The sequence below is a fragment of the Chlorocebus sabaeus genome, chromosome 26, assembly GCF_047675955.1.
Source record: "Chlorocebus sabaeus isolate Y175 chromosome 26, mChlSab1.0.hap1, whole genome shotgun sequence".
In the NCBI taxonomy this organism is placed as follows: Eukaryota; Metazoa; Chordata; class Mammalia; order Primates; family Cercopithecidae; genus Chlorocebus; species Chlorocebus sabaeus.
Genome location: NC_132929.1, coordinates 37414191 through 37702548, shown reverse-complemented (window position 1 = coordinate 37702548; position 288358 = coordinate 37414191). Strand labels below are relative to the sequence as shown.

The following is a 288358-nucleotide window of genomic DNA, read 5'->3' as shown; positions in this document are numbered from 1 at the left end:
ATGTTCTCTGTTTTGTACGACATTTGACATCATATATTCCAGGTAATAAATGTTTAGGTCTTGTTTCTCCCTACAGGTAATTGTCTCTCTAGTTTTTACGTTAATTATTTGCCTTGCAATTTTAATTCTCTGCTGGGTCAAGAAAAGTCATTAGTTTGCAGCGTGTCCATCTTTTTCCTAGTTAGTAAAAGGGAGAACACCCTTTTATTTATTTATTTTTTTAGCTCTCTGTATCTCTAAGCTGAAACTGAAGATCTCAGTGTTGTAAGAACTGAAACCATCTATTCCCCGCCCCGCTACGTAGTGTGGACTCTGACAACTGAAACTACTTATCCTCCACACAACCTATTGTCTGCATGAACATGGCTTTATATTTTATTGTCTTTATTAGCATAACTTTATTATTCCAAAAATACTCTTGCTCAGACAAATAACTTGATTTTTAATTATGGTAACTTCCTGAAAGTTCCATCAACTCCAATAGAAAGCATCGAAAGACAGTTGATGCCCTAAGATTCTGAATCCCTCACCTCAAAATCCTCACCTTGTGGTTTCCACTAGTATGTCATGATCCTAAAGTGTGTATCAGGATCCTTCCCCAATTTTAATCAAGTCTTTCCCCGACACAACTTTGAAAGACCTACTGGAATCCAACCTTCCTATTCTTAATAAAATCCTACATTATTTTTCCCTCCAAGATGCCATGAAAGTTCTGTTGTAGTGATATTCTCCCTTACATGTGAAAGCAAGAAACTTGGCTTTGTATTATCAGTTGATGATATTTGGGGAGCATATTTGAAAAAACTTTAAGTTGCATTTCTCTTATCATTTTGCTTTTATCTCTTGCCTATTTTTCTGTAGGGTTATTGATCATTTTTAGAAACTCTTTGTATATTAAGGGTATCAACTCTTTAGCTATGATAAAATTTACTAATATTTTTTCCAGTTGTCATGTGTCTACCTTGTCATTTGTTGGAGTTTTTTACCATTAATTTTTTTAAATGTGGTCAGCTTTATCAATCTTCGTTACCTTGTCTGGATGTTGAGTCATAGAAAGATTTTCCGCATTCACAGCTTACAGAGGAATTCACTCATATTTTCTTTAAGTATTTGTGTTGTTTTATTTATTTTTGCATTAATATCTTTTCCATGTTGAAAGTATCTTGATAAATTGTGACAGTAATAAATAGGATTTTATCTTTTTTCCATGTAGTTATCTGGTTATCTCCAATACTGGAATATTATAAAGTCCAGCTCTTTCTCACTGATTTGATATGCCCCTATACCAATTCAAAAATAATATTTAATAGAAAATAACAAGCTGATTCTAAAGTTCACATGGAAGACCAAGTGTGTAGGCTAGATCCCCCTCCAAAATATTTTTGCCAAAAATAACAATGAAAGGGCACTTACCCTACCAAATATCAAAATATAATGAAAAACTGCAGCAATTAGAACAGCATGATACGGACATTGGACCAGAATTAAAGATCAAAGAACCATTAAAAAAAAAAAAAAGAAAAAAGAAAACAGAACCCTGTGTAGTTAAAAATGAAGTTTATGGTGATATGGTTTGGCTGCGTCCCCACTTAAATCTCATCTTGAATTCCCATGTGTTGTGGGAGGGACTCGGTGAAAGGTAGTTGAATCATGGGGGCAGGTCTCTCCCATGCTGTTCTCGTGATAGCGAGTGAGTCTCACGAGATCTCACGGTATTATAAGGGCGAGCTTCCTTGCACAAGCTCTCTTTTTGCCTGCTGCCATCCACATAAGACATGACTTGCTCCTCCTTGCCTTCTGCCATGATCGTGAGGCCTCCCCAGCCACGTGGAACTGTAAGTACAATAAACCTTTCTTTTGTTAATTGCCCAGTCTCAGATATGTCTTTATCAGCAGCATGAAAATGAACTAATCCATATGGTAAAAGTGGTTTTAAATCTTTGGGGGAAAGAATGGATACTACTTATCAAATTTTATCAAGACAACTAGCTGTCCTTTTATAAAGAGAGTTTATTTCCGGTTTGTTTGTGTACATATGGAATGTTACAGTCAGAGGAAATTTTGGGCCTTCCCTTTTGATCCATTTACTAGCTTAATACCTCATATACTGAGACTCCTTTTGGAGTGTTGCCAGAAAAAATTAGAAGGATCTTAGGCTTAAAAGCATAAACAAATTTAGTATGATGGTATGTGATGATGTGAGAGTAAACACATAAGTATGATTGATTGACAGGGATGAAGTAGAGAAGTGAGCTGGGCACTTCTGGTAATATCAGTGACACCCAGATAAGCTCTTGTGAAAGGAAGTGCTTAACTTAGCAATAACCTGCTCTCCAGCTGTGCCAAGTACTTAGCAGAGTGCTGGGAACTCCAGGATGCAAATACTGTCCTGTAACTGGAAGCAGCAGCAGTTTACCTTTAGGGAGCCCTCGGTCTGTCTGGCTGAGAATATACCAGATGGGTCTAATTGTGCACTGCCTTCTGGCTTCCCCATCCCTACTCCCAGCTCTCTGGGCCAAGGGGTAGCAGAAGGCAGCAATTAAGTAAACTTGGGGTTTTTTTTTTTTTTTAACTCTTGATATAAATTTATGTTCTTTATCATTAGGTCTAACCGAATGTAAACAGAAAGAAGATACGTTGTAGTGAAACGGCATAAACGGAAAGATACAGAGAAAACCTTAAAAGAAGTGACTGGGAGGAGAGGAGGAAAAGAGATGGTAGCTAGAAGAAGATTTAGGAAAGAGGGAGGGTTTTTTGGTTTTGTTTGTTTTGTTTCTGAAAGTAAAGATGATTTGAGGCAACTTATGCTGAGGAGGAGGAAACTACTTTTTAAAAAAAGTGTAATACAGAGGAGAAAATTCTGTCCACAACATCATGATGACCACAGCTTCAGTTACCATTTAAGCTACTAGTCCTAGACCTCTCCTTCAAGATCTGTGTTTTTAACTATCTATGGGACTTTAGCCTTATCTGTAATGTCTGAATTTCTTAAAAGAAGAATCCATTAGTGTATTTAATGAGTAATTGGAAATTAATTTAAACCCAATATAGGAAAGAAGAAAGTTACAAATGATGAGATCAGAGTCTAGATGACATAAGGAATAGTCTGGAATAGAGAGGAGTGAGTAGGGAAATGAGAGTAAAGATACAAGCAAATGCATGCACAAAATGCAGCGAAGTGTAGCGTCCTTCTCTGTGAAGCAGTATGCACATTCTCCCACCCTCTGAGCACCCGTGTGAATGACCATGTCTACCGTTGAGGGTTGGAAGTGCTTCTCAGGTGTTAGTGAAAGGAAGTGTGGCCAGGTCTCATGCTCCACCTATTGGTAAATTAAATTTGTTAGCCATTTCTGGCCGTGTGTAGCCATTTCTAGGAAGCTATCATGCTACAATCTGTGAATTAGAGCACCTCTTCTAATCTGAACCTAGAAAAGTTTTTGCAGGGTAGCTTGCCATTATGACCTGGCAGGGGTGTATTGGATGAGTCTACGTGGCTTAAAAGACTAGGAACTGAGTGGGAAAATGAGAGAGGAACTCATCTGCTGAGTGTAAGGGAAGTCAGGGATTGTGGAGCTGAGAGGGGGCTGAGGATGATATATGATAGGAAAAGTTGCTGACCAACTATCTAAAAGAATATCTGTTAGCATCAAGGCCTCAAATGATGTTCTCAACATCTTAATTTCCTGTTTTATTTTACATAGAATATCTTAACTTCATGAACTCTATAGTACTACTGAAAAATGATTACGTTTCTGAATTTTCCCAAGAAATGTGTATTTCAAACAACTTGCTTACAGTATCAGCGATTCAGGAACAGTCAATATTTGTACTGCCCTTTGTTACTTAACGTTGCGAATCATTGTCTATCAGAGTGAAATACGAGCAATTTTCCTGTTGCCTGAATATGCTTCTTTTTTCTACTGCAGACATTATCTTAGGTTTTTTGTTTTGTTTAGAAGGAAGCCAAAGTAGACTATCTAACCCAACATGATGATTAAGAACGTAGTTCCGGGAGAAAGGTGCTCAGGATGTGAGTCTCGATTTCACTGTTAATAGCCGTCTGAACTGACAAGCCATTCAACTTCTCTGGATTCATTTTCCTCATCCTGTATGATGTGAATAATAATAGTGTGGGTCTCTTAGCAGTGTTGTGAGGAGGAAATGAAACAACCCATGCAAAGTACTTTGCATAGTGCCAGGATTTAGTAAATACTGAATATATCCTGGCCATATATATATGTGTATGTCATAAACGTTAAAAATATTCTGGGTAATCTGTGAATTAATAAAAGACAAATCAGGATTTTAGACCTTGAAGGGGACAGCTGAGATCATTTATACTAGGATGGCTACTCTCTGGCTTATTTTCCATCATTCTTTCCCACCCTATTCATTACAGGCCTCACTGATTGATCCCAGCATTCTTTCCCACTGATGTCAAAAGGATTTTAGAATCCTCAATACAGTATTTTATCTGGTCACTACTAACTGATTGGGGTGGATCCTTGAGATGAAACTCATCTGCCACCTCTAGCTGTTCTCAACAGATAAGGAAGTGACTTTCCTAATGTGACATGGTTGATTATTGTTAGAGCCTGGACAAAAATCCAGTCTCTTGTTACGTAGAGGATTATACTCATCTTTGTGCAGAATTTACAGCTTTACATAATATAAACTCTTAAAAGAAATAAAAATATCCTTAAAATACAAATATCCTTTTTATGAGGAAAAGGGATATTTGGAAGAAAACTTTGTGAGCTAAAGAAAATGGAACATGAGAAATTATTCTTGTCCATATTTTAACTCTTCAATCTTGCTTATTGGTCATGATTTGGCTAATGAAAGAAATTAAGTTGACTGCAGAAACCACACATTTTGCACTATTCTAAGATACTTCATCCATTTACTTATTCAACAGATATATATTTGATGTCAGTTTTGTACCAGGCACTATACTAAGTGCTGGGAATGTACGGATGATCAAAATATGACCTCAACCCTTAGTAACATCAAGGGACAATAAGGAGACAGATGTGAACAAAACTGGAAGTATCAGCAATGTGCACTTCAATAAAGGCATGTAGAGGGGACCATGGGAACAAATTTGGTCTGTTCTACCCAGAGCGATAAAAAGCAGTGAAGGCTGCTTGAACTTGAAAACTTCAATGAAAAATTAACCTTACAACCAAGAGATTCTAGGAAATGTTAGTAACCATTACTGACAAGTCAGGAATTGTATTTTTAAATGAGAAAATATTTACGGATTTGAATTTACTTCACTGAAAATTGGTCTTAGTAGGCCATATGTTTTTATTAATGGCAAGCCATAGAAAATGTTGCTACCTGCTCTAAGACTAACAGAATAAAGTAATATTTACCATAATCACATTTTGGGGAGTAGATTATTTTGTATATGTGGCTGAGGGACAAATATACTTCCTGGTCTAGCAGGCTCTCCTTGTGTGTCTGTAGGACTGATGTCAGGGAGTTCACAGTCTGACCCTGGGTGGACCTCATATGGCCCAAACCTGCGTGAAACTACCTGCAAAACCAGACCGATGCTTTACCCCATTTGACGTCATGGCCTTAAAGTCAAATTTGCTTACCCTTATTCTTTTATGGTTAAACACACTCTGGTTATTGTTCTCTGCTTAGGGAGCAAGATAAAAAGCCTCTATCCTGAAAACCCGGGTTATAAACACACCCACAGTCACTACAGAGCAGCCATCCAGATGCCCTTGGGCAACTGGTAGTCATTGAAACCCAGAGCCAAGTAGCTCACCCAACATGTTAAGGCTAAAGTTGGTAGACTGACTTTTAAAAGTGCTTTTCCACTCTCTTTGGCAAGAATAAGGGGGAAGTGCCTTCATTCGCAGGCCAAGATAATCAACCTTGCCTCAAGTTCCATGTATAATGAAAGGTTCTACCACAATGTAGGTCATGACAAAATGTCACTGGCCTAGATTCTCTGCTGAATCAACACCATTAAGAGATGCTGACCCAGTTTCCACGTGCCCTTCACTTTCTGTTTTTGAATTAGGATTGGTAGGTTACTGCAGAAGCTAACAGACAAGGGTTCCATTGGGTAAAAGACTTTGTGTGGATTGTCTTGAAGCTCCATTAGGAAACCATTGAAACGAAATTTAGAAGTGAGCCTGGGATGATCTTGATAGCATTGTACATAGATTGGACTCTTTTTATTTTGAGGAAATTTGGCTAAAACAATTATCATTTTAACCCAATGGTAGCTCTTAGTCCCCAGTGGTGATGGCTAAGACCACTATGGGGTGGGAACAAGGTTGGAAAGTAAAATGGGTTGGTAGGAATGGTAAATTGTGGGGTACAGCATGGGGTTGAGGGGTGTGGGCTGACATGCATGGGTACCCTGGGCAGGATAATAGTTTAGAGCCCCTTCAAAGAAATGCAGAACGTTTATTTAGAGGAGCACCTGCCTGGGGGAAGAGCAGTGCAACAGGCATGTCACCACTAAGAGCCTGTCCTCTCTCTGGTCTGGGCAATTCAGCTCTGGATCCAAATCTCTACACTCCACTCAGCAAAGTGAAACTCCAAAGGCAGCCAAGGTATTTATTACTTGTTGTTAACAGAACGCATCCCTTGGCGTTTTACACCCCAAGTCAAGCAGCTTGTAATTGTCACAGGTGTTTGAACCAGAGTGACTCCATCTTGAATAGGTGCGATAGGAATCTGCAGGATTGGTTTTGCAAACTACAGGTCATGAAGACCCTGCTCATAAAATGAGACGTGGTGGAAAAAAACAGTCAAAACTCACCAAAACCAAGATGGTGACCTCTGGTCGTCCTCACTGCTCGTTATATGCTAATTACAATGTATTAGCATGCTAAAAGACACTCCCATGACATTTTGTACCATGATATTTTGCAAATGCCATGGCAACTTCCTATATGGTCTAAAATGGGAGGAACCCTCAGTTCCGGGAAATCCCTGCCCCTTTCCTGGAAAACTCGTGAATAATCCACCCCTTGTTTGGCATATGATCAAGAAATAACCATAAACATAGTCAACTGGTAGCCCTCAGGGCTGCTCTGCCTATGGAGTAGCCATTCTTTTGTTTCTTTACTTCTCTAATAAACTCACTTTCACTTTATTCTGTGGACTCACCCCAAATTCTTTTTTGCTTGAGATCCAAGAACCCTCTCTTGGAGTATGGATCGGGACCCCTTTTTGGTAACATAACTACATACAGCTCTGAGAGGTGTTGCCTTAACTAGGATGTTCTCCACATCACTGCATTTCTAGCGGGGCTTCGGGGATGTGCTGAGGGGAGAGGCCGTGGTGCCGGGAGAGGAAAACCAGCAGCCTGCTCTGAGTATGCCTCAGCCTCAGAACCAGGACTCCAGCTGAGAATGGGTGGGCAGGGCTGAAAGTTGAGGCCTGAGAACAGAAGAGTGGCCAGGAAGTGGTAGTAGCCAACTCTAGCTGTGGACCTGTGCTTGCCAAACCAGTGGGCCTGTTGTGCTCAGTGCCTGTGAAGCACACAGTTTTTAAATATGATAAAACATAATTTTTAAAGAAATGTGAGCCTCAACATTCAGAGCTTTTCACACTAGTGGCAGACAGACTAAGTTCGGGTTTGACTGCTGACTTCATGCCACTTTTGCACTTTATGACCCTCTCCTTCATTCATGTTTCCAGAACATCTGCTCTGTGTCAGGCGCAGTTGTAGGCACTGGAGGTGCAGCAGTGGAAAGGATAAACCAACTGTCTGTCTTTCTGGGACACTATGTTCTAGTGGAGGATCAGACAATAATTAAGACAAAACTACACGTTACATAAAGTGGTGCTAAGTCTCCCTCCCTTGGGGAGGAGGGAATGAGGGGCCAGAGAGGGGTGTCCCTTGTACATCTCACCCTTTGGGGTTCAGAGAATGAAGTCTCTCTTCTTCCTGAAAACTTAGGGTGAGGAATATGTGTTCCCTTCAGTGGGCGTGACGCAAGAGGCAGGGAGTGTGTGGGTGATTTCAGAGCACGCTGCAGTGTTCCTAATCTATCAGTTTGATATTGTGTATCCTGGAGGGCCCGTTTCTCAAGTATGGTTGGGCCCCAGAGACCATGGGGCAGCTTTGCCTCCCTCTCTGACTGCATATGTACCCTTTCACTCTCTCTATCAGTTACAGCAAGATAGCAGGGTTCCTTCATTGTCAGAGACAACATTGTGTATGGTGGCAGAGCCATCCTTTTATGGTCAGTGAAATGGCAATGACCCTGACCCTGTGCTCAGCCAGAGGGACTTCATCTCTAGTGACCAGGCTGGTGACAGCTGGAGGATTCCAGGGAGAGGAGAGAGAAGGATGAGGAGAAGCAAACAATCTAGATGATGTGGGTGCACAGTAAAGGGGCATGGGAGGGACTGCTCAAGGGGACGGTGACCCTTTTGGGGGGTGATGCAAACATTCTGAAATTAGAGTTATAGTTGTACAACTTTGTGAATATACTAAAAACCGTTGAATAGTACCCTTTAGAAGGGGGAATTTTGTAGTATGTGAATTACGTCTCAATTAACAAAAACAACTCTAAATTCAGCAGAAAAAAGGAAACAGGGAATTGTTCTTCTGACTTCGGCTTTTAGATTATTTTCATCACACTCCAGCCACCTTAATTATATTATTTTTGTTAACCTTACCTTCCATCAATGGAAAACACCATAAAATCAAAACCGTGTGACCAATTCTGCCCCAGAGTTTCTGGGAATTTCTGGTTCTACTTTTAATTTAGGTCTGTGGTCTAATCCCAGTGCAGTTAAAAATAAGAGTGATGCACTAACAGGAAGTCAGGACCCATGCCTGTATGCAATAGCATGAATGTGAGTTACCCTGAGAACAACAGGCTTCTGAATCATGGCATGATGAGGAAGTGAAAAGAAGGCAAGTCGGGGGGTTACGGTATTGCTGAAGCTGAGAGCCGAATTGAGCAGCCCTAACCGCTGTCTTTGAAAAGGCCTGAGTGTTTCTACAATTAAAAGCAGTAACCCCATATTCTAAACACATGTTGGCAGCGCCAGCTTGATAGGAGAGGGAAGGGAAGCACATTGTGTGGAAAGTGAAACTTTAGTTGAGCAGGATGAAAGGGTTCTCCCACCACTTCCTATGACCGCAGTAATACCTAGAATCCAACGGGAGCCTCACACGGTTTACCTCCGGAATTACTGGGAAATTCAGCAAAGGAATCTCCTGGCTACATCACTTATAAGATCTACGGAGAGTCACATTCCCTTCCTAACCCTCTGTTTTTTCATCTGTATAGTGAGAATATTAATAGTTCATTCCGGGTAAAGACATTCTGAGAATTAAATGAGAGGCTGCGTGTGCACACTGCCTGGTTCACAGTAAGATGTCCTAATATAGTAGCTCTTCTTGGCTATCAGGCAGCTAGGGGAGGTATTATGTCCTGATTTAACAGAAAAATAGTGACCAGAAAAAATGTTTCACAGATTCTTAGGGGAAGAACTGAATTAATCCCTGTTTTTTCACCTGGCTAATAGACTGCTTGTCTGAAGGATAATGTACAAAAGAGGCACATAAAACCGAAGCAGAGTATGGAAGCTCCCACAGCTGCTCTCTAGGGAGCCCTTGTTGTGACCTGTCTCCTGCCTTGTCCTAAAATCACAAACTGGCTTATGACACACCACCCTGCCCACAGATTGTAGTAGTTCCTCTTTCCTTTCAGGAGAACCCCAGGCTCCCTGCTATAATGGATGAGGCCCTTCAGAGATTGGCTCTACCACTGCTGGCCTCCCCTCCCGCTGCTCCTTCCCTTGGTCAGCTCCTGGCCCTTTGCCCAGATGGCCCTGTCCTCTAACCTGTCATTGCCCACTCGTCCTCAAAAGTCTATTTCAAAAGCTGCTGCCCCAGAAGCTTCTGCACTCAGCCAGGCCTGCTCCATGGCTCCTGTACTTTAACGCATCACTGACTCCTTCTTAAACCCTGAAACCCCTGGGATGGGAGAATTTTGCAATTAAATAACTTAAAGCCTTATGAGAAACACAGAATTGGAGACTCTGAGGTCACAGATTTACAAAATACCCTTAGTTTTACTTTTAAACTTTCTTTTTGTGAGTATTAAGTCAGTGTAATCCTTTAGAAATGTTTCAGAATCTGCCTCCACTGCAATTTAAATGATAGGCTTGCATATACATTTATTTTATTGTTGGTTAGATGTATGCCAAGAGATACTCTGCTTGCTTGTCAATTATGTGACTTAAAGCTGGTGAATCTTGTCTGCCACTTGCACCTTGTCCCAAAAATCCACTTAAATGCATGCCTTAACTCTTTGGCTTATCACCAATAGGGGAATGCAGTTATAATGCCAGGGTTTTCTGGTCCTTGTTCTTTCTATCCTCCAGCATGCGCTGTAAATACCTTTACTCCTGCCCTGACACACGGGCTACCAGCTACGATTCCTTTTTCCCCGAGCTTCCTTTTTTTTTTTTTCTAATTAAAATCATGTATTGCTTCTGATAAATGTTTCGCTGGACGATTTCATCAGTCTAGGTGTATAGTATAGCCTATTATACACCTAGGCTATATATTAATAGTATAGCCTATTGCCTAGGAGCTATATATGTGCACACATAGAGTGTATTTATATAGGCCTAGATGGTATAGCCTACTACGCACCCAGGCTGTAGAGTATAGCCTGTTGCTTTTAGGCTACAAACCTGTACAACATGTTACTGTACTGAATATTGCAGGCAATTGTAACACAATAGTAAGTATTTATGTATCTAAATATATCTAAACATAGAAAAGGTACAGTGAAATTACATATTACAATCTTATGAGACCACTGCTGCATATGCGGTCCATTGTTGACTGAAACATTGTCATTCAGTCCATGACTATATATTCAAAGAAGTGCCATGTCATGCTCTGCTTGATGAGAAGGTGTGTGGAAGCAAATATACAAACACCAGAATTTAGCAAAAAGAGAATACATGACTAGGATGCAATTGCATTATCTTAACTGGGGACAAGATGGAGAAATGCTGATTGAATTATGAGGAAGTTGGATATGAGTATCTATTTCCCTAGGCTGGGCACAGTGGCTCACGCCTGTAATCCCAGCACTTTGAGAGGCTGAGGTGGGTGAATCACAAGGTCAGAAGTTCGAGACCAGCCTGACCAACATGGAGAAACCCCATCTCTACTAAAAATACAAAATTAGCCGGGCATGGTGGAGCATGCCTGTAATCCCAGCTACTTGGGAAGCTGAGGCAGGAGAATCACTTTTACCCGGGAGGCGGAGGTTGCAGTGAGCCGAGATTGCGCTATTGCACTCCAGCCTGAGCAACAACAGCGAAACTCCATCTCAAAAAAAAAAAAAAAAAAAATCTATTTCCCTACCCATGAGGTGTTTGCTCTTTGAGAATAGGGCTATAATTAATCCAGCTCTGTATCTCCAGTGCAGTTGTTACAGATTCGCTAATAAAAGTTTGCCCAAGGCTGGAGGCAGTGGCTCATGCCTGTAATCCCAGAACTTTGGGAGGCTGAGGAGAACAGATCACCTGAGGTCAGGAGTTCACGGCCAGCCTGACCAACATGATGAAACCCCGTCTCTACTAAAAGTACAAAATTAGCTGGGTGTGGTGGCACATGCCTGTAATCCCAGCTACTTGGGAGGCTGAGGCAGGAGAACTGCTTGAACCTGGGAAGTGGAGGTTGCAGTGAGCTGAGATTGCGCCATTGCACTTTAGCCTGGGTAACAAGAGTGAAACTCCATTGCCAAAAAAAAAAAAAAAAAAAAAATTTGCCCAAGGGATGAATGAGCAGTTAAAGATGGAGTCAGGATGGCTGAAGTCCAGGATGGCCTTAGACTTAAAGACAATTGTAAGAACTGTAGTAAAGTCGGGCGCAGTGGCTCACGCCTGTAATCCCAGCACTTTGGGAGGGCGAGGCAGGTGGATCACCTGAGGTCAGGAGTTCAAGACCAGCCTGACCAATATGGTGAAACCCTGTCTCTACTGAAAATACAAAAATTAACCAGTTGTGGTGGCAGGTGCCTGTCATCCCAGCTACCTGGGAGACTGAGGCAGGAGAATCTCTTAAACCCCGGGAGGCAGAGGTTTCAGTGAGCTGAAATCATGCCATTGCACTCCAGCCTGGGCAATAAGAGCAAAACTCCATCTCAAAAAAATAAAAAAATAAAAATAAAGAACTGTAGTAAGAACTGTTTTTATTTGGTTCAGAGCGGGAGGAATTGCAAAGGGGCAAGTCTATTGTTTGGGGTAGGTGGTGTAATTAATGTTTATGGTGACAAAGAGAAAGCACAACTGTTTTTTAACTTCACTCACCTACCAAGTTTAATTATTTGCAGAATGAAAAAAAACATGGAGACCAGGAAACTGAAGCTCAAGATAGGGGAAAGGAATGGCAAAACAGCGACACCACCTAATTGTTTTGAACAGCTTCCTATCCTGGTTCAGGCAAACTGCATGTAAATGAGATTGGCATGCCTGTCAGTCATCTGAGGAATTATGGAAAACAGGAAAGAACTAAAAGATTGGAGAGAGGAAAACACTGCCCAGTTGTCAAACAAGGAAAGAAGCTGGAGTCTAGAAACTCTACAACTAATTGTTAAATGAAAGTTTTGTGAACTCTCAGTCTAGTGAGTAGAAATTCACCAGAAACCAAGAACAGTTCACTGTAAATCATGCCCTTTATTTTTCTCTCTCTCTTTTTTTTTTCCCGTTGCCCAGGCAGGAGTTCTATGGCGAAATCTCGGCTCACCGCAACCTCTGCCTCCAGGCTCAAGCGATTCTCTCCCGCCGCAGCCTCCCGAGTAGCTGGAATTACAGGCATGGGCCACCACGCCCGGCTACTTTTGTATTTTTAGTAGAGAATAGGTTTCTCCATGTTGGTCAGGCTGGTCTTGAATTCCCGACCTCAGGTGATCCGCCTGCCTCAGGCGGATCCCAAAGTGCTGGGATGATAGGCGTGAGCCACTGCGCCCGGCCTATTTCTCTTTTAATAGGACTATTTGCAGGTCAGATCAGAAGCAGAAGTGTGCATTGAGCAAGTGTATCTGGATTGCAAGAAGATATTAGACTGTTTCATGATAGTATGGAGACAAGTTGGAGAAATGCTGATTAAATTACGAGAGAGTTAATCTGTAACCTTTTAAAAGACAGAACCTAAAACATTATTGATTAATGAGTGGATGACAGATGGGAAGACGATTTCTAGATGCATACTGTTGCATACTGTAGATTTTTAATCTTGAATGGTCATGTACAGTGTTTATATCAATGAGTTGGCTGCAGAGATTTATTAAGAAATATATGATAGTGAGTTTGATGTCAGAATTGGGACATAATATGATTTCAGCAAGGTGAATATTGAACTGATTTTAGCAAGGTAGAGTGCCATGGATATATGAAGTTTTGCTTTTAGGCTTTAATCATGAACCATTCAGTAGAGAGAGAGACATGAGGCCCAACAGTAGTCCACAGACAAGCGACGTAGGAGTTTAATTGATAAGTAGCTCTGTGAGAGCCAACAGTATGTTCTGGCTACCAGAAAACTAAATTTAAACCTCAGATCATTGTTGGAAGATTTAGTATCCCATAGCCAGAAAGCAGTTAATGATCGTTTAAAAAGAGGAGTCTGGATGGTGAAACATTCCACTCTGCGTTTTACACAGCAGACAGCACATAGGGCACAGCATGAGGTTTGGGTGCTGCAAGGGTCCCAAAGGAACTTTGATGCACGGGAGTGTATCATAGACACTGACACGAGGATGGCCTGGAGCGCCGAAAACACCGTGAGGAATTATGGAAGGTCCTGGCACTGTTTAGCCTCAAAATGAGAAAACCTATGGGAAAGTGACAGACATTTTCAGGAATCTGAGTAAGTCGGTAAGAACTAGAGGTGAGACAGCTGGCTGCCATGACTCATGCCTGTAATCCCAGCACTTTGGGAGACTGAGGTGTGTGAATCATTTGAATCTAGGGGTTCAAGACCAGCCTGGGCAACATAGGGAGATCCTGCCCTTATAAAAAAAGACAAAAATTAGCCAAATGTGGTGGCATACACCTGTAGTCTCAGCTGCTAGAGAGGCTGAGGTGAGGCAATCACCTGAGCCTGTGGAGGTTGAGGTTGCTATGGGCCATGATTGTGCCACTGCACTCCAGCCTTGGTGACAGAGTGAGACCCTGTCTCAAAAAATAAAAATAATTTTAAAAATAACTAGAAGTAAGTGGGAACTGCATAAGAAAAGAAGAACTTTCTGATGGTCAAAGCTATCTGAAAATGAAAAGAGGTATGTAGTAAGCTCCCTGGCACTGGAACTATCAGATGGACAAGGCTGGATAACCCCTTACAGAGGATGAAGCAAAGTGATTTCATAGACAGGGTAGGTGTTGTGCTTGGTGTCCTCTAAAGGCCTCCCCAGTGCCAGGTTGTGTAGACACGTGGTTCTGTCCTGCACTGAGAGCAGGTGGAGGGGGCTCCTGCCAGGGGGAGGAGAGCAGACCATGTGGCTTCCTCGCCATCCCCTCGCTGCGGGCTCTCCTCCAGCCTGCATTGGGATTGCCCTTAGTTCCCACGGATTTCTGGAGGGGCTGATGTCTTTGCTCACTGTGCTCTCTTGTCCCTACAGCTGTCTTCTTTGGCCATCTGTAGGAACACTGGACCTCCTTGGCTCCCCTGGCCTTTGTTACGGCTTGTCTATCTGTTCTTGGACCCATTAATCTCTGAACCTGAGAGAGAACAGTGGGTGTCAGGGTAGTGAGGACTTGCTTGAGATGCCAAGAGTCTCTAGCTGAGCAGTGTTGCTCCTCCCAGAGCAGGGAGCTGGCCAGGCAACCATGACAGGATCAGGTTCCATGGCGGCAGAGAGTCAAAGACCAGAGGCATGGACCAAGCTGAAGTCTGGAGAAGACACTGACTCTGAACTCCAGGGAGATCAGAAAAAATACCAAGTCTGGAGGGGTTTGCTGGTGAGAGGCTGTGGGGCAGGCTGTAGAGCCGAGAGTCGGGAGTCTAGTAAAGATGGGACCAGAGTAAGAGGAGTGGGAGCCAACAGGATTACAGGGACAGCCTGGGCCACCTTTATGGGCTGAACGGGTAGGACACATGGATGGGGTGGAGCGTTGGACTAAAGGACCAGTAGGTGGGCAGACGTCTGCAGGGAGACAGTGCTGCTGACCAATGGACAGCAGAGCTTTGGTTTGTGTTAATGTGTGTGAATGACAGTAATGGAAAGGGATTAAACTTTAATTACTCCTCGACAGTCAAACAAGTGAAATGAGATCATCCCTGGGGAGTAGAGGCAGTGCCTGGTGACACAAGCCTTGAAGTCAGAGTGACTCAGGTTTTAATCCCGGCTCTGACATTCATCAACTACGTGTCCTCGGGCATTTAACTCCTGGAGTCTCTGTGTCCTCTCCAGTCTAAAGGGGACAATAATACAAACTCTCATGTGACAGGGAGGAGTAAGTGGCTCTCAGGTGCCCCATGGGAAACACATGCCCGGCAACGGAAGTTAGAACGGGCTCTTTTCCCTTCCTTTGCTTTCATGTTTTCCTTTCTTCTTTTTCTCTTATTTTTGCAACTGTGATTGGCTGGCAGAAGCTGGAGCCATGCCTTGTTTCTAAGCAGGGTCGAGGCAAACACTCCTGTAGGAAAACCTGACAAAGGAGATCGAGACCATCCTGGAGGAACACGGTGAAACCCCATTTCTACTAAAAATACAAAAAATTAGCCAAGTGTGGTGGCGGGCGCCTGTAGTCCCAGCTACTCGAGAGGCTGAGGCAGGAGAATGGTGTGAACCTGGGAGGCGGAGGTTGCAGTGAGCCGAGATTACGCCACTGCACTCCAGCCTGCGCGACAGAGCCAGACTTTGTTTCAAAAAAAAAAAAAAAAAAAAAGAAAAGAAAAGAAAAGAAAAACCTGACAAAGAGGGAGAGACTGGAGTCAGTTGATCCATGGCAGGCAAGTCAGTGCCACTAGTCAGGCCCTTCCAGGGCCATCTCCTTCCAGGGTTGGATATCCCCTTGTCCATGAATGGAATGCAGTCTCCAGCAACATGGTGGTTGTAGCTAATAACTGTCTCTCAAGAAAAACCACCTGTAGCTCCAGGGGAGTTCATTTCAATGGGATTTTTCTGTCTTTTCTATTTCCATGCCAATGCGTCTTCAGACTCTCTCTTCTTCATGATACCAACTATGCAGGCCAGCTTCCTTGTCTTTACCCTGTTCCCTTTCTTCTCAGACTATTCCCATATCCCTTGCTCAGTAGACAAGCAGTGATCTGCTCTGCCCTCCTCCATTCACAAACGTCCAGGGTTTGTATTTTTAGGAAGGTGCTGCAAAAATCTATACCCCCTTTCGAAATAAATAAATACTCCTTTTAAATGATGAAGAAACAAAACTTTAGATCAAAATGTACACTTGGGGGTTGTCACCCAGCCAGCATGAAGGAACACATCATCACAGTACAGGTATGCATTGCGTTAATGATAGAAAGCTTCCTTCTCATCTTACACAAGCTTCTGGTCTTCCATTTGGGGAGCAATGTAGAGCAGAGATTACTCGCACATGAAGACATAAAATTGCCCCCACCCCAAATGATCAGGACTTGAAAAGATGCTTAGAAAAGAGAGAAGCTGATTGGATTTCAGGCAGTTTGGGGGTTCCTGGAGCCAAGAGTGTAGCCATGATCTAACTCTGGGGAGCCCCCACAAATCAGTGAGCCTCACCCTCATTGTCTGAGGATGAGTTTGGGCCAGGTCAAGGGTGAGACCCGAATTAATAGTTGAAGGGTGTATGTACATTGTGTGTGCCAATGTTTGACCACCTTCTCTATAAGTCAGAGGTTTGACCTTTGGTGTATCAGCTATGGCTAGACGAATCCACCCCGTATCACACTTCTTCCTCTGACTTTACAACGCTGGGGGCATAACTTTCTTACCAACATGCCTCCTTAAATTGTTGAAAATGCACTTGTTGGCTGGGCGCAGTTGCTCATGCCTGTAATCCCAGCACTTTGGGATGCCGAGGTGGGAAGATTGCTTGAGCCCAGCAGTTTGAGACCAGTCTAGGCAACATAGGGAGACCCCGTCTCTACAAACAAACAAAACAATTACCCAGGCATTGTGGTGTGTGCCCATAGTCCCAGCTACTCCGGTTGCTGAGGCGGGAGGATCACTTGAGCCCAGGAGGTAGAGGCTACAGTGAGCCATGATCACACCACTGCACTCCAGCATGAGTAACAGAGCAAGACCTTGTCTCAAAAAAAGAAAAAGAAGAAAGAAAATGAACCTCTTTAGAGAAGGAGCCCCAGGGGTGTGACCACCCGCTCTGCTCCCACAGGTATGCCCCATCTCCTCATGGGCTCAGCCCCACTTTCTGTCCTTCCTTCATTACTCTGAGATACACCTGTTTCCTTTCAACACAGTCCCTGTGATTTGTTGAGCTAGTTTGAAGGGTTTCTGTTCTTTTCTCCCTGAAAAAGACCCTCACATTACACAGGGATAAAATGACAGCATTTGTCTGCAGGAAGGAGGGAGTCCGAGCAAAGAGGAAGGTACAGCATTGCTTCCTGAGCCCTAGACAGAAGGTGAGTGCCTATGGGCAGGAAGGGGAAATTGGCTTCACTGAGGCAACACTAGAAAGGCATCTTAAGTAGGGATTTAAGTAGGCATTAGGATGGGAGGAGGAGTCATTTGATAATTCAAAGTTGGATAATTGTTTTTTTGTTCCATGATCAGAAAATGTGGTTGTACCCTTTCAAAACAGGACTTCACCAACATTGAAAATGCCTTTTATTTTATTATCATGTTTACTATGTCTTTGCTTGGCAGAAATAAAGCACAGCCCACTGGTGACATTAATATTAACATGTACAAAGGGAAACATGAATAGTGTTTGGCTCTAGCAAGGAAGAATATACAATAATGATGAGAGAAATGTGAGCAAATTATTCTGCCAGTGACTCAGAAATTCTGCTGCCCTAAATGAATCATTTGTAGAGGCCAAACAAGTATTAATATAGGAGACGTCATCCCAAACAGAGGAACAAATCTGACATTCTATAATAGCTCTTTTTGTCATTTATCATCCAAAACAGATGAGCTCTGGAACATGTAATTTTATTGCTGAAATCAATGAATTCTGGCCTCAGGCCAGTGCTTAGAATAGCTGTTGCAATTGTCTGGCAGATGGAGAGATTGCTGTTGCAGGCCTCCTGGGCTCACCCTTCTTCTCTTGGTCCAGATTCAAACCCAGTCCCCCAACCCACCCCTTTCCACCCTGGTCTGTGGCAGGCATCCCTCCCCTCCCCACATTTACTGAGGGGCTTCCCCAGTGCACACCCAGCACCTTTACACTTAAGTGTGATGTACCTTGGTTTCTCTCTTTCTCAAAAACCAAACCAAACCTAACAAAATATTATTTTTCCAAGCTCTTCAGCACAGGCTGAGTCATAAAGGTCACTGGTCACTTCGGGACTTTTCTCTCCCACATGGGAAAAGGATTTCATGCTAGGCCACCAACTGGTATCTGTCATGCTCCATACTGTGGGGCCCAGGAGTCTCCCAGCACTTTGGGGCATTGGTCAGGGCACTGACCTGGGAGGCTGAGGTTTAAGGTTCTTGTGGTTCTGTCACTAATGGGCTATGTGAGCCGGAGTAGGAACTCATAATTCTCTAGACCTGGTTTCTCCATCTGTATTGGACTAGAATTCAGCAGGAATCAGGGGCTTTCAAATTGTTCTGCAGAGATGCTTCAGGGGATCTGCAAACTCTTGAGTCACATGTTATTGAAACAGTGAAGCATATTTAAATCGTGATAAAACACAAAATAATCAAATACAGAGGATTTTAATTTTAACTGTTAGAATACATGAGCACATTATTGTGAGTTTATTCTGTGGTCTTGGAAAAAAATTATCTGGATATCTCTTGTACATATATTTAAAATATTTTATACATGTGTGTTGATCTGGAAGGTTGCCACTGGTCTTGTCTTAAAATCAGGGCTGTGCATATGCATTAGCTTAGCTTCTGTGGGTCACACCAGATTAAAGGCCATGCCAAGCTCAGATGCATCTGCTTGCCACACACTCTCATTACAGACCAGTTCTCACTTGTGCGATAACCAATAAATGCCAAACATATTGCAATGTGAAAATATCATGTTATAACATTTAAGCAATTTATATCATTTAAGCAATTACTGTGTTTTCTCTGGGTGATTTATTGCGAGATATTTACATGCATACACATGTGTTTATATACAAATATATAATGTAATCTTCGTGTATATATATATCTATATGCATATAATATAATCTCTAAAGTTTAGATGACCGTTTTATCAATATGTCCCATGAGGTTGACAGAGACCTGTTAAAAATCTGGGAACCATTAAGAATTACTTATCTGTGTGGTAAGGTTTTCCTGACACTGAGTAGACGAAACAATAAAACAACATCAACAACATAATATGTTACTAAAGATGAGAAAAAATTTAACTGTCATCTAATGTCAATATTTCTTTTTTATTTCTGACAAATTATAACTATATATATTTCCGGGATATAATGTGATGTTTTGATATATGTTTACAATGCAGAATGGTTAAACCAGGCTAATTCACAATTCTATCATCTCCTATACTTTTTAAATAGTAAAGTTTCATTTTTAAGAGAGTCTTTTATGTATCTCTGACTTACACTTTTTTGGGTTATAATTGGCAAACTTCATAAATTTCAACTAAAATGAATTTATATTAATAAATAAAATTTGTATCTGTTTTATAAATACTGAGATCCAGGACAAAATTTAATTTGAAAGAAGAGATGTCTTCTACTAAAAATGTTTGCAGTCCCGTGGGAAGACGCTGTTTCGGCCGGAGCCGCCCTTGTGAAAGGGAGATAGCTACTTGGTATGATTCGGGGCCACCAGAAGAATCCTTGCTGTTGATATGGCTTAGTCTACCAAGAGGTAAAGCCTTTCTTTCCTCAGTGAGGTTGGACAGTTACCATGCCATGCTTCTGGGAGAAATGCCTAGAGATGTAGAAATTCACACTGAAGTGGGAAAGACTGATATTAGAACCTTCCCAGAGAGTGGGTTTTGGCGTCAGTGACAGGCTCTGGGCATTTAAATGGGGTGGAAATGAGGAATTTCAAGGACAATAGAAACAGGAATTTGTTGATTTCCTCAACGGTTTTGACAGTAGAAATTTTGTTCTGACTGTAGGGAAAAATAATATTCTGGCAATTGGGGATGGGGTGGAGGGCTCAATATCTGTAGAGTACCAATTATGAAACCGCCATGCTAGGAGACATTCTCGCATTGTGATCTCTGTCTTCATAACAACTTTGCAAGGTAGTTCCTCTTATTTACAAATTAAGGATAGGGAAATTGAGACATTGAGATTTTAAATAATTTACTCAAAGTGGTATGTCTAGTAAAAGGCAAATTGGTATTGAAAGCCTGGTCTTTCCTTCACAGTCACACTCGTGGGGAGACAGACCCTATAGCCTTTCTTCCTTTTGCTACAAGAAGGGGATGGTGCTTGCCATAGTGCACGAGGTTTGTGTGCTCAGCCAAGAGGCAGAGCTACCAGGTAAAACTGGAGGTCAGTGGATATGAACTAGAAGACTGGACTCCTTAGTATGTAGGTTTAGCCTTTGCAGAGTATGCTACTGCAATCTGAGCTGAGTCATGTCTCTTGTTTTTAGCCTGAAGAAGTGTAGATTAAGTTCCTGGCAAGGAGGAAATGAGGGAAAAGCAGATGAATCTGCATCTCTCAACTATCCACGTGAAACTTTGTATTTATTACTGACTGACAACAGTCACAACAGCTCCTTCTTGCATCCAGCTGATCCCAGTTAATGATTTAACCAGGATGTGATAATGTAATGTGGCTATCATTTTGTGCATGAGGCTTTTGAAGACGTCATTTCTATCCCCCAGCCTGGAGTTCCTGTTATTCACTCAATCTAGAATGTGAAAACTTTCCAGAAAGTTTTCAATTTACCTTGCCCGGATCCATCAGATAAATCACTATCTATGGCTGCTGTAGCCTCATAAAATGTGTTTCTTAAATAATAAGACATAAAAGTCAAAATGACTTCCTTATCCACGGGCTACAGAATGGATGTTGTGTTAGCAGACATGGAAACAACATTAATATTCTTGTACATCTCTATCAGAGCTCTTGGATGACCAGGTGCATTGTCAATGAGCAGTAATATTTTGAAAGGGATTTTTTTTTTTTCTGAGCATTAGTTCTCAATAGTAGGCTTAAAATATTTAGTAAAGCATCCTGTAAACAGATGTGCAGTCATCCTGATTTTGTTCTTCCATTTATAGAGCACAGAGTAGATTTAGCATAATTCTAAGGGCTCTAAAATTTTCAGAATGGTAAGTGAGCATTTATATCAACTTAAAGTCACCTGCTGCATTAGCCCCTAACCGGAGAGTCAGCTGGGAAGCTTGGAAGCCAGGAATTGACTTTTCCTCCCTAGCTATGCAAGTTCTGGAAGGCATCTTTTTCTTTTTTCTTTCTTTTTTTTTGAGACAAAGTTTTGCTCTGTCACCTAGGCTGGAGTATAGTAGTGCAATCTTGGCTCACTGCAACCTCCACCTCCCCGGTTCAAGTGATTCTCCTACCTCAGCCTCCTGAGTAGCTGGGATTACGGGCGTCTGCCCCCATGCCTGGCTGATTTTTTGGTATTTTTAGTAGAGAAGGGGTTTCACCATGTTGGCCAAGTTGTCTCAAACTCCTAACCTCAGGTGATTCACCCGCCGTGGCCTCCCAAAGTGCTGGGATTATAGGCATGAGCCACTGCTGGTTGGCATCTTTTTCAAATAGAGGGCTGTTTCATCTACACTGAAAATCTGTCATTTAGTATAGCCACTTTCATTAATTATCATAGCTAGATCTTCTGGATAACTTGCTCCAACTTCCCCATCAGCACTTGCTGCTTCACCTTGCATTTTTATGTTTTGGAGACAGGTTCTTTCCTTGAACGTCACAGACCAATTTCTGCTACCTTCCAACTTTTTTTCTGCAGCTTCCTGACCTCTCTCAGTCTTCATAGAACTGAACAGATTTAGGGCCTTGCTCTAGGCCAGGCCTTGGATTAAGGAAATGTTGTGACTGGTTTGATCTTCTATCAAGACCACTAAAACTTTCTCCATATCAACAGCAGTAAGGCTGCTTTGCTGTCCTTATCATTTATGTGTTCACTGGAGCAGCACTTTTAATTTCCTTCAAGAATATTTCCTTCACATTTACAAATTGTCTAACTGTTTGGTGCAAGAGGCTTAGCTTTCATTCTGTCTTGGCTTTGGATATGCTCTTCTCATTAAGGTTGGCTAATATCAACTGATTTCAATGTGGTGTGTTTCAGGGAATAGGGAGGCCCAAGGAAAGGGAGAGAGATGAGGAATGGCCAGTTGGTGAAGCAGTCAGAACACATAGCACATAGCACATCAATAGATTAAGTTTACCATCTTATATGGGTGTGTTTCATGGTGCCTCAAAACAATGACAACAGTAACATCAAGGATCATTGATCACAGATTACCTTAACAGACATAACAATGAAAAAGTTTAAAATATTATGAGAATTACCCAAATGTGACATACAGACATGAAATGAGCACGGGCTGTTGGAAAAAAATGGTGCTGAAAGATTTGCTTGACATAGGATTGCCACAAACCTTCAATATGTAAAAACAAAAAACAAAACAAAACAAAAAAACACAGTGTCTGTGAAGTGCAATAAAGTGAAGCACAGTAAGATGAGGTATGCCTGCACTGTATTCACAGGCAGGGTCATTAAAGAGACAACGAAGTTAAAATAAGGTCATTCAGATGGGCCTTAATCCAATTGACTGGTGTCCCAATCAGAAAAGGGGACTGGGACACAGACATGGACAAAAGGAAGACAATGTGAAGACACCCAGGGAGAATACGGCCATCTACACGCCAAGGAGAGAGGTGGCAGCCCTGACGACACTTTGATCTGGAACGTGTAAGCTCTGAAACGGTAAGAAAATACATTTCTGTTGTTGAGGTCACCCAGTCTGTGTACCTTTGTTATGGCAGAGTAATGCACACCCCAACGGAACTCTTCTTAGAGCTGTGCTTCAGTATGAGGTTCTTCCTACTCAGCCCTCCTTTCTTCTACCTCTCCTGTCACAGGTGGCCGACCTGCCGCCTGTGATCTGAAGGGTCTCTCCACCTCCTCTGGCTCCCCTGCCACCCGCTACTTCTCCCTCACAGGTGTTTCCCCCGAAAATCTCTTGTGTGCTAATCTCTTTTGGCATCTACATCTCAGAGGACCCAAACTCTCACAAATACACAGAAACAATTTTATTTGGAGATGCAATATATTTCTGAGATTATTAAAAAATAAATTCTAATACTAGGTGACAGAGTTCTTGAAAAATAGGCCCAAATTTATTTTGGATTGATGTTCCACTTGCCAGTATAGACGGGTGAAGTTGTGTTTCCTGCCCTGCCCCTCTGGGCCCTCTGCAGCTGTCTTGGGGCTGAAGGGGAGAGGAGGAAATGACACCTCTGCTGGTGGAATGATAGCCTGCCAGAGCTGGAAAGGACCTCAGAGATGATCACTCAAGCCCACCCCCTCACCTCACACATGGAGAGACTAAATACCTGAATAGTTAGGTGTCCAAGTGAATCACCCAGGTCACAGAACCAAGTGGCTCTTATTGGCAATCCAGGGATGCACTTCGTAGAAGGATATAGAAACAGTTCATTGAAATGATGTGTTTGGATAGCATATGAGTTACTAGTCACCTCTTTCAGTTATCTCTGGTTCCCGTTAATGAAATACTGGCTATCTGGTCACATACGTGAGTTGGAAAGATGCATTTCACCTTTCACCAATGCCTGGGGCTATTTCTAGGCACCGCAAACCCCTGATAGCATGAGAGTGGGTTGAAACTTTTTAGCAGCTGCCACAGAGGGTAAAGCCTGGCTCAGTAATTGAAGCCAGAACACATCCTCACAGAATAGCAAGGGCTTCCTTGGGCTGGCAGCAAACTGCTGGGGGCTGTGTCTTCATCCATCTCTCCCCAGCAGATCTCAAGTGTACTCCCCAGCAAGTTGGGCTGGTCAGGGCTTCATCATCTTGCAGTGGAGCTGCATGAATGTGGGGCTGGAAATATTGGCAGAGGCTTAGCGTGAGTCCAAGGACCACCACTATTCCTGTTTCTTCTAAATCATTTGTTAGTCAACAGCTGTGCTATTAATCTGGTAGGAGATCTTAATTGTTAGTGAAATGGGGCTTCCTCTGGCCTCTCCACACCTCACAGGATCAGGAGGCTAATGTAGAGCTGAGTCATAAGATACGAAAATGTCACAATTCCTGACTTGAAAGAGGCCTTGGGGGCCCAGACAGTTTCTTCGGGAACATTAACAATTTTATAGACAGTGACGGGGCAGAACCTATCTCCCAAAGGAGGTAGCCCAATCATTGTAACAAAAATTATAAAACTTATTAGTTATAAAAATAGGCAGCTGACCTGCAGGCTGTAGTTTGTCACTTCCATTTTTTTGAAGATTTACCTCAAAATATTATTCATCTTGTTACTGAGGTTTTGGTGCCCTCTTAAATTCTGCACCTGAGGCAAGTGCCTCACTTGACCCACCCTACCTCCAGCTCCAAGATACCTACTGCTTTTCGTCCAGCACGGTGCCCCTCTTCTCTGGTCCCAGAACACCAAGGACACCAAGTTGCCTTTGAAAACTATCCATCCATCTTTTTTCTTAGTTATGTGACTTCTATGGGAGCGGCCCCACCTCCAATTCCCTGATTGGCTTATCCGTTCCAAAATATCCCTTCCCCAACAGGATGGTTGATTCAAGGGGTAGGCAATAAAACTGGTCCAAGAAGAGTGAAGTTGAGACTTAAGCTGGGAATGCTGGGCCACAGACACTTTCTCCTCCCTGGGTTTGTAGTGTGAGGATATATGACCGGGAACTGCTGAGACCACAAGAAGTAAGCTTAAAGCTTCAGGCCACCTCCTGGGCACTGCCAAAAAGGTAGAATCCGGGGATATATGCAGGTTTTGTCAGGTCTACAGCTTATACAATTTTCTTTCTCTCTCTAAAAATAACAACAACAATAAAACACACAGAATTACATATACAAAATTAAGTACAAATGTGAATAGTTAGTTAGAATGAGAAAAGAGGTCATAAACAAATTTGCAAATTAGAAAGAGCTGAAAAATACCACAAACATGATGAAATTTAGGAAAATAGCACATTTTTATTAATTAATTAGCACCTCTGTGGTACTTTCCCCATGTTTTTGGCTGCATATTATTTGATTACATTCTTATATGACAATGATTTTGTAATGTTGTTTTTTAAAGAGAAGATAAAAGATAGTCTTTCCTTTGGTATGAATAATTGAAAAAAAAAATTTTTTTTTTTAAAGAGTTTCACTCTTGTTGCCCAGACTGGAATGCAGTGGAGCGATCTCAGCTCACCACAACCTCCGCCTCCTGGGTTCAAGCAATTCTCCTGCCTCAGCCTCCTGAGTAGCTGGAATTACAGGCATGCGCCGCCACACTCAGCTAATTTTGCATTTTTAGTAGAGATAGCGTTTCTCCATGTTGGTCAGGCTTGTCTCAAACTCCTGACCTCAGGTGATCTGCCCACCTCGGCCCCCGAGTTGGCCGGAGGTGCTGGGATTACAGGCGTGAGCCACTGCGCCCAGCCGGAAACTTTTTGTTATTTATAGTTCAGAAAACTCTCAGTATCATAACTCATTATTGGTAATGCCATGTAACATTTTTAGGATTGCTGTCAAATAAGGAAGTGTAGCCTTCATTATCTTCATGGTAAATCTACTTCTTATCTCATTCTTATTTCATGTAGTTCCCCTATGTAACCTACATATTAGATGATACCTCCATGCCTCTCAAGGTCTATATGAGATTTTGGCTCAAATTCCTGTTCTAGATTATGTAAAAAATAAAATACCCTCCACAAGATTTCTGCAGTTCCTAGGAAGGGTCTTCTGTTCTCATGATAGGTACTTTGGAGCAGCCAGCATCTATTCACTCTATTTCAGGTGACAGTAGTTTCAGTCTTTCCTCTTATCCTCCATTATTAGCCCAGACAGTTGAGTGGGACTGACTCTGAAATTCAGGGTGGGAGCACATGTCCCATACCCAAGACCAGTGATATGTTACATCCCTCCTGGCTACGATGGTTGGTTCTAGAAGGCCATGAGATTCAGTTAGAGTCCAGGATACTCAATTTGTCTTTTGTTGAAATTTTTGTAGAAGAGACACTTGCTGTCTCCTGAGAAGGTGTGAGGTCTGATAAAGTGTAAAAAGTGTTTGAGGGACTATGAGAGCTGGTTTGGAGAGAAGGAGAAAATTGGGTTAAATTTAGCTATCTTTGCAATGTTTGTGGAAAAGGAATTTATGTCCCATTATTAGGTTGACAGATGTCAAGGTTAGCACCAGAGGAAATAGGGGAGAACCAAGGAAGATGTGTGGGAAACAGAATTTGATTCTCTTAGAAAGGGGAAGTCATCCAGTTTCTTGGCCTTTAAGAGTAAATGATAGGCCCAGCCAAGGGCAAAACCACCAGATTGCTCTATAACCAAAAAGACTTAGAAACATGAACCAATGGCCCATCTACTTCAAGTCACATTTAGTGCATAGAATATATGAGTTAGGAAGATTCTTCTTAAAAGGCAAGGTTTTAAAATACTATGATTTCATTACCAAAAAAATAAATGTTATATTCAATGGGTGTTTGACTTACGATTTTTATAGATTCTACTTCTTAAATCTTTATGAAACTGGGAATCCCCATCTATGTATAGATATCATGAAAAGACATACTTGACCATTCAGCCTTATGAGCTCTCATGTTACTTTGTACATTCCAATCATAATAACCCGTTTCTCAGTCTCTGTCAGTATATATTTATAGATCTATTTCCCAAATAGACTTCAAACTATTTCAAAAGGTCTTGCTTGTATTGCATTTCCCCCAACAATGTCTGGCATGTAACAGGCAACTCAAAGTAAGCTAGACAGACTTAGGTTTGCAATCTCAGTTCTTTCACTGGCTGACTGGATACCTTTGGAAAAATTATTTTACTCTTTATGAAAGCTCTTAGCACACGCTTGGTGCAGAGTCTGTGCTCTTCCCTCTGAATAAACGATTCAAAGGAAAAGATTGATATTTCCCAGCAAACTGTTCAGGACACGTATGGCAAGAATTCCTGACTTTTGGATTCTTGGCCCAAGAACCTTATTGTGTCAATCTTTCTTATGTTAAGAGGAGGCCATTTGTGGAACCCATTTTCATCTCCCAAACCCAGTGTTTTCACGTTTGACAGGAAAGCTGTAACACATAACAGCTCCTAGCCCTGGAGGATAAAACTCTACACAGAAGGGACCATGTGGCTGTACTGTATGCACAGCTGATTAAATATTTGAGTAACTCACTTTATAATGTGATTTCACTAAGTGCCTACCTATTGCACCAAACCCACTGGCAATTAGATGGCTCAGAAATAGCCTCAGAATGCAAAGGCACATCCTTCACAGCTTAAAATAGAAAAATCACTAATGCTCTCTCCTGGATGTCGTAACTAGAGAAGTTGGGACATATGCCACTTTTAATGACTCAGTCAGAGACAAGTCTGTGTCAGTGGGACTCCTCAGAGGTTTTCCAAATGTTACCACATGGCAAGAAGTTGTAAAGTGTGATTTAGAACATGTGTTCTGGTGGTAAAACCCTATAAATGTAGCTAAGGTTGGGGTTTACTTTCATCTTAAGCTCCTGGAGAACAATCACTTCTTTTTGAGCTGTCCATGGCTGCCTGACTTCCTCTGACGTCAATGAATTAGGCAGACTTTCTTCTAAACACATTTTATAAAAAGAAGCTAATGAGTTAGAATTTTCCACTCACATGGAGCATATTGGATCATGACCAGAATTTGTTTTAAGTAAAAAGGAGCATAATGGCATAGAAAAAAATATATGTCCATCTTATCCAGTAAGGGTAAGGGATGTTTTTAGTAAGTTTTGTTTTAGTTTCACATATGAAATGTATTGTGATGTAATACTTACTGTGGATTACGGTAAGAAAAAAATAAAAAGCTACTGGGTTTGAGGACTCCTCTGTTTTTAAGATGGTTTTGCTATGTTTGTCTTTATCAATTGTCACAAATATTTCCGTGAAAATTAAATACGGTCCATGGCTCATTTTGGTAATAATGCTTACTATTTGTTGGATACTTATTTCATCCTTGACAGGGTGGAAGATGCTTCACATAGTTTGTTTCAAGATAAGCTTTAATATCCCTATTTCAGCTTTGAGGAATCTAAGGTTTAAAACTGTTCATCAGTATGTTCATCATCATACCAAATATGATGCAAAAATGTAACTCTAGACCTAACTATCTTTTCCTTAGCCAAGCATTTTACTAACAAAGTAAAAGCACAGCATTTTGACAAAAGAATAGTTAGGCTACTCTTAAAAACCTGTTGATTTAGGTTTTCAAGAGTTTTGAGTCTTTTGGATGTGGTCGTTTGGAAATTTGTCCTAGACACACAAAGATCTGGATCTTTTGGAAGAAAACTAGGAAAGATAGATGTGAAAGAATAGATGTGCCACTGCCCATGCAGCCCAGAAACAAACTCAAATGATCTAAAGAAGACAAAAATAGCAGACAACCTGCACCAGCTCTGAAACCAGAGAAAGGTGTCCTCTGTTTTGCAGGCTTGGAGGAAATTCTGTCAAATATAGTCACCAAGGGCCAATCCATAGCTCTATTTTCCGAGAAAGTAACACCGAATCATAGAAAATCTAAGCCAAATACCCCTCCCTGGCCTACACATTCCGTAATTTAAAAAGTTGGTAAACTGCTGAGTGCAGTGGCTTGCACCTGTAGTCCCAGCTATTTGGGAGACTGAGGTGGGAGGATTGCTGAAGGTCAGGCATTCAAGGCCAGCCTGGGCAATGTAGCAAGACCATACACATTCTCTAAAAAATTACGAAAATAAAGGTTTGATAACTTGCCATCTCCAACTATTGTCTCCTCTCTTCCTCCTCCTCCCAGAACTCCTTCCCTCAATGGTTATCAGCAAATGCAGCAGGAGAGCAGAGTGGGTTTACCCCTCCTGGGCTTGCTGGTCCTCTTCTTCTTCACAGCTCTGTATCAGGGAGAAGGGGTGTAGGCATCAGAGTAGGGGGACAGGGAAGGGAAGCTGATCCTACAGGATGTGTTTCCCAGGCTTCCACGTCTGCTGGTTGCTACTGATGGGTCAGTGGCATATCCAGCAGCAGCCGTATTTTTTCTGTGACTCCAGCTCCTGTGGCACAGGCCTCCCACAGTTCCAGTGTCTCCCGTTTGTCCATGGTCTAGGGGAAATAGTGGTTTTCTGCTGTTGCTAATCTCTGACTTGCCTCCTCACACCCTATTGGCTCCTTGCTTTCCCAACACCTAAGCAATTTGTCCCCTGCAGTAAGTTCTTTTGGCTTTAAATACTCAAGAATCATTTCCATTTTCCTGGTCAGACCCTGGTTAATACAGTGGGGGTGGTGGGACACCTGCCCAGAGCCATTCTCTGAATCCCAGTTAGGTGCAGCCGAACACCTCCCTACGTGTTTACCTGAAGACAGATATCTATAGCGGAGTACAAGGGAAACAATCAATAAAGTGAAAAGCTACTGACAGGCAAGTGTGATATAGAATAAAGGCTCTGGATCTCAAGTGATCTGTGTCTACAGCAGCATCATGACTCCTTTTCAGGTCTGACTCTGTGCAGTGAACTCAGGCTCTGCCTAGAGCGTAGGGCTAGCTCGCCTTACTAAAATGGGGAAGGAAGAAAGCCCTCTACCACCATTCACACTTCTCCCATATCCAAAAAGTCCTGCCCAGTGACTGGAGGCCAAATAAAGAGTCTTGTCTTCTTGTGACTCTTAGAAGGACAAGGACAAGGACAAGGACCCAGGACAGACAGGGGTTTCTAGTCAAAGTGTATTTTTCACCTGGTCTTTGGCAGTTTGTCTTGATTTTGTAGCAAATGAAACACATCCTGAAATAAAATTCACAGATAATAGGCTGGGCGCGGCGGCTCACACCTGTAATCCCAGCACTTTGGGAGGCTGAGATGGGCAGATCACGAGGTCAAGAGATCGAGACCATCCTGGCCAACATGGTGAAACCCTGTCTCTACTAAAAATACAAAAATTAGTTGGGCGTGGTGGTGCTTGCCTGTAGTCCCAGCTGCTCAGGAGGCTGAGGCAGGAGAATCACTTGAACCCAGGAGGTGGAGGTTGCAATGAGCCAAGACTGTGCCACTGCATTCCAGCCTGGTGACAGAGCAAGACTCTGTCTGAAAAAAAAAAAAAAAAAAATTCCTAGATAATAAAGCCTACACATACATATAACTTTTTAAAAATCAGTATAATACCACAGCTGTAACATAATGGAGAAATAAGATAAAGGTAATAATGATAAAGTTTAACCCAACATTTAAATGATAAGGTATGATTTCACTAGAAGACGTAATGAATTGGTCAGATGGTTGCAGTTGTGCATAATAAATAAGTTGGGCTTTAAGCAAAAAATAAAAAAATAAAAAAGATGAGGGACGGGCGCGGTGGCTCACGCCTGTAGTCCCAGCACTTTGGGAGGCTGAGGCAGGCGGATCACGAGGTCAGGAGATCGAGACCATCCTGGCTAACACGGTAAAACCCCATCTCTACTAAAAATACCAAAAAAGTCCCAGCTACCCAGCTACTCACAGCTGAGGCGGGAGAATGGCGTGAACCCGGGAGGCAGAGCTTGCAGTGAGCCGAGATTGTGCCACTGCACTCCAGCCTGGGCGACAGAGCGAGACTCCGTCTGAAAAAAAAAAAAAAAATGAGAAAGATGAAACATCAATGGTACCCAGGGAGAGCACCAAAATAGAAACTAGTGTTAGGATGAGTGATAACCAGTTATTTTATGCATCATAAGAGAAAGTGGGAAGTACTTAATTGAAGGAGGGATAACATACCAAGATAAGCTGCATACTGATACGGTAGAGAAAATGAGAAAGCATGACATATTCTCACTTACAAGTGCAGTGTCCATTATTGCCTTTGTTATGACATGGACTAAGGGGCAACAAAATTTTATGGAAAACACATTTCTTATGATGAAACACACACACATATATATTTCAATACATTATGCAGAATTAGGGATGGGCTAGAAAAGAACAATCACTCATAAGGGCATGGAGTAGACATCAAACATCATTAGTAGAATAAGATGGAAAAATGATAGGCAACCCTTAAATAAATGTATGATTTCAATGCTAGATTTCTTATCATTGTTCTAAAAATTGTAAGTGATAGCAAAATTTTAGTTATAAAGAGCTTTTTTTTTTTTTTTTTGAGACAGAGCAAGACTGTCCCAGGCTGAAGTGCAATGGCACGATCTCGGCTCACTACAACCTCTGCCTCCCGGACTCAAGTGATTCTCATGCCTCAGCCCCTGAGTAGCTGGGATTACAGGCATGCACTACCACACCTGACTAATTTTTGTATTTTTAGTAGTGAGCTGTTTCGCCATGTTGGCCAGGCTGGTCTCAAACTCCTAGCCTCATGTGATTCACCCGCCTCGGCCTCCCAAAGTGCTGGGATTACAGGTGTGAGCCACTGAGCCCAGTCAAAAAAGCTTTTATCAATGAAATGCAATAAGATTCTTACACTTAATGTACATCTGTATGTTAATAATATCTGGATCTAAATCTGCTAAAGAACTTGCTAAAAGGTGTCTCAAATATTTGCTATATTTTTACATGGGACAGCTACAGGTACAAACTAACACAGGTGTGTGCAGCCGAAAACACGTGGCATGATTCTTGGCTATGATGAACAACTCTTCATACATTTGCAAACAAAGAACAAACTTCCCTAGATTGGCATAGTAGTTACATTCTTGGAAAATCAGCATGTATGTTAAAACAATGCAAAAACTACTTCGTGTGGTACATAAAACAGAGTTCAATTCTAGGCTCATAAATAATTATAAAAAAGGTTTTTCCACCATGTGAATACCTGCTGGAACATTCAAAAGTCATGCTAGACTTGAGAAAATCCTTTGCTGTATGGAACTGTCCTGCCCACTGCAGGTTGTTTAGTGTCCTTAGTCTACCCACCAAATGTGCGCAGTGTTCCTACAATCATTGTGCTGACCAAAAACTCCCCCTCAAATCACCAAGAGGCCCTCTGAGATAGGATATCAGCCCACTGAGAACCGTTGCTTTAAGCCACAACATTATCTAATCAGCTGTTCCATACAGAGTCCCTCTCCCTTCCATTCTCTCATGCCGGGTACAACCCCAGGGGCTGAGCTGATGCCTGTTGCCCTGGGCCTTGCCGATATGACTTTCCTGGGACGTGACTCTGCTGCTGTGGTTCTGCACGTCCTTAACAGCCCACTTCCTCACCTACCCCCTCCTTCTAGTAGCAAGTAGCACGGAGTTCACGGACAAGAACATGAGCTAGAGATAATCAAATGCGGAGGTTTTTGTCTTGTTTTTATCATGTATCCCATTGAGCTGATGTAACATGTTGACTCCTAAATCTTTCATCACAGGTGTACAGGTTTATTAAAGCAGGAATTTTCCTGCTGCCCTGCCCCGCTGCCAGTAATTTAAGGGCTCAATATCTCTTTAAGATTCAGTGCCCATCAATTCCTTCATCCAGGTGCTACCCAGGCTTCTGCCAGCCCATACGTGGTGACGGTGCCTTCATGTGAATTACTAAAAGGTACCCCATCCTAGACACTTCTGCAGGAAAATACCATAATACACTGATATTGTCATAAGAAATCCACAGATTTTTCCTGCCTATACTGTGAGTATCCTTGCCTCACTCCTCTTCCCCCACTGCACAATATTCCCAACCATAAAGGCAGCCCTGACCATGTCTGTTCGTATGATATAATTCAGGCCAATGCTATGTCCTGGTCATTGATGACTAATCATTTTGACTCTGAATTAAATTAATAAGCACTCATCGATCACCTATTACATGTAGGGCTCGATGTTCCCCACTGAGAGGAAAATATAAAAGAATTGAGAAGTGACCACTTGAGAAACTCATAATTTAAGTTACCCTGAGTTCTGCTTTTGCATCAACAACTTAAGGTTAGATAATTTGCCTAGCCTTAATGCAGATGGTTGTACAATAGGGATTTAACTATTCTTCTACCAGTATCACAGTAATTGTATGAGATATGAGGATTTGAAGAAAGATACAGGCAACTTAGACATTTTAAAAATACCAGTTTGCATTATTTCCTTCTACATAACATAACAGCTTTGGAATCTGCATCTTGCTGGGATATTGTAACCTCTTGCATTTAAGAGACTCGATTTTATCTGAAAGCCAGTTGGAAGATACATTGCTTTTTAGTGTCTACTGAGCATTTTCTCCAAGTAATTACCTGGTGAGTTCCTTTTATTTTTCAGCTGATAATGCACATAGGATGTGCCCTTCTCAGGGGAAGACCAAGAACTTGTAATAAGAAAAAAATTGATAGCTTTAATTAGTCCTTTAACATACATGCAATAATCATATTTTTCTCTAGGAGCTCTTCAACACTAGTCTCATAATTAAAGTATACTAATAAAGTTGTCCCCATCATAGAAAGATGAGCAAAACATGCAGAAGCCCTTAGGAGGGTTGGTGTGGGATCTTTCGCTATACTAGTCAAGGTTCCTGGTTGTAAGCAATTGAAAGTGATTCTAGTCATTTAAGCAGCAAAGAAATGTATTGACAAGATGTTGGTTTCTTATGGGATCTCTAAGAAGGCTGGAGGACCAGGCTTGGAAAAGGGGGGAACAACGGGAGTCTACGTAGTCGGAACAAGAGCACATTTAGCAGTCAGCCAGTCCCATGGATGGATGCAGTTAACATTCAGCACGAAGTCTCGTACCACTGCAACTGCCCCTAATGCAATGGGGAGCAAGTGCTGCTGTCACCCTGTCCCTGCTTCTCTGAGTTTATATCTGTGGACATTTGATTGGCCAAGCTTAGGTCCTGGGCTCCTGCGCTAGTAACAGGGAAATGAGTTTGGCCTTTTCAGCTTCTGTTATGAGAGTTGGGCTTTGAGTCTTACTAAATTTCAGACTCAAAGACATTCTGAAACGTAGAAATACGGTTTAGATGCCAGGTGGTTACAGATGGGCAAATATTCATTTATTTCATGAAATGACTAAGGGAGACAAATAAAACATATATTTTGTCTTACTTAACTAGTATCTCACTTTTGAACTCTTCATCCCCGTTTTTCAAACAAATAAAAAAAATCCAAATAGCATTTCACTATACCAAATACAAGAGCTTGCAGTTGGAAACAAATATGTTTTTTCCCTTGCTTAAGAAGTCAAGATTACTCGAGACAAAGGGTTTCTTATTGACGTTCTATGTCTTTCATCACTTTACTCCCCCGGTCAAGAACTTAAAGTGACCTCTATTGCCACCAACAGTGAATCTCAGCTCCTCCCATCTCTTTGCAATGAGCACCCAGTCCCAACAGGCCACTCTGCCCCCAAATGCATGGAAACTTGCCGGTTTGTCAGTGACTCTCGCCCCATTAAACCAGTCTTCGGATGCTGAAGAGGTGACTTCTTCAGGGAACACTCCGGTAGCTTTCCTCTGCATGTCTCCAAAAGAAAGCTGGCCTCAGAATTGACTTGAAGCTAGTGTAGCCAATATGTAGGCTTCAGCCTCTGGGCTGAGAAAGTTGATCTGGACGTTTGAATTGTATAAATCACAGCTGCTGAATAGGTTATTGCATTTTGGGGTGAGTATGGTACTCATTATATTAGTTCAGAAACAAAATCGTACTTGAGTAGCTAACTTTAGTTAGATTTTCTTTAATATCTGGTATAGCATCATGGCCCTGTTGAACACATTTTGACTTGGCTTTGTTCTTTTATGACAATGGAGGGGGGGGAAAATACCAGAAATGTGAAAGGACATCTATGCTCTACTCCAATGGCCTATAGGAAATAAATCATCCAGGCAGTTGCATGGTAACCTAAGTCCTTCCTCCCTAATTCCTAAATGGCTGAGCAGTTGTAAGATCAAATTATATACCACTAATTAAAAAGTTAATATGGACATGGGTCACTTTATTACTTCACACAATTCGTGTTTCCTCTACTTCTGCCAAAGGCTATCCCTCTTTTATTAATTACTTCTCAGGTTATTGGAATAGAACATAGCCCACCTGGGTAATTATAATGCTCAAAGAGATCATACATCAGTTTTACCAGTAAGTCCAGAGCTGCTATGAAAGAGATTTGATCAGTCCGGTGCAGTGGCTTCCGCCTGTAATCCCAGCACTTTGGGAGGCTGAGGTGGGCAGATCACCTGAGGTCAGGAGTTTGAGACCAGCCTGGCCAACATGATGAAACCCCATCTCTACTGAAAATACAGAAATTAGCCAGGTGTGGTGGCGAGTGCCTGTAATCCCAGCTACTCAGGAGGCTGAGGCAGGAGAATTGCTTGAACCCAGGGGGCGGAGGTTGCAGTGAGCTGAGATCGTGCCTTTGTGCTCCAGCCTGGGCGACAGAGTGAAACTTCATCTCAAAAATAATAAAAAAAAAAAGCTTTGATAATTGCCAATCTTTCCAGCAGAGGCCCCAGAAGCTTTTGTCACGATCAGCAAAGATAAAGACCTGTCACAATAACTGATAGTCCTTTCACATCTGTCTTCTTTTTAGTCAAGAGGATGGGAAGGTCTTTGTCTGAATTATACGTTATAAATCGATGGGGCTGTTGTCAGGTCAAACGAAAGTTTATTTTTCAAACGTTTCCTACAACAGAAAATTTGTCTTTTCTTCTGTTTACCAGACTCAATGCTTTTAAACCCCTTTTACTGTAAAATACAACATGCATAGAGAAAAGAGCAATAGGACAAAAACCTACAGCTCAATGACTAATCGCAAGGCAAACTTACATGTCTACCCACTACCCAGCTCAAGAAATGGAACATGTTTTCACAAAAACTAATGCATGCTTACTTATAGTATGTCTTCATGATCACCAGTGTCCTTCAACTAGTGAATGAATAAACAAGCTGTGGTGTGTCCATACCATGGAACACTGCTCAGCGATAAAACAGAACTGTTAATATTGGAAGAATATTAAAGTGATTATGGGAGGCGAAAGAAGCCTGTCTCAAAAGATCACACACCATAGGATTCCGTTTACGTGATGTTCTTGAAAAGACAAAAACTCTAGTGGTGGAGAAAAGATCAGTAATTGCCAGAGGTTAAGGGGTGGGAGAGGGTGTGTTGTAAAGGCCAGCAGGAGAGAATTTTCTTGGTCGTCGGAACCCAAAACCCCTGTGTGTGGGTGATGATTATACAACTATATATACACATTAGTCCATTCTCACTCTGCTGTAAAGAAATACCTGAGACTGGGTAATGCATAAAGAAAATAGGTTTCATTGGCTCATAGTTCTGCAGGCCATACGGGAAATATAGTGGCTTCTGCTTCTGGGGAGGCCTCAGGAAGCTTCCAATCATGACAGAAGGCGAGACATTTCATATGGCTAGAGCAGGAAGAAGAAAGAGAGAGCGGGGAGGTGCTACATACGTTTAGACAACTGGATCTTATGGGAACTCGCTCACTATCACGAGAACGGCACCAAGAGGGATGGTGCTAAACTGTTCATGAGAAACCACCCCTATGACCCAGTCACCTCCCACCAGGCCCCACCTCCAACACTAGGGATTACAATTTGATATGAGATTTCAGTGGGGACACAGATCCAGACCATATCAATACATGTGTTGAAATTCATAGAACTGTAAGGAAAGTAAGGAGAAAAGAAAGAAAAAAAGTCAATTTGACTGTAAGATAATTTTAAAAATTAAATTAAATGAAAAGAAATAGGACATGGCCAGCACCCCAAAGCCTTGCTGTTCCCCTTCCCAGATACTGCGTCTCCTCTGCCTGAAGAGGTCATCATTTATTCATCGACAGTTTAAATGTCTTACTTCACCTGTTTGGCTTATTGGCTTAAATCAAGTCTGATTGCCATCAGGTGTCTGGAATTAAGTTTTAAGTCAAGAGACCACCCAACAAGTCATCAGAGTTCCAGGGCTGGGAAGAATGCTGACTTGTTTATACTTCCTACTCCAACAGCTTTCATTCAAATTGGTAAAAATAACATAGTAGAACCTCAAGAAATATTTAGGGAATCAAATAAAAAATATTTGACAGACGGTACAAGAAATATTCTCAAGTTACCTGTATTACATGACCACTTTACCAAATCGTCAAAAAGATAAATTATTTGCAAATTTGCTATGAAAGCATTATATACCAAGAAATGAGTTTTTGGGAGCATATTCTTTACAAATTTTGTTTCTGACAACTTGCATCCCTGTATCTGTAGTGGAATGTTTTCTCCCTTCCCACATAAAAACAAAATGGCTTTACGAACTCCATAGGACAAGAAAATATAACATGACCACAACTTAGAATAAAAGCCTAGGAACCTGAAAAAATAAAGTTTTAAAAATAACAATAATCTGATTAACATTTTAAAATATAATTTGTTTTATATATCTATTGGCAGAATATATATATATATATGATATATGTAAGGTATATTTATATATGCTTTTTTGTTGCTTTTGGTTTTAAGCTTCCAAGTTGGTTTATATAACAATTTTTTTAAATCACAAAGAATGTTATTTGGTTATTAATAGAGTGATGTACTCATGTGTGGCCAAAGCAGCTTATTTTCATGTACTGAGAGTGAGTGTTGGAGGACCAACATCTGTTGTTTTTGTCTTGGTAGCATACCTGCCCTCTCTCTTCCAGGACAGCATTCCCATCCCCCGAGGAGCTCCCCTCCACTGCGCGGTGAGGTTTTGTTCAACAGCCAACAGAAGTACCGCCTTCCCTTTGCCACTGTGATTGGCCCTGGGAGGGTCCCATGATTAAGCTGGGCCAGTCAAGGCTTCCCTAGAGATTCTGTTGCTTTTCTTTCCTCTGAGGCCACTTAGACTAGTTTGATATAAGTCTAAACTAGTATTGGAAATGTTTGCAGCATGGCCTCTGCCTAATAGTCCCTCCACTTCACAGAAGATGTCTGATGACAGTAGACTGGAAAGAGAGAGAGAGAGAGAGAGAGAGAGAGAGAGAGAGAGAGAGAGAGAGAGAGAGAGAGAGAGAAACAGGGACTTGCTATTGCCAAGCACATTTTAAAGATCCAACTTCTTACCCTGCTTGACAATACCCTTGTGCACCCCTGTTGCAAGTGTGAAGGTGACAGTTGTCCATATCCTATACCCAAATGTAAACAATAAGAGTAATAACAATAACAGCAACTACTAACTGAGCTTATACAATATAATACTAAGCTATGCTAAACCTTTTATTCCCAATGTCATATTTTGTTTTTACAACACTCCAGGATTTTTGTAGGCTCAATTACAATACCCGGTTTATATAGTTGAGGAAAGCGAAGGAAAGAGAGGTTAAAAAGATATGTCCAAGGTCACAAAGTTAGCAAGAGGTAAAGCTGGGATTCAAACTGAGGAAGTCTGATCCCAGAGCCTCAGTCAGGTTTCCCAACTTTCAATGAGAGAGAGATGCAAACACAGGAATTCGTGCCTCCTCCATAGTGCCCTCCTTCATTACACAGGCCATATTGATTTCCCTGTGTGCACAATAGGCACTGTGGGTTAAAAACTTGTGGGTGAAACCTGTCGGTGTCTCCTCTTGCAAGCTTTATGAACGATGCATCAGGCAAAAATGCTTATTTGAAATTTTGCTTCTTATACCCTACATTCATCAGATGTGTGCCAGTGGAAACCAGCAACTAAATGTTTCTTCCCTATAAAGATCAGAAATGCAGATCTAAAAATTTGGTACATTTTCTGGAGAACTTTCCACTCCTGACTCAGCATTTGGGAACCTGATTTTTCCCAGCAACCACTCTGACAGGAGGTGGCTTGGGGAGCAACAGGGAAGGGAGGAGGCTGGAGAGGAAATGTGGGCTCTGAGAAAACAGTCATTACTTTCAAAATATCACTGGCAGTATGAGGCACGTCACGTCCAGCTGACATTTCTATTTTATTGAAGAGATGCAAACAAATGATTGGGTAAGGGCTTTGGCCTTTATTGAATCAGTGTTAATTGCCCTCGGGGCTTTACTTAGTGAAATCACAAAGATCACCAGGCTTAGGCTACTAGAGTCATCTTTGAGATGAACAGCTTCATCATTTGTCAGCTGGTGACATCCGTTTGTTGGTAATCTCCCCTTTACAGGAGGCTGTGCTTGGGCTTGGAGGTCCCATTGCAAATGTTTAAAAGAGGGAAAGAGCCAGGTGTTGCAGGTGGGTAGAATTGGATTCAGAACCTCTGTCTGCTACCCGTAGCAGTGTGACATCCCACTCCCTTCTCTGGAAAATAGAGATAAATCATACATACTTGCTGGGTTGTGGTAAGAGTCTGACGTATTATATAGAAAGCACCTAATTGTGCCTTGCAAATAGTGGGTGCTCAAAAATAACTTGTATGATGCCAAAAAGCAAGAGACAAAACAGCTGGGTTGAATGTTACCAGATTTGCATACAACAACTCCTAACAACGTTACCAGATTTGCATATAACAATTCCTAACAAAGCAGATTTGGGCCAGGCTACCTCCAATTAAAGATTCAGGTACATACTTAAGAAATAGAGTTTACTCTTTGAGACATACAGAACATGTGAATGGATATTCAACTTGCTTCATTACTGGAACTCTTCCTGTTCATGTTTGTATTTTTACTGGCACCTTCTGAATACAGGGACTTTTAACATAAAATAAAAGCTTAAAATAGGGATAAAATATATTAAAAATTTTTCTCATCCTCTGGCCATAGCAGACATTACTAATCAAATACAGTTCTTTTTTGTTGATGTTGATTTTGGATGTTTCTTTTCCATCCTCAACACATTGTTCCAGACAGACTTTACTAATTGATCACATTTGGTATTTGAGATAAATCCTATTCAATATCCTGGCCTAAATTTGGATGATTCCAGAAATAGAAGCCTATGTGAGGAGATAATTTAGGTAGGTGGGCCCTCTGTGCCCCTCAGATCATATCACGGGCAGCTACCTATGAGATTTGGCTAAAGTGAACAGAAACATACATCCACCTTGCAACTCTTTGCAATTTTGTTGTTCATAATATTGTTTTTATGTGGAGTTATTGTCACGGATTTCAATCAACACTACCTATTTCCTTTGAGAACCCACTGTATGTAAAATCCTAAGTTATGAATATCACAGTGCAGACAGCACAGAGGTCATCTTGTGGAGGGATTTGGGTCTTGGGGTCCCAAGAGGATGCTCATCTCTGTCATCCAGAGAAGAGAGTTGAACATACGCATAAGGAAATGACTGCACATTTGAGGCCTTCACTGGACTTCTTGCCTGCAGCCAAAACATGAGGCCAGAACGGCTGGTGTGAAAGTGGGCTTGGGATAGAAACTGATGATGATTTATAAGCTAAAATATTTCTCGTTATTCAAAATGTAACGGTTTTGGTTGGAAAAAAAAATTAGGCCCAGCAGATCACGCCATCCCTCTTGTAGCTCCTTGAACATTAGTGTTCTGGATCCCCTTGGAGCTGGAGTCCAGAACCTGAAGGGAGACTTGCAGGTCATCAGACCCATGGATTTGCAAACTGCGCTCCTGGAAGTCTCAGGGATTCCAGGAGGTCCCCAGAAGCAGCTATGGGAATGAGGAAGAGGCTGAGGGGTGAGCCTTGAAACTATATCCAGACCCTTGATACATTTCTCACTGCCTGTTACTGCTACTACCCTGGTGTGAGCAACCTCATTTCTGGCCTGAATCAGACACTAGCCTCCTAACTGGCCTCTTTGCTTCCGTTCTCATAACTATCTAGTCTATTCTCAATACAGCAACAAAAGTGAGCCTGTTAAAACCAAAGTCACATCTGGTCTCTCGCCTGCTCACAACTATGCAGTGTTTTCCATGTCACTGAGCATAAAAGCCAAATTCCTGACAAGACTCTGCAAGGTCTTGCTTCATCCAGCCCCCGGTTCCCCTCTAGTCATCTCCCATGACTGACCTCCTGGTTCACTGCACTCCCGCCATCCTGACTTCCTTGCTGTTCCTCCAGCACACAGATATGTTCACATGGAAAGCCTTTGCTCCAGCTGAATCCTCTGCCTGGGAAACTCGTCTCCCAGACATGTGCTTGGTAGTTCCCTCACCCACTTTTCAGGTCTTTGCTCAAACCTCACTTTCTCCCTGAGGCCTTCCCTGACTCCCTTCTCTATAGCATTTACCTCCACACCAACTGGACACTGTGGACTTCCCTTCCCCTAGCTTACTTTCTTTATTCTGTTACATATATCGCCTTCTAACTATCATAGAATTTGTTCGCTTACCATGTTTATTTATGATCTGCCCCCCCGCCACCATGTTTCCCAGGCAGTAAGAATACTAAAAAAATTTCCAAAAAAAATTTATTGTTTTGGTGTATCTGTGAATGAATAAATAGGTTTCTGGGTCTGCCACCTCATCATCAATCAGAGCAACCTCATCTTTAAGATTAGAGTGTGGTGCAGTGACACACACGTGTAATCCCAGCTACTCAGGAGACCTGAGACAGGAAGGTCGCTTGAGCTCAGAAAGTTCGAGGCTGCAGTGAGCTGTGATCAGGCCTGTGAACAGACAATGCACTCCAGCCTGGACAATATTGCCAGACACCACCTTTAAAAAAATAAAATTACCTTTGATGTAGGGCTTCTGTGTAAGATACCACTTAAAGAAAAGATTCAGCAACAAATTGAAAATCACTAGAAACCACCACTCTGGTCCAATCCTCCCTTTCCACAGATGGGGAGAACCTGGGCCCAGAGGATTCGCACATTTGGTTAAAGCAGGACTGAAAGCTAACCTATCTCTCCTGATTTATATGCTCAGCCTTCTTCAGTCTGTTTCACACTCACCCTCCCTACTTAAATGTCTTTCTCTTTTCCTGCCATAAAGGTTTACATCTGCTTTTAAAGAAGCAGTATTTTACAATTAGCCTAAACAAGACCGTCACTGCTAAGAACTAATATCGGGACTTTACCCTGAGAAGTCCCTCTCCGTTTTTAAGCTCTGATTACCACAAGTGACAGGCTTATAAGAATGTGATAAGCTGGGTTTTCTATTTCCAGCTCAACCACCCCAGGTGTGATTAGGCTTATTGATGCTGTTATTTACTAGTAATTAGCTTTTATGTGTTTTTTTTCCTTCTGGCAACACCCAGTTCCTAGAAGTTTCGCAAGCATTTCTCACATATGCAAAGGTGAATGAAGGGGTAAACATCACCATCTGTTCTGTATTTTCCTCCCCAGCAGGTATTTTTTTCCCCTTTTCTTTTCCCCTTTATGGTATATTATGGGGAAAACAGTTGGCCAATCATCCAGCCAGAGTCACAGACACACTTTATGGACTTTGTCCGGTTTCCAGATTTAAATAAGAGAGAAAAAGAAACCGGTGTGATTCCAACCTGTGCAGCTGTTCTCTGGAGCAGTAATCCTTTATCTCCACTCCCCTCCTCTCCCATCTAAGTGTGTGCCGCCACCCTATGGAAGATTTGATGGACATGTACTTAAGCCTCCTACGGCCCAGAACTATCCTTTTAGTTGGGCACTACAGGGTGACAAAGGTTGTCACTTTAAGGTGGATAATGGTACAAATGAGCACGAGTTATCTTTAAGAACCACCAGTTTAGGGGCCGGTGCAAAGGATGAATTGCACATTGTTGAAGCAGAGATCATGAATAATGAAGGCAGTCCAATTAAGGTAACAGTGGCAACTTTGAAAACATCCGTATAGCCAACAGTTTCCCTTGGGGGCTTTGAAATAACACCACCCACGGTCTTACCGTTGAAATATGTTTCAGGGCCAGTGCATATGAGTGGACAACACTTAGTAGCTGTGGAGGAAGCTGCAGAGTCAGAAGACAAAGAGGAGGAGGATGGGAAACTCTTAAGTATATCTGAAAATCGATCTGACCTGCAGGTGGTAGCAAGTTTCCACAGAAGAAAGTAAAACGTGCTGCTGACAAAGATGATGATGATGAAGAAGGTGATAATGATGATGATTTTGCTGAAGAGGAAACTGAAGAAAAATCTTCAGGGAAGAAATCTACAGGAGGTATTTCAACCCAAAATGCAAAACAACGAAACCAGAATGGAAAAGACTCAAAACCATCAACATGAGATTAAAAGGTCAAGAATCCTTCAAAGCACAAGAAAAAACTTTTAAAACACCAAAAGGACTTAGTTCTGTAGAAGACATTAAAGCAAAAATGCAAGCAAGAATAGATGAAGGTGGTTTTCTTTTTTTTTTTTTTTTTTGAGACGGAGTCTCGTTCTATCGCCCAGGCTGGAGTGCAGTGGCCCGATCTCAGCTCACTGCAAGCTCTGCCTTCCGGGGTTCACGCCATTTTCCTGCCTCAGCCTCACGAGTAGCTGGGACTACAGGCGCCCGCCACCTTGCCCGGCTAGTTTTTCATATGTTTTTTAGTAGAGACAGGGTTTCACCATGTTAGCCAGGATGGTCTCCATCTCCTGACCTCGTGATCCGCCCGTCTTGGCCTCCCAAAGTGCTGGGATTACAGGCTTGAGCCACCGTGCCTGGCCGATGAAGGTGGTTTTCTTCCCAAAGTGGAGGCCAAGTTCATCAGTTATGTGAAGAATTGCTTCCGGGTGACTGACCAGGAGGCTATTTGAGATCTCTGGCAGTGGAGGAAGCCTCTTTAAGAATAGTTTAAACAGGTTGTTCACATGTTTTCATCTTGTTTCATTTGTGTGACAGTTGGTATCTGGCTGTCCTTTTTATAATGCAGGGTGAGAACTTTCCCTACCATGTTTGAGAAATGTCTGGATTCCATCGCCAAGAATGTGTTGTCTGAAACGCCTCTTTAGTATTTAAAGCTAGAACTCTGCCCTTTGCTTGGTTTTAAGTATGTGTGAAATGTTACTACGGGACATAGTAGTAGTGGTGGTCAGACATGGAAATGGTGAGAAGACAAGAATAAACATGTGGAATACACCCAGTATTTGAAGAAAAAAGAAAGAAAAGCTTTCACAAAGATGTAGCTAATGTTTATTTCAGTGAGATTGGTGTTTAGGAATGAACAGTTTGACACAGAAGGACTGGTGACAGGGAAGAGCACAAAACCTTTTCTGGTGCCAGTGGTCAGGGCATTCATAGTGATGGTTCCCTCTGCCCAGATGCTCTGGCCCCAGGCCTGGCAGGGTGGCCCTGAGCTGCCTAGCATGAGCTCCATCTGCTGAGACAAGCCTTGCCTGACCCCCAGTCTCCATCATCTCACTCTCTAGTATTGTCATCATGTGACTGCATGTGAATTTCCCATGTTTATCTTGCTTTATTTTTAGACTATTCATCTTTTTTTTTTGAGATGGAGTTCTACTCTTGTCGCCCAGGCTGGAGTGCAATGGCATGATCTTGGCTCACTGCAACCTCTGACTCCTGGATTCCAGCGATTCTACTGCCTCAGCCCCGTGAGTAGCTAGGATTATAGGCATGCACCACCACGCCTAGCAAATTTTTGTATTTTCTAGAGACAATACAAAAAAGTATTGTAGAGACAGGATTTCACCATGTTGGCCAGGCTGGTCTCAAACTCCTGACTTCAGGTGATCTGCCCGCCTCGGCCTCCCATAGTGCTGGGACTACAGGCATGAGCCACCGCGCCTGGCCTAGACTGTCTATCTTTAACCCCACCTAGGATGTGGACCCCATGAAAGCCAGGACCTCATTTGTCTTGTTCCTTCCCATAGAGCAGTGCCTGAAAGAAGACTTGTCATAAGTTGGGTACACATTTTCATCTCACCAATAGTTTATAAACTTTTTGCTCACCTAGAGCTATTAATCTGTGGGTTACCTCACTGTTCCTTTTGTGCTGTCACAGTCCTTCCAACCCTGTGTAAGCAATTCATTCTATTAACTTTGTTTGAAATACTCAGAGTGGTTTCTGTTTTCATGACTTGACCTTGTCAAAGGGTAATGAGACCAGCACTCATTATCTGGGGTGAGTGGGAAGTAAATGTATTGTTTACTACTGAAAGGGAGAGCTATGTTAGTCAGGCACATTCTCTCTGAGCAGAACCTTCTGCTAATATTATATAAGGCTCTGGGGAAGCATGAATTTCAGGGATTGGAGGACATTTAGAAACATAAATGTGTTGACAATATCTGCAGAAGCACTCTCTGAGACTGTTGTTGATTGGCACTCAGAGGCATGTTTATTGAAATGAGTACATCCTGCCTGGCTGACTTGTAGAAGAGAGGGTTGACACTGATTGGTTGGCTTGCAAAAGCAGTCACTGAGACAAGTCGTTGATCAATAGAACAGGTTTAAAATCAGTTTTGGTGACTTCTTGTTACCATGATTATATAAAAATCGGTCTTTCTGAATTAGTGAACACTTACTTTGTTTTTATGTTCAACCCTGACTGATAGACCTACCTTAGTCCAGGTTTGGACTCTAGGTCTTTTTGCCCCTTATTAACTTTGTGATATTTCTTGAATAAGTCACTTAACTTTACTAAACTCCTCATTTATCAGATAGGGCCAATGATGCCTACCTTTCAGATTATTCTGAGATTAAGTGTTATAATGGTTGTGAACACTGTAAATTATAAAACATTCTGAAAGCATAAAACACATTTGAAATCCTCTTAAAATTCGGCAATATGCCAAAATGATGTGTACACTCTAAAGTGCTATATAATTATAAATATTTATATTATCTTTTCAGTATTTAGTATCATTTTAGTACTCATATTATTATCATGCCCTGGTCGTAAGTCTCAGCCGAAGTGTTTTTTTCCTCCAAGAAAATATCCTTAACTACTCAAGTCTTTATTGATCTTCTTTTTTTCTGGTTTTAATATTTATCATATTTGCTGGAAAAATTAGCCCTTATACTTATTTTATATTGATTATTCATTGTAATTTGTGGTTATTGATCTTATCTCCCCAACCCAGATTTTAGCTTACTTTAGGCAAGAATTTTGTCTTCATTAACGTCAACAAATCTCAGAGCTGCTGAGTTCATGAGACCAAGGTCAGTAAGTAATAACACATGTACTCCCGCTCCATTGTGAACCTATAGAGACGTAGCTATGTTATTGAAGAGTGTTGTCCCCCTAAGCCCACACATTGCCTTAGGATTATTTCCATCACAGCACTCCAGGCAGCCACTCTAAGTTCAGTGGTATTATATCTGAGATAAAACCTACCGGCTACGGTGGATCTATGTTAATCTTCTCATTTTCCAAAAGAGGAAATTAAGACCCAAAGAGGAAGTGATTTACTCATGGAGCACAAAGTCAGAATGATAACTCATGTCTCCTATTCCTTGTCATCACTCTTTCTTCAACATCATGAAACATGCTGCTTCTCAGTCTCCCCAAGGTGCCTGAGGCAGTGGCTGAGGTCACACTGAGTGCTCAATAAACACCTGTGGCTAACTTTCTTAGGGCTGAATTTACTCTGGTATTTGGAAAGCAGAGCGTTTCCACAATACTGTTGACATTGTAATTTAATATTGTTGGGTCTGCCTGGGTGGCAGCTTAATTCATGATTGTGAATTATCTGACCTTTTACTTCAGATTTGTAGTATTCAGACACTTTTTCTTCTATGACGATGTCCACAAAGGATATCCCAAATCTGCTAGCATGCACACCCACTCCTCCACCTCACTGCTTGCCAAAGTCTACAAGTTATACAAATGGAATCATAATCGCACAAAACCTTCTTGGTTAAATATGGTAATGGAAAATACATTAATCACATTCATAATGAAAATTCAGTGTAAAAAGTGTAAGTCTAAAAATATATTTGTATGAAATTAGTTTATTCTCCTCTCAGTAATTTAAGACTGAGTTTGATGCATTTGAGCGAAATTTTCTTCTCAGTTCTCTCTCCTGGGCACTTAACTGGGCACCTAACAAACCAATTTTTAAAGGCAGTGTGTTTTTTAAACCCCAATACCAATAGAATTTTTGCTGTTTGGAGGTGGTTGTTGTAAACTAAATCTGGATGTCTTGAGAAAGGGAGTCTTTGCTCAGTAAAAGTCCAGACCATGAAATTCCTTCAGATAGAGTCCGTAATATGCATTAATCCATAGCAATAATAGCTGTTACTTACCATTGTAACCAAGCCAGCCTCACTCTCTTTCATTTCCTACGTTATCTCTGGGAAAATAGTGGGTATTGTGCCTTCTACAAACAGGTTCAGGCCTGTGAAATTTAGAATTGTACCCCCCTACTCCCACAAGTCCTTTCTTACCACATTTCATTTCATAAAATAAAATGTGACCAACTAGGAAAGCCAATTTATGAATACTCTAATAGTAATGTTCATAGGGGCCATAGAAATGTTTATAGGTTTTGAGGCTGAAATTTCATCTCCTAGAATTTATTCTAAGAAAAATTCAGGCCGGGCACGGTGGCTCACACCTGTAATCCTAGCACTTTGGGAGGCTGAGGTGGGTGGATCACCTGAGCTCAGGAGTTCAAGACCAACCTGGGCAACATGGTGAAACCCTGCCTCTACCAAAAATACAAAAAATTAGCCAGTCGTGGTGGTGCATGCCTGTAATCCTGGCTACTCAGGAGGCTGAGGCAGGAGAATCACTTGAACCCAGGAGGCGGAGGTTACAATGAGCTGAGATTGTGCCACTGCACTTCAACCTGGGTGACAGAGTGAGACTCCGTCTCAAAAAAAAAAAAAAAGAAAAGGAAAGAAAAAACTCAAAAAAAGGAAAAAAAATAAAATTGGGAAAGTGACAAAACGTTCAACAATAGGAAAATAATTAATCATTATATGTCTACCTCAAGGGCTGTGACACCAAAGGCTAATAGCAACATAAACAGCTCTTACATTACAGTCATAAATAAAAAATAGAAAAAATAGTATATAGATGTGTATTATTGTTTGGACCATATAAATACAGATATGAGTGAAGACTGGAAGGTAGTGAACAAAGATAAAAATGATTTACATCAGAGTGGCAGGAGAATGGTGGTGTTTTGGTGGTGATCATTTTTAAAATGTTCTTTAGTAATGCAAAAAATTAGTAGTATACCAGTAGAGTTAGTATTATGGTATATGAAAGCAGAAAGAACACTAGTTTGGGAGTTAGAAAGTGCTACCAACTGGTAATGTAAACCTGGAAAGTTATTTTGCTCTCTGATCTCATGTTTTTCATCTATGAAATGAGCAAGTTAGGCCGAGTATAGTGGCTCACGCCTGTAATCCCAGCACTTTGGGAGGCCAAGGCAGGCAGATCACGAGGTCAGGAGACAGAGACCATCACGGCTAACATGGTGAAACCTCATCTCTACTAAAATACAAAAAAAGTGGCCAGGCATGGTGGTACATGCCTGTAGTCCCAGCTACTTGGAAAGTTGAGGCAGGGGAATTGCTTGAACCCGAGAGGTGGAGATTGCATAGAGCCAAGATCACACCACTGCACTCCAGCCTGGCTGACAGAGCAAGACTCCGTCTCGGGGAAAAAAAAAAAAAAAAAAGGAGCAAGTTATTTCTAAGTTATGCAGTTTTAAATTAAATCATCTTTCATGGATTTACTTCTTTAAGTTGTTGTTTGAAAGTGTTTGAAGATTTTTAAGGACGGTAAATATTTGTTAAATTTCAGGGTCTTGGTCCCAGTAAAGAAATTCTCAGGTTTCAGTTTTAAGCTTAGCGAAATGGGTTACACAAAATAAAAAGCAATGCATCTGTCTTGTCTCAAAACCAGCCTTTTTTTAGCTTAAGAATTTATAAGAATTTGATTTACCCACTTTTCAGAAAAGCTCATACTTTTAACCTGCTACTGATTACATCATTAACTAGGCAGAAAAATGTCTTTGGAAGATGGAGAAATAGTATTATTCAAGGGCAATCTGATAGTATGAGTGAATACATGGAAGTGTGACTGCCCTCTTCTAACTGTTGCAAGACACAGTGATATGTATATTTTCATTTTATGTGCTAACAAGTCAACAAATAAAGATCCCCTGTAGTGGCAGTATGTTCATCAACAAAACCTTCCCTAGAAGTGCTACTCGGAAGCTGTTGGGGGCCTGAGAATCAGTGTTTCCAGGACACATTTTACTTAGCTTGGCTCCAAAACTTAGTTCCTTTTCTAAGGCTGCCCTTCTCCCTTTCCTCTGCAGATGCAAGTCCAACCCACCTTTTGGGTATCCAAGGCCTAGCAGAGGCTTTGTGGTCACATCCACATGGGTCTAAATCATTGCCTTCCCCTCACCAGCTGTGTGGCCATGCTCTTCTCTGAGCATCATGATCTACCTATCAAGCCCTTCCTCACATAGCTGTGGCACAGAGAACTAATACTTAATGTCCTGGTATAGTGCCGGGAATTTGGTGAGTATTAAATAAATGTTGAGGCTGGGCATGGTGGCTCATGCCTGTAATCCCAGCACTTTGGGAGGCTGAGGCGGGCAGATTGCCTGAGGTCAGGAGTTTGAGACCAGCCTGGCCAACATGGTGAAACCCCGTGTCTACTAAAAATACAAAAATTAGCTGGGCGTGGTGGTGGGTGCCTGTAGTCCCAGCTACTCGGGAGGCTGAGGCAGGAGAATCGCTTGAACCTGGGATGCCAAGGTTGCAGTGAACCAAGATGGCGCCACTGCACTCCAGCCTGGGTGACAGAGCGAGACTCTGACTCAAAAATAAATAAATAAAAATAAATGTTGAGATGTTTCTCATTTTCTGATTCCCTCTTTTAAGACTCCTTGTCTATAGTACTGTTTGTAACACTTAACTTTGGCACCATATATGTTTCTCAAATGACTCATATGAGTATAACTAGTCTACTAACTCTATTTGCTATAGGATTCGACTCTAAGATAAGCATCCATTGAACATGCTAGAAGCTTGAAGAGAAATCCAGTAACATCATCTATTATGAAGCAAAAGGTAGAGCTAATATTTATTGAGTGGTTCTAAATATTAGCCACTGTGCTGAGGACTTCTAATGTATTATCTCCTTAAATCCTTACAAAAATTTCATGTGGTAAGTAATATTTATTACTCCTCTCTACTAATGAAGAGATGGCATTTAGAAAGGCTAATTCATATGACCAGGAGACACAGTTAATAAATGACAGCTGAGATCTGTAACCCACATTCCTCTGATTTTGAATTTAAACTTTCCTTAAGAAATGAATTTGTTATCGACAATGACACTTGTAGAGTTGCTACAGAGTGCCCAGGGCCCACAGTCCAACTCCAGATTTGTAGATGGAGTGGTGCCTTTGACTAATGACTGTTAGAATCTGGCTCTGCAGCCGTATTTTAGCTCTGATGTCACTACATGGCTCATATTTCTGCTCCACCAGCTGCAGGATAACAAAGAAAGGAAAGGAGGGATTGTCAGCTCCTTGACAAAAGTGAACTCTATTAACCTACCTAGAAGAAAAGCAAGAGAGTGTCTAAGCCCCATCTCTAGTCAGACTTTTCTCAGATGATATCATTGTTATCTCCTTTAATTGACTTTCACAAAATTTGATCCTGCTCTATGATAGATGTCTTTTTCTCTTTTTTTTTTATTGGTTCTGGTTTTTTTTTTTTTTTTTTTTTTTTTAGACGGAGCCTCACTCTGTCGCCCAGGCTGGAGTGCAGTGGTGTGATCTTGGCTCACTGCTACCTCTGCCTCCTGGGTTCAAGTGATTTTCCTGCCTCAGCTTCCTGAGTAGCTGGGATTACAGATGCACGCCACCATGCCTGGCTAATTTTTGTATTTCTAGTAGAGACAGGGTTTCACCATGTTGGCCAGGCTGGTCTCAATCTCCTGACCTCGTGATCCACCCGCCTTGGCCTCCCAAAGTGCTAGGATTACAGGAGTGAGCCACCGTGCCTGGCCTATCTGTATTGGTTTTAAATGGCTAAATTAATGACTTCTGGAAAGAAACACAGTAACTCTTACTGAACACTAAAGCTGCTGAATCATTGCTGAATATTTAAAAATCTTGATGTTCCAGGTTTCTTTAATGGACCCGCATATTTTCTGAATATTTTATACCAAGATAATGATGGTTATATTACATAAAAATTCGAAAGTACAGTCTCTATTGAATGCATATCGCTTGCACACCATTGTGAAGTCAAAAAATTGTTAAGTAGAACAATTTTAAGTTGGGGACCATCTGTATGTTTCCATCAAAAGTTCCTTATATGTGCAAGTGTTGGTGAGGGTGTTGAGCAACCAGAACTCTTACACCTTGTCGGTAAGAAAGTAAAATGATACAACCACTTTGGAAAAGAGTGTGTCAGTTTCTTAGAAGGTTAAATATATGGCTACCATATAATGATCCAGCTGTTCCACTCTAGGTATTTACCCAAGAGAAATGAAATCATACATCCATGCAAAGTCTTGCACATGAATTTTTGTAGCAGTTTTATTCATAAAAGCTTGAAATTGGACATAATCTAAATATCTATTAGCAGGAGAATGGATAGTGATTCTGGAAGCCTAACTTCCTGAATGGGGTCAGCCTCCCTTCTTTAAGCTTTTCTTATAATGAGCTCCACCGTGTAAAGAGCTTGAAAGTTGTCATTCCCATTCTTACAATAAGAAAAAAAAAATGAACAAACTAAAAATTCATAACTGTTCTTAGACCTATGAGAAATTTGATGTAGCAAGGCAAACCACCACCCTGAAATCTGGAGGAACAGGCTGGCATGGAGAGTCGAGCCAAGATCAGCTTACCTGGAGCAGAAGCTACTGAAGCCATAAACTGATGGGAATGCTAAATGGTTATTTTGAAAAATTCCTGGAGGCTGAGTATGGACTAATGTGAGCACGAGATACTCCTGGGATCCACAGTCTTGGGATTGGGGGGAGGCTATTGTAGGTGGCACACTTTCATGGGTTATTCCCAGAAGCCCCACCAGGTTCTCATGGTGAAGAGCTAAGAGAAAACTTAGCAGTAATCATTTTGAAATACTCTCAAAGGATTTTTCCATAACAAAAATCTACTCTTCTTGAGAAAAGGACTTTACCAGAGTCTTATGAGCTTAGGAGACGGGCAATTCCTCAACTTAAGCCCTGCTATCCTTCCCGTCTCAGCTGGAGAAAAAGGTTAAGAAACATTTGTGAAGGTCTCAACCCAGGGACAATGGTCCACTGCTAGACTGAGATTTAATCATAGTGTTATAGACTGCTTTCCCTTCCCAACATTTACACCACATCAACAGCGGTACAGGACATCAGTGGCTAACAGCTGAGAGTTTCAAGGCGGATACTTTATCTTAGAAGGTGCTCTTAGGGATACTCAAGACAACAGAGGAGATAAAGACATGGACATTAAAGGAAACTGGCCACAGATACAGCTACAGCAAAGAGCAACCACAGCATAACTTCTCCAGATAAACATAAAGCCTCACATTTACCTCATTTCCTAGTATCTGATTATTCATGTCCAGCTTTCAATAAGGCACACTAGGAGACAAGAAGAAAACAATCTGAAGAGACAAAGCAAGAGAACCAGACTCAGATATGACACAGGTTTTAGAACTGTCCGACCAGGAATTTAAAGTAACTATAATTAATATGTTAAGGCCTAGAATAGGAAAAGCAGACAACATGCAAGAGCACGTGGGTAATGTAAACAGAGAGAGGAAAACCTTAAAAATGAATCAACAGGAAATGTTGAAAATTTAAAATGGCTTCATTAATAGATTGGGCATGGCCAAAGAAAGAACCAATGAACTTGAAGACACGTCCATAGAAATTTCCCAAACTACAATGCAGAGAGAAAAAAAAGAGCAGAATATCTAAGACTGTGTGATGATTTCAAAAGATGTAACATACGAGTGATTGGGAGGAAAAGAAAGAGAGAACGAAGCAAATGAAATATTTGAAGTAAAAATGGATGAAAGTTTTTCAAAATGAATGACAGACACCAAAGAACAGATAAATTAAATAAATTACAATGTGTTAAGGGAAGGGAGGGAGGAATTGGGAATACCCTATTATAATACAGCACCTGCCCATGAAGCAGTACAGTGTGGGGGTATCCAATCTTTTGACTTCTACGGGCCACATTAGAAGAAGAATTGTCTTGGGCCCCACATAAAATATACTAATAATAGCTGACGAACTAAAAAAAATAAGCAAAAAAAATCTTATAATGTTTTAAGAAAGTTTACAAATTTGTGTTGGGCCGTATTCAAAGCCATCCTGGGCTGCATGCCGTCCATGGACTGCAGATTGGACAAACTTGGTATAGTGTTAGTTGAAAGGGATTTAGATTACTTGCAAATGCATAGTGCAAACACTAGGGCAACCACTAAAGAAGTTTTAAAAAGAACTATGATTGATATGCTAAGAAGGAAGGTAAAGTAAAAACCTATGAAATGTTCAATTAAAACCAGAGAAATCAGAAAAAGAGAAGGGAAGAAAGAAGCAAATAATGAGTGCAAGGAACACAGTTACAAACAAATAAAAGGATAAAAGAATTGGGGTTTAGTCATTCAACAGTCCTATCCATTCAGCAATATAAAGAATGAACTATTGATATAGGCAACAACATGGATCTATCTCAATAATGCTGAGTGAAAGGAGCCAGATTCCCCCCAAAAGAATATATACTTAATTTTTCCATGTATATAAAATTCTACAAAATTTGAACTAATCTACAGTAATAGAAAACAGAATCAGTAGGGCCATGGAGAATTCTTAGCTAAGAATTTTATTATGGGCTTATAATGGCTATGACATTAATTTGATGGGATTTTGCTACGTGCATGTACAGAATAGTAAAACTCGGGTTTGAAAACACCATGGGCTGTCGTGCATCTGCTTTATCTGTGAACTCAAAAGCCTGGAGGCAGAACAGTGTCTTATATGCCATGGTTAAACTAAGTGTGAATTGTTGAGGTGTGTATAAAAGAAAATTAGATTCAAAGAAATTATCATCTGGGAATATCTGAGCCATACTGAAGCTAGTATTTTAGGTGTAGAATACATTATCTTTGTAAAACCAGTGGACAATGCAGTGTTAAAATTTTTACTCAACTGATGCTATTTAAACTGGTATATTCTGTTTATTATTTAAACCACAAAGGCAAGATCACGCCATATCATTTATGGAGAAGATGTGAGTACTAAAGCTTGATGAGAAGAAACATGAGAACTCTTAAAAGCAGTTTTCTATAACCAACATGCCGTTGCCACACACTCCCAACTTCATTATTACTGGAAAAAGTTTTCCTCTCTTTATTTAAATCTAAAATATGTTTGGCACCTTGTGCTCTCAGATAGGTGTATTAAGTTACTTTGCAAAGTGAATCTTCACTGTAATCTAATACTAGCAAAGATCTTCAAGAAAATAGGGACCTGGCATTAGATTGACCTTTACTTGAAATGGTCTAATGATAGAGGTAGAGCCAATTGACCAAACACTTGAGGGATCCACTAGAGGGCAGTAAAGTGTAAATGAAATTTAAATTTGCCCCAGAAAGGCTAATGTTATCACAAACATTTGTATTGCAAATAAGATTTCTTGAATGCAGAAAGATTAGATTAGATTAGTGATGTACAGTGTTTCTCTTTTCCTGGAATTAGTAGTCGAAGAGTCATTAAGAGCAAAATGAAAATCAAATTGGTTCTAGTCTCAGCTCTTTTTGCTGATTGTGTGATTTGGGGCAATCTAAAATTTGCTTCTCTGGTCCACTTCTATGATAAAGATTTGCACAAAATGATTATTTTAAAATTTTTATTTATTTATTTTTTGAGACACTTTCGCTTTGTTGTCCTGGCGGGGGTGCAGTTGCGCGATCTTGGCTCACTGCAACCTCCACCTCCCAGGTTCAAGTGATTCTCATGCCTCAGCCTCCTGAGTAGCTGAGATTACAGGTGCACACCACCACGCCGGCTAATTTTTTTGTATTTTTTTAGTAGAGATGGGGTTTCACTATGTTGGTCAGGCTGGTCTCAGACTCCTGACCTTGTGATCCGCCCGCATCGGCCTCCCAAAGTGCTGGGATTACAGGCATTAGCCACCGCGCCCGGCACAAAATGATTATTAAAGTTCTTTTCAACTCTAAAATTTTATGATTTTATAATTTATGATTCTATCTCAGCCCCTTTAAAACCTTTTTGATGAGACTCAGATTATTTGATCAACCATAATTTGCCATTAATGGAGATTCTGTCTGGAAATCACCACCACTATTTCATAAAAAATTTAGATCCCTCAAATGCATTGATTTACTTTCATGAAAAAAATCTACTTAATAAAATGACACGTATGTAATCTAGTGACAATAGTTATTGCAACATCTGGAATAAAAACTTGTGCTATTTAAACTGTCAATGCAATTTTTTATTTTAAAAACAGAAAAATTAAAACCCAAAATGATATTATACATAACCAAGTTGTTTTCATTCTCCATTTATTTTCCTTTTAAAGTGCTACATTTGTGAAATTATTAGTAGTTACCCTACCAAAATTCCAAAATAATGAAGAAGGTTACACATAAAAAATGAATGTTGGCTTGAGGGCCAAGGAAATATTGACTGATTAGATAGAAGAGCACGTGATAGATCTGAACTACTGTATGTCATCATTCATTTGGCTAACCACTAGCAAGCTTCTGGATGTGGCTGATTTTGATAGAGTTATAGAATTCACAGTATTCTTCACATTTGTTTAACGGTCATCACTATAAATACACATCACAATAACCCCAATTTGTGACTGAAACAGAAACTCTTTTCTTTTTTTTCTTCGAATTTTATATAATATTTATTTTATCTTTTCTAAATAGCATTTTTAATGAACATGAATGGATAAAACTGTGAACAATTTTAATAAAAGCAGAAACTGGCTGGGCATGGTGGCTCACACCTAAAATCTCAGCACTTTGAGAAGCCAAGGTGGGATGATAGCTTGAGTCAGGAAGTAGAGGCTGCAGTGAGCTGTGATGGCACCACTGCACTCCAGCCTGGGTGACAGAGTGAGGCCTTGGTTCTAAAAGATAAAATGAAATAAAATAAAGCAGAAACTATTTCTGAATCCAGATAGATAATGGAGTCATATTTAACTCCATCCTGTATATTTCAATGTTTTCAATTTTTAAACCCTTATTTAGGATGCATTTTCCTATTAGCATAAAGAAAAAGAAAAAAAATGCCCTGCTGGCAGTGAATTCAAGGGATGAGGAAATATCATCCTCTAAAACAGGATTGTTAAATCTGGAATTATTATCAGAAGCCAGATGTAAAACTATGCAATCTGTACACTCTCCACTGTCTATTCCAGCAGATTAGCTCACCAGGTTACAACAAGGCTGGCACCCATTTCTGTGATTCTGAGGCCAGTTAGCTTCCTCCTCAGAGCCTTAGACACATCAGCTCATCTCAATGCCTGAAGTTATTAGCATGAGATAATAAATTACTCATTTCAAACAATTTGCTTTTTCACCAAAAGCAGGATGAGGAATGCAAGTAGACACGAACTTCAGAGTCAACAGTTTCAGAGAGAAGCTGCACAATTCTCGCAACTTTAATAGCGAGCCCTTTAGACACTGTGGTATTACCTACGTAGGAGTAATGAGTGAAATACTGATTGTCTAGGTTCAAATTCTGACTCTGCTCTTTGTGCCTCAATATCCTCATCTGTAAAATGGGCATAGCAGTGCCTCCTTTTGGGGATTGACATTAACAAATTAACACTTGTAAAACTATTTATTATTATTATTTGCAGACAGGGTCTCACTCCGGTTGCCCAGGTAGGAGTGCAGTGTCACTATCTCGGCTCACTGCAGCCTTGACCTCCCAGGCTCAGGTGATCCTTGCGCCTCAGTCCCAGAGTAGATGGAACTACAGGTGCATGCCACCTCGTCCGGCTAAATTTTCTATTTTTTTATGGAGACGCAGTCTTGCCATGTTTCCCAGCCTGGTCTCAAACTCCTGGGCTCAAGCAATCTGCCTGCCTCGGCCTCCCAAAGTGCCAGGATTACAGGCGTGAGCCGCCACGCTTAGCCTATTATAACTATTATTTAAGCATAGAACATTAAAATGGTTTCAGTAAGATACAGCTAGGAGTATCAGACTGGAGTTTCAACTAATACTTCACTGTTGCTCTTGGACAAGTCACTTCACCTCTATTGCCTTCATTTTCTTATCTGGGGTCTTAAACAAAATGCTTCAAAAGTAAGTGCTCCAAGATGGTCTTGATGCATGTTGTGGAATGCGCCAATTTTAAAATGAGGTGATTGGGGCAAATAGATCGCCAAGACACTTTCTAGTTCTAACACTTCATGTGATTCATTATTTCCCAGGAGTGTGTGGTACATATGGTATGCAAATAGCTTTCTATATTGGGAAACACTGTAGAACCATTCCATTTGCTGAAAAGAATTCTGGAGATATCTATGGAAAATATCATATCTTTTACTGGGATAGTTAATCTATAATCATCTCTGCCAGTGTTGGACTGAAACAGGCCTGATGAGAAGAACAAATACACGTTTATTTTGTACCACGCGGCTGTCAGTGTCCTGAGTCCCCGGGGCAGAGCGCCTTGGGGAGGGCTGGGCCCTCAGAGCAGCAGGAGGGCGCCCAGGGACAGCTCACCCTGGCCCAGCAGGAGGCCCCGCTCCCGGCCACGGACCTCGTCCCAGGCCTTGACGCGAACAGCCAGGCGGCGCACCTCGTCCTCCGAGAGGCCGTCGAAGCAGAAGTCCTGGTCAAAGGAGGCCTTGCGGCTGCGCCCCACCACAATGCTGCATTGCCGACGCGCGGTGTCCGGCGGCCGCAGGACGAGGCTGAGGCGGCAGCGGACGGCGCGGGGCCCGGGGGCGCCTCCCTCCAGGCCCTCGGCGCGGAGCAGCCGGAGACGGAGGCGCCCGGTTCCCGGACAGTATTCAGCGGCCAGGCGCAGGGCGTCGCCGGCGCGTCCCAGAGCCACGGTGCCCTCGGCCCCTAGGCGCTCGGGAAACGGGACCCGGCACAGCGGCGGGCTCGCGGAGGGGGCCCGGGCCGGGGACTGGGAGCCCGCGCGGCGCTCCTCGTCCTCGTTCCCGCTGGAGACGGAGCGGACGCGGGCCAGGCGGCGACTCCTCCTGGCCCGCAGCGCGCGGCTCAGCAGCCCGTCGGGGACACGCAAGAGGCGGCAGCCGCGGGGCCGCGGGGCGAGCGCGTCTTGGGGCGGACGGGGACCGCCGGGGGCCGCGGGGGTGGCCGGGCCCTGAGCTCGCGGGTAGCGCAGGGTCCCCAGGAGGGCGTCCGGGCCGCCGCCGCCGCCGATGCCGTAGGTGTGGGCCAGGGGTCGGGGCGCGGGCGCGTCTCCAAGCAGGAGCGACTCCTTGCGGCGCGTGTGCGGGCTCTCGAGCAGCACGCAGAAGCCGTAGGCGGTGCGTACACGGGGCAGATGCGGCAGCGACAACGCGGCCTGCGAGCGCGGGTCCCAGTCCGTGCGGCCGGCGCCCTCGTCCGTCTCTGCTTCTTCGACCCAAGAATTCCGGAATGCAGCCAAGGCCAGGCGGGGCACGAGCCGCGGTGGGATGCAGAACTCGGGGATGCGGTCCGGAGTGAGCACGTTTGCGCACGCGGCGGTGGTACGAGACTTGGCTCTGCGCGCCCGACCCGGGAGAAGCCAGTCTCCGCTCCGCCGAAGGCACTCAGGACCGAAGCGGAGTCGCTCCAGGCACCACATCTGGCCACACTCTGCTGGAGCTTGTCTGCCTGCAACGCACAAAGGCACAACGATCGTCAGAGCGAGCCCCTCGGGGTGCAGTAATTCCTGTCCCTTTTCTTCTATTAATACTTTCGGGGTGTTTCTTCCTGCCTTTCCCGAAACAGGTCAAACTGCTCTGCATGCTGCTGTTGCAAACTATTTTTCAGTGAGCGAAAAACAATTGTTTTTCTCTTGTCCTATCTCAACTCCGTTGTAATACACACTTTGGAGCTTGTTTTAATCTCTATCCGCCCTCGCTGGCCTAAGGCAGAGATTCACAAAATACTGGATTGTAACTTCAGTCGCTCTGCTCTCTGTGCCAACGATTGCCTTACAATCGTTTCCTGACTCTGGACTGTAGCTGTCTAGTCCTCAGCTAGAATTAAAATAATTGTTATTCCTTCCGGGAAACTGTGGCTTGTTCTCCCCTTGCAGAGGCAAAGAGCCTCAGACGATTTCCCCCGGGGAATTAAGAAAGCTGATGGGTCCCTCCTGAAATACCTGAAGTCCTGCGTCAGCTGGGTCTCTGCACCTTTCTGCCTGGGACACCGACCAGGAGAGGCGCTTAGCCGTTGGGAAATTCAAAGCGCGCGCGGCAGTGTTCAGCACCAGTGTTCAAGGACAGCCGGCCTGAGCTTTTATACTTGTTGCCGGGAGCGCGTGCCAGTGGGCCGAGCAGAGGGGCGCTGCCTGGTAATCTGACGCCAGGCCCTCCCCTTTCCCTCTGCCACGTGGCTGGATTTGCTGAGCAAGGCCTGGAGACCCAGTTCTTTCTCTCTCCGGCTTCAGGTGGAGGTGTTTTCCTCGGAAACCCGGAACAAGTTTCTGTTTCCTCACATGCAAAATGGTATTAAGTCTCTACTATACCGCACAGTCATTGTGAGGATCGACGGGCGTAATGAATGTGAACACGTAGAAGTACTCTACATTCACCATTAAAATGAGGACAAGACCGGTTTGTCTTATTCTTGCCTAATACCCTTCCCCAAATCCAGCTTCCCAGTTGCCCAGCTTTCGAAGTTCTTTACTTACTTTCCGGTTGTCAATTCTGATTTTAGATGTTCTTTTCTGATTATAAACCACTCTGGGTTAGGGGGAACATTTCATGTCTTGATCGGGGTGGAGTTACAGAGGTGTATCCATATGTAAAAAAAAATCAACTAGTGTACACTTAAGATTAGAGCACTTTATTGTGTGTACGTTATATATCAATTTAAAAAATCACAACCTACTTCTTAAGCCATGTGTGCTGATTTTTTATTGGGAAAATGTACACTTGCATGCGTCTGGGCAGTTGGAATCATCCTTTGGAGACGCCCTGACCACATCTGGCCTTTCTAGGCCGTGCCCACCAGAGAGACCCTTTTCCTTCCTTTTGAAAACTAACCTGTGTTCATTTTGTAAGAGAATTGCTTCCAGTTAGCTCAGGCTGAAAGAGATCTGAGGCATTTTGTTCAGCGTTCAGGCAGATGTTTCTGCCTAAGATACTGCCTTGCAGATTATTCACTTATCTAAATAATGTTTAATGAATTAAATTGAATTCATGCAAAAGTGATTTCAGGATAGGGCATGTGCATTTTGTTTCCAGGACACACAAGCACTGTGCTAGATGATTTACATATAGTCTGTAGAACTGTCACAGAAACCCTGCATATTCAGATCATCCTTCTTTTATAGATGAAAACTGAGTCTCAGAGGTCAAGTACTTTATCCAAGTCACATAATGATGGGAAATGGAGGAAATAATACCTACTACTGGGTATAAATGAGCTGTTTGGGGAATTAATATAATAAAGTAAAATACTTTGCACCATGCCTGTAACATGGTAAGTGCTAAATACATAGAACTGATTATTATTAATAAAGATAGAAGGAAAGTTGTAAAGTATAGTAGTTAAGAAAATCGGACCTGAAATTGGATCTACTGTTAATGCCAGAATGGTGGCTATGTGACCTTGAGCAAGTTACTTAACCTTTCTAAGCCACAGTATCAAATTTAAAATTCATAATAGTGTCAACCTACAGGGTTATCATGAGTATAAAGATAATGAATACGAAGAGTTTAGCATAGGGCCTGACATACACAAGGTCAGATATAATATTATTATTACAGAAGACAGCAAATGCTCATTAGTTCATTCATTCAAAGCAATATGTACTGAATGTTTTCTGGGTTCCAGCCACCATACTAGGCAAGTGGATACAGGTTGTCTGTAAAAGATCATTATCAGCTATGTAAATCCATAAATGATGGAATAAAATGATGAGGATAAACTATTTGAATTCCATCTGGGTGAGGCAGGCGTGAGAAGAGACTACTGAACTTTATTTATTTATTTATTTATATATTTATTTATTTATTTTTAAGACAGGGTCTCACTCTTTTGCCCAGGCTGGAGTGCAGTGGTGCAGTCTTGGCTCACTGCAACCTCTGCTTTCTAGGCTCAAGCAATCCTCCAACCTCAGCCTCCCAAGTAGCTGAGACTACAGGCATGAGCCACCACACCCGACTAACTTTTTTTTTTTTTTTGGAGAGATGGAGTTTCAACATGTTGACCAGGCTGGTCTTGAACTCCTGGGATCAAAGTGATCTGCCCACCTCAGCCTCCCAAATTGCCAGGATTGTGGGTGTGAGCCACCGTACCTGGCCTGAACATCACTTACATGTTTCTAGTAGGAGGCAGGATTAATGGTTCTCTGGATTTACTGTGCCCTTGACTAGCTATGCCTTTTTTTTTTTTTTCCTTTTGAGACAGGGGCTCACTCTGATGCCCAGGCTGGAGTGCAGTGGTGCAATCATGGGCACTTCAACCTCAACTTCCCAGGCTCAGGTGATTGTCCCATGTCACCCTCCTGAGTAGCTGGGACTACAGGCATGCACCACCACCTGGCTAATTTTTGTATTTTTTATAGACATGGGATTTTGCCATGTTGCTCAGGCTGGTGTGAGCCACTAAGCCCAGCCTACTTCTTTGTCTTAAAATCACCGCTACTCTTTGTCAAAATTCTTGGGCCAGGGCTAAATCTATGGGAAAAGTTTTACCAAATTATATACTTGAGGGCCATGTGCATGTGTTCTGACTCAGCTTTTCTCGTGAGACAAGACGTTGTTAGCCCTGTTGAGAGCCCCTGTTTAAAGTGATTAGGAGCACATATCAAAGTTTACAATCTGAGAAGTTGGCTGAAAAGTTGTTCAGCAAGTTAATGAACCTGTTTGAGCTCAAGTTACAAAATGAGGGTAGTAATACCGACCACATAAGATTGTTATGGGGGTTAAAAATATGTGCATGAAAATGCTTGGCTGGCAGTTAAGCGCTGGCTAACAGCTATTATTATTACTATCATTATTTTATTATGAATGTTTGCTTGGCCAGGGATTAGCTGATCCACACATGGATTCCTTTAGAAACATTTTTCTCCTCAGGCAAGCAAAGCAGATTTACTTTGTTTTTATTAATGATTCACCTTCTTTAGTAACACCTTAATAGCATTTCCTGTACATGATTTCTTGAAAATAGCAGAGATTTGCCGTTGTGTGGCTGGTCCCTGTGACCCTGTTAAGCCTTATGTTTTACTTAACTCGGAAGCATGAGCCAACCACCCAGTACTTGGGAGGATGGTGTAACAGGGTGCCCGAAACACACAAATCTACTCAGAGGAAGACAGTCGCTGTTCCAAGTTCCCAGCTGTAGCTGTGGGAACATCCAGTATTGGAGCTGGAAAACAGTTCTGTAAAGTGAGCATAAATAGATCACATCCCATTGAGAACAGAAGTGCTCTAAGAGTAAAAGGAAATTAAACATTTCACAAAAGATAGGAGGTTGAGTGTCAAGGAAAGCAAGAAGAGAGATTACAACCAATAAAATACCAGTGTTCTGACTTATGCACCTTGTTCAACAAAACTAGAGTATGGAGTACTGGAAAGAATACAGAACAGGGAGTCAGGACACTTGGGTTTGGGTTTTTGCTCTGACAGTCACTAACCTGTGGGACTTTGGGCAAACCCTTAATTCTCCCTGGCACTCAGTGTCTCCATCTGTGAATTGAGGGGGTTGGATTAACAGGATGATCCTCCCTCTGGCATTAACATTCGACAATCCATTCCCATGCTTTCTCCTAGTTAACCTCCCTAACTTTTCCCACAGTCCATGGTGTCATGGCTTATACTCCAGCTTTCTCCTCCATTTCCTTTCCCCCAGATTCTTTGTGCTTTTCTCCAAACACTCTAGGGTTGAGGAATAGGGTATGGGTGGTGGTTAGTCTGAAGTTTTTTTTTTTTTTTTTTTTTTTTTTTTAACATTTTTCAGTTAATTTTTAAGTGTCCCTAACCTATATTTTTGATTTTAACAGAAATAATATTTTGCTCATCTGTTTTTGTTTAGTCCCTCATTGAAGTTTAGTTTTGTAATTTCCTTTGTTGTCATTCTCATTGTTCTTAAGCCAGAATGAAGGCAAGAACTAGACTTAATTAGAATGCTCATTTTCTTTAACCTCTGTATCCAAATTGTTTCTGATATAATGCCATACATAAGGGTGCTAATGGTGTTTCTTGACATTGGTTATAGTTTGTTTTAAATTGGGACTGTACATTTCTGACTTGTTAAATAATGGAAGATTTGGGGCATTACTGAATGCACATAATCAATTCCTTAAAACATGCTGAAAATGGAAAATGGTAAAATGGTAAAATTTAAAGCTTTTTATACTATATGGTAGTAGCATTTTTTTTGTACCAAAAATTTAGAGCCAAATTTTCCACCCTGAGATTTATTTTTTCTGCCATGAACCTTTCAAAGTAAGATCTCCGAGAATGACTAATAGCCCAGTGTTGATTAAATTGTATAATTACTGGAAGAGAAAAGGGTGGCAGTGCTCAGGGAAGCAAAGGAAATTAATACCTGCTGTGTGATTCTGGGTAAGTTACTTAACATTCCCGAGCTTAATTTTTCTATAAAATGAGGACCATACTATCTGCATTATTTACCTCACAGATCTTTTGTGAGGATTACATGAAAATGCCTACCTTCGCATGATGATATGACGCCTTACGAAGTATAAATAAGCATAAATGAAACATAATAAAATTTAATGATGCATATGAAAGCACATTTACACATTATTCTTTCAAAATTATAAAGTCATACCATAGAACTGTAAGGAATTACTTTATTAGACAAAGCATTAGTGTTCCTCACTTCTCCCAAAAGATTGTGCCTATTATTCCACCTGCTTGACCAAGCTATGTTGCCTGTGCCATCTTTCCTATCATCTTATACTGTTATTCATACATCCTTGGATTCTTTCTTAACTTTGTATGGTACATGCCTTACGTCAACCAGAACATATATTGCTTCTTTACATTCCTCTTGGTGCATAGTCAGTGTGAATGTAAAAAGGAAGCGGGATTGTTAGGGTGTATGACGAGAAAGAATCTGGAGAAAGTTTGAAGACAGTGTTCTAAACACTGGGAAGTTATTGGATGTTTTTGAGCAGGTGACCAACTTAAGCTCACCCGTGCTTTGGGAAACCAAGTCTGGTGTTCATGAGAATAGATTGGAGGAAGGAATAACCGGAGGCTAGGAAGTGAGTTTCAAGGAGATGGCATGGTCTGGAAGAAAAACATGGAGAATTTAGGAAGGATGGAGAAAGCAGAATAGACAGGTTGGGCTGTTACTTGGTTGTGGATGGTGAAGAAATCCAAAGTGCTTACTAGTATTTTGTCTGTGTGACCAGCAGGAAAAACAAACGGTTAAGGATTTATCTTCTTAAAGAAGACTGCAGTGTGCAGGAGTGGGAGAGGAAAGTGATCTCGCTGGTTAGAACTGACTGCGTCTTTCTTTGTACCTTCAATTTTATTTAATACACAACACCAATTGTAGCTATTTTGATTTTCTTTCTTCTCCAGTGGACCTTGAACTTAAGATTTTTCTTTGTGATCCTGTGCAAGCCTAGGTTAAGAAAAATACACGAGTATTTTCTCAGACACTTCCTCGTCGCAAAACACCTAATAAATGCTTGTGACTACAAATAATCAGCATTTCTTAGGTTTCTTTCTGTTTACTGTATCTCAACAACTTTTGGAAGTATATTTTAGGAAAAAATGTCCAGTTCTCTAAAGAGGTGAGTGTCAACGGGTGGTTAAATTTCACAAGGGTTGAAAGACCTTGTGGTATAAAAGCTCTGCTTTTAAAGTCGTGCTACATCAAAGACAGTTCAATGATAGCGTGGAAGAAAGTGACACATAAATAACAAGTAACTCATACTTAAAAAGGCACTACTAAGTTTTGTTTTTTATTTCTGTAATGAGATAGGTAACTAGTCAGTGGCTAGTGAATTAAAAGCGAATCTTAGAGAAAGGGAAAAGAATGAGTTTCTCACAAAACGCGTATATTCAGTTCTCATTCTATGATATCTGCCATTTGATGTGGTTCTGTTCCCCTCCTCCCACTTTTAAATTATTTGTCGCGCGCCAGTGGTCCCAGCTACTCGGGAGGCTGAGACAGGAGGATCCCTTGAGTTCAGGATGTCAAGTCTGTAGTGAGCTATGATTCCGCCACTGCATTCCACCCTTGGAAACAGAGCGAGACCCTGTCTCGAAAAAACAAAACAAAAAACCTGTGTGTTTCCAAGAAGCAGAGACCAAGCTCCAGGCGGAGTCGAACTCTAGCAGGACAAGAACGCAGTCGGTCCTTTTCCCCCCACCTGATCCAGAGGTGGAAGGGTGGTTGCCTAGGTGACGCTCAGCGCACACTCCAGGCCCGGTGGCTCCGGACACAGCGCTGCGGCCGGAGGTCAACAGCAGGTGACTGCGGGAAAGCAGAGCGGCCACATAGATGACCCTGTGCTTGGTAACTCTTGCCCTCCCTTGTTCTTCTCGAAGGTCCTTTTTTTTCTCGTGCACGGCTGCCGAGACAGGCTCAGGCTAGCTTCCCCTGCGCGCCTCCGTCGCGCCCCACAGAAGGCCGGGGCTGCGACGCCCACAAGGCCTCGGGAACACCAGATGGCCTCCGCAGCTACCGGCCGGGCTACGGCGCGCCTGCGCACAGGCGGGGTCACGCGCGCGGCGCGGGGGTGGGCCGGCGCCGGAGGGGCTGTCATTCGCAGCGCTGGTCGCCTCCCTTAGCTGCGCCGGGCGGTTCCGGCTCCTCCCTCCCAAGCTGCCTCAGCCCCACCATGGTGCTGGAGTCGGTGGTCGCGGACTTGCTGAACCGCTTCCTGGGAGACTATGTGGAGAACCTGAACAAGTCCCAGCTGAAGCTGGGCATCTGGGGCGGTAAGCGAGAGGGGCGCGGCCGGCGGGATGCGGGCGCTGAGGGCCCAGCCGAGGGCTGCTCCGTCCGGGATCCTGCCCGGGCCCTGCTCCCTCCGCCGCCTGAGACTCCCCCTTTCCGGTGCGGCAGGTGCTCTACGCGGGAGCCTCTGCCGCCCGCGGATTCTCGGGGTCCCAGTCCCGACCCCGGCTGGGGAGATGCGGCGGGATCCCGCCGGCGCTGCCAAAGTTCCCACCTTTCTAGTCCTCCGAGGCCAAGCCCTGGCCCTGCTGTCCCCGCCCTGCCCCTGCTGTCCCTGCCCTGCCCGTCTCTGTGGTCCTCTCGCTGCACTCAGCGTGGCCCGTTTGGCCATACCGCATAAAGACAGAGCCCTTTCTGTTTCGGTACCGCGTGGAGTGAGCATGGTTGTGTGGTCATATACGCTCGAAGTGGCACTAAGGAAAAAGAAAAAGGAAATTGCATTTCGCAGTTATCTTCACTATCATTTTACAGGGAGCAAGAACTGGCTTCCTTCTCTTTAGGATTACCGGGTTTGAAGAGGAATAGGCAAGAAAGGCGTGTGCTTAGGGATTCTTACTCATAATGCTTTCAGCTCCTGTGAAAATGATTTCTTCCTTTAATATTTACTTTTCCGTCAATACGAAGAGGATTTTGAATTTTGTTTTGGAGCAATAGAGAGAAATTCAAGCCTCGACCAGCGTCATCATTAATTAGGTGTCTGCTTGGTTGTATGCCCAGGAATTTATGCCAAAGTTTTTATCCTGGAGATTAAGTGTATAGAAGTATTCAATAAATAGTGTACTTAAACATGCACTCTTCAACAAGCTTAATCGTTTGCATGAATTACTTGTTAAGCTTTGAGGACTTGGGGACTTTCTCACTCCACAAAAGATGTGGGAACTTTGTCAGCTTTGGAGGTAGATTCAAAAAACGACTCAAACGTATGGATCTGCTTTTAATTCAAGCAGCAACAAATAGCTATAGACTTCCCCTGTCCACTAGGGTAACCACTAGCCACTGTAGCTCTTGAGCACATGATATGAGGTTAGTGCTAATTGAGACGTGCTGTTAACTTGAATTAAAACATCGTTTTGAATAAGTATTACTCCTAAAGAAGTAGGAGAAAAAATATAATACCTCTAATTTTTATGTTGCTTATGTGTTGAAATAATATTTGAATATATTGAGTTAAATATAATATTAAAATGTATTACCTGTGTTTTTTAGTTTTACTTTTTTTCTTTTTAAACCTGGCTTCTAAAATTTATAATTACATATATGGAACATATAGTGGGCAATGCCGTTTATAGAACCGTGAGTGATACTCTAAATTGCGGAAGAGCCTGTTTTTTTTTTTTTTTGCTTATCTTTTTGAGACAGGGTCTTGCTCTGTTGCCAAGGCTGGAGTGCAGTGGCAAGATCATAGCTCGCTGCAGCCTGCAACCCCTGGGCTCAAGTGATTCTCCTGCCTCAGCCTCCCGAAGTGCTAGGATTACAAGTGTGACCTGTAGTGCCTGGCCAAGAGCCTGGTTTTTTTTTTTTTTTTTTTTTTTTTTGAGACGGAGTCTCGCTCTGTCGCCCAGGCTGGAGTGCAGTGGTCGGATCTCAGCTCACTGCAAGCTCCGCCTCCCGGGTTCTTGCCATTCTCCTGCCTCAGCCTCCCGAGTAGCTGGGACTACAGGCGCCCGCCACCACGCCCGGCTAGTTTTTTGTATTTTTTAGTAGAGACGGGGTTTCACCGTGTTAGCCAGGATGGTCTCGATCTCCTGACCTCGTGATCCGCCCGTCTCGGCCTCCCAAAGTGCTGCGATTACAGGCTTGAGCCACTGCGCCCGGCCGAGCCTGTTTTAGGTGGCTGATCATTTGATTGGTTCACTGTGGTTTGCCCAACAATACAATAGTCCCTTGGTGTCTATGGGAGATTGGTTTCAGTACCCCTGATCATACCAAAATCGGAGGTTGCTCAAGTCCCTTAAATAAAATGGCCTAGTATTTGTATGTACCCTATGCACATCCTTCTGTATACTTTAGGTCATCTCTGGATTACTTATAATACCCAATACCCAATACAAGTAAATGCTATGTAAATAGTTGTTCTATTGTTTTTAAATTTGCATTATTTTTATTGCCGAATTGATATTTTTTATTTTTTTCCCAAATATTTTTGATCTGCAGTTGGTTCAGTCCGTGAATATAGAGGGCCTACTGTACATACTTTGTTTACATCCCCCCACCACACTCAATGCAATGTAAAAGAAAGGGAAGTAAAGAAAGAGATTTAAGGAATTAAATGACCATCACCTTCTGCAGAAATGAAGTGTTTCTTCAGAATACTGGCAGTATCATTTCCAGTAATTCCTTATAGTTTGTAAACATTTGAAATTTGAAAATGCACTAGAGTAGCAAATCTGAAATCTGAATAGGCCTTTGAATGGTGTGCTGTGTTGGACAAGCCACTTACCTTATTGGGCCTTAGTTTCTTCATCTTAATTTAAACTTTCATAGAAAAAATATTTTAAATTCTGAAAAGTTTAAATATAATATTTTAAATAATATATTTTAAATAATATTTGAAATAAAAGTTTAAATAATATAATATTTTCATGTAATTACTCATATTTTAATATTATATTATGGCATATTTACTTTAGACATTTTCTTTTTAAGAAGATAAAATGTATGGATATAGTCAAAGGTTCCTTTGCCATCAAATGTTATTCTCCTTTATCTTTAAAATTGGAGGTTGGAGTAGGTAACATCTCTAAGGTGAAGCCAATATCCTGTTCTTCTAATTAATGGTTTTACAATGACATTGAGGAGTATACTGCTTGAAGATTTTGAAGTTTTTCACAACTGAAATTAAAAATGTTGTAATTTTATGTTATTTCCTCTTTTGTCTTTTTTTTTTGGTGAAATCTAGAAAAGGAGACTTTCATCTCATTTAAAAATTTTTAGAATAAAGTATTCTGCCAGTGGCCAGCATGAACTTTAGAATAGGCCTGAGCAAGTAAACCCATTTCTTTTGCATGTTGTGTCCAGTGAGCATCCTCAGGGATTCTCCTAGCTTTATCAGCTCACAACTCTGCCTCTATGAAGTTTTGCTGCCTTTTATTTTTGTGATTGCTTAAAGAAAACTAGAAGTCACGAGCTTTTATCGTTATTGCACAATCTGTTGTTGATAACCCTAATTTCTCAATAAAATTGGAAGGCATCTGAGTTGATTTTTCCTGTTCTTTCAAAATATTGCTAAAGAAATTTGTCTTCAACTTTTTTGGGTATGCAAATGGGAATATTAATTTAATAAAATAGCTGATATTTTATGATATCCACGATGTTGACAAGTTTTACAAAAAATTGAAAATTGTATATAATCTTGTTTGACAACTATTTGCTTTAGCAGATAAGGTTTACAGTTCACAGAGTTTTTTGTTGTTGCTGTTGTTGAATTTTCAAGTCTTGAGAAAGGGAGGAAGAATTCATCTTGTAAATATTTCACATACCTGATCGTACTATTCTTTGGAATCAATTGATAAACTACTTTGATACATCTTAACTGGAATATCTAACTAGCCTAAAGCAGTGATTTTCAATGGGAGGTGACTTTGTACCCAGGGGATATTTGACAGTGTCTGAGACATTTTTGGTTGTCACACTGAGGGAAGAGGTGTGCTATTGGCATGTAGCAGATAGACCCCGGAGTAGTAAACATTCTACAATGCAGAGGACAACTTCCTGCAACAAAGAACTGTCCAGCTCAAAATGTTAGTTGAGAAACCCTAATCTGAGGAGAAGACTGAGATTGTCTTCTGCGTTTGTAAAGGACCTCCTGGGTGCAGAAAAAATTGTAGTAAGGAGTTAAAAAGGACACGGAAGAAGTAGATTACTCTTATGAAATCTATAATTCGAGAGAGAAATTGATATCTTAAGTGACTGAAAGGTGTCATGTCAATAAAAATGCATAATCTTTGGGTGATCTTTGGAAGTAGTTTTAAGAATTGAAATATTGTGTTTACATGATTTGGAAAAGATCATACTGTGCATATATTCATATATATATATAGACATTCATAATGAAATTTACAATTAAAAAAGGTTGAGAGGCTGGGCGCCGTGGCTCGTGCCTGTAATCCCAGCACTTTGGGAGGCTGACGCGGACAGATCACGAGGTCAGGAGATCGAGACCATCCTGGCTAACATGGTGAAACCCCATCTCCACACACACACACAAAAATACAAAAAATTAGCCAGGCGTGGTGGCGGGCGCCTGTAGTCCCAGTTACTCAGGAGGCTGAGGCAGGAGAATGGCATGAACCTGGGCGGCAGAGGTTGCAGTGAGCAGAGATTGCGCCACTGTACTCCAGCCTGGCGACAGAGCGAGACTCTGTCTCAAAAAAAAAAAAAAAAAAGTTGAGAAGGTTGGGGAAAATTACTGGAATGTCCAGAATCAGGAAGTATACTTTAGATGTTGCCTTTAAATTTGAGAAGCAAAGCAAATAAACATTGTCTTTCTGTTTCTATTCTTTATGGATTTAATGCCAAGCAATTCTTATGTATTTTAAAAGTAATTTAAGCAGAATTTCCTTTTAAAAATCCTTGCCACTGTGGATAATTGAGACCTTGATTATTTATTAGCTGTGGGATCCTGGGCACAACATGTCAGTTCTCAGTCTCCTAATCTGTAAAGTGGATATATAACACTCAATGTATTTGTGAGATAGATTATGTCAAAATCTTTTGTCATTGTTGATGATATTATAATAATAATGATTAACAAACCTAGCTGGGTGATGGAAAACAGTCTTTGTTTTATTTTCATAAGGATGTTTCTTCTAACTTCAGACTTTTAGAGGTATTAATCTTCTTTTTTTTTTTTTTTTACTTTAAGTTCTGGGATACATGTGCAGAACGTGCAGGTTTGTTACATAGGTATACATGTGCCATGGTGGTTTGCTGTACCTATCAACCCGTCATCTAGGTTTTAGGCCCTGCATGCATTAGGTATTTGTCATAATACTCTCCCTCCCCTTGCCCCCACTCCCTGACAGGGCCTGGTGTGTGATGTTCCCTTCCCTGTGTCCATGTGTTCTCATTGTTCAAATCCCACTTAGGAGTGAGAACATGTGGTGTTTGGTTTTCTTAGAGGTATCAATCTTCTATTGAGTGATAATTTTGTGTAGAGCTATCATTATGTATCTAAACATTTCTTATTTTCCAAACAAATTTCTTTAAAATAAAACCCCTATTTGCCTTTGAATTTATGCTTATACTTTTACAGTATTACCTGCCAGCTAGTTTGTAAGTCAGGCTTTCAAGGTTCAGAAAAGTGCCTGGTGCGTATGTACTGCCTACATAAGTAGGAAGGTTCATCTAGATTTTTGTTCGCCACAAACTGGTACCAAGAGATAAATTGCATAGCCCTTAGCTATTGAGATGTGTCCAGGATATAATTGCTTTAAGGGTAACATATTTGAAAAGGTATGTTGAAATGCCACATCTTTTGCAATTTGATTTGAGTAGTAGTGTTGCAATGTAGAAGCTTTGTCAATTTGATTTTTCAAAATGATTTTCTGTGCAGTCAGCAGGAAAATCCTCCAGAAGTCAGAACTCTGTTGTTGTCAATTGCACTGGACAGGTGGAATCAACATAGAGGCTGTGATATGTTAGATACCAGGGTGACTCTGGTGACCAGGAATAGAAGCCAAGTGCAATGCCCTCAGAATCTGTGGCCCTGCAGACAGGACTGAACCTGTGCTCTTTACTCCGCTGTCCTTTATCCCACTCCTGACACTTCCCCTTGAGCTGCCAGATATTATTGGAGCAGCGCGGCATAAGAAAGGAGAATGAACACTGGACTGGGAATGAGCCAACCTCTTTAATCTTATTCCATCTCTGCTTCCGTCTAGTTGTGTGGCTTTTGGCATGTCTCTGACAAGTGACCCTTGGTTGCTTATCTGTAAGTGAAAAGGTTAGACAAGGTCATCTCTTCTGTCTTTGAACTTTTGTGATTTGAGCAAGGCAAGAACAACGTGAGATCCTTCATTGGATGAGTGGTACTGCCACTTCCTCCACATTCATTTTGCTCTTCAACTGATATTGGTGAGTAAGGAGCCACAGTCAATGACAGTGACAAGATAAATGAAGTTCCAGGCTCATGCTGATATACTATGTGTATATATATATGTGTATATATAGTATATATTAGACTATATATTGTATAATTTAACATAATATTAAGTATATCTAATATATACTTAATATATTATATAATATATAGTTTAATATACTGTAATATATTGTCATAAGAGGTACCTGTAGGGCAGCTTGAGAATGAAAGAAAAAGCAGCTCTTTTTGCTTTTTTTTGGCTTTGACACGTAAAAGATGGCAGTATCTAGGTATTTCTAAACCTGTAGAGGGATTTTCTTTAGTCTTTTCCTCCCAGCCAACACTTAGTGTAGTGGAGGCCACATTTCTCATTAGCTTGTCCTATAGCATATACAATAAATAATAATGAAAAGGTCGATAGTGTAATATATATTTAGCCTCAGTTACTACCAGTTAAAGCAGTGCGTAAAAATTTAAATTTAAGCACCTTTTCACATGCGTAAGTAGCATTACGAATTAAAAATTCACTCCTTTTCTAGAACTAGAACTGAGAATTGGTGCTTTGGTAACCATTCTGCTAGGAAGCTCTACCACACTACTCAATATTATGGGATCTCTGAAGTGAATTGAAAGGGAGAAAGTTTAGTGGTGATGTTGCAGCTTTCTACCTTTCTTTGCCAAAACTTCCTGTTTCAGTAGGGAAATGGGAGGAGTGAGAGTCAGAGTTGTTTCCTTTCTTTTTCCTGTCTTCCTCTCTGAAGACAAAGTCACTGTGAACTCATTAAAAGGAGTCTAGATTGGTTAATTTGGGTCGACTAGCTAGATTCATTTGAAATGAATAGCTGTAATATTTTCTTTGATATTCTTTACTAAAACATAAATCATTAAAATAATTTGATTCATGCTTTAAAAAACTGTTCAGTCATCTACTTTAGCTCACCTCCTTGGAAAATGAATGTGTCAGAACACTTGGATATGCTTTCAAATAAATAATGTTTATCTTATAGATACATAAACAGAATCTTAAAAAATAAGTACATAGCATTCTTTATTTCACTATTCTTTATATGCAAAGCTAGTTTCATGGAGTATGGCATGGTGTTTTTGTTTGTTGGATGGTTTTTGTGTTTAATCGCAGTTTTGGATTAACCTCTATGTTTTATATTAAGAATGTTAACCTGGGAGTCGGGAGACATAGATTCTATTCTTAGTACTGCCACAAAAAAATTGTATAACCTTGGATAAACTACTAGATCTCTTTAGACTTTAACTTCTTCGTGTATAAAGTGAGAGGGGCTTAGATTTGAAAATCTTTATGGTCCTCAGTAGTTCTAAATCATAACTTCAGAACTTCTGTCTTTTGAGGAAAAAAATAGATTTTTAAAAAGTACTAAAATGACCATTTTGTAATACCATCTCCTGCATCTGTTTTCCCCCGTGGCACTATTTTTTCTTCTGGTTATGCTCTGAACATAACCCCCTTGACTGTATCCTGCCTTTCTGCGTGTGCCCTTGTTACACTAATTTTAGTTATCCTTTTTGTTTTGGATTTTTTTACATCTCTTTGAAAATAACAGAGACCGAAAGTGGAACCAACAACCACACTGGCCTGTGAATGCTAAGTCTGATTCTTTTATGGCATTTTTGTTTTCCAGGGAGGTAGAATTACCTTCTAAATTAAAATCCTGTACCCTTTATGCTCTGCTATTTGGGAGAACAGTGTTATTCTGAACATAGCATTGAGTGTTATAAGATTTGAGCCTATTAGGTTGCCATAGAATTCTTGGGCTAGTCATTTAACCTCTCCAAGCCTCAGCTTCTATTGCTTAATATATACAGCCTGTTTCTTGCCTAGGAGGCTGTGAGGATCGAGTAATGCTATATATCTGAAAGTGTTTTCTAAAATATAAAGATTTATGATCTTATTGTGGTTGTTTCCACCCCAGTACAATATGCATTCTGAAGTCAATATTTATTGAGTACCTACTCTGAGGAGAATCAGTAAGAAGTTTATAATCAGACTGGGGATTTATATAAAGTTAAGTGTTAAGTACCATAAGAAAGGTATAGTCTGAATTTCTGCAAAAGTTTAGAGAGATTATTTCTGGTTGGAGGTATTTAACAATAGGACTATATTTCTTACGTTTATTTTGTAGGCCATTATTTAAAAAGCCATTCTTGGACTTAGGCAGGCTTTTCCATATTGTGCCAGTACCATTTGATTTTTGTTTATAAATATACTAGCTTGGTTGTTTTCTATAATTTAGCAACTATTTCTAGGTTTTTTTTTTGCGATGACTCCAACTCTTCGTGTCATTTGCTAATTTACTTCCGTTTTCATCTTCTGGTTCATTGAAGAAGAATACTAAATTTTGATACAGGATTTACCCTTTAAATTTTTTTTTTTTTTTTTTTTTTTTTTTTTTTTTTGAGACTGGGTCTTGATCTGGCTCTGTCGCTGAGGCTGGAGTGCCGTTGCATGATCCTGCAACCTCTGCCTTCCTGGTTCGAGCAATTCTGCTGCCTCAGCCTCCCGAGTATCTGGGATTACAGGTGCCTGCCATCATGCCTGGCTAATATTTGTATTTTTTAGTAGAGACAGGGTTTCGCCGTGTTGGCAAGGCTGGTCTTCAACTCCTGGGCTCAAGTGATCCAATCGCCTCGGTCTCCCAAAGTGTTGGGATTACGGGCATGAGCCACCGCACCCGGCCCTTTTAGTGTATTTCTTAAAATATCTTCCAAGATTGGCTTTGAAACTGTGGTGACTTTCTAGCAGTGTATGCACATCCGAAATATTTGTAGTTTATTAATGAGAATCATATGGGGTCTCTTCTGAAGCACAGCCTGCTTACTAAGTGTATTGTCTACCCTCCTCTCATGGGCCTGTCAGTCCAGCATAAGGGAGATCACCTCACAGAATTTCCTTGTCTGTCACCTTAATCTGGTTAGACTTGGCAAGATTAGAGCCACTTGATTGTGGGATTGGCTTTAGAGCTTTCCTTGCTGGCAGAGTTAAGTTTATTCATCTCCAATTATTAGTCACCATATCCCGGTTTTTTTTTTTTTTAAGATTAGACACAAATATTTACCCTTCCTACAGTTTTTTTGAGAACTTTCTATGACTCCTACGAGTTCTTAGCCCTGATCTAGCTATAGCAGTAAAGTTATTTACATTGTATAGTATTATTATGTTGTCTTAAGGTAGAAAAGGAAAATGAAATCTTTTTCATCGGTGTTCAGTTAAATATAAAATGGTTGATTTTTAGAGGAGATCTGGTTTAATCTTGGTCTTATAAATTCTTTTTCTTTAAACAGGATTTCTGGAATTCATAGGATATGGAATGACACTGCTGCATATTTATCAGTCAGAATAGCATGCAGTTTAGTGGAGAGTACTTGTTAGTCCAGTGCCTTACCAAGATAAGTGCTCATCTACTGGTTGCATGAAGGAATGCACTTTTACCTCTTTACACTGGTGCCACTGTTAATCTGAATTATGCTGCTTATTCTTTCCCTATTCTTTGTATTAGAAGCAGAGCTCCTCCTTCAGTGCAAATAACTTGGAGAATGTATTATGCTTATTTCACTGTTATAGTTACTGTTTGTTAGATAACATTCACATTTTCAAAGAGGAAGTATGCATTTGTCAGACTGGGTGGCAGAAATAGATACTTCTTTTTTTGTTTTTTTGTTTTTTGTTTTTGAGATGGAGTCTTGCTGTCGCCCAGGCTGGAGTGCAGCGGCACGATCTCAGCTCACTGCAACCTCCGCCTCCTGGATCAAGCGATTCTCCCGCCTCAGCCTCCCGAGTAGTTGGGATTAGAGGTTTACGCCACCATGCCCATGCCTGGCAAATTTTTGTGGTTTTTTTTTTTAGTAGAGACGGGGTTTCACCATGTTGGCCAGGCTGGTTGCAAACTCCTGACCTTGTGATCCACCTGCCTTGGCCTCCCAAAGTGCTGGGATTACAGGCGTGAGCCACCGTGCACCAGCCAATATTTCTTTGTTTTTCTTATGTGTCTAGGGGTAAGGCAATACTAGATATAGAAAAAATTTATATAAAAATATTTAAATCATATTGACATGTGAATTTACTTTTGTTTTATTTCCGCATTTTCCTTCTTATAATTTCCATAATAATTTCATGTAAAAATATCTAATCATAAAAACTAGAAAATACTGAAAAACATTAATAAAAAATCTATCTTTAATTCTACCACCCAGTAGTAATAATAAGTATAATCTCTTTTTGTCTGCCAGTCTGTCTAAATATACTTGTTAACTCTGTTAGCCATATTGGTAGTTTTCAACATTTCACATCTTAACTACCACCTGCTATCCTACTACTTGATCAAACAAGTAAAGTGTCACTGCAACAGAAACAGCCCATTTTTTATAAGTATATTTATATTTTTACAAACATTATGTTAGTGCCTTAACAATTGTTATAAAGATTTCATCCCCAACGCAGATGATTTCTGATCACTCCTGGTGACCCTTGGCCCACCAATTGAGAATGACTAGGTAGAACAGTCAGAATTTATGAGCAGAGTTGAAAGGCTGCATATGGGCCTTAGATCTTATTAAACTAGTTTGGATTGCTTCAGATAGGCACTACCATCTGTGCAGATTACCCTGTGGGCTAGAATAGACTTCTCAATTGTAATTTTGTGTCATTCATCATGTGACAGATTTGAATCCAGGAATATTTGTCTTCATGTAATTTTAGTGCATATATAATATGTAAGGACTTTTCTCCCCCTGGTTGCTGAACACACTAGTCTTCCATGACTACTTTATTATTCCTACATCTGGGCAGTGATGATATCCTGTCAATTCTGCCTCCAAAATAACTCTTTACTGTGACTCTACCTCTTTGATCCTGAAGTTACTGCCTTATTTTAGGTTTTAATTTCTTTTCAGTGTATTATAGAAGTTTCCTGACTGCCTGTATTCTGTCATTTCCCTCCTACTATATACTATAGTATTTTCTTACCATTTGTGAAGTTTTTTCCTCCTTTTCTTCCTTCATTATAGTTTTTGACAATTTATTTTAGAAAATTTGAGAACTGTACATACACAGAAAATGAACTTTATTACATAGAAATAACCAGTGTGAGCATTATGGCATCTGACAGTTTTTCATTCTTTTCTGTGTATGTGTGGAATGCAGACACACTTTTGCATGTATAGATACTTTTAAAATTAGGTCAATCTGGGCATTCTTTTGCTTTTTAAAAAACTCAGTATTCTATGAACATTTTCCCATGTCTTTCTACTTTTTTTGGTTTATTTGTAATATAGATGTATTGTGAGTTACGCCTTCTTGCTGGACATTTAGATCTTTAGGTCCTTCTTTCCTTCCTTTCCTCCCTCCCTCCCTCCTTCTGTCCTTCCTTCTTTCCCTCCCAATGCTGAAATATCCTTGTAGCTAAATTGCTTGGACAGATCAATAGTTATTCCTTAGGACAGTTGAGTAATGATTCTAAGATAACATAATCTCTGTTTTTATATATTTTGTCTCTTTGTTTTGGTGGGTCTGGAATTTTTTATCCTGAAAGCTCTTCATTAGTCTGGCCCTTGCCTACGTTTCTGAACTTATCTTGTATCCTTTTCTTATACCCTTCAGTTATACCAAAACATATGTGCTTTCTAAAGTGTGCCTTACTCACACTTACCTATTTGCCCTCTTTTTTTATCCACCCAGTAAATACTACTTAAGCCTTCCAGCCTAAACCTATGTGTGTTCTTGATTTCCCTAGGCAGTTAGGTGGCTCCTCCTTTTCATCTTGTGTATGCTTCTATTGGAATATTTCTAAAATTTCAGAGAATTGTTAGGTTGGTGCAAAAGTAGTTGCAGTTTTGTCATTAAAAGTAGTAGCAAAAACCACAGTTACTTTTGCATAGTCCCCTCTACTAAGCTGTTTGAGTGCCTTCATAGCAGGGGTATTGGTCTAGTAATCTTTCTCTTTCCAGCACCTAACATATAATGGGTGCTTAATAAATGTTTGTTTAATAATTTTGAGATCTGGGAAAAGCAGATCTCTAAAATGACGTAAACAAATCAAATATACTTTTAAATTCACTCCAAAATACCCGGAAGAAAAAGTTACTTGATTGAAAAATATTAATGGGGAGTATAGCTACTATAGGTTTTAAAAAATAAATGTGTCATAAATGATTAAGAAAACATATAACAGTAATTTATGCCTGCATTTAATGTTGAAACTATAGTTTTATTAGCCTTAACATAATTTAAGTGAAATGAAAACTTTTTCCTTAAATTTTTATGTGAGCATGAATATTTAACTATTGTGTATCAACAAATATAGGGATAGTGTTTAAAATTTGAGTCGTGTAATAGTATTTTTATAACTTAGCGTATGAATATAATAAAAGTTAGACTGATTAAAGAATATTAGAAGCACATACAGTAATCATTGGGAAGGTAGAATGTTTGAAGACATGAAAGACTTAACACCATGTTTCTGAAGAAAATGTTAATTGATGCCATATTAAATAACCCAGGATGATTGATCTGACCTTGTAATCATCTCTTTATATCTTGAGATTTTGGCTTAATCTTTCAAAATGATGGCTACTTTCTTTGTCTTAAAGTTCTTCTGTCCAAAAAGCTCCAACTTCTTTCCCAGTATTTGTTTAAATGTTAGCTAGTTTAATATTTTATAATTTCTTTTACACTGGATTAACCTATAGTATACTACAATTAATAACTCGTGAGCATGTATAGCAACTGTTTTGAGCTGGGAGCCTCTTAAGTCAGCTTTGTTTATCATTGTATTCTTAACACTTAGCACAGTTTCTTAGTGCTTGGCACTACATTATGGTAGATTTACTCATTGGTATGTTATTGTAATATTTTTCCTCTTTTTCTTTTTTTTAAAAGGAAATGTGGCTTTAGATAATCTACAGATAAAAGAAAATGCCCTGGTAAGTTTTTTTTAACTATGCTAGTAACTTACTTAATTTGGTAAGTTCTTAGAAACCTTTGCTTACTAGGCATCTGATACCAGGTACTAGATAAAGTGATGGAATCACTCAAAGGATTACTTGTTTAACTATTTGCTGTTGGAAAATCTGAGATTAAAGATTTAGAAATTGTTTCCCCTAATAATCAAAATAGTATCTCTTGGAAACGGAGTGTTTCTCCTTAATCTAATTTGACTATATAGTTTTGTAGTTGACTTTTTCCTTATAGAAATATTTTTCTTCAGAAGTATCTTTACATATTTTTGAGATAAATGAGGGCTTGATTTTAAATTAAATAGGTAATAAATAATTATATTTTGGAAATATATTGACGGTCTAGCCTTATTATAGTAATATTAAGAGGTAAAATAGGATTTTCTGGACTCCAGCTCCAGAAAGTAATTTGTGTCATTTATTGTTGAGTTGAAAACAAGCAAAACAATGCCCTCCCCTGCCCAATTAGGTTTCTGTTTAGCTTATTTGGCTAAATGTGAGTTTATGAAGTCACTTAATGAGTTTATTGTTTAATTTTTGCAAGTTTCTAACCTCATATTTTAATTTTTTAATTTTGTGAGACAGAGTCTCAGTCTGTTGCCTAGGCCGGAGTGCAGTGGCATGATCTCAGCTCACTGCGTCTTCCGCCTCCCAGGTTCAAGCAATTCTTCTGCCTCAGTCTCTCTAGTAGCTGGGATTACAGGTGCGTGCCACCACGCCTGGGTAATTTTTGTATTTTTAGTAGAGATGGGATTTTGCCCTGTTGGCCAGGCTGGTCTCCCAACTCCTGACCTCAGGTGATCCACCTGCCTTGGCCTCCCAAAGTGTTGGGATTACAGGCGTGAGGCACTGCACCCAGCCTAACTTCTTAATTTCTTTGATCTTTTAGCATGAGTTTAATCATCTATACAGTGGAGTTAATTATAAAGCAATATAATATCTCTGTGTCTTTGTGGCTTGAATAAGATGAGAAGCAGAGCCTGGCCCATAGTAGTTACTCAAAATATTTAAGTATTTTTCTCTTTTTTATATAGGATGCTACAACTTTTTAAATTTTAAACAAAAATTTAGACCTTCTGATTCTGTTGTTATAGATTGAAATAGAGGTTTTTTTTCTCTATTTATGACAATATAAATAGAATTGTAGTGACAGGATATATATCTAACATACTTAGGAGACAAATTATTTGAACTCTGTTTTAGCCTAATTCAAGTTTTGGTTATAATTAAATATAATAAATTCTTTTGTAATTTATATTTTTAATTCAAAGTAGCTTCTTTCCCCAGTTAAACCAAATTGATGAGTTTTTAATTTGATATGGGTTCTTTACATTTATTTTGTGTGAAAATTATTTCAGGAGGATTAAAATGAGCATGAGACCACCTTTTTGTAGTTTGCTGTTTGTATCCTGTATAATGCGAATTCCCCTGAATTTATCTTTCCTGTCCTCCCAGAGGACAGAGCTGCTCTTATTGGCAGCAAAGAATATATATATATATTTTTTGGTCTAAAACAGAGTTTTTATCTAAAGCTGTTATAATAGTATTCTGTTCAATTCCTGTTTACATAGAGTTCAGACATAATCAGATGATCAGGTAAATTGATTATTTTAGTTAATTATTACCTATATTTTGGTGGTCAGATTTTTATAGTATTAGTATATATTAAGTTACAGCTAACAGAAAGGCTGTACTGACTGGTTTAATTTTTAATAATTCTAAAGACTCAGATGATCATTATGGATATCAGTTATTGTTTAGTATTCTTTGAACAAAAAAAGTTATTTGAACTTTCTAGTTGTTTGAAATATAGGTAGGTGAAAGTTTATTATTATTTGTTGGTACCTGTCTGTAACTTATCTAAATGAAATGCTAATTTGGTAAATAATACATTGGGAATCTAGCTTTTCTTTTTAAGATTTTTTAATTTATTCATTTACTAAATATTTGAGAGAGAACTGTTCAGTATTGTTTTCAACTAATTTATGCAAAAGGACTCTATTCTTTTTTCTGTTCTAGTGTTTCAGATAAACATTGTCCATGTGTTTAAATTCATTTGATTTGATTGTAATTTCCATTTGATTTGGTTTACTTAAAACAAGTAACCAGTTTACTTGGTTATTTACAAACTTTTTCTATTTTTCCTATTTATCATTTTGTTTCTCTTGTGAATTCTTTGTTTATTTTATTTATTTATTTATTTTTTGAGACGGAGTCTCTCTGTCGCCCCAGGCTGGAGTGCAGTGGCCGGATCTCAGCTCACTGCAAGCTCCGCCTCCTGGGTTCACGCCATTCTCCTGCCTCAGCCTCCCAAGTAGCTGGGACTACAGGCGCCTGCCACCTCGCCCGGCTAGTTTTTTGTATTTTTTAGTAGAGACGGGGTTTCACCGTGTTAGCCAGGATGGTCTCGATCTCCTGACCTCGTGATCCACCCGTCTCGGCCTCCCAAAGTGCTGGGATTACAGGCTTGAGCCACCGCGCCCGGCCAGATTCTTTGTTTAAAGTCAAAGCTTAAGTTACAAATTTTTTTCTGAGGCAGAGTTTCGTCTTGTCACCCAGTCTGGAGTACAATGGCGTGATCCCAGCTCACTGCAACCTCTGCCTCCTGGGTTCAAGCGATTCTCCTGCTTCAGCCTCCTGATTAGGGGATTACAGGCACCTGCCACCCCACACCAGGCTAGAGATGGGGTTTTCCCATGTTGGCCAGGCTGGTCTCGAACTCCTGACCTCAGGTGATCCACCCGCCTCAGCTTCCCAAAGTGCTGGAATTACAGGTGTGAGCCACCACACCAGGCCTATGAAACATTTTTTTGGCCTATAAAACATGTCCTTTATGAATTATTCAAATATAGAAAATTTGTTTTTTTTTTTCTTTAGAGATGTGTATTTAAATGATCACACAAAAGTGATTTTTGGGTTGGCTTAATAATTTAAGATGTCCTTTACATTTTGTCTTTCTTCTGAAGAGTGAATTGGATGTTCCTTTTAAAGTCAAGGCTGGCCAAATTGGTAAGTACTTTAGTCTTCATTTGAATTATTCTTAATCCTTTCCGTTTTCTATTTTGCTTGTGTTATTTAACATAAAAAAAATTTGATTAAAAGTGTGAGAGTTTTTTTTTTTTGCGTACGTTAATTAGAGCTTGTAGAGTTCTGAGCCTAATGTATATTATATATAAAACGTACATACTTCTTATTTTTTTATGACGAGGTAGAAAATGGAAGGGTATTTGAACTGCAATTGCATTCTTCATGCTTTGGTTCCACCACACAAAACATACCTTCATTTTCAAATTAGATTTCCAAGTTTTATGTGCTTTTTCTTTAAATGTGAAAGTAGTATAATTTGCAAACTCTAGTAGATAAACTGTAAATGTAGCTTATTTCCTTCATGTTTTGTTCAACTATTTTCACTTGATATATTATGCAGCAATGTGGTATGGAGGATATGTTTTGGTAAGTACAAAGTCTCTCTCTTTGCAGTTAAACTCCTACACTAAGACCATCTCTAAGTAAATATATATCTTTGTTGAATACATTTTTCAATAGGAAATTTAATCTACAAAGTCTTCCCATCTAGTCCATGCTATCTGGTTTTTATTTTTATTTATTTATTTAATTTATATTTTTTAAAATTTTAGATTTAGGTTGTTGATGTGTATGTTTGTTACACGGATATATTGAGTGACAGTAGGGACTGGGTTTCTAGTGCATCTGTCACTCAGATGTTGAACTTTGTATCCAGCAGGTAATCTTTCAACCCTCACCCCCCTCCTTCAATCTCTACCCCTTTTTGAAGTCCCCAGTGTCTATTATTTCCATTAATTTTTTTTGTTTTTAATTTTTGTGGATACATAGTAGGTATATATATTTATGGGGTACATGAGATATTTTGATACAGGCATGCAGTGTGTAATAATCACATCAGGGTAAATGAGGTTTCTATCACCTCAAAGTATTTATCCTTTCTTTGTGTTACAAATAATCTAATTAATACTCTTTTAGTTATTTTTAAATGTACAATCAATTGTTGACTGTAGTCACCCTGTTGTGCCATCAAATACTAGGTCTTATTCATTTCATCTAACTATATTTTTATATTCATTAACCATCCTCCCCTGTTACCCTTCCCAGCCTCTGGTAACCATTGTTCTACTCTCTGTCTCCATGAGTTCAATTGTTTTAATTTTTAGTTCCCACAAGTAAGTGAGAACATGTGAAGTTTGTCTATTTGTGCCTGGCTTATTTCACTTAACATAATGACCTCCAGTTCCATCCATGTTGTTGCAAATGGCAGGATCTCATTCCTTTTTATGGCCGAATAGTACTCCATTGTGTATATGTACCACATTTCTTTAACCATTCATCTATTGATGGACACTTAGGTTGCTTCCAAATCTTGGCTATTGTGAATAATGCTGCATTAAACATGAGAGTACAGGTATCTCTTCAATATACTGATTTCCTTTCTTTTGGATATATACCTAGCAGTGGGATTGGTGGATCATACGGTAGTTCTTTTTTTTTTTTTTTTTTTTTTTTTAAGATGGAGTCTCACTCTGTTGCCCAGGCTGGAGTGCAGTGGCATGATCTCGGCTCACTGCAAGCTCCGCCTCCCGGGTTCACACCATTCTCCTGCCTCAGCCTCCCAAGTAGATGGGACTACAAGCACCTGCCACCATGCCCAGCTACTTTTTTGTATTTTTAGTAGAGATGGGGTTTCACTGTGTTTGGATGGTCTCGATCTCCTGACCTTGTGATCTGCCTGGCTCAGCCTCCCAAAGTGCTAGGATTACAGGCGTGAGCCACCGCGCCTGGCTGGTAGTTCTATTTTTAGTTTTTTGAGGAACCCCCAAATTGTTCTTCATAGTGGCTATAATAATTTACATTGCCACCAACAGTGTACAAGGTCTTCCTTTTCTCCACATCCTTGCTAGCATTTGTTATTGTCTGTCTTTTGGATAAAAGCCATTTTTACTGAGTTGAGATAGTATCTCATTATAGTTTTGATTTACATTTCTCTGATGATGTGATGTTGAGCACCTTTTCATATACCTGTTTGCCATTTGTATGTCTTCTTTTGAGAAATGTCTATTCAGATCTTTTGCCCATTTTTAAATCAGATTATTAGATTTTTTCCTATAGAGTTGTTTGAGTTCCTTATGTGTTCTGGTTATTAATTCCTGTCTCTTGCTTGCCCTGGCAATGTCTCTGTGGAGCTCAGTGTACTGCAAAGGCCACTATGCATCTTTATGTCTGTGTGTACCCATTGTTTAGCTCCCACTTACAAGTGAGAACATACAATATTAGATTTTCCACCTTTGAGTTGATTTACTTAAGATAATGGCCTCCAGCTTCATCCATCTTGCTGTAGGGAACATGATTTCATTCTTTTTTTATGGCTGCATACTATTCCATGATATATATGTATCACATTTTCTTTATCCAGTCAACTGTTAATGGACACTTAGGTTGGTTGTGTGACTTTGCTATTGTGGATAGTGCTGTTATAAACATATAAGTGCAGGTGTCTTTTTATATAATGATTTATTTTCTTTTGGGTACTCAGTAGTGGGATTGCTGTTTCTGTTTTTAGTTCCTTGAGATATCTCCATACTGTTTTCCATAGAGGTTAAACCAGTCTACATTTTCACCAACAGTACATAACTCGTCCCTTTCCTCTGTATCCATGCCAATATCTGTTATTTTTTGGTTTTTTAATAATAACCTTTCTAGCTGGTGTAAGAGAGTATCTCAGTGTGGTTTAAATTTGTGTTTCTCTGATAATTTGTTATGTTGAACATTTTTTCATGTGTTTGTTGGCTGCTTGTATTTCTTCTTTTGCAAAATGTTTGTTTATGTACTTTGCTGTTTTTAATGGGGTTGTTTTCTTCTTGTTCAGTTGTTTGAGTTCCTTGTAGATTCTGGATATTTGTCCTTTGTTGGAGGCATAATTTGCAAATATTTTCTACCCTTCTATAGGTTGTCTGTTTACTGTGTTGATTATTTCTTTTGCTGTGCAGATGATTTTTATTTTTACTTTTTAAAGATTAATTAATTAATTAATTTAGAGACAAAGTCTTGCTCTGTTGCCCAGCCTGGAATGTAGTGGCACAGTCATGGCTTACTGCAGCCTCAACTTCCTGGGCTCAAGGGTTGCTCCCACCTCTGCCTCCCAAGTTGCTGAAACGACGGGTGTGTCACCATGCTTGGCTCATATTTGTGTTTTTTGTAGAGATAGGGTTTCATCATGTTGCCCATGCCATTCTTGAACTCCTTGGCTCAAGTGATCTACCTGCCTTGGCCTCCTAAAATGCTGGGATTACAGGTGTGAGTCACTACGCTTGGCCTAGAAGCTTCTTAGTTAAGTCCCACTTGTTTAATTTTGTTTTTCTTGCATTTGCTTTTAGGGTCTTTGTCATAAATTCTTTGCCTAGGCTGATGTCCAGATGAGTTTTTCCTCTAGGAATTTTATAGTTTCAGGTTTTATGTTTAGGATTTACTTTAAAAAATATATAAATTACAACCCAAAATGACTTACTCTTATAATTTTACTTATGCTACATCCTTTCTCCCAACTTCATCACCCTGCTACTACACCATATCACTTTTATTCTTTATTCAATATTCTGTATTATAGGAAGGCTTTGTCTTTCATTACTCTAGCATCTCTTAGCAATTATTTGGATAATTCTGTTTGGGTCATTTTATATGACATATATGTTTCCTTTTAATATATAAGAATATTTTTATGTTTTTGTCTCTTGAAACAGAATAAATTTTCTTAGATGAAAAGCATGTTTAGGCATGTGTCATCTTTTTTGTTTGTTAAATAGCTCTGAATGTGGTGGTGATGTGTAGCAGTGCTCTAGAAGTATTGTGGCCGTATATGCTTAACTGAAATCCTAGAATATAGAAGTTGCAGCCATTCATTTGTTATTTTACTTTTGAAATATTTATGCACATGTTATGTACAAGACTATGCAAGTGCTGTGAGAGATGCAAGGATGAAGGTGATATCTTTGTCTTCAAGGAAGTTGTAGACATCTAAAATTAGAACATAGATGAAAATTGTATTTCCAGCATCCTGGATGAATTATAGCTGACTAAAGAGATTTTGCATTACTTATTATATTCTTACAACTAGATTTATATTTTGGAGGAGGTTTCTAATGGTTCAGAATTTGTTGTTTTTGCTTTTAAAGTACACAAAGATTTAATGACTTCCTTCAGTGCTACCCAGTGAGTTAATGAGAGACCCTTTACAAATAAGTATGCAAAGTATATTGTCTTTATAACTACCTTTTTTTTTGGTTTACAGAGCATTTATATTAGTTGTTAAATTTCTCCTTAGGTTAAAATATTATATCTAACCTGTAGGGTCAGTGTGGCTTAATTAAGCTCAAGTGTGATTTGTTTTTCTAAGAGCTAGAGATATTTGTGGGTGCCCTTGAGTTATCCTTTTTCTTAAAAATTTAAAAAAATTAAAAAATTTCCATAAAAAAAGGTAGTTATTTTCTCTTTAGTTTGTTATACTGTTTTTCAGTTCTTTGAACTTTGAGCATTTTCATTTAAGAATGATTTTAAATGAAAAACCACCAGTGATTCTGGTGGTGTAAGTGACTTAATTACTCACATACAAGCATGATTTAGTTCAATCAAATTCTTTTCTTCTGAAAATCTTGATTAGTATCTCTGAGAGACCTGTAGATTTTAAATATAATTTTAAAAATTATGATGAAGGAAGGTATTTTATTTTGGAACATGTAAAACTTGTGTGTAGGAAAGGTTTGGATAGAATTGCTATAGCAAGGCAGATTGGGGACATTTTGCTGCCTGGAGACCTGGAAAAAGGGAATACTAGAGATTAGGGAAAGAAACATGGAAAGATTTGATAGGTTTTGCTTGTTTCAAAATTTAGCTGAGAGCATGCCCCTTTGGTCTTCTCTTGTCTGCCCTGAACCGGCTTTTCCCCCGTAAAACCCCAAACTTGAGACAGTAATATTAGGGCCATAGTTCACCTGTGTCATGAGTGAAAGTTTTTGTGGGCTCATCTCAGGAGGACCTGACATGAATACCGTTGTTTCCAAGAGAGAACTTGGAGTTCTGTCTTCTAAGTGATTTATAAGTAGATATTTGGAATATAACTGGTCTGAGTTGCCTGTGACTCCTAACACTATTCATAGTACAGTATGCCTTGCCTTTAGAGCTAGCCTCTTCCTGCTGTGATAATTTGATATGCTATCAAAATTCCATTTGCACAAAGTTCCTTTGCATCTCTTCTCTGTGTTACTGCTTCAATTCCTGGTAGCTTGTGCAGATATTATTTTACTATTGATCTGTAAAGATTTATTTGTTGATGTGGATAGAAAGCATGTGCAATATTAAGACTATCAGCTGTTGTCGTGCACCAAATCTGGTGCAGCATCCTTACTAATAATCTCATCACTGCTTAACTCACTAGATAGACTTAAGCAATTAATTTAACTTATCTAGGGCTGACTTTGCTTTTTTTCAAGATTGAAATAATAGCTGACTTATTCCTTTTACAGTTTTTGAATATTAAATGGATAATGGTTATCAAAATATTTTATATTGAAAAATAGAGATTACAATGTGAATATTCACTTAATAGTAATATTATGTGGAAAAGACCTTTGTAAACTTTAGTGTTGGAGTTTTTTCATTTTTTCTGAGTGATATACATACTATATGCATGAAGAGTTTTTTATGCTTTTTCTCTTAATGGAAAGTGAGAAATTTATGTCTTCTTGAGCAGTCAAATAAGAATTTAAGGTTGAAATTATGTTTCTTTAGATAAATTAACTTTGAAGATTCCTTGGAAAAACCTTTATGGAGAAGCAGTTGTTGCGACTCTAGAAGGATTATACCTGCTTGTTGTCCCTGGAGCAAGTACGTTATTTTAGGTTATAACCATTCAGTAACATCACATTGAAATTAAATTGTTACCTGAGTTAAGTATTTTAATACATGTATTTATTAAGATAGAAAGTAATTTAAATAAATGAATCATACATAGATGCACATGTATGCATACATTTTATATATGTATGCACATATGTCTTACCACATTTGTGTATGAAGTATTTTTGTTGTTGAAAATTTAATTCATTTTTGCAATTTATTCTATTTTCTATGAGTACTTGTTTTGCAACTAAGGCTTCCTGTTGAGCTGCATTAGGCAGATTTACTGATAATAAATGAAGTAAAATAAATCTTTTTTTTTTTTTTTTTTGAGACGGAGTCTCGTTCTGTGGCCCAGGCTGGAGTGCAGTGGTGCGATCTCAGCTCACTGCAAGCGCCGCCCCCTGGGTTCACGCCATTCTCCTGCCTCAGCCTCCGGTGTAGCTGGGACTACAGGCGCCCGCCCCTACGCTCGGCTAATTTTTCTTTTTTGTATTTTTGGTAGAGACGGGGTTTCACTGTGTTAACCAGGATGGTCTTGATCTCCTGACCTCGTGATCCACCCGTCTTGGCCTCCCAAAGTGCTGGGGTTACAGGCGTGAGCCACCGCGCCCGGCCTAAATAAATCTTTAAAAATATCCTGATGTGTTAATCTCCAGATTTCAAGATTCAAAAATTTATTTTTTTCCTATTTTGTTGCTTCTGATTTTGAGTGAATGTTCTCTCAAAAATGTGTAAAATTGGTAATTTTTTCCTTAGAAATGACAGTATTTTAATTTTTAGTGTTTTAAAGTAGTGATGTTTAATATCTTTACTATTATTTTTTCATTTATAGTAACACTATAATGTTAAGAAAAGTTTGGATGTTTTAGGGAAAAATTGAGAATGTGCAATTGCTCAACCATTGTACAAATAAAATTTTTATTTTTACTTTTTGCTTTTCAGTCTTTAGCTTATGCATACCTGATTTTCAGTAGCTGTTACCACATTATATATACAACATTGACTTGGCCTTTTATTATATACATTTTTGATATGTTTCACAGTTTTCACGGTGACAGTGACAGTTTTGAAAGGCTTTATGGTATTCTGTTGTGGGCTACCTACTATTTTTTGCTTTATAGTTAATGCTAAAAATACTAGTCAATACTATAGTCAGTAGTATAAATATGTCATTGTAGTCAATACTATAAATATGTCATTATGGATCTTTTTTGTTCTTTTGTGTTATTTCCTTAGATTGCATAATCAGAAATGACATTACTAGATAAAAAGGGCTTATATATTTTATGATTGTTGATGCATATTCTGAATTACTTTCTGAAAGTTTAAAAAATCAATCTATATTGTCCCCAGGTAGTATTGGATATTAAATTATTTTGTAGTTACTCAAAATTTACCACTGACAGAGCAATATTCTGGTGTACTTTCTGTCTTCCTTCTGTTCCTACTTCTTATCTTTGTTCTCACCCTTCTCCTCTCTCCCTTTTTCCTACCTGCCTTTCTACCTGTAATTTCTTTTCCTCCCTCCTCCTTTTCGTATTTAAGTTTTTTGTAAGTGAATAGGAATAATTTATGTTTAAACATTTCATAAAACTAAAAATGTGAAAGTATTTTTGTATTGCAGCAAGATTACACACTTACACAGTCATAATGCGGCTGAACTTTTTCCGTTTGTTTATGAATTTCATTTATTTTTGTGTGAATTGACTATATTTTTAGGTATTAAGTATGATGCTGAAAAAGAAGAAAAATCCTTGCAGGATGTTAAACAGAAAGAGCTATCCCGAATTGAAGAAGCCCTTCAAAAAGCAGCAGAAAAAGGTAAAAAGTTTGTTTGAGATAAACTTAGACATACCTGTATTTTAGATATATTTAATATCCTTTAAAGAAGATGCTTTCATAAGCCTTCGTAAGTTGAAGTTCTAAAGAAATAAATGTTTTTTAAATCTCAAAATATTGGTTATATTTTCATGACTCACTTTTAGGAAAAAGTAATTGCCTTTTTTCTGTAAGTGTTTTATCATGTTGCTAATTTGATTTTTCCACCTTTCTTAATTAGTCATTTTTATTGTGCTACTTTAGGAGACTTTCCAAATTTTCTGTATTTGCACGTCTGTTTATTTTGGGCAAATGTTAACAGTTTCTTTGTGTGCATGTTTACCTGTGTTCTTGCTGGATAATGAGGTTAAGCATAATGCTATAGTGAAATTATGTTTAGAGGAAATGCTGCTGTAATTCTAGTGCTAGCTGTCTCCCTTCACATTGTACAGGATATTAAAAAAACAAAAAAAACAAAACAAAACTTGATTCTTCAGGTTTTAACATTTTAACATCTTGTCTTATGTTTACATTTTTGTTTTTATCTAAAAATAAATCTGATGACTTTGATTTGGTTTATAGAGCAAGAACAAGGATATGATGAAAAAGAGTAGTCTGTAGAGTGATGAATTGAAGGACTTTTCCAGACTTCTAATGTTTATCTCTCTTAAGTCAATTAGCAATTGCTGATTAGGGTACAGGAGTTATTAGCATTTTATATAATTTTTGTGTTGTTTGGTGGCATGTGTATATATTTTTATGATGAAGATGGTCTCTCTCGAAAGATAAAGCAAATATTGAGTTAGAAATGATGTTAATTTTATTTAGATATAAAATTTCTTTTCCTAGCTTAAGCTGTTGTCATTTAATTGAATCAATTAGAAATCTTTTTTAAAAATAGCTTTTTCCTTAAAGTTTTTAATCAAAGTTTTAAATTCTTGCCCCAAGTATTTTTTTCTTATGCAGAAATACTGATTCTTTTATTAAAAGTTACTATTTAAAAGTACAGAGGTTACCATAATGGAAGAAATTTTCTAAAAGACTCAACATTTTTTTCCCTTATTTTCACACATAAGCTTATTTTGTCTTTCTGCTGAAGCTTAAGTATCTATATTTTTAGGAAAACAGTTTTCTTTATTTGTATTACTTTTGCGTGGCAAAAAAGCAAACCGAGAATGGTTTTGTTTCATGACAATTAAGTGTGATTTTTTTCTTTATATTCAGTTTTGGCTAATATATGTAAAAGCAGTCCTATAAAAATGAAGACTAGAGCACTAGAATTTCATTTTTTTCTTGAAACTATTCAGATTAGGATATTAACATATGTATATTCATCATTAGGTATATATTGATGTATACTTAGATATTGATATAACATATAATTACGCATTTATCATTTACAATTACATAATGTTACATATATTATTTAGAAACAAATCTTAAATTCCTCCTTTTTTAAAGATGGAGCATAGCTTGTATTTGTCTAACGAGTATTTTAGTGTTTTCAGTCACCTGTAAGAAAAGGCGTGGTATGTAGTCTCGTTTGTTTTCATGGTTGACAGTTTAATTGGTAATGTGATTATTATGCACACATTTTGTCCTCAGACTTAGGAAATTTTGACTCCTGGGTCTTCAGTGCTGAGGAAACAGACATTTGGATCTGACAAAGAGGCTATTAGGAATGGTTTGATATAAAGGATGTACATCTGTAATATTAATTTTGTATAAATAGAACTGTTAGGCATATGCTGTATATAGTAATGACATTGTAGCTTCTTGGATGATAAAATTTAAGTTTTTTTCATATAGAATTAAAATTCAAAAAGTAAAACTGTTTTAACACTCAGTTTTAACATGTTATATTTGTCAAAAAGAGTTTTGAGACTAAAAGATGAATTCAGGAATTGGGAAGTATATTTACATTTTCTTTCTTAACTGTTAAGAAACACATTTAATAATGTTGCAGTTTATTTTCTCATTTCTATGGATATGGGTCACATCTTCAAATAATATTATTCACGTGAATGATAGAGGACAACCCTGACCTTTATATATTTCACATTTTACTCTTATTAATAGTTATTAATTATACTTTATTTTTCTACTTGTTTGTTAATATTAAAAGCACAAAAGCACCATTGCACATGTATAGGGACTCAGAGAGGGAAGGAGAGGAGATGATTCAACTCTAAGCAGCAGATGATAAAAATGAAAACAAAATTATCTTGCTAATCTGCTCATAAAAAGAATTTTGACTTAGCTTGTTTTATTTGGTAAAAATATACCGTTTCCCACTATCATATAGGAATAAAATAAAATTGAAATAAAACTATGAGTTCATTTCTAGAAAATTTGCTTAAATGTAAAAATAAACTCTGATATTTTTATCCTTTTATTTCATTGGAGTGAGTTTATATTTCTGGAAGGCCATCATAAAGAGAAAGATTAAATTCCCAGTAAGGCCAAAAGATTCGCAAATGCTAGATTCTGTACTTAAGGTGTTGGATTTTATCAAAGTAATATGTACACATACTTGAAAATCAATAGTTTTGGCAAAAGGACATGATAAAAAATGGCAGTCCCTTGTTTCATCCTTTGCTACTCTCCACACCAACTCCTTTGAGTTAGTAATATTTTTTACCAATGTTAACGTTGTGTCATTAACCTAGTTCATTAATATAGGGCATTATCTAGGACTTCCTGTTATGGTAGTCCAGGAGTGTACTTCTCTTACTATCTCCTTGCACCCTGAATTCTCCTTCCCATTTTCTCATAATAGGGATATATCGTAATTTTTGGCCAATTACTAGTCACTACTTAGATTACTATGACAATGCGATTATTATTCACTGCGCAGGTCAGATGATATGTGTGTTAGGCAGTTTTTGCATTGCTATAAAGGAATACCTGAGACTGGATAATTTATGAAGAAAAGAGTTTTAATTGGCTCACAGTTCTGTAGGCTGTATAGGAAGCATGGTGCCAGCACTTGCTCCTGGTGAGGGTCTCAGGAAGCTTTTAGTCATGGCAGAAGGTGAAGTGGAAGTAGGCATGGACCCACACCCATGATGTAGTCACTTCACATGAGGCCCCACCTCCAACACTGGGAACACATTTGAACATGAAATTTGGAAGGGACTAATATCCAAATCATATCAATGTACTATGACTGTATTTCCTTTCTTATACAACCTTTTGTTTTTCTTGAATTTGTAAATGCTGCTTTCTTATTTGCTTAGTCTTCTATGTAAATTTATCTTTGTTTCACATGCTACATGAAATTTGTCTGCTATATGAGTATTGATAGTGTTTTCCAATCGTGTAAACCCATCTATTGGTACTGTCTACCACCCTGTTGTCTCCTGGAGTTCCCCCTCTGAACTGATTGTTTTTTAGACCAGCTGCACAGTTGTCATCTTAGGACGGTCTTAATTGCTCATCTGCATTTAATTCCATGTTTCCTGGGCCCTTTGCCTTTTTTGCTTCCTTAGTATACTCATTTGTTTTCCTAGAGTTTCCTAGAGCACATGTAGAATCTTTTAAGAATGGATGCACTGGATATAATTTCGAAAATTCTTTCAAGGCTGAATGTCTTTGTGTTTTACTTCTACACTTGTTTGATTTGTCTGGGGTTAGAATGCTAGGTTAAATATTAGAATTTTGAAGGCAATGTTTTCTAGCTTCCAGGCTCTTTTGAAAAAAGTCTGATGCCAGTCTACAAGCAGAAAAATTAGAGAGTCCTTGGACCTTCCTGTCAAAGACCTTACATTTTAATTGAGCAAATAAGAAATTTGCATAATAATAAGCAAGAGAAAGTGTTGAGTCCCATCAGGGAGGCACAGACAGTTTTATGGGAGTTCAGAAAGAACATGTCATATTCGGCCAAAGAGATCAGGGTAGACACTGTGAAGGTGTATATTTCAACTGGATTTAAAGGATGGATCTGCAGAAAGGAGAGAAGGCATAGGTAGAGGAGACAGTGAAGGTGGGGATCATAGAGCATCTGTGGGGCCAGCTAACAGTTTGGGAGTCTGATAGAGAGTAGTTGGATGTAGGGTTGGAAAGCTAAGTTTAGGTCAATTTTAAGAGATTTGCATGCTCTGATGATGTTAATGGTAATGACAGTGAAAGTAGCTGACATTTATTGAGCATTTACTATTCATCAGTCACTCTCCAAAATACTTTATGTGAATTAAGTGAAAGTTAAATAACTTTTCTAGGTCGCACAGTTAGAAAATAGTAGAGCTAGAATTTGAACCTGGTCTGGCTCTAGATCTTGTATTCTTAACCCTGTACAATGTGAACTTTCATCTGTAGCCAGCCGGGGAGTAAGTATTCCTTTTTTTTTCTTTAAGAGTCCAAGGAATGACATGATCAGAGCTATGATTTAAAAAAGTTAAACTTCCAGTGTTGTCTAGAATAGACTGGATTTGGAGAGCGAAGTGGAAGATGCTATCTAGCCATCATTATTGAGAATGGATATAAAGGATTCAGACAGTGTATCTAAAGGGTCCAGATCATGCTAAAGTAAGATGAGGTCATTTCAGCCGACTCTAAAATTACTGTGAAGTATCACAGTAATATTTTATTCTGAAAACGGGCAAAATGGCATGCAAAAAGAGACCAAAAATAGTGGATTTTTGCACTGTTTGAAAACTTGTCAAAAATTTCAGTGAACCATTAGCTGTAATTGATATTTACCTACCTCACATAATTTGAAATGATTACTATAATTTTAATTGTTAAGAAGTTTGTGTGTTGAAAGAACGAAAATGGTGTCACTGTGAATATTTCCTTAGAAATAGTTTTGGTGTCACCAAATTTTAATTATCCCGTTACATGATTTCTAATTATTTGAAATTAAATTTAGGTATATTTTACATGTGAAAGTAAAGGTGTCTTTAAATTGCTTTGCATTTTGGTTATTGCTGCCATGTGGATGCAGGCACACATTCAGGGGAGTTCATATATGGCTTGGAAAACTTTGTTTACAAGGACATCAAGCCTGGTGGGTATGCATGATTAATTATATTCAACTATATAAACATTTTCTTGTGTATGCTTGTGCTTTTGGTGGAGTCCATTTGATGGCATGCCATCCTTTTAGAAAATATGGAAATGTAATTTGTGTTTTCCCCCTTTACCATTATTTCCTTTTCCTCACCTGTAGTCATTTATTCATTCACTAAATATTTGAGTGTCTTCTTGTGGCGATCACTGTGCTGGATGATGCTGGATGTTTGTAGGGTAAACAAACATGATTCACTGTTCTTACGAAGCTTAGAGTATGATCTACAGATAACTTCCAGATTTGGGTTACCCTTTTGACTTTAGTTCTAGAGTTCATTAGTTTCTGAATTAAGCAGTTCCTTTCTGATAGTGGTGGTTTTGGAATGTAGAAAGCAATAAAGTGGATTTTTTCTTTTGAATTCAGAACCTTGACAGGAGATGTTCCTCTGAGCTTTGATTCGTTTCACCTCTGTTGTAGCTCTGGAGGTACCTCTAGACTACTGTCCTGTACAGCATATTGAAATTTCAAGCTTTGCAAAAGGCAAATTAAAGGCTTACTGTTTGTATTAGTATTTATAATATGTTTCTTTTATATACTAGGAAGTCTACCAAATACATTAAAATAATACTCCTTAGTATTTTACATAATCTGATTTGTTAAACTTTATGTTTTATATCATACTTCAAGAGCTGTTATATTAACTCAATCACACTTAAAATTTGTTTTAATTAAATGGCAATTGGGTCTATATCTTGAAATTTATAAACAATAAGCATCATGTTAGAATTATCTCTGTAGTTGGGAACTTTAATATGTTGATTCATGTGACCAGTGGAAGAGAAATTGCCATGACAGACTTCACAGCATTAGGTGAAATTACCCTGAAAGCAGTTTCCGTTCTAATAAACCTACTCCTTTTGTAAGTGTGCTTGTGTTAATTTGTCTGCTAGTTACCTTGTTTAATATAAAAGATAGCATGGAGATACTCATGGCTCACTGTCCAGTTTTGTAGGTTATAATCAAACCAACTTACTGTAGTCTGGGCAGCAATGTTAAAAATAGCAGGCTATAACAGCCGTCACTATAAAAGAAAACATCATTGATTCAGTTTTTTTAAAAAGGCACATTAGTATAGATAAAAAATGAGGTCCAGAATGTTGGTGCTTCTGAAATGAGAATAGTTTATTATGTTGATGATACCTTCATTCAGCTGGCTAGGACTTAACGTGTGTTTCATGATCATTTCCTCCTTTCAGTTTCTGAGTGTATATTATTTCCTCATTTGATGTTACTTCTTGTTTTTGTTGTATTCTAAATCATTGGTTCTCAAAAAGTCAAAATGATTTTCATAATAATACTAAGCATTATTTGATTTTTCCTTTTGTTGACATTTACATTGCTGGTGCAAAAGCAATAGTGGGTAAGAATAGCTGGCTGCCTTAGCGTGATTCAAGGCAGTGGCACCAGACTGTAGTAGTAGTCACTGTGTTCTTCTCTACCATGCACTCACAGTAAGCAAAATGAAACAAAAAATTGCCAGTTTTTACTTAAGAATTCCCTTGATGAAGTAGGAAGTTTTAAATTTTAATGAACTTCACCCCGTGAGCATGTCTCTTTAATATTTTGTGCAACAGCAGAGAAAGTATACCTGCAGCATTTCTGCATACTGAAGTAGGGTGATTGTTTCAAGGAAAAGTACTTGTGCAGATGTTTGAGTCGTGAGCTGAGCTAGTTGCTTTTTTCTGGAAAACTATTTTTACTAGGAAGAATCACAGACTATCATTATTCACATTTGGTTGTTTGGTAGACACTTCAACAAAACCACTTCAAGGAAAAGCAACCGGCAGTATTTGTTGCCAATGATAAAATTTGAACTCTTGAGTAGAATTTTGGAAAACTCGTATTTGTCACCTTGAGATCGACAGCTTCCCAGTAGTACTTTAAGACTTTTCTGATGAGATTGGTGGTAATATTAACAGATGTGAGTTTTGATATTAAATAATGAAATGACTTGACATTTGGAAGATTTGCATAATTCAATAAAGCAGTATTTCCAATGGATGATGAAAAACATACATGTCTAAAGGGTTCATTTAAAGTGCAAGATGGACTAATTGATTTTAGTTTGTATGAAAAATTCATTCATAAGGTTTCAGATTCCACGATGCAACTATCTTTAAGAAACTTCCACTTGTTGAGTTTGATATAATATCTATAATTTCATGAAAAGGCAATGAAAATGCTCCCCCCTTTTCCAATTGTATATCTATAGTGAGATCAGATTTTCATCATGTACTTCAATTAAAACAACGTATCTCAACAGGTTGAAGGCAGAAGCAGATATGCTAATCCAACTGTCTTCTACTAAGTGAGACGTTAAAGAGATTTGTAAGAATGTGAAACCATGCGACTTTTCTCACTACAACTTTTTGTTTAAAAATATAGCTATTTTTATAACTATATGTTATGTAATGGCTTATTATTTTTAAATGAATTCATAATTTTTTCAGTTTTTATTTATAATATGGTAAATGTCAATAGTTATAACTCACATAAATAAGAAGTTCTTTAGAGTCCTCAAGTTACAAATGTTAAATGGGTCGTGAAACCAAAGTCTTTGAGAACTGCTTTAGTTTGTGATTGAGAACCATCGATTTATTTTTTATTGGATTAATTAGAAACTTTCTCTAAAGAGCTATATACCACTAAGAGTAGATTTAAACTGTTTAAAGAGGTTTAAACATGGTGTATCTGCCATTGAGATGAAAGGCAGAACATGGGGCTAGAACAAATATGAAACCAGAAAGATAATTGGTCAGGTAAGAAGAGAATTTAAACCGAGGCAGCTGAGTCTATGTCTTTGAAAGCTGTTCTAGCCAAGTGGAATGGTTTTCAGGGCTAGTTTGGCTTTCTTACTTGTTTCTTTTCGAATGATATTTCTTTGAGAACTCATTCTTTTTATGTATGTTTGATTTATGAATAGAACAGAGTCAGACGTTCACAGTGGCAAGTATCATTGGTATAGCACTATCCTGATTGTGTTACATTACTTATTAAATGTTTTCTTCTTGAAACTGAGGGTTTTATTTTTGTAGTCTAGGATTTGTTTCTTAATTTTTGTAGTAGCAGAACAATTTGCTTTTAAAAATCAAGGAAGAACAAATTAAAAATTTCAAGTTCAATTGCACATGTATTCTCTCAAATATATATAACATTAATTTAGTTGGATCTGGATTTTAAAAATTCGTTTGAACAGATAAGTATTGTATGCTTTGTGCCCAGATATAGGATAATTTCTGACCTAATGAAGTCTCCTGTCTGATGACAAGACAATTGAGCAAACACTTCAAATATGGTATAATCACTGTTTAATGCAATTCTCTGTAAGGTACAGGCTCTGGGGCTACTTGGAGTAGTTTAAGAAGGCTTTGCACAGGCAGTAGTGCTGGACCTGAGATTTAAAAGCTGCCTAGGAGTTCGCCTGGTGAAGAACTTCAGGGAGGGCGATACAAGTTCACAGAATTACATGTGTAGAGGCATTAGGCATGAGAAAGTGTGGCTTGTTTGGGAAAGTATAAATATTATTTATGTAGTATCCAGTGCAAGGATGCACAGCAGGAGATAGAATAGGACAGGGACGTAGGGGTCACATCATAAAAGGACTTTCTCTATTGTGTAAACACATTTTAATTATGTCTGGGAGGTTGCAGAGAGCCTTTAAATAATTTTGAACAAGAGATTAACAGGCTGCGATTAGTATTTTAAAAGACATCAATCTGGTAACAGGGTAGAAGGACCTTTAGTAGGAGCTGAGGCTGGAGACTAGAAATCAGTAGATAATACAGAGACTGCCTCAGGAGTTCAGGCTGCAGGTGATGCCTGATAGAAATTTGAGTATGAAGATTTGTAGGTTGAGTAATACAGGTATTGGTAAATGCCAGAATGCAGTGAGGTAGTGTTGAAAGAGAATGAGGTTTTAAAGGAATTCCTAATCGAATTCAGTGTACAGTCCAATGTACATGTTATGCCCACTTAATGTTCTTTATATCCTTGAGTCATTAAATAATTTTGCTTGTGAAGTGTATCATCCAGAGGAAGTCATCTGTGGGCAACTTACCCTTTCATTTCATTTATGTGTCTATGTTCCTACCATATGTTTATCAAAACCTTCTGAAAGTTTTATATTCTGTCATTGTTACATTTCCAATATTTTGGTAATATTGAAATTAAAGTGTAACTTTGTGAAGTCATTAATATTATAAAAGGCATTGGGAATGGAGATTTTATCCAATTTTAGTATAATTACACCTGCCAATTTATTGTCTAGATTAAAGAAGGTTATTTTTTACTATAGAAAGTTATTCTAGACTAAAGAAGGTTTGTAAATTTGTCTTTATATTGAAGTAACAGGTCAGTTTAGAATAAGGTAAGGTGAGTTGTGCCAAAATTTGCTGTTAGGAAGATTTCTCTTGTTTTCTTTTCTGTCCTGTAGTCTCCTAACTTGAATTTTATCCTTTTCTCACTAAAATGCTTCCACTGAGAAGGACGTAAACGTAAAAAGCACAAAAAACATTTTAAGAAACCTTTTAAAGGTCTTGATCGTTCAAAAGGTAGGTAAAAGTAGTTTTATGCCGTGGTGTTGTTTATACACATTGCCACTTTATTTCTGACTTGGAATGTGAAATGAATGTCAGATAACAGTATAAATTCAAAAACAAGTTTTAAGTTGGACATGCATATGAAAATATAAATAAAGACACTATTGGCTCTAATTTCCATTGAGTAGTGCCTTAGCTGTCCTTTGGTTATTAATTTTGAGGTATATGAGAATTTCAACTCTTGAGCTTGTATTTTTCTATTTTTTAATAGATAAACCAAAAGAAGCCAAAAAGGATACATTTGTGGAAAAATTGGCAACTCAAGTAATAAAAAATGTACAAGTAAAAATCACAGATATTCACATTAAGTATGAAGATGATGTAAGTAATTTTTATATACTAAGTTTAAGTTAATAATTAAATATGTATTTTATAATATTCTTGACTTTTCTATATATGGATCATCTGTACCCATTTTTAAATCCAAGATTGATTTTTTTCTTATGAGTACACTACCATATCTTCTTGTGTTAGGCTAGTTTTATTAGGCATTTATGTACGTAAATATACTATAAAATTATCATGTGTTCCTGTCTGAAGCTGATATAAGAGGTTTTTGGATTGTCCTCTGTTATTTTTTTAAATTTTATTTTACGTGTTAAGACTTATTATAACTTTAAGAAACTAATTTTTGCTTTATGCTGACGAGTTGATTCTAAAAGGTGATGAAATAACTAATGGTAATGTTAATTGGCCAAAAAGTGACTTAAAACTCTGGTCACTTGACTGTAGTCTCATTCTCTTTACAGTCCACTGAGTTGGATTGAACACCCACAACTGTTCACACACATGTACAACAGTAGTTGCACAGAAGAAACCAAACTTCACTCATAACCAAAAGTGTAACATCAGCTGATTAAGAACTGTTTAACTGGCTAATTTTAATTAAAATACAACACATATTTTGAACAATATGCATTGCTTTGTTTAAAAGTTTGAAACATGTAAGAACTTAAATTTTTTTCATTTATCTAGGAACCTGGAAATGTTCATTGCTTCTAAAAATGAGTTTAATTCTTTTTGCTTTAAGTTTGAATTGAATTAAAGCAATACTGACATTTCTAGAATTTATTTTTCTTTTCTTCATAAGTTCCCTATGTAACTTGATAGTCAGCAAGACACATTTGTAGATTTTCAAAAAATACCACCTCTGTCTTATGTTGACTTTATTTATGGAGTCATTAAAATGAATTGTGTTAACAAATAAATGTCTTAAAAAAACCTCACTCATAAATGCCTTTGTTAATAACAAACTTAAGAAAATAAAGTATACTCAACACATCATGAAAGGAGAAGAATTATCATTAAAATCCTATGTGGAGATAAGTGAACCTGGGTACACTGTTGGTGGGAATATAAATTACTTCAGCCATTATGGAAAACAGTGTGGAGGTTCCTCAGAAAACTAAAAATCAAATTACTGTATGATCTAGCAATCCCATTTCTAATTTGTAAAATTAAACTTTATCATAGGTATGTATATATAGGAAAAAACCTAGTATATTTAGGGTTTGGTACTATTTGTGGTCGCAGACATCCACTAGGGGGCTTGGAACATACCTCCAGAGGATAAGCGGGAACTGTGGTATATAGCCAAAGGAGTTGAAGTCAGTATGTCAAAGAGATGTCTGCATTCCCTTGTTCATTTCAGCACTATTCACTATAGAGAAGATTGCCCATCAGTGGGTGAATGGATAAATAAAATGTGTATATACACAATGGAATACTGTTCAGCCTTTAAAAAGAAGGAAATTCTTTCATTTGCACAATTATGTATTAAGAAATGGGTGTAGAGAAAATATAATAATTTATCATAAAGATGCTCACTGGGTAATAGCTGTGGTTTGTAGCTAGTACATTAGCAACTGAGGGTTGTCTTTAATAAAACAAATGGGTTTCTTCAGAAAGAGCTGCAAGTTATTTTGAGCTAGGTATCTCTAAGTATAAAAAGATGAGTGTGGGAATAAAGGAAAATATTTTGCCACAAGTCATCGTATGTCTGATGTTAATTAAAATGACTTATAAAGCTATTCGTACTTCTCAACTATACCACATGGATTTTTTTCTGTTTAGAAAATTGTATGTGACTAAACTCTGTAGTCCCAGTTGGATGATTTAAAACATTATCCATTTCCCTTCTCCTAGTTTCCTTAGTTTCTGCCATGACCAAACAATTCTATAAGACTTTTCTTTAAGATGTCTAAAACAGTGACACTGTGCACATTGTGGTATAGTTTAAGCACTGTGGATTGCAGCTTGCATATTGAAGATCAGAAATAGAACAAAAACTTAATGTTGACAGATTTTGGATATAGAGACTGAAGAAATTAAATATTAAGGATCTAGAGATTTTCCTAGAAGCATTTTGAAGTGTTAAGAAAATTAAAGGCTTAAAGAGACAGTTCATATTTCCAAGTATGAAAGCCTTTTTTTTTTAATGTGTAAATTTAAGGAGTGCAAGTACAGCCTTGTTACATGATATACTGCATAGTGTTGAAGTCTGAACTTTTAGTGTCTCCATCACCCATAATATACATTGTACCCATTAATAAATTTCTTACCATTTACACTACTTCTCACCCACCCTCAAGTCTCCAATGTCTATGATTCCACAAACTGACCAAGTGTATTCATTATTTAGCTGCCACTTATAAATGAGAGCATGCAGTTTGTGTTTCTGCTTCTGGGTTGTTTCACTTAAGATGATGGCCTCCAGTTCCATCCATGTTGCTGCAAAAAAACCCAAACAAACATGTTCTCCTGTTTTTATGGCTGAATAGTATTCCACTGTGTACCCTAAGTGTTATTAAAATGATTTCATGGCAGTGTTATCTGTAACACTTTTTGAAATTTATCTGTGAAAACATCTTTGATGATATACATAAAAAGATTATTCCTTTTTAACTGTCTAGAGAAAAGTCTTGTTAGTCATAGTTAGTGAGTCGTCTTCTAGTATGAAAAGAGTTCCACTGGGGAAGGATCTTACTGGTAGCATAGAAGTGTTATGTCTACAAAATATGGATAATCCCAGCCATGTTATTACTTGCCTCCCCTGTGTTTTCCACATATCCAATTGGGTTGTAACCTGTAAACACATTTCCCTCTGCTGCCTGTTGTAAAGGACATGGATTTGCCTTCACCATCAGCATATTTTACTGTTACCTTTTCTTCTTTGGTAGGTCACTGATCCAAAGCGGCCTCTTTCATTTGGTGTCACGTTGGGAGAGCTCAGTCTACTGGTAATGTTTGCTTTATTTAAAACTTTTGTGGAACCTGTAAAGTATTATTCTGAAGTCACAGGGTAAATTGTCTAAAATCAACTATTCTACAAAGAGCTATGGTTTTTTAAATGTACTATCATGCTACACAACTTTCTAGAAGTTTAACATTTTTAGTGATGCTATTATTACATTTTAAAATTATTTTTAATTGTCTTTCCATGTAACAAGTATCAAAATATCATTATCAAATACTTTGAAAGAAATAAAAGCTGTATCTTAAACGAGGGGAAAGTAGGGGAAGATGAATTTCTGTAGAGTGAAAGATATACATTTTTGTTATAGGTAGATGGAATTTCTAAATAGCTTATATATGTGCATATGTTTATGTATGTGTGTGTATGTGCGCGCACTCATCTCATTGGGCTATATGTAAATTATTTTGATTATTTTATAATGAATTTTTCTTTTAATGGTCTTTAAGGGTAGACAGTTGTGTGTGTGTATTTATACACACACACATATATATAGGCTGGACATTTTTTTTTTCTACTACAGGCAACTAAGTAGTAGGAAACATGTTTTGGGGCATGTAAGTGAAGACAAATAGCTGAATTAGGTTTTGCTACGGAGAAGAAGATGTGGTTCATTTAGATACTTTTAAAGTTAAGGACAGTGAACCATAAATCCTACCAGACAAGTTTGCCTTATGACTACTTATATGGAGAGGGCCTCAATAGGGAAAGAAGAGGAAGAAGTATGGAAGGGTGGTAGACTGGCAGAAAAACAGAAAAAGAAGGACATGGTTATGTGGAAGGCTTAACATTGTTGTGGGCATATAGAGAAGTAGAGATACACACGGAGTTGAAGAACAGAGCAGAAACAATAAAGAGAAAGAGAGAGCTGAAGAGACAAAGGAAAGGGAGTGAAGGAAGCTGGTGTTTAATATAGTGTTTATCCTTTGCCTGTTTCCAAAATGAATTTGAAGTAGCTTTCGACCACAGAAGTATACAGTAATGCCTTTAAAGAGGATAGAATCTATGTTCTAAAGGATAGAGAGAGAATTGTTCCAGAAAGCTGTAACTAATGATGGTGGTCATAAGGGAGCATAGTAACTTTGAGCTTCTAGCAGACAATGCAAAAAATACAAACGTCATATATCTCCTTTTGTCTGATAACAGATATACTGTTGCACAAGAATATGTAGTTTCCTTAGTGTTTGCTGTTGTTTGTCCCTTTGTTTCTTTGCTCAGACTCTTCATTCTGCTATAGTTGTCTGTATTACTTTCTTCTCTGTCTGCCTGGTAATTCTACTCAAGTTTTAATACTTACGTGATACATGACCTTTCTTTCTCATTCTTTTTCACTTCCTTCTTAGAATTTACCATTCCCTCTTTTATGCTTCCTATTGTATTTTATCAAAGACCTATAAAATATTATTGTATTGCTTACCATGTTAATCTCCTTCTGTCAAAACCACATTAATTCACTGAAGTGGTACCTACCTTTTAGTGTTTTTGTGATGATTAAATGAGATGGTTTATGTAAAACATTTGGCACATTGTCTGGCTCAATTATTTCCTGTTTCAACTATTACAGTGGCTATTATAACAACAATAGCAATAGCAAACCTATCTCTTTTGTGTCCATACCATTTATTTTTCTTTGCAATTACATTCTGACTTTTAAATCTAAAGTTATTGTCCCACCTCTGATCTGGATCTCATTTTACCTATCTGCCCATTGTACTCTCACTCTACTACTCCACTGAAACAGTTCTTAACAAGTTTCTCAAAAACGCCCTTGCTGCTAAATAAGTTTAGTATTTGGCATTGCTGAACATGCTGTCCTTGTAGAAACATGGTCATGCGGTAATTTCCATACCCTCCTGGTTTTCTTCCTATTACACAACAATTATTTGTTTTTTAAAAAAAGAATGTGTACCATCTTCAATAGTGTATAGGCTGGCTGTCTGTTTTCATTCATATCCAATTCTTTCCACAGTTCAAATTCAAATACGTATTGATCCAGTAATTATTTTCTGAGTGAATGAACTCAGGTTAGAATCACGTCAATTCTCTTTTCATTGTTTCTTTGATTTTGTCTTATAAATGTATGTAAAGAAATAGATAGCTAATATTAGGTAACATTAAATTAGCTTAAAGAAAGATGTCTTTTATTCCTAAATTGTTTTGTTACATTTTACAAGTATTAGAGCACCATTATATGACATCCATACCACATTTCACAGGTATTCTCTTTTTTATTTTAGACTGCAAATGAACACTGGACTCCATGCATATTAAATGAAGCAGACAAAATTATATACAAGGTATTATATTGGAATAAAAATTTTTGTTAGTTTCCTAGATACAGTTAATTTATTTTCTTGAAGAAACATTGATGGAGCAGAACGTGCCATTGGAGTGTGATTTAAAAGTCTAGGGTCTAGTTTTGGCCCTGCTACTTAGTGTGTGACCCTCTGTAATCACTTACCAGTTCTGAGATATAGGTTCTTTAGCTATCAAGTAAAGATACAGGATACAGTTAATAGGTCCCAAATGGTACTTTATGAACATTAGATATTGAGATATTTTTAGATGTTATAGAAAAAATATTCTCTGATCAAGTAAGATTATTGATTAAAGTACTAAGCTATACATAATTAAACAGGTATGTTTCATTTTATTTTAAACTATAGAGCTTTAAATATGTTAACAAACACTGACTCTCCAAGAGGGATATTTAGTATGTAGCTTTCCCACCTTGTTGACCATGGACTCCTCTGCTACCACCTGTTTTCAGGAAACAGCTATTCGTATCTGCTGGAAGGATCATGTCTTTTTTTTTTTAGCAAAATGTTTACAGGGTTTGTTAAATACTAAATTCTCAATAAATATTTGATAATTGAATGAATGAGTTCCTTGGAAATAGTGTTCTTGAAAGCACAATTTAGCAAATGCTAGACTTTATAAAGTCTGAATAACATGAATATATTTTCCCCTCATTTTCTAGTATTTTCTTTACTTTAAAAATTCAAAATGGCATTTGGGTAATTTTGGAGTGGTGAACAGAATAATCTTTTAAAATTGATTCATAATTTCAATGTGTTGATTGCTTGATCTCTTTTCATTTTTCTCTTGTAGCTTATACGACTTGATAGTCTTAGCGCATACTGGAATGTAAACTGCAGCATGTCTTACCAGAGATCAAGGGAACAGATTTTGGTAATATTAATGTATACTTGGAAGAGCTAACTTCACTCCCGCTCCCTAAATTTGTTTAATATAAGAGGGCGTTCATGAGGACAGGATATCAGCCATTTGTTTAACTTGTATTTCGCTAAATCAGAAATATGAAAAACATCCTTTCAAATCCACTATGTGTCTTCAGAAAAGCAGTTTTGTTTTTGAAGATCTTTGTGAAATCATTCACTGGACAGTGACATCAGAGTCCATGGTATTAAATTAAAACTGTATTTATGCTTTTTTACATTCTCATTTTGATGATATTCTTGTCACATTTTGATATTTCGTATTACAATGATTAAAAATATTATAAAGATAATATTTCTCAGATATAAAACATGTATCTTTGACAAATGTTTTAGACATTTGTTATGGTGATTTTCTGAATAGTAGAAGATTAATTCAAAACTTCAATGTGCTAAATCAATCTTAGCCATGTTTGTTTACTTAGAGGATAAAGAAAGAACAATTGAATTTTTAGAACTGGATAAATTTCAATCTTCCATCTTGTATTTCTCAGAAAGATACTGTAACGTATGATTTGCCTTTGACTAGAATGTGTCTGAAATCCTAATGTATGGATATACATATATGTGCATTTTTTCAGAGTCAGAGGGGACATACTACAAGGTTGTTTGTAGACATACCGAATTCTTAAAATTATCTGCTTCTGTGTCTTTATACTTGTAAATAATACTCAGTGTGTTTTTCTTATTGACTACTAGTAACAGAGAAACAAAGATATTAATGTAAGAACCAAGTTTTGTGTGTGTGTGCATGTGTGTGACTGAATATATGTGCATTTTCTTTTTCATTCTTATTCAAATTTTTTGTTTAGGATCAGCTGAAAAATGAAATTCTTACAAGTGGAAATATACCCCCAAATTATCAATACAGTAAGTAATAGTAAAAGTTTATTTCATGTTATAGGAAGAAACATAGAAGTAAATATATTATTTTAAAATACTTTTCTGATAACATTACTTAGTCAAACAAAGTATATTAATTTTATACTTTACTATTATGATACAGCATGTTTGGGTTATAACTAATTATTTAGGAATAGATCGTAATACACACACCACTGGAGAATAGCAGATAGAGAAGGGCAGTGTAGCTGTAGTTCATTCCCTACAGCTAACCTTCTTTGAATTCCATGTATTCTTCTTAGCTTGCTGTTGTATTCTTTGTTTTAGGATTTAGGTTTTCTTTCTTTCTTTTTTCAAAAAGTAACCAAATCTCTGAGATTCTGGTATTCAGGTCACCCTTATGTTACTACTGCAGTGTAAACGTAATCCTGCCACTCTAGAGAATTCTTTTTCTGAGCTTTTCTATTTCTTGGCAGCCTCACCTTTATTTTACAACTAGATCTCTAACACAGCTTCCTGCTTATTTGTTTATTTTTTCCATCTGTTTTCTTTATTTTAGTTTCATGCTATTGAAGCTACGGGTTTGTTTTTATTTATTATACCCCTTTATGGTTGTTCTCAGCTTTCATACTCAGGTTGTTCCATATTACTCTGGTTCACTGTTGTTTTCTTCATGTTCTTTTATAACTAATTGAATTGATGCTGGATAATAGTTGGCACTTATGTTACACAGATCCCTACATTTTATGATGATAAAACTTTCAAGTGCTGCTAGTTTGTGAAAGCATTTAGGTTCATTGATGGTAAAAAAATAGTTAAGGAAAATCTACAATTTCATTCTTAGGCATTTTCCATTTATAACTAGCCTTTAAAGCCATTGAAAATTTTGTACAATCTTATGCAAACATATTTTTATATGGTAATTACCAGTTTTTATAGTTTTTTTTTTTTTACCAGTTTTTATAGTTTTGATATTATTCACAGTTAAAATTTATCACCTTGCATTACCCTGTCATCTTCCCTAACACACCTTTTTATGTTACTTCTCAACCCGAGGATTATTTTCTTTAGTTGATTCTAAGGTTATGTATGTAATGATAATTTTGAAAATAATAAAGAGATGAGCAGATTCTTTTTTTGGAATGAATTTTATTCATGATCGTGTTACTAAATTTTGCTAGTGATTAAATAAGACAGAAATTTATCAGATCTTATTTCCTTTTTTGTATTAGTATTTTTAATGAATAATAAAATCATTAAATGTTTTGCAGCAAGGAAGAGAAATCTAATTTTATGCAGACTGTAAATAACCAAGAGTAGATTGTTGTCTCTTTTATACATTTCTTACCTAGAAGCATAGGACTCCAATTTCCTCCTTGGAGATTTCGCTTTAACCATTGAGGTTATTATTATGCATATAAGTAGAAGCTTAAATTGCTTAAATATTTTTTGGTAGTAATTTTGTTACACACGTTTTTGATCATTTTTCTTCTAGAATAACAGTTTTCTCGTAATTATTTATACTTGTTTATATGTAAAAGCATATAAACATATCTTATGTCTTCCCATGTAATACAAGTTTTCCAGCCAATATCAGCCTCTGCAAAACTCTACATGAATCCTTATGCAGAATCAGAGCTCAAAACACCCAAACTGGATTGGAACATAGAAATACAAAATATTGCCATTGAACTGACCAAACCTCAGGTATGATTCACGTGGATATTTCCAGCTTTGATTAACCTTGAATCTTGACTGCTTTTATTTGTGATTATTACTTCTCTAGTGGTTGGTGATTTTTTGGGGTTCGTTATGTTGAGATTTGACTGTTTAAAAATTTTCGTTTTAAAGAAAATGAATTTCAAATTTAAGAAGTAGTTTTTAAAAATTTTGTCTTGTCTTTTCCTAAATTGTGGAGAATCATATCAAACTGTAGGGAAGGAAATTATTTCCATTTGGCTCACAATTGTTGATGGAAGATTTATTCTTTTTTTTTCTTTTTTTTGTTTTTTGAGACGGAGTCTCACTCTGTCGCTCAGGCTGAAGAGCAGTGGTGCAATTTCAGCTCACTGCAAGCTCCGCCTCCTGGGTTCACGCCATTCTCCTGCCTCAGCCTCCCAAGTAGCTGGGACTATAGGCGCCCACCACCACGCTCGGCTAATTTTTTTGTATTTTTTAGTAGAGACCGGTTTCACTGTGTTAGCCAGGATGGTCTCGATCTCCTGACCTTGTGATCTGCCCACCTCGGCCTCCCAAAGTGCTGGGATTACAGGCGTGAGCCACCATGCCTGGCCTGTTGATGGAAGATTTTAATGTGTTTTTCCCTCCTCAGTTTTTAATGGAAGGCACTCTTATTAAATATTGTTCCTTTAATTTTTAGAACAGCAATGTTGGCAGCTTTTTCCACTATTTGTTTCCCAAGCATGGTTATGTGCCCCGAGAGTTGGGGTGACAGGCTTGGTGAACTGGAAGTGAAAGGAGGACAGGAGATTTAGCTAATTGAGCTTTTTTCTACAATTCTGTTCAATAAAAATGTAATGCAAGTTGTAATTTTATATTTTCTTGTAGCTGTGTTAACCATGTAAAAAGAAAAAGGTGAAATTAACTTTAATAATACATTTCATTTAACTTAATATTTCCAAAATATTAATCATATCAACATGTAATAAATGTAAAAAGTTGTAATGAGACATTTTACATCCCTTAAAATACATTTAAGTTCAGACTAGACACATTTCAAGTGATGAACAGCCGCATGGTAGGTAACCTTTCGTTAGAACTGCATTGGGAAAAATTAGAGAGGAGGAAGCTAGACTTGCCTCTGTTTAAAAATCTTCTCTGGTTTTGTGCTGCCTCTGGGTGTATGTTTCCCTCCATTTGAGCTCTTTGTCAGATCTACACAGAGTTGCTGTGTTGATGGTAAGATGGCTACTTAAATAGCTTTATCTTCCTTTGGTCATGCAAATAATTTTTGCAGTAATCTCAAAATCAGCCCATAGATAGCTACTGCTGAAACGATGGTCCAGAGGAAAAATATATAGTCTTAGAAACAGGCATATTTTATATCATAATTTACAGATACCATATTTCATTGTTTCTAAGATATTAATTTAGTTTACATTTTAACATCTGAAAATAGGATTATATATTGGTGATAACACAATTTAATTAACAGCAGTTTGCTTTTATAGTAGAACCTAAAATTACAACTTAAAATTGATAGTGTCTTAAATTTGATGAACTGTAGTTTACTTATAATTGATAGCATCTTAAATTTGATGAAATATAGTATATTATTGGGCTAACAGGCAACATTGTTCAGGGAATTTGGAGTCTCACTAGTCTGAAAAATAGAATGAAATTTAGTCTTTATTTATATGTACAATGTAATAAATATAATTTTATTTTTGTTTTAACAGTACTTAAGTATGATTGACCTTTTGGAGTCAGTGGATTATATGGTTAGGAATGCGCCTTATAGGAAATACAAGCCTTATTTACCACTTCATACCAATGGTCGACGATGGTAAGTTAGAATTTGTTTTTTGTTTTGTGAGGAACATATAATCATATATTTAGTTACTGTCAGAGTTAAGCAACTTTCAAAAGCCAAGTAATTCAACCACTTTAAAAAAAGAGACAAGAGTATTAAAAGACAAATAGTAAATATATTGATTACTTATAAAAACAGCCTTCACTTCTTTTGTATGTCCGTATTACTTTTTTCATATGAACATCCACTTGTATTTCTGCTCCTAGTTTCCCAAATTCCTTTTTTTTTTTTGAGATAGAGTCTTGCTCTGACCCCATGCTGGAGTGCTGTGGCACGATCTTGGCTCACTGCAACCTCTGCCTCCCCGGTTCAGGCGATTCTCCTGCCTCAGCTTCCCACGTAGCTGGGACTACAGGTGTGTGCCACCACGCCCAGCTAATTTTTGTATTTTTATTTTTTTGAGATAGAGTCTTGCTCTGTCACCCAGGCTGGAGTGCAGTGATGTGATCTCGGCTCATTGCAACCTCCGCCTCCAGGGTTCAAGCAACTCCCTGCCTCAGCCTCCCAAGTAACTGAGATTACAGGCGCCCACCACCACGCCCAGCTAATTTTTGTATTTTTAGTAGAGACGGGGTTTCAGCATCTTGACATCTTGAACTCCTGACCTTGTGATCCACTCTCCCCGGCCTCCCAAAGTGTTGGGATTACAGGCGTAAGCCACTGCACCCAGCCTAATTTTTGTATTTTTAGTAGAGATGGGGTTTCTCCATGTTGACCAGGATGGTCTCAGTCTCTTGACCTCGTGATCTGCCCGCCTTGGCCTCTCAAAGTGCTGGGATTACAGATGTGAGCCGCTGCACCCGGCTGGTTCCCAGATTCTTAACATTTAAGACATTCAACATTTTTCTAAAAGTTTTATCGCTTATCAGTCACCCACGTAGACTCAGTGTTATAACCATACTGGAATACTATTTCCTACGTGTCATTTTGTGCCTTTTGGATTTTGCTTTGGCAAACTCTCTTCCTTAAATGTTTTCTTATATCTAAGTCTTATTTAAGTCAGACAATTTTACTGGAAATTGCTGAGCTCTTATAGGAAGAGAGTTAAGAAGAACAAAAAATTTAACAGTGTAAGTTCTAAAAAGTCAAGACTTTTCCTGTTTTGTCTTAAACCTTTATATTCACATTTATGTTAACAAAATTTGATTTTCAGGTGGAAATATGCAATTGACTCTGTTCTTGAAGTTCATATAAGAAGGTATACACAGATGTGGTCATGGAGTAATATAAAAAAGCACAGGCAGTTACTCAAGAGTTATAAAATTGCCTACAAAAACAAGTTAACACAGTCTAAAGTCTCAGAAGAAATACAGAAAGAAATTCAGGTATATTTTGCATATATATTAGTGAGAACTATTATTTGTCTAATCATCCTTTAATATTCTTCTGCATGTAATTTGAATCAAAAAATAATTTTAGGAAGAACAGAATTCACCTCTTTTTGAGAGAGAATTATATGGGAAAATGCAGAATTTTTTTTTCCAGTTTTTCTTCTTTAAAAAAACTTTTTTCCCCATGCTAATATCAGATAAAATAAGGTTACTGTAAACGATTTGGGAAACGTGTCTGGTTTTTATTATAATGTTTAGAAAGTCAGTATCAGAGCTGTTTAAATATGTGTTTATTAGATAGCTATATCTTGTTTTGTTAGTAAACATCCTGTATTTATATGGTAGTAGCTTTTCAAAATGCTTCAAATATTATTTATAAAAAACTTTTACTTCTTGGGAAAGAAGAGGTCTTATCTACCCCCGTTTAAAAGTTAGAAACACGGCTGGGCGCGGTAGCTCACACCTGTAATCCCAGCACTTTGGGAGGCTGAGGTAGGCAGATCACCTGAGGTCAGGAATTGGAAACCAGCCTGGCCAACATGGTGAAACTCTGTCTCTACTAAAAATATTTTAAAAATTAGCTGGGCGTGGTGGTGGGCGTCTGTAATCCCAGCTACTCGGGGGGCTGAGACAGGAAATTGCTTGAACCTGGAGGTGGAGGTTGCAGTGAGCCGAGATCCCGCCATTGCATTCCAGCCTGGGCAACAAGAGCAAAACTCCATCTCAAGAAAAAAAAAAAATAAAAAAAAAAAAAATAAAAGGTAGAATCACACTGGATACATAATATGCTTAATGTCTTCTGATTTCAGTTATAGAACTATTTCTACCAATGATTCATAATTTGAAAAATGAGTTGAATTACTATTTTTATGAGTTGAATTACTATTTTTCTGAAATAGTGTGAAATATTAGAAAAAGCGTAGGTATTAGAGTCAGATGGATTTGGGTTCAAGTACTGACTTGGATATTTACCAAGTGTCCTTCTGATTATGGACACAAGTTTCTCAAACTCCCAGGTCTAGTGTCTTGTTCTCATATATAAAATGGTAACGATATCTGTCTTACAGAGTTGTGAGAATTGTATGAGACAGCACATAAAGCACTTAGAACACAGGTCACCCGGTTAACGTACTTTTATGTAAATGCCTCAAATCAGTTTCTACTTTAGCCTACTTATTGTTTTGCAGAATTTTACATTCTTAAATATTATGTGTTTTGTAATGGCACCCTTAGTACAATGGCTATATGATAATAAGAATGGGGGGAGTAAGAAGTAAAAATTGTAAGGATGATATGTAAAACAGGTCCCCTTCATAAATATTCTTGTTTTCATGTGTATTTAATGAGGATTTATTTTCTTGGAAAACTTATTTTCTTTCTGTAAAAAATTAAAAAACTTAAAAGTCTAGAATACATTCAGATTTATACTAATAGTATCATTAGGTCACAGGTACTGATAATGGACTAGATATGCCTAGAAATCATAAAAGAAACATTTCTTTTATCTAATGATAAAAGAATGATTAAATTTCTTGTTTTATCTAATGATTAAATTTCTTGTTTACTAGTGCCTCTCTGTTTTTTACAGGACTTGGAGAAGACTCTAGATGTTTTCAACATAATTTTAGCAAGGCAACAAGCACAAGTTGAGGTAATCATCTTTATTAGCTGATTTTATGTTTTAAACATGTTAATACCCCCTTTTAAACCTAGGATCAAGAAATTGAAGTTTCATGAGTTGAGGTTTTTATTGCTTAATTTAGTCTCAGGAGAACAGAAACTGGAGTACTGAAAAAAAGCCACTAACATGAAGGGGGAAAAAAACCTTAATTTTTTTTTTTTTTTGAGATGGAGTCTCACTCTGTCTCCCAGGCTGGGATGCCATGGCATGATCTTGGCTCACTGCAGCCTCCGCCTCCCGGGTTCAAGTGATTTTCCTACCTCAACCTCCTGAGTCGCTGGGATCATAGATGCGTGCCACCACGCCCAGCTAATTTTTTTTTGTATTTTTAGTAGAGACGGGTTGTCACCATGTTGACCAGCCTGGTCTTGAATTCCTAACCTCAGGTGATCCGCTCACCTCGGCCTCTCAAAGTGCTGAGATTACAGGCGTGAGCCACCGCGCCTGGCCACTTACACAATTCTATAATGAAAAATCTGAAAAACTCTAAAAATAAAGTAAATAAAAGACATCTATAATCCTAACAACTTAGAATACTACTGTTATCATTTTGGCTACCAGTTTTTCTCCCATGCTTATATACCTGCTTATTTGTGCTTTTTTTCTCTCTCTCTCTCTTTTTTTTTTTTTGTAACTTTTTCTTTGTTCCTCTTCCTTTCCTTCCTTCTTCCTTCTCTCCCTTTCTTCTTTCTTTTCTCCTTTCTTTCTTCCTTCCCTTTCCTTCACTTTCGTTTTTTCCTTTCTGAAATTGGAAATGATCTACTGATAATGTTTTATAACTGCTTATTTATTGTTGCCTTGTGTGCAATGTTCCATGTCATTTCTAAGATTCTGTAACATGACTTTTTGGTAATTAAAAAAATAAATTACAAATGCAATATAACTCATTGTAGAAAAGTTAGAAAATATAGATAAAACAAAAACAATCATCTCCGAAACGAAAAGTAACTACTGTTAATACCTTTCTGTATATCCTTTTAGTCCTTTTTATAGTTATAGATGTCCATATACTTACTCATACTTTTAAATGAGATTAAGGCATATACAGTTGACCCTTGAACAACCTGAAGGTTAGGGATACCAAGCTCCCGCATGATTAAAAATTTGTGTATAACTACCTTCACTTTTCTTTTTTTTGAGATAGAGTCTTGCTTTGTTGCCCAGGCTGGAGTGCAGGGGCGCAATCTTGGGTCACTGCAACCTCTGCCTCCCAGGTTTCAAGCCATTCTCCTGTCTCAGCCTCCTGAGTAGCTGGGACTAGAGCCATGTGCCACCATGCCCGGCTAATTTTTGTATTTTTGGTAGAGATGGGGTTTCACCAGACTGGCCAGGCTGGTCTTGAATTCCTGTCCTCAGGTGATCCACCCACCTTGGCCTCCCAAAGTGCTGGTATTACAAGCATGAGCCACTGTTCTCAGCCTGTGTATAACTTTAGATTCTTCAAAAACTTAACTACTGATAGCCTACTGTTAACTGAAAGCCTTATTGATAACAGTCAATTAACACATATTTTTAAATGTTGTATGTATTATACACTGTATTCTTACAATAAAGTAAGCCAGAGAAACGAAAATGTTGTTAAGAAAATTAGAAGGAAGTGAAAATATATTTACTATTCAGTAAGTAGAAGTCAATCACTATAAAGATCTTCACATTGAGTAAGCTGAGTAATGGGAGGAGGAAGAAGAGGATTGTCTCAGGGGTAGCAGAAGCAGAAGAAAATCCTAGTATTAGTGTACTCATGCAGTTCAAACCCATATTGTTCAAGGGTCAACTGTACACTTGTTCATTTATTCTGTTATGCTTGCATTATGGCTAGAGTATAGACTTGGGAGTCAGGTGGTCTGGATTCTGATCTCAGCTTTGCCATCTATTAATTATATGATTTTGGGCAATTTGACCCCTCTGTGCCTTAGTTTCCTGATTTTTGAGATGAGATTAATTAGTAGAACCTACATCTTAGGATTATCGTTAGGAGTACCTGATAATTCATTTAAAACACTTAAATTATTATGTGCACATAGTAATGACTACATGATTTTTTTCATTGTCATTATCGTTTGCATTAGCCCGCAGAAATGAACAAAACAGGCAAAAATCTTTTATTTATATTGTAGTAGGGGATAAGGTTAATAAGTACTTCGATAAAAATAAAGTAGGAAAGAATACAAGGAGCGCTGAAGCTAGGAAGTGATAATGATTTGCAGTTTTAAACAGTGTTGTCAGGAAGAGCCTCACTAAGAAGGAAACATTTGAGCAAGGACCTGAAGAACATGGGGCAGTCAGCCAGAAGGATATTTAAGGGAAAAGTATAACCAGGCAGAAATAATAAAGTGTAACTGCTTAAGGGTTTTGGGGTTGGAACATACCTGGCTCATTGAGGAAACTAACTGGAGTCCTGAGAGAGGGAAAAGTAGTGGTTAATGAGGTCAGAGAAGAAAGGTAGCAGAGGAAAGGGAGGGCTGCACGTGGGAGTTGAGGAGATTGCCAGATTGTGTAGCAGCATCTACAAGCCATTATGTGGGTTTTGGTTCTTATTCTGAATTGGGAAACCAATAGTAGGTTTTGAGTACAGGATGATATGATCTGACTTAAGTTTTAAAATTCATCCTGGCTGCTTTGAAAGCAGACTGTGGGAAGGAAGGCAAGAGTGAAAACAGGGAGAGCAGTTAGGAGGCTACTGAAATAATTGAGATGAGCGGTGACAGTAGCTTTGCTGAAAATGGTTGCAAATAAAGGTGATGAGATAGGGTCAGATTCTAGATATACTTCGAGGGTACAGCCAGTATTTCTTGACTGACTAGATGTGAGTTGTTGGAGACAGAGTAAAAAATGCCTTTAAATATTTTGACCTGGAGCAGTTGGAAGGATGGATTTGCTATCAAATAAGAGGGGGAAGGTGGGAGAGAACAAGCTTGAGTGATACGAGAGAAGACCAGGAGTTCAATTTGGGACTTAATTATGTTTTAGCTCTTAGACCTCAGAGGGGCAATGGAGTAGGCAATTATGTGGAGTTCAGAAGAGGAATCTATGCTGGATATAGAAATGTAGGAAGGGTCAGCGCATGGATTTCTTTAAAGCCATGAGATTGGATGAGATCACCTCAGGAATTAGTATAGCTAGAGAAGAGGAGGGTTGCAAAGATCCAAAGCATCCATTGTTACAATCAGAGGGATGGGAAAGAACCAGCAAAGGAAGGGATTGCCATAGTTGTAGTAGGGAAGCTGTATGAATGTAACACCTTCAAATTCAAGTGGAGAAAGAATTTCAAGGTAGAGAAAGTGATCAACTGTGAAAGATGCACCTGATTTTTTAACTAAGATAGGACAGAATTGACCATTAAACTCACTAAATATGGGATATTTTAGCTATGACATTTTTCAAGTAATTTTTTGGCACCAATTTCTTTTTATTCTCTTCTTTTGTACTCTTAATTGTTTGGACTCTTAATTTTATATTCTATGCATATATATATAAAAATATATAAAATATAGGCAAAGATGAAAATACCCATATATATTAGATATATATATTCATACATAAGAGATGTGTGTGTGTATATATGTGTATATGTGTGTGTGTATATATATGTATGTATTTAGACCTTTTGGTACTCTGTTCATTTTTGTCCTGCAATCTTTTTTCTCTCTCTAAGGCTAGATAATTTCTATTGATCTATCTTCAAGTTCTCTCTTCCTTTTGTCATCTTCATTTTGCTGTTGAACCCATCTTGGGAATTTTTAATTTCAGATAATATATTTTTCAGGTCTGAAATTACTATTGAGTTTTTTTTTTTTATAGTTTGCATTTCTCTTTTGAAGATTCCAATCTTTTTAGTAATTTCCAGTGTGTTTGCCTTTATGTCAGGTAACAGTGGCTCTCTGATAGTTCCAGCTATCAGACATTGAAGTTATCTGATTGTTGGCATCTGATGATTATCTTTCCCTTGAGAATTAGTTACATTTCCGGTTTTGTTTGTTTTCGTATGTCAAGTAATTTTGGATTGTATTTTTGACATTGTGATTATTATATAATCTCTGAATCTTGTTATAATGCTCTGGAAAACGTTGACATTTTGTGTTAGTGTACAGCCTAGTTAGGTTCTGAATGTAAGTTGTGTTTGCCTTCTGTGGATGGTGGTTCAGATTTCAATTCAGCTCTTTAAACCTTTGGTATGTAAGTTTGAGTTTGTTTTACTCATGAATAATACAGGGGTTAGTTTGAGACTTGCACAGGTGGTTGATATTAGTTGGGGTGGCTAAAACCTTTGCTACTTTGGTTTAGGTTAGTTTCACATATGTGAAGCTTGTATTAGACTGAGATTTGGACAGGTTCATATACAGAATTAAGAGATAATCCCCTTCTCCAGCTCTTTCCCTGCCAGGGTTTTCTCGTATACATTCTGGCCTTCATGAACTCCATTTACTGGTTCCTTGGCCAGAAATACGGAGTTTTTCTCAGGGTTTTAGCTGCCGGTACAACTGTGCTCCATGTTCCTCTGCTCTGCTCCATGGTGAGGCCCTTGCTCAGGGCAGAGCCGTGTATAGTAGTTTTCTATGCCTATATAACAAACTTTGTGGCTTGAAACAACACATAGCTATTATCTCTGAGTTTCTCTGGGTCTAGAATCTAGGTATGGGTTAGCTGAGTCCTCTGCTTAAGGTTTTAAAATATTGCTAGATGTTGGTTTGGGACTATGGTATCTGAAACGTGACTGATGGAGAATCCGCTTTCCTTGGCAGAATTTAGCTCTTTGTGGCTGTGGGATGGAAGGCTTCAGTTTTTTGTTGATTTCTGGCTAGAGCTGCCCTCAGCTTATAAATATCATCTTCAGTTCCTTGCCTAATGGGCTTCCCAACATAGAAACCGTAACATGGCAGCTTTCTTCTTCAAAAGAAGGGAGAAACTCCAGCAAGATGGTCGCTAAAGTCTTGTATACATAACATATACATTGTACACAGAATCAAGTATATTTTATTACCTTTGCCATATTTTATTGTTTAGAAACTAGTTGCAAGTCAAGGGCAAGAACATTAGAAATGGGAGATTATGGTGGTGGTGTGGGATGGGGTGGGCACACCATGTGAGAAAAACAAACGTCATGGAAAACTCAGTCTTGTGCAGGTCACTTCTCCAAATTGTGACCCCTTCTACTGTTTGCCTGCTTTGCTTACTTTTCAAAATCCCGGGTATATCTTTTTTATATTTTGTTCAGAAGTTTTAGATGGTTTGAAGAGGGCTTATGCCACCATAGAACTAAAACTTTCACTGAAATTAGTAATAAAGAAGTCACTTGAGAGCAATTTTTATAGAATAATGTGGGCAGAAACTTGATAGGAATGGGAGACATTGAATAGGAACAGTATGATTCTTTGCTGTAAGCAGAGCAGATAAATGGAGCAGTAAGTGGTGGACAATGTGGAGTCAAGAGAAGGTTTTGTAACTTGCTTTTCTTTCTTTAACAAAATTATGGTGCCCATTTTCAATGCCAGCAGAACCATTTTTCTGACATCATTTAAGATAGCTGAATAGAGGCTGGGTATGGTGGCTCAAGCCTGTAATCCCAGCACTTTGGTAGGCTGAGATGGGTAGATCACGAGGTCAGGAGTTTGAGACCAGCCTGGCCAACATAGTGAAACCCTGTCTCTACTAAAAATACAAAAATTAGCCAGGTGTGGTGGCACACACCTGTAATCTCAGCTACTCGGGAGGCTGAGGCAGGAGAATCGCTTGAACCCGGGAGGCGGAGGTTGCTGTGAGCGGAGACCACGCCATTACACTCCGGCCTGGGCGACAGAGTGAGACTCCATCTCAAAAAAAAAAAAAAAAAGCTGAATAGTATTCCACTCTGTGCATATACCAGAATTTGCTTCACTATTTCTCACTGGTTATATTTAATTGTAAGTGACTCTACAATGAATAGCCTTATCTCTACATTTTTTCAAACATCCCTTATTTTCTCACAGGCAAATTCCCCAAGGTACAAGTTGTTAGGTCAGAAAGTATGACTATTTTGAAAGTATTTACTGTTGCTGGGGATTGTTCCTATGAAAGAGAGGAATGAATCAATTTAATTTTAATCCTCCACGACTTAAGTTGCTTTAGCTTAAATGTGTATTCTTAATATCAGCTACAGTTGCTTAAAAAGTGAAGAAAGAGTACTAATTATGAGATGCAATAGATAAAGAATGATGGATGTAGAAGAGAATACAATTAGATCCATCTAACATTGATTTTTTTCATTGTAATGGAAAGTATGTAGGGCCAGAGTTTAAAATGCAGGCAGAGGATTGGCTGAAGTTATTTACCATGGGCACTTAGTTGGACAGAGAAGGAAGTGAAGGCAACAAAGGGTAATTGAGGAAAAGGGAAAGGGCTCTGCATCCGTCTTCATATTAGGTCTCATTTATATATTTTTATTTAGTTTTGGTCTCCCATATATGTATATATGTTTTGAAATAACTATAGGTTTATAATAAGTTGCAAAGATAGTTCACAGAGGTCCTGTGTACCCTTCACCCGATTTCTCCCAATAGTTACATCTACGTAATTATAGAACAATACCAAAACCAAGAATTTGACATCGGTATGATGTGTGTGTATAGTTCTGTGACAGCTTTCATATTTTTAAATGTTAATTCTTATTTTTAAGTGGGGATTGACAAACATAGGAAAACTTTTCTTCACTGTTCTTTGTTACTTCATTTTCTTCAAAGCCTTTCTTATTGTTTGAAATTAGTATTTTTGATTGTGTGCTTTCCTACTAATTCATCTCTTTTTCTCTTTATTATGTCTAAAATTTTCAGTTTATTTTGAAATTCCTTGAAATTTGTAGTGTGCTGATCACACCTTTAAGGTTTCAATGCTAATGCTAATAATGGCTTTATCTTTCTTTTAAAGGTTATTAGATATTTAGAGATTTGGGAGGAAGTTGAATGTTGGGATTTGTCGCCATATTATCTTGATGTCTCTTATCAGGATATTTTAAAAAGGTTAATTTTGGTTAATTTATTTTTTCCAAAATAAAAAGACTTCTTTCCCCCAAAGTGTAAAGAAATGTATTATCTGTTTTTATAAAGAATAATTTTTATGGTAGCTAAGAAGATGGTAACAATGAAAAAATACAGTTTAGTGCCTGCCGTTTTAAAACTTAAAACTATCAGTTTGGTTAAAAGAGATGTTAACAAAATATCCAAATGCTTTATAGCTTTTTCTGCATTTAGATTTATAAAAACTATTTGTAAATTAATCTATTTATTAAGTCTCAGTATCTAAGAGGTTTAAATTTGAAGTCTCTGGTTGCATTTTCCCTAAAAGAATTCATAGAAGATTCTTAAAAGCGGAAACACTCAGATGATATACATTTAATTGGGTGTCATTTCCAAAATAGCTCAGTTTCATCTACTTGTGAAACTGTTGAAGCAATTAATTTTCTGTATCATGATCTCTGCTGTTGAAGGAAACTAGTTTGTTGTCATCTCAGTGGTTCTGAATCTTGGCTGCATATTAGAATCACAGGGGAATTAAAAAAAAAACAAAAAACAAAAAACAGTGCCTACCTAGAACCCACTCTCTCAAGATTTGATTTAATTGTTGTGTGGTGGGGCTTTGGTTTTGACATTTTTTCTCATAAAGCTTCTAGATGATTCTTTTGTGCAGCAAGGATTGAATCCCACTGAGCTGTGGTATCCACAATAGCTGATTTGTCATTCATTTTCCTCTTGCAGTTTCAAACAGGGCTTGAAAATGTACACGCTCATTCATAGCTTGTGACAAAAGTTTAACATTTTGCCCATCCTTAGTCTTTACATTCACCAATCAAACCTATTCTCTTTACTATAGAATTCAACTCTACTTTCATCTTCTCTTTTGTATTATTCCACTTTTTATTACACACAGAGGCTTATAATATGTTATCCATTCACTACCATTTTAAAATACTTTAAGTGGAAAAATTATTGAAATTTACTTATTCAGGGAATGAGAACGTAGAATCTAAATTACTTATCCCCTTTATTTTCTTTATCCCTGTTTTCTGCCTTTGGTTATTCGTCTATATTTCTCTGAAAAGTGGGAAAGAGAAGGAACGATAGAAAATCTAGTCAGGATTTGTTGAAAAAAGAGGGTGAAATGAGATTCAAGGACTATTTTAATTTATATCCCTCCTTCTGCCATTGTCTTAGTTAGCAAGCCAGCAATATATATGAATTGTGAAATATAATTGTTTCAAATTAATACTTTTTTTGGGTGTGTTCCCTTTCAAGGAACTTTTCATTTTATAAACATGGAGTTCTAGTAGCTCCTTAACTTAAAAATTTGGAAGTGACGTTGTTTAGAAATATTTTAGTTGGAACCTTAACTATATAGCTCATAACATGCGGCCTCGTCAAAATGCTATCAGTTGGTGTGAGAAGTATTAATAAACTAACAGGGGGACTACATTTAACTAAATTATGTTGTGAGCGTCATTTAAGATCTTGACTGGTTCAATCTTACGTAGCGTTAAAGAAAAAATGAACCATTATTTTTTTCCAGGCTATACCTGAAAATGAAGAGGGCAACATTCTTCAAGTAAATTTTTTAATTTTTATTTTTTAGGTGATTCGGTCTGGGCAAAAATTAAGGAAAAAGTCTGCTGACACAGGCGAGAAACGTGGAGGCTGGTTTAGTGGGTTTTGGGGTAAGAAAGAGTCTAAGAAAAAGGACGAAGAATCATTGATTCCTGAAAGTAAGTTCCAAGTCAGATAAGTTATTGTACAGTGTTAAGTGAAAAACAAAAAAACAAAAAACAAAAAACCACTATGTAAATTATATCTTCCTGTTGAATTTTATTTTGAAATACATTTGAAATAAATTAGCTCAGTATAGCAAATATGTAAGCAGACACATCAAACTGGAATATTCCTATGTTTATCTAAAATAAAACTTAGACTAAAATAAAACTTTGATTTTTTGTTTGTGAAATAATATTTATGTCAAATTAAAAAATTTAAATTTAGAGGTCTCAACATTTAGCATTTTTTGTTACCTTTTGCATAGATATTTAATTACAAGTTTCGCTTATGTTTTAAAATACTTAGGGAATTCTGAAATCTTTATATTAGAACTGAATTTCCTTAATGGTGTCTCTTTGCCTTTTCTTGACCTTAGCAAGCAAATAGAATATGTTTTGTCAAAGTTGTAGTATATTAGCGGATATTACCTGGCAATTTTGCTTTAACATTTGTGTCTGTTGATTTTAGGATACTTGTTAGTTTGGTTAGTCTTTTTAGTTATATCTGTAAAATGGAAGCAATTAATTTCTTAAAATGTTTTTTCATAGGTATTGATGACCTTATGACTCCAGAGGAAAAAGATAAACTCTTCACTGCCATTGGTTATAGTGAGAGTACTCACAACCTAACTTTACCTAAGCAGGTAATTATTTAAGTAGTTTAAAGGAATTTTGTCTCATTATACTATATTAGATTGAATTGGGTTAGAGTTACTGATTTTTTTTTAAGTAATAAAAATATTTTCAATTCCACTCTGCTACTTAATGGTTAAATGCTTTCAGTCAGGTTCTCTCTCCAACTTTATTTTATTTTTATTTTTTGGAGATGGAGTCTCGCTCTGTCGCCCAGGCTGGAGTGCAGTGATGTGATCTTGGCTCTGCCTCCTGGGTTCAGGCGATTCTTCTGCCTCAGCCTCCCGAGTAGCTGGCATTACAGTAGACACGGGGTTTCGCCATGTTGACCAGGCTGGTCTTGAATTCCTGACCTCAGATGATCTGCCATCCTCAGCCTCCCAAAGTGCTGGGATTACAGGCGTAAGCCACTGCGCCCAGCCTCCAACTTTAGATTTAAGTAGTTTTAGTGAACGTAAGAATAACCTGACAAAAGTACTTATTATAGTGCTAAATAGAATCTTAAAAAAATTTTATCCTAAGACATTTTTTTCAAATTGTGAAGCATAACATATATAAAAGAGAAAGCAAAACCAAAATGTACTGCCTATTTCATTGACTAAAAAGGGAACAGTGTTTAATTATTATGAAGGTCAAGATTTAGCATATTGCTGTCACCTTAGAAGCCCCTACGTCCTCCATCATTGCTTCTCCAAAGGTAACCATTATCCTGATTTTTATGGTAATCGTATCTTTTATTTCTTTTTGTTTTTTACTACCAACACTGTTATTTTGTTTTCATTGTATGAATATACCATAATGTCTTATCTGTTTCTTGTAGATATATATGTTTGTGGTTTCTGGTTTTGGCTATTGCAGATAACACTGCTATGAACATACTTGTACAAGTCTTTGGTGGAGATATGTTTTTTATTTCTCTTGAGTTAAATATCTGGGAGTAGAGTTGCTGGGTCATAGGGTAAATATGTATAGCTTTTCTAAAAACTGGCAAACACTTCTCCGAAAGTTGTAATATTTTATATTCCTACCACTAGTTACAGATGCTACATATTCTTGCCACATTTGATATTGTCAGGCTTTTTAATTTTAGCCATTTAAGCGGATTTGATATGTTCCTCGACTGTAGTTTTAATTTGCGTTTTCCTAATGACTAATGATGTTGTTATGGTTAGGCTTTTGTGTCCTCACCCAGATCTCATCTTGAATTGTAATCCCCATAATCCACCCCTCACCGCCATCAAGGGAGAGACCAGGTAGTAATAATTGAGTAATGGGGGTGGTTTCTACCACACTGTTGTGATAGTGAGTTAATTCTCATGAGATCTGATGGTTTTATAAGGGCCTCTTCCCCCTTCACTCAACACTATTCCTTCCTGCCACCTTGTGAAGAAGGTGCCTTGCTTCCCCGTGGCCTTCTGCCATGATTTTGTTTCCTGAGGCCTCCCAGCCATGCTGAAAGATAGTCAGTTAAACCTCTTTCCTTTATAAATTACCCAGTCTAGGGCAGTTCTTTATAGAAGTGTGAAAACAGACTAATACAGATGTTGACTGTCTTTTCATGTCTTATTGGCCATCTCTGTTCATGTTTGATTTTTGGTCATTTTTAAATTGGGTTGTTTGTCCTTTTATTGTTGTTTGTGGAAGTTATTTTTATATTTGCATACAAGACTTTTGTTGTGTTTGTGTATAGATAGATATAGATATGTACATTTTGCTATAGGTGCATGTATAAATTTTTCAATTTGTGGCTTGCCTCTTGATTTTCTTAATGGTAGTTATTTATGAGAAACAGTTTTAATTTTCTACTGATGAAGTCTTTTTTCTTATGGTTACTGCTAACATTAGATCTGTTCAAGAAACCTTTGCCTACCTCAGAGTCACAAAGATACTCTCCTATGTATTCTTCCTAGAAACTTATGGGGTTCTGGGTTTTGTCTTTAGTTTAGTATTCATCTTAAAATAATTTTTGTATTTGAAGTGGCATGTGGGTTGAGGTTTATTTTTTCCCTATGTTTATCCAGTTGTTTGAGCAGTATTTTAAAAATACTTCATTTTTTTTTCTTATTGAATTGAGTTGTCCCTTTGGTTGAAAATAAATTGACTTTATATGTGTGGATATAGTTTTAGACTCTCATTGAACTCTTTGTCTATTTTTCCACTTATGGCCCCAATCTTGATGCTATGGTTTGGCTGTGTCCCCACCCAACTCTCACCTTGAATTGTAATAATCCCCACATGCCAAGGGTGGGGCCAAGTGGACAAAATTGAATAATTGGGAGCGTATCTCCCATACTGTTTTCGTGGTATTGAGTCAGTCTCCTGAGATCTGATGGTTTTATACATGGGAGTTCCCCTGCACAAGCTCTCTTGCCTGCTATGTAAGACGTTGTCTTTGCTCTTCCCTTGCCTTCTGCCATGATTGTGAGGCCTCCCCAGCCATGTGGAACTGTGAGTCCATTAAACCTCTTACTTTGATAAATTATCCAGTCTCAGGTATGTCTTTATTAGCAGCATGAGAATGGACTAATGTACTTATTATTATAGTTTTATAAGTCTTAAAGTAAGACCTCTGACTTGTTTTTCTTTTTTTTTTTGAGACAGAGTCTCGCTCTGTCACCTAGGCTGGAGTACAGTGGTTCAATCTCAGCTCACTGTAAGCTCCGCCTCCTGGGTTCATGCCATTCTCCTGCCCCAGCCTCCCGTGTAGCTGGGACTACAGGCTCCCGCCACCACGCCCGGCTCATTTTTTGTATTTTTAGTAGAGATGGGGTTTCACTGTGTTAGCCAAGGTGGTCTCGAACTCCTGACCTCGTGATCTGCCCGCCTCAGCCTACCAAAGTGCTGGGATTACAGGCGTGAGCCACCATGCCTGGCCTCTTTTTTTTTTTTTTAAGAGTGTTTTGGCTATTTTAGGCCTTTTCCACTTATATGTACCTTTTAGAATCATCTTATCAGTGTTTTCAAAAGTACATGCTGCTTTTGTTAGAGATTACATTGAATCTGTAAATTATTATGGGGGCAGTTGTAATTTTAGCAATATTGAATATTCCAGTCACATAATTCCTTTTTGTGTCTCTGACCATCTGTCAGTAATTTTCCTTCTACTTGAACAATGCCGATTATATTATTTTGTTAAATGCAGTTCTGCTGGTGACAAGTTTTTAAATTTTTTTTTTTGTTTTTCTGAAAATGTCTATTTTTCCTTATTTCTTGAAGGATACTTCTGTGTATAGAATTCTAGGTTGTTAATGATTTTCTGAGTTTTGAAGATATAATTTCATTGTTGTTAGGCCTGCATTTTCTTTTGTGTATTCAGCTGTTAGTCTTACTGTATCACTTTGAAGGTAATTTCCACCCATCTCTCTCATTTTTCTATTTTTAAGAAAATCTCTTTACCTTCGATTTTCAGTAATTTTACTGTGATGTGACTAGATATGTATTCATTTTTGTTTATACTGTTTGGACTTCTTCCTGTTTGGACATCTTGAGGTTTCATCAATATGGGGAAAAAATCCTCACTTCCCAGTTTTATATCCCATCATTCTTTTATACTTCATCCTTTGGGACTTCTAATGTACATAGTAGGCTCTTTTCATAATATCATGTATGTCTTATTTTCTCTGAGGTATTTCCAAGTTCTTTATCTGTTTATTCTTTGGCTAGTTTCCTCTAATTCTCTCTTCAGCTCTTTGTATATTACTATTAAACTCATTTATTGAATTCTTAATTGGTTTTTGTCTATTTCAGTTCTTGAATTTCTATTTGGTTCTTTTTTTATAGCTTCCAAGTTCTTGCTAACATGCTGTTTTATCTTTTATGTCTTTGACCCTAATAAATCTAGTAGTCTGAGTAAGTCTAAAATTAGACTCTTGATGTCTAGAGCTCCTGTGAATCTATCTTCTGTTGTTTCTGCTGGTTTTTGTTCCAATTGGTCATGAATCTAGTTAGCCTGTGTGTGTGTGTGTGTACGTGTATGTGTGTACGTGTGTGTGTATGTGAGAGAGAGTGTGTGTGTATGTGTATGTGTGTACGTGTGTGTGTGTGAGTGTGTGTGTGTACGTGTATGTGTGTACGTGTGTGTGTATGTGAGAGAGAGTGTATGTGTGTGTGTGTACGTGTATGTGTGTACGTGTGTGTGTGAGAGAGAGTGTGTGTGTGTGTACGTGTATGTGTGTACGTGTGTGTGTGTATGTGAGAGTGTGTGTGTGTACGTGCACCAATCATTGTTACTGTAGGTATTGAGATGATTTGATGCTGTGCTGCCAGATCATGGGAGTTTGCCTGTTTCCAGTTCACCTTTACTCTTATGATATAACCCTTTAGGGTCCCAGGCAAAATAATGTGTTTTATCAGTGCTTTCACCTTTTGATGGGACCTGGTTTCCAATTTTGACCCTGCTAGCCTAGCTTCACAGCCCCTAGGCTGTCCCCTCTGAAATTTCCGAATACCTCTAGGAGAAGCAGGTCCCCAGATTCCAGGATCATCTCCCTGGTTCTCTGTTTTACCTTCAATCTTGACTCAGTGATTTTGGGGTCAGGATTTATTTTCTCAGTGTCTTACTAACTCTGCACAGCAATCAAGCAGATGTTTTTCCTTCAGCCACAGGATTATTCTGAAATAGTTTGTTTCAGAAAAAGCTGCTGAATTGAATATGCCACAAAATGTTTTGTAATTGTTTCGTTGTTATAACCTATAAAACTAAGAGAAGGCTGGGTACGGTGGCTCTTGCCTGTATTCCTAGCACTCTGGGAGGCCGGGGTGGGCAGATCACCTGAGGTCAGGAGTTCGAGACCAGCCTGGCCAACATGGTGAAACCCCGTCTCTACTAAAAACACAAAACTTAGCTTGGCATGGTGATGGGCACCTGTGATCCTAGCTACTTGGGAGGCTGAGTCAAGAGAATCGCTTGAACCCGGGAAGTGGAGGTTGCAGTGAGCTGTGATTGAGCCACTGCACTCCAGCCTGGGCAACAGAGCAAGACTGTGTCTCAAAAATAAAATAAAACTTCAGAGAAATGAATTTCTAGATCTTTTGTAAGCATCCTATTTGAGTGGACAATTTTATATTGAATTTTCTAATTTATAGGGAATACATTTGTAAAAGAAGAATTTTTCCTTTATGATGAGCATATGGATGCCAGAACCTACCATGCTCTATTTGTTAGGTTGCTTTATAATTCAACAAATTTAAATAAGAAATTATTAAAGAAAGTAATAGTTATTTAAACTTTAACAATTTTAATTTTATTCTTTCTTTATAGTATGTTGCCCATATAATGACCCTGAAGTTAGTAAGCACCTCTGTTACGATAAGAGAAAACAAGAATATTCCAGAAATACTAAAAATTCAGATAATTGGGCTGGGCACTCAAGTATTTCAGCGACCAGGAGCACAAGCACTTAAGTAGGTTTTTAAAAATGTATTTCAATTTTTATTTTTAGTTATAGTTTTAGGCAAAAAATGTGGTGTGTTATTCAGGATTAAAAATGATTAATGCCAACTCTTCTTTAATTTCTCTTACATGTATATGTCAAGATAGTCTTTTTATATTTGCTTTTGTTTTGTTATGGTGCTGTATGGGTATTTCATCATTTGTTCTGCCCTCCCTCCTTTCGTTTGTGCATATTTATTGGATAGTATTTAATTTATAGGCTCAATACTGTGAAAGCTATGGACAAGTACAATAAGTTTTTGTTTTCAAGAAATGTACGCTATAGCTGATAAAAGATATGCAAGAAGTTAATAATTCGAGAACTATATGACATTAGATAGCTCTAGGGTGAGAAGGTGTTGTAAAATTAAATGCCTCATAGTTAATGCCACACAAGCTTAGTTGTGGAAGAGAATAACTGAGCTAGGAGAAGGTCTAGGTTAGCCGAATGGAAATGACTAGGAGAAGCTGGAATGGAGTAAGAGGGTGTTAAGGGTGGCATAGAAGTAGGGAGAGGAGTTCATAATATCATGTGATCTTTTATTCATACAACAGTGATCAGAACTTTTACAGTATTCTAAAGTTGGCTAAAGTGAGTTTTTCATGTAGATGAAAGGAGTTAATTAAAACAACAAGAGCAGCAAACCAGATTGTGTGTGAGCAATTGAATGCCTGGATAAGAAAGTTGAGCTTCGGCTTTAGATAAGATGCATGGATGGTCCTGGTTCTCAAAGAAGTGTTTAAAGGGAAATTTGTATTTTAGCCCATTAGATTACAAAAGACCTTATCTGTGTCTTTCCTTGTTCTTCATTGGATTATAGGGTAGAAGCAAAATTAGAACACTGGTATATAACAGGTTTGAGACAGCAGGATATTGTACCATCACTTGTGGCTTCAATTGGTGACACTACATCATCCTTGCTTAAAATTAAATTTGAAACCAATCCAGAGGATAGTCCTGCTGACCAGACTCTGATTGTTCAGTCTCAGCCTGTGGAGGTCATCTATGATGCTGTAAGTGCAAGGAGAAAGTAACTCTTTGTTTAAACCGTCTTATACTTCTGACATATTCAAAAATAAAATGTAAGCATCCTATTTGAGTGGACAATTTTATATTGAATTTTCTAATTTAAAGTGAATAAATTTGTAAAAGAAGAATTTTTCCTTTATGGTGAGCATATGGATGCCAGACATTTTCTTATTTCTCCTCTTTCATATTTAACATTTATTTACTTAATAGGTAAGTTTCCTAATAGGTTTTTCTTGTTTCAAAAGCAGTACATGTTCAGGAGCTAATTTTGATTTTTTCATATGCAATACATTTTTCCCTACTGCAAGGTTTATTTATCTATGCTTATGTTAAATTTAAAAAAATCTAGTATACTTTAAAAAATTCTTGTTTATTTGCCAACTACTCCCAAATTGTTACATGTTGACTTCCTACTCCAGTTCTTTTTTGTGTATTTTCTCTTTTCTTTTGATGTTTGGAACAAATTCAAAGAGCTTTAGGAGTGATTAAAATAATTTTAAATATTGTTAACATGGAAAAAAGCATTGGTGTTTAGATGTTATTGGAAATGCTGGCTCAGGTTCTGTATCTATGGCTTTACCTTTTTCAGGCTGTCTTACTCACCATCTCAAGTTAGTGAGCAATATGGATATAGTTCACTACTCATTGCATCACTTGTAGTTTCGCCCCACCTTGTTGAGATCCCTGATGTAATTTTACTTTACGATTGAGAGCTAAATTCACAGTGTGTGTGTGTGTGTGTGTGTGTGTGTGTGTGGGTCGGCGGAGGGGAGGCAGTATATAAAGACTGCAGAACTCATTATATTTTATAATTAAAAAATTTTAATTGTGGTAAAATACACATAACTCAATTTAACATCTTAAATGTTTTTAAGTTTACAGTTCAGTAGTGTTAAGTACATTCACATTGTTAAACAACCAGTCTCCAGAACTGTTTTCATCTTGGAAAATCTCTGATTTTTAAAAGTTTAAATTTGGCATGTAGGTAAGAGCTAAATGGCTTTCTTCCTCTTAATTTTCTGAACTTCAGAGTGCAAGGGAATCTAATTACAGTATAGAGAAGTAGAGTTTCACCTTCTGACTAATTGGAGGCTAAAACTAGAAGTAATGTCTGCTGCTACATCCATATGACACTATAGAACTTACTTTACACCTTAATGATATATGCACATTTGTTGCCTCTCCAGTAAGCTTGCTTAGGCTCTTCCTTTCTCCAGGTTCTCTTTTACTCCAAGGGGAGATGTAGTTGGACAGAATATCTTTGGAGTTCCACAGTTCAAAACTACAGCTGTTTAGAATTGAGGTGAAACTTTAAAGTTTACAACATGGAAAGAACTATGTGTAACTTGATTATATTAAAAAATTTTTGTTATAGAAAACTGTCAATGCAGTGGTTGAATTCTTTCAATCAAATAAGGGTTTGGATCTTGAGCAAATAACATCAGCAACATTGATGAAGCTGGAAGAAATTAAGGAGAGAACAGCTACAGGTAAAGAATTTGAGTGTCTACATAAGCATCAGCTAAGTTTTAAAAGTTTTGTCTACTTTAATGTAAACATTGTGTTCAAAATATTATGTTGCTTTTTTTCTTTAAACTCAGACTGTATTACAGTATAGAGTGAACATGGCTTATTCAAAGTCAAATACACCTGTTAGACTAGGTGAGAAAGAGCATAATATGGGATACAGACGATTCTTCCTGCCATTACAGTCAAGAAGTCGTGCTTCAGAATGAGCCTGAGGTGGAAAACAACCCTCCATCTCAGTTCTTAAGAAACTGTTCATCACACTGTGTGTGAATATAGTTTGAAAGATACTTACTTTTGTATAACATGGCCTCTAAACTCAAGCCAACTATTTTATCCAGTTCCTTAACCAAGGAAATAATAAATTCTTCTATCCCTACATAAAATACTAGCTATGTCGGGTTTACTATACTGTGCTATAATAAATTGTTTCTTATTGGCTATATGCAATTTTCACCTTACATGCTGAATTGAGAATCTGATTTGTGAGAAAAGCTAATACTCCTTTGTAATACTTTTCAAGTAAAATTCTTATTCTAGTTGTTAATAATATGATTACATATTTCAACTTGACCATTGAATGTCATTATTTCTTACCTTCTTTAGGACTTACACATATTATTGAAACTCGAAAAGTCCTTGATTTAAGGGTAAATCTGAAGCCTTCTTATCTAGTAGTTCCACAGACAGGTTTCCACCATGAAAAGTCAGATCTTCTGATTTTAGATTTTGGTACATTTCAGGTAGGTATATATGCATTTTTTTGTCTGCCTATCTTTGACCTGTTTGCTAGCTAACTCTCCAATAGTTTGCTGTTTTTTTCTTCAGAGTTCACTAAACTAAATGTAGACTTATTTTTTTAACCTGTTTTTCAAGCGTAGCTTGGAGTATTTTATATATGTTTTATGACTATTAAAACAAAAAACCTCCAAATTTTCTGTAATGGTAGGTGATTTGACAGTAAGGACTGGATTACCTCTGTCTTTTCCTAATTAGAAAGAAGCATTTCTGTTTTCATAGCAGGGCTTAATTGTACAGTGTTATTTGTTGCCTATATATTTTGACAATAGGAAGTTGTACGTATATGAATATATGTTTATTAAACCACTGTCGGTAACTAAGTAGAGCAAGATAACTTTTGGATTTTGGATTTTGATCTCGTAGAAATCCAAGCCTCCAGTAAAAGGTGACAATTTCAAATATATGAGGGGACTTTGAAAAGTTTGTGGGAAAATGAAATTAAAAGATAAAAATAAAAAACATAAACTTTGTTTCTCAACATAAGATCCATCAAGTTCAAGACACTTTTTTAAGTGATAATACCAGCCGTTTAGTCCATCCCTGAAGGACTGAAGGTCCTAGGAATTTAATCATGTCATTGTAGTCTTTTCTACATTACTAACTGAAGAAAAATAGGTGCTGTTTATAGATTTTTTTTTTTAAGATAAGGAAACCAAAAAAAGTTAGAAGGAGCCAAATTAGGACTGTAAGGTGGGCACCTAATGATTTCTCACAGAAAATCTTACAAAAACTGCCCTCATTTGATGAGAGGAATGAGCAGAAGGAGCATTGTTGTGGTGAAGAAGGACTCTCTGGTGAAGTTTTCCTGGGTGTTTTTCTGCTAAAACTTTGGTTGACTTTCTCAAAACACTGTCATAATAAGCAGATGCTATCGTTCTTTGGCACTTCAGAAAGTCAACAAGCAAAATGCCTGGAGCATCCCCAAAAAGTGTTGCCATCACCTTTGCTCTTGACTACTCTACTTTTGCTTTGACTGGACCACTTTCACATCATGATAACCATTGCTTTAATTGTGTTTTGTCCTTAAGATCATACTGGTAAAGCCATGTTGTTTTTTTTAAGACAGAGTCTTGCACTGTCGCCCAGGCTGGAGTGCAGTAGTGCAATCTTGGCTCACTGCAACCTTCGCTTCCTGGATTCAAGTGTTGCTCTTGCCTCAGCCTTGCAAGTAGCTGGGATTACAGGCATACGCTACCACACCTGGCCAATTTGTGTATTTTTAGTAGAGACGGGGTTTCACCATGTTGGCCAGGCTGGTCTTGAACTCCTGACCTCAAGTGATCCACCCACCTTGGCCTCCCAAAGTGCTGGGGTTGCAGACATGAGCTCCCATGCCCAAACTATGTTTCATTTCTTATTATAATTCTTTGAAGAAATGCTTCTGGATCTTGATCCCACACTTGTTTTTAAAATTTCCATCAAAAGCTCTACCCTTGTCTGTAGCTGATTTGAGCGCAGTGGTTTTGGCTCCTGTTGATTAAAAAGTTGTCTCAACTTTAATTTTTCAGTCAGAATTGTGTAAGCTGAACCAGTTGAAATGTCTGTGGTGTTGACTGTTGTTTCTGCTGTTAATCATCAGTCCTCTTCAATTAGGGAATGAACAAGATTAAGTTTTTCCTCATAAATTGATGTGCATGGTCTGCCACTGTGGGCTTCATCTTCAAAATTGTCTTGACCCTTCTTAAAATTAGTTATCTATTTGTAAACTGCTAATTTCTTTGGGGCACTGTTCCCATACATTTTTCATAAAGCATTACTGATTTCACCATTCTTTCACCCAAGCTTCAGCATACATTTGTTTTTTGCTTCAATTTTAGCAGAATTCATGTTGCTATGATGGGGGGGTCCTTTTCAAGCTGATGTCTTAATCTTCTTAGTGACTCAAACTAGATCCTGTTCAGTCATGTTATAAAAAGTTAGTTCAAGTTTCTTTTCGTACGAAACAATTTTGAAATTCATGCAGTTTTTTCATAATGGGCATTTTCCATCGACTTTTTGAAGATCCCTTGTATACTCCTGAATTGATCCTTGCTTCTACCGGGAAGGGAGAAAAGGCAGTACAATTTGGAGCTGAGTTATAGTGGTCTAATTATTCCTGTGGTATAGTGTAGAGAAGGAACAAAACGCTGCTATTTAATGGTGAAGAGTGTAGGGTGGGGGTCAGGGGAGCTGGACTATAAGCGGCAGTAATTCCTGAGATCCAGGAAGAGGAGGAGTTGTACATCTAGACAAGTTATTTGCGGCAGATAGCTCAAACATGAAAATGTGCTGAACACCTATTTCTCAACTTTCATAGAGATGTATGCTGAAATATTCTTAATTGTTTACAAATAATTATCTGAAAATTAAAACGTTTATTCATTAAGGGCAATATTTTCATTTTGTTAGGTTTTAACTGACTAAATGCAAGATTGAAACCTAGCTAAAGTATGTTGATGTATGTGCTTTTCTGTTTTGGAAAAAAAAATTGAGATTTGTCTTTCATTTTAGCTCAGCAGTAAAGATCAAGGCTTACAGAAGACTACTAATTCATCTCTGGAAGAAATAATGGATAAGGCTTATGACAAGTTTGATGTTGAAATAAAAAATGTACAACTACTTTTTGCAAGAGCAGGTAAACCATTATTCAATTTTTAGGATCTTGGGATTATGTTGGGTAGTTTGTGTAACATACGTGTATGTATGTGTGCCTATATATCAACCCTGACAACCATTTTGCACACATATTCTTTTGGCCACTTAAATAAACCATGTAGGACACTATTAGTGTAAATTACCGCAACATTTATAAATAGAAATGGAAATTTGGGTAGTCATCTTAGGTTACCTAGCTCCATTTCAATCTAAGCCTATTCATAGCCTATATTTTTGTAATGTGACTATAAAGCTGCTTAGAACACAAAATGGAAGTTGCAATTGATTCATGTTTTTCTGTCTTACTGCTTTTGGGATGACTCAATATTATTTTCCTTGCTGCCTTCATTATTAAATCTTGTACTGTATTAGCCTAGTCTTTATTTCAATAGTATTACTAGTATATTATGCTTTCTACTTTTGTAGCTATCTGAGAAATATATATCTACAAAGTAGTAGATACAGTCTTAATATCTTAAAGATAATTAACTTAATTGTTTTCCAAAAGCTTTGGTGTTTTCTATGCTTAAGTATATTTTTTTAGACTTATTTAGTTTCTAGAAACAATATATATTTATTAATTATCCTTGATCATAGTATCACTTTGTGGTAGGTCATTAGAGGAAAGGACAGTTATAGTCTCTATGTGCAGAGTTTATACACTAGTAGGAGTGTTGAGACTTATTAAAATGTAAATACATAATGCTCTACTTACTTTTCATGTGTTAAGAGCCTGTTAATTCCTTGAAGTGGAGTATTTACATAGACCATTAAAACTGCCTTTTCTTTTGTATGTACTTAAGAATAATTGAATTATGGCCAGACGCGGTGGCTCACGCCTGTAATCCCAGCACTTTGGGAGGCCAAGGTGGGCGGATCATGAAGTCAGGAGATTGAGACCATCCTGGCTAACACGGTGAAATCCCAGCGTGGTGGTGGGCACCTGTAGTCCCAGCTATTTGGGAGGCTGAGGCAGGAGAATGGCATGAACCTGGGAGGCAGAGCTTGCAGTGAGCCCAGATCATGCCACTGCATTCCAGCCTGGGTGACAGAGTGAGACTCTGTCTGGAAAAAATAATAATAATAATTGAATTATAAGTGATAAAAGATTTTCAGTCATTGCCATCAATAAAGATCTGCATAGTTCTCTATTAGTTATTGGAAAATCTGTTTTTGGGACCTTCTTATTTGAAGAAAAGTGATTATTATACTTTTTTGGTCATGAAACTTTGTTCGCAAAAACTCATCTTTGCTTTGGAATTGTGTACTAAGCTGGGTGTAAATATTGTACTTAGGAACCCCATAAACCTCTTTTTTTCTTTTTTCTTGTTTTTCCTCCTCTTTTCACTGTAATTATCAACCTTGGTCATTAATTCTGGAATTAAGGTAATAGATCCTGGGCTTTGTTTTTCCTGTTTACTTTGAAATGCAAGATGTTATGTGAACATTCTCCAAATATAATTATTTTATATCACAGTCTTTGATCTTGTCAGTCTGTATTTAAAAAGCATAAGTTATTTAACTGATATGCTGAAAGAAGTAAAAATTGGTAATCATTGACTCTGGATTAATTTACAGTGATTTTCCATAGAATATCTGACAATTTAAAATAATATTCATTAAAAATAATATTTATCCATGTTCCATGGCTGTTTGTAAAAACCATAATATCTTAAATTATTTTTTAAAGAGGAAAACTGGAAAAAGTGTCGATTTCAGCATCCATCAACTATGCATATATTGCAACCCATGGATATTCATGTCGAGTTGGCCAAAGCTATGGTAGAAAAAGACATAAGAATGGCCAGGTAATGTATGACCTTCTTGTATATTAGAAAATTAACAGGTGAAATATATCTGCATCAGTTGCTAGAATTTAAGGAAGCAAAGATAGATTTCTGTGGGAGACAGAAAAAAATGATTATTCCATTTTGCAGCAGAAATGTATTTTTAAGAAAATGTATATTTGAATTATACATCAACTCTTACTTCAGAAATATTTGGACTTTTACAGTCTATAAAAGTTGATGGTTCATGTTTTTGAATGACTCTAATCCAACACTTAATATCAACAAAATAAAATCTTCAAAAACATTAGAGGCTCTTTTGATAATGAAATACCATATAATCCTGAGAAAAAATAGAAAATTAATTTTGAATTTAAATAGACAGTTATGAAATGTTTATACTTTCAAAAAACAGATTTATTGAAATATAATTGATGTTCAATAAGCTGCATCTATTTAAAGTTTACAATTTGATAAATATTGCCTTAGCTATATAGCCACGAAACCATCATCACAGTTAAGATAATGAACACATCATCTCCAAAAGTGTCCTTGTTCCCCTTTGTATTCCTTTCTTTCCTTCCCTACTTAAATTCTGTTCCCCCACTCCCTGGACAATATTTGTCTGCTTTCTGACACTATAGATTTGTTAGAATTTTCTAGAATTTTACATAAGTAGAATCTTAGACTTTTAATTTTTTTGTTTGACGTCTTTAATTCAGCATAATTAATTTGAGATTCATTCATGTTGTATGTATCAGTAGTTTATTGATACCCTTTATCAGGTGGATGTTAAACCAACTTTTCATTACCGATTAACCTCACTTAGTAATGATGAACATCCCTAATCCAAAGACCAAAAATTTGAAATACTCCAAAAGTTGAAACTTTTTGAGAGTCAACGTTATGTCACATATGGAAAATTCTGCACATAAGTTCTTAACACAAGCTTCATTTCTTGCACAAAATTATTAACATTTTTAAAATAAAATTACCTTCAGACTGTGTGTACAAGGTGTGAATGAAACATAAATCAATTTCGTGTTTAGACTTGGGTCCTATTTGCAGGATATCTCATTATGTAATACAAATATTCCAAAATCTGGAAAAATCAAAAATCTGAAACACTTCTTGTCCCATTTCTGATAAGGGATACTCAACCCATATGTATTATTCTTTTAAAATACTTTTGGACTTATTTTGCCAAAATTTTATTAGAAAGTTTTATATTTGTGTTAATGAGGGATATTGGTCTGTGCTTTTCTTGTTTTGGTATCAGGATAATGTTGGCCTCATACATTGAGTTTTCTGGAAGATATTGTGTAGAAATGGTATTATTTCTTCCTAAAATGTTAGGTAGAATTCACCAGTAAAGTCATCTGGCCCTGGAGTTTTCATTTTGAGAGGTATTTAACTACAAATTCTAGTTTTTTCATAGATACAGGGCTAGATTATCTATTCTTTTGAATGACCTGTGTGTTCCAAGTGTTTTGAGTTGTTTGTGTGTTTTAAGGAATTTGTCCATCTTAGTTGTTGAATGTATGGCATAAAACTGTTCGTATTGCTTTCCTCTTACCTATTTAATACACGAAGAATCTGTAGTGATGTTATTTCTCTTAGTCCTGATGTTAGTAATTTGTGCCTTTTCTCTTTTTCTGCTGATCACTGTGATCAGAGGTTTATCAATTTTGTTGATCTTCTGAGCTACCTGGCTGTTGGTTTCCATTATCTTCTCTCTTTTGATTCTTTTTTTCCCCCTGATTTCCACTCTGATGTTTATTTTTTCTTTCTTTTGTTTACTTAGGATTTCATTTTCTTTCCAGTCCTAGTTTCTTAAGGTAGAAGCTGAAGTCACTGATTTGAGACCTTAGTTCTTTTCCAGTATAGGCATTTAGTGCTTTATATTTCTTTCTCTGTAGTGCTTTACTGTATCCCAGTGTGACATCTAGCAATTAGGCATATATCAGCCTGAGCTGTTCACAGCTTAGTCAGGAAGCCAAAGATAAACAACAACCAAGGAGAGCTTTATGACCAGCACATAGCTGCCACAAGGCTATTGAGACAAATAAACCTGAGGCAATTACATTGAATAGGGAAACAGAATAGAAGCCCCTACTAAAAAGTAAGCAACGGATAAAATCACAATGGTGATTCAGTAGTGAGTAAAACAGATGTCCTCATGGAGCTGACATTTTAATTAGAGGAGACATAAACAAATATAAATGTGATGTCAGGTGCTGCCGAGTGCTATATATAAAAAGAAATAAAGCAAGGCAATGGGATAGAGAGTGATGAGGTAGATACTCTTTGATGTTGATAATAAGAAATCTTTGATACCAGGAAGTAGTGTTTTGGTTTTGAAAGGTAGAGAATTGTGTTTGGAAAGATTTTCATAAAAATTAGTTAAGTTAAAAAGGTTTGGCTACTTAAGAGGGATATGTTGAAATTATCTGGAAACTTAGCTAACATAGAACTTTCAATTTCTTGCCAGTGTTGTCTAAATGAGGCATTAATGTAATTAGATTAAAATATGTCAAAAGTTTAGGCATGTTTTAATCTAATTACATTAATGCAGTTCTTTCCCTCGTTTGTAATATAGAGATGCTGACTTAAAACCACTGAATTGTATCTTAGATTTAAAGTGTCCGGAGGACTTCCTTTGATGCATGTGAGAATTTCTGACCAGAAGATGAAAGATGTGCTATGTTTGATGAACAGTATACCTTTGCCACAGAAATCATTAGCCCAGTCTCCAGAGAAACAGGTAAATAGATACAATAAAATGTATAAACCTATTTTTACCATTGTTTTAGAGCAGTGATGAAAAGTCAGTTTCAGGGCAAGGTTTATAAGTGAAAGGACCAAAAGTACAGAAATGAAAGTAAAATGTCTTTCAAATTTATAAAATGTGTTTTAAATAAAACTAGAGGGGGAAAAAGTAAACAAAAATCTTTAGAATCTTGCGAATAAAACAATTGGTATAAAATGTCCTTATATGTTAGACTTACAAGTTGTAGGTCACTTTAATTGGAATTGATCTTTACACAGTAGAAATGTTGGATTTCTACTTTGAAATGAAATTTGATAAAGCGAGCTCATGGTGATACCATGTGTCAGAGACCTATAAAAAAGATGTACTTTAATATTGTAATAGATAGAATGTAAATGATATACAGTACTAATAGACTAACTTACTAGAGGTACACTTAGTTTTGTCCTTGTAAATGTGGGCAGTAGACTTAATAATTTGTAAATTGTAGCCAACTATTAGTTGATTACACAATATATCTTGTTGGAAGATTTGTATATTGTGTTATGTTGTGTGTATGTGTCTTTCCATATCTCTTTATCCTCTATTACTTTTTAGTCTTCCTCTCATTTATCACATTTAATCCTGCTGAGTCATCGTTTTTAAGAAAACTTTTTGTATTCTATGCTAGGTATCCTCAATTCCAGTTATTTCAGGTGGGACAAAAGGTCTACTTGGTACTTCACTGTTGCTAGATGCTGTGGAATCAGGTAAGGAAAGTAAAATACTCTTTCTGTATTAAATTAAGCCTATACATTGTTATACAGAGATAACATTTTTAGAAAATAAGGGCCATCTGAAATTGCTGTAGTAGTTTGCTGGTTTTAGTTCTAGCTGTGCTACATTAGTGTGACTTTGAGTCCCTTATCTTCTTTAAGTCCAAGTTTCTGTCTTCATTGGATAAATGAAAGGATTTTTTTTTTTGGTAGTTGACAGTGCTTACTTAAGATTCTAAATAAACTACTTTTTTTTTGCCCCAATCTCTGCATGAGCTTTTCTCTAGCTCTGACCTAATTGATCTGTTTTAGTTTTGAACTAGAATGTAAGCTTCATCAGGACAGGACCATGTCTATCCTGGTCATTCTGGTATCCTTAGTAGCTGGCACAGCCTGATACATGGTAGATAATACCCAATACATATTTTGTTGAATATTGAGTGAATGAACTATAGTGAAAAACAGAACCATTGAAGAAAAGAACGTAGTGCTATTTGATTTTAAATGTGATTATTACATGTCAGGTTGAGTCACTTGGTGGAAGTTTAAAAAAAGCAGATATTCTGATGCTGAATATGAAGATTATATCTAATAAATGAACAGATTTGAGTGTTTCATGCAGTTTTCAGTGTACAATGTCTCAGATCAAATAAATATCTTTTTCCTTTAGAGTCTGATGATGAGTATTTTGATGCTGAAGATGGGGAACCACAGACTGGTAGAAGTATGAAAGGATCAGAACTTAAAAAAGCTGCAGAGGCCCCAAATGAGGAGCTCATTAATTTTCTGCTCAAGTTTGAAATTAAAGAAGTGTGTGCTTTTTTGTCTATAAATAGATATATTCTGGTTGTCACTATCTTGTAAGCTATCTTCAAGCTAGACCCAAATGTCAAGTATATTAAAAACGTAGTACTCTGTCTTTCCTGCTGCCCAACATGTGTGCACATACACACTCTCACACACACTCTCTATTTTACACACAAAAAGATTTTAAAAAATGAAATGCTTTTTAAAAAATTGATGTAAGAATGATCTGTGGCATATCTAATTTATTCTGGAAGAGCTTAGACTTTTAATTAGGACTTACTTTTCTGTAGAAAATTTTTATGACATGCCTACTTTAATTTTTTAAACTTTTCACTTTTAGCTAAATAATGCTCATTATCATGTTTATGATTTGGAAAAATGTAAACAACCTAAGTTTCCAACATACGTTTACAGCCTTTAAAAGTCATGTGGTAAAAGGAAACATGGAGAGATGTTCACAGTATATTATTATTTGGGAAAACAAAAAGATTATAATACCAAGGATATTATTATTCCATTTGAAGTTGTATTTGTATGTTTTCTTTGATAAATGACACACAGTGTTCATCTCTGAGTGGTGAGATTACAGGTTTTTATATATGCTTTCTTGCTTTTCCATATAGTCCAGATTTCTGTAAAAAGTTTGTCTTGCTTTGATAATAAAACAAAAAGGATAGAAAATGGAGGTGTTCCTTATTGACTGTTTGATATGCCAAAGTGACAGCATGTCCTTAAATATAATGTCAGAAATACTACATTTTAGCTGTGTGTACAAATCTAAGTATTATTGGTATTTGTTTGGAGAAAGGTATGTTCTTTACCATTAGCCTTCTACAGCTTCTTTCTTTCTCCATACTACATCCAAAATATCATTAAATCCCATGACCCTAACTTCAAAATGCATTCATATGATTGCTCTTCCTTTCTACTGCTACTGTACTGTCCAAGTCACTGTAATCATCTTGCCTGGATTATTTTGCTATAGCTTCTTAACTGTCTTTGCTTCCATCAGGTACTCTGTTCTGTCATTTGCCAGAGTGATCCTTTAAAAATGAATATCAGAGGCCGGGCGCGGTGGCTCAAGCCTGTAATCCCTGCACTTTGGGAGGCCGAGACGGGCGGATCACGAGGTCAGGACATCGAGACCATCCTGGCTAACATGGTGAAACCCCGTCTCTACTAAAAAATACAAAAAATAGCCGGGCGAAGTGGCGGGCGCCTGTAGTCCCTGCGACTCGGGAGGCTGAGGCAGGAGAATGACGTAAACCCGGGAGGCGGAGCTTGCAGTGAGCTGAGATCCGGCCACTGTACTCCAGCCTGGGCGACAGCGCGAGACTCTGTCTCAAAAAAAAAAAAAAAAAAAATGAATATCAGGCCGGGTGTGGTGGCTCACACCTCTAATCCCAGCACTTTGGGAGGCCGAGGTGGGTGGATCATCTGAGGTCAGGAGTTCAAGACCAGCCTGGGCAATATGGTGAAACCCCATCCCTACTAAAAACAAAATTAGCCAGGCATGGTGGTGGGCACTTGTAATCCCAGCTACTTGGGAGAATTGCTTGAACCTGGGAGGTAAAGGGTGCAGTGAACTGAGACTGTACCACTGTACTCCAGCCTGGGTGACAGAGCAAGACTTTGTCCCTAAAATAAAATAAAGTAAAATAAAAAGAAAAGGGAATGTCAGATCATGTTACTACTCTGCTCAATATCCTCCACTGACTTCAAATCTCACTAAAAGTAAAGGACTAAGTCCTTACCATGGCCTACAAGGCCTTACATGTGTAAAACCTCATATGACTGACCAGTTCTTTCCTGCCTGGCTTATTCTGCTTCAGCCATATTCCTTTTATCCCCTCAATAGGTATTGATCATGTGCCTTTATTACTGGACATTATTTTAGATACTGGAAAATAGCAGTGAGTAAAGTTCTTGCCACTTGGAGCTTACACTTGTCTTATGTTTTTCCTTCTGTATACCAAAGCACATTCTTTGTGCTTGCTATTTCCTTTGCCTGGAACACTCTTTTCCTGCATGGCTTGATTTTTTTTTTTTTTTTTTTAACTTATTTCAGGTATTTGTTCAATTGTCATCTTATTGGAAAGATCTGACCAACCAAGACAAGATAGCAACCTTCATTTTCTCCAGCTTTCCCTAGAATGTAAACTTCATGGTGATAAAGAATGTCTTAATTTGTTTTCTGTTACCATAACAGAATACCTCAGCCTCCCAAGAGGCTGGGATTACAGGCACATACCACCACACCCAGCTAATGCTTTGTATTTTTTATGGAGATGTGGTTTCATATGTTGCCCAGGCTGGTCTTGAACTCTCAGGCTCAGGTCATCCGCTTGCCTTGGCCTCCCCAAGTGCTGGGATTACAGGCGTGAGCCACTGCACTTGGCCTTTTCTTTAAGTATTTTTAAAGTATTATCTAAGTATGTAATTATAACATCTGCTAATAATATTATTTTTTGCCTTTCTTCAGTATTTATATTATTCTGGTTATTATTGCGGCCTATCAAGTTAAATAGCTTAAAACAACTGTTTTATTTTGCTTACAGGTTTGTGGGTTAGGAATTTTGGAAGGGTTCAACTGGGTAATTTTGTGTGTAGTCTTTCATTTGGTTGCATTCTGATGTTGACTGGGGCTTCTGTCATTGGAAGCCTCAAACTGGGTGTCCCTGTGGCTCACTTAGGAGGCTTGCAGTTGATACTGGCCGTTGGCTGGGAGCTCAGCTGTAACTGTTGGCTGAAACACCTAATTACGGCCTCTCAGCATGGTAAAAGCTGTGGTGGTCTGAGTAGTTGAACGTTTTACATGGTGGCTGGCTTTCCCCAGTATGAGTGTTCCCAGGTGGGAGTTTCATGGTCTTTTTTTGACACCAGAAGTCCTTATAGTATCAATTCCTTTCTACTCTGTTGATTTAAGCATTCACAAACCTGCCCATATTCAAAGGGTGGAGACAAAGATCTACACCTTTTGATTAGAGTATCAAAAGTACTTCCATCTTTTAAAAATTACAGTGTTTTATTTTTTATTAGCTAAATATACAGGCTATCATTTCCAGAGTTAAATAGTAGTATGATAGTGAACATCTTTCTTACTTCCTACTTTAATGGGGATGCTTTTAAAAAAATTACTAAACATGATTTTTGCTTTGAAATACAGGTTTAAGAAAATCATATTAAGGAAGAATCTGTACATTCCTATTTTACTAAATTAGAAAAAATAAAGAAGTTAAATTCTGTCATGATTTTTTAATAAATGTACTTACATTCTCAAGAATCGAATTTAAGTTGGTAATTTCCAATTATATTAAATAGCTATGGTGGCAGAAGCATGTGAGCAAAATTACTATTCTCTTGGTGATGTGTATGGAGAAAGATTTTGTTTTCATTATTTCAAGTATGATTCAGACTTCTTATCAACTTTTCATTGGCTCTAATTCTTTTAGGTGATTTTGGAATTTACTAAACAGCAGAAAGAAGAAGACACAATTCTAGTATTTAATGTTACTCAGTTAGGAACAGAGGCTACAGTGAGAACATTTGACTTAACTGCGGTATCTTATTTAAAGAAAATCAGCTTGGATTACCATGAAATTGAAGGTAATAGCCATAAAAATAGAAATAATAACCTGTAATAAAGGTAGCACTTTGGAGTATCTGAAACACTTTCATTTATATTGTATTTATAATAAATAATGGCTGCACTCTTCTAAGCACTTTACAAGTAATATTTATTCTATGGGTTGGAATCCTTGGATACAGAACACTGACTGTATAAATACCTATGTTTTATAACTTTTTAATAGTTGAAACTAAAATCTCAATTTAGAAGAAAAATATTTTATGTGTTAGTAATTTCTATAGGACCTGTGTTAAGATAAAGTTTACATTATTGTCTTGAGGAAAAAAAATATAAATAATAAATTTTCTAAGCTATTTTTTCCTTAAGTGAAGGTTATGCCCTTGGAAGTCAAGGGAAAATTTTGAGATCTCTCAGAAGCAAGAGTTAAAGAACTGCAAATAACAAAAGATAGATAAAATGGTGGACAAATTACTTCTCCCTGCATAGCTTTTGGAGGCAGTTCCTTGGTACATCTACCAAAGGATATAAAGGACATCTGGTAGTACCTGTTGTTTTTAAGTTAAAAAGGAGTTTAACAGTTCTCTTTTAAGGAAAAAAAACAAAAACAAAGCTTTCCTCTTTTAAGCCACCTCTCACAGCTTAAACAAAAGGAAATTATTTAAATTTCTTTAATAGAAGTAAAATAAATTATTTGTCAGAATTTTAGAAGTCACCTGTGAAATCAGGTGAAAATAAATATGCATGTTTTTAAGTAAGTTGGATGTCAGAAGTAACAATTTGGATTGGTTAATTTCTTCAACAGTGATGGCCTTTGTATTTAATAACTATGACAACATGCAAAGATTTTCTTTTAAAGCTTAATTAACAAATTTAAAAAAATCTAAAAAAGTTTCAAATTACAAAAGAACAATTTATTTGAAACACTTTTTTTTTCCTTTTTCTTTAGGATCCAAAAAGAAGCCCCTTCACTTGATTAGCTCTTCTGACAAACCTGGATTAGATCTTTTGAAAGTGGAGTATATTAAGGTACGGGCTATAGAATGATTATATATTTATTGTGTACTCCAAACGATATCTCTGGACGGAAAAATGTGACAGTAAGTTACTGATGGCTCTGGATATGTATCACAGTTTCTAATTATAGGGAAATCTGTTTTTTTTTTTTCATTTGTACACCTTCTTTTCTTTCACTTAAGTACAGGGCCATTATACAAAGTCACTAAACTTGTTGCCAGAGGTGGAAGCCTGGGATGAAGTAGGTACCATTTGTCCTCTAGGGCACACCTACATACCTATACTGATTATAGGTCATATATAGGTGACATTTGGCTGAGTATGCTGCATCAAAAAGGATAAAGTCATATTAAATTGGGTTCAGAAGAGAAATGCCAGGAATAGGAAGGGCCACAAAAATATTTCATATGAGAAACACTGAAGGAACTGATGGTATTTAGCTGACTTCAGGATTAGTTGATTTGTTTAATCGGTCAACAGCTATTTATTGAATACCTCTGGATGTGTTTTTGGATGTCTGTACTGTTAGGTGCTTGGGATACAGAAATGAAAAACATTGCCTGTTCTCAAGAAAATTGTAGATGAGTAGGGAGAGAACGCAAGTAAATAATAATTAGAATAAAATGTGATTGATTCTCTAATAAAGAAAAGCACAAAGCATTATTGGAACAGAGAGACAGGGAATTGGCAAGGCCAGAAAACTTCTCACAGGAGGTAAATCTTTGAGTTTGAATTTGTTTGTGTTCCCAAAGGATAGAAAGAACTAGGACCAATGGTTAGTTATGATGAGAGATAGATTTTTGACTCAGTGTGAAGACCTCATTAAATAAAAACTTTCTAAAGATTAGATTTGTAAAGAAACAAGGTTTCTTTTACTGGAGATATAAAAAAAATAGACTTGCTGAAGACTTTATGGAGGGATTTAAACATTAGGTGATAGATGGGCTACGTGACCTTTACACCTTACAACCTTCAGAGTTTGTCATTCTGATTCCTAGCTGCAGTTTCCCAGAAGTGAATATTCTCCCATGTTTGAAGAGAACACATTTGCGCTATTATAATAAATACATTATTTGGATGTAACTTTAAAATAATGGCAATAAAATTAAATATACAATATATGTAAAATACATTTATAACTATAAATAAATTAACCAGAGATCATAAATATGTGATTTATTTACTTTGATCCTAGTACCTTCTTTAGAACTTTTATTTCTTTTTTCAGGCTGATAAGAATGGACCTAGTTTTCAAACTACTTTTGGAAAAACTGAACAAACAGTTAAGGTAAGAAATTCTGTAAAAGGAATTTATCCTGTTTGAAAATAACCTACTCTTGAAACTTCTAGTATCATTTGAGGAGTATTGACTGGGTAATTTGATGACATAATCAAGGACCAGTAAGAGTTATAAATAACCTCATCAATACTTACCATGCTCTGTGTTTATGATTCAGCTTAGTAAAGCTGTTGTTTTATTATATCACATCCTAACGTCCTTAAAAGTTTCCGTATTATTTCTGAATTAGGGAATGCTATAGACAAAAGAACTTTGATGTACAAAGAACTAAAAGGTTTCTAAACTAGCCAAACTAGATAGCATTGTTTGATGTACAGGTGAAAAAGTGTATAAAATATAAGGAGAGATGTTGAGCAGTTTTGAATCCATACTACTTACGTAGTAACTTAGAGTAAGAGGAGCAAAATGTACCTATGAGTAACTAAAAAGAAAAGGAGAGAGTTGAGTTTTAGCTCACATTTTTTGAGAGGTGGGGGAATCTGTTTTAATATTGTGAACCTTTTATTATTTTTATATCCATTTAGTGTTATGAGAAAATGAAAAGAAATTCATTTTTATAAACAGAGCTTTTTATTTTATATTAATGAAAACTGCCCATTCTTGAAATCAATTTGTATTGCTATCTTAGCTTTCTAGAGTGTTTGTTTAAAAAAAAAAAAAAGCAGTACTTTTTCCCTACAAGTTATATATTGTGTTTCTTTTTAAATAATGAGACCATTATTGTGATTTGAAAAGTTCACTTAGTAACCCATTCATAATTGTCCTTTTTATATTTAAATCTCACAGATGCAACCTTTGAAATCATTTCTAGACATAGTAGTAGCCCATGGTGGTTCTGGGATTTTGCCTTTTTACTTATAATTTTATATAATCATAATTGTCCATTGAAGATCCAAGATGCCATCTATATGTTGAATATCAGGATGGTCATGAGAAGCAGAGTATAGATTTCATAACCATTATGCTTGGGAAATGGAGTAATTAGGTTACTGTAATATTCTGATGTACCTCTGAAGTGTGTAAGTGTCATTTGTCTCCATATATTCCCTGTTTAAGGGGATTGTGAATCTTCCTCTCTTTACTCTTCCTTCTAAGTGGTGGGAAGCAATGATGTAAGCCCACCTGAGAATCTTTTGGGTCTATCGTGGAGACTACAGGTTATAATTGACTATGGGAAACTAATTTTCTCTTTAAAACATTTTTAGGTGGCCTTTTCATCTTTAAATCTGTTGCTGCAAACACGAGCTCTTGTCTCTTCTATTAATTACCTCACAACCATTATTCCTTCTGATGATCAAAGCGTAAATGTTGCCAAGGAGGTACAAATTTCAACTGAAAAACAACAAAAAAATTCAACTCTGCCAAAAGGTATGAACCATACATTTTTGTTTTTTGTTAGCAAGGGTTTTAGAATTCTAAAGCTAAATGAGGAATACTAGAGGTTATCTGACTCAGTCATTTAAATACAATTTTCCCCTTTTCTTCAAATTAAATTATATGCAAGCACCTGATATATAAGGCATATGTAATCAATACTGTTGTTTTTAAAAATGTTTGTTTTTGTTCTTATTTTGGTGGTGGTATAGGAAGCCTTTTAGGTAGGTAATAGGGGGAGACGACCTGTATTTATACTGAGCTGTTCCCTCTCAGTAGCTGCTGAAGGGGCTTTATAAGGAGTGAGTCTTTCCATTTTACACATAAGAAAATTAAGGCTCAGAGACACAAAGGTAGGGAAGGGTTCAGGAGTACCATCTAATTGGCCAAGAGCCCAGATTTTGGATCTGGAAGAACTCAGTTCAGATCCTGATTTTGCTACTTCAACCATGTAACCTTAGGCACATTATTTAACTTTTCTGAGGTTCAGTGCCCTTATTTATTTATTTTAGTTTTTTTTCTTGCTTTTAAATTATAAAACCAGTATCTCACTATTAAAAAAGCAAACTTTACAGAATATATAAAACAAAAAAAGTATTTGAATCTTTAAGAGTTGGAGAATGTTATAATTTTTTTTTTAACATAGCAGTGGTTCACTTAATATAGCGATTAAAGCTTAATAGAATGTAGATGACTAAAATCTCACTGTGTGATAGATGCTTTGTTTTATTTTTAGTGGTTGTATCCTCCAAAGATAGTGACATTATTGGCTTCAGGCTGTTTGCACAGTTGAATGCTTTCTGTGTCGTTGTTTGCAACGAAAAGAACAATATTGCTGAAATCAAGATTCAAGGTAAAAGTTCACACGGTATTAAAAATTGGCGAAAAAATAAACTTTTCCTTCTTGTTTTTTCTTTGCAGTGCTAAAGAATGTACAAATAAAGGGCTCTGAGCTGTGAAAGCTGAAAAGACATAATTGGATTGTATGCTTTCTTCTCTTTGGGATATAGATATTGGTCAGAATCTGACCATCCCAATTGAACTCACACATATCCGGGTGTTTGGGACCTTCCTGAGAGTTATCTAGGAAGTGGAAAAGGGATACTGATGTCAATGTAGGGATGGTGTTGATGGGTTAGGAGAAGTCTCAGTCTAGATTTTAGGTGAAGGTCTATGGACATGCTTTGTAGTAACTTTTTAATCTTTTTTTAAAAATATATGATTTTTATATGTAATATAGTTACGTATTTGTCTTTATTTATCTTTCCTTATGAAAAGCAATCTTATAATGAATGACAATATCTGTGAGGCCATTATGTTCTTTTAGGTAAAAGCTGCCAGAACTCATCTGGCTTTTCCTCTGGCTTACTTTTACTAGCTGGTTGTGACCTGGTAAAGAATATATTGAATATGTTTAATGAAATTTTTTAAGAACCTAAAAACTAGAAAACTAGGGGCTTTTTTCCTTTGTCCTTTCCAAAATGGCAGTGCATCTACTAGTCTGAATTTGATTTGTGAAACTTTTATAGTTTCCATGTAAATGACTGGATGTGAAGTATAAAGGATAATTTACTTAAATTCTGAGATAATCTATTTGTGCTAGATGTGTTTCTTCCCCTGATTGAAAATTCAGATAATTATTGTTTAACACATTTATAGGTTTTGGTGTTTATATAACCAAAAATCTCTAATATTGCAACTTATTTATCCACTGGGAGTTGAAACATTGCTAAATTTAAAAAAGTCACCCCAAAATAAAATAATGTAATGGAAAGAAAGATCTTATTTATGGTAGATCTGTAGAAATTATGATAATGCACTTTCTTTTTCAGGCCTGGATTCCTCCCTTTCTCTCCAGTCAAGAAAACAGTCACTTTTTGCCCGACTAGAAAATATTGTTGTCACAGATGTTGATCCAAAGACAGTTCATAAGAAAGTAGGTGATTGTAAACAGATAGTTAATATTCTTTAATGACTGAATATGAGATTCTATTGTAAAATGTATTTTATTTAAAAAAAATTAATGAAATATACTTCAATAGAAAAATGTTTTTATAAAGATTAAAATATAAAAACCCTTTTGTAAATGGGGTTTTATTTTGTCATTACCTTCCCGGATAGAGTATATTCAAGTCTCTGTTTTTCAGGCTGTGTCAATAATGGGAAATGAAGTTTTCCGTTTTAATTTGGATTTGTATCCAAATGCTACTGAGGGAGATTTGTATACTGACATGTCCAAAGTGGATGGTGTGCTGTCTCTGAATGTTGGCTGTATTCAGATCGTCTATCTTCATAAATTCCTTATGTCACTTCTGGTAAAATAGTTACTTATATATTGATTTTTCAATTTTGAAATACTTTTAAAAGTGTGATAATTATGATGACAAATGTTACAAACCTTGGATTTTAGAGTGGGCATTATTTTAATTATAGATGGTATTTATGCATGAATGTAGAGATAAAAACCCCCATTTAACAGTTGAAATCTGAATCATTCAATGATTTTTGTCTAGAACAAATTATTTTTGCTACAATATAATGAAGCCAAATTCTTTAGTAAAAAAATTATTGGAAAAAATTTCTTTCTCTGTTCCTTAACCATATAACATTAGCTCAGTTCAGGCAGCTCATAGCTATAGATGGATTATCAGTAATTTCTTACTACTACCAGAAAAATAGAGCTCAACGGAAAGTTAAATATTGGGAAAAAAAGTTACCACATGTATGAAAAGAAGAAAGTGTTATTATTGATGTGCTTGTATTCTCTTTGAATTTCTCTTTTTATGCTTTGTGTCCACAGAACTTCCTGAGTAATTTCCAGACAGCCAAAGAGTCTCTGAGTGCTGCCACTGCCCAGGCTGCAGAAAAGGCTGCCACAAGTGTGAAAGATCTTGCACAGAGGAGTTTTCGTGTTTCCATCAATATTAATTTGAAAGCACCAGTTATAGTCATCCCACAGTCTTCCATTTCCACCAATGCAGTAGTGGTAGATCTTGGGTTAATCAGAGTTCAAAATCAGTTCAGTCTGGTGTCTGATGAAGACTACTTAAATCCTCCAGTAATTGATAGAATGGATGTGCAGCTAACAAAGCTTACACTTTATAGGTATGCTCTTTCAATAATTATGGATTTAAATATTCATGATTTCCATGAAATTTTATGATTTGAAATTCCTACCCAACACAGTTTATTCAAATAAACTGTTCCGTTACACAGAAGAGGTTTTTTGGTTGTTGTCGTTGTGTGTGTGTGTGTGTGTGTGTGTGTATGTGTGTGTATATGTTTTGAGTTGGAGTCTTGTTCTGTCACCCAGGATGGAGTGCAATGGCGCAATCTCGCTCACTGCAACCTCTGTCTCCTGGGTTCAAGCAATCCTCCTGCCTCAGCCTCCCGAGTAGCTGGGACTATAGGCGTGCGCTACCATGCCTGGCTAATTTTTTTGTATTTTTAAGAGAAGTGGGGTTTCACCATGTTGGCCAGGCTGCTCTTGAACTCCTCACCTCAGCTGATCCACCTGCTTTGGCCCCCCAAAGTGCTAGGATTACAGGCATGAGCCACCACCCCTGGCCCAGAAGAGTTTTTTATTTTGTTTTTTGGGATGAAGTCTCACTCTGTTGCCCAGGCTGGAGTACGATGGTGCCATCTTGGCTCACTGCAACTTCTGCCTCCCAGATTCAAGCGATTCTCCTGCCTCAGCCTTCTGAGCAGCTGGGGATATAGGCATGTGCCATCATGCCTGGCTAATTTTTTTCATTTTTCATTATAGAGACGGGGTTTCACCATGTTGGCTAGGCTAGTCTTGAACTCCTGACCTCAGGTGTTCTGCCCACCTTGGCCTCCCAAAGTGCTGAGATTACAGGCATGACCCACTGCGTCAGGCCACCAGAACAGTTTTTTAATCAACTTTTGTTTTCAAACATTTCAGACCTACAGAAAAATGGAAAAAAATAGTACTGTGAATGCACCTACATATCCTTCATCTAGATTCACCAATTGTTTATATTTGCTTTAACTTATTTATAAACATATACATATTATTTAAAACATTTTTTGCTAAATCATTTGAGAATAGACATCTTTAACTTTTTGTCCCTAAATACTTTATCATGTATCTTCTATAAACAAGGACATTCATTCTCTTACATTAACCACGATATAATTCTAGAAATTTAATATTGATATAATACTATAATCTGAAATTCAGTCAATATTCAGATTTTATCAGTTGTCCCATTATAATAATTTCCTTTATAGGAATGTCCGTTATAAAAATTTCCCCCTGATTCAGGATCACCCATAGCATATAATTGTATTCTGTACTACTGAGGAAGATTTCTGTACTGACAAAAATTTCTTTTGGAGTAGTTCTTTAGCTTTTCTTTATCTTTTTATGACTACATGACTACTACTGTAGTTTTGAAGACTAGAGTCTGGTTCCACTCACTTCTCAATTTGGTTTTGTCTGAGTGATTCCTCATGGTTTGATTGAATTTACACATTTTTGGCAGGCATGTTGTGTAAATTATTTTGTATCTTCAGTGCTCATACCAGGTGGCACATGAAATCTGTACATAATTCATTTTAAAATTATTTTCTACCCCATCCATGAAGATTTAATTATGTAGAATAAAAAATTAATGACTATAAGTCAAGTCTAGAAAATAATCCTAGAGAAAATCTTTATGAAATGCCTTAGAAAATGCTAACTTCTCCGCTTGTTCACTTTGCCATCGTTTTCTTCAGTCTCTGCACCAACATACCTATTAATCCTCGAACAACTGTATATGATGATTTTCTATATTTCTTTGACAGTGTGGATTGCTCTTAAAAATTTATTCAATTTTTCACCTATCTACTGTTTAAAGAAAAAAGTTTTCTTAATGGTTCATTGTATATCACCTTTTAATTTATCCCTTCTAGTGGGTTATAGATTAATTATAGATTCAGTTTTGAAAATACTTAAGCCACACTGTTTCAAATCAGTATTTAGAGCAGCAAATAACTGCTTGACTTTGCTTTTTTTAATATGTTGCATTTTTACCCTATATCTATACATATGTAACATTTCTATTTTTCATAGGACGGTGATCCAGCCCGGCACCTACCATCCTGATATTCAGCTGTTGCACCCAATTAACTTGGAATTTCTTGTAAATCGGAATCTAGCTGCATCTTGGTACCACAAGGTGCCTGTTGTGGAAATTAAAGGACATCTTGATTCAATGAATGTAAGTATACGAGTGACAAAAAAAACTTCATTGTTGAAGTTTTAAACTCCAAAGACTTTTAAAGTAGAAATCCAAATGAAATGAAGACTTTTTTTGCTGACTAGTATAAGAAAAATTTCAGTGAGAGTTTGTCCAACAAGATCATTATTATTTTCAGTAGAATTTAATCTTTAGTTAAGATTTCTTAACTTTAAAATTTGCTATACATACCCGTTAGTAGGGATCTGTATATAAATTATGCATTAGCATATTATACTGTCTCATATATTATATATGTACATTTTTATTTTTAGGGATATCTAAGTACACCTAAGATAATTATAGCATTGAGGGAATTTTTTTTTTTTATTTTTAAGACAACCTTTTTATTTCATTGGAATTGTTATTGTTTAAAAAATAGAATTATGCATTTTCTGAAGTTGTCACTTTTAAAAAAAAGATCAGATTTCTTTGATCATATTTAACTTCCAGTAAACATCAGTCAAGTCATTGGAGCTAATATTGACTGATGAATTACATTGGTTTTCTATAAACATCTTATTGTCTTTGAATATAAAAATTATAACATGAAATAAGTAGTGCAGTACTTGAGTGGGTCGTGATTGTACGTAACTTTTCAGTATTAGGATTATTCTGTCCCTCGTGTTGCAATTGGAAATGTATTTTCTGTATGAAAATTGTTTCATTTTAAAATGTAATATATTTTTTTTATCATAATATTTTACAGGTTAGTCTAAATCAAGAAGATCTTAATCTTTTATTTAGGATACTAGCAGAAAATCTTGGTGAGGGTACTGAAGACTTGGATAAAGTGAAACCAAGAGTACAAGAGACAGGTAAGAGGCTGACAGTAAGTGGCATAATACATATGTGTCTATTTATTTATGGTTTAGTAGGCAATCAGGAAATAAAAAGTAAATATATGTTTACGAATTGCAGTTTATATTATCAAGAGAACAAACAAGATGCTATTGAATGAAATAATAGTTGGAGATGATTGACTCTCTTAAGCTGTCAGTTATAGTTTCAGACGTTTTTCTAAGTTGTGTGAATTGAGAGGAGGCCATAAAGAAGGACTTCAAAGCAGTGGTAGATTCTTGAAGTAATCATTGAAATTGCATGTATAGAAGAAAGCATTTTGAGTTGGCAGTAGGTTATGGTAGCATAGTGTATCTGATTTTTCAATAAGGCTTGGTAGTAAAATATCTGCAAGAATTGAAGTGGTTGATAAATTATCACTTTCCAAAGATACTGAAAAGATTATACAGCAGTAAAAATGAAAAGAGAATTTAAATTATTAATTACCATGGCCCTTTTGACTAAAGGAAAAGTAACAGCCTTATTTTTTAAGGTAATATATGTGTGTGTGTGTGTGATGTATGTATAAACACGGAAATATATAATCTTTAGTTTTTTTAAACAAATGGTAGCATCCTGTATGTGTGCATGCATGTGTGTGTTTGTTCACTTTGCTGTTTTTAAAAAAATATTAACAGCGTGTCTTGGTGTCTATTCCATATCTGTAGATATGTATAGATCTGCTTCATTCTTTGTAATGACTGCCTGATACTAAATTCTGTTGAAACAACATAATTTATTTAGCAAGTTCCTAGTGATAGTCATTTTTGGTTGTTTTTAAACTTTCATTATTACCATGTTGCATTGAATATCCTCATACATACACTTTTACAAGTATATATATCTCTATAGGATAACACCAGTTAAAAGATATGTAAAATTATTAATTTAATATAAATTTAACTGACAATTAGGTCAGCAAATAATTTCTGTAGACTAATTTAAGATTTTGACAGATCTTACTGATTGGCCTCCATAGAACTTTACTAACCTTGCATTCACACCAGGTTGTTTTTCTATACCTTTCTAACACAGTATATTACCAGATTAAAAATTTTTTGTCCATGTGCTAAGTGAAAACTGGTATCCCATTGTATTTTTCATTATTAAAAAACTATTTTACTATATTTTAATACATACAGTAAAGTATACACATATTCAGGGTATAATTCAGTGAATTTTTGCATATATGGATACACAATGATCAAGATACAGTACATTTTCAGCACCCCAGAAGGCCTCCCTCTTGCCCTTTCTCAGTCAGTGCCAAACACTCTGCCTGCAAATCCACCCAGAGTTAACTACCATTTTAACTTGTAATAGATAGATTAGTTTTCCCTTTTCTTGAATTTCATATATAAATAAATTTTGTATAAATGGAATCATACAGAATTTACTCTTCGATGTTTGGCTTCTTTTATTCCGCATTTTGTTTGTGAGATTCATCCATGTTGTTGTGCATAGTAGTTTGTTTTTTTTATTTCTGTGCACTATTGAGTTATATGAATGTATCAAAATTTATTTTATTCATTCTATCTTTCATGGACATTCTGGTTGTTTCCAGTGTTTAGCTATCATGAATGAAATTGCTATGAATTTTATTGTGTGTCTTTGACATAATTATATAAACTTTTTTTTGGATATATAGGTAAGAGTAGAATTACTGTGTCATATGTGAGATTTACATTTAGCTTCAGTAACTTGTGCCAGATTATACTAAGAAGTTTTCCAACTGGTTGTACTAGTTTACTTTCCTAGCAGCAATGTATGAGAGTTCCAGTTGTTTCACATTCTCCCTAGTACTTGGCATTGCCAGTCTTTTTAAATTTAGCATTCTGATAGATATTCAGTGGTATCTCACTATGGTTTTTATTTGCTTTTTGATTACTAATGAAGGTGATCACCTTTTCTTATGATTATTGGCCATTTGGATATCCTTTTTTGTGATGTAACCATCTATCCTATTGACAACTATTTTTATTGAGATGTTTGCCTTTTTTCTTATTGATATGTAGTTTTTAAATTCTGAATATGAGCCTTTTGTTGGTTATGTGTGTTATATGCATATATGTATAGAAATATCTTTCCCTATCTGTGGTTTGTCTTTCACTCTCTTTTTTTCCCAACTTTTATTTTAGGTTCAGGGGGTACATGTCCAGCCAGGTTTGTTACATGGGTAAATTGCGTGTCACTGAGATTTCATCTAAAATGATCCCATTACTTAGGTAGTGAGCATAGTACCTGATAGGTAGTTTTTCAACCTTCCCCCTGTCCCACTCTACCCCCTCTAGTAGTCCCGAGTGTCTGTTGGATTCCCATCTTTATGTCCATGTGTACTTAATGTTTAGCTCGCACTTACAAGTGAGAACATGTGGTATTTGGTTTTCTGTTGCTGGGTTAATTCACTTAGGATGATGGCCTCCAGCTCCATCCATGTTGCTGAAAAGGACATGATTTCATTATTTTCTGTGGCTGCATAGCATGCCATGGTGTATATGTACCACATTTTCATTGTTCAGCCCACCGTCAGTGGGCATCTAGGTTGATTCCATGTCTTTGCTATTGTGAATAGTGCAGTGATGAATAGGTGAGGGCATGTGGTCTTTTTGGTAGAATGATGTATTTTTCTTTGGGTATGTACCCTGTAATAGGAGTGCTGGGTCAAAGGTAATTCTGTTTTAAATTCTCTGAGAAATCTCCAAACTGCATTTTATAGTGGCTAAACTAATGTACATTTTTACCTACAGTGTATAAGTGTTCCCTTTTTTTCTACAGCCTGGTCAACATCTGTTATTTTTTGACTTTTCAATAGATATTCTGACTGGTGGCCTTTCACTCTTTTAATGGGTCTTTTAATGAATAGGGTTTGTTAATTTCAATCAACTTAAATTTACTGGTTTTTTAAATGATCAGTATTTTTTATTTACCATTTGAAAAATCTTTGCCTATTCAGGAAATTGTTTTGTAAAAGCAAAAATATTTGCTGGAATCATTTCCCCTGGTTCACATTATGTTTGGAACAGTGCTGGAGTAAGATGATAGTTAGGAAACCTTGCCCTATGCAATGCTTTGTCAAAGGTAATGATTAACAATAGCGGCTTTCAGTATGGAATTCTGGTATAGCTTACACTACTTGGTTCCTGTGTGTTGTTATTAGTGGTCAAGATAATGTCAACTGCAATAATAGTAATAACTAATTTAATGATACTGAGGGACAGTGGAGAGTGAAGACTGTAAAATCAGACTGATGATTTGGGCTCTGCCATTTGTGCGACACTGAGCACAAATGTCTGAACCTCAATTTGCCCATTTCTGAAATAAAGACAATGAAGTTCTTACCTCAAAACGATGTCATAAGAATTAAATAGAACAGTCTATATACAGAGCTTAGAACAGTGTCTGCCACACAGATGAGCACTTAGCAAGTGATAGCTGTTATTATTTTTTATATTACAGCTTAAAAAGCAATTTTATTGCATTTCAGGGTGTGCGAATTTCAGAAACACAGCATCATAATTATATAGCTTTACTTTTGTTTGTTAGTATGGCATAAGAGGCCCTGACCTCCTACTCCCTTTTTTCTTTTCTAGTCTTACCTCTTGTTGCCCCCCTTATGATTTAACCATATCAAACTCCATTCTGTTTGCAAAACCTATCATGCGTTATCATTCCCTGGTTTTGCTCCTTTCTGGTAATGTGAGGAGGTCCTTTGCTCTGCTTGAATAATACCTCCTCTAATAGAACCTTTCTTGACTTCTGTATAACAATGTCACGCTTTGTTCTGTGCTTTCAGTGCATTTTATATAGAGTCTATTAACATTTGTTCATTTAATGTGACTGGGTGTGGCCTGCTTGTTTGTTTGTATTTTAAATGTATCTTTGTTTGTGTTTTAAATGTATCTGTCTCTTCCACTAAACCAAGAGTTTTCCAAGGGCTAGGGCTGTTACTAATTTGTGGAGTTTCATTGCCTCTACCAGGTCCAGAATACTCATATAAGTCCACAATAAGTACTTGTGGAAGAAATTTGTGAATAAAAGTGAATGAATTCCTTTTAAACATTGCAGGTGAAATTAAAGAGCCCCTTGAAATCTCTGTATCACAACAAGATATGAATGATTCAAAAAATACTTTAACAACTGGAGTGGAAGAAATTAGATCTGTAGATATCATTAATATGCTGCTGAATTTTGAAATTAAAGAGGTGTGTAATTTTCATCTGTTTTTGTAAAGTGCGGTAAATAAGTAATGGATATTGGAATTACCTCTACTAAACTTGTAGATAATTGATACTGATGAAAAAAATCTATGTGGGCTGTTCACATGTAGCAGTGATGTTTTAAAAATTGAAAGTTTGTGAGTTATAATATTTGGGAGTTATAATATTTGGGAAAGATTTGGGAGTTATATATTTGGGAAAGATTTGGGAGTTATAATATTTCATAGAGAAAATGACAGCATGTTCTTTAACATGCTTTTTAATGCTTTTAGGACAGTAGGAATGTCACTTGCTTTGGATGTCATATAAGAAGGGCAGGAAAGAGCAATAGTGTCAGATAAATTCTTTTCAAATGTTAGAAACTCTTGATAGAATAAAACACAATATGCCTGCATTTTAAAAAAAGTTACATTAGTAATATGTTTGCCATCTACATATTCTTGAGGAAAGATGAAATGCATTTTCTTCTTTATTCACACATCCAACAAATATTTATCGTATGTGCCCAGTGATAAGGATAGAGGTAAAAGGCTTACAGTCTGAACTCATGCAGGAAAACTATTAAAATTTTTGTAATTATTTCACGAAATCTCTGCTGAGGATACTATGGGAGCTTGGGGTGCTGATGGTAGGGAGTAGGTATTTAAGCAGACTGAGAGGGTCAGAAAAGATTTTCTGGAGGAGGACACATTTGAATCAAGTTTTTAAAGAGAAATAGGAAATTATCTGAGAAAAGGGATCAGGAAAGGGTCTGGGGCAAGGCAGAAAGAGGAACAGACATGAAAGTGTGAGTATGTGAGAAAGTATAGTGGATACAGGGACTTGCAAGGACTTCCTCTAAAATCTGTTTTATCATTAAATAGTTATACAGAGGTTATGTTTTTTCTCTGAGCTAAAAATAATAAACTTTTAAATAGGCTGGTTGCAATGGCTTATGCCTATAATCTCAGCACTTTGGGAGGCCAAGACTGGAGGATCGCTTGAGTTCAGGTATTTGAGACCAGCCTGGGCAACATAACGAGACCCTATCTCTGCAAAAAAAAAATTTTTTTTTTAATTAGTCAGTTGTGGTGGCATGTGCCTTTAGTCCTGGCTACTTGGGAGGCAGGAGGATCACTTGAGCCGAGGAGGTCAAGACTGCAGTGAGCTCTGATTGTGCTACTGCACTCCAGCCTGGGTGACAGAGCAAGACCCTGTCTCTAGCAGTCAGTCAATAAACAAACAAACAGACTTTTAAAGGAATAGGCTCTACTTTTAAGAATCTGAAATACATGCTTTGAAGCCAATTTCTTTATGTTAAACTTGGATGTTTTTCTGGTTAACATCAGAGTTACTGAAGGTTTTTAAGCCTTGGTAGTTGAAACATCGATAGATGAATCATTCTATTTGCATATATACTTAACACACACACACACACATATATAAAACCCATAAGACCTTTTAAATATTATTTATGATATATATTATGACTGTTCTCTTCCTTTAGAACAATGATTGAGTTGAAGGGGAACAGTTTGCATTGCTCTGCATGGATATTTGGCACTGTTTGAAACCATTTTCTGTTGCCATTATCTGAGGGGAGAATACTAATGACAATTGATAGGTAGAGGCCAGGGGTGCTGCCTCATATCCTACAGTGCATAAGACAGTTCCCACTACAAAGAATTACCAGCTCAGAATGTTAATAGTGCCGAAGTTGAGAAAGTTTGCCTTAGGAATGATGTAAAAATTGGCTGTTGGTCTCACAGACTTTCAGATGAAAGGCTGTCTATCAGACTAGGACTTCTGGGAATTAGGCCAAACTGCAGGCACAAATAGAAGTAAACATCTTAACATTGTGTGAATTTCTTGCTTATATCACTCTGGATACTTATTAAATTCTTGATTTACCTTCATTGTGCATTAATGAAATAGTTGGTGGTAATACTGGTACCCTCTTTTAGGTTGTGGTTACTTTGATGAAAAAATCAGAAAAGAAGGGAAGGCCTTTACATGAGCTAAATGTCCTGCAACTTGGAATGGAAGCTAGAGTTAAAACCTATGACATGACTGCTAAAGCTTATCTAAAAAAAATTAGTATGCAGTGCTTTGATTTCACTGGTAAGTGTGAAATATAGTCTGTGTAAATTATTCATTAGGCAGATGATCCCTACCTTTTTATCAACATTAAACATATTGATTTGTGTACAATTGTGTTAATTTCCTAGTACATTAACTCAACTTTTCAAAAACAGTCCCTGGGTACAGTTCTAGGGGACCCATTTTGAAGAGTTGGGTTAATTTACTAGGAAATACGATGTATTATTTGATTTTTAAATTATGTGAGTTTTAACATTTCTTTTTAATTATGTTAATATGTATTTGTGAAAAATGAAAACCAAATATAGAAGTATATAGATGAAAAAATTAATATGATCTGTAGTCTCATGTCCTTCCCTCAGAATAAATACTATCGTTAGTGAGTATCCTTGACCTTAAGTTCCTGTAATAAGCTAACTTTTAAAGTTCTGTTAGTGTTTAAAGTTTGTAAGAACTCTATGGGATATCTTTAAGTAAAGTAAACTTGTATAGAGAATAATCCCTACTTTATGTATTTTATAGGTTCTTTAATATACCATGATTTGTTTAGATGACAGTAATACAGTAGTACCATATGTTATACCAGTTGTAATTGGTGAGTACTAGTATTTTTGTTTTATGGAATTTGTTTCTTTTTTTTCAAAACCAGGTTTATTGAGGTAAGATTTATACACAATGTACTTCACTCTTTTTAGTGTACAGTCCTGAGTTTTGACAAATGTACATTTGTGTACATTTGGCTGGTCCTGTCTTAAAACGTGTGAAATGGTTAACTTGATGGATCAACCTTGTCTTTTTTAGATTCTAAAGGAGAACCTCTTCACATTATTAACTCTTCTAATGTGACTGACGAACCTCTTCTGAAAATGTTACTGACAAAGGTACCTAGTTTCATTACTAGGATTCTTTAATATTTGAATATATAAAGTTATATATATTACCCTTGTATTTAATATTCCAATTTTCTCTCCCAACATTTTTCTATCTAAATTGATTGATGTGGTGAATTTTGCAAGCATCTGAAAATCCTGGATACTTTCATTAACCTGTGATATTGAATAAATGGTAATAATGTAAAGTTCCACTGTAATCCAAAGCAAAGTCTGTTATAATGTAGCACTTTTTCCTACTTTTTGGATTAGTTTACCTAATCTAGATATACTAGCATTTCCTCCACAGTAGGATAAGGAATTAAGAGTTTTTGCTTGTATGGAATGTAAGAAATGCTTGTGTGGTCAGTTTGGTTTCTTTCTTTTTTTTTTTTTGAATGGCCTTCTTTGCCTTTAAGAAATATCTTTTTACTCTTTAGCATACTTAGAAAACTAAAGAATATGTATATTTTCAGTGTATGAATTTTTAGTGTTTGAAACTCAGTGGTATAATTCTCCACTATTTGTAGGCAGACAGTGATGGACCAGAATTTAAAACTATTCATGACAGTACCAAACAGACACTGAAGGTAAATCTTATATAATTTACTATAAGGCTGGGTTGTGTTGATTAAATCTATCTTCATAGCCATTTTCAACTGTGAGATTGTAAGTTCTAAAATGAGAATAACAGTGGCAATAATAATACTCCTAATTTATGGATAAAGTGAAGTAGATAATAGAATTGGAATAAAGTTCTTACAAAAAGTTGATTTATTTTCTGAAAAGATTGTTTCCCAGTTTTGACTTAGATTTCTTGACAAGTATGTGAATAATACACTTCAAGGGAATTTTGTTACTGATTTTAGTCGACTGTGCTTTTTTGGCCTAGCGTTGATGGAAGCATTAAACATTTAAATTATGTATTGGCGTTAGGAATAGAATAAGATTAAGGGAAGCATAAAGCATAGCCTGGTACAGACATTGCTCACAGTCTGTTTGAATGTGCATAGTCAGCTTGGAACTGCCTGAAATGTGGTTTAAAGCCTGATAATATTTCCTGTATCTTTACTTAAAACTCTTCCAGTTCTTTTGAGTTAAAATTGTGGTTGCACTTGGGAGTGAGCAGAGAGTTGATTTACTATCTGGCGAGGATTAACATTTTAATAGTGAGTTAATAATGAGTTCTTAAAAAAATAAAAATTTTAAAAAGGCCCTTAATTGAGCTATTCTTGTGCTACTTATATCTGTTGAACCCTGATGTAAAAATGTTACTGCATCTGAAATCTGCCTTTCTAATTGTTCATTATCTTAGGTTTCATTTTCATCCTTAGACTTAGTACTTCATTTGGAAGCTTTACTTTCCTTCATGGATTTTTTATCATCTGCTGCTCCATTCTCTGAACCTTCCTCTTCTGAGAAGGAATCCGAGCTGAAACCACTTGTGGGGGAGTCCAGAAGTATCACTGTCAAAGCTGGTAATAATTTTTGCATCATGATCTAATACTTTGAACTTCAATAATCATATAACAACTTGTTTTTTCCAATTAAGATAAGTATTTAGCATGTTGACATTGCTGCTCTGATAGATTAGGTTAGGTTCAAGAGAAAGAAAATGTTATTTCTATGGGATTATAGAGCAGTTTACTGAGGAATTTTAAATAGATGTTGTTTAATATTATGTATTTATATTTCAATTCACTGTCTAGCTTTTACATAAAATAGAAATTGTGTGTACTTTATGTTGATGTGTCTTTGTAGTCTTCAGATCAATGAAAATGAGAAAGGAAGAAATTCAGTTATGGATTCAGTCATACAAGGTAACAAAGGCCCATTTCAGTTAGTCAGGTAGACTACCTGGTGCTCAGCAATTTTAAGTGCTTGGTGGGACACTGCAGAGAAGGAGCTCCTGGAATAGACACACTCACATTGGTTTCTAACCAAAACTATATTTAGATCACACAGATATGGGCACCGGGTCCTCAGGCTTATGACTTATGTTATGAAATATTAGGTATGACATATCCTGAGTGAATAAATAACATTTGCTTATTTTTAAGCCAAATATCATTTTAATTATTTTTCTTTCATGTTATATAATGTCAGTATTTAACATCCAGTAATTCAATTTTCAGACCATTACGAGTTTGAGTTTTACCTATATTACTGGCATGTTTGTTGTAAAACTGTCAGTACTGTTAGATCAGATACAAGGATCTGATTTTTTTTTTTTTCTTTTGAGACGGAGTTTCACTTTTGTTGCTCAGGCTGGGTGCAATGATGCAATCTCGGCTCACTGCAACCTCTGCTTCCCAGGTTCAAGCGATTCTCTTGTCTCAGTCTCCCAAGTAGCTGGGATTACAGTTACCCGCCCCCATACCTGGCTGATTTTTTGTATTTTTAGTAGAGATGGGGTTTCACCATGTTGGTCAGCGTGGTCATGAATTCCTGACCTCAGGCGCTTCACCTGCCTTGGCCTCCCAAAGTGCTGGGTTTACAGGTGTGAGCCACCACGCCCGGCCGGATCTGATTTGTTTAAACCATGGAACAGAGCAACATTTTCCTTATAAACTAGAGTAAAAGCTTTACCCTCTTTGCCTTTAATGTACTTGTCACATTAATAGCCTCAGAAATATCCTTGGAAATTCCTCTACTTTATATTATATATACATACAAAACATACACAACACAGTTGAATAAATGAAAAAGAAATGTTTGAACTCACAATAAACTAGAAACACTATTAACCCAAAGAAAGTCTTCCAGTTTTGCTATATTGTTGGTCTTTGTGGTTTGATTATGCTACATCAAATATTAAAGAAAACAACATTATGCTACATTAAATATTTAAAAAAAAAACCTCTCATACTGGTGATTAAGGACAGATACTCTCCAAGCTTTTGCAATTTCAATCAGAAGGCTCTATTTCCTTCAAGCGAGGACAGATTTTTAGGAAAACGTATCCTAAATTTATCAGTCAGGATCTGGACTAAAGTGGATTTAGGGAGCTAGTTTGATTGTGATTCTTATTCACCCATACACCTGCATGCACATACATTATAAAATTTTTTTTGTATTTTTTAAGTTTGGCCCTTTATGTTCATTTCTCATAGAATTTATTTTAGGATTCTTGATGAAGCAACAGGGTATAATCTGGAGAAATTTATTCTGTAGTTAATAACACGTAAGTGCCATAGTAAATAATATGTATTTTATTAACTGTGCATCACTATTGCAGTTTATCATGAATTATTCTTCCTTAATCTAGTATTTGATATGAAAAGGAGTTCAGAATCAAAACTTTAGACCAAGAGAATTCTAGAAGTCTAATATAGAATGTTTTCTTTATTCCCAGAAAAAAAAGTTAAAGTTTCCATCTAGTAAATTGTACTTTCAAGGTGCTATTAATATTTAGTTGCCTTTATTCTTAATTTGAAGGGGAATGTGCTGATTTTTGTATGATAGAATTTGATAATTGATCCAAAATTTATGTTAATTACATGTTACCCTAATGGAGGGCGTTTTGGTTCCTCAGAGTGCATTGGGTACTTTTATTTTGGTGGATTTGAAGTTATTGTATGTGTTGTATTATCTTTGCCTTTTGCTAATCAGAAGGTTTCTATTATTTTTTAGTATCCAGCAACATTTCCCAAAAGGATGTGTTTGATTTAAAGGTCACAGCTGAATTAAATGCATTTAATGTCCTTGTCTGTGATCAGAAGTGTAACATTGCAGAGATTAAAATACATGGTAAGTAGTTATTTCTTGTTGTAGATATTTCTGTTTCTTTACATAATTAGGAAAAATGAGCTTATACCTACCTGGTAGATTTCTCATGAGTATTCTTTTGGTTTACTTATATTGAAGACTTTGGAAACTTTTCAGAGATGTGCTTTAAAATGTTACAAGTAAATTTATTATGATTCATTGCTGACTTGAGATATTCCTTATGCCTTTTGCGTTATCTACATTTTTATGCAGTTGTAGAAATCATCATGCCTTTAGAAACTGAGAATGACAAAGAAATTTTTTTTTGGAGGGAAATCTTAGAAGACTGTTTTCTAATACAGTTTATTATAGAAATAAGAGTATTCATCAAATACTGTTCATTTATTTTTAGTTATTGGAGTAACAGTTTTTTTTTTTTTTTTTTTTTTTGAGGTGGAGTCTTGCACTGTTGCCCACGCTGCAGTGCAGTGGCATGATCTTGGCTCACTGCAAGCTCTGCCTCCTGAGTTCACGCCATTCTCCTGCCTCAGCCTCCTGAGTAGCTGGGACTACAGGCACCTGCCACCACATCTAGCTAATGTTTTGTATTTTTAGTAGAGACGGGGTTTCACCATGTTAGCCAGGATGCTCTCGATCTCCTGACCTCATGATCTGCCTGCCTCGGCCTCCCCAAGTGCTAGGATTACAGATGTGAGCCACCGCTCCCAGCCCAGTTTTTAATAATACAGTAAATGTTTGTAAGATCACTGTTTTAACAAATATTATCTTACTAAATGACCACTGCTGATCTTGCCAATGCAGAGGATATTTAAGTTTGGAGAAATTTGATTAATTTTCTAAATTAATCTAAATTTCTTTGAAACTTGGTGGGGTTTTTTTTTTTTTTTTTTTTTGGTTTTAGAATTTCCTCAACTTTTTTGAGGAGATGCCTGTATCCCTTAAAGTTATTATTTAAAGGTATTATTACCTTTCTTAGGTATCTCATACATGAAAAGTTGATGCCATTAATATGTTTAATAATGAGTAATTTTTATTCACTTTGTATCATGTCAGTATATTACTGACCTTAAATACCACTGACTTTGTCATGTGGATTGGGTGAAAAGTTTATAAATGTTATGTTTCCTATAGGAATGGATGCCTCTATTTCTGTGAAGCCTAAGCAGACCGATGTGTTTGCCAGACTTAAAGATATTATAGTTACGAATGTAGATTTGCAGTCCATTCACAAAAAGGTGATTAAAAAATAGATTCTTATATTGGAATTTCTTTTGTTCTTTGGATTTGAGATGCAATTATTTATTTGCACAGTATACATTTATTGTCTGTCATGTACCAGGCACTTTATTAGGAATTGGAGATGAAAATGGTAATAGTCTGCTTTCACATTGTGTATAGACTAGGCCTCTTGATACCCAATGATTTGTAAAAGTTATTTCTAAACAGTTAAGTGATTGATATTTTTACTGATAAAATTTTTTTTATAGAAATACAAGAAGTTATTGTCACGTAAAATGTTTGCAGCTAATAATTTTTAAGATTGAATTCATATGTTACTACTTCATATATCAAAGATTCTCTAATAAGAGAACTTATTTATAATACATTGATAAGGGCTATACAGCTCTTTTAATATAATAACAAGTTAATCTAATATTTTTAGGCCGTCTCTATTTTGGGAGATGAAGTCTTTAGGTTCCAACTGACTCTTTATCCAGATGCCACAGAAGGAAAGGCCTATGCTGATATGTCCAAAGTAGATGGCAAACTTAGTTTCAAAGTGGGTTGTATTCAGATTGTTTATGTTCATAAATTCTTCATGTCTCTTTTGGTAAGTTTTTTTAAACATATTTATTTCTCACTGAGGCCTAAGTATCTTTGCTTATACAACTGAACCTAGATAGTAAAAATCTTCACTGATAGGGCTGTGTGATGAGCACCTGAGTGCTGAACAGAATGTTATAGTTAAGGCAATCCTTTTCATGATGTTAACCAAATGAATTTTTAAAATTATTGTTTTGAAGATATAGACTATAATTCTATAACATTTCTATAGGTATACATTTTAAATGTACATTTTATGTTTTAATTTAGGGCTTTCCACTGTAACTTGTTTAATGAAATATATTTAAGATTACTTAGTTAAAACAATTTTTTGAGGAAATTTTTCAGGCATATGGAGGACTCATATTGGAACTTACAGCTTTTGGTTATGATTGTGATCAACAGCGTCATGAAATGCTTTTCTTTTTATTATTTATTTCCATGTACCTGTCATGGTGTATTAGTCCATTTTCACACTGCTATAGAGAACTGCCTGAGACTGGGTAATTTATAAAGAAAAGAGGTTTAGTACACTCATCGTTCCGCATAGCTGCATAGGCTTCAGGAAACTTAACAATCATGGTGGAAGGGGAAGCAGGCACGTCTTACATGGCAGTAGATAAGAACAAGCTTAGGGTGAAGAGCCTCTTATAAAACCATCAGATCTCATGAGAACTCACTATCACAAGAACAGCATTGGGGGAAACCACCCCCGTGATCCAGTCACCTCCTACCAGTTCCCTCCCTTGACACTGGGGGATTACAATTCGAGATGAGATTTGGGTGAGGACACAGAGCCAAACCATATGGGCTGAAGGATTTAAATCTGCCTATTCTTCTTAGTGGGGCTGCCAATCGGAACTTTTTAAAATCATAATTTTTTTTAAAAAAAAAGATAATTTCAACTTTTTTGGACTTCAGTTGTTAATTTCAGTTGATAATTTCAACTATTTAATTTCAGTTGATAATCCAACTATTTTAGATTCAGGGCATACATGGACAGGTTTGTTACATGAGTATATTGCATGATGCTGAGGTTTGGAGGTATGATTGATCTCATCACCCAAGTACTGAGAATAGTTTTTCAAACTTTTTCTCCTTTCCTCCCTCTCTGTAGTAGTGCCTAGTGTCTGTTGTTCCCATTGTTATGTCTATAAAATACCCAGTGGTTAGCTCCCACTTATAAGCAAAAGTATGTAGTATTTGGTTTTCTGTTCCTACATTAATTTGCTTAGGATGATGGCCTCCAGCTGCATTCATGTTGCTGCAAAGGACATGATTCCATTCTTTTTTATGGCTGTGTAGCATTCCATGGTGTATATATGCCATGTTTCCTTTATCTAGTCCATTGTTGATGGGCACCTAGGTAGATTCCACATCTTTGCTGTTGTGAATTGTGCTCTGATGAACAAGTGAGTGCATGTGTCTTTTTGGTAGAATCATTTATTTTCTTTTGGATATATACCCAGTAATGGGATTGCTGGGTCAAATGGTAGTTTTGTTTTGAATTCTTTGAGAAATCTCTAAATTGCTTTCTACAGTGACTGAAATAATTTAGATTTCCACAAGTGGTTATGTAAATGTTCTCTTTTCTCTGCAGTCTCCCTAGCGTCCGTTATTTATTGACTTTTTAATAACAACCATTCTGACTGGCGTGAAATGGTATCTCATTATGGTTTTGATTTGCATTTCTCTAATTATTAGTGATGTGGAACATTTTTTCATGTATTTGTTGGCTCCTTGTATGTCTTCTTTTGAGAAGTGTCTGTTCATGTCTTTTGCCCAGTTTTAAATGGAATTTTTTTTTCGCTTGTTCACTTGTTCACACTATTTTTTATAGATTCTGGATGTTAGACCTTTGTCAGATGCATAATTTGTGAATATTTTTTCTATTTTGTAGATTGTCTGTTTACTCCATTGAAAGTTTCTTTTGTAGTGCAGAAGCTCTTTAACTAGGTCCCACTTGTCAATTTTTATTTTTGTTGCAATTGCTTTTAAGGACTTAGTCATAAATTCTTTCCCAAAGCTGATGTCTAGAATGGTGTTTCCTAGGTTTTCTTGTAAGATTCTTATAGTTTGAGGTCTTACACTTATGTATTTAATCCATCTTGAGTTAATTTTTGAAGTGGTGAAAGGTAGGGGTCCTTTCACCATAGAATAAAAAGTTATTTCATTCTTTTGCATATGGCTAGCCAGCTATCTCAGCACCATTTACTGAATAGGGAATCCTTTCCCCATTGCCTATTTTTGTTGACTTTGTCAAAGAACAGGTGGCTATAGGTGTACAGCTGTATTTCTGGGTCCTCAATTCTGTTCCCTTGGTCTGTTTGTCTGTTTTTGTACCAGTACCACGCTGTTTGGGTTACTGTAGCTTTATAGTATAGTATAAAGTCAGGTAATGTGATGCCTCAGCTTTGTTCTTTTTGCTTGGGATTGCTTTGGTTTTTTTGGGTTCTTTTTTGGTTCCATATGAATTTCAGAATAGTTTTTTCTAGTTCTGTGAAAAATGACACTGGTCGTTTGATAGGAATAACATTGACTCTATAGATTGCTTTGAGAAGTATAGCCATTTTAACAATATTGATTCTTCCAATCCATGAGCATGGAATGTTTTTCCATTTGTCTGTGTCATCTGTGATTTCTTTCAGCAGTGTTTTCTAGTTCTCTTTGTAGAGATCCTTCACCTCCTTGGTTAGACGTATTTCTAGGTACTTTGTGTTTTTGATGGCTATTGTAAATAGGATTGTGTTCTTCATTTGGCTCTCAGCTTGGATGTTACTGGTATATAGAGATGCTACTGATTTTTGTACATTGATTTTGTATCCTGAAACTTTACCAAAGTTGTATGTCAGTTCCAGGAGCCTTTTAGTGGAGTCCATAGGGTTTCCCATGTGCAGAATCTCATGATTCCTTAAAAGCATAGAGAGTAATTAATTTGGAGGTGGGTGCCAGGGAGATTAGGTTTCTTTTGTAATATTAATGGATGTACACCAAGAATATCGCTTCTAAGAATGATCTTATCCTCATTGGGAAAAATTTTTCTGTTTTTAGTTGAAATTCAGATGAAATACATCTTCTTATAAATAAATTTTGACTCTTACTAATGATTACAGGATTGTAGGCAATTAACTGTCTTTCCTCATGCATGAGTACATTAAAAAAAAAAAAGAAGAAAACCTCTTCAGAAATAAGCCAGCAGAAGCTTAGTTTCTAAGACTAAACTTTATTGCTGTGACCTAGCAGTACAGAATTGAACCCACTTTTGGAGAAGTACAGTACTGTCCTTCTCCCTTTCATTTAAATTTGAATTTAAAGTAAAAAACATTCTTAACAAACAGGAGATTTTTAAAAGAATTGTTGCAAAAATTTGTCATGAGAATGAAATAATTCTCAAATAAATCAAATGAGAGAAAGAGCTCTTTCTTCCTAGAGTAATTATTGTTACTCTTTTTGAAGTGTTTTCATTTAAAAATAAATACCTTTTTCCCTAAATATCTGTCTCTTCCAACAGAACTTCCTCAACAATTTCCAAACTGCTAAAGAAGCTTTGAGCACAGCCACAGTCCAGGCTGCAGAAAGAGCTGCTTCTAGCATGAAAGACTTGGCTCAAAAGAGTTTCCGCCTTTTGATGGATATCAATTTGAAAGCACCAGTTATTATTATTCCTCAGTCTTCAGTATCACCTAATGCTGTTATAGCAGATCTGGGTTTAATCAGAATTGAAAACAACTTTAGCTTGGTTCCTATGGAACATTATTCTCTTCCTCCAGTCATTGATAAAATGAACATTGAACTCACTCAGTTGAAGCTGTCAAGGTATAAATATGTAATCTAATTGTGTATTGCTTACTAGAAATAAGATTTTCATACAGTTTTTACCTGAGGTAAAATATGTAGTAATTTGTGGTTTTCATTTCTTATTTCTTCTTATTTATGAAACTTTGACCCTTGGCTTCTTGGGTCAGTGGTTAATAGTCATGTATGCACCTCATAGAGTCTGTGTTTTCCCTTACTACATTTATAATATGATTTTTTTCATTTTATAAAAATTAGCCATTATAAAATTATAGTTTACTCAGTACTTACTTTTTTTATTTTTCTCACTTTGCACATAGCTATTTCCTTTTTTTTTGATGGGAAATAACTTTGTAAAATATAAAATTTAAGATTTATTTCTCATTTTCAAACCTTGTCACATTTGGGAATTTTCAATGAGTTATCTAAAGGATTAGTGAATCCAGATGGGACAGTGTTGGCTCTGTTGAATGACAAGAGCATTTATTTGATTATGCAAATAATTGTTGGCAGGCAAGCTAGAATGACTATTACCATATGTTCGTTTAACTTTTAGATTAGTTGAGTTTTCCCCTTGAGTCTAGAGAAGTACCAATAACATATTAAGGGCTAAGTATAAGATCACTTTCTTTATCTTCCAGTTCTAGGAGGATGTAACATTTGTTTGCGTGATAGTAAACTATTTGCTGTATCAACAGCGCTTGTGAAAAAATAATAAATAATGCAGTAGTTATAGTGTATGAAAATTATGTCTTTGAAATCAGTGTTATATGGGTTTGGTTTTGGATAGCTCTGCATATAAACTTTATTCTGATTTAGACTGATTTTAAAAATGTGAAAAGAAGTGTATTCTAAAAGACTTCTGATAGCAGCCTTTAGCCTTTATGAAATGTAGTGTGGAAACTGTTACACAATAGGATAGTCCTCATTTTAAAATGTAAATTTAAAGTAAAAAGTAAATTCTTGTTTTTCTTTCAGAACTATTTTGCAGGCTAGCTTGCCACAAAATGACATTGAAATTTTAAAACCAGTCAACATGCTTTTGTCCATACAACGAAACTTAGCAGCAGCATGGTACATGCAAATTCCAGGGATGGAGATAAAAGGAAAACTAAAACCTATGCAGGTAAGTAGCGAGTATATAATATATGAAAATTTCTTGATAGATCGTAGTGCAGTTCTAGTGGATATCAGAATGTAGAAGATGCTACATTATTGATAAAGCTAAACCAGTTTTCCGTTAGTGAGCATTTGTCTGTTGTATGTATACTTTTGCATAAGTAATAAATCGAATAAACTAGATTTTGTTTCCTATTCAAAAACAACAAAAATAAATAAACAAAAAATAGGCAAAGGAAATCATCCTTGTTTCCCTCACTTTTCTTTGTTTTCATTTTAGTTAGATATTTGGTAAAACCAGCAAGGAGTCTGAGATAAAATCTGCTGGAGTGTGCTAAAAATATTATTCTTAATTTTGGAAAATTCTGTTAAAGTTTTAATGCAGTTAAATTGTAAGACAATGCAAAGTGATGTTCAGACACTACATTCAAAGCAACTTAGTGTTTTTAATGTGTAGAGGGCCTGCTTTAATTAGAAAGATATCATTTTGAATAGGCAAATGTGTATATTTGATAAGCATATAAATACACCATTATTTTTAATAGTGTAGTTTGTAGAGGCCCTGTTTTGATTAGAAAGGTGATACCATTTTGAATAGGCAAATATGTATATTTGGTAAGTATATAAATACAACCTTTTTTTTTTTTTGAGACGGAGTCTTGCTCTGTGGCCTAGGCTAGTATGCAGTGGCGTGATCTAGGCTCACTGAACCTCCGCCACCCAGGTTCAAGTGATTCTCCTGCCTCAGCCTCCTGAGTAGCAGGGATTACAGCCACCGGCCACCCACTCAGCTAATTTTTGTATTTTTAGTAGAGATGGGGTTTCACCAGGTTGGCCAGGCTGGTCTCGAACTCCTGACCTTAGGTGATCCACCCTCCTCGGCCTCCCAAAGTGCTGGGATTACAGGCGTGAGCCATTGTGCTCGGCCACAGCATTATTTTTAATAGTGTAGTTAGCAGGTTGCATATCAGCTCAGAGGAGGAGGTGAGACTGGTTGAAGGTAGTTGTGGAAGCATAGGAATCCTGTGATTCTTGTGTGCCTATGTGTGAAACTGTTGAAACCAAACAGCCGAGGGTGGGGTAGGGATGAGAGAGACTAAACGAAACCAAACAAAAATTTAGCAGTTTAATGGGTTTTCATACCTGTGATTATTTCAGAGTTGGTTCTAACATAAGATAGGAAGGATCAAAGGAGCAGAGTTCTACTAGGGAAGAAGTTAAAATCGAAGCTTGTTGTAGAAATGAAGGGTTTCTGTTCATATACTAGTGGATATATTGCGTGAAGAACAATTATTGAATTCTGTCTGTTTGGGCATTCATAGGGTAGGCTTTATTCCAGAGTATGGGTACCTTCTTTTAATTTCTGTCTTTCTGCTAAGAGATTAGATCTCGGGACTAATATTTGGCTCTCTCTTTCAAAGATTACATCCCACGACTAATATTTGACAATTCCTTTCAAAGATTGTGTGGTTATAGGTTTGCTGAAAGCATAGGTAAAATCTGAATGTCTGTTGGTAAAATTATGGTATCTTCATATAATGGATGTTGTAAAGCAGATAAAGTGAATGAAATAGAACTATATGAAACAAAATTGATATATCTTGAGCATAAAAATAAAAAAAGTAAGTTGCAAAATGATAGTACAGTTCTATCAGTTTTATATAATTTCAGATTTTCTTTTTTTTTTTTTTTTTTTTTTGAGACGGAGTCTTGCTCTGTCGCCCAGGCTGGAGTGCAGTGGCCGGATCTCAGCTCACTGCAAGCTCCGCCTCCCGGGTTCACGCCATTCTCCTGCCTCAGCCTCCTAAGTAGCTGGGACTACAGGCGCCCGCCACCTCGCCCGGCTAGTTTTTTGTATTTTTTTAGTAGAGACGGGGTTTCACCGGGTTAGCCAGGATGGTCTCGATCTCCTGACCTCGTGATCCGCCCGTCTCGGCCTCCCAAAGTGCTGGGATTACAGGCTTGAGCCACCGCGCCCGGCCATAATTTCAGATTTTCAACAGGCAATATAATACTATTAATACATTGTTTTTTTGTTTTTTTGTTTTTTTTTTTGAGATGGAGTCTCGCTCTGTCGCCCAGGCTGGAGTGCAGTGGTGCGATCTCGGCTCACTGCAAGCTCCGCCTCCCGGGTTCACGCCATTCTCCTGCCTCAGCCTCCCGAGTAGCTGGGACTACAGGTGCCCACCACCACACCTGGCTAATTTTTTGTATTTTGTTTAGTAGAAACAGGGTTTCACGGTGTTAGCCAGGATGGTCTGGATCTCCTGACCTTGTGATCTGCCTATTATATATTGTTTATAAGAGATGCAGTAGTGAAAAGTATTCATGGAAATAATCTCTAAATTAGGCTAGTGTCTTTCTCTAAGGATGAAAGGAGAAGGGAATAGGGTCTCAGAGAAGTACATATGGGGCTTCCGCTATATCTGTAATGGGGAAACAAGATCTGAAGGAAATATTGCAACTTGTTAAGATTTGACAAAACCAGGTGGTAGATTCACAGGGGAAGATTATAGTATTCTCTGTCCTTTTCCTTTATGCTTTTTAAAGTGTTTTAGAAGAAACAAGAAAAAGTAACATCTGATACTTTAGCATCAAAATATGATAATTACTTTAACCAAAAGGATCCTTATTAACTCAGGAATGCAGCAACAGTGCATGAGGCCACCACTGTCTAATTTGTCACCGATCCAGGTCTCTCTAAACACCCACTCTTTGGTCATAGTCTATAGTTTTCCTGGGCCTGGGATGCAGCCAAGAAAGGGTATCAGGCAGGTGATACCAGCAGGTTGTTTCCCTGGTCTGGGATGCAGCTCAGAAAAAGGGTATCAGGCAGGTGATACCAACAATTTGTTTTGGGTGGATCGGTTTGACGGTTTTTAAAGAACTGTGGGGCTGCCTTTCAAAATTGTCCTTCATACTTGTTTTTTTTTTTTTTCCCTCAGCAAAGTGAAAGAGGGGTGAACTTAGTTGCCCTTCAGGAAGCTGTGGTAATCTTGGTTGGTATGAGAAGTGGGATGGGACACACAAGGAAATTCTAAGGCATTAAAATTACACCTGTTATATGAGGCCTGGGGCTTAGGACAAGCCCTAAATCCCTGGTCATTATCTTGTACTTAAATAGCTCTGTATTTTCATTTAAACTGGGAACTAGGCAATTTCTCTGGTGGTAGGGACCTCATTTGGGGGAAATAGGGTACTGTGGTATTCAGAGGAGATTTGCTATTGTGTGAATTTGTAAGTACTTGAAACAGGCCTTTTGAGCCACTGTGTCTTACACAAGGTAGTAGAAGGATAAGAAGATTCAAAGAAAGTACTGGTTTAATGGATTTTAGCAGCCAGTAGCAGCTTCATTTGTTTTAGTTGCTTTATCTTGTTCTACAGCCACCTGTGAGAAAGTTGGTATTATGCCTATTTTAGAGATTAAGAAACTTGAGTTAAGGACATTAAGAAACTTTGCAGACAAGACAGCTTGAAAGTGGTAGAGTTGATACAGATCTGCCTGACTCAAAGCCCTGGCTCTTTTTCTTTTTGCCACACATACCCTTTTATGAAGGTAAGAGATAATATGCTACCTGCCTATTTTTTGTTCTTTAAACATTCTTTGTAGATACATTTGTTTTTGTTCTAAGTGGTATTATTCTTGATAAGTTAAACAAATGTTTTATATATGTCCAGATGCATATGTACTGAGATTAAGAGCTACATAGCAGGAGAGCATCTTTTTACTTTTTGGTAGAGACTAGAAACTGAACAACACTATTCTTGTATTGAGTTTCGAGGGGAGTAAATAATATAGAAGAAGAAACTGGTGCTGGGTGAGGTGAGAGAGAGACAGAATGGAGGTGGGAAGATAGGGAAAGGGGACAGATAGGCACAGGTCCAGGAACAGGAAGACATAGTAACAGATAAGCCATAGAGAGTGTTGGAGTACCAGAGGCAGGGGCCTGGATGTGGGTGAAGGCAGAAGTGTGTGTACACACAGTAAACACGGTGAAATACTTCTCTTCTGGTATTTATAGTCCTAACTCTAACTCTCTCTTTTTTAAGTAGATAAACAATTAATTTGAAAAACCACAAATTGAGATATAGATATGATAGTCTGCATTTTTTATTAGTTATAGTTAACAAATTATTGGTGGTTTGTAGGTTGCTCTCAGTGAAGATGACTTGACAGTTTTAATGAAAATTTTGCTGGAAAATCTTGGAGAAGCTTCCTCACAACCAAGCCCTACACAGTCTGTGCAGGAAGCTGTAAGAGTGAGAAAAGCTGATGTTTCAAGTGGACCTGACCATCTCAAAGGTATAAATTGATGATATTTACTTTATGGAGAAAAAATTAGTGTTAATGTCATATTTATATTTAGTATTTTTCTGGTTGTCCAGCACAATGTGGTATGAACTAATTCAGTATTGTACTACTTACTATGGAAATTTGGCTGGGGCTGGGATGTATGTCTGTTGTCTGCTACAGGGGAAAGGGTCACTTGTTGGCATGTGCTTGTTTACCCTTTACTAGTGAATGCTAAATTTGCTGAATTCACTACGCACTGAGGTGGCGTATCTTGAGAGAAGAATCAAACTAGATAGGCAGTGTGGTAAGGTCCCAAAATAATTAAGAGAGAAAAGGACCTTGGTATCACGTATCATACTCAGGTAATTGAACCATGAGAAAGGAAGGTATTCTTGTAACAGCTTTATTTATCTGGACTTACTGGAGCATTATGTATCAAATACTATAAGATAATTTTTCAGATCATTACTTTGAACCTATTAAAAGCAGTGAACCTTTTGAATTCAGCCATTTTAAAATAATTTTTCTAAAATACAAGGTTTCTTTTTGATTTCTTAAACAGATTATATTAAATATAGTTTCACTCTTTTTTCATAATTTAAAGCCATTGATGTGAGTATTATGTTTTATTAGACTGTAAATAGGTTAATATTTTCATGGCTGGAAAGAGATGAAGTACCCCTTGCCCATATAATGAATGGTCCTGGCTGCTGTGCTTTTCTAATGCTCTCATACTGTCAGCTATTACTTCAAATGATAGTAATTGATAAAACTACCAGTTGATACACCGTATCAACACTGCTTCTCCTATAGTTAGGCTAGGTGTGTTTTAAAATCAGACAAGCAAATGACTAGAACAGTGTGCAAGGTTTCTGGTTTAAGTGGATATTTTTAAGTATTGCATAAGCTTGATGAGGTCAACATCTCCCCAGGTGAAGTTTGTGCCACCATACAGACAAATGCTAGATAAACAGGCTGTTGTTATAGTTAAACAGGAACTATGTAGAGATGAATAAACTATTAACAGGCAAGCCTTACGTGATTAGTGATCTCATTATGTTCAGCCATGATCACAATCATGTATCTGGTTCTTGCTATATGGACACCATGTCACTTGGGAAAATTTGTGAATTCAAATGGAAGCTGCAAAGATGATGAAAATTAGAATATAAATTATTTCCAAGAAAAATAGAGTTTTCTAACTTGGAGAAGGCTTATATGGTTAAAGTTATGCAGTATTTGTTTTTCCAGTAACTTGTAAAAGCAGACTGTTCTATAGAATAACAAAAATTAGAGTCAATATTGAAAAAGATTATAGAATCTGTCCATAAGAGTGATTGACAGCAAGATCTATTCAGATCTGTATGCTCTATCTAAAGATGAGGGAAAAGACTAACTTCCTGAAGTCTCATTTGTCTCAAAATTCCAAAGCACCCACTCCTTTCCCCTGCACCATATGTGAACTCTGTTTGATTTTGCTATTGAGTTTTATTCTGTTCTTCTTATAAAGATAATGGATTGGGTAATATAGGTAATTAGAAGTAGTGAGAGGTGCATTAGGCTAGCAGAGAATCTCTTACTAGTTGTCTAATATAAGGCAAAGTATTGGACTGTTCTGTGTCTCCAATTTCATAATGTCTTGAAAATGGCTTGTAGCCAGTAAGTGCCTTGAAAATTAAGTCCCCCTCTTTAAAAACATTTTTAACATAGTCTGCCTGTGCCTCTTTGTACATTTATACTAAATATATATGGAATAGTCATTGCCATTTTTAAAATTTAACAGTTGGAATGTAATTGCCATTTTTATTAATTGTCTCAATATGATTTACAGAATCCCAGAAAGCGTCATATAAATTTAGAATAAGAAATTATCTCATATTTAAAAATATTTATAAAATTCTGTACCTACTTAAAAGGTTTTAAATTTTCACCATTAGAACAAGAAGATTGGACAGACTCAAAGCTTTCTATGAACCAGACTGTCAGTCTCCAATTTGACTTTCACTTTGAGTCTCTTTCCATTATCCTTTATAACAATGACATCAACCAGGTATGTAATACATTTCTGTAATTAGAAATAAATCCTTAACTCTTGATAGTCAGTTTTAGAGTGTTGGCCTTTTTTTGTGGGACTTTTCATTGAAAAATTTAATATGTCTATAAAATTCTATTTGGCCTACAGAATATGCATTGGTCCTGCCCTCTATCTTCACTTTGTTAGTGTTTATAATCTTACAAGGCTAAGGCAAAGTACTCAGGGTTTTATTTCTTTCCAAGTAATATCAACATGAAAACACATTTTGATTTATTAACAATAGAAGAATTTTATGTATGAGTGATTATCTTGATGTCTACTTTTATTTCATTGCTTGTATACCTTCCTTATTCATTGAGATGCTGAGTACTGTCAGTTTTTTCTTTGAATAAACATTTACTTTTTTCTATCAATTCTCACTGCTACTTTATTTGAAACTCTTCTTACACTTGTAGTACTGCAATGTTTGATTTTACTATTGTTTGATTTTTTACCTTTCATCCATCCTAGATATTGGCGCAAGTTCAGTTTCCTAAATGAATCTCATGTAGACATTTCCACCTTCCCTTTCCACTAATAAACATTGTGTTATATAATCTGAATTTCATCTTATGGAAAGAAATTCAGTGGCTCCAAATTGTCTACAAAAGGAAACCATCTCAATAATCCTATCAGGAAACATTAGTGTGTTGTGATCAGTAGATGTGTCTCAGGTCATTTCTATTAATGGTTACAGAATAAAAGTTTGTGAATTATTTCCATTTTCATAAGTTAAAGGCATTCAAAGTTTGCCAGTAATAATGTCATTCTGACCCAATCGCATGAACATACTATCTTGAGTGAGAGAAAGGGTGAAGTTCTAACCAGTGTGCCGATGACTGCACATACCCAGCACCCCTATTATCAATGCCAGGGTCTCTAGTAAGCAATGGTGATGGATGTTCATCACTTCCCTGAAGGTTTTTGTTTGTTGATTGGCTGGGTTTTTTGGTTTTTTGTTTTGTGTTTTTAAATTCTGGGCATGCTGAGAGAATTTGGAATTATATGTTACGGTAGAATAAAGATCAAGGTCTGTTTTTCTGTACATGAAAATTTAAATATTTAGTTTGGGATTTGAGACTTTGATTAGGCCTCTGTATTTCTTTCTAGTTTTTTCCCTACCATTCTTTAATCGGAGTATCCAAGCCCAATCACCCTGTATCCTGTGTCCTCAGAGCATCTTGAATTGTTTGTTCCTGTTTTTCCTTCATGTAGAGAGTGTCTTCTGCCACCCTCTTAGCCTGTCTGATCCCACTCAGCCTCTGAGGCTCTATTGAGTTCTCACCTTCTTCATGAATTTTCTCCAGCCACAGTGATCTCTTCAACCTCTCTGAGCTTTTACTATTTATACTCTTTACCTAACCACTAAATGGCCTTTGTGAAATGTGAGAAGATATAAATATGAATGAATAAAATACTGTATGTCACAAAATATTTAATCATTTACAACTAATAACATCTTATTATGATGTTCCTTTTAGTGTATTTCTATTTTGTTTTCTCAAGGAATTAGGGTGTACGCTCGCTCACATCGTCTACCATGCCTTACTCTTTCTCATAAACCTCATAAATCTTATCACTGTTTTTTAACAGAGGAGCTCATTAAATATTTATTAGTTAGAGGCCAGGCACGGTGGCTCACGCCTGTAATCCCAGCACTTTGGGAGGCGGAAGTGGGCGGATCACGAGGTCAGGAGTTGAATATCAACTTGGCCAAGATGGTGAAACCCCATCCCTACTAAAAATACAAAAAAAAAATTAGCTGGGCATGGTGGTGTGCGCCTGTAATCCCAGCTAGTCAGGAGGCTGAGGCAGATAATTGCTTAAACACAGGAGGTGGAGGATGCAGTGAACCGAGATTGCGCCATTGCACTCCAGCCTGGGCGACAGAGTGAAACTCCATCTCCAAAAAAAAAAAAAAAAAAAAAAATTTTATTAGTTTGATTAATTGACAGAACTCTTTCCTAATTATTTTTATTTGCATTAAACCATAAATCAGATAAAATTTTCTTTACTAACCATTGTTGAATACTCATATATGTATTTATTTGTATGTACAGTTATACTTACAAACATGCATATTATTCTCTGTTCCATTCAGCTGTTTTAGCACTCACACTTTTAAAATTCATGAGATCAGTTTACCTTTAAGCTTTGAATTAAGTAATATGTTTAAAAGTAATTATATAATATTTAAAGATAATTGATTCTTTTGCTTGAAAAATATACCATAGGAGTCCGGAGTTACATTTCATAATGACAGTTTCCAGCTTGGTGAACTCAGACTACATCTTATGGCCTCCTCGGGGAAGATGTTTAAGGATGGCTCAATGAATGTCAGCGTTAAACTTAAGACATGTACCCTTGATGACCTCAGAGAAGGAATTGAGAGAGCAACATCGAGGTTTGTCAGCTCTGAATTTGCTATACATTATTTAAGGTTGACATTGCACCTGGCATGGCTGCCAGGTGTTGCTAAGCGAGGGATCATCAAAGGAAGATCTCTGTCTTTTCGTCATACTTCCTGATTTGAATGGCATTAAGAAGTAGTGCTAATATCAGATTCAGCTGCTTTAAAGGTTAAGTTAAAGGGAAGTTTATAATAAAATGGAGTAACATCTTTAGCATGGGAACTAAGAGAAAATGAGTTTTAATAGTTAAATCCACATGGGGTGATATATTTGGTGATATATTTTTCTAAATTCTTCCCAGTAGGCTGAGTTTTGTTTTAAAAAAGGCTTCAAGCTATGGATTTTGCCTCATCGTGTTTATTTTGTTCATGTCTTTTTAAAACAGTTATGCAAAATTTCTTTCAAAGTTTTAATAGAAATAGAATCTCTAGTGCATTCACATCATCAAGCCGTTTTTGAAAGGGTGACTTATAAAGTGGGAAATATGTAATTTTCAATAGCCTAATTATGTTTTTATTTTTTTCTCAAGTAATGAGACATAATATTTTGTATCTGATTTTTGTTGTTGTTGTTTTTGAGAAAAACTATGTTGCTACTTAAACTTGGACTCCATTGAATACATATGGGATACTTGTGAGCCCTTGATTTTTCTGAGAGATGAATAAATGAGGAAAGAGTGCTGTCATGCACCCAGCTTTTCTAGTTTGCAAATTTTGTGTCTGGAGTAGCTGTCCACAGCTCTCCAGGCAAGGGTGATAAATGCTATCATCTGTTAGGTAGCCTGCTTCTTCCAGTTCATGGGAGGACGTAGGGGAACTATAGTCGAGCACACTTGATAAACACTTGATGATTTGATTTGTATTGAATACTTTCGGACTCAAATTTTCATAGGATGATCTTTGAAGATAAATTCCTTCAGGGAGGTTTTATTTCATAAAATAATATAAAAAGGCTGCCTTATATTTTGTGTGACTACACTGATGTGTTTTGTTAATTGCCCAAATGCCTTTCCGGCCATTATTGGTTTGTTTCTCTAGAATTGCATTATAATGTAATACTCAAGAATTGCATTATAATGCAATAACATATATAATTCTATTATAAGTATAAAATATTCAGTAATTGCTTAATAACATGTATCTTGCTTTGGAGATTAGTAGTCTTGTTTACTAATGATAATAAGATTCTATTTAATGTTGACCTGTTTTCTATACAGATTAGAAACTGAAAGGTGAGAGAGAGATTATTGAGATATATAGGAAATTCTTCACCTTTTTTATTGTTTTAGCAAGAATAAAATAATGAATAGCATATTTTTTTTCAGAATGATTGACAGAAAGAATGACCAAGATAACAACAGTTCTATGATTGATTTAAGTTACAAACAAGACAAAAATGGAAGTCAAATTGATGCTATTCTTGACAAGCTGTATGTATGTGCCAGTGTGGAATTTCTGATGACTGTGGCAGATTTCTTTATCAAAGCTGTGCCTCAGAGTCCAGAAAATGTGGCAAAAGAAACACAGATTTTACCAAGACAGACTGCCACAGGGAAGGTCAAGACAGAGAAAGGTTAGCAGAATTTATCTGTCATAGATGACAACTTGTGTATTTTGACAAGAATTACAAACCAGAAAAAAGAGAAATGAAGAATTTAAGAATGTAAAATTAGTCTTTTAGGTTTAAGCATATTCTGTATATAAACTTTAGCTTTTTAGTTTTTAAAAACATTTTAAGAAATGTTTTAAAATGGAAACATTTTTAAGAGAGAGGTACAGTAGAAATTGGACTAATGGCCAGGAAACTCCACTTTGGTTCCAACTGTGCCATGAACATTTATTTACTGATCCAGAAATGAGGTTAATTTGGGTCAGTGGTTAGTGGTCTGTTTTATAGGTGGGAAATCTTATTCAAAGAAAACATGTTGAGAATTCTAGCACATTGAAGAACAATTGTAGACATTAAAGCAGAACATGGGGACTTTGGAGGACCCAGCAGGACTTCCCTGGATGTCAGCTTAACACCTTAAACTCTGGAAGAGTTTGCATGTCTGGGCTTGGTGTATGCTGAAGCCACTTTCAGCTCTATACTTCTTTTATTCCAGCATTATCCAGTAGATCAGTGATTTTCTTTCTTTTCTTTCCCTTTCTTTTCCTTTCCTTTTCTCTCCTCTCCTCTTCTCTCCTGTCTCCTTTTTTTTAAAATTTTTTAATATTTTTTAAATTTTTTTGAGATGGGCTGTCACTCTGTCACCTAGGCTAGAGTGCAGTGATATAGCTTGGCTTACTGTAATTTTCACCTCCTGATGTGAGTTCAAGCAATTCTCCCACCTCAGCCTACTGAGTAGTTTGGGTCCACAGTTGTGCACCACCACACCTGGTATTTTTTTTTTTTTTGGTAGACATGGGGCTTTGCCATATTACCCAGGCTGGTCTCAAACTCCTAGGCTCAAGCAATCCACCCACCTCTGCCTCCCAAAGTGCTGTGGATTACACCTTGCCCCTGCCAGATCAGTGACTTTTCTATGTTAAATTATAATTGTCTAAGGTCAGATATTTTTCTCTCTAATATATAACCCAGATTGGAAAACTAATATATCCTGGTAAGAATGCTATTTTTAAAATTTACCTTTAATATTTTTAAAATAGTGATCATATCTGGTATCTCTTTATTTATATATGCACTGAATATATTTATAGTATAGATTATATGATATTGACTATGGACTTTTGGGTGAAATTGAAAGAAACAAGTAATAATAATCTCTTTTATCCGGTCTCTTTTCCTCTTCCTGATATTCTTCTTTCCAGTTTTCCCCTTCTCCTGCAAGATAGTATATACTTATGCCTGTGTACATGCACATACTTTAATTCTGAAAAAAAAAACTTCAAAACAGGATTATTCTTCCTGGGTCAGAATGGTAATGATATTCTTGGGACAGGGATCAGATTGCCTTACCTTGCTCAATCTGCAATTGTTAATAATCGTTTAATACTTAGTGTTAATCAACCAATTAATATTGTCAGTTTCACCATATCTGTTATAGAAAAACATTGAGAACAAGTTAACAACTTGTAGATAACATGTAGTCAAATGAAAAGACTTACCTTAAACTTTTCTGGTTCCTGTCGTTTGTTTCTTCAGATGACTCTGTTAGACCAAATATGACTTTAAAGGCCATGATCACAGATCCAGAAGTGGTATTTGTTGCCAGCCTGACAAAGGCTGATGCTCCTGCTCTCACAGCGTCCTTTCAATGTAACCTTTCTCTGTCAACATCCAAACTCGAACAGATGATGGAAGCTTCTGTGAGAGATCTGAAAGTGCTCGCTTGCCCTTTTCTCAGAGAAAAGAGAGGGAAAAACATTACCACAGTAAGAATTACTTTATGTCCTAATCTTGGGTTGAAGAATGTCAGAAATAGTTGATTCATAGAATCCTATAATATGAGAGTTCTACAGGGACTTTAGAGATTATTTATTGTGAACTTGGGGTTTTACATATAAAGATATTGAATTCCAAAGATGTTAAATGACAGCCATGGCTGCTAGTGACGGAACTGGGGACTACCTCTAGAATAGTTTTATTTTCATTATACCATCTTCTGTTGAGTACTGTGTTTGAATTTTAGTACAAATTAATATTCTTTTTCAACTGTTTCTTTTGTTTACTGGAGTATAGCTAATTAATTAATGAATGAATATTTAGGCTTAGAATGAAAAAAATTAAATTGGAGTCATCTCGCCAAAAGTGATGGTGTTCTGTTATTAAAAGTGAATGTCAATTATGTTTTCACATTATTATTGAAAAATATGATTTTAATCAGTTAATTACCACACCAATTATTTTGTAGTATTGATAATTTTATGGTAAGAGAATCATTATATTATGTGACTTATTTGCAGTGGTATTTTAAATTTAAAAAATATGTGGACAAAGTGACTTGCATAAAGAAAGTATGAAGTCTATAATATTATCATGAAATATTCTTTGACAGGATAATCTTTATACATGTCACCAAAAGCTTATATCAATTAGCTCTTCCTAATTCTTTCTCTTTTAGGGACAAGGGTCTCACTCCGTCACCCAGCCTGTAGTGCAGTAATGCCATCTTACCTCACTTCAACCTCAAACTGCTGGGCTCAAATAATCCTTCTGCCTCAGCCTCCTAAGTAGCTAGGACTACTAGCCAGCTAGTTTTCTTTTTTTTAAAATTACTTTTTTGTAGAGAAGGCGTCTTGCTGTGTTGCGCAGGGTGGTCTTGAACTCCTGGCCTCAAGCAGTCCTCCTACCTTGGCCTCCCAAAGTGCCGGGATTATAGGTATGCACTACCATACCTGGCCTTATCCTATTTTTTAAAAAACTGGCAATTATGCAGTACTAATTGCTCCAGTCAGTTCAGGTACAAGCTTATTTATTCATTTCTTTAGTGATATATAAGAATATAGCTTCACAATTTGAAGATTTGACTTTTATTCTAATATAGGCCTTATATGATATTTCAGACTGACCTGTCAAACATCTGGAAACTGTTTACTTACCTACCTTACCACAGTCTTTAGCTCACTTTTATAGTTATTTCAAAGGTATATTTTATAGAGTCTATAATTTAAAAACTATTTTAGCAGAAAGAAACATTTTAAACAGTAAATGTGCTTTATTACTTGAGGATTTGGCGTGATAAATTAATCAGAACTGCTTAAAGTGATTTACCAATGTTCACAGATTTCTCATAGTTCAGAAGAGTCTTCACAATAGAGTTTCGGCTAATTTATTTTGCTTTTTTGCTTTTAGTGTAATAGCAGGCTGTAAAGATCCCAAGTTAAGTAAGACATGGTTCTTGTAAGTGTGTTTTACATATAAAATGCATCTATGGAAATGTGAATTTTGTTTATCTGTTTATAGGTCTTGCAGCCCTGTTCTTTATTTATGGAAAAATGTACGTGGGCTTCAGGAAAACAAAATATAAATATTATGGTTAAAGAATTTGTAATTAAGGTTAGTACTTACCGTATTCTTTTTTTTTCTTCACAACATTGCATATTTGCAGTTGAGACAGTATCTTTTGATGTCTCTCATAACTCAAGCATTATGCAAGTCACATACTCAGTAATCTGTAACTTCTAATGTGAAAGTATATTTTTCTTTAATGCAAATGTTTCTATTTTCTTCAAAAGAGTACTTTTTAATATCTACAAATGATTGGGGTAGTTTTGCTCTATTATATTTGCATGCATGTGTTGGGGAGGTTGAGTTGGGAAGAGACAGGTGGGAAGAGAAGGGAAGAAAGGATGGAGAGAAGAGGTTGTTATTACTTTATTTGTAATAAGCTCTTTTTAGGCTTTTGATATATAATTTGATTGAATTTAATAGCTATATTATTTGGCTTCAAGTATTTGTAATGACAGATGTACACTAGAAATAATTATTAGAGTTTACTGTTTTTTTCTCTGCATTTAAAGTATCGAAAAACAATAATTGTTTTCCAATGGTATTCAGGTTCTTTAAGTATGAGCTCATACCCAGTCACGAATAGAAGATATAGGATACTTTCTGCAATCAATTTCTCTGCACAAAGGATACAAAAATGAGTCCTTTTTTGGTTAATTGCTTAATTTTTGGTTAATTGGTTAATGCCAGTAATGGTGGTAGCTTTACTTATATAGGTCCGTGACCAACAGTGATTGAACTAAGGCTCAAACTCATTTCATTTGAAGTACCATGTAAATATCAATTTAGTTTTTTCTCAACATTTTAAAATACTGGATAGTCTTAGAATATATATTGTTAATGGATTTACTTTTAAAAATATATAAAGTAGTAAATGAGGGGAAAACTCGAATTTGCATGTATTTTCTCTTAAGGTACTAGATTAGGTGCTGGTGAGAATTTCCATTCTTTGTACATAAATTTATGATTGATTCAACAAACATTTTTGAGCTTTTACTGTGTATAAAAAAAATGTCCTTTACAAGGCATTGGGGATATGTAGCCCCTGCTGTCAAAAAACTTAATGACATATGTGGGAGAAAGAAAGAAATCAGAGATTACAGCTTTCAGTGCTAGAGGCACGGCCAAGATTTAGTTGGGAGCACAGGTATGGGGCCTTTAATTCAGACCAGGACATCAGGCAAAGCTATGTAGAAGCAGGACTATTTGATGTGAGTTTTGAAGGGAGATTAAATAGATGGAGAGTATGGAATGGTTAATCCAGACAGAACTGATAATATGCACAAAGGCAGAGGTGTGAGAAAATCCTTTAAGATTAAGAGGGGTGGTCACATATGACTGGAGAGAATGGTGTGGTGGAGTTGTAAGACTGGAAGCATTAATTATAAATGACATTAGTAAGACAAGGAAAAAAGTTGACAAGTTAGAAAAGCAGTACATACTAGATCTTGCTTTTGATTATATAATTGTATCGCTTTATATTTTAAGTAAGGATTGTGAGAAGTGAACAATAAAGGGATACAGTTAACTTACTTAACTTAGTATTTCGCAAACTTTGGGAGAATTCTGGCTAGGTGGTTGAATAGGCACTAGGCCACAAAGAGCTTTGCACATTAAGCTAAAGAAAGTTTGAATTTTATCCTGTGGGATACAAAAGTTATGGGAAGTTGATGAAGATTTTAAACAGAATGACATACTCAGATTTGGATTGTAGAAAAATTATGCTGGTGGCAGTGTGGAGGGTAGGCTGAGAAGGTGTTGGGCATAGAAGGTATCATCAGTGTAGAACTAAGGTGCAGTAATAGGAGGTGAGGGAAGTGAGCAAAGAAAGGCACTATCCAAAGATAATAAGAAATTTGCAGATCTTGGGGTAAGTCAGAGGAGAGCTGTGATTTCCAGTCTTCCAGTTTTAGTAAGGCAAATTTATATCTTTTTCTCCTTTTTCTTTTTTTTTTTTTAAAGATCTTGTTGCATACCAATATTTATGTGTATCTTGACAAGGGTCACACACTTTGGCTTAGTTCATGTACCTGATTTTAAAATGAAGAATTTGTTTATGTTTCTATACTTGTCTATTCACATAACACTATTTTGCTCTGAATTGATCAGTTTAACTTTAGATTTTGACTACTGACATATAACATTAATTACTCAATTCCAGATAACCTGAGTAGAAGTCAGTGTTGCATGATTACTTGGCTTGACACATAATTTTGTGTTCTCTCTTGTTTTTCTTGGTTACGAATTTATTCAAAATTTAAATTAGTTACTTTAATTTAAAATTAAAATTAATTTAATTTAATTTAAAAATACCACTTATAAATAATGTATGTCACTTAAAATCATGTATGTATATATTCTCATCTGGGAAAGAATTTATTATAAATATTTTTCTGTTTTCTTTTTTAAAGATTTCACCCATAATTCTTAATACTGTGATGACAATCATGGCTGCATTGTCTCCAAAAACAAAGGAGGATGAATCCAAAGATACATCTAAGGAAATGGAAAATCTTTGGGGTGTCAAATCGATTATTGATTATAACACTTGGTTTCTTGGTGTTGACATGGCAACAGAAGTAACGGAAAGTTTCAAAGACATTGAACATTCATTGATAGAGGAAAATTGTGGTGTTGTTGTAGAATCCATTCAAGTTACCTTAGAATGTGGCCTTGGACATCGAACTGTACCTTTATTATTGGCAGAGTCTAAGTTTTCAGGAAATATTAAAAATTGGACTTCTCTAATGGCTGCTACTGCTGACGTGACACTACAGGTATGGCCACATCACTTAATACCTTCAGAGACAACTTCCTGAAAGTGCAGTTTTGGAATTAAGATGTATACACTTTTCTTGTTTGTGCATGGCCACCATGAGTACATATGTGAATGGATATTTTATTCTGACATTTAATTTGTCAATGTATTTTTTTGATAATTATTTTTTAAAGATTGATTTGCTAAATAATTTATGACAATAGAGTAAGAGAGTAAAGGAAAATACACTCTATATATTGTTAGATGGGTTTTTTAAATGGCTAATGATATATAACATTAATTACTCAATAGTTTTTCTATTGGTTACCGAAATATGTATTTAAAGCCAAAAGACTGTCTTATAATTTTGTGTGTGTCTTTCCAGGTGCACTATTACAATGAGATCCATGCTGTCTGGGAGCCCCTGATTGAGAGAGTGGAGGGAAAGAGACAGTGGAATTTAAGACTTCATGTAAGGAAATCTTAAAATATCTTTGGATAGAATGATACTATGCATATTCATTCGTAGTTTTTGGTTCAGTGATTCTTAAGATGTGGTCTAGGATCCTTGAAGCCCTTTTAAGGGCTCTGTCCATGAGGTCAGAACTCTTTTCATGTATCATTTTCATTCTCATTCTCTTACGAGTGTATAGTGGAGTTTTCCAGAGACTACATGAATGTGATATTGCAACAGATTGAATGCAGAACGGAAACGAGAATTTATCTGTCTTCCCTTAAGGCAGGCAGTAAAGAGATTTGTGTATGTTCCTCTTCTCACTGTATGTTTAAAATTGTTATTTTTGATTAAAAATGTTATTTATATTACCATGTAATTTTTATTTTTAAATGAATATTTAATTTTTTTCAGTTTTAATTGTTAGTAGAGTACATATTGCTAGATACAACATAAATGAAACTCTTTAGTGTAATCTGTGATTTTTAAGGGTAAGACCAGAATATTTGAGAATTGTTAATGAACTCTTTTGTGTTATCTTTTTATGTTATTTTTTTGAGAGCACCTCAGAAACCTAGATACTGAAGCACATTATTTCTTGATTAAAAGGAACTAGAGTCATATATTGTAAAGAAATTGTCATAGCATACTTCTTTGGGGCAGCCTTACTAAGGAGTCGGGCACTGAAACTGACTCCACATATTCTTTTGTTAAAGATAAGTCACTTAACCTGTGTTCCAATTTCCTCTCAATAAAGAAGTAATACTTTTCTGACCTGCCTTTCTCTGGCATAGGGAGGCTAACAAAGAATGTTTTACAAGGCTTTTGAAATGCTACTAGAACAAAAGCTGATGGAATCTGATGGCTAGTTAAGTGTTTATTATATTAATACTACTTATTTGAAGGTGTTATTAGTTTAAAAAACAGAAAGAAACATTTCCAGGTGGCACCTCTAATAGGAACCAACTTAGACTTCAGGGTCCTCTTAGATTGCTCATCAACACATAATCACCAGTTGGGTGACACTGAATAAATAGCTGTGCTCTGAGGAATGCATAAGAGACAAATATTGTAGCTGGCTTTGAGTAATTTCATGGCATAATTCTAAACTTTTCCCCATGCTTGGACTATACCCTGAAAGAATGAATGCTGATTTCCATGAAATCAAAGTGAAGCATGGTATATTTTTGAAAATAAGACTTTTGTGAAGCATTACTATAAAGTGATCAGTTTAAGAGAACTGAACTCTAGCATTTTTATTTTATTATCAACTGGCTAATAATTTAAATTTGCTATGTTATTTTTCTTCGTAGGTAAAGAAGAACCCAGTTCAAGATAAAAGTTTGCTGCCAGGAGATGATTTTATTCCTGAGCCACAAATGGCAATTCATATTTCTTCAGGAAATACAATGAATATAACAATATCGAAAAGTTGTCTTAATATTTTCAACAATTTAGCAAAAGTATGTCTGAATCTTGCTTAGAATATTTCAAGTGGAATTTTAAAAATGAAACATGTAATTTTTTTGTCATCAAAATTAGCTTCCAAAAAATGTGTAATGATGGTATACGTTTTGGAAATAATGTATACTTTTCAAAAATTTAACTGTGATGATATGTTCCTTTTCAGGGGTTTTCAGAAGGCACTGCTTCTACTTTTGACTACTCTTTAAAGGACAGAGCTCCTTTTACGGTAAAAAATGCTGTAGGTGTTCCCATTAAAGTGAAGCCCAATTGTAATCTCAGAGTAATGGGCTTCCCAGAGAAAAGTGATATTTTTGATGTTGATGCTGGCCAGAATTTGGAACTGGAATATGCCAGCATGGTACCTTCAAGTCAAGGGAACCTATCTATATTGAGTCGTCAAGAAAGCTCCTTCTTCACTCTGACCATTGGTATGCTATATTTATTTTCTTTTAAGGGCATCTTAGCAGTTGTTGGTGTGGGCTTATTTTTAATAAAATGTGAAAAAACATTTTGCTGCAGATATCTGGAGATACAACATTTGAAACGTATAATTGCTAACCTCTTGTTTCTTGTTTTCTAAACTTGAGAAAATTAAACTTTATTAAGAAATACTTTACAAAACTAGATTATTTTTATGCCCTTAAATAACATATATATAATGTATGTTATATATATATAATGTATTTTTAAAAAGATAGGAGTTTAATGAGGAGAGAAAATAGCTGTATTCAGAAGTCTTACAGTATTGACACTGTGACAAAGAAAAAGATTGTTGCTATATAATTGAGAGAATAAGAAATAGGTTGGATTTTGTTTTTATATTCAAAACCCCAAGAAAAATTGTTTTCGGTCAAAAATTTTATAGCAGTAACTGGTCTCCTTCTTTTAATTTATGAATCTTAGAAAAGCAGTATGTGGTGATCATTTCTAGTGATGAAGAAAAATACTCATCATTATTTTGAGGTACTAATGATTATTCTGTCATAGAGAAACATTGGCAAATTAATATTTGGAATTCTTTTCACTTATGCACTGCCTTAGTACCTCATGGATATACAGAAGTTGCAAATATCCCTGTGGCCAGACCTGGATGGCGATTGTATAATGTACGGAATCCCAATGCCAGTCATTCTGACTCTGTCTTGGTACAGATTGATGCAACTGAAGGGAATAAAGTAATTACTCTTCGCTCTCCTCTACAGGTAATACTTCAAAGTGAATTGTATCCCTTTCAGTGTATCAAGAAATGTTAAATCATTTAACTGAATATAGGAATATAGTAAAACTTCATTAGGTCAATACTGATTATTCAGAAATAAATAGTAAATGGAAATGGCTTCTTTTTACTGTCCAGCTTGCTTTGGTAATATTTATTTTAAATGTCTATAGTTTTGTTTACTTAAAGCTCATTTTTGTTGTCTGTCTGTTAAGATAAATTTAAAATTAATAAAGCTTTTTTGGTATATTCATTTAAATATTCAGAACCGAGGATTATTGTAATTGTAGTTAGGAAACATTCCATTCTCTTTGTATATCACTTGGATTATATTTTTCAAGTATGTATGAAGGCATATTGGAATGATCTATTCCTCTGAAAAACATTTTAGCATCTTAATCTGTGTAAATATTTTTTCTACTTTTAAGGTTTTATCCAAAGTTTTTCTTTTTCTGTGTATTACTACAGGTTTCAGCATATGGTCAACAAAAGAACGTTTTTTTCCTACCTGTAACATCAGATAAAAATGAAAAGGTTTCAAATTTTGGACATTGTTATCTTTTAGTTTGTTATTTGTTCCAATGCATAACAGACTATTGTCAAGAAAAGATAGTTGTACTATTTTTTTCATGATTTTTTTGCTATCCATTTTTGTTTAGTTTTTATACATGATGCATTGAGAAAAGATTGTCTTGGAGAAAAAATGGCTTAAATCTTCAGAGAAGAATACATATTTGAAAGATAATATAGACCAATACTAAACATAAGCTTATAATATATGGAGCATTTGAATATCGTAGTTTTCAACTGCCACATAAACATTATGTTTAATATATGTAGCACTTAAATACACTAAAATTTTTCAATTGCCAATAAAAATATCTTCCAATATTGAGTTTGAAATTTTTTAGATCTAAAAGTATTTGCTTGTGGCTCTCATTTTTCTTTCGAACTTACATATCTTTAAAAAAACTTGTATTTTTTTTTTGTCCAACAGATCAAAAACCATTTCTCTATAGCATTTATCATCTATAAATTTGTTAAGAATGTTAAGCTATTGGAGCGCATTGGGATAGCCAGACCTGAAGAGGAGTTCCATGTTCCTTTAGATTCATATAGGTAGATAATTCTTGAAATGTATTGAACTTTAAATGTACTGAGTTGGGGATTTATATTCTGGAAAATAACTTCATATTTTTATTATCTAAAGATTGGTAAAAGCCAGTTTTAAGACATAATTTAGTCTTACATTGAGATACACATTTATATTATCATTGAATTTATCAGGTGAAAATTCCTTATTGTATATTTGGTATCAGAATTTTTCTGAGTATTTTTATTAGATCGCCTTTGTATTTGAAATGAAAAAATTTTTTAAGTTGTCTTTGTTTACAGAGTTTTTGTTTGTTTGTTTGTTTTTTGTTTTTTCTTAGGAAAGTTCCTCCATAAGTTAGCTATGTGATTTTGGGTGAATTTCCTAACCTAGAGTCCTGGTTTCCTCGTCTATACACGTGTAAAAATAGGAATAATAGCACCTATCTTGTAGGGTTGTCAGGAAGATTTAATGAGATTCTTTTTTTTAAGTTCTGAATCAAAACTTTATTGTCACTGTTTCCTCCTTCTGCAGATGTCAGTTGTTTATCCAGCCAGCTGGAATCTTAGAGCATCAGTACAAGGAATCCACCACTTACATTTCTTGGAAGGAAGAACTTCATAGGAGCAGGGAAGTCAGATGCATGTTGCAGTGTCCATCAGTAGAAGTCAGCTTCTTACCTCTCATAGTGAATACAGTTGCTCTGCCTGATGAATTAAGCTACATATGTACACATGGGGAAGACTGGGATGTAGCTTACATTATTCATCTTTATCCTTCTCTCACTTTGCGGAATCTTCTCCCATATTCTCTAAGATATTTACTTGAGGTATGTCTCTTGCATTTTGTTTGATTTTTATTGTTGCCCAGAGTAAATTCTGATTTTGTTTTATGGCATTTTTAATTGAAGTCAGTGTTTTATATAGCGTATGTGTAATGTGTAATGCCTTCGTAATATTAATGATAGCAAAAACTGGCATAACATTTACTATGTGCTAGAAACTGCTCTGGGTACTTTACATGTACTAGCCTATTTACTGTTTATAATAACCTCCTGATGTAGGTACTGTTGTTAGGCCCATTTTACATATAAGAGAACTGAGTTGAAATGGGTTAAGTGACTCGCTCAAGGTCCCATAGCTAGGAAGTGGTAGAGCTGGGATTTGAGCCTAGGCAGTTTGGCTTTTTGATCCCTGCCTCTTTACTGCATCTTCCTTAAATTAAGAAGCATGATCATCTCTTTATTAATTAAGTAAAATTCCATTAACTAAAATAGAGGAAAAAATGAGAAAATATTTCATCTTAGTTTAAAGTTTTTATTTTAAAGTCAACATTGTGATTATTTCTTCAAGGTTCTGTTGAAAATATACCTTGGAAAATAAAAAAATTACTGTCTGTCTTAAGAAGTAATAAAGATTTTCTAGTAATGTTGTATAATAAATATTTTAAAATTTCCATATGGTGGTATATTTTAAAATACTAAAATCTGGAAAGTGTTTGGAACCTACATGTTTTTTTATCCGACAATGAGCCATTCCTGAGTTGTGGAGACAAAATTAATAAAATGAATTAAATAGTATTTATATAAGAGTATTTTGTAAGAATTAAATAGTGTTTATATAAGAGGGGTTTTTAGTAAGGAAACCTGGTTTATATGTTACTATTCATTTTTCAAGTAATTCCACCTTACTTAGATAACTTGTCAGAGTAATTTTTTACCTGACAAGTGAATAAGAGGAGTTTTCTTATTTCATTCATATGGGAACCATTAGGCATGGTCTATAATTAGAGGATAAAACTGAAGGCCAGGCAGTTCAGTGGCTCATTTAATGACATAGCTCTCATGGACAACAGCCAGGCTTCCTGAATTTAGTCTTTGACTCTTGATATAGACCTGATTTTTTCACAAAAAATTTAGGCTGTTAGTCTCCTAATGGCCAAAATCAGTTTCTGCCTTTGGCTATGGTGTAGTATTTTCTTTTTAGTACTTAGTGAGTACTGGACATTTGTAAAATGTAACCTTGGTACTTCACAGAAGACTTAGCAGTTTACCTGCATCTGGTAGGTTATTTAGCATTTGTGAAAAATATGAATTTTGTTATTTCAGAGGTTTTAAAAAGTTACTAAGCAAATTTTTGTTTGTTTTTAGGGAACAGCAGAAACTCATGAGCTGGCAGAAGGCAGTACTGCTGATGTTCTGCATTCAAGAATCAGTGGTGAAATAATGGAATTAGTTCTGGTGAAATACCAGGGCAAAAACTGGAATGGACATTTCCGCATACATGATACGCTTCCAGAATTCTTTCCTGTGTGTTTTTCTTCTGACTCCACAGAAGTGACGACAGTTGACCTGTCAGTCCATGTCAGGCGAATTGGCAGCCGGATGGTGCTGTCTGTCTTTAGTCCCTATTGGCTAATCAACAAGACTTCCCGGGTTCTTCAGTATCGTTCAGAAGATACTCATGTGAAACATCCAGCTGATTTCAGGGATATTATTTTATTCTCTTTTAAGAAGAAGAACATTTTTACTAAAAATAAGGTGCGGTTTTGTTCACATAATAAGTTAAAGCAGATAAATTCCTAATCTAGAAACTTGGGAGTCATTTGCCTTCCCTAAAACCATGCTAACCTATTTGCTAAATGCCATTGGTATGAATTAGGTTCAAGGAGACTTAAGAAAAGCATAATCAAGTGGGATGTTAGGAACCAGTAGGTTTCCTGAGACTGAATTGCCTTTTTCTCCAATGCCTATAGAGTTACCTCTGTTCTTGAAGAAGTAGTAGTAGTAGTAGTAGTAGTAGTAGTAGTAGTAGTAGTAGTAATAGTAGTAGTAATAGTAGTGGTAGTAGTAGTAGTATAGTAGAATAGCTTGAATTTATTTACTTTACAGGTGATGAAATGGCATTTTTAAAGAAGTTACCATTGAATTTGGCATATATTAGATGAGTCTTCCTATGTGTGAAGCACTCAGCCAGGCCTTTGGGAGAGAAACCTAATGCCTAAGCCTCGTCGTTTATGCTCTGGTCCCTTCTTTCCTCTTCAGGCTCATGTTTTGGTATCCCTCACCACACACTTTCTCAAGGACTCACCTCTAGGCTTTTGTATATGCTGCACCCTTTGCCTACAGTGCCTCTTTCCCTGTTTTTTTTTTTCTGTCTTCCTCATCATCCCTGATTATCTGCTGTTCATTTGTCATTCTGCTCAAGCCTGATATATATGAAGATTTTCTAACCATTTAAAATGGGCCTAGACATCCCATCCATGTTCTTATAGGAGTAGTGGTTCTCAAATTTCAGTGTATATTAGAATCACCTAAAGGTTTTTATTTTATTTTTTTTATTATTTTTTTTTTATGAGATGGAGTTTTGGCCAGGCTCAGTGGCTCATACCTGTAATCCCAGCCAGCACTATGGGAGGCTGAGACTGGTGGATCACCTGAGGTCAGGAGTTCAAGACCAGCCTGACCAGCTGGTGAAACCAAATTAGCTGGGCATGGTGGCAGGCCCCTGTAATCCCAGCTACTCGGGCAGCTGAGGCAGAATCGCTTGAACCTGGGAGGCAGAAGTTGCAGTCAGCTGAGATCGTGCCATTGCACTCCAGTCTGGGCAACAGAGTGAGACCCCATCTCAAAAAACAAAACAAAACAAAACAAAAACAAAAAAGGAAATGGAGTTTTGTTCTTGTTGCCCAGGTTGGAGTGCAATGGCACGGTCTTGGCTCACTGCAACCTGCGCCTCCTGGGTTCAAGCGATTCTCCTGCCTCAACCTCCCAAGTAGCTAGGATTACAGGTGCCTGCTGCCACACCCTGCTAATTTTTGTATTTTTGGTAGAGATGGGATTTCACCATGTTGGCCAGTCTGGTCTTGAACTCCTGACCTCAGGTGGTCTGCCAACCTCGGCCTCTCATAATGCTGGGATTACAGGTGTGAGCCACCGCACCTGGCCCCTGAAGGGTTTTAAACGCTGATTACTGGGTCCTGTCTCTACAGTTTGATTCAGTAGGTCTGGGTATGGTTTGAGACTTTGCATTTCCAACAGGTGATGCTTTGGGAACTCCACTCTCTTTGAGTGTTGGTTAACACGTGGTATTGTAATTGCTTGTTTATGTGTCTGACCTCTAGTTGTCCTCAAGTTTTTTACAAACTAATTGGATGGATGAGGGTGAGATTAATACAAGGGCACAGTTTGATCTCTTCTATAAAATTTTATCTAAATCCCAGAATCAGAAGTAAACTATCCTCTTACCTTGATAGCGTATTTTGCCTATCGTATGGCTCTTATCCCATTGAGTCTTGTATCATAATTTTTAGTATGTATTTCCTAGTCTCTCTGTCTAGTTGGAAGCTCATTGAAGACAGGAACTGTGTCCTATTGTCTTCCATTCTGCCTATCACAATGTCTTTAATGTAGTGTCTGCTGAATAATGTTAAAGACGTAAATTCTCTATATGCTAAGACTTTAAAGATTTGTTAGCTCTGCATCATAAGTCTATCACTGGAAAACATCATTTTGCATTATAATTCTTCTTAAAAACAATACAGAATCTCATTGGTATCTAGGTTTACTATACTCATTGCGTAGGTGAATGAGAAAGTCAGAACTATGTTTTTGTTTTATTGTTCCCTAGAGTTTTTTGTGGCTCTGTTACCTGTTTGCAGTATGGCTTTGATTATATTTTTCTGTGTCCCACAGTACTAAAGAAATTTCTAGTAGTCCAGCAACTTTCTCTCAAATAAAATTATTATAGTGTTTTAGATTGCTTATATGACGATATGTGCTCTCTGGTATAGGTACAATTAAAAATTTCAACTAGTGCCTGGTCCAGTAGTTTCTCATTGGATACAGTGGGAAGTTATGGGTGTGTGAAGTGTCCTGCCAACAATATGGAGTACCTGGTAAGATTCTGCTTCCTTATTTACCTTTGATTCCATTCACCTTTTCTACAGTTCAACGAACAAGTTGGCTCCTAAAGTGTACAGAAATTTGAATTTAAAGTGATAATGTGGAGGGAGGGCTGTTATCACTACAAATTTTTATGGTCACTGATACCAGAGCAAAACCTGAATTTGTCTAAGTTTAAGACAGTGAGTTTAATCCATCCAAGTGAGCAACTTGGTAAATATTCACAGTATGGTAGAATCCTTATTCTATGCCACCCCTTGCCAGACATTTCTTAAATCTTAAATTTGACTAGTATGAAAATTTTAATAATCTGATGCCAATTAACCTATTTTATTACTACTTCAAAATTTTTATTTTACTAATAACAGATAATAAAACTTGTACACTAATTATAAAGCAATTTACGTTTGAAATTTTAAAAAGTAGGGAATTCTAGACATACTAAGTCTGTCCTTACAAGTCGTTAAATTACTAATTGATATTTCTTGAATTGTTTCTGATGGAGCAAAACTAAGGAACTAAATTTTTTTTTTCTTAGACGATAATCTGTAGTAGAATGTAACTTGTAATTGCTTTATTTAAGAATTATTATTTTAAAATATGTTAAGAAGTTTGTGTGTGAATGAGGGGATGTGTGTATATTTCAAAGACATTGAATAAACTGGAAAATAAGCTTGTTTCCTTTCCACAGGTTGGTGTTAGCATCAAAATGAGCAGTTTCAACCTTTCGCGAATAGTTACCCTGACTCCCTTTTGTACCATTGCAAACAAGTCATCTTTAGAACTAGAAGTTGGCGAGATTGCATCTGATGGCTCAATGCCAACTAATAAATGGAACTATATTGCTTCTTCAGAGGTAACATTTTTCTTTATTACAACTGGTTCCTAAAATATACAAGTAAATATTGACATCTAAATAAGAATTGTATATACCTCTTTTTCAGACTCTATCATATTTATGTGTTGAAATATGACAGCCAGCTTTGAAAGATTTTTTTCATACTATATTTTTAAAAAAAGAAGAAAAGTTTTGATAATACTTACACTAGCCCAGTCTAGATCATTAATAGTTTTTTCTAATTCTTCCTATATGTGTAGAATGTAGCTATGTACTGTAAAAAGTACATAGAGATTATGTACTATATGGTGTCTCCATAGTCAAGATAATGTCTCTATATTCAAGAAGCTATTATCTTAAAAGAGTAGTAAAAGTCAGCACATGGAGAGATAGATAGCACATGCTAAGTTATAGGTGGTTATAGAATTTCTGAATAGGTGAGCTGGAAATTTCTTTGAAAATTAGCTAAAATTCCGCTCTCTCACTTTACTGAAAAGGAGACTTTTCCAAGATTGATAAAGTCATTGGTAGTTGAAATCATGGTGTTATAGATCAAAAGATAAAAGTTTCACAGAAAAGGTGGGATTTGAACTAAGCTCTTCATGCTCAGTAAGATTCCAGGAGGTGAAGCAAATGGGGGAATGTGTGCCAGAAGAGGACAGGTGCAAAGATGAGCACTGGTGCTTGATCTTGACTGAGTTTTCAACCAAACCAGCTGACTCTCCGGATGAAGGTCACTTTCTACTGTGTAAAAAAGATTCTAAAATTATTTTAAAAATTTTTAGCAAAAGACTGAAAAGGAGGGATTCTAATTACAATATGAACCAAAAGCTCTAAGAGCGTGGTGTGTTCAAGACACTTAGAATGATCTCCTTAAACTCAGCAACAAATAAATGCTTCTTTTTTTTTAAATCTTTGCTGTGGGTTTGATTACAGTAGTATTTTTTCATTCAGAAATAGAATTTACCTAGTATTCTATAACAGAAGAACATTTTGTGTTAGGAATGAAATATTCAGTAAAAACTGAGGCTTAAAGAAGTAAGTATATGGTCTGATTAATATCAGACATCTAGGAGGATGGTGTCGGAACTTCCAGCAAGGTCTGTGGTGTTCTTTCCTCTGCGTTCAGTTGTCTTTCTGGTTTATCTAGGATAAGATACTCTGTGAAAGAATTCATCGTGTATTAGTGAATTAAAGTGGATGTACACAAAAGCAAATGAGATTATAATTTTTAAATGCAATTTTTGAATAATAATGAATTTTATAATTCTTAATCAACAGACTCTTCAGTTTCTCATACTGCAATTATACCATAAATACATATAGACTAATATATCTGTATTCTCCTGATGCAGTTTCTTTGGTTTCACAGTCATTATATTGTCAGTAATCTTACTAAGAGATGTGGAGGACAGATTTTTAGAAGCTTCATAATAATTTAATCAAGATCAGAATCAGAATTGAAAATTTAATTAGTTAATGTCTTATTTATTATATTACAGTGTTATCCTTAAGACTGATAATAACTTTTATATTTATAGTGCCTTCCATTTTGGCCTGAAAATTTGTCAGGCAAACTTTGTGTGAGAGTGGTGGGCTGTGAAGGATCTTCCAAACCATTCTTCTATAACCGACAGGATAATGGCACTTTATTGAGCTTAGAAGATCTGGTAAGTTTTCATATTTTAAAATAAAATGTCCTTGATTTTTAAAATTTGCTTTGAGATATTTCAGTAAACCATGCTATCAAAATTTACTGGTAATTATTTGAAGGTCCTGCTATATCAATATGTAATGCCAACATATATTTGTAACAGATCAGAGCCAGTTTGCTTTTCAGTAAGAACTTAAGAAAACAGGCTGGGTGGGGAAGCTCACGCCTGTAATCCCAGCACTTTGGGAGGCCAAGGCAGGTGGATCACGAGGTCAGGAGTTCGAGACCAGCCTGGCCAATATGGTGAAACCCCATCTCTATTAAAAAGTACAAAAATTAGCTGGGCATTGTGGCACATGCCTGTAATCCCAGCTACTCGGAAGGCTGGGGCAGGATAATTGGTTGAATCTGGGAGGCGGAGGTGGAGGCTGCAGTAAGCTGAGATGGCGCCACTGCACTCCAGCGAGACTCTGTCTTGAAAAAAAAAAGAAAAAAGAAAACAAAGCTTTTGTGTTTTACATAATACTGAAATTCCATATGTAAGTGTAGATTAAACCAGTACATCAAACATACTTTTTTTTTTCTTTCCTACAATAGAATGGGGGTATCTTGGTGGATGTAAACACTGCCGAACATTCAACTGTCATAACTTTTTCTGATTACCATGAGGGATCTGCTCCTGCCTTGATAATGAACCATACACCATGGGACATCCTCACATACAAACAGAGGTATGAGAAAAAACGGTTAATAGGAAATACTTTTATTGGTTCACAGTAACTAATGGGAAACACTTTGGTTTCATATTCAGAATGTTTTTAGATTTTAGAAAGGTGATACGGAACACGTGGTGTTAATGTCTAATATCCTTACATGTTTTGAGATAAACCCTCTGTAAACACATTAATATTTCTGCAGCAAAACTGATGAATATTCACGTCAAATGGGAAAAATAGAAATTATTAATAGTTTCATATCAATTCAGGTCAGGTTTTGCTGCCAAATGAGTTTTGACACCAAACTTCCAGAAAAATCTTTGGGGTTTTAGAGCTTTTTAAATTTCAAAATGGCAGGTAAGGGAGTGAACCTGTTTGAGTATTCCCTTTCCTGGTAACTTGGTAATGCTCAGTGACCCTCTTCCTATAAATCTGTATTTAGTTTTTGGATAGGGGTAGTAGAAGGTTAAATGAGAAGATGATGAGTAGATAGTGATGTTGAATGTATAGCATTGGCTGATAGGAATTTCATTGTTCTTGCCTTTGCTGTCATTTGGTTGGATGATGTCATTATTTAATGGTAGAGAATTTAAGCCCTTAAAATATCTAATAATTTTATTTGTAAAATTATGTATATTTATATTAACATATGTATATATTACACACATATAAATGTATGTATATATGTACATTTCTTAAAGATTTCCCTAGTCTTAACTCTAATGGAGTGAATCCAGTGAGAGATTTAAAAGCACAGATTAGGATTAAAACCTAGTTGGATTACTTTTTTTCTCCCAGTTCTCTGGAATATTTGTTGCATTAAATGGACAAATACTTTACTTAAACTGTAATAATTAATTTTAAAGTCTCCTGGGAGTCTTGTTAAGATGCAGATTTTGATTCAGTAGCTTTTAGATGGAGCCCTGGACTTTGCATTTCCCACAAGTCCCCAGGTAATGCTTATTCTGCTTGTTTATAGACCACACTTTGTGTAGTAATGGTATGGACATAATTTTTTTTGTTGCTGCAGCCTATAATATATCTTAAGCATTTTATTTGATTAAAAAGCTTAACTGGTCACAGTAGTGCATACCTATAGTCACAGCTACTTGAGAGGCTTGGGTAGGAGGATCTCATGAGCCCAAGAGTTTGAGGCTGTAGTGCAATATGATCTTGCCTGTGAATGGCCACTGCTTTCCAGTCTGGGAAACATAGGAAGACCCTGTCTGTAAAAAATATGTTTAAATTTAAGCACTGAGTGAAAGTTCCGCTACTAAAGATATTTACTCTTCACAGCCATTTCTAAAGGTGGACTCTGATCTGGCAATCTGTTTACCCTAATGAATTCCATTGGTATGATTCCACTTGGATCAATTCTGAGTGCATTGAAGCTTCAGAAAGGGCAATATTCTGTTTCCCCAAGCTTAAAAACCATTAATTTATTAGACATTTTAGGGTACTTGTTTTTAGGTAGAGTTGTGTTTTATTAACCAAAGGAATTGCATAGGACTTTTGTGCTAATCCCCTCCTCAGTAAACTATGGGTTTGGATTTCTTAACTCCAAGATAATTCTGATTTTCTCTCTGTTCATCATGTTTCAGTGGGTCACCAGAAGAAATGGTCTTGCTGCCAAGACAAGCTCGACTTTTTGCCTGGGCAGATCCTACTGGTACCAGAAAACTTACATGGACATATGCAGCAAATGTTGGGGAACATGATCTGTTAAAGGTATCATTTGATGTGAATGAGTGCTCTATGAGTTACCTGCCAGTGAAGGAAGTAGAGAAACTATCTTCAATGACTCCTTGTCCTAACTGAACTAGAAGTGAATTGGAAGTATTTCCAGCATAAGTAGCTTTTGGACTTTAGATGGCAAATACTGTAGTTCAAACCAGTATATTATATTAGATCAGTCAAAGTAATTTAATTACAATTAAAAAAAATAGACTTGCTTTATCTTGCCTACCTAAAGACCGTAAAGCACCTTTTTTATTTACCAATTTTAAAATGAAGGAATTGTAAGACTAAGTTGAAAACAACTTTATTTTGAGCATACCTCTGCCACTTTTGGCTATGAGTTTTTAAAGCATGTTTTCCTAAGCACAGCTATATGTTTTGTTAATTAATGGAGTCTGATAGATGCAAATTATCGCATGTAAGAAATTTAGTGAAATATTTATTGAAACAATATTTAGGTTAACTGAGTTGATAAAATATGTTATTTTTTAGACTCTTAGCCTCTGAAAGGGCCCGAAGAATTCATATACCAGCCTCTCATCTGATATAGGAATTGCTCCTGCATTAGTAATAGATCATCCAGTTTCTGTATGAATATTTTCCATGATGAAAGAGTTTATATAGTGTCATTGTGCGTTGTTCATTGTCCAATAATGCCAGCTGTTAAAAGGCTTTCTTGACTTTTGCTTTAAAATGGTAATTGGCCAGCAGTTATTGAATTATCCTCATTTCTTCTCTCCTCACATTTGATACTACTCAGCAACTGTAGCTCCCAGTAAGTAGCATATAGATACTAGAGAGAAGGTGGCAATGACCTTCTGGAGGAAGATACAAAGGTCTGCGTATAGAAGCAGATCCAGGAAGAATTCTGTTAACAGCATGGTCAGGGATTTCAGTTTTTAATGTTCCTCTTCTATTTGGTGTTAGCGAATGAGACAGTAGGAAGAGAGGGTGATTCCACCTCAGTCAGCAGATAGTCTGCCACGTATTGAAAATTGAGCTATAAGCAAGGAAATTGTTCATGTCCTTGTCCACTCAGTTGATCAAAGAAGGGAGTTCTGCTTAGGCCCTAGTGGACATGACAGGGGAGTTCAAAGAAAATCATACATTTTCTTTGATGTGCAAACACTAGGTTTACACAGATCTTTCCTCATTTAAGTATGATAAACAGAAAAAATCCCAACATGGACTTTATGAAAAAAATACTTCATTAGAAAAAGGTAGCATTATCCTGTTGATGCAGAGGGCAGTTGTACCTCTGAAAAATTTTTTACTACAGGACCAGAAGCAGCATTTCAAAATGTATGCCTGGCATCCTCAACTAAGTTATAAAGACATGATAACTATGAAATAAGAGAAAGCAAGGTGAAATAAAAGACAAAGACAGCAAAATAAAGTGTAAGGGGAGAGGGGAAACTATATTCTGTGCATACTATATATTTATATCCCATTTAATCCTAAATTTTATTGGAGAAATGATAAAGATTATATCTTTTTAAAAAAGCTGTCAATTAGTAGAACTCAAATCAGTGAGAAAGGAATTTCAAAACAATGAGAAAATGAAAATAAGTAAAACTTTGCCATTACAGTAAAAGAAAGAAACCTAAGAAAGTATATAATAAATGACAGATATATTTTATTGAGGACATATCATATATTGATGCTTTTTATATATTATCACTAATTCTTATGATAGGAACTTTGAACTGCTAGTTGGAATTCAAAATCAGATCTATCTGACTTCAAAGTCTGTGAACTTTTTCTACTAGACCATGCTTCCCATCAGTTATGTCAGTAAATGAAAATGGTTTAAATTCTATTAAAAGATAAAAACATTCAGATTAAATTAAAAAATAAGATTTAACTGTAAGTTGTTTACAAGAGTTCTGTTTCAGCCACGCTAACAGAAAATTACAACCATGAAGAGAGATGGTAGAGATTTAACAAGCAAATGGAAGTAAAAACAAAGTAAAGTTGTTGATTTTAATTTCTTTCTTTTTAAAAATTCATACATAATAGTTGTACATTTTTGAGGGGTACATGTGATATTTTGATACATACATAAAATGTGCAATAATCAAATTGGAGTAATTGGCATATCTACCACCATAAACATTTCTCTTTATGTTGGGAGCATTCCAAATCTTCTCTTCTAGCTATTTCGAGCTATAAAATACATTATTGTTAACTATAGTAACCCTACTTACTGTACTAGCTAACGCAAGATCTTACTCCTTCTGACTATATTTTTATACCCACTAACCAACCTCTCTTGTTCCCTCCCATCCCCTTCTCATCCTTTGGTAACCAACATCAACTCTCTATAAAATAAAATACACTTTTTTTTTTTTTTAGCCCCCACATATGAGTGAGAACACGTGCTATTTGTCTTTCTGTACCTGACTGACTTCACTTAACATGTGACCTCCAGTCCTATCCATATTGCTGCAATATTTGACAGGATTTCAGTAATTTTTATTACTGAATAATATTTCATTCTGTATATGTAGCACATTTTCTTTATCCATTCATCTACTGATGGACATTTAGGTTGGTTCCATATCTTAGCTACTGTGAATAGTGCTGCAAAAAATGTGGGACTGCAGATATCCCTTCAATATCCTGATTTCCTTTCATTGGGATATATACCAAGCAATGGAATTGCTGGATTATAGTTCTATTTTTAGTTTTTTGAGGAAACTCCATACTGTTTTCCGTGTAGCTCTACTTACATTCCCATCAACACTATACAAATGTTCCCCTTTCTGTACTTCCATGCCAACATCTATCTTTTTTTTTTTTTAATTAAAGCCTCTAACTGGGGTGAGATAATCTCATTGTGGTTTTGACTTGCATTTCCCTGGTGTTTAGTAATGTTGAACATTTCTTCATATACATGTTTGCCATTGTATGTCTTCTTTTGAGATATGCCTATTCAGATCTTTTGCCTGTTTTTAAATCAGGTTTTTTTTTTGTTTTTTTTTTTTTTTAAGGAATTCAAAGCACTCCGCCAAGCTTGTGGAGTATTTTGAGTTCCTTATATTTTCTGGTTTTTTAATCTCTTATTAGACAGATAGTTTGCAAATAATTTCTCTCTTTCTGTATATTATCTCTACTCTGTTGATTGTTTCCTTTACTGTGCAGCCTTTAAGCTTAATGTAATCCTATATGTTTTTACTTGTGTTGATTGTGCTTTTGAGGTCTTATCCAAAAAGTCTTTGCCTAGACCAATGTCCCAAAGCATTTCCACAGTGTTTTCTTTAAATAGTTCTATGGTATCAGGTCCCAGATTTAAGTCTTTAATCTATTTCAGTTTTATTTTTGCATATGGCAAGAGGTAGGGGTCTAGTTTAATTCTCCTGCAGCATATGGTTATCCAGTTTTCCCAGCACCATTTATTGAAGACACTGTCTTTTTCTAGTATATTCTCGTGCCACCTTTGTTGAAGATGAGTTGGCTGTAAATGCATGGATTTCTTTCCGAGTTGTCTGGTCTGTTCCATTGGTCTGTTTTTATGCCACTACCATAATGTTTTGGTTACTATAACTTTGGTATATTTTGAAGTCAGTTAGTGTGATGTGTCCAGCTTTATTCTTTTTGCTCAGGATTACTTTGGCTATTCAGGTTCCATATGAATTTTAGGTTTTCTCTGTTTATGTAAAGAATATCATTGGTATTTTGATAGGGATTGCATTGGTCTTGTAGATCGCTTTGGGTAGAAGAGACATTTTAACAATATTAAATTCTTTTAAACCATGAATAAGGGATATCTTTTCATTTTTTGGTGTCCTGTTTTTTTTTTTTTTTCATTAGTGTTTCATAGCTTTGTACATTTTGGTCAAATATTATTCCTAGGTATTTTATATATTTTTCGTAGCTATTGTAAATGGTATTGCTTTCTTGATTTCTTTTCTAGTTTGTTTGTTGTTGGCATAAAGCTATGCAATTGGTTTTTTTTTGTTTTTTGGAGACAGGGTCTCGCTCTGTCACCTGGGCTGGAGTGCAGTCATGTGATCATGGTTCACTCGAGTCTCAACCTGGCTTGAGTAATTCTCCCACCTCAGTCTCTCGAATATCAGGGACTACAGTTGTGCACCATCAAGCCTAGCTTTTTTTTTTTTTTCTGTAGAGATGGAGATTTGCCATGTTGCCCAGGCTGGCCCCAAATTTCTGAGGTCAAGCGATCCACCTGCCTGGACCTCTGAAAGTGCTGCGATTACAGGCATGAGCCACTGTGCCCAGCCATTTGAATTTTATTTACTGATTTTGCATCCTGAAACTTTACCAAATTTATCTGTTTGGTTAGGTTTTGTTTTGTTTTTCTTTTTTTTTTTTTTAATGTGTGTGGAGTCTTTAGGTTTTTCTAAATATAATATGTTGTTTGTGAATAAGGATAATTTGACTTTTTTTTTTTTTTTTTTCCAAATTTGGATGCCTTTTTTTTCTTTCTCTTGCCAAAGGGCTTTGACTAGGACTTCACTATGTGAAATAAAAATGGTGAAAGTGGGCATCCTTGTCTTGTTCTGTTCTAGATCTTAGAGGAAAGGCTTTCAAATTTTCCCTCTTCAGTATGATGTTAGCTGTGGGTTTGTTATATATAGCCTTTATCTTTTTGAGGTATGTTCCTTCTGTACCTAGTTTGTTGAGAGCTTTTCTCATAAAGCAATATCAGTTTTTTTCAAATGCTTTTTTAGCATCTGTTGAAATGATCACATGGTTTTTGTCCTTGATTCTATTAATGTCATGTATCCTGTTAGTTTGCATGTGTTGAACCATCTTTGCATCCCTAGGATGAATCTCACTTGATAATAGTGATGGATCTTTTTAATGTGTTATTGCATTCTGTTTGCTAGTATTTTGTTGAAGATTGTAGTTGTTGTTATATCTTTGTCTGGTTTTAGTAATAGGTTAATGCTGGCCTTGTAAAATCAGTTCAGAAGTATTCCCTGCTCTTCAGTTTTTTTTTTTTTTTTTTTGAAGAGTTTGAGTAGAATGGTTATTGGTTCATTTTTTTAAGTGTTTGGCAGAATTCAGCAGTGAAGCCATCAGGTCTTGGCTTTTCTTTGAGGGAAGACTTTTTATTATTGCTTTGATCTTGTTAGTTGTTATTGGTCTGCTCAGGCTTTGTGTTTCTTTTAAAATAATTTTTAAAAATTGACACATAATAATTGTACATACTTATGGGGTACATAATGATATTGTGCTATATCTGTAATGTATAGTGATTAGATCAGGGTAGTTAACATATTCATATCTCAAACATTTATCATTTCTTTGTGTTGGGAACATTCAGCATCATTTTTCTACCAGCTATATGAAACTATATAATAATATTGTTAACTATAGTCATCCTACAGTGCTGTAGAACACTAGAACTGATTCCTCCTATCTTGCTGTAATTTTGTATCCTTTAAGAAATCTTTCCCTATCCCCACTTCTCCCTATCCTTCCCAGCCTCTAGTATCTGCTGTTCTAATTTTTACTTCCAGGAGACCAACTGTTTTTTAGCTACCACATATGAGTGAGAACATGCAGTGTTTAACTTTCTGTTCCTGGCTTATTTCACTTAACATGATGTCTTCCAGTTAGGTTTTCTGTTTCTTCAGGGTTCATTATTAGTAGACTGTATGTGTCCAGAAATTTATCTCTGTCTTCTCTGTTTTCCAATTTGTTGGCAGATAGTTGTTCAAAATAGTCTCCAATGATCCTTTTGTGTTTCTTTGGTATCAATTGTTATGTCTCCTTATTCATGCCTGATTTTATTTATTTGAGGTTTTCTCTTTTATTGTAGTCTAACTAAAAGTTTGTCCATTTTATCTTTTCAAAAAAACTTTTTGTTTCTTTGATCTTTTGTGTTTTTTAGTCTCAATAGTATTTATTTCTGCTCTGATCTTTATTATTTTTTCCTTCTACTAATTTTGGTTTTGGTTTATTCTTTTCTAGATTCTTAAGGTATATTGATAGGCTGTTTATTTGAAATCTTTCTACTTTTTGATATAGGCATTTATTGCTGTAAACTTCCCTCTTAATGCTGCTTTTGCTGTATCCTATAGATTTTGATATATTGTGTTTCCATTTTCATTTGTTTTAAGAAAATTTTATATTTCCTTCTTAATTCCTTAATTGACTTATTGTTCAGGAATATATTATTTAATTTCTATGTGTTTTTATACTTTACAACTTCCTCTTGTTATTGATTTCCAGTTTTATTCCATTATGGACAGAAAAGATACTTGATATATTTCAACTTTTTTGAATTTTTTGTGACTTGTTTTGTGGCCTACCATATGGTCCGTGTGCTGAGAGAAGAATGTATATTCTGCAGCAGTTGGATAAAATGTTCTGTATATGTCTGTTAGGTCCATTTGGTCTAAAGTGTAGTTTAACTCCAGTGTTTCTTTGTTGATTTTCTGTCTGGATGATCTCTCTATTACTGAGAGTGGGGGTGTTGAAGTCCCCTATTAATATTGTATCTCTTCCTTTAGATCTGTTGTTATTTTCTTTATATATTTGGCTGCCTTGATGTTGGGTACATACATTTACAACTGTTATGTCCTCTTGCTGAATTGACCTCTTTATCATTATATAGTGACTTTGTCTCTTTTTACAATCTTAGCCCGGAAATCTTTTTTATCTGATGTAAGTATAGCTACTCCTACTCTTTTTTTCTTGGTTTCCATTTGTGTGGAATATCTTTTCCTATCCCTTCACTTTCACCTTATGTGTGTCTTTATAGGTGAAATGTGTTTCTGGTAGACAACATATAGTTGTGCCCTATTTTTTTAATTTACCCAGCCACTCCATTTCTATTAATTGAAGAATTTAGTCTATTTGCATTCATTGTTATTATTGATAACTAAGGACATACTACTGCCATTTCGTTATAGGATTTCTGTTTTCTGTTTGTTTGTTTGTTTTTTGTTTTGAGACGGAGTCTCGCTCTGTTGCCCAGGCTGGAGTGCAGTGGTGCGATCTCAGCTCACACTGCAACCTCCACCTCCTTGGTTCAAGCAATTCCCCTGCCTCAGCCTTCCCTAGTAGCTGGGATTACAGGTACACACCACCACGCCTGGCTAATTTTTTTGTATTTTTAGTAGAGACGGAGTTTCACCATGTTGGCCAGACTGGTCTCAAACTCCTCACCTCAGGCAATCCATCCACCTCAGCCTCCCAAGGTGCTAGGATTACAGGCATGAGCCACTGCGCCCAGCCTTTCTGATTCTTTTATAATGCCCCTCTTTCTTTCTTCTTTTCTTACTGTCTTCCTTAACGGTTAAGTGGTTTTTCTATGACAGTATGTTTTTAGTTAATTGCTTTGTATTTTTTGTGTATTTATTATAGGTTTTTGCTTTGTGGTTACTATGAGGCTTACAAAAGCATCTTATAGACACAATACATTATTTTAAACAAATGACAACTTGACTATGATCAGAAAGGAAAACAAGGAAACCAAAAAGGAAGAACTAAAAACGCTACATTTTTAAGTCCATCCCCCATACATCTTGACATTCTGTTGTCTCCATTTATATCTTTTTTATATTAAGAGGTTGCTATAATTATTATTATTTTTGATAGATTTGTCTTTTAGTCTTCATACTAGATATATGAGTGGATTATACACCACAATTATGGTGTTAGATTATTCTGAATTTGTCTGTGTACTTAGTTTTATCAGTGAGTTTTATGCCTCCAATTTTTTTTTTTCATTTTAACATCATTTTCTTTCATATTGAAGAACAACTTTTATCATTTTTAGTAAGATGGGTCTAGAGGTAATGAATTCCTTCAGCTTCTGTTTGTCTGGTAAAAACTTTATCTCTCTGTCATGTTTGAAACATAGCTTTTTTGGATATAATATTCTTCATTTGCAGGGTTTTTCTTCCCCTTCAACACTTTGGATATGTTGTCCCAGTGCCTCCCGCAGGGCATGGTTTCCTGAGAGGTCAGTTGCCAGACAAATTGCAGCTTCTTTATATGTTATTTGCTTCTTTTCTTTTGTCACTTTTAGGGTCCTCTCTTTGTCACAGGCCTTTTAGAGTTTGATTATTATATGCCTTAGGGTAGTCTTTTTTGGATTGAATCTGTTTGGTGATCTATGACCTTTACCTGTATATTTCTATCTTTCTCCAATAGGGAAAGTTTTCTCTTATAAATTCTTTAATTAACTTTCTACCCCTTGCTCTTTCTCGCCTGTCTCTTGACCACCAGTGACTCTTAGATTTGCTCTTTTGAGGTTATTCTCTGTATTTTGCAGGCATTCTTTGCTCATTTTTATTCTGTTTTCTCCTCTGTGTATTTTCCAATAGCCTGTCTTAGAGCTAACTGATTCTTTCCTCTACTTGACCCATCTGCTGTTGAGAGCCTGTAATACATTTTTCAGTTCAGCAAATTTATTTAGTCATTCCAACATTTCTGTTTAATTTTATTATTTCAATCTGTTTCAATTTCTCTGATAAATTTCTTAATTGTTTTTCTGTGTTGTCTTGGAAATTGCTGACTTTCCTAGAATTGCTACTTTGAATTCTTGATCTGAGAACTCACACGTGGCTGTCTTATCAGAGTTTGTCGCTGGCACTTTGCTTTGTCTATTTGAGGAGGCCATGGTTCCCTGCTTGCTGTTTCTTTTTGTGGATACGTGTCTATGGCTTTACACTGAAGGATTATTTATTTATTCCAGTGTTTGTTCTCTGGCTTGTTTTGGTCTTTCTAGAGTATGTTTGCTTAGAGGTCCTTTGCAGTTGCCTGTGGGTCTCCTTTATCCTAGATCACTGCTTCCTATTGTTAGCACTAGATGGTGGCATAAGTCCTGGTTTGCTTCAGTTCTCAGAAACATTTGGCAGTACTGTCCCCAGTGGTGGGGAGGGGGTTGCATCTCAAAGGGGATATCCCAGCTATGTAGGAAGGCTGCCCAGTGGTTCCTCCTCAGAAGATTTATGGACTGTGCCTCCCACAATGTTGTGCTGCTGAACAGCCACTCTGAATAGGCGTCTCCTTTGGCTGAAATAAAGAGCAGAAATTCTTGGGCTGGAGTTTTTAATCCTGCTTCCCATCTTTGCCTGTAGCCTCCATTGGGGGTTTTTCTTCCTAAGGCACTTGTGATGCTTCCCATGGGCTGAGTCAGGAGTGGTTTTCCTGCAAGAAAACCCAAGATGTGGGAAACTGGCTTTCTGCTTTGATCTCACTTTATCCAGTGTAGAAATGGTGAGCCGAAGAGGAATTTCCTCCATGCAGTGCCAAGCAGATTTGGGGAGAGGCATTATAGGTAGAGAAATTCATTTCTCTTACCATCTGCGTGGAGCTTCTCTCTTCTCTGTGGCTCCAGGAATTGTGTCAGCCTCAGGTTCAAGTTCTGGGATATTGCTGGTGATAATCTTGGCACTAGAAGTTTATGTTTGGTTTTCTGTGATAAAGAGTGAAACCACATTGCTTCTACTGTTCCATTTTGGAGGTATCACCCTCTGTTGATTTTAATTTCTGACCATTTCAAAGCAAAATTATTAAATAGATAATGATAATATGACAAAGAAGGAGTGATAGCCATAAACCTTCATGCAATGAATAGTATTGCATCAACATGTAAAACTTAAAATGCTAGAAATTAACTGAAACACAATCACCTGGGGATATTTTATTGTACTTCATTTAATTTTTAACACAAGAAATGGATGAAAAACAAGAGTCAAATAATATTGGAAGAATAACTATGAACTAAGATACATAGCACATTTTGTAGTTTACAGATATAGAATTCACCTTCTTAATAGGTATGTTTGAAAATTTGATCTCTTGTTAGAATAAAAAAACAGGGCAGGCTTCTTTGATCATATAATATATCTTGAAAGTATTAGTAAATTTTGAACGTTAGTGACGCTCAACTGTTCTTATGCTCTTGGTAACTTCAGTTGTTTTTGTTTTTTGTTTTCTCCCCTGGAAAGCATGGAATGGAAAGTACATAGTAGGTACTTGTACTGCTTATTGAAATGAACTGTTCTATTTTCATTAAACCTAGAATGAAGTAGAATTTATTATTTTAACCTCTGAAAACACTGACCAAATAAAGCCTTATATTTTTAAGTGCTACATACATTTTAAGTGCTTCGCCAGTGTGATTCACATAAATATTTCCTATGTTATAGATCATGGAAACATAAAAATAAGCTAGGCTGGTTTTGTCCGAGGTTACATTTCTTTTTTTTTTTTTGAGACATAGTGTTGCCCCTGTCGCCTAGGCTGGAGTGCAGTGACGCTATCTCAGCTTACTGTAACCTCCGCCTCCTGGGTTCAAGCAGTTCTCCTGCCTCAGCCTGCTGAGTAGCTGGCATTACAAGCGCCTGCCACCATGCCTGGCTAATTTTTGTATTTTTAGTAGAGACGGGGTTTTACCATGTTGGCCAGGCTGGTCTCGAACTCCTGACCTCAGGTGATCCACCCGCTTCAGCCTCCCAAATTGCTGGGATTATAGGCGTGAGCCACCACACCTGGCCTAAGGTTACATTTCTGATAAAACTTCTGACCCATTCTGTTCTCCAGCTTGGAGACAAATAATCATCTTATTGCATTGGTGCCACCAAAATATCCTCTTGAAAATCCTGCTCGGTGCCCTTTCAGCACTCAATTGGTTATTCAAACTAAGGTATTAAAAAACTACGTACTATTAGTCTTAGTTTTTGAAAATAATTTGTGAGGATATTTTAAAATAGATTATAACTTAATTTATGTCATTTTGATGGTTAGAATTTTTCAATTTTAGTAGTGCTTCTTAAACTTCTTCAATCTTTCTCAGTTATTATAGTTCAATTTTATATAATAAAAAGTTACTATGTGCGGGTTTAATGAAAAGTCTTTCTTTTTCCCAGGATGAATGTGGACAGTTTCCATATGATGCAAACATCCAGATACACTGGGTATCATTTCTAGATGGGCGCCAGAGAGTTTTGCTTTTCACCGATGATGTTGCCTTGGTTTCCAAAGCACTACAGGCAGAAGAAATGGAACAGGCTGATTATGAAATAAACTTGTCTCTCCACAGTCTTGGGCTTTCACTGGTTAACAATGAAAGCAAACAGGAAGTTTCATATATTGGGATAACCAGGTATGCAAGAAGGAAAATAAGACATCCTAAACCTTTAAAAGGCATTGAGTTCGTAATAGCCAATTTGAGGAAAGTAAAAAGATACCTGGTTTGACTTTGGTATGCTGTATATTTATTCAGTAAAACTTACTGAATAATTCTTTGAACTGTTCGTTGAAAAGCCCCGAGGATATAAAGATGACTAAGACGCTGTCTTTGTTTTCACAATACTCATTGTCAGTTGGTGGGGAAAAAAGTGATTTGTTTCTTTCCTTGTTGTCCTTGTGTATGTGTGTGTGTGTGTGTTTAATGAGTTGCAAAAATAGAACAGGAAAGGATGTACAAAGAAGGATGTACGTGTGCAATGGAAATACAGAGGTATAAGTGACTAGTTTGTGCAGTAGAGGTTGGAGAAACTGTCAAGATCAGGGAAAACAGAAACAAATTGAAAAAAAGGTTCAGAGAGGAGGCAGTATTTGATATGAGTACATAATCTTTAATGGGTGGCCATTTAGAATTTTGTAATAGTTATGGGACCAGTTATTTTCTGTAGTTCTATTTAAACCTGTGTAAGAAAAATATTAGAATATTTAGTTGATTTTAAAAATCACACTTAATTTGGTAAAAGGCTTATTCTTTTTTGGAGGCTGATGGGTGGAATGGTTGACGTGATACCAAATATAATCACGATAGGATCTGTCAATAAGCACATGTTTGGGGAAAGAAAAGCAAATTAAGGAGAAAAGTAAATAGATAATCTATGTAATGAACTTTGCACGACACCTGACAAACTAATGATCATAAATGGTATCATACATACTATTAATATAATGTTAATATATTTATATGTATATAGGCAATGCATTCTTTGTTATATATTTCAGTATTATATGATATTTTTAAACTAAACATGGTAATCATTTTTAGTTATATAGGTCCAGTTTTCCATTTTGTTCTTTGATAAAACTTTTTACTTTAATATTGTATATGCTGTCCTAGTTTGTCAGGTTTACCTTTATAAGAACATGGAAAAATTTACCTAAAATAACTTCAGTACCTTTTTTATGACATGGTACACATTCAGTGAAATCTAGATTTCCAAAGGAAAAAAATCAGTTACATAATTTTAAAAAACAGACTTTTTTTTGAGCAGCCTTATGTCTAGAGAAAAACTGTGTAAAATAAAAAAGTTTTCATATACCCACACTCTTCTTTCTCCTGTTACTAACATCTTGCAGTAGTGTGGTACATTTGTTACTATTGATGAGCTAATACTGATACTACATTATTATCTAACTTCATTATTATCTAACTTCTGTATCTAACGTTCGGTATTACTGTTTGTGTTGTACATTCTATGAGTTCTGACAAATGCATAATAAGCTGTATTCACCATTACAGTATTATGTAAGATAGTTTCACTGCCCTAAAAGTCTCTCAGCTTCCTCCTGTTAATCCCTCCATTCCTCTTCTAAACCTTTGGAAACCGCTGATCTTTTTATTGTCTCCAAAGTTTTTCTTTTTTCAGAATTTCATTTGGTTGGAATCAAACAGTATGTAACATATTCAGATTAACTTCTTTCACTTGGCAGTATGCTTTTAAGGTTCCTTTGTTTCTTTTCATGGCTTGACAGCTCATTTCTTTTTATTAAATAGTCCATTGTATGAATGGACTATTACTCCAGTTTGTTTATCCATTCAACTATTGAAGGAGGTCTTGGTTGCTTCCACATTTTGGCAATTATGAATAAAGCTGTTATAAACATTCATGTGCAAGTTTTTGTGTAGACATGTTTTTCTCCTCTTTGGAGTAAGTGCCAAGGAATGTGATTGCTGGATCATATGATAAAAGTATGTTTAGTTTTGTAAGAAATACCGAATTATCTTACAAAGTGGCTGCATCATTTTGCATTTCCCCCAGCAATAAATGAGAGTTCCTGTGGCTCCACATCCTTGCCAAAATTTGGTATTGTCAGTGTTTTGGATTTTCGCTATTTTAATAAGGATGTAGTAGTATGTCATTGCTTTACTTTGCAGTTTTCTGATGAGACATGATGTTGAGGATCTGTTCATATGCTTATTTGCCATCTATATATCTTCTTTCCTGAGCCACCTGTTCAAATCTTTTGTCCATTTTAAAATTAGGTTATTTTCTTAATGTTGAGTTTTAAGAGTTCTTTGTTTATTTCGGATACTAGTCTTCTATCAGATATGTGTTTTGCAAATACTTTTTCCCAGTCTGTGGCTTATCTCTTTATTCTCTTAACTGTTTTTAACAGCAGAAGTTTTATATTTTACATCAGACTTATCAATTATTTTCCTTCATGGATTGCGCTTTTGGTGTTGTATATAAGAAGTCTTCACTATACCCAAAGTTACCTAGATTTCCTCCTATTATCTTCTAGAAGTTTTATAATTTTGTGTTTTATATTTATTTATTTTTATGTATGTATGTATTTATTTATTTTTGAGACAGAGTATCGCTCTGTTGCCCAGGCTGGAATGCAGTGTTGTAATCACCACTCACTGCAACCTCTGCCAGCTAGGCTCAAGCAATCCTCCCACCTCAGCCTCCTGAGTAGCTGGGACTACAGGCACGCACCACCCTGCCAGGCTGATATTTTTTATTTCTTTGTGGAGATGGAATTTCACCATGTTGTCTAGGCTGATCTCAAACTTATATTTAAGTCTAATCCAGTTTGAGTTATTTTTGTGAAAGATGAAAGCTTTGTGTCTAGATTTGCTTTATTGCATGTGGCTGTCCGGGTGTTCCAACATAATTTGTTGAAAGACTTTGGTAGTTTCCTCATTTAGGTCACATATACTTTGTATTAGATTGTGTTTATACATAGTGTTTGTTTCTTTGGTGCTAATGTAAATGGTATTCTGTTTTTCTTTTAAATTTTAATTGTTTATTGCTGGCATGTAAGAAAGCAGTTGACTTGTATATTAACCTTATATTTTTGCAATGTTGTTATAATTTCTTATTAGTTACCAGAGTTTTGGGGTTGATTCTTTGGGATTTTCTGTTTAGACAGTCATGTCAAATGTGAACATAGGCACTTTGATTTCTTCACTCCCAAATTTACTTTCTTGTCTTACCACTTCTTGGACTTCAGGACTATGTTGAGGTGGGAATAATTGAGAGTGGACATACTTGCCTTGTTCCTAATCTTGGTGGGAAAGCATCTGGTTTCTCTCTATGATGTTAGCTGTAAGTTTTTTGTAGGTGCTCTTTATCAAGTTGAGGAAGTTCCCCTTTAAGTTGTCTCAGAGTTTTTATCGTGAATAATGTTGGATTTATATTGTCTATAGTAGATATTTTATTCAGTGCCTTCACTGACTGGTATCCTCTAAATACATTTTATAGTTAGAACATTGTTAACACTACCATTGACTAATATAAACAAGCTATGTAAAGTAAAATATTATAGATTTTAGTATTCTCTAATTCAGGTGCCAGCAAAGTTTGGCCTGTGAGCCAAATCTAGTCCAGTGCCTGTTTTTGTACAGCTTTTGACTTAAGAATAATTTGTTTTACATTTGTAAATGGTTGAAAAAAATTAAAAGAAAATAACATGAAAATTGTGCAATTCAGTTTATTTCCCATAAATAATGTTTTGTTGGGACACAGTGATTTCTGTTCTTTTACATGGCTGCTTTGACATTGCTACTCAGTGCATTACAGATCACAGCGTGTTTGAGTTCATGCATATTGTTCTGCAGCATTTTTTTATTACTGATATATATCCATCATATCAAAACAAGAGAAAAGTGGACTTTGAATGTTATTCTTTTAGGGCGTAATGAAATGTGGATTATCTTCTTATTTAAAAAAGCATTATTTTACTATGTTATGAAACTACAGCTGTGCTGAAATAATACAATATATGTTGACAATATAGTTTCCAAACTAAGCACTTTCCATAACATTTCCAAATCACAGGAAAGCAATGGCCAGAAAAATTAGAAAATTTAAGGCAAAATATATCATCACACAGAATATCTTCACAAATATAAAAAACAATAATGAGGCTGCAAGCAAAGTAAGTTTCTGAGTGACTTATTTGTTAGCCAAGCCAGGAAAGTTTTTTAAGTCTTTTACCAGTGGTGAGTTAATTGAATTATGTCTGATTGCAGCAGCTAAAGAAATGTATCCAGAGAAAATGAGCTTGTTTAAGGCCATTAGCCTTTCAGTAGGAACAGTTGCTTAAAGAATTGAAGACATTGCGAACAACATCAATAGTCAATTTAAAAAACAAGGCAAATGATATTGAGTGGTTTCCCTTGGCTCTTGATGAGTCAACAGATGTTACCAATACTGTTCAGTTGTATATTTGAGAAGTCAGCACTGAGTTTGAAGTGACTAAAGGATTAACCTCTATAAATAGTTTGCCTAGGACAACTATAGGTGAGAATATTTTCAAACAAGCTGATGAAATACTAATTCAATATGACCTGAAGATAGATACAACTGATTATGGGAAAAATATGTGTGGAACAGAAAAAGACTTAGTTGGACAAATTCATAAAGCTGGTGAAAAGGTAAAGCATTTAAAGCCTATTGTATTATTTGTGAGCAGGTACTTAGTAGAAAATATTTCAGTCCACCTTTTGTTATCAAACCACTAGTGTCAAATAGTAAACTTCATTAAGTCTTGTGGACTTAACTATCATCAGTTCTGTGAATTTTTGCCAGAACTAGAATCTGAATGTTCTGACTTGTGTTACCACATAGCAGTTTGATGGGTTAGCAGCAGTAACTTTTTATTGTACTCTTTGAGTTCTGGGCCAGCATTAAAATGTTTTTGAACAAAAAGAACCACCCTCAACCACTATTATTAAACACCAATAATAGTGGCTCTGGAAATTAGTTTTTGTTGCATAATTGCAGAATTGATGATTTTTTAAATGAATTTCAAGCTAAAATTGGAAGACAGTGCTTATGTGAAAAATTTATACTACAATATAGTCAATTTTGAAGACCACTAATGTTTGAATCTCAAGTAATATCAAGATATTCCATGTACTTCCTGTGCTGTCCAAAGTTAAAACATGAAGCAAAATCTCCACTTCCACATGTATTTGGAGAGGATATATTTTATGGCCGGCAACTCCAGTTCCAGCAACATTTTTTCTGACCTCAATGCAGGTGTAAGGAAATTTCCTCATTTCACAATTCGTTTGTGCAATTGAGGAGCCTCTACCTAACTTTGAATTGGAAGTGATTGACCTGTAATGTATTAATATACTGAAAGACAAATATCAAGAGAATAATTTAATAGAATTTTATAAATGCCTTCCAAGTGATATATATGCTCAAGTAAAATAATAAATTCTCATTGATCAATGTCAGTATTTGGCAGTACCTATCTGTGTGAAATGGTATTTTTAAAGATGCTCATTACAGATTACCATTAATAGATGAACATTTGCGATAGATTTTGGTAATAAATAACACTAAGTGACATGTTACTTTCACAAAAGAAGTTTATTTTTTCATTAATAGACTTGTTTTTAAGAATTGCTCTTAATTATTTTATATTCTAAATTTCATCAATTAAAAATTTATGGGAGTTTTTTCTCTCTTTTGTATCTAAGTTGCCTATCTAATAACTTGAATTTTTGTCTCAGTCCAGAAAACCTAAAATATTAACTATTTAATATATGGCCCTCTGCAGAAAAAGTTTGCCAGTCCCTTAATTGATTGATGTCAACATTGATAGAAAAAGTTATTTTCTTGCCTGCCTCTTTTATATTTGTACTCTTACAACACAGGTATAGTTCGTTACTTTAAGAAGTTTCTTATACTAATGTAATTTTCATAGGAAAATAATAGTTACAATAATCTGGAGTTGCATAAAGTTCCACAGATCTAAATACATATTGCTAATTTAATTTTTGTGTGTGAATTATTCAGTTCTGGTGTTGTTTGGGAGATGAAACCAAAACGGAAATGGAAGCCATTTAGTCAAAAGCAGATAATCTTACTGGAACAATCCTATCAGAAACATCAAATATCAAGAGACCATGGCTGGATTAAGCTAGATAATAATTTTGAGGTATACCAAAATTCTTTTTTTTTTTTGATTTTTATATGTGTATTTTCCTGGTGGTGGTAGTAAGTAAAATTGTAATGCCCGAGTAAAGACGTGTACAAAAATGAACTTATTAGTAGATAAACTTTTATTTCTTAATAGGATTGGCGTGACTGATACACATAAGTATATTTTTAATTAAAACATATTGTTATTTAATCATATACTGTGAAACAGGATTTAAATCGGTGTTTTAATAATTTTATTGCATTTTTATATTTTTGTAATTCTATTAACAAATCAGATAGTCTTAAGGAACTTGTTTTCAGAAGGATTAGGAAGAAGTTAAGATTGCTTCATTGAAATTTTTTTAATATTTTGAATGACACCAATACATATTGCTAAATAAAGACTGTGTAAAATTACATATTTCATTGAGGAAAAACCTACAAAAACCTGCTCAAGTAAATTCAATAAATGTGAGTGATTGTTGGACATGAGTTGGCATTCACAAATAAAGATGCACTCCACCTGGGCCCTTACACAGTTAAAACTAAAAGTCACCTATGCTCCAGGAAGTCTGAAGAAGCTTGACTGCAATTTCCAGCTTGCTCTAGTTTAATCATGCAGTTTGGTTATTCTTTGTCTTTGTTGTCTGATGGTTTGGGTAGCACTGTCACCAGTTACATACCCCACCACCCCCATCAATTTTGGCCATACTTAAATGATTAAAAAAAACTATATAATTAGTATCAGACATGACTAAGCTATCAATTATTGATTGCAAAACAGAGTTTGTTTAGAATTATCTTGGGGCCAGGCGCAGTGGCTCACACCTATAATCCCAGTACTTTAGGAGGCTGAGGCAGAAGGATCACTTGAGGCCAGGAGTTTGAGACTTGCCTGGGCAACATATTGAGACCTTGTCTCTACACAAAAAAGATAATAAAAATTAAAATTAGCTGGGCATGGTGTCACATCTGTAGTATCAGCTGCTTGGGAGACTGAGGCAGGAGGATCACTTGAGGCCAGGAGGTTGAGGCTGCAGTGAGCTGTGATTTTGCCACTGCACTTGTGACAGCAAGACCCCGTTTCAAGAAAAAAAAAAAAAAAAGAATTATCTGGAACTATTCATTATTTGAAGAAGTTTTCTTTTACATAAAGCATGTTTTTTAAACTATAGTTTCTATACTTGAAAAGTTTCACAATTGTTATCTTGTTTTTCTAATAACTTTGGTGGAAAAGTGGTGCTTTTGCTTCAGAGACCTCAACTGTAGATCACCTTAAGATAGATCTGTTGGTGAGACACAAAGATAAAGATTTTTTCAGTTTGATCAATAAACAGATATTTAAAATGGCATAGCTACTGTGCTAATATCAGCTCATCACAAAACCATGTGCTTTTTTTCCAGGTCAATTTTGATAAAGATCCAATGGAAATGCGCCTCCCTATTCGTTGCCCTATTAAACGAGACTTTTTATCCGGAATTCAGATTGAATTTAAGCAGTCTTCTCACCAGAGAAGTTTAAGGGCCAGGTTGTACTGGCTTCAGGTAACGTTGTCATCCTCAAATAAGTGTTCATCATCACTTTGGGAATCTTGGGAATGAAATTTTTTTTTACAACTTTATAGTTTACATTGTAATTGGTATCTTTTCTTTGTATGTTTTTTTCCCTTCCACATATCCTGTTTATTCAACATCTTACTTATACACTTCGTGACTGTTAAGACTAATTTTGATCGGTTAGCCTGCAAAAGGGTTTTCATGCACTGGGATTGTTATTTTTAAATGTTCCTTTGAGTTTGTCGTGGGACCCCCATGTAAGATTTTCCTTTGTCATTCTTCAGGGCAGAGAGCAGAGCTTTGCTGGAGTTTCCTTTTGGATGCTTGCTTGCTCTCTCCCAGCATCCCTCCCTTCCTTCCTTCCTTTTAGCTGTTAAGTACTGTTTAGCCTACTTTAATTCTTTTTCTTTTTACCTTATTCCTTAATTTCATATTCAGTTTCCACTTATGTTTTATTTACACATAGAGAATTGAAATCTTGCGGGATCCATAGATACAAGTATTTTCATTAATGATGTACATACTGCACACTGTTAATACAATCATGAGAGTATTTATATAGTCCTTTATTTAAAGCCTTACCCTTGCTGAAGTATATAACTTTTACAAGTTTAAAATGAAACTTCTAATTACACCACATATACACGCAGACAATTATGATGAAGGTAGTGGCCTCTTCTATAACGTTATCTTTGAAACTAAAAGTTTAAATTATTTGAAATCTTGGTAAGTTGGTTTTCTTTTCTTTCAGGTTGATAATCAGTTGCCAGGTGCAATGTTCCCTGTTGTATTTCATCCTGTTGCCCCTCCAAAATCTATTGCTTTAGATTCAGGTAAAAAGAAATAAGTTGTGACATAGATATAACTTATTTGTAAAAGTTAAATAGGCATTAGTTTGACCTAGTATAAAGCATTATTTTTTTTTCATGTGTTACTTCTTCCTCTTAGAGCCCAAGCCTTTCATTGATGTGAGTGTCATCACAAGATTTAATGAGTACAGTAAAGTCTTACAGTTCAAGTAAGTAAAGATTCCTGCTGTTTCTCTAAAGGAATTTAAAATGAGAGTCTACTTTGAAAATAAATCTCACTCTTTTTGAAAGTGACTTTCATGTAAAAAGTATTTTCCAACTGAACCTATTAATTCACTTTTGGTCAAGTAATCTTTTACGCTTCAACTTATTTTAGTAGTAGTTGCTACATATTTTAAAGTGTAGAATTTCTTCAAGCATCTTCTTCCCTTTATAACTCCAATTAGAATATAAAATAGTAAGTGAAATCTAAATGATATGTATTTGTGAGCTGTGTTCTTTAATGTAATCACTGTGAACTTTAAAAATTGGATCATACATGCTACATGATCTAGTTGTATTTGTTTCATCTGTGACATGACGAATGTCGCATTTGGGACTGTAAGTGCTAAGTGTTAATGCAGCAATATTACCCTGAGTGAAGCTTTCACTCCAGTGAGAAGGTCTCAATCTAAGAAGACCTTGATCTTATTAACATAGTTTTTAGGAGATGAAGGAACAAGATATAACTGTGACTTTTCACTAAAATCAAAGTTTTAACATCGAAAATTAAAAGATTTGGTAGAAATCCTTTTCCATCTTAAATTTTTTTTCCTTAGGTATTTTATGGTCCTCATTCAGGAAATGGCCTTAAAAATTGATCAGGGGTTTCTAGGAGCTGTTATTGTACTGTTTACCCCAACAACAGACCCTGAAGCTGAAAGAAAACGGGTAAAAATTTTCATTTCTTGGGAAAAATATAAAATTAAAAAAATTTAAATCAGCCTTTTTTGAACTAACTGTAATAGAGAAAAAAATTAAAATAGAAATTCTTGATTTTATTTTTTTCAGACAAAGTTAATCCAACCAGATATTGATGCTCTAAATGCAGAATTAATGGAGACTTCAATGACTGATATGTCAATTCTTAGTTTCTTTGAACATTTCCATATTTCTCCTGTGAAGGTTTGTTGTAATTATTAATTTGAAAATTTAGTGAAATTATTGTAGAACTTTTTAAAGGGTCTGTGGACCAAAGTAGGTTTTAATTTGTTGCATCATGTATTTGGTGGGAATTTTATTTGATTAATCGAAATAATTAAGACAATTCTCTGTAACACATGTACAGCCATAATTCCCACAGAGAAGCCACCAGAGCATGTTTCCAGTCTTGAATTAATAACCCCTTTATTCAAAGAAGAAGCTGACAAAAGCATTTCTTAATTAAGCGTAGAAGTGCTTGCCAACGTTTAATGTTTTGGTTACACTTTGTAACTACTATCACTGTCTAAACAGAGAGCTATAATGGGTGCTGTAACCAGAATGCGAAAACGCTGAGGTAGGTACTATACTGTTGATGTGGTGTTTTCCCCCCTTCCAAAATTTGATTGTAACTAAGGGAGTGGAAAATTGGATACCTTTCATTTGCCTGATTTTGTACTTTATGAACTCATTTCTCTTTTCCCTTTTGTTGTTGTTTTTAGCTTTTATAGGAGAAGGTGACTGCTTAGTAAATTCGCAAATGCTATCAACCATAATGCTCTAAGGTTGTGTAATGGGCCAGATTTATAATTAAGTAACTCTTTAAAATATTGATGATCCTTTACATTCTCAAAAACTGTTTACTGCACATTACTTTCAATTGCATTTACCAGTTCTTCAGCTAAATGAATGGACTTCTAAAATGAAATTATTATTTTAAATCGGTATATCAGTTTGGTGATACCAGACATTGATAGTGTCAGGTTTAAGATTGATAATGTTTTATGTGATAGGTAATATACCATTTCTTTTTCACTTTTAAGTGAAAATCAGTTATTTGTGGGATTGAACCACACCTTAAACAAATATTTACTGAATGCTTATTATGAAAGTTGCTGTGGAGGTATAAAATAGCTTCATGGATATTGTATTCTAGAGGGATATTAATGATTGATAATTTACCTATTTGTGTTCTTAGGCACAGTGGCAATTGAGCCATGAAGTCTAATGGTAAAGATAATGAACAACAATTATTTTCATAGCCCATAGTAACGATGCCCTAGGGAAAGGCTGGATCAGTGTTTACCTGTGGTTACCTTTCCTGGATCCCAACACTCCCAGACTCTTCATGTGGGCAGAAGGTCACATGAAAGAAAAAAACAACCGCAGGCTTTCCTGGCCTTGCCCCAAGTCCACTTTACTTGAGCTCTATATTAGTTAGTTAATATGGCTAGGAAATGACAAAATGAGAAAGGAAATTCATCTACTTTACACATGTTGAATTACTTTTTGCCTGTATCTTCTTGCACTGTTGCACTAATGGTTCAGTATGAAGTAGCAGCTAAATGAGGATCTGAAATCTCATGTTTAAATACTAAGTTGGAGGGTCTGTGGAAACTGAAAACCTTATTATACTTTTAAAAACTTAACAACTTGCTAACTTACCTTAATTGTCATGTTATTGTTATTATCTATTATTTTGACTGGCAGATTACTTGTGTGCCAGTTGACATGTTTTTCTTCTTAAAATGATTATGACATTTTTGTAAAGTGTGTTGGTCTCCTTCATATGAATATAATGGCATTTATATATATTGCAAAAATTAGAACTCTATTTTTGGATCAGACTAATTTGTATTTTTTCAAAAAGCAAAGAGAATCAAGTGTAAGTGGGTTGTTCTGCTATAATGTATAGTATCAAATAATAGCTTTCACTAGGACTCTAATCGAAAGATTTTTTTTGGTTTGTTTCTGGACTACCTGGATCCTAAATATGTAAAATTTTCACTTTTAGCTTTCATTTATTTAACATTATTTTTCTTTTAGTTGCATTTGAGTTTGTCTTTGGGTTCCGGAGGTGAAGGATCAGACAAAGAAAAACAGGAAATGTTTGCAGTTCAGTCTGTCAACTTGCTGTTGAAAAGCATAGGTGCTACTCTGACTGATGTGGATGACCTTATATTCAAGTAAGACTTCTGTTAGAGTACATTGGGAAGCAGGTGTACCAAGGTCATGTTTCTGGAGATTAATTCTCTCCACTTGTGCAATGTTAGCTTAGGAAAAGGATAACTTTACTACTTACAGTTGGAGAATTTGGTCCATTTGTGATTATACTCTTTAGGAATGCTTATTGTATTCATAATGATAAGGTGAAGAGTCTTGTTTTCTTTGATTACTCATATCTAGATAATACGTGGATATAGAATAATAATTGAATTTTTAAGTCATATATTGTAAATCAACCATTTTTAAAATATGTTATATTCAGAGATATGTAATGCTAGATACGTATACATTAAATAAATTGTTATTGAATTGCAATTCAACAATGGCATTGGAACAAGTAATTATCTGGGTGAAAAAAAAAATCCCTGTAGATCATTTTTACCTTACATGTACACTACTAAATTTCAGAGAAAACGAATGATAAAATATAAAACCTAAACTGAAAAGACAAAAAAAGAAAAAAGACATCTCTGAATAGTGGATGTCTTTCTAAGTTTAAAAGCTGTGGAAAATATTTCAATAGAAAATAAAAGATATATTTAACCACATAAAAATCAAATACTTTTCAACAAAATCAATGAAAATAATTAAAAACAAAAGACTGGGAAAATATAATGACAGAGAAAGGACTATTATCTTAATATTAAACGTTGATAAGAAAAACCTAGATTCTAATGGTGTAGTGGCCAGAGAACAATAGGAGATAATTAGCAAAAGGGAAAACACAATGATGATGTTATTATTTATCAAATAATACATGCAAATTAAAGCAATGATAAGTTGATCAAAGATTTTAAAATATGAGCGATTCTATTTTAAAATCCTATTTAATACTAGTCAGGGGTGGTTCTAAGAAATAGGCACTTTTTAAATACTGTTGGTGTAAGTGGAAAACTACATTTGTTAGGAGCCTTAAATGTTTTGTTGCTTTTCACTCAGTAATTCTCTTTTGGGAAATTCTTTCCAAAAAGTAATCTAATCTTGAAGTTCAACCAAATAGTTATATTCAACATACACATGGCATCATTAATTATTTTACCAAAAATTGGAAATGTCTGACAGTGGAAGAATTGCTTGTTATGACACTGCCACATGGTAACATGATATGCTTCTGTTTAAAATGTTTATGTAGAATTTTAAATAACATAGAGAAATACTTCTCCACAATTTTGAGTGTAAACAGGGCATACAAAATGTTTTAAACATTTTATCTTAGCATATAAAAGAAAGAATTCAAAGTGGGAAATAAGAAAATAAACCTTTAAAATCCACTATGCGGTGGGATGATGGTTGACTTTTAAAGAATCTCCTCACTCTTTATGCATATATGAAAAACTTGTGCACTGTTTTTATAATAATTTAGTAACCATTATTAAGACAATCATAAATTGTTATGTGGTAAATATACAAAGTCGATTGTGAAAGAATAGGCTATGATTAGCATTAGCTGTCATTCAAATTTTAAGTCCCTTTTTTTTTTATATAAGTATCTTTGAATCTTTCCTTTTTCTCCTCCCAGGCTTGCTTATTATGAAATTCAATACCAATTTTACAAGAGAGATCAGCTTATGTGGAGTGTTGTTAGGCATTACAGTGAACAGGTAATTTCCTATCACAGTATTTCATAAGGAATATACTTCATAAAATATCAAAACATTTTCATGTGACTGTATAGTATGCAGTAATGTTTATATAATTTACCTCAGTTTGAAATCTCCTTATTTAGTGGTTTTCTTCAATGATTAATTTCTATTTCTTTAGTTCTACCCCTCTTTATACACCTTTTGAAAATTTTCCTCCAGTTCCTTTTTTGACTTTACAATTATACTTTTACCACTTTGGGAAAGAATAGTGACTTTATAGTCATTACACTTGATTTCTTCAGTGATTACAGTTTCTGAATATAATCTAGTGAATTGCAAGCAGAATTCTAAGCCCGCTTCCTCCCTGTGCCTCATTTACTCTGTGGTTCAAGTATGTATGCACAGAGACAGTCAGTAGTTGTTGCAGGTCACTTTGGTACAATTGCTATACCATGGAACTGCAGGGTGACATTTCCTTTCCTTCCACTGCTGGAATGTTCTTTCTCCTATGACATATACAGACATTATGAAAGTTACGTGTTAAAATGAGGATATGTTTTCCCTTATTTTTTGTTTTGGTTATTAATTATTTTCCATCTAATTTATTAATAATAATGATGGTAAAGTAATAATAAAAACAACTAACAATTACTGAATTATGTATTCATTTAATATGCATACTCACCCATGCAAGGACAGTGTAACTTCCCTTTTTAAAAAATTTTAAGTTTTTACAGAGACAGGGTGTCACTGTGTTGCCCAGGCTGGTCATTAACTCCTGGCCTCAAGTGATCCTCTCATCTCAGCCTTCCAAAGTGTTGGGATTACAGGCATCAGCCACCACACCCAGCCTTCCCTTCCATTTTATAGATTAGAAGACAGGCTGTTAGATACTAAATAGCTTGTAGAAGGTCACATAACTGCTACGTGGCAGCCTGTGTGTCAAACCAGTTCTGTTTAATTTAAAAGCTCTTTGTAAAGTATTAGCATAGTGCCTGGCACAGAGTAAAAGATCAATTAGTGGATGTGGTGGTGGTTATTCCCTACAGCTTTCTTTTAACAGAAACTTAATTTTATCGGTAAATCTCTTTTTTTTTCTATTTTATTATGATGTTTCTTAAAACAGTTATGAAGGACTTAATTTAATTTTTTTTTCTTTTTTAGTTCTTGAAACAGATGTATGTCCTTGTATTGGGGTTAGATGTACTTGGAAACCCATTTGGATTAATTAGAGGTCTGTCTGAAGGAGTTGAAGCTTTATTCTATGAACCCTTCCAGGTAGTGACCTCTTACTTATTTTAAGGATAGGTATAGAAAAATGGATGTTCTCTTTTTTAATAACAAATAGTAATTTGCATTGTAATTGTATCTGGGAATTGAATAATGTTCAAATCACAAAAGTATATCAATTTAATATTTTTATTTAAAGGTACATGAGATAGCACTGGATGATTGTTTAGAATTTAATGAGCACTGCCCACATTTGCCAGGATTTAATGTAGTTGTAAGAATATTTAGAATGCTGGGTAGATTAAGACTTTCAAGACTGTTCCATCATTGCGGAAGGGACTAATAGGGAACTGAAAGCAAAATTTGTTTCATATTCAAGCTTTCATCTAACCTATTCCCCTCCATTTAAAGGGTCTAGCAGCCAGCCCAGTATATGAGGGTTTTAGAAGAATAAAGCAGAGAAAATAAATGGGAGAATAAGACAGTAAAAAAAATCTGTGGACTCTCCTACTCTTGTTATCGTTGCAGCTTGTTTTAGCAATCTGATGAAACTTAGTTCTGGGAGGCCAACTTCAAATTGCAATTGAAGCCAGTGATTTATACCTATCCAATTTTTGACTTAAAGAATTTGCTAAGATCATGTAGGTTGAAATACAATAGATATTCTATCCATATTTGGGGTAGAGGTGAAAATTGATTCATCACAGTGTTTATAGATTTTTACAGATTTGGATTCTTCAGGCAAACCCTGAACTATTAAATTAAAAGTCTTAAACTTGTTTAAATTTTAAATAATAAAATTTTTTGGAATTTTTTTTTTTTTTTTTTTGCCAGGGTGCTGTTCAAGGCCCTGAAGAATTTGCAGAGGGGTTAGTGATTGGAGTGAGAAGTCTCTTTGGACACACAGTAGGTATGTATCACATATTTGTGTATATGTATATATTTTTTATTATATTGTTATGAAATTTGTTGTTGTGAAAAACAAATGCTTTTATTTAATAAAGGAGGGATCACTTTCTTAATAATCCCTTTTAAAAGACATGTTTCTTTGTTTTTAAATGGAAAATAAGTTAACAGTGGACTGCTGGTTTTTTAATGTCTTTGTAGTGTTGAATAAATGTACTTTAAACAATTTTATTCCTTTTCTTGTTAGATGGGAAAAGTTAATTTCTGCATTTTTTGTATGAGACAGAATTTTAAGCACCTATTAGTTTAAACCAGTTGCATGCTGTATATTGTGATAATGCTGTTTATATACACAATGTAACTTCTCTGAGCCTTAAAATTTTTTTTATTTTATTTTTAATTGACACATGATTATATATATTTATGGGGTATACAGTGATATTTTGATACATGTATACACTAGGTAGTGATCAAATCTGGCAATTAGCATATTTGTCACCTTGAACAGTTACCATTTCTTTGTGTTGGGAACATTCAAACCCTCTCTTCTAGCTATTTGAAGACATATAATAAGTTGTTGTTAACTATAGTCACCCTACAGTGCTATAGCACATTAGAACTTATTCTCCTATCTGGTTGTAATGTTGTATCCATTAACCAATCTCTCCCTATCCTCTTCTCCCCCTACCCATCTCGGCCTTTAATAACCACAGTTCTACTTTCTAATTCTATGAGTTCAACTTCTTTAGCTCTCAGATGTAAATGAGAACATGCAGTATTTGTTTTTCTGTGGCAGACTTATTTCACTTAACATAATGTCCTCCAGGCTCATCCAAGTTGCTGTGAATGAAAGGATTTCATTTTTTTTTTTAATGCCTGAGTAGTAGTCCATTGTGTGTGTGTGTGTGTGTGTGTGTGTGTCACATTTTCTTTATCCATTCATCCATTGATAGACACTTAGATTGATTGTATATCTCAGCTATTGTGACTAGTGCTGCAGTAAACATGGGAGTGCAGACATCTCTTGATATACTGATTTCTTTTCTTTTGGATATATACCCAGTAGTTGGATTGCTGGATCATATGGTAGTTCTAGTTTTCATTTTTTGAGGAGCCTCCATACTGTTTTCCATTAATAGCTGTATTAAGTTATATTCCCACTCTCAGGGTATAAGCATTCCCTTTTCTTCACTTCTTTGACAGCGTTTGTGATTTTTTTTTGGTCTTTTTTCTAATAACCATTCTAACTGGGGTGAGATAATATCTTACTGTGGTTTTGATTTGCACTTTCCTGATGATTTTTGATCTTGAACATTTTTTCATATACTTGTTGGCCATTTGTATGTCTCCTTTTGAGAAATATTTATTCAGATTGTTTGCGTATTTTAAAATAAGATTATTTGTTTTCTTGCTGCTGTTTGAGTTCCTTGTATATTCTAGATATTAATCCCTTGTCTTTGATAGGTGGTGCAGCAGGAGTTGTATCTCGAATCACTGGTTCTGTTGGGAAAGGTTTGGCAGCAATTACAATGGACAAGGAATATCAGCAAAAAAGAAGAGAAGAGTTGAGTCGACAGCCCAAAGATTTTGGAGACAGCCTGGCCAGAGGAGGAAAGGGCTTTCTGCGAGTAAGTTCTCTGCTGAATCTAAGAAATCTGCAACTAAAAAAAAAAAATTTTTTTTCTAGCTGGTTGTATGAAACTTAGAAGGCTACTTATGAGTTTAGGCCTGTCAGAATAGAAATAATGATAAATTATGGACTTTCCAGTTTCCTTTTTGCTCCCCTTCCCCATTGTCACCACCAGATCTATCCCCTGAATTGCCAGATTTCGTAAAACTGTAATGATGATAAGTTAGCACTGGTGTAGAAGGTGGGGAAGTGAGAAGCAGAGATACATGGTACCGATGGAAACTAGAGAGAGAAGGAGCTCTTCAGGTCATCAGTGATTGACTGTTTCTGTGGAAGGGATGTGTGAAAGTTAATTGTTGATAAACCAGGAACTGCCTTTCATTACTTTTTAATACGTTTAAAATTATATAGATAATATATGAATACTGCTTAATTATATAGGTGATGTATGAATATTCTTGTAAATAATTATAAGAACTTAAAAGTTATTCTGTTGATAAGTAAATAAAACATTATGAGTAAGGCTAGAATACTCTTTAATCACCTCTCATCTGTTTCCAATTTAAGTGTGTATCCATCAGTTCCCTTTCTGTGTGTTTATAGAATATACAGGTAGTTTTACTACCATTACTTCACAATGATTAAGAATGTATTAGAATATTCATGTTTTAATATTGGAAATGATTTCAGGAAACTGCTGTGTTTTTTGATAGTAATTTGTAATGTTGGGTGTTATAGTCACTAAGGCACTTTGTTTGCCAGGTTATTAGCTTTCCTTGGGAGGGCCCTTTATTTTCAGTTTTCTACACTTCCACTGAGTTACAATGTAATCTCCTTAAAATTTCTAATTAGATCGTAAATATTATTTGGCTCGGCTCACTCATTTTGCTGATGTGGAAACTGAGACTTAAAGAGATTTCATCAACTGCCCGTGGTTACATAGCTGATTGGGATCATAGCCAGATTCAAAATCCTTTTATCTGCTTTACTCATGTTTCTTTTATAAAATTTTATTCCTGCTAGGAATAAATCATTTAAGATTTGCTGTGATATATTATTTTAAAAATCATAGTGCTAACTTACATGTGTATGTTGTTTACATTATCAAGTTAAGTCTTCAGTTTTTTTTGTTGTTGTTATTTCCAGTATGTCTGTAGAGACCTCTAGTGGTTGGTTTAAAATTAAACACCTTCCATTCAGTCTAGACTATATGATTGATTTCTCTTTCAGGGAGTTGTTGGTGGAGTGACTGGAATAATAACAAAACCTGTGGAAGGTACGTTGAAAATATTTCCTTCCTTTACAAAGTCTGAAGACTTGATAACTTAGCAAACATAATAGATGTTATTGCTGCTGATACTTGATTGAGAAAATTACTGACTGAATTTTATATTCGTAGCCTTAAGTTGCTCAATGAACATATTTTCCTCAGAAAGTAGAGAGGTTAAGTAGTAGATCATGCTTTAGACTTTGAATGATATTTTTAGCAGGGCCAGAGATAAACTAGATTTGTTTGGGCCCTCAGTAGCAATTTACTGATTTTTGCTGTTGCTATTTTTATCCCATTTAAAAAGCACATTGCTTATTCAGTGCAATCCCTATCAAAATCCCAGTTTGTTTCTTTGCAGAAATTGACAAGCCAAGTCCAAAATTTATATGGCAATTCCGAGGATCCAAACTAGCCAAAAAAGTCTTGAAAAAGAACAAGGTTGGAGGACTTCTACTTCCCAAATTCAAAACTTACTGTAAAGCTACAGTAACTAAGACAGTGTAGTACTAACATAAGGATAGACATATAGAACAGTGGGATACAATCGAAGATCCAGAAATAGACTCTTACTTATGGTTAACTGATCTTCGACAAGGAAGTCAAGATAATTCAATAGGAAAGAACCGTCTTCAACAGGTTTGCTGGGACAACTTCATATCTATGAGTAAAAGAACAAAATTGGACACCTACCTGTGCCATATATAAAAAATGAGTTCACAATGGATTAAAAACCCAAATTTAAGAGTAAAACTGTTAAACTCAGAGGAAAATATAGGAGTAAATCTTCATGACTTTGGATTAGGCCAAACTTTGCTAGAAAAGATGCATAAATTGGACTTCATCAAATACATAAATTGAACTTCATCCACATTTAAAATTTTTGTGCTTCAAAAGACAACCATGAAGAAAGGGAAAAGACAGCCCACGGAATGGAAGAAAATTTTTGCAAGTCATGTACGTGATAAAAGACATATCTAGAACATATAGAGAACTATTAAAAATCAATAATAAAAAGACAACACAATTTTAAATGAGCAAAAGATATGAATAGACATTTCTCCAGAGAAGATATACAGATGGCCAATAAACACATAAAAGGACGTTAAACATCGTTAGTCAATAGGGAAATGCAAGTCAAAACTATAATGAGACACCATTTCACACCCACTGAAATGGCTAGAATCAAGTGTTAAGAGGATGTGGAGAAATTGAAACCCTCATACACTACCAGTGGGACTGTAAAATAATGCAGTCATTTTGGAGGAAAATAGTCTGTCAGTGCTTCAGAAAGTTAAACACAGAGTCAACATGTGTCCCAGCAATTCTACTCCTAGGTTTACACCCAGAAGAATTGAAAACAGGTGTTCAAACTGTGCACAAATGTTCATAGCACCATTATTCAGAATAACCAAAAGATGGAAACAACCCAAATGTCCATCACCTGATGCATGAATAAACAAAAGGTGATATTTCCATACATTAGAATAGTAGTCATAAAAAGGAATCATGTACTGGTACTTGTCACAAAATGGATGAACCTTGAAACAAAAGTCACAATACACCACATATTACATAATTCCATTTGTCTGAAATGTCCAGAATAGGTAAATCCATAGGGATAGAAAGAATCTCTAGGTGGTTACCTAGTCTGGAGTTGGGGAGGGGCAGGGAGGAATGGAGGTACACTGGGTAGGATTTGGTGGGGAGAGGTTGGGGGAAATAGGGAATGATTGCTAATGGAAAGGGGGTTTCTTTTTAAAATGATAAACATTTTTTAAAATGGATTGTGGTGATTGTTGTGCAAGTGTGAACATACTAAAAGCTAATTTATACTAAAATTTAATTTGTACATTTTAAGTGGTAAATTTTATGGTATATGAACTGTATTTCAATAAAGTTGTTATATATATATTTAAAAGCACACTCCTTGAAAAATCTGATGGTCAGCATTAAAAAAGAGAACGTTTTCTGGTCCCTTCTTACACCTGCAAGGTACAGGTACTGACGAGACTCCTAGATCAGTAGTTCTCAAACTTGAGCATGTGTCAGGATCACCTGGAGTGCTTATTAAAACATAAATGCTGGCCCCGCCCCCAGAGTTTCTGATTCACTAGGTCTGGGGTGGGGCCCAAGAATGTGCATTTCTAACACACTTTGAGAACCACTATTTTATCACATTAGGATTACATTTAACTTCTTTAGAAAGCCACATTTTTGTAACTTCCTGAGTAAAACAGTTCAGTATCTGACTCAGGTTTTGGTTGAGTTCAAACTTGCTCATTTAAAAATATCTTTATCCATTCATTGTCATTGGTTTTCTGAAGGTGCCAAAAAGGAAGGAGCTGCTGGATTCTTTAAAGGAATTGGAAAAGGGCTTGTGGGTGCCGTGGCTCGTCCAACTGGTGGAATCATAGATATGGCCAGTAGTACTTTCCAAGGCATTCAGAGGTAATTGAGTACATACTGTGTGCAAGGTATGTGTCTATGTGCCAGTTATTACAAGGAATACATAAATAGATTAGATTATTTGAGTGCTTCTAAGGATCTTAAAGTCTCATTGAAAGCTGTGGTAGCTTTAAACATAGAGTGCCACCAGAAAGGAATATGAAAAGACATTTTTTGTGAACATGGTGAAACCCCGTCTCTACTGAAAATACAAAAATTAGCCAGGTGTGGTGGTGGGCGCCTGTAATCCTAGCTACTCGGGACGCTGAGGCATGAGAATCGCTTGAACCCAGGATGCAGAGGTTGCAGTGAGCTGAGCTGAGATCGTGCCACTGCACTCCAGCCTGGGCGACAGAGTGAGACTTTGTCTCAAAAAAAAAAAAAAAAAAAAGAAAAGAAAAGACATACTTTGTGGCTGAATTTCCCCTTTATTCAACAAATGTTTATTACCTACCATGTGCCAAGCACTGTGCTAGACACCAAGGATACAAAGAGTCGGTGAGCTAGGCCCTGCTTTTATTATTTTGATATTTCTTTTTATTTTAGAAAAGGTTGGGGGACTTGGAGTCAGACAGACTTGTTTTTAATACTTTTGCGTTATTTGGGGAAAGTTATTTAAAATTACTGATTGTTTTTTGTGAAATATTTATATATTTAATCAACACACACATTATTTTGAAAGACTCTCACATAATTTCTTACACTTACTCTGATGCCTTATTCAGGGCAGCAGAATCAACTGAGGAGGTATCTAGTCTCCGTCCCCCTCGCCTGATCCACGAAGATGGCATCATTCGTCCATATGACAGACAGGAATCTGAGGGCTCGGACTTACTTGAGGTAAATTCTGTTCTTCATGGTCACGAGTGAAATGGAATTTTAATGATTTCTAGGCCCAGGATTTCATGGGTGGTTCTTAAAGTTCCTGATTCACGAACTTCTTTAAGTGTTATACATAGTTTGTAGAGTAGAATTTGATTATTTGTTTTTCATTTTAGCATGTGTTAAATGGAAAATACAGGTGTTTTTTTTCCTACATAGGAGCAAAGCTTTTGTCGTGCACAGAAAAGATAATGTTAACTCATAGGCTATGTCACTATTTCTGCGATAGCTCATTTAGTTAATATTGTTAATTTTGGTTTCCTGCTTTATAGCTATTTATTGGAACTTCATTGCTTCATTTCTCCCAACCAAATTAATTTATTTGCACTGCTTTGTAAATCTAGATTTATTTCAGTAAATAGAACTAGATGAGAGAATAAAAGATTATATATAATTATGATCTTGTTAAACCTTGAAGAAAATTTAAGAGCTTTTTAACTTTTATTTTAGTTTTAACTTGATTATATTTCAATAATATATACATATATAAATTGCTATTCTCCCATGACAGGCTTTCCCCCAAAAGAAATTTATTAATATTTTTCTGCCTTGACTTTAAAATGAAATGCCTCTTAATTGTTCTTCCTTTGGTTTTTATTGTATATGATTACATTTTATCTATCTTTCTGCATGCTTCTAACTTTATTTTCTTTGTTTTTCTGCCTGCACAGCAAGAACTGGAAATACAGGAATAAATGTTTCCTAAACTACTACTTGATTTCATCCTTAAAAATCAAAACAAACTGTGGTATTAATTGACTGTGTCTGAATTCCATTGTCAATTTTAATGAAATTTTCTTTAAAACTCTCACCTCCATCTGAACTTTTCATAGTAGTGGCTTGACTACAAATAAAAACTTGTGGTATCCCTGGTAATACTGTACTGAAATAAGAGATTAGTATAAAATATTAAAGGATGCAGAGAATCAACTCTCTTCTCCATTTAATAGATGAAGGACTATATTGAGCTAGAAACAGATATTGTTATTATCATTTCAAAAAGTTTATCTTATGGTGTTCATGTGCATTTCAGGTAAAATTGAAAAACAGGACAATTATTATGTCCAATTTAGTGAATATGTTTATGTTTGTGAGTCGTGATGATGGAATTACGTAGCTTTCTGTTTCACAAATGACTCTAAATTTACGTAAGTTACAGGGCTATTAACTGGAGCATCTGCTTTAATAATTGAATTGTCAGTTGCTCTGAGCCTGCCCTTAGACCTCAAATAATAGTTGGCACATGAATTTTGAGGATGTTTCCTCATCCCTCTTTTTCCTGTTTAACCCCTTGTTACTGTTGCTAAATAAATGATAGTCATTTTCTAATTATGTTATATACATTTTCAGCCTTTAGCATTTCTGCTTTTCAAATATTGAATCTCCTTGTTGGTTATACTTATTTCATAATTATTAGTTTTAATTAATGTAAATAGAAGTTGAATATGTAATTATGCAGATTGCTATGTGGCACTTGAATACATAGATTTCTTTATTTTCAAAAACCAACCTTTTGCTTTTAAATCCTTAGAGAGGTTTTATTATCTTAATGAGAGAAAAAATAATTATAAATCATTATTTTTGAAATTAGTACCCTCTTAGTTCTCAACATAAGTTATGTTTCAATTTCTTTTTTTGTAATAAATGATGGAAATGTTTAATTTAACAGTGTCTTATCTAGCAACTTTCATGTTTCACCTCAGAAACGAAGCCAAAGTATAAACAGATTTAGTGTGTTGTGTATTTGAAGAGAATGAAACTATTAACATATAATTGTTCAGTTGGATTATGTATTTTAAGGATTACAGTTATCAAAATAATAAATGGAATGTTTTATGTTTAAAATAAGCACTTTAAAGAAGAAAGACTGACATCCAAAAACCAGCCTGTGCTAGAAATACAAAGGAAATTACTTCTGTCCTTAAGGGACCAAGTATAACAAAACATGTAAATGTTAAAAGTAGCTGACAAACCTTTCTTTTGCCTAATTTAGCGATGGCAAAAATGTCACCACATGCAGTTTTCTGGGAGAGTCAAGCACAAATAACTAATTCAAGATGCTTACTTAAATCATCTCCAATAGTTACCCTTCCTGAGATTATTCTAAAAGTAACAATTTTTAATTTTACTGGTTGTATTGCTATTTTAATGAGACTTACTTTTGAGAACTCCTGTAACTTAAGATTTTTTCTTAATTGTTTTGTTTAGCTCTTTATTAATTTTTTCCTTGTGATATCTTTTTATAATTCTGTCAAAAAGCACAAAACTTCAAGAAACTTTTAATTATTTTTCTAAACGTATAATCTTGTCTGATTTCTTAGTTTTAATTAAGATATCAGACAACTTTTAAAACTTTAGTGCATTATTATAATTACTGGAAGAAATAGAATGATTATACACTAATGAGAGGACTTGGTAGTTTTTGCCATGGATGTCAAATGTGGGCATGGATGATTGAGATATTTAGGCTATTTCATTCTTTGCCCATCTTGGCTGTGATCAGTCAGTTGGGTAAAAATATTTGTTGATTATTTAGACTGTATTGGATACAAAAGAAGCCTTCTGTCCTTAAGGGACCAAGTATAACAAAACATGGAAATATTAAAGAACATTAGAGTATAAAATTATATCCTTTTAGCCCTTCGTAATATGGCCAAATTCTAAATAATTTATGTGGAGATCTTTTGATCCTCGTTTTCCTTTTTCTCCTAAGTATTACTCTGTATTATTCAATACGTAGCTTTGAGAGTTACTAAATCATATGTTTTCATGAGATGTACTATTCTACTTATCCTCTAATCTTCATATATATTTATACACACACACATATATACACACACATATACATACACACATATACATATATATACACATACATACATATACACACATATATACACACATACACACATATACACACATACACATATATACACATATACACACATACATATACACATGCATGTACACATATATACACACACGTATACATACATAAACATATATACACATATACATACATATACACACACATATGCACACCATACATATATACACATATACACACATATATACACACATACATATATATAACACACCATACATATATACACATATATATAGATACATTATATGTATGTATGTATAGTCATTTAATACTCATTTTGGTTCACATACTTATGATCATACAACATTTAAAACCACATTTCTTGCTTTTTAGTTTTAGTTGTATTTTTCCATGTTCTTAAAAATGCGTCATTAACATTTTTAATTCTTGTATTACCATCTATTGAGGTAACATTACATTGTGTTTTTAACTCCTCTTAATACATGACATTAAATTTGTTTATTATTTTACTAACAGTAATAATGCTGTAATAAACATCATTATACATTTTGGGTTTTTATATCTTGTTTGCTTTTTCATATTTCTGTAGAATTTACTTGAAAAAATTGAATTACTGGGTAAAGGGCTTTTGCAAAGTATTGTTAAATTCCTCAAGTTGCATTTTTGGGAAGGGGACGTGAATATTTTATCAACTAATTTGGTCTCCTGCTGCCATTAGTGACTGAATGTCTTAATCTGAATCTCAGAGTGTAGTGGGTTTTTAGTAGTGCTGAGAACAAGTTTTCTAAAGTGTATTGTGGTGATAAATTATATTTTAAAAGCTCTCAATGGCTTGAAGCACAATAGCCTAATAAGTAACGAAAATACATACAAGATAGAAAGTGGGTAGTATTTCTTGTACTTGCATTTCACATCTAAATATTTTAACATATTTAAATTTCAAGCTGATGATAAATGCATTACATTATTAAATTCATTTCCCATTTTCTCTTTGAAAAAATTAAGGCATAAATGTTAAAAGATTTTAGCTAATTCGCACAAGTGAATTGTGAAACAAGTAAGTATTGCTGTGAAATCTGCAGTCCTCTCTGAGACTCATTCTGAAGATGAGATCCCAGTTCTTTGTGGATTCCTCTTCCTTATTCATGGCTTTTTGCAATTGTCAAGGAATGACTAGGTACCAAGCAACTTTAAAAAATGTGTATTTAAGCATTGAAATAATACCAAGTGTGATTTCTCTGTGGTTATATTGATTATATTATCCTTTTAATAATATTGGCATTATATTCTTGGTCATAAAATGTTAAGGTCTTATTTATTCAGTATATTTATGTTCTGTATTTTCATATATATTATCTATTTTCAACCATGCATTATATATAATGTCAGTAATAGTATTTCATTAGCATTCATTATTAAAAAAATTTTGTTTTTAATATTTGACTAATTCAAGTCAATACTGTTGAGATAGCTGAAAAGGAAAATAAATGTGTTTTAATGTACTACCACTTGTATTACTTTATGCTGATACTTGTTTTTAGAAATTGTGCCAGGTATTTTGAAATCTTAGAAATTGTTCATATTGTCATATTTTCTTTCCTATAAGAAATATAATTTGATATATAAATATACTTCTCCATGCATGTTTAACCTATGAGATTAAATGTTCGAAGCATTAAACATTAATTATCTTGGAATTTTATTATGTGTATAATATCTATTAATAACTGTATGTAAACCAGTGGTTCTTAATCTTTGAGAGAGATCACAGACCCCCCCCCCCCATGATTTTTTTTAAAAAAAAGAACTGACAAAAAAAATGAACTGTGCTCTGAAAAAAGTTTTAGAACCACATTTTCGAAATTTTCTGTTTTATGTTAGGTAGTTCAGAGACCCATCCCAGCGTCCTACCATTGACCCCTATTTCAAAGCCCCTGTAATGTTAATGTAGTTATTTTATATCAGCCTATGTTTCTTAATTAAAATGTGTGATAATTCCTGGTAGATATTTTAATATTTCTAAGTTACTACAGAACAAAATACATTTTGCCAGAAGACCACTTGGTAAGCATTTAATACATGGTTTTCTTTTAAGGCTGCAGTGGAAGTTAACTTACAAACATGCTGTGAATATTTTTCTAGCTTCATGTACCAGTATGTAGAATTGTGCTTTTATTTTTAATAAATGTTTTCCTAACACTATTATTATAATTAGATAATATACAGTATTGTAAATACTACTGAAATGCATATACTTCCCAAATCTAGAGCCTGGTTTCCTTTTCAGAATCATATCAAAAAGTTGGAAGGAGAGACTTACCGATACCACTGTGCTATTCCTGGAAGCAAGAAGACAATCCTTATGGTTACAAATAGGTACTGACTTAAAGTGACATTTTCCCAAATACTACTTAGTTGCATAGGTCACAAGAATTTTGAAGGCTAAAATGGTAGAAGATTTGGAGAATTGTACTTGAAATTCTCCAAAGTGAATGGCAAAATGTTCATTTTCATAGAATCACAACAATACAGATCTAAATACGTCCTTTGAGATTTTCTGTTCCAACCGCCTCATCTTAAGGATGCTGAAACTGAGACTCAGTGTGGCTTAGGGACTTACCCAAGTTACACAACTACTGAGAGAATCTAGAACAGGCTTTATACCTGTAATAGTGATACCCTAATTCTTGAATTACAAGTCCAGTTATGGAGGATTAATTCATGAATCACTTTTCTTACTAAGTTTTATTTTGAGTGATTAGCATACCACTTTTAAAGGATGGCATTACTTCTATATGTTTATCTCAGCTTTTCCTAAGCATTTGGTTGTGGTAGATAATTTATCTAATTACAAGAACTTAGACTAAACTACGAAGCTTATTTTCCTGGGATTTATCCTAGATAGTAAACTTATCCCAAAATGACAATTATAGATTAATAATTTTCAGAACTTTCTTAGTGATGAGCTTTATAAGAGTAAGGCAAAGTTCTTACAGTAGGCAAAATGTGCATTAGATTCCTCATGACTGCATTTAAATTTATTTGAATGGGAAGAAAGGAAAGCTGAATGTTAACCAGTCATGTAAGAATCCTCATGTAAGAGGATTCTCCAGTCATGCGATTTGCTCATTAGTTAAGAGGTAAAAATATTCACAAAACAATCTAAAAAGCAGATTTTATGACTTTGACAAGTAATCACTTATTTTTTATGTCCATAATTTTGTCGTCTTCAATAGATTAAGCCAAAAACAATGTTTATTTGTTCTTAGATATTGTATTTAGCTGTTGCAATGTGTTAATTCATTTTAAAATTATGTCACTTTTATATAATTCAGTACTAGGCAATGAGAATCAATTTGGGGTTTTTTTGGTAGTATATATTACTTTAGTACTTACTTGATTTAAGCCATTCTATGGGAGTATTACTGTATATATTATATATTTGATTTTTCTTCAAGTACATTGAAAAATCGTCATCATTTAAAATCTAGTTACTGATGGAGTCGTTTAGGAGGTAATTAGTAAAATATACCTGACCAGTAAATACTATGAGTTGGTTTCCTTGCTGACTTTACTTAGTACTCTTTTCTTTTCTCTTTTCTCTTCTTTTCTTTTCTTTCTTCTCCTCTCCTCTCCTTGTCTTTTCTTTTTCCTTTTCTTTCTCCCCCCACCCCCAACTTTTTTTTTTTTTTTTTTTTTTTTGAGACAGGGTTTCACTCTGTCACTCAGGCTGGAGTCCAGTGGTGCGATCTCAGCTCACTGCAACCTCCACCTCCTGGGTTCAAGTGATTCTTGTGCCTCAGCCTCCCCAGTAGCTGGGATTACAGGCATGCACCACTATGCCCGGCTAATTTTTGTATTTTTATTGGAGACAGGGTTTTGTTATGTTGGCCAGGCTAGTCTTGAACTCCTGGCCTCAAGTGATCTGCCCACCTTGACCTCCCAAAGTGCCAGGATTACAGGCATGAGCCACACCACCTGGCCTTAGTAGACTCTTTCTAACAAGAATTTATTTAATTGAGGTAGTTATTATGGTAATCAGTTAGACCTTTAATGATGACATTAAAACAGTAGCATTTCTTCCAAATTTAGTATTCTTAAAAATAACATTTTCTTTTTTAAAGATATGGCCAGGCTGGACTCAAACTCCTGGACTCAGGTGATCCTCCAGCCTCAGCCTGCTGAGTAGCCTGGACTATAGACATGCATGCACCACCACATCCAAAATAATTTTTATTGCTAAAGTTATGGCTATTCATTGTAGATAACATAGATCAGGAGTCAACAAACTTTCTTTAAAGGGGCAGATAGTAAAATTTAGGGTTTAAGGGCCATACTGTGTTTCTCAACCTTTTATTTTTGCCCTTATAGTAAGAAAACAGCTATGAACAATATCTACAAGAATGACATAGCTGTGTTCCAGTAAAATTTTATATATTAAAACAGGTCTTGGGCTGGATTTGACTTGAAGAGCACAGTTTGGTCACCCCAGTATTGACAATAAGGAGATGAAAATAGGCTGGGTGTGGTGGCTCAAGCCTGTAATCCCAGCACTTTGAGAGGCTGAGGCGGGCAGATCACTTGAGGTGGGGAGTTCAAGACCAGCCTGGTCAACCTGGTGAAACCTCATCTGTACTAAAAATGTGAAAAATTAGCTGGACTTGGTGGCACATGCCTGTAATCCCAGCTATCTGGGAGGCTGACGCAGGAGAATCACTTAAACCTGGGAGGTGAAGGTTGTAGTGAACCGAGGTTGCACCACTGCACTCCAGCCTGGGTACCAGAGCAAGACTCTGTCTCAAAAAGAAAAAAAGAAAGAAAATGAAAATAACTAACCATACATACATTCTGGTTTGCCTAGGACACAGTAGGTTTGCTTGCACGTTTTGTCCCTATGAAATTATCAATAGCTATTCCTTTCATTCTTACAAACATCCTAGTTTGAATAACAGATTATATGATAACCCCTAAAAATATCCTTTACAAGCAATCTCAGCACCCAGAGATAACCACATTAGCTGGCACATTTTATGAAAACTATGTACAAAAAAATGCATTATTACATTTTAGTCTTGTCAGTTTTTCATTTTCAATATAATGTGATCTTCTTTCCAAAGCATTAAATATTCTTTGACAACGTGATTTTTAATGACTGCATAATTTTGTATTTGTGGATATACTATAATTTATTCAAATGCTCTCTTGTTATTGGACATTTTTCCCTAATATCTTATTGTTATATATTTGTAACTAAATATTTTTTCTATTATTTTATTAGAATAAAATTTTAAAAGTGGGATTGCTAATTTAAAAGTTGTGAAGATTTTTGAGTTCCTTTCTGTGTATCGCCAAGTCATTTTTCAGAAAGGTTGTATCAGTTTTTTACATACCACTCAACAATATATGAAAGTGTTCTTTCTCCTGTGTTTTGCTGAGACTAGGTTTTATCATTTAAACTTATTTTTTGCTAGCTTGATGGGTAGAAAATAATTTTTTGTTTTAATTAGCATTTCTTTGATTACTGTTGAGCATGAACCTTTTAATGTATCATCATCTATTTATATTTGCTAATTTGTGAATTACTTGTTCATATTCTTTGCTCATTTTTCATTGGTATGTTAGTCTTTTTCTTACTGAATTTAAAGAACATTTTGCAAATTAATGATATTAGCCCTTTTTGTCAAATGTATTATTGACATGTTAATGATTACTAATTGAGTTTCTCAGTATATAGCTTTTTTTAATTTTGAAATTCACCCAAAACTTAGTCCCTTAATGTTTTTTTTTTTTCTAATGAGTTTTTAAAAACAAAACACAAGTTCTCATGACCTAAATTTCTTAGACTATAGCTTTGCTAGTTGGTCCTAACTGTGCTGTAGTTTATTTTAGTAATCTTTATTGAGAAATTGATTATTGAGCAGATTAAAAAAAAAATCAACACATGACAAATACAGGGACACAGAGATAAAGTTAAATCTCTGTCCCCTCCCTATTTTAATGGGTGGGGGACTACAAATTATCAGTGACATCACAGTATGATAGGTGCTAAGAAAAGCGATGGACAGTCTCTGAGGACATATGGAAAACTGTTGGTACAGTAAGATGGGGACCACAGTATCATGGGAAAAGTGTCAGGGAGGCTTTTATAGATCAGGGAGTGCTTGAGCTGAGTCTTGAGTATGTAGCTCTTGCATAGGTAAACTAGAGGCAAGCGGAGGCATACAACAGTATGGTACTTTGACCAGTAAGATCAGTGTGGAATGGCTGGATGTAGGATGTTAGTGTTGGGAGATGAGTCATAGGTAGCAGCTCATAAGATTGTAAGGGTTTAGGTTGTATCATTAATGTGATGGAGAATCACTGGTTTTTGCTTAAGGTCTAGTCTGCTATTTTATTTTTTTGAAACAAGTTCTCATTTTCATTGCCCAGTCTGGAGTGCAGTGGCTCGATCGTGGTTCACTGCATTCTTGACTTCTCTGGGCTCAGGTGATTCTCCCACCTCAGCCTCTCACATACTTGGTACCACAGGCATGCACCAGCTAATTCTTTTGTATTTTTGGTAGAGATGGAGTCTCACTATGTTGCCCAGGCTGGTCTTGAACTCTAGGCTCAAGCAGTCCTCCTGCCTTGGTCTCCCAAAGTGCTGGGATTACAGGCATGAGCCATCACACCTGGCTGTCCATTGTTTTTTTGTTTGATATCACTTGTAGCTTCTCACACAGAATAGTACACACATGAGTAATCTCTCTTTTTTTTCTATCCCACAGAAGGTTTGTAAACAAGTAATATGATGAGGCTTGTAGTTTTAAAAGATCCTTGGCGGTTTGGATGTTATACTGGAAGAGAATCAGTCCGGAGGCAAGGAGACCAGTTAGAGACTGTATAAGTTTTCTGTTGCTGCACAACTAATTACCACAGAATCCACTTCAAAGCTCATTTGCTATTGTTGGCAGAATTCTAAGATCCCTGTTTCTTTGACCTCTGTCAGCCAGCAGGCTGCTCTTAGCTCCTAGAAACTACCCTTATTCCAACCCAGCAAGGATGCTTTGAATCTCTGACTTCTTGGTGTCTTACGCAGGTTTAGAGTCCATGAACGTAGGTCAGGCCCACCTACATAAACAATTTTGGCTTAAAGTCACCTGTGCCTTATAACAAAACCTAATCTTGGAAGTGAAATCCATTATATTCAAAATCCAGGGGACTGTACAGAGATTATACCATGGTTGGGGGATCTTGGGGACCGTCTTAGAATTCTGTCCACCATAAAGACCGTGGCAGCTATCATAGTAGGAAGTGGGGAGGACCTAAAGAATGAGGATTTGACTTACGAGACAAGTCTTGGTGACTGAGTGGCTGTAGAGGAGAAGGGAATACATGATAGGGAGGGAGGGAGGGAGGATGGATGGATAGATAGATAGATAGATAGATAGATAGATAGATAGATAGTTGGAGTCTGGATAAAAATCTGGAGTTGAGATCTTTCTGAGAGACCATTCTGAGAGAGTGTGTGAGTGGAAGACCAAGATTTGAACCCAGGCAAACATGGTACAAGAGGAAGAAAATGAAGGAGACATTCTAGGTGGTAGGAAAACAGTGGTATTATTGGGATGGTAAAGAGAAGAGTTTAAAGATATTTGGAACAGTGAATTGTGTTTGGCACAAGGATTTGTAACAGCCATCCTTAGGTCTATCAGCAGATTATCAACTGGGGCCAGGAGTGTGGGCGGTGGAGACTGTTTGGAAACGTATGGTGGTGTTGGAGATTGCCACAGTGATTGCAGGACACTACTGCCACTTACTAGGCTGGGGCTAGGGATGTTCAACTTTGTCCAGTGCACAAGACTATGCCATACAAGTCCACAATTTAATAGCACCTCTGCTGAGAAATATAATGCCAGGGATCTATTTCAGTTCTCCACCCTCCACTGGTCACCATGTTCATTCATGTTTACCTTCTAAACATCTCGTATCTAGCCCTTTCTTCTCCCTTTTCAGAGCCACTGCCATACTTGAGGCTTTCATTGTCTCCTGACCGAACTATTGCCGTAACTTCTTACCTTGATTGTCTATTGCCACTCTGTTTGCCACCTCCCTTCTGTTTGCCACCAGAACCATGAATCTAAAATAAACATTATCATGTCATTTCCTCTTCATTAAAAATGAAACAACATTATCGTGTCATTTCCTGTTTCATTAAAAGTGAAAAATGTTTTAAAAGGAAAAAAAGTAGCCCTTCAAGGTCTGGTGCTAAGCTCATTTTCTCACCACTTCACCATGGTATCTATCTGGTATTCCAGCTGCAGACCTCCACATTCCTCAAACAAGTCTTTCGTTTTTTGTACTCCTTTGTATGTCAGTGTTTCCTCCTTTTGTCTGGACTGTCATTTCCCTTACCCACGTAGAGAACTCCTTCCTTTCAAGAATCAACTCCTATGTCACCTACTTTACCAATACGATCTGTTCCTCTCTCTCTCTTGCTCCAAAAGACTAATGTGCACACTCTGTTACAGCCCTTGTCTAATTGTGCTGTAGCATTTATTTACATGTTTGTTTCTCCTCTAGCCAGTGAGCACCTCTCAAGCAGAATTATCTTCCTTGTTTCTCTGGCACCCTAAATATTTGTTGAATTAATAGTCCTTCTCTTCTTTTGTAATTTTGCTTTCTATAATAGAAGCTTAATTTTAAGTATAGTTGTATCAGTAATCAAAATGAATCACACACTGAGAAATCAATGTGGATGCCCTTTAAGGGTTCTGTTGTTTTTTTTTAATTGCCATTGAATAAAATAAGATACTCTGTGATAAAGTATATTAGCATTAAAGTGTTCAAATCTGATCTTTATTAGTAGGCCTCAAGTGAATCTTTGCTGACATTTAAGGTTTATGACATTTCCTTCACGTTCATTCTTGACTGGAAGGCATAAATGGCTGACAGTAAAGAGCAATTAATAATTTTCCAAGTAAAACATTTTCAGGGGCTTCTGCCTTTATTGCTCCCCAGATGAGAATACAGCCTGTTTCTTATGTGTTCCAAAGATGATTTCCCTATCAGCTTTTTTGGTCAGTTAACCAAAAAAAAAAAAAAAAAAAGAAAAGAAAAAGAAAAAAAAGTTACACTTTTCTGAATTCTGAAGGGGAATATTTGAAAGTCTACTTTGTTACTTGGTAGGTGTCGTATTTGCTCTTTATTTGACAGTTACCTAGACTTAAAAAAAAAATGAAGCAAGTTTTTTTTTTTAGTGCCAGTTTGTATTGTTTTCTAGGCAAGTGCTACCTCTGCCATCCAGCAGGGTGAAATATTGGCGAGAATAAACTGTCTTCATCATTATTGTTTTCTTTTGCAAAATAGGCGAGTGTTGTGTATAAAGGAAGTTGAAATCCTGGGCCTTATGTGTGTAGACTGGCAATGTCCATTTGAAGATTTTGTATTTCCTCCTAGTGTCAGTGAAAATGTGCTAAAAATTTCAGTTAAGGTAAGAAAACATGTCACACCTTTAGAACTAAGAATTCATTGCTTTCAGACTGTTTTGCAGTTAACTGCACAAAATGTTTGAAGGATTAGTGTTGTTATTACTACTATATGCTGAGACGTAAAGAAAGATGTCATCAATTTATTTGTATAACTGTACTTTATTTTCTGGCAGTCTTGATTGCATAGAGTGAAACATCAGTCTGCCCACCCAAATAATTAAGATTCTGATATGCTGATATTTCCTTTTTCGTAGAATTAAGCATTAGTAAATAGGAGAGGTTTTTTTTAACTTCATATGGACACCCATGTTGCTATAATCTTAGATATTTCTGGAAATATTCCCTCTTTTTAGGTTTTTAGAAGATTATTAAGTGATTTGATAAAAATAAATATATCCAAAATTCCCATGTTTTGTAATATTTGGCATTTATGGAATGCTAATATAAGTGTATAATAATACTTTTATGTCTTTTCTCCCATCATTTTGTAAGGAAGAACTTTTATTTTAATTACATAGTAATTTGTAAAAGTGATACTCCATCTTTTGCATAGTTCTTAGACTCAAGTACTTAACTTTCTTTGAAATATGTTTGTTACATTATATATATTATAAATTTATTTTCATGCCTTTAAAAAACTATTGTTATTCTAAATATGGTAATTTCTTTAGTGTATTTGTTTTCCCTAAACAATAATGTTATTTCTGTTAGTGAAACTATCTGCAAAACGTTTACTGTGAAATTTAGTAGCCAGAAGAACATTTACTGTGAAATTTAATAGCTATAGATGTGAGTACTGGTACCTTTTAATTTATGTTTACTTATCTTTTCATGGAAATTTACAAATGAAAGGAAATGCCATGTTACCCTGCCATTTTGTATTTCAGCATTACTGCATTGTAGAGTGCCAAAATTTAACAAATGTCTTGGTATATGTAATACAGTTTTCAAACTAGGAAAGACTATGTCACTGTGCATATATTTTACAGTTTCCTCAGTTATCACTTTTTCTTTCACATCAATGGTGAGAATTGACTCAATGTATTTTACATTATACAGAAATTTTATGTATCAGCCAAAGAAATGAGGGAAGTGTTTTTTTGATTTGTCAGATGTGATGAGTTACCAAGTGGTGTTTCTGTAGTCTATTTATCATAGCCTGCAGAAAGCCATTATTTTATACAGATAGATGTATGTTCATCCAGTTTTATAAATTCTAACAACTCACATATGGAAATACTGTCCTTGTTCTAAGATGATTTATTTCATGTCTTACTTGAATATGTGTATTTGGTTAGTCTACTTGTTTTAAAATAGAGTTGACGTTTAAGTATACAATTAAAAGTTAGGATTTTTTTTTTTTCCTCAGAATAATTTCTTTCCTGTCATTGTTTCTTTTGAAACAGGAACAGGGTCTGTTCCACAAAAAAGACAGTGCCAGTCAAGGCTGTGTTCGAAAAGTTTACCTGAAGGACACCACCACAGCAGAGGTAAACAATTTAAAGAGCACGCCTCCATTTTTGTTTTTAGCTGAAATACCTTTTTAAAAGCCTCTTATAATGAATGCCATTATTTCTCCCAGAGCTCTCCCAATTATAACTATGGATGGATATATAAACTTAATATACTGTGGACTCAGTCGGGTGCAAGGGTCTTATTTTTATTTGACATATCTGGACTCTATCCTTGGTCCTTAGCTATTGGTCCTGTTTGGAGAGCTTCAGCCCTTGCTTTCATACCTTTCCCTTCAATTAAATGAGCCTATACTTGTCTTTACAAATCATAATAAGTATTTTACTTTACAGAGAGCACGTAATGCCATTGAGGATGCACAGTCAACGAGACAGCAGCAAAAATTGATGAAGCAGTCATCAGTGGGACTTCTCAGACCCCAAATGCCATCTTAATCACAGATCCCAGGCGCTACAACAGGGGAAAAAAACAATCACTGGTCTTGTCTATAAATCACTCTGCTTTATCTTGCTAAAGACAATTTTTTCAAGCAATCCTTTAGTTTTATTTTTCTAGAATAACTAGTATTGGGTTTTCTAGTTTTTTCACCTTTTGGTTTTTACTCTAATTTTGTAACCATGTATATATTAGCAGTCCAATTCTATGCCACCACCCAAATGGGTCAGACCGTTGAAGAAACATCACTTCAAACTCAGAATGAAATTTTCATTAATATTAAAATTGTGAAGCAAAGGTCAGTAGGCTTATATTTAATTAAAGCCTTACTGAAGAATAAGAAAGGAGCTTAGGATGACTAGTGTTCTTTGAAAGGTTTTTTTATTTTTGTTTTTTTTGTTTTTTTTTGAGACTGAGTCTTGCTCTGTCACCCAGGCTGGAGTGCAGTGGTGCAATCTTGGCTCATTGCAGTCTCTGCCTCCTGTGTTCAAGCAGTTCTCCTGCCTCAGCCTCCTGAGTAGCTAGGATTACAGGTGCATGCTACCACACCCGGGTAATTTTTTTGTATTTTTAGTAGAGATGGGTTTCACCATGTTGGTCAGTCTGGTGTCGAACTGCTGACCTTGTGATCCGCCTGCCTCGGCCTCCCAAAGTGCTGGGATTACAGGCATGAGCCACCACAGCCGGCTAAAAGGCTTTAAGCCATGGACAAATGTTGGACCCTGACATTTTGTTTAAGAGTGATTTGTTCAATAATTGAACTGAGTTAACATTTTTTTGTAAGCCAGGTAATTGAATGAAGAAAAGCCCCTAAAGGGAGAAATGACATGTTTCCTATTTTCTTTTCATGAAAACACTGTTTTTCCCCCGAATAAAGCATATTTTACTTTGGTGCGTACTTTTCCTCCTTGCACTCTAATAAAAAACTGTGGACAATCAAACCTTAAAATATCTACACTCTGACCTCTGTAATGTAGCATTTATAAAAATTTGGAAGCTATTTACATGCTCTTTCAAGATGAGCTTATATGACACAATTATTTGCTGATACATGAAAATATTGCACCTTAAGTTTCTCAAGACTCTGAAATATGTAAAATTCAATATTTTTATATTCCCAGAAATTGTTTCTTACAGGTTGAAAGACTTAAGGGCATCACAAATTAACATTTACTCCTAATGCACACCTAGAATGTACTTTAAATTCTTATTAAGAAGAATGAAAATTCTTTGGTTATTTGATATAAACATAAGGCCTATATAATGACACTGTGTTCCTTGAGGGAGCAGGCCCTGTGAGAATCAATTCAGTACAGTATTTTTTTTGTCCTTTCTCCATCCTTGATCTATTAAACTTTAAACTATTAAAACTTTAAAAAACACTCAAAAATATTTAAGGTTTTTGGTTGAACCTTTAGATTTGCTCATAATGTTTAACATAACAACATTTATTTCAAATTGCTGAATTCATGAAGATGTGGACGCACTTGGTTTGCTCTATTTTTGTTTATGTATGGTAGTGGTTCTGTCATCATCATTCATGTTTTTTAAGGCCTGGTCATAAAACTTTAAATTTTACTGGTGTTACTTGATGTATATTCTAAAAAGAGAATGCAGTAACTAATGCCCTAAATGTTTGATCTCTGTTTGTCATTACTTTTTCAAAATTATTTTTTTTCTGTAAAGTATAATATATAAAACTTCTTGCTTAAATTGAATTTCTATATTAGTGGTTAATTGCAGTTTGTTAAAGGGATCATTATCAGCAATTTCATAGCAAGTGTTCTAGTATTTTGTGTTTTTAAAACAGAATTAGGAATTTGAGATATCTGATTATATTTTTCATATGAATCACAGCTGTTGACAATGTCCTATATATTTAAGAAATTATATCATACTGATACTATTTGTAACATTTTTATTTGATTTAATCTCCAGGGACAGAAATAATTCATTGGTAAAGTGTAATAATGTGTTTTTTTAAAATGCTTTGAGAGTCAATTACTTGCATATGAGAGAAATAAAACATTTGGCACATTGTTTACAGGTGTGAAAACTTTGTGATTTTTGTGTTATTCAAGTAACATTTGCTTTATTTTTTTGTCTTTCCCTTTTCCTTTTCCAATCCAATAATAGTGAGAAGTTATATTAATAGTTATGGAGGACTTTACCAGATACTAGTCAGATAAGCTTTTTCTCAGGGGTACTGAGCCCCTTTATCACACTGGAGATCCGTGGCACAGACCTCCAATACTGGGGGATTACAGAGAATGCGGTTGACCTAGGGGCCCAGCTGCACTTTGGAATCCATTGTGGTATTTGCATTGAGTCCATGCCTTCCATAGTTTCTCTCAGCAACTGGCTGAGTATGGCAATTATATTAAGACATACTTAGTCTAGAAATTCTAGGAGACACAGAACTCTGACAGCTGACTCTGGCTTGAAGACTCCAGTGGCCTTGCAGAGCCTTTCTGAGACTGCATAGCAGTCTGGGATGGTCTACCATACTGCTCTCTTTCTCTTCTCCTCCCTCTTGCACATGGGGCTCAGACTACAAGTTTGGAAGGCTCACCCAGTGCTGGATTATCCAGTAGGAAGAATAAGTTTATGCTGAGGGCTGTAGCAAAGCAGGGGCATTAAAAAAAGAGAAAAAGCAAAAACAAACAAAAAAATGTACCCAAGCTTTGTAAGAAAAATTTCATACAGGGTGGACTTCCTTCCATGTGTTTTCTGATTTAGTATTGTTTTTATTTTGAATTATGCAGGAAGGCGGACACTACCATCTTTTTGGTGCTTTGGGTTTCTAAGTATGTTGATCTGGTGCTGCCTGGATATCTATTTTTAACAAAGTTCCTTGTGTGTTTCTAATGTATAGCCAGGACTAAACATTAATGTTCTGGACTTAAAATGATCAAATTCTTAAAGGGCTCTACAGATCTCAATGCCAGTTAATATTAAGTTGCAATTATTGCCAGAGCTAGAAGAATCATCTTTTTATTGGGGAGAAAAACCAAAAATTCTTAGAGGATAGAAGATTGCTCATAATGGGGTCATTTGTCTTCCGGGGACAAGCCCTTGTGGTTGAGAATCACTGCCAGAATGACCTTGAGTACTGACGAAAGTGGGTTCTGTGCCATGTGTGTCGGCTCTAAGAAGAAGCCTAATGTAAATGACGAGTTAATGGGTGCAGCACACCAACATGGCCACATGTATATATACGTAACAAACCTGCGCGTTATGCACATGTACCCTAGAACTTAAAGTATAATAATCATAATCATAATAATAATAAAAAGAAGACAGGATATGGAGATGAAATCTCTCAGGAGGTTTTTTTTTTTTTTTTTTTTTTTTTTTTAATCAGACTCACTGGAGGAGAGGGAGCACATTTCTCTTGGTAATTGTGCCACTAGTGGGAAAATTGAGGCTTACTCTTGAATTCATGCTTGAAAGTATCTTCAGTTATAAGTACGTATCATTCAAACAGTCAACTGTGGGTCTCTTTGAGGTGAAAAAGTCTTCAGAAAGACTTCTGTTTTGTTTTTACAAACCACAGGCCCATAGTTCCTTATTCAAAATTCAAAAATTCAAAAAGCTCTAAAAACCAAAAGATTTTGCAAAAATTTGAAACAAAGACATTTGGCAGCAAAATCTGAACTGAACTGACATGAGGCTATTCATGGTCTTTTCTTCTATTTGGTGTAAACAATTTGGCTGGAGCAAAAGTACTTTATTTGGTTATGGGGTACTGCTGCAGATTTCTCTGGAGGCATACAAGCTGTATGTGCTATATGAACCATATTGTCTTTCTTTTTTCTTTTCTTTTTTTTTTTTTTTTCTTAGAGACGACGTCTCACTGTCGCCCAGGCTGGAGTGGTGCAATCTCGGCTCGCTGCAACCTCTGCCTCCCAGGTTCAAGCGATTCTCCTGCCTCAGCCTCCTGCGTAGCTGGGACTATAGGCACACACCACCATGCGTGGCTCATTTTTGTATTTTTAGTAGAGACAGGGTTTCGCCACATTGGCCAGGCTAGTCGCGAATTCCTGACCTCGTGATCTGCCCACCTCAGCCTCCCAAAGTGCTGGGATGACAGGCGTGAGCCACCACACCCAGCCCATATTCCCTTCTTAAATGTGAAGTCCTGTATTCTGAAACACATCTAGCCCAAGGGTTTTAGGTAAGAGATTGTGGAGCTGTATACCTTCAAAATTCTCAGTTTATTAAATTTGCTTCTCAAATTTTAGAAAAAATCATAGACTATAGGAGAAACTCTAAGAAACAACAGAATTTTCTTCCCTCTCAGACCATACCAATGTTTCATTTTACAGTTAGCACTGGCAAATTGTTTTGATAAAGGTTTCAGAGTAATTGGTGTCAACATATATGTTGCCACATGATTGTGTATCACAAGGATGACACTTGAGAACAAGTATGAAACGTAAGCACATCAAAATGATTTTTATACCTTTTGTACGTTATATATCTGCTGGATGAAAATATTTTAAAAACTGACTTCTAGTGGGGAAAAAATTACAATAATTGGGAAATATATATACCAACATGGTCCTCAATCCACTAAGATTGTAAAAACACTACAAAGAAGATTCAATTCTTTAGCATTCTTTTAAACTTGAAGAAAGATCAAGCAACTTCCCCAGAGATTAACTACAGTACCTCAAGTGGTTTAGATACTTTGATAAATGATTTTCACCAAGAGTAGATTTCAGTTCTTGATATTTGGGTTTTGTTTGTTTTTGTAGAAAACATTTACCTTATGATACCAGTTTTTCTCTTCACCCACTTTTCTCTTTTGCCATCATTTTAAGTCTTCCTTCTCTATGCATTATTCTATCTTTTCTTCTTATGGCACCTCTTTAAATATTAAGTTATCTTTGTTAAGTGGATATCATACTATTGCTTGGCAAACTACAACCCACAGGCCAACTCATCTGTTCTTAACAAAGTTTTATTGGAACAACCACACCCATTTATTTGCATTGGTTATGGCTGGTTTTGCACTACAGTGGCAGAGTTGGGTAATTGTGACAAAGACAATATGGCCAGCAAAGCCTAAACAATTTACTATCAGACCCTTTACAGAAAAGTTCATTGATCCCTATGTTATATCATATAATTGATCTTACAGTGGGACAAACAGATATCAAATGACTTACCGAAGGCCCTGTGGTGAGATAGGAACTGAAATTAGGATCCAACATCACCAACATTCCTATCTCTACTTCTTCCTAAAAACAAGGACGTTGGTGTTGAATGAATGTAGCCGCTGTTGGCCTCTTGGATTTCTTCTAGAACCTTATACCCTTAACCCCAAATTTTATCTGTTTTCTCCCTATCTGTGTTTTACACCTAACTGTGATATGGCATTTCCCACAGTAACACCCAAATCTAAGCCAGCCCTTAGTTAAACATTTTTTTCCTGGAGAATTCTTACATATGGTGTAATATTACTGTGACAGTTGACTAGCATATGTAGCTTTTGAGGTGTACAAATAAGGAAATAAAAACTTTGGACATGAGACATAAAACTTGCGTCTATTCTACAGCACAATCAGAACTAAAAATCAAATGCATGGGGTTCAACCATAAACCATTATAGAGTTCTACTGATATCAGGAGTAGAAAAACCATGCCCAAGATACATACTTTGTCATAACTGGCTAGGGACTTGCCAAAGTAGAAATGATATTTTTGAGCATGGCACATGACATTATAGAGTAGTAATGTAACAAATGAGCAGGTGTTCAAAGATTGCAATTTGAATGGAAGCTATAAAATTTTAGCTTCACCAGAGGATGCTGCTGCAAATTAGTTAAGCAAGCACTTATTGATGGTTTAAATTAAGCAGCCACTCTGGAACAGGGCACATTTCCTTTCCCTGTGGAGTACTGTTAGAGAGGCTTAACCTACTTTGACACTTCTGATCAAATCTTCCCACTTCATTCCATTCACAGTGATTCATGCTCTCAAAAATAGTAAAAACGAAAAAAAAAAAATAGGGCATGAACTAGAAGATTAACAGCGTTCTTAACTTTTTCAATAAAGATTTCTTGGACTATGCAGTCAGTTGAATAATCTATCACTGTGTTACGGAAGTAGGTAGTAGGCTTTTTTTTTTCTTTATGCCAAGATAAGGAATCATACTCCTGAAGAATTCTGGAAGAGTTGTAAGGTCTATAGGACATTTAAATATATCTGGAATTATTGGCAGCAAGAGACAACTGCTTTCTTGTGAGAAAGATTCCCATGGTTAAAACTGAGAGACCTGGAAAGCACTCCTTTCGAGTTGGCCTCAAATGAACAGAATAGAAATCTTGCATGACTATTATTACAATCCAGATGGTAAATGGATACCATTGAAAACACTGTTTAGTAAAGGCCATAAAGACTGAGTACCCATGACTTAGACTGGTGAATAAGAATATATTTCCCACACTACCTAAAATTAATGCTCAATTGCCATTGAATTATATGCAACTCTTTCAGAAGCACTAATGATGCTTATTTTGTGTGGAATGGATTAATTTTAATCATTTTTGTGGCAAAAATAATTCACTTGGGGGCCTTGGTTTTAGTTGTACTTATTCATAGAAAAGTTAATGGTTGGGAGATCCTTACATTCAGCATAGATCTATTCTTGTGGCTTCCATCCATTGAGCCCAAATCCTTAGGGCTATCGGAATAAGAATGGCTCTTTCTGTATATGGAAGCCCAGCTATGGGAGCACTTACCTAGCAGAATTGAAGGCTGGCCTCATGTCCTATCATTTATCCAGCAAGCATGTAAGTTTTATTTTCAAGTTCTCCTCTTATTCTACCTAAACCATCCCTAATGAGACAAAACTTCAAGTCATCCCATAATCCTGGTGGTACTCCTTAAACAAACAAGTTCAACCATGTTCCCCTTAGGATATGGTGCACTGATCTGCAGGAATGTACCAGGAATCAACTAAGGCAGATTAGTGCTTTGACAATTCTGTATTTTCTACTGCTTTTCTAACAGTAGTAAGTATCCCAGCCTATTAAAGCAGTTACTTATGTAAGGTAACATTTCCCCATTATTGTAATTTATTAATCTTGTAACTTTTACTTTTTAAGAATATTGTTGAGTTATTCTTTTCACCACTTTTGCTAACCGTAAGGGTATATTTATATGGTACTGTAGATTTAAAAATCCCTTTACTTCTCTTGGCCTCAGTTTCTTCATTTGAAAATAAGACCTTTGGACCAGACCTGCCTTTTTCACAAAAGGAGTTGAAGACTGGCCTCAGGTCCTAAGGATCCTTTTAGATTTTACAAATATTGATAAAACGACCAGTTATAGAATTGTTATTTTGAAAAGGTGAGATGTATTGCTTGCAGTTTTTTCCTTTTTCTCACAATATTCCTAAAGATATTAAATGTGTATTCTTAATCATTAGTGAGTTTCTTTTTTAAAACCACAGAACCTTTAACAACACTACCACAAACACAATCCGAAGAGAAAGTGTGGGAGATTGTTGCTAGTCCTTGCATGGAGAAAAGTCTGGATATGGAGACTATAGATAACTGAGTCCCAAAAGAGAGCCCCCGAAAGAACTGTGGGCAAGAATGGCTGAGTTGGGAGCCAGATCATTGCTGTGAAAATGGGATCTTGCTCTTCCTTCTCAGATGCACACCCTCAGCAGCACCTTTTAGTTGTCTAAGGACCAGTGCTGTGTGAGGTGGTCGTGGATCACACCATGCGCGACCTGGGCTCTTCATAAGGCATCACCCACTCAGAAGACTTCTCTGCTGGTCAGCCCTGTCATCTGAAATGTGTTGGAATCACTGCTTTGGATAATGGAATGCAGATGTTAACTATTTGGATTCGTTAATTTGCATGGATTAAATTACAAAATCAGAGAAAGGTCATTTTAACTAACACACTAAAGAGCTTTACAGTTTGTAAATCCATACTTAATCTTTTTACATCTTAATAGCAAGCCCATATGGCAGGTCACGATATTTCCATTTTGTAGATGAAGAAACATGTTTGTAGAAGTGATTTACCTAAGTTCATATAGGTAGGAAGTGTAGTCTCAGGAATTGGTTGAAATCACGTTCCCTTTCTATCGCACTATGCCACCACTTTGTAAGTACACCAGCCTGCAGAAATGGACCACTTTCAAGCTCAAGGAAGCAAGATAGATAAAATTATAACTAACATGGATGCAGCTCTGAATGATTTTGATTCTAGTTATACATGCATGCAGATGTATTCCTTATTCTTTTGATCTCCTTCTTGCTTGAGGAAATGAAAAGACATTCTGTAGTTCCTTGTGACTTGGACTTCTCAGAGTTACCATCCTTCTTTCATAGGAATGCTTCATAGTCCCTGGGCTTTTATATCACCTGGTCTTTTCTCATATTAAGGTTAGTACATATATTTTCACAGACTAAATACAGGTTCCTCATGTGCCACTAAACCAGTGATCTGGCTAAAGCATTGAATCCCAGTTGGGATGAACTTATGCTCACCTTTGTCTTTTAGACTGTTACCAATCGAAGGTAGGTTTACACCATGTTATATCCATTAGCATATTTCAGATGCAAGTAACCAAAAACTCTCATGTAATTAGCTTAACCAATAAAGGGATTTATTATCTAACATATTGAAAAGTGACATAACAAGACATAGATGACTTCCTGTTTTATGAATTCATCAGCACAACACTACCATCCAAGAAGGCAGCATCTTTCCATCTTTCTGGTTTTGCCATCCTCAGCTTGGTGGCTACCTCATAGTCTCTGAATGGCCATGACAGTTTCAGACAGCACATTTGAAAACAATGAACTTGCAGAAGAAAAGCTTAACTCTGCCACTTTTTTTTTTCCTTCAAGAGCCAGGAAACATTTCCCAGAAGTCTCCAGTGGACCTCCCTTCAAATTTCATTGTTCAGAATTGGAAAGTCTCCAGTGGACCTCCCTTCAAATTTCATTGTTCAGAATCTACATCTATCACTGGTAAGGCAAATGGTATTGCCAGGAATGACAGAGAAATTAAGATTTACTCCTGAATTACATGAGACAGGAGTGGAAATCCAAACAAAAATCAGGTAGTTTCCAGTAATAAAATAAGGCAGAATATCTACTAGGTGAACAACCAACAAACATGGCCCACCGCAATTAGCTTCAGTCATTTTCAGAAATTCACATTCATGTACTTGCATCTACTAGGGAACATTGGACTGTTTCCTCTGATTTACTATCAGCTTGGTCATAATAGTAATAGAGATCTGGGATTTCCAGTCAAGATGGCATTATCCTTTGGGTCCTTCACTGTGGTTCAAACATAAAGTAATGGTAGATGAACATAAAGTATAAAAATAAAAAAGACACATTAGTGCCCCCAAACAGGCAAACCATTTGTATGGAACAGAAATGGGAGAAAAACGATTAATGACAATATGGAAGACTAAATATCTAAAAGCGTTCCTCCTACAAAGCACCTAGAAATACTAGATGAAATATAATATTCTCTGAAATAAATAGCTGAGCTCAAAGAATATAAGAAAATTCCCTCTAGGGCAAAGTGTAAAGGGAAGTTAAAACTAGATCAGTGAGCATACGAGGGGATATTGCTGCAGCCCAGAATGATGAAGGTTTGCCAATTTTATTAAACACTTTTATTAATCTCAAGGCTTGGGATTTAATATCCAGGAGATTAGGTCTTGGACCCTTGTAAGTTGAAAAGTAGGAACTTAGAAACCCACATAAAATCTATACCCTCCTTTAAGATAAAACGATAGACAAGAAAAAATATTCCCACTGGCATAGGGAAATTACAAAGAAAGTTGTTTTGGCCTGGGTTCTGAATGAAAATAAAGTTCTCCCCTGAGAATGTGTAATCATTGCCTCTAACACATGGGTTTGCAAATTGAATCAATTCCTATGTGGTCCTGGAGCATCCAAGCAAATGAATTAACATTAAAAGAATCTGGAGACAGCCTGGGAATCTGACAAAAGCAAAATCAAACATCTTAGTGGGGATAAACCCTCAAAACAGGTTATACATGCCTCCCACTGTTTACCCTCATGGAAGATGAGGAAACAAGTCATCTTGAGCAACAGTCAGCAGATTTAAAACTGTTAGAATTATATTGCCAAGAAATTCAGGTAAGAACTACCCAATAAAAATATTAAATATGTATGATTAAAAAGAAGAATTAAAGACACGGCACTATATAAAAAAGAAGAGGCAGATTTCGATAAGAACTAAGTTGGTTTTTTAGAAATTAAAAGATCATTAAAATAAAAAGTCAAGGCCAGGCGCAGTGGCTCATACCTGTAATCCCAGCACTTTGGGAGGCTGAGGTGGGTGCATCATGAGGTCAAGAGATGGAGACCATCCTAACCAACATGGTGAAACCCCATCTCTACTAAAAATGCAAAAATTTGCCAGGCTTGGTGGTGGGCGCCTGTAGTCCCAGCTACTCGGGAGGCTGAGGCAGGAGAATCGCTTGAATCTGGGAGATGGAGGCTGCAGTGAGTCGAGATCGTGCCACTGCACTCCAGCCTGGGAGACAGAATTAGACTCCATCTCAAAAAAAAAAAAAAAAAAAAAAAAAAGTCAATGGACAGCCGCAAAGTACATTAGAGATAGCTGAAGAAAGGATTAATGGACTAGAACAATAGAACTGATCAATACATTTCCTGGAACACAGCACAGACAGAGATGGAAATATGAAAGAGAAGTTAAGTGGCATGAAGGATGATAGATGAGTGTATCGAACGTACTCTAATCCAAGTCCTATAAGAATAGAGAAAAAGGCTGACTTGATTCAGAAAGACAGGACTTGATAGATGCAAGAAACAAAATGAACCCAGAACAGAATAAATAAAAACAAATTTAAACCTGAGAGACACTGGATTGAAACTATCGCATAGCAATCACAAAGAGAAAAACTGAAAAACAACTAAAAAGAACAGAGAGATTACCGACAAAGGATCAACAATTACACTGAGAGAAGAGTTCATAACAATAGCATCCAGGGAATAACAGGATATCTACAAATCGTTGAGAGAAAACCAGCTGTCTATATAGTTGTCTTTAATCAGCTAAATTATCATTCAAGAATGAAGGTTAAATAATCCTATTTTCATAATAAAAAAGAGAAAGTTTTCCACTCTCAAATTCTTTCTTTAAAAACTACTTCGGGATGTCCTTCAGGAAATAGAACTCAGAAAGAAGGAATGAAATATAGAAATCAATGGCACCAAATAAATTGGTAAACTGTAGAGTTAAAACATAAAGTAACAACAGGAGTATACAGGAGGAAGTTCATCAAAACTTTGCAAGACATTTTTAAAGAAAATTATAAAATTACATTGAAACAAAGTTTAAATTTTCTTAAATATACAGAAAGTTATATAATGTTCATGAATGGCAAGACTCATTAAAAAGTAATCATATTCAAATTTATCTATAAATTCAATGCAATTTTAATCAACATCCTATTAACATTTTTCATGGACCTTGACAGGCTATTTCAAAAATTCATGTGAAAGACGAAAAGGCCAAGAATTATCAAATAACTTTAAGAAAAAAGATCAAGTGTAGGATATATTTTGCCCTCCCAGATTTTCAAATTTACTAAAAAATCTGTCATAAGTGAAACAATGTGATATTTTCAGAGAAAGAGATTAGAAGATAAATGGAACAAAAGAGAGTAACGACAAACCCATGAATATATGGAAATATATAATAACAAGAATAGTAACTATGGCTTACATGGTTTCTGCTATGTAAGTTTTAGGCATTGTTCTAAGCACTTTACCTATTTTAATTCATTTATCTTTAAAAGTGACATTAAGTTTCAGTTAAGCATAGCTGTATTGTTCATAATAGGCAAATGAATGTATATTAAGATATAAGGGGATAAATAAATTGTGGTATATACATACAATTGGGTATTATTCAGCTATGAAAAACAACAAAGTACTACATGCTATAAGACAGATGAATCTCCAGGGCATTACGCTGAGTGAAAGAAGCCATAATCAAAAGGTCACACCTTATATGATTCCTTTTATATGAAATATCCAAAATAGGCAAACTATAGAGACAAAGAGCAGATGAGTGGTTGCTAGGGGCTGGGAGACAGGGGGTGATTCCTTAAAAGATGGGGTGTTTGCATGTTCTCACTTATAAGTGGGAGCTGAACAATAAGCTGAACATGGACACAGGGAGGGGAACAACACACACTGGGGCCTGTTGCAGGAGGTCAGGGATGGGGAGAGCATTAGAGAAAAGAGCTAATGCGTGTTGGACTTAATAACGGAACCTGAAAAAAAAAAAAAAAAAAAAGAAAGAGAAGAAAGTAAGGCAATGATTACCATAAAAAAAAGTTATGGGGTGTTCTTTTAGGATGAAAAAGTTGTGGAACTAGAGAGAGGCAGTGGTTGCACAGCATTGTGAATGCACTAAATACTGCTGAATTGTGTATTTTTAAATGGTTACTTGTTAATGTGAATTTTACACCTCAATGAAAAAATTTGCAGTCAGCAAGGATCGACAAATATTGCTCAGGAAATTAATTTATTCGGATGAGAAAAAATTGGATTTCTGTCTCGTAATACACACTAAAATAAAATACCAGGTATATTAAAGACCTACATGCAAAGCAATTCTTTAAAATTTACAGAAGGGAATATAAGAGAATCCTCTTATGCTCTTGAGAAGCTAGAACTTTCTATGAGAGAAAAGGCCATTAAAAAGTTAAATGACAAGCCACAAACCTGGGGGGAATATTTGCAACCAATACAACAGCCAAATGGTTATTATCTGGAATATATGAAGACCTCCTTTAACTCAATATGAAAAAAACAACCCAATAGAAAAACGGGAAAATGTTATGAACAGACAACTCACAGAATAGGAACATTGGAAATGACTCATTGACATGCCCTGTTACATCTGTCAGATTGGCACACAAATGGAAGTCTGAGAACAGCTGATGTTTCACAGGATGCGGTGACACGCCCACGGGAAAACCCTGCTGATGGGATGGAGAATCACTTCAGAAACCAAGTCGGCAAGCCCTACCCCGGCTGAACACAGGCGTACAAACACAGCAGTTCCACTGCAGACACCCAACCTAGGGAACTCTCATGCAGTCTAAGCAAAAAGAGAAATAAGCATATGAGGATGTTCACTGCAATACTTTAAATAAAATTTAAAAATGTGGAGATGGTCCATCAACAGCAGGTTTTAAAACATGCAAAACAATATGAAAATAGCAGCTGTACGAAATGAACTCTCAGATTTTGAGTGAAAAGAACAAGTTGCAAAAGGATATAGATCATGTAATGTGAGCACATAATACATGAGGCATACGTGAAAATTATATATGCCCACTCTAGAAAAACGATTATTTCTGGGACGAGAGGGTGAGAGAAGGAATGGGGTAGGAGAAGAATGGGCTTTATAAATGTGGAGGCCAGAAGTGGTGGCTCATGCCTGTAATCCCAGCACTTTGGGAGGCTGAGGTGGGAGAGGACCACTTGAGGCCAGGAGATGGAGACCAGCCTGGGCAACGCGGGAGACCACCATCTCTACGAAAAATACAAAAAATCAGCCGGGCATGGTGGCACATGCCTGTAGTCCTAGCTACTCAGCAGGCTGAGGTGGGAAGATTGCTTGAACCTAGGAGTTCCAGCCTGCAGCCTGGATGACACAGCAACACCCTTGCTCAAAAAACAAAAAACAACAACAACAAAAAGATTTTGTACATTTGCTGTACATGAAGCATTTTATATTTAAAACAAAGGAAGGGAGGGAGGGAGGAAGGGAGAGAGGGAGGAGGAGAGGGAGGGAGTGGGGAGGAAGGGAGGAAGGGAAGAAGAGAGGGAGGGAGTGGGGAGGAAGGGAGGAAGGGAGGGAAGGAGGGAGGGAGACGAGAGGCCTCATTCATGGTCAGGACAGTGTTTGAAGAGCTTTGTCAGCGCAGCCTGGTTGTTGGAACGTTTCTTCTCTTCCACAGCTGTGCCAATCCCAAAATGCAGAGAGGGCGTCTCTCACAGGGCAGAGTCCCGCAGATCTCTGAGGGACTGATCTTAAGGGAGGACCCTCAGTGAGGGAGGAGGCTGTGAGAGGAAGAGAGCAGGTGCTGGAGTGACTCTGGGTCTTGGCAAAAGCCAACGAGGGAAAAATGGGAAGAGAGGCAAGGGTCAAAAGACCTAAGGAATTCCACCCTGGAGGCATCAGGTTAAAGTTAGCAGGATTCTACCCTATATATGTCTGCACTCTGCACTCTTCCCAACCCCTGCCCCAATGCCAGTGGAGGAACACAAAGGTAAGTGCGGTGGATGAGATGTCAACAACATCGTGGGGAGGAATGACTGCAATTGACTTGGCAAACTGGATAAAGCTGGAACCCAGAGGCGTCGATGGGGGACGCTGTCGACAATAGTAAGCTTCTGAATGCTGCACTCTCGTAAAGAGAATCCTGAGCGTTGCATGGAACTGAAAACAAGGGGATTAACTGAACGTCTTAAGGTGAGTACATTTAAGACATCCCCAGCCTTCCACAGCCAACTAATATCCCTTCTCCTGAATTGGCAGGAGATGGTGGGGGAAAGGGGTAAGTGTGGGACAGTGGCAGTGGGGGACCTGGGACGGCAATCAGTGCCCTGCAGAAATTGACCCAGAGAGTATCTGAGCTCTGGGACACAGGCCCTGTCATGGGCAGTTTGAGGAGCTGCACTGAGTGTGGCGAGAAGCCCTGGAGAAATGAGCATTCTGATTAAGGAGGCCCCAGCCCTCTGCTTTCCTCATACTCTCCACTCAGCCTGGCAGTCAGGCCGAGAAACCAAGACGGAAATATAGATATGTTTTCTTTGGAGAAACTGATTTGCCTAAGACATTTTTGGCGTTTTGAGGTTTTGACGTTAGAGATTTTGGACATTTGAGTCCACATTTTTGCACCAATGCAGCGGCTGGTTAGTTTCAGGTGTCTGATGGCCGCTGGAGCAATGGGGAACCAAGGGCCCTCAGAGTGATAATGAACTTCAGAGACAAGGCCCCTCATGTTATAGAGGGGCCAACTGAGTCCCAGCGAAGCAAGGGGTCTGCCCAGGAGAACACTGGAAAGAAGTCAGGCTTGAGACAGCTGCATATAATCCAGGTATCTTTTCCTCTAAGATAGAAATGCTACCAAGTCTAGTTAAAAAAAATACAACGCCAGTCTATGTGGAAGGAGATTTCTGAGGCAATTCCATTCTATTACTTTCAGGTACAAATTGTTTCCATAACTTAAACTAGGTTGTCAAAGTATGGTCTGGCCAGGGCTCTGGGGGACCTGCTTTAATGAATTAGAGAAAGTTGATTCATATCTCATATACCAAATGATTGTCAATTGCTTCTTCTAAGGTAATTGAGAATGCTTGAAAGGTAATTTAAGTGATGCTTTATACTATTAATTAGCTCTATCTAACTTTTATATGTCATTGATAGAGCAGAGGCCTCACCTGAATTACTTTGGCAATCCAAGCTACTAAGGTTTTCTGGGTAAGAAAATGTTTCTGGATGTAATGTGCACTGACAGGAATCTGGTTCAGATTCAGAAAGCTTCTGACCTTACATGTATCTTGTTTAGCCACTGATTACACATTTTGATTGGAAATCTCCCTCTTCTAAGCCAGAACCCGCATTATCTGAAACACCCACGTCTGAGGGCTGAGCTGATTCATTAACTAACCAGGGCTTTGGACAGTTACCTTGTTGCTTCTAGAAACCTTTGCTTTTGATGCAACATCTCTGTCAAAACAAAGATAAACAGGAATAAAGTGACCTCCTCGGGAAACGTAAGCTCCCACTCATCTCTTCTTTGAGAACGCGCGCCATGTCTTTCATCCTTCTGGTGAGACGTTTAGGGAGTGCTTTTGCATGAAGAAATTCCTCATGGCTTCCTCCAGAATGGCTCTTGTCTTCACAGGGCTGGGAATCCAAGTGGGAGACCCAACACAGCACAGCAAGCCTGTATTGGAGGGCCTGGTTAGGGGCCTGCGCAGACATATCTCCCACTGCTTGCATTTGATTCTGCATTTTGATTTTCCCTTCTGTTCCTCCAAGTTCCCTTTCTTAACCTGCCCCCTTTCCTTGTTCCCAGCTGCCAAGGAGGAGGGACTCCAAGCTCACCTCCAATGGCATCAAGCGAGGCCCACGGCATTGCTGCCATGTTTGCCTGGGCCACCCTACTCTGAGAATGTGACAGGTGGCTGGTCATTGTGGACAGAGAAGAGGTATTGTTGTTTATCTTGAGGTAGCTGGTTTTTTTGCTTGTTGTTGTTGTGTTTTTTTGCCATGTGGGCACCCTGTGAGGCCTCAGCTCCACACACATAAGAGAGCAATAGCAATTTTGCAGTCAGAAGGCCTGAGTAAGGGTCTCAGGGATGCCCTCACCTCTCTGAGTCTGTCTCCTTGATGCGAATGGAGTGGGTTGGTTCTGAAAGCACTTCCAGTCCTTTAGTAGGTTGAGTAGTTTAAACGGTGAGTAAAAAGCCCAAGTTGCAATAAACTTAGAGTTTTTTTTAAAGGATACAGGTATGTTTGTCCTTGGTGAAATGTAGAAACATTTCTAGGGATCAAACTTGTACCCCAGAAGTTTCTAGCACAGATCTGCTAAAGAAACATTTAGTGAGTACCCACCAAGAGCCGAACACTGCACTAGACTGCGGACACAGAAGCAACAATCTCTTCTTCTTTGGGCCTTTTGGGCCTAGGGAACATCAAGGTGAGAGAGAAACGATCACAATCAGGTCTAAATGAGCTTGATAATTTCATTGCTGTTGAAACCGGGAAGATAGAGTTTTCTTACTTTAATTATCTTGCAATAAACATATTAATATAGATGTAATATATTAATGTGTGCATTATTATTAATCTGAACACACTTGAATTGTATGCTTCAGAATTAAATTATGAAGCTCAGTCTCATTAATGCAAAAGGAAAAAAGGACAGGCATACTGATGGAATTACTTACCTTTTATAAATGCTGAATTCGCTTCTTGAATTAAAATAATCATATATGTTTCTTGAAAAGATATTTACACTGACAGTTTATAAATGCTAATTAAATTCTTTCCAGACCAAGCAGCCAGGTCCTTAGATTGGAGGCATTTAATTTTAGAAAAGGTGAAGTTTAAGATTAATCATTTGAAGTTCTTTTTTTTTGTTGTTAACATTATTTGTAATGTTTTGGTAAGTACGAAAGTCTTACCAAAGAAGAGACAAAGTTGTCTTGTACAGTGAGTATCTATTTTATGTTTTCAAATCTGTTATTCAGAAGCTGTGATTTTGGTAAATTTGTGTTTTAAATCTTTCTGGGATTACGTACCACTGTTTTGTGCACAGTTTGATTTTGGTCTTCAAGTCTTCAAATGTTTTCATGTAATTTAGATTGGAGACACTGTTTAGAATCACATTTCTTTTCTAACAACATCTTTGTATAAAAGCCTTTTGTTGAATACTTATACTACATTGTTTTCCTTTCTAGCATTTACTTAATTTAACCTTTCTGTTTTGAAATTCTTTTTGTCTTAAATGTTTTTCATTCGGTCAGCATCCTCTGGTTTAAGTACTTTAGAAGTGGGTTATTCTTGCCAGTACTTATGGCACTTACACAGGCGGCAGTAGAGTGAATCAGGAAGATCATAGACTTTTCAATCAGACAGAGGCGAATCCCTGTTCAGTCATTCTGCGTGTCTGTTTGGTTTTCTTAACAACAGAATGGAAATAATACTACCCACTTCATGGAGGTGTTAGGAAAATTAAATGGGATCATGTGTGTAAAGTGTCTGGCATGGTGCTCAGTGCTCAGAGGAACCAAGTAAGAGATACCACATCCTAATGTTCTTTGATTTTATAATATTTGATCCAAAATTGCTGCTAAATATCCACATTCAAATACTGTTATGATGTTTAATAAGTTTTATCAGTATGTAAAGCCACAGAACAATTAATTGCAAAAAGTATATCATAAACATAATAGTAACCCTTGTGTGGTGCTTAAATAACTCCATTTACATGTCATTTTTTTTTTTTTTTTGAGTCAGAATCTCTCTCTGTTGCCCAGGCTGGAGTGCAGTGGCGCGATCTTGGCTCACTGCAACCTTCGCCTCGCGGGTTCAAGCGAATCTCATGCCTCAGCGTCCAGAGTAGAGCTGGGATTCATGCGCCACCCTGCCCGGCTACTTTTTGTATTTTTAGTAGAAATGGGGTTTCACCATGTTGTCCAGGCTGTACCGAACTCCTGACCTCAGGTGATCCACCAGCCTCAGCTTCCCAAAGTGCTGGGATTACAGGCATAAGCCACTGCTCCTGGCTAAATATCAATTTCTAATTTACAATGTTTACAATTTTTAAGGGTAGGCCCACCTCCATGCATGCCACAAAATAAGACTGTGTGCATCTGCTCGAAGCATTCTTGGAATCTAGTTTGTTCAAACGGATGTGTGCTGCAGAATGGATTTTATATTTTAAAGAGACTAATAAAAAGACCAAATGCTTTGGAAAGGAAGTGAGGCATTTTTAAAAAGAACAGCCACTATTTGTCTTGGTTTTCAGACCTCCTACTTGAAAGAGATGTGCATGTATTTGATGCCCAAACTTGAAAGCTCCCTGAACCAGGAGAATCATGTGTGAAACACATCAAGGGAGGCAGGCGGCCCAAACTCCAAACTTCATTATTTTTCTTGGAGGTGGAGAGAGCTGCTGTTCAGAAAAATTTCCAAAGTTTCTGTGATTTGATATGAATTGAAGGTCGTACGCTAGACTGGATCATAGGAGGCACTGAAGCCTGCCTACCAGTCAACGTGGAAGCAGATGTATGCTGGCAATCCTGAAGTAGGGGAAAGAAAATTCAGGAGAAATATTCACTTGGCTTGCTTGGTGAGTTTCATTTTGCATCCCTCCAGGCTGTCTTTTTCTGATCTTCCACTAGAGGGCGCCCAGCCACCAGCTGTGCCCGTGCTCCAAGGAAGCCTCCTTTCTGATCCTGCCCTTTGGGCTCCGGGGTGGGGTCCCAGGAGAGAGTCCTGGCCAATCAGAGACTCGGGCGGATTCCAGCTTCAACCTTGAAACAGGCGACCCTCCGACTCCCTGGACAGGGTGGCCACTGTGAGAGAGCCCTCCACTTCAGGACTGGGATTTCAGAGACCCCAGTGAGGGTTTTTCATTTATGGTGGTTTATGTCTCTCCCATTCAAAACGGTGTTGCGAGGATGGGGTTCTGGGGCTGTATTTCCTGAATCCCAGCTCTCAGACCCTGCAAAGCACATGTGTCTTTACTGAAGCAATAGACAGGAATATTTGAAACCAGAACTCCGTAAAGTCCAGAACAGGTGGCTTCCGTGATCGGGGCAAGCTCTGTGTCACAGAGCCCCCGGGCCTCCCTGCCCTGGCCAGAGTAACTCCTGCACTGGCACTCTGTGGCAGAGAGGGTTACTGTTGACTCACAAGGCCAGTGAGCAGGTCACTGGTTGGTGGTTTGTGGGTGGCCCCTCTCAGCGTGCACTGCAACCCCCAAGCTGAGCAAGGGGGTGTGATATGTCTGGACCACCTAACTGGCACCTACCCCGTTCTGTTTCCTCCTAGCTCTGTCAGAGTTTGAGGACCTCATTCTGTGCAACGTGCCCCTCTGTGACTGTCTTCTGACACCTTGGAACATTTGATGAGAATAACCCGGAGCCACATTGCCACCGCACTTTAAAAGCCTTACAGTGTGCTTTTGCACACGCGATGCCCCTACAACCTTAGGGCAGGGCAGGAAGAATGACCCTCACCCCTCCACGTCACAGATGAGAACAGAAACGCTCACAGCAAGTAAATCCTGCAATTAGGACTTGAACGCACATCGAATTCAGCAGGGTTGCTCATACTTCCTCAGGTCTTTGCAGCAGTAGGATTTTGGGTTTCACTTTAGAGAAAACCTTCTGAGCCCCTGACCTTCAAACATATGGGTGTGTGTTGACGCCGCCTTCAGTTACTCTTCAGAAAACGGCAGCCACGTGTGTTCCCTGAATGGGTTGAAGGGCCTCCTTCCTTGAGGCAGGAGGATGAACTGGAAACCTGGTGGTGGTTTCTAACCACACTGTTTTGGAGAACAAAGCACCCAGAAATAGATGAATCGGTCCCTTTAAATACAGGAACACTTGTGAACAATTGTATGAAAGCAGGCAATTTCCAGTCCAATTAAGAGCTATTGTAGGGTCTTTGAGGAGGTGCTCCTAAAAGGTGCTATTAAGGATTTAAAAATTATGTGCCGCTTGTGAGCTCATTGTTCCAGAGCCGGGCCTCTGTCCCGCGGGAAGCGTGCAGTTCTCTTGCTGGCCACAGGGTGGCGGAGTGACTTAAGCTTCGTGCCTCTTTCAGTCTCGGGACAGAAAGCTCAGCTTCAGCCAAAGTGAGCAAAATGGAGCATCTAACGGTTTGTTTAGAGTGGTGTGGACTTCACGTTTGTGAAAACTTTAAATGTCAGTGTTGGGAGGTGGTGAGGAGAGGGGATACTGGATTCTGAAATAGAGGGGGCTTTTCCAAGGAGCACTGAGTGGCCAGTCAAATCCATCCTTAGGGCCAGGCAAGGTAGCATGTGCCTGTAGTACTAGCACTCTGAGGGGCTGAGGCGGGAGGATCACTTAAGGACAGCAGGCTGAGGCTGCAGTGAGCTGAGATCGCGCCACTGCACTCTTAAAGCAAAGGAATGACCATGATGACCTCATTAGCTGGCAGATGCTGGGTGAACTCTGTCCTTTGGAGGCTCACCTTTGGGAACTGCAAAACCATTGCCACTTTCCCCGTCTCTATCTGAATTGCCTTTTATAGATTGTTTGTCCTCATTTTTTTGCTCTTTTGTTTTCTTATAAAAGGAGTGGTTTAAGTGTTTGTATACATTTTGTAGGAAATAATGTCTGATTCATTATTGAACCCCATATTTGGATATATGTTTCTAATGTGCATGCTGTATTTAGGGTTGTGGTGAGAGAAAGTATTTAAATTTGGGAATAGTTTGGACCTCCTTGGGTGTGCAGGCACTGTGCGTGTACACTCACACACACACACACAAAGACAGCACAGCTAGACCTGAAGGAGTGTGTGAGCCGTGGTTAGAGACACTGAGGACCATACCAAGCTCCAGAGTTAGGTAGAAAGGGCAGGAGCCAGGATAGATCCCACTGTTGCCCATGTAGAAGCTCTGGGCTCTCACCTCCTGCACTTCTGCCCAAACCCTTGGCACCGCTGCATAAAGACAGTAGAAGTTTAAATGGCATTAGTGAGATTAGCAGAAGGAAGGTTGAATTGCAACATGGGTACAGTTTTGAAACACATCTTGGGGGAGAGAAAATCCTGTAATTTTTTTTGTAGAAGTAATTAATATTCACTTTCTCAAACTTGAGATCACAGATGTGTGTGGTATGTGTGTGCCTGAGACACACACACAAAACACACACCATGAAATTGCTGATAATGCTTCAGAACAGACTGACCATCTTTAATTTTTTTCTTCCTTCAATATTTGCTTTTTCATTGACATTGATGACATTCGTTTATTAATCTTTCATAGACATTTATAGATCACCTACTGTGCGCCAGGCAATGAAGATGAAACAGAGTCATGCTGATGTTTAGAAAAAGACAGATCCCTGGGAATCCATTCTTTTCTGATAGGGAAAAAGCAGGGTTCTACGGTTGGTTGAGAATGTGGCTCCGGGATAGGTGGGCTGGGTTTGAAACCAGGCCCAGGCTCTTCCTATTATTCAGCTTCCTCCTCCTAAAATATGGATCATAATATTACCCACATCAACACATTGTCGTCAGAACTAAATGAACTAACATAAAGGGCTCTCCACAGTACACACAGAAAGAAATCAAGAAACGTGTAGCTCAAGAAATATATTATTCCTTTGCTTTATCCAAAGTGTTCCACAATCCTCTTCTAACAAATATCTCCACGTGCCCATAGACCAGTTACTGCAGGGAATAAAGATGAGCTGGACAGTTGTTTCTGCTCAGGGAGCTGGCAAGAGCTGGGAGACATGTCACTGTGGCCACTAGGGAAGGGGTAGGCGGTGACAAAGCTCAGAGATGAACCCGTCGCTCTGGGTCCATGAAGATGAGGGAGACGTGGCTGTGGCCTCTGGCTCAGATCGGGCTGCCTGGCTGGGAGTACTGTTCACCTGAGATACAGTTCCTAGGTCTTTTCAGAAACTGCAATCCCTGAAGGACAGCATGACCTTCAGAGACACGGAAGGACCCCGCTTCTGTCAGGAGGATTTGAGGGCATAGGGCAGTTGTCTTTAGAGCTGACCTGAGCCCTCGTTTGTAGGGGCTCCCTGAGCTGTGGAGCCCTGTGTCATTCTTCAGAGCCTGGTGATTAAGACAGGTCCATGCTGGTGCCTCGGGTGCAAAGGACACCTGCCCAGGTACTATCTGCTCATTTCAGCTGAGGCTTCCTGGAGCTGTGCCTTACCCCAGGTTTTTGCCACTTGAGTGATGAAGGTGTGTGGAGGGGAAACTGTATTTATTAATAGCTCCCCAAGCCTTGAGTTCCCCGGGGGAGAATGAGTGAACGCTGGACTCTCAGCAGAGGTGGAGCAGTGTCCCGGGGAGGCTCTGAAAGGCTGAGAGCCAAGACCCACTAGGGACTGATGCTGCCCTGTGCCCCGCCCCAGGGCTGGTGGACCTTGTGGGCCACACGGACAGGGCCTGCGCTCTGTTCGCGGTGCCTAGCTCGTGCCCTCCACAGCAGGGCACCCTGTAAGCATCTGCTGGGAGAGAGATGGAGAGAATGCGGGCGAGCGCCCACACCTCCACCCCGGGACAGGCAGTGTGATGCCGAGGAGAGAAGGAGCAGGACCGGGAATCTGAGGCCGTTCTCTGTCCCTCTTTGTTAGCCAGGCCACCCTGAGCAGATTAGTTCACCCGTCTGGGCCTCAGTCGAGAAATCTGCAACGCAAGGAGGAAAGCCGCTGCTGCTGCCTCCCCTGCTGGGCTCTGCCAGTGTTAGCGGCTGCAGCTGGTGTGTCTGGGACCTGGCAGTGTGTGCAGAGAGCCTGCTCTGCGGGCTCAGTCCAGCACCAACTCTGTCCAGTAGCTCCCAAGTCGTCCCTTTCCTGCCCCTGTCACCGAGCCTCTCCCCTCAGGTGAAGAGCAACTGGCGGTGTCGACAGGTTATCCGTCCTCAGCACAGGGCCATGACGTCCCCTTTCAGGAGTGAAGTCCACATGGGTTTTGAAGTCAGTGGGCTCTGACCTCGCAGGCCTTCCCCTTCCTGAGTCTCTTGTTCCCAGCGGGGCCCAGCGGCTCCCCTAGGCTGGGGTCCCTGTGGGGTGCCACACTTTCCTGACACCCTTCCTTTCACCCAAACCACAGGTTCCTTGGTTTCCGTGAGGTGGCCATCTAGCTGGCTGGGCAACATAGACAACATGGGTGGAAATGCCTCAGTGATGTCCCTACCCCACCCCCAAACCAAAATGCACTCCCGCAGTGCCCCACGGCAGGGCCAAGAGGGCCACGACTCCTCCTGCCTCCTTGGGCTGCTCAGGGCTTTGCCCTGGCCTTGGCTGCCTGTGGTTCAGTCTCAGCGTGCTCCATTTGAGCTCCAGGTGAGGACACTCGCAGCGTCCCCTCCCCACGGTGTCCCCTCAGCCTGCGCTGGTGCCCACCTCCCCGCAGAGTCAGCTGACACAGTGAGATGCCTCCTGTTCCAGGCCTTAGCTGGGGCCAGGGCTGCAGTGGTGACTGAGATGTGGTCGCTGGCTTCTCAGGGCTTCCAAGCGAACTGGGGCAGTCAGATGGGTTTTAGATCTAGGCCTCCTTGGTTCTCCGGGTCCCTTGGCTGAGTGATAGCAACCATCCCTGGCATTCCTCAGATCTGCAGATGCCTGGCTGCTCTTCATTCCCATCAACAAGTATTTATCAGGCACTTCCTGGGTTTTGGGTGCTGGGCTGGAGGCTCCTTGTGTCTGCCCCGCGGCGTGTGAGGCTGCTGCTTCAGGACGGCTGGACTTCATCTGCGGGATGCACCTGTCCCCTTATTTCAACACTCTCACAGTCATAACTAGGGTCATTCCAGATGCAGCGGAGAGAAGTTAATTCACCACTTACCGTGGGTGACTGAGGGCCCCGGGGCCTAATGTTAACACTGGGTTTCTTCTTTTTGCTGTTTCTTTGTGACACGTTCTTCCATTTTTCATCTTATTCACATTGGTTTCTCTAGCTTCCTGCCTCTTCTGAACCTTTTATTTTAAAATCTTTCTCCTTGAACAATTTCCTCTATCCTTCATCCTCCTTCCTGAGCATGGCAGGAGAAATAGGAGTCCAGGCCAGGGTGGGGCACGTTCATTGGTAATGGGTGAAGATTCTTGGAAATCTACATGTGGAAGGGGTGGGACCTAAGATAAAACACACGTTGCCATATGTAGCCCCACCAGGATTTTTTTCAGGTTAACCATGAAGAAGAAAATCAAATTCAACAAATATTTGCATTCCCTCTCCTCCCTCCACAGTGGCCAGCTTTGCTATGAAAACACAATTCTCTGTCCTGTCTCGCCTACATGCAGCTTTTCCGTCCTCCCTTTAAAGTGTTTTAAATGTAGTTTTTTTGACAGATAATATGTGTGCATGGCCCAGACTCAAACAGGTTCAAGGGCGCACAGGGGAGCGTGTTTCCTCCTGATCAGCTCTTTCTTGATGCAGGTGGCATGACCAAGAGCTCAGCATTGACAGGTGAGGTGGAAGGAACTGGCCCTCCTGGATGGTGGAAGCTGGGTCACAATGGCGGCTGGGCAGGAGGAGGCATTCTGGCTGATGGTGGCAGGTTTTATGGACCGACCGTAGGCACAGAGGCTCTGGTCTTACTTGGCAGCAGCCCGGGGCCATTGCCATGTCTCTTTTCCCTGCTTCCTCCCTGCGTCGTACCCCACTGCTGCGGGCGGTGACCTGTCCTCACTGTAGCCTGTGAGTTCTCTGCCCGTGGGTGGAAGGGTTGGATGCCAAGGAGACAGGCAGGATTTTCTCCTAAAAGTGTCCAACCAAGTTCTGGCACTAGTACTAAGAGGGGGCTCGGCAGGCTGAAGACAATGATTTGTTATTGTTATTGTTTAATATTCATTAAGTGCCTGTAATGTGTTGGACGACATTGAGAAAGATTCGTGGCTGGTGAAATTAAACTGAGCTCAGAACTGGCCTTGTGCCTCGAGGTCCCTGGCAGGCCAAATTCTGGTTTATTCTGTTTGCCCACATGAATGACCTCACAAACCAGGAATGAGAAGCCCCCACCAACAAAGGCCTGTTGATAATTCTCCTGAGAAAAGGCATTGATTCTCATCTCTTCCCCGACCTGGGGTTAAAGAGTGGACAATAATGCTGTTGCCTTCAAGAATGAGCCAGAGAGGGAAGGTGACCTGAAAAGGTGACAAAGCAATCAGCACAAACTACATCCTTAGGCCAAATCTATGACATCAGCAAAGCTGGGCTTCAGTCCTTGCCTCCCTTTTCCCCTGGTCAGGGTGCTCCTCCCCAAGACAGGGGCTCCTCATCCTTGTTCCCTTTCAAGACCACCTGCTGGGCAACCACCATTTACTCATTCATGCTAAAGGGTAAGTGACTGATAACCAACATTATGATATTCTCAGCACACATCAGGCATTGTGCTAGGTGTTTTTACCTCTATTATTTCACTGAATTCTCCCACAGCCCTTGATGGTAAATGCTGTCATTCGCCACATTTACTTAAAGTCATTTACTTAATAGGTAGCAGGCGCCAAGGTGCTTGGTCACTACCCTAGAGCATTATATTTACCACACCTGGGCTAGTTTAGCCTTTAACAAAGCAGAACATGGCCAGGCATGGTGGCTAACGCCTGTAATCCCAGCACTTTGGGAAGATCTGAAGTCTGGAGGATCACTTGAGCCCAGGAGTTCAAGGTCAGCCTGGGCAACACAGTGAGACCCTCATCTCTACATTAAAAAAAAAAAAAAAAAAAAATAGCCAAGCGTATTCCCAGCTACTTGGGAGGTTGAAGTGGGAGGATTTCATGGGCCCAGCAGGTGGAGGCTGTAGTGAGCTGCAATGGTGTCCCTGCAAAGCACAGCAGGTTTAGGCCCTGCGTTCATTCCTGGCCAAACATTTGAATCACCTGGGGGCTTTTAAAGGCTGCCAATGCTGCAGCTCCTCTTCTGAGATTTGGATTTAACTGGTCTGGTGGGGTGAGAGAGGGGAACCAGCATTGGTATGTTTGAAACACCAGGTGCCTCTAATGGGAATCCGGAGCTGAGAACCCCTGCTAAGGAGGAAGACCAGTAAGGGGCCCGTGCACACCGAGCACTGGGGAAGAGGTGAGGGATGCATAAGGAAAGATGGTCGACCAGGCTGGGGCCTGTGCACGCCGAGCACCGGGAAAAGGTGAGGTGAGGGATGCATCAGGAAAGATGGCTGACCAGGCTGGAGGCACAGGGTGGCAGCTGTGACTGTGCTTACTAAAGAAAGCTGGTCTTCACCCCTGGGAGGTGGTGCATATGTGCTTCCCAATGGGAGGCCGGATGTGGCTGGGTCAGCTGATATCCTGGAGCCCAGGGACCAATTGCCAAGGCCACGTCCTCAGGGTGGCCTTCAGAGGGATCTATTTCAGGGAGGGACCCAGAAAGTCGGGACTACTGTAACCCTTGCTTTTTTTCCCCACCAGTCGTTGACTGGTTTGACTGAAGGAGACGCTTTTGAAGGGCTCTGAGGCGCCTAGGAGGAGCCCTGGGAGCCAAGCCAGGAAGAGAGTTTTGGGGAGGCTGGAGTCGGGGAGGGCACAAGAACAAGGTACAGGAAAGACCAGGGAAAGATAATTGGAGCCCTTGGAATTGGGCTGCCAGCGACAGCCTCCGCCCATAGTGTAGAGAACGTTAAGTCCAGCTCCCTGGAGGCAGAATTCATCTCTGGGGTTACCCATCCATAGCATGTGGCTGGTGTCTCCACTAAGACAAATCACAGCAGGGCAGGTTGGTTCTTCACCAGTGTCCTCCTTTGCATCATAAGGAGACCTTGAGGTTTGAGATTGTATTTGGTTCATCTTCATACCCTTTCTCCCCGCAACATTGCTTAGCAAACAGCCAGACACATGGCAGATACTACAAGGGGGACCAGCTGTTTGGGTGTGCATGAAGCTGAGAAGGTTCCTGGGATGTAAAACTTTCAGTGCTAAAATGGGGGGATGTCTTGGGCAAACTGGGACAAGTTAGTTACCTTAGTGCCCACGGAAGCCTCAGAAGCAAGAGCCCAAAATGGTGGATGGTTGGTTGACATCACTAGGGCCCCAAAGCTGCCATGGATAGTGTTGGCATAGCCTCTCTGGGGGCGGCTGTCACCCTAAAGGGTGTCTCTGACATGGCATAAGAACCCTGCCACAGTCATTGACCCCATCAGTTGTTTCTATTTCTTCTGATACACAGGAAATAAACGCCAGCTGAAGGGATGTGCTCCACGTGTGTGGTGGGGGAGGGAGAAGGGGAGTGAAGTCCTAAGTCACAGAGTCTTCATGGGAAGGTGGGAAATTCACCTCTGCTTCCAAATAAGAAGAGAAAAATGTTTGGAAAACAGGAATTGGCTGCAAGAATGGGACACAAAGGGAATTGTCCAGGGCATAGCACATCATAATGGTCAAGATAATGGCTACTCTCTTTTAATCACTTGTTTTGTGCCAGGTATTGTAATAAGTGTTTTTATTTAATACATTTGTTGAAAAATAGAGAAAACCACAAAAAACCTGAAAATGTCCTGTAGTCCCACCACTATTCTGGGGTGTTGGGGTAGCAGTCTGGGGGGCATCCTTCCTGAATTTCTCCCACCTGAAGTGGGTGCATCTATGTCTATATAGGTATGTCTTTACAAATGGAATCAGTCTATACATTTTGGTCTCTAATGGATTTTTTAAAAAATGTGTGTAAATATTCTGCCTTCCAGATCATTGGATATTGATCTTCTTTATTCTTTAACTTCTGCATAGCATGCCATATGAACGCGACATAATTTTTCCTACCCTTCCCTTATTGGTAATTTACTCAGATATTATTATTTCCATTTTGTTATTGCAATGCCTCATTAAACCTTTTTTACATATCATTATGCATGTGTACAAACGTTCTGTTGAATACCTCCTTAGAAGTGTCTGAATCACAATTCATATTTTTAGCTTTGTAAATATTGTAAAACTAACATCCAAAAATTTATTTTTCCAACTTTTTTTCTCTACGCCCATGCCATTACTAGATGTTATCTTTTTTTTTTTTTTGCTGGACCTTTCAATGAAAAGTTGTATTTTGTTGTTTCAATGTGCATCTCGCTAACCATCTTTTTGAAGTGAATTTGAGCATCTTTTCCTCTACTTACTGGCCATCTGAATTTCCTCTTCTGCTCATATCTTCTGCCTAGTTTTCCTCTAAAGTACTAATAGTTTTCTTCTAAATGTATTACAGTTCTTTTGTGTAAGAGATACACTTCGAACATTATATCCTGTTATTCTTTTTTACTTTTTCAAATAAGGTTTTAATTTTAAAATCTTTAAAATCTGTTAAGTCGTTTCGGTTTTTTCTCCCTTCAGAAGACCTTCCTTATAATGTTACAAAACTGTTCTCAAATGCAGTCTAAAATGTTACGCTTTTTAGAAATGCTTAGTTTTTTTTTAATCCATCACAAGACAGGTATCTAACATTTTTTTTTTCTTTCAGAGGGATATCCCATTTTCCCAAGACTTAAAATTTCACCTTTATCAAATTCCCACGTAGACTCACATATTTTTCTACCCTCTTTCCTTTTCCATTGATCTATTTATTTATTACAGTGTCATTATTGCTTTGATTAGAGCAGCTGTTGGCTGCATTTGCCTTTTAAAAGAATGTTTCACCACCACTTGTCTTCTTGTTCAAAAATTTCTTGACAATCCTTCTGCAAAATTTTATTAAGGATTGCAACATCCTTGTTAACTTCTTTGCCCATCCTTTTACTTTAAATTAATGGTGACAGGAAAAATCTGTAGGACCTTGGAGATACCAGTAAATAGAGATTGAGTGACAAAGTGAAAAAAATCTAACAAAGGAGAAACCTGTATTCCATAGGGATTGGCGAGTGGTAGTCTGGGCAGCTTGTATCACAGGGGAAGTTAACACACAGAAAGCCCCCATCTTTTGCTTCCCTTCTCTATTCACCTTTAGGCCTGAAAAGACTAATTTTGGAGAATATGTGTTGACTGTTCCAGCTGTGAGCATGCTTCCTGCCCTCCCTCCAGGCTGCCCAGCAGTGCCACTGCTGCAAATCCAGGTGAGCTAGAGGTGCTCAGAGACAGAAAGGGCCCCCTTGCATGGGAAACATGAGTTTCTAGCTGCTGAAGGTGTTCAAACCTCCTGATGGGGTTTTCTTAGAGAAGATGGGGTCCCAGGGTCTGATGATCTGTGCTAACCCTGAAATTCTCTGATTCTGGGACTCAGGAATTGAATATATTAATGGGAAGGTGATATAGTTTGGCTCTGTCCCCACCCAAATCTCATCTTGAATTGTACCTCCCATAATTCCCACATATTGTAGATGGGACCTAGGGGAAAAGAATTCAATCATGGGGCTGTTTCCCCCATACTCTTCTTGTGGTAGTGAATAAGTCTCATGAGATCTGATGGTTTTATAAGGGGTTTTCCCTTTTGCTTGCCTCTCGTTCTCTTTTGCCTGCCACCGTGTAAGATGTGACTTTGCAACTCCCTCACCTTCTGCCATGATTTCAGGGCCTCCCCAGCCACATGGAAGGGTGAGTCAATTAAACCTCTTTCCTTTATAAATTATCCAGTATTTCTTTATATGTATGTCTTTCTTAGCAGCATGAGAACAGACTAATACAAAAGGAATAACATATAATGCATTTAACAGCAGTAGAAGTGGAAATCATAGAAGGGGGATGGGAGTCTATCAAGTTTTCACTGGAATGCAAATCTCAACCTGGAGAGAAGGAGAGTGTGGGGAGAGCAGTGGGAGTCCTATTTTAGGAATGGATGGATAATACTTTTTAAAGGCAGAACACAGAACTGGCATGAGGCAAGATCCAGGAGTAAAGGAAGACTTTAACCATCTGGGCATCAGACGGAGTCTTGGGCTGCTAAAAACAGATAAATTCTTATTTGGCCTTGCTGACAATTTTATGTCCAAAAGACGAGGAGAAGAAGCAAAGAGAAAAACTGGTCATTGGGACCAGAAAGAATTTATTTGGGGGTAGGAAAAGACAGAGACCCCAGAAGAAAATGGCCTTCGTCTTAGAATCTATCTAAGAAGGAAGCAAGCTGAGAATGAAGTGAGGCATGTTATTTACACTCGAGGAAAAGCAAGTCGAAACGAGGCAAGAGAGGGGGGAATAATTCTTACCTCTTGAAGTCTTCAAAGCTTATATGAGTTACAAGGACAGTAGACTCTACAATGCCATTATTTATGCGTCATCAATGACCCAAAAGAAGGCGATAAGGCTCTTAAAAAACTAGCATAGCCCTGCAAAAGATGGGAGGAGGAGTGGATTAGTCAGGGTTCTCCAAAGAAACACACCAATAGGATGGACATATAAACACACATTTTAAGGAGTTGGCTCACATGATTGTGGGGGCTGACAAGTCTGAAATCCGTGGGACAGGCCTTCAGGTTGGAGATGCAGATAAGAGTTGCCGTTGCAATCTTCTGTTTGGATTCCACAGGGCAGTTGGCTGTAAACTCTGGCAGGGATTCTGTGTTGCAGTCTTGCGGAGAGTGCTTCTACATCAGGGAACCTTGTTTTTGTTCTTAAGGCCTTCAGTGGATTGGATGAGGCCCATTCACTTTATGGTGGGCCATCTGCTCTACTCAAAGTCTACTGATTTAAATGTTAATCTCATGTAAAAAATACCTTCACAGCAACATCTGGACCAGTGTTTGACCAAGCAATTGGGCACCCTTGCCTAACCAAGTTGACACACAAAATTAATTCTCAAAAGGAGCATGTGGCCAAGGGCAAATATAAGAACATGGTGATCACGAAAGGTGAGTCCCAGGAAGGCTGGGAAAGCTGAGAAGTGGCTGAAGAGTCATGTAAAGACCATGGTGGGGACACTCACAAATCAATGTGCAGTAGATGGATGGTGGCTTAGTTTGTTTGAGCTGTTATAACAAAATGCCATAGACTTGATGGTTTATAAACAACAGAAAGCTATTTCTCACAGTTCTGGAAGCTGGAAAGTCCAAGATCAAGGCGCTGGCAAATTTGGTGTCTGGTGAGGCCCTTCCTGGTTCATAGATGGCAGTCTTCTGGCTGTGTCCTCACACGGTGGAAGAGGCCAGGAGCTTGCTTGAGCCTCTTTCCTCAGGACACTAATCCCACTCGTGAAGGCATAACCCTCATGACCTCATCGCTTCCCAAAGGCCCCACTTCCAAACACTGTCATGTTGGAGAATATGTTTTAACATAGGAATTTTGGGAAGACACAAACATTCAGATCATAGCAGATGGGGTGTCCAGTACAGTAGGGTCAGATCACTTATCTTTCCCCTTTATTGATCAAGGTGATGTGTCTCTAACCTGGGCTATATAAAACATAAGCATAGAAAAGAGATGTGAAGCTGAAGACGAGAGAGCCCCCAAGCACCTTTAAATCTACAAGCGTATGGACTGAGACCACTTGCAGCTCAGGGCACTGAAAATTCCTGGAGATGTGATCACTGAACCCCTGTCTAAAATTTTAGAACATGGAAAGCCAGAGGCGGGTCAGAGCATTGCAGACTAGCTATCTGGCTTTTCATAAAAGGAACATACTGCATATAAGTCCCTGGTCAATTTTTAAAAGAAATTGCAAGCCAGTGGTAGCATTTAGAAATAAAGGGTTGCAGTGAGAAAGCCAGCCTGGGGTAACGGATTTAAGATGTTCTGTGCCCCTGTGCCTTGTGTGCCTCATCCCAACCCTGGGCCCAGCCTTGCCTTCCTTCACCATATCATCCACACTCGCAAGTGAGCAGAGTCAGGGGTAAGGGGTGTGCCCAGGATCCCACAGCTGGAAGTAAAAGAACTCAGGTCATTAGCAGAGCTCGTGCTCTTCCTTTTACTGTACAGCAGGGGTTGTCAAACAATGGCTGTAGGCTGAATCTGGCCCACCAGCTGTTTTTATAGGTTCTATGAGCTAAGAATGGTTTTTTACATTTTTAAAGGGTTAAGGGAAAAAAACACAAAAAGGGAATTCTATTTTGTGACCTGTGAAAATGATATAAAATTCAAATTTCAGCGTCCGTCAATGAAGTTTTATTGGAACACAGCCATACCCACTAGTTTATATATTGTCTATGGCTCCTTTTGTGCTAGAATGGTAGAGTAGACACCATGACAGAGACCCTCTGATTTTCAAAGCCTAAAATATTTTATCTACCCCTTTACAGGAGAAGTTTTCTCACCCCATCTCTTTAGCCCTTGGCCAGTACTTCTCAGGCTCCTGTGTTAACAGCTACCAGAAAAAGATGATGGGGACATGTCAGAACCTGGGAACCAAGGATATGAGAAACATTTTTCATATTGGCTTGGCTTGAATTAGGTAATCCCATGGATCATGGGAAGAGAAGGGGAGACAGGACAAGGCAGGATGCTGAAAGATCCTGGAATTTCATTTGATTCCATTCAGTCTGTTAAATGGTGGGTCTGGCTTTCAGCAGGGCATTTGTGAAGACTCTCCTGATATCCCTGACCTACTAGAGAAAATGTGGATTTGATGATAACAATTACATGTGTGTGTCATGGGCCAATCAACTTGTACCCATAGGATTTGATTAATGAATTACTGGCAACCTAGGGTCTCTAGTAATACACTGTAGGGCCATATTTTTTAGCCTGCCCTGTCTAATATTGACATCGAATGTTTGTATAAAGGCACAGAGAGCATGCTTATCCACTCCAAAGTGGAATAAGGCCAAGAGCATTAGCAGTTCAAGTCAGAAGACCTGGGAGTTTCACATTAACAAGAAGATTATAAACCAAGAGCGTGAGATGATGGAAAATCAAATGCATTCCTAAGACAGAAGAGCAGTATAGTGCTGAGATCAAAAGAAATGACAGGGCTTGCGTTGCATTAGACAGATGTGCTGGGAGCACTGTCTCCTGTCCTAGGCTTCAAATCTTAAGAGAGAACTTTGACCGTGAGATGGCCACAGAGAAGCTTGGCCAGGGTAATTCTAAATCTGGGACTATCACATCAGAAATAGGAGAAGGCATCAGGGATGTTGGGCGTGGGGAAGAGAACTGAAATATGGCATTGTCTGGGTTGGGCTCCCCAGAAACAGACTCTGGGACAAGCACTGGGTCCAGGTGTTTTATTTGAGAAGTAAAGAGAACACGGGAAGAGGGCGGGGAAGGGAGCCAGGGCGGGGAAGCAGCTGGTAAAGGGTGTGTTATCCAGCCAGCTCCTACTGGGATTAACTGGGGCTCCACACTGCGGAGAAACTGGGAGGTGGTATAGAGCATGCTTCTCAGTCATCCCATTCAGGGCATGAGGGACTGGGACACTTGTATGTCAACACCCATCCATCAGTGACTGAGGGCTATGCCCAAGGGTCTTTCCAAGGCTTCTGAGGGAGCCCAGACACAGAGATGAGGACGCTGTAGTGGGAAGGCTATATCATACGGACAGGATACTAACCCATGTGCTACGGGCACCTGTCCCCAGATATTGGAAGAGGTGTAATATGGAAGTAAATCTTGGGTGAAGAGAAATGAGCCTTTTCTAACTTTGTGGCTCCATGAATTGATGGCTTCACAAGGTGATGTGAATTCCAGCAGCAGAGCCTGAGGCAGATCTCAGATATGCCATGGGGGGATTCTGGCTTCGAGGGAAATGTTGAAAAGGATGGCATGCCATCCCTTTACGGGCCAAGATGCTCCGATTTTACGGATGAAATTCTCCTAGGATATAGAGGTAGTGAGTGGAAAGCTTGGTGGTGAAGGTGAGGGTCTGGAGGAGGAAGGCCACCACTGGTCATCCCCAGCCCACGAACCATACAACATACTGCATCCAACCTCAGTGGAGACCAGCCCTGGATAAGTGATGGGGGCTGCCAGCCAATTCTAGTCCAGGACTTTGATCCCCCGACTCCCAGCATTAGCATCGCTGAGCAAAATTGAAGGGCACTTAAAATAAAGCCTGGGTTCAAAAACATCCCCTTGGGCAAAAACATCAATGCGAGACATTGCGTATCCTGCTTGTTCACCAGCCCAGCAGCCCCACAGCTTCGTTGCAGAGGCCTTTAGGCTCCGTGGCTCTGTGCCCCCTTTGAGCGTTCCCTCCCAGACCCTCCGCGTGGGAGCTCAGCAGCTCACGACAGAGACAGCTCATTATTTTGCTGCAGTTGACTTGAAATCTGAAATCAATCGGGTATCAAATATTCAGTCCTCGGTTTGATACTGTTTTTCAAAGGTGCAATAACGTTCAGAAATGACACCACATTTCCTAATTATGAAATTCTGTCGTTGCTGTTCAGTCTAGAATGACTTGGCTGCAGGGTTTTTTCTTTCTTTCTTTCTTTTTTTTTTTTGGGTTTAGCATACAGTACGATTATTTTAAAATTGCTTTGGAAGAATGTATTTCATCAGCAAACTACGAGCATGCTTATTACCGAAGTTTGGAGGCAATTTGAGAGGAAGGATAAATTAGCACAGACTCTGGGGGCCTCGAAGCATGCCCTCCCTCATCCTCCCTGCTCCTTCTCCCCGGAGCTCAGGAAACCTTTCACTCTTGGCGCCTCTACACTCCTGCCTGCCTCACTCACATCCACCAGTTAAGGTCATTAATGATTTGGGGATGGGGACGGGCTAATGGGGAAATTCCTGCTTCCCATCAGAACCACAGCACTGTTGAGAGGAAGGATGGAGAAGGGCAAGAAGTTAGTCCAAGAGCTCCTTACAAATCTGGGATCCTGAAAGCCAGTGTGAAGAGGAGCTGCTGTAGATAGCAGAGCCTGTGGGAAACCAAAGACTTTGCTTGCTCAGGGACACAGATGCCTTCTAGAGAAGTGGGACTATCGAGTGAGCTGCCAACATTTAAATGGTGGTCAGACGCTGGGTGCAGTGGCTCACACCTGTAACCTCAGCACTTTGGGAGGCAGAGGCGGGGGATCACTTGAGGTCAGGAGTTTGAGACCAGCCTGGGCGACAGAGCGAGACTCCATCTCAGAAAAAAAAAAAAAAAAGGTATCATGGTGACTTACCACTGCCATAGATGAATGTAGATAGAAACTCATGTAGATAGAAACAATCGTAGCCGCATGCAAGCCTGCAGGTGACTCAGCTCCATAGGACGGCACCACCTCAAGGATTTACCCTTTATCTCTGCTAAGAAACTGAGTTACTGCAGCCTCCTCTTCTGGCTTAGGGGCCTGCCCTCTTATCCTAGCCATGAGCGAAATGTCTAAATACTGCTCCACTCTCAGGGGAGGCAGCCTGGTTTTCTGAGTAATATATTCAACCTAGAGCCCACACCATTCATATCTTGGCGAGAAAGTGACTGGCAGGGATTGCATTAAGTCAAGTGCTAGAGGACAGAGGCTGGTGACACGTGTGTGCCTCCTGGGGCTGGTGTGAAGCACACCTGGGGCTACCTCATTCATATGAGATGATAGTTCCTAAGGAACTTTTTCTTCTTCCTTTCTGTCTTTCCTTCTTTCTTTCTTTTTTTTTCTCGGTGGCAGAGACCTCTTCACATTGACAAATTATGAATATGCAGAAAAGATGGTATGAGACCACTCTGCGTCTCTGAACTGAGGCCAGTTGAATTCCTAGGACTCTAGTCACTGGTACTTTTCCTGCATTTTCAGCAGCACCTGAAATAGATTTTGCTTCATATGAAATGCAAAACACTGCAGAGTAGAAAGCTCACCCTGGTCTCTGATCCAGGCGAGTGTTCTCAAGCCTGGTGTTCATATTTTTTTCTCTCTTTCTTCAAAATACTGCCTTGCTAAGCCCACAGATGGGGATCATAGAATAAGTAGATGCATAATATATTACCCAAAATATTCCACCAGGCGTCTTCTCTTACAGGTCAGGAGGACTTGCAAATGGAGCCTTCTAGGTCACCGCATTTCCATCTGAAGGAAAGTCTCCCTCATAATTAAGATTATGTCAGCATTTCCATTACGGAACCCAGTGGTAAAATCCACTCTGAAGTGCAGCTTGGTTTTAAAGCTCTTGTCTTGGAGAGAACTCTTTATCTCTCTGACAACGGATTACCTCACTTTTTACCTTGGAAACTAGGGAAAGAAAAATGCACAGTAAGTCAGAAGTAGGGGGCTATGCTGCCCTGTGAAGCCTCCAGCGGCCCTATTGGTCAAGGAGTTGGGAAGAGGAGGTGCGGGGGCCCCCGCGGTCTGCTGGATGGCAGACCAGTGAGACAGCAGGAGCCTCTGCATCCCAGCTGGGGTTCCCCAGGCTGTCCCCTGCTGATCCTCTCTATCAGAATCACCTGGGCAGAGCCTGTTCTCAATGCAGATTCTTGCCCTCCTGTGGCACCGTCTACTTGCCCCACCCAATCAGAAGAATATCTGGAGCGGGGCCTGGGAATCTACATTTCCTAACTACGTTTCCCAGATGATTCCTTTTCCCAGGAAACCTGAAGTTGCACGGTATACACTTTGCTGTATTGTTGCTGGTGACCTTGGCCAAATCTCTTCACCTCATTATTATGCCTTATTTATAAAATAACAGCTAACATGTGTTGAGGGCTTACCATGTGTCAAGCATGTTCCAAGGATCTCATGAATTAACTCACCTAATTCTCACAGCAGCCCTATGAGGTGGACACTATAATTATCTACACAGAGAGGTTGAATAAGTTGCCCAAATCACACAGCTAGTAGAGCCATAGCGTGGGCTTTGAAGTCAGCACCTGGCTCTGCCGTGCCATGCTGCCTTTTGGAGGATAATTATAGTTCTCGCTGTCCTGGGTTGTGAAGGGGCAAATGAAGTGGGAGATGTAAAGCTGCTTTGTGGCCTGCGTGGTTATTTTTATGGTATTTTTATCTTAGGTTCTCTTTATCCAGTTCCCTATTTAAGACTGTCTTGGTCCTTCCCAATCTCCTCTTTCATCCTCTCTTCCCCCTTCCTGGTCCCATGCAAATCTTTGATTTGTGAACAACTAATCTCACTGGCTAATTTACACTCAAGTGTTCATAAATGATGATAGCCTAATGCGATTGTTTTTCTCAGATAACACCCTTTCATTTTAGCTGAAGTTTTAACTCAGCATTTCCTAATCTGTGGACACCAGGGACCCCCTTGCTATCTTCCCCCTTACCAACCCTGCGCTCCGTGAGGTGTTTCTGAAAGAAGCAAACTTCGTTAACTAATTAGGAATCTATTCCATATATACATCTTTATATTTTGTAAAATGGAAGATAATCCATGGGTATTACTTCTGGGGCTTTTCTGAAATCTTGAAAACTCCAGGGGACGTCCTCCTCATTACCATCTTAATGGGTCGCCAAGTGTCTGGGGACCTCTTAGAGGAAGCCATTTTCAAAGTCTGTTGTTTGTGGTTGTGGGGGGTATGAGTTGGTGACATGAGGTGTCCTGCCCTGGCTTGGGGTCAGGATGGTCCAGCTTACCAGGACTTTCTTCCCTAAGGGGTTGCTGAGAGGACGGACTGCTCACAGACAGCCGCTGAGGTGCAGAACCCACAGGCGGGGGACAGGGTCACTGCCAGCTGCCACCCATGAAAGAAGACGTGGCTGGAAGTTGCTGTGAAAGGTGAACATATTTGCACAAGAGTCATACTGTCCTTTTCCCCTCCGTGAAACTGGTCTTGTTCTCTGTTTTATTAATTGATATATCCTCTGTGCTTGGTGTGTGCGTCTGCCACGCAGCAGTGGCTGAAAAAGTGCTGGGTGCGGGATGACTTGGTGGCCTGTGGAGTGGCCTGTGTCACCTCCTCCCCTCCCCATCATCCATGCTCCTCCAGCCACACTGGCCTCCTGTGGTTCCTTGAACGCAGCAGCCACTTTCCTGCCATGGGCCTTTAGCTGGCCTCCCTTTCCTAGGGTTTTGGTACTGGAAGCCTGACATCCTAGGAAGCCCTTCAGTCCTGGGAAGGCAGAGGCAGTCGGTCACCCTGCGTGTCTCTGGAACACTTTCCTCCAAGACACCAACCAGCAAACTCCACCCCTATCAGGCCTTTTGCCAAATCTTCCCTTCTCAGTGGGGCTCACTGCCTCCATCCTTAACACTCCCCACCCCCTGTTTTGCTTATTTATTGTTTTAATAACACTTGCCACCTTCTTGCGTACTTCGTTCTTTATCTATTTATTGCTTATTGTTTATCTGTTGCCACTAGAATTAAGTACTATGAGGGCAGGGATATGTGTCTTTTTTGTTTCCTGATTTATCCCAAATGCCTAGGACAGTGCCTGGCACGTAGTAGATAATAAACATAGGATGGATGGATGAATGACAGTTCATATATTCCGTGCAAATTTTACTAGATATTATCGGTGGGTTGGGGGATTTAAAAAAGCATGAACTGTATAGTCCCTGCCTTCACACAATGCATAATTTAGTAGCAGAAATATAGAGAGAAGAGGCAGCCAAACCTTTGCCATCTGAAAAAGGTTCATGACCCACCTTGGTTGGGTCTCAACAGTATCATATGCCTGATTCCACATCTCTGTCTCCGGCTCTGTGTTCAAGCTTCAGCCCCATCCGCCACTGCCTACCAACTTCTCCCTCGTCCCATAGTCCAACAGACTGAACCACCAGCAATTCCTAACACGCACTGCTTCCTGTTTCCGCTGTTTCATTGATCACACTACCACCTGGCTAGTCAAGCTAGAAATCTACTTTTTTCTTACTGCTCATATTCACCAAGTCTTATTAATTTTAGCCCCGAAATGTTTCTGAAATGCACTTTCACTCTATACCAACAACCAACCACTCCCCACCCCCTGCCCAGTCCAGGTTCTGTTCAACAGCCTCCCAAGTCTTCTGGCTTCCAGCCTGGTCCCCTCAGCTCAGGGTCCACACAGCTGTCATTCTTTCTCTATTGAATGTTCAACACAGGCCATGCCTAGCGATGGATGCTAGGGATACAGCAGTGCAGAAGACAGACAAGGCCCCTATTCTCCATACTTCAGTGGGATCCAAATTAATAAGTTGTACACTGGCCTTCTCTGGCTTAGAACCTTCAAACCTCATCCTCATTATCATTAACCTGTTTGGGTAATGAATCTTTTTTAGAATATGATGAAAGCTAAATTTATGCACAAAACTTTCCTTACAATGTCAGGGGAGAATACAGTGGACTTGGAAGGCAACAGACTTCAAGAATCCTTGACTGCAAGGTCAAGCCCCCCCCTTTTGTAAAATATACACGGCCATCATGGCTGGACCTGTCATCCCTCTCCCCACCTTGCCTCTGGTCATGCCCACCTGGCCCACTCTTTGGTGTCCCAGC

General features: G+C 37.3%; 2 protein-coding genes, 1 long non-coding RNA gene and 1 pseudogene across 8 annotated transcripts; 2 read left to right on the top strand and 2 right to left on the bottom strand.

The window, feature by feature from the left end:
* The first annotated feature begins 42684 nt into the window (after positions 1-42684).
* Positions 42685-44969, top strand: LOC119627879 (nucleophosmin-like; annotated as a pseudogene).
* A 10496-nt stretch (positions 44970-55465) lies between these two features.
* Positions 55466-60355, bottom strand: C2CD4A (C2 calcium dependent domain containing 4A). Its single transcript, XM_008016377.3, has 2 exons — positions 59346-60355; positions 55466-58852 (listed from the first exon to the last, which is right to left on the bottom strand). Exon 2 carries the CDS (start codon positions 58821-58823, stop codon positions 57708-57710), a length of 1116 nt encoding a protein of 371 aa, XP_008014568.3. The 5' UTR covers positions 58824-58852; positions 59346-60355; the 3' UTR covers positions 55466-57707.
* Positions 60356-63985: 3630 nt separating this feature from the next.
* Positions 63986-65888, bottom strand: LOC119628050 (uncharacterized). The gene is made up of 2 exons (XR_005244344.2): positions 65547-65888; positions 63986-65432 (listed from the first exon to the last, which is right to left on the bottom strand). It is a non-coding gene; the product is annotated as an uncharacterized lncRNA (long non-coding RNA).
* A 42-nt stretch (positions 65889-65930) lies between these two features.
* VPS13C (vacuolar protein sorting 13 homolog C) lies at positions 65931-250905 on the top strand. 6 transcript variants are annotated; one of them, XM_008016378.3, is made up of 85 exons: positions 65931-66117; positions 79126-79169; positions 82169-82211; positions 88017-88112; positions 89847-89948; positions 94891-94953; positions 99501-99566; positions 99826-99935; positions 102794-102853; positions 105105-105164; positions 105979-106059; positions 106919-106976; positions 108529-108656; positions 110369-110475; positions 111656-111827; positions 113422-113484; positions 122113-122242; positions 122837-122931; positions 128181-128323; positions 129173-129365; positions 130757-130871; positions 131515-131651; positions 134200-134323; positions 136034-136151; positions 138765-138894; positions 139571-139649; positions 140326-140465; positions 143915-144068; positions 144998-145077; positions 146294-146353; positions 147571-147733; positions 148476-148592; positions 149572-149675; positions 149887-150054; positions 150540-150844; positions 152820-152967; positions 153695-153803; positions 157891-158027; positions 159986-160142; positions 160923-161002; positions 161521-161580; positions 162306-162468; positions 164624-164740; positions 165851-165954; positions 166383-166550; positions 170055-170359; positions 171317-171464; positions 175607-175760; positions 177689-177801; positions 180060-180229; positions 181561-181808; positions 183381-183610; positions 185142-185234; positions 187598-187963; positions 188330-188416; positions 189712-189861; positions 190029-190293; positions 190907-191067; positions 192079-192200; positions 192709-193003; positions 194324-194713; positions 196966-197070; positions 197769-197933; positions 199457-199585; positions 200167-200300; positions 201887-202013; positions 212879-213114; positions 219014-219155; positions 220544-220684; positions 221448-221529; positions 221645-221714; positions 222324-222435; positions 222556-222669; positions 224512-224651; positions 226211-226292; positions 227439-227552; positions 228339-228414; positions 229875-230038; positions 231271-231316; positions 233635-233758; positions 234481-234595; positions 239773-239861; positions 246834-246957; positions 248362-248445; positions 248761-250905. In XM_008016378.3, exons 1-85 carry the CDS (start codon positions 66018-66020, stop codon positions 248860-248862), a joined length of 11265 nt encoding a protein of 3754 aa, XP_008014569.3. In that variant the 5' UTR covers positions 65931-66017; the 3' UTR covers positions 248863-250905. The 6 variants fall into 6 exon arrangements, with proteins under 6 accessions (XP_008014569.3, XP_072868304.1, XP_072868305.1 ...); XM_073012202.1 differs by lacking the exon at positions 99501-99566 and having other exon boundaries at positions 65933-66117; XM_008016380.3 differs by lacking the exons at positions 94891-94953; positions 99501-99566 and having other exon boundaries at positions 65933-66117.
* Positions 250906-288358: the final 37453 nt, after the last annotated feature.

Bases quoted from the DNA above. Each gene is read 5' to 3' on its own strand.
- C2CD4A (XM_008016377.3), bottom strand. From the start codon at position 58,823: ATGTGGTGCCTGGAGCGACTCCGCTTCGGTCCTGAGTGCCTTCGGCGG.
- VPS13C (XM_008016378.3), top strand. From the start codon at position 66,018: ATGGTGCTGGAGTCGGTGGTCGCGGACTTGCTGAACCGCTTCCTGGGA. The intron at 122,932-128,180 runs GTAATTATTTAA...CTTTCTTTATAG, and splicing joins ACCTAACTTTACCTAAGCAG to TATGTTGCCCATATAATGAC. The intron at 219,156-220,543 runs GTATACCAAAAT...CTTTTTTTCCAG, and splicing joins AGCTAGATAATAATTTTGAG to GTCAATTTTGATAAAGATCC.